The following is a 288,358-nucleotide window of genomic DNA, read 5'->3' on the forward strand; positions in this document are numbered from 1 at the left end:
ACTTTTCATATGAAGTTTTTTCAAGTTCCCTCACCAGCCTGCCTTTTCTCCTTCTGAGTTCTCCCTATTTTGTCTCTGTCTCTCATTTCGTGCCCTAAAGCTCTGCTTTCAGTGGCCTCTCTCTTGCTCCCAATCTCCCTCTTTCCTTCCATGGCAGTCCCTGTGAGCCCTTCTCCCCTGGTGAGGATGCTGGGGTGATACCCACCAGGGGCTACCTCGCCTTGGAAGTTAACTTCTAAGGCTCTGCTCCTGTGAGGTATTCTTTAAGACCTTGACGGTGTGTGTGAGAGTTTGATGCAGTTTTGACGTGGTTGGTAATTCACATGTGTTTCTCTCTGTGCTTGCAAACCCAGGAGGGCGGGCATAGACCTGGGTGCCCTCGGAGAGTCCGCCTCCACGGGCACAATGCACCCAGATATCCTGTGATGACGGCGTTAGCATTACATATTTATACTGAGGCTTTATTTGAACATAGCCACTGTTCTAATGGCATTATATGGATTTTCTCATTTAATTTAACCCTCACACACTTACAAAGTGGAGAGGAAGCGAAGGCTCAGAAAGCTCACACAGCCTGCCCAGGTCTCTGCGGCCAGTGTGGTGGAGCGAGGATGAGAACCCACCTTCACCACCACGGCGCTATCCTGATACTGGCTGTTGTGGCGCTATTTTAGTGGATCTGGACTGCCATAACAAAATACCATAAAGTGGGTCATTTATAAATAACAGAAATTTATTTCTCACAGTTCTAGAAGCTGGAAGTCCAAGGTCAAGGCACTAGTAGATTTGGTGTCTCGTGAGGGGCTGCTCCCTGGTTTATTGATGGTACCTTCTCTCTGTGCCCTCACAGGACAGAGGGGACAAACAAGCTCCCTCTTTGTAAGGGCACTAATCCCATTTAGGAGGGAACGAATCCCCCTCATGACCTAATCACCTCTTAATACTATCACACTGGGGATTAGGTTTCAACATACGAATTTTGGGGGGGACACAAACATTGAGATCATAGCAGGTATCTAATATAAATTACTCGTTGATTTACTAATAACTAAAATATTCAATATCTAAACTGTCTTCCAATTTTACTTATTTTGAGTGTTCATCTGAATAGTTTTAAGCAAATACTCAAAACGTTTTTAAATCAATTCACCAGATAAAACTCTAAGGATTTGCCTTCATTAAGACACGTGCTTATTTTCTTCATGCCTGTGCCCTTGGCAAGGTTCACACCATAATTATCATAAGCACATCAAAACTGTGTGAATGTCTTTCCTACTCAATGAACTATAACAGAATGGCTGCTTTTTAGGCTTTTTTAAAAATAAACTTTATTGAGGTATAATTTATATACAATGAAATGTGTACATTGAACAGTTTGATGAGTGCTGACAAATGTATAAATCCATGTAATGACCCCCAACCGAGGTATAGGACATTTCCATCAATCCAGAAGTTGCTCTCAGTAGAATATACATCCATAAGTGGAATCTTTTATATCTGGCTTCTTTCACACCCTTAACGTTTCTTGAGATTCATCTATGTTATTCTTTGTATCAGTAGTTCATTTCTTTTTATTGTTGAGAAGCATTTTATTATTGCATGAACACACCACAGTTTGTTTACTCCTTCATTCGTTGATATTGATATTGATATTCTTTTGAGTTGTTTCTGCTTTTTGGCTATTATGAATAAAGCTGCTATGAATGTTCATGGGCAAGTCTTTTGTGGATATGTTTTCATTTCTCTTTTGTAAAATCCTAGGAGCAGATTTGCAGGTGATATGTTGAGGGTAGGCTTAACTTTGTAAGAAACCGCCAAACTGTTTTCTAAAGTGTTTATTTCATTTTATGGTCCCAAAAACAGTATTTGAGAGTTTCTGTTGCCCCCATCTTTGCCAACACTTGGTAGGGGTAGTCTTTTTTTTAAAAAAAAAAAGAGTATAACTTATGCAATGAAAGGTACGTAAATATTAATATCGAAGGAATGGAATCAAATAATTTAATCACAATAATATAATACAATTCTACATCATAGGAAATTAGCAGCTGAAAACTTGGCAGGGGCTTCCAGGTAATGGAGCAATCTTCTATAGCTGCAGTGAACTTAAAAAAAAAAAAAATACATTTAAACATTTACAAATGCATGCTTCGCCTGGACGGAGTCTCAGTTTCCAACAAATAATAAATATATGCAGATGACAAAGTGTTAATGACTCTTCCCCGCCCTTCCTGTTTACCTTCCCTCTGCAGAGAGTTCTGACATGGCCCGTCTCATTTCTGCCCCTCCTCAGTCACTCAAAAAGGTTCTTCCATTGCTCGGTCAGTTATTTGGACTTTTTTGATGGTGGTAGGAAAAGCAGTTGATTTGAGGAGTAAAAGTGACTTTAAGGCTAGAGCTTGGATAGAATTAATTCTGAGAATGTTTTAGAAAGAAATAGGAGTGGCTGTAAGTATGAAAAAGTAAACAGCAGACAAATTGTTGGGGCAGACAGTGTACATTGCCTTCTCATCACAAATACAGAGTATTCATTTTTTTTTTCTAAATTGCCTTTTGGTGGTGTATGGGATGTATTTAACCAAGCACTGCTTCGACAACACAGATGAGTGTGGTGTCCTGTTTTCTACAGGACGTGTATATATGCATGTACGTGTGGATATGTGCATGTATGTGTGCATATGTCTTCTTCCTACATCAACTGCTTATCTTTATAGTCATATTTACATCCTTATATATATCTGCATTTTATACCTCTGACCTAGTTTTTTTCAGCTTTATTAAGGTATAATTGACAAAAAATTAAATAAATTCAAGTTGTATGTGATTTTTAATATATGTATACTAGATGTATGCATATATGCATTCATATATGTAGGCATGTTTCACAATCATTGTGAAATGATTACCACAAGCTAATGAACATAACAGTCACCTCAGATAGTTACCGGTGCAAGTGTGTGTGTGTGTGTGTGTGTGTGTGTTGAAAATACCTCAGATCTACTCTTTTAGCAAATTTCAAGTATACAATACATTGTTATTAACCAGGTCCCTATGTTATTACATTGTTGTGAATGTAGTCACCATGGGGTACATAAGGTCTCCAGAACTTACTCATGGCGGCAAGTTTGTACCTTTGACCAACATCGTCCCATTTCCCCCACCTCTTCACCCCTGTAACCACCTTCTACTCTCTGTTTCTATGAGTTGACTTTTTTAGATTCCACACATAAGTCAGATTATTGGTAGTCTTTTTATTTTTAGCTTTTCTAAGGTAGGTGTAGTGGTATCTCTTTGTGGTTTTAAGTTGCAGTTCTCTGATACCTAAAGATAGTATCTTTTCATGTTATTTTTGATCATCTGTAAATTTGGGGGGAAATTGTCTGTTCTTCTAGTTTCAAGCCATGTGGTTACGCATTGTTTATCTCATCATTGAATAGTTCTTTATATATTCTAGATATAAGTGCTTTGTCGGATTCACTTATTACAAATATTTTCTCCTGGTTTATGGCTTGTCATTTTATTTTCTCAATAATTAGTTCATTGTTGTAAAAGTTGTATTTAGTTACCATGGTACCCTTGTTTCTGATTTCTTCTTCATTGCAACTTTATTGACATGTAATTGACCACAATAAACTGTTTATGTTTGGAGTGTAAAATTTGATGAGTTTTGACATATGTACACCATTGAAACCATCATCACAATCAAGATAATGAACATTTCCATCAGCCCCCAAAAGAACAATTTGTTTTGAAGGCCAAAAGTTTTTAATTTGGTGAAGTCCAATCTATCAAATTTTTCTTTCATGGTAATTGATTTTAATGTTATTGTTAGGAAATCTGTGAAAATCTTTGCCTAAGAAAGCAAAATTTGTCTCCAAGTCTTCTTCTAAAAATGTTACATTTTTAGACTGTAAATTTAGGCCAAAGAATCATTAATTTTTATAAATAAAGAGGAAAGTAGGATTCAAGGTTAATTTTTTTTCCTGTACAAATATGCAGTTCAAACACCATCTGTTGAAAACACTACCTTTTTCCCCATTGAACTACTTTTGTGACTTTGTCAAAAATTGACCACGTATATGTGGATCTATTTCTGGGCTCTTTATTCTAGTCCATTGATCTGTATGTTTATCCTTACAATGATACCACACTGTGTTAATTACTGTAGCTTTATAGTAAATGTTGAAATCAGGTAGTGTAAAGCCTCCAACTTTTTCAAAAATTATTTTAGCTCTTCTAGTTTTTTTATTTCCATATAAATTTAAGAATTAGCTCATCGATTTCTCAAAAAAAATAAGTTTTCTGGGATTTTGTTTGGGCTTCTGTTAACTCTATAGATCAACTGGGGAGAATTGATATCTTAGTAGTCCATAGTCATGGGATATCTCTTTTCATTTATTTATTTAAATCTTTTAGCTCTCTTAATGTTTTGTGGGTTTCAGTAGAGAAGTATTGCATATCTTTTGTTAAATTTATTCCCAATTGTTTTATGGTTTTGGTACTATTTTATTTATTTATTTATTAATATTTATTTAGAGGCAAGGTCTCTCTCTGTCTCTTAGGCTGAAGTGCAATGGTGCCGTCATTGCTCATTGCAACCTTGAACTCCTGGGCTTAAACAATCCTCTTGAGTAGCTGAGGCTACAGGCGTGTGCCACCACACCCAGCTAATTAAAAAAAAAAAATTCAGAGATGGGATCTTGCTCTGTTGCCCAGGCCAGCCTCAAACTCTTAGGCTCAAGCAGTCCTCTGGCCTCAGCCTCCCGGGTAGCTGGGATGACAGGCATGAGACACTGTGCCCAGATTTGGTGCTATTTTAAATAGTATGTTTAAAAATTCACTATTTGTTGCTAGTGTATAGAAAGATAATTGATTTTTGCATATTGACCTTGTATCCTGTGGTCTTGCCATATTTACTTATTAATTCTAGTAAACTTTTTTTCTGATTTGTTAGAATTTTTTTCAACGAGATGATCACACCTTTTGCAAATACAGATAGTTTTACTTCTTCCTTTCTGATCTATATTCTCTTTACTTCTATTTTTTGCCTTATTCTACTGGCTAGGTCCTCCCATACAGTATTGGAAAGAAATGGTAAAGGTGGACATTCTTACTTACTCTTCTTTGGGACAAATGATTCAATATTCCATCATATATTTTGTTTCCTATAAATTAAATACTACGACAACAAACACTTCTACAAAGAATAGGGTCATGATCTAGGCTCCATTATTCTGCTCTGTGTTATTATTGAAAATTTTAGGCTGGGCATGGTGGCTCATGCCTGTAATCCTAGCACTCTGGGAGGCTGAGGCGGGAGGATCGTTTGAGTTCAGGAGTTCAAGACCAGCCTGAGGAAGAGTGAGACCCCATCTCTACTAAAAATAGAAAGAAATTATCTGACAACTAAAAATATATAGAAAAAATTAGCCGGGCATGGTGGCACATACCTATAGTCCCAGCTACTTGGGAGGCTGAGGCAGGACGATCGCTTGAGCCCAGGAGTTTGAGGTTGCTGTGAGCTAGGCTGATGCCACGGCACTCTAGACCAGGCAACAGAGTGAGACTCTGTCTCAAAAAAAAAAAAAAAAAGAAAGAAAATTTTATAAAATGGGTTGGCTAAAGAAGAATTAATGTTTTTCCAAAGTTACCTACCAAATGCATTCTCTTATACAATTGTATCAACTGTTAACTTTGTTCTCTACTTATTTAACTATTTGAATTTCTATTGTCCGTGTATATAAATGGTTTTCACAGAGCATTAATTACTGCATTTTACTAGCAAATACACATTTATATTTTAACTGACTAATAGAATTTCAACCTATAAAACATATAAAAAGTTTCGTTTAAATCTTATTGAGTATTCAGACATTAACAATAAATTGGACTGATATGCTTTATCGTAAACAGTTATGTTAATCAGAAATTTTGGTCACATGGTCACTGATCACACTTAATTTATGGAAAGCCAAAATGAGACAGAGATCAGCTATTTGGCCTTTCAAATACTTAAGGACAAAGCTGAAGCAGATTTCAGACTAATTGAAAGTTGCTGCCAAAATTTGGTGACTCTTAATATTTCTATTTTCTCTTATTTTTTTCCTAAATTTTTGTAATTATGGTGTTTATTTTTTGCTTTTAACCATTTGTGTTTTCAAATAATTTTTTAAAATTTCTAAATAGTTCTATTTTAACCAAAATTTTCTATTAGTTTTTAATTTGTTATGCTATGATCAAATAATACATACTTTTAGTTATATGATTCATTTATATATATATTTCTTAAATACTTGATGTGTATTTTTTTATGAATTGAGCTGTCAAGACTAATACAGTCATGGTAAAGTATCTTACAATGATTGGCAGATTTCCTATTTTTTTAAACAAATTTTCTTATGTATGTTTTGATGCTGGGTTGTTCATGTTTAAAAAGTTTCTTCCATTGTTTTCTACCTAAGTGACCGAGGCAAGTTGTTTAAATTCTCTGAGCCTCAGTTCCCTCTTTTATTTTATTTATTTATTTTGCTATATTCATGGTTATGGTTTACTATAGGAGAAAGAGATTAACATCAGCCAAAGGAAGAGTCCAGGGAAGTAGTAAACACGGAGCTTCCATTGCCTCCTTCCCCCCCCCACCCCCGAATCAGGATGTGTGACCTTCCCAGCACTGATGTGTGACAATATGCATGGAATATTGACAACTGGCGAAATTCACTCAAGCCTCCATGCTCAGAGTTTTTACTGGGGATCCACTTGATAGCCATGATAGATTTCCACGTAGTTGATTTCATTCTCCAGGCTCTGTCCCCTCAGGAGGTGACCCAAGTCCCGACCCTGTTTCACCTTGCTAAACTTTCTGGTGTGGCCAGCCCCTCATTCTAAATCACATTGTTATTAATAGTATCTGGCGAAATTGAAGCCCCCAGGCAAACAAAGGCCTTAGAGAGAACTTCCCAGAAGCAGAGGGCAAGGGCCAGACCTTTTTGGGGGCAAAGTTAAATCCTTTATTACACAGAAAGGAATGTAGGTACTTATAGTCGGATAATGAGCTGTGGTAGATTAAATATGGCCACAAATTCTTTGCAGCTCTTCCATCAAGAATCTGGAAGCTGGTCATGATGGCTCACGGCTATAATCCCAGTTACTCAGGAGGCTGAGGTGGGAACATCACTTGAGGCCACTTGGATTGTTCATTGCTAGAGTGCAGAAATGCAATTGATTTTTGTATGTTGGCCTTGTATTCTGTACTTTGCTGAACTTGCTAATTAATGCTAATAGTCTTTATTTGCTTGTTTGTTCTGTAAATTCCTCAGGATTTTCTATATACAAGATCATGCTGTCTACAAATAGAGTTTGTTTTACTTCTTCCTTTCCAATATGATGCTTTTTATTTGTTTTTCTTACCTAATTGCCCTGGTTAGGACCTCCAGTTCAATTTTAAATAGAAGTGGTGAGAGCAGACACCCTTATTTTGATCCTGATCTTAGGGGAAAGTTTTCAGTCTTTCACCATGCTTAATGGTGAAAGTGAAAGGTTTTTGCAAGAGCTTTTTATCATATTTTAGAAGTTCCCATCTATTTCTACTTTTTTGAGTGTTATTATCATATGGTGTTCAAGTCTTCTGTTTCCTCATTGATCTTCTATCTAGTTGTTTTATTTATTATTGAAGTCTCCAGCTATTATTGTTGGAATGTCTATTTCTTTTTTCAGTTCTGTCAATTTTTTGCTTCATCTATTTTGGGTCTCTGTTATTAACAGGTGCATATGTGTTTATAATGGTTATATCTTTTTGATACCTTAGCCCTTTTATTTTTATTAAATGTCTTCCTTTGTCTCTAGAAATAATTTTTGTCTTTAAGTCTAATTTTGTCTGAAAATAATATAGCCACTCCAGCTCTCTTTCATTTACCATTTGCGTGATATGTCTTTTCCCATACTTTAACTTTCAACCTATTTGTGCTTTTTGAATCTAAAGATTATCTCTTACAGACAACATATAGTTGGGTCATGTTTTTGTTTTTCCTTTCTATCAATCTCTGCATTTTGATTGAAATATTTAATCCATTTATATTTAATGTCATTTATGTTAAGATTCTGGTGTACCATATTCTATAGGTATTATGTATATGTATATGTCTTATGTCTTTTAGTTCTACTATTTCTCCATTCTTGCCTTTTTTATCTTAAATACATATTTTCTATTGTACCATTTTCAATCTTTTAAAAATGTTTTTATATATTTTGGTTATTTTCTTAGTAGTTGCCCTGGGGATTATAATTAACATCTTAATTTATGATAATCTTGTTCAAAGTATAATAATTCCAAGTTCATTTCAATATTATATAAAAACTTTGTTCCTACACAACTGCATTCTCTCTTTCCTCCTTTGTGTTATTATTTTCATATAAATGACATTATTCATCATATGCACCTCAATACAAGTATATAATTATTGCTTTAGCAGTTGCTTTAAATCAAATAGGAGGAAAAAAATGTTATAAAAATATATTTATACTGTATTTTATAGTCTTTTATATTTACCTGTGTAGTTACCTTTACTGCTACTCTTTATTTCTTTATTTTATTGTATTTGAGTTACTGCTTACTATCCTTTTATTTCAGCCTGAAGGACTCTCAATTTCTAAAGTATTTCTTATAAAGCAGGTCTACTATTGATGAGTCTTTAATGTTTTGATTATCTGGGAATGTCTTAATTTCTCCTTCATTTCTTTTTCTTTTTTTTTTTTTTTTTTTTGAGACAGAGTCTCACTCTGTTGCCTGGGCTAGAGTGCCATGGTGTCAGCCTAGCTCACAGCAACCTCAAACTCCTGGGCTTAAACGATCCTACTGCCTCAGCCTCCCGAGTAGCTGGGACTACAGGCATGTGCCACCATGCCTGGCTAATTTTTTGTATATATATATTTTAGTTGGCCAGATAATTTCTTTCTATTTTTAGTAGAGACGGGGTCTCGCTCTTGCTCAGGCTGGTCTCGAACTCCTGAACTCTAGCGATCCACCCACCTCAGCCTCCCAGAGTGCTAGGATTACAGGCGTGAGCCACAGCGCCCCGCCTCCTTCATTTCTAAATGATTATTTTGCCTGGATATAGAATTCTTGTTTTGATAATCTTTTTCTTTCAGCACCTTGAATATGACATCCCACTGCCCTCTGACCTCTATGATTTCTGATGAAAAATCAGCACTTAATATAATTGAAGATCACTTGTACATGATGTGTCAGTTCTTTCTTGGTACTTTCAAGGTTTTGTCTTTGGCTTTGACTTCAACAGTTTAATTATGATGTGTCTAGATGTAGATATCTTTGAGTTTATCCTAATTGGTATTTCTTAAGCTTCTTGAATAGGTATATAGTGTTTTTCACCAATTGGGGAATTTTCAGCCATTATTTCTTCATTTATTCTTTTGCCCCTTTATCTCTCTCTTTTCCTTCTGGGACTCCCATTATACATATGCGAATACACTCATTGGTCTCTGAAGGGTCTCTGAGGCTCTGTTCATTTTCCTTCATTCATTTTTCTTCTGTTCCTCAGGCTGGATAATCTCAATGGATCTATCTTCAAGTTCACTAATTCTTTTTTCTACCTGCTCAAATCTGCTGTTGAACTAAAGATTTTTAAATTTTAGTTAATGTACTTTTCAACTTCAGAATTTCTATTTGGTTCTTTTTTTAAAAAAGTAATTTCTATCTCTTTATTGATATTCTCTAGTTGGTGAGACATCATTCCCTTAATTCTTAGACATGGTTTTCTTCTTTGAACATATCTTTAAAAGCTGATTTAAAGTCTTTGACTAATATGTCTAACATCTGGGTTTCCTTGGAGATAGTTTCTATTTATTACTTGTTTCCCTGTGTATGAGTCATGCTTCCTTGTTTCTTTGCACATCTCATAATTTTTTGTTGAAAATGGGATATTTTATTTTTTAATTGATATATAATATTTGTACATAATTATGGGGCTCATGTGATTTCTTGTTACATGCATAGAATGTGTGATGATCAAGTTAGGGTATTTAAGGTGTCCATTACCTCAAGTATTTATCATTTGTGTGGGCTGGGAACATTTCAGTTTCTCTCTTCTAGCTATTTTGAAATATATAATACATTGCTGTTAACTATAGTCACCCTACTCTGCCATCAAACATTGGTACTTATTCTTTCATCTAACTGTATGTTTGTACCCATTAACCAATCTTCATCCCTCCTCCCACCCACATATCCTTCCAAGCCTCTGGAATCTATCATTCTACTCCCTACCTCCATGAAAGCAACTTTTTAGCTCCCACATATGAGTAAGAACATGTGATCTTTGTCTTTCTGTGCCTTACTTATTTCACTTAACATGACCTCCATTTCCATCCATGTTGCTGAAAATGACATGATTTCATTGTTTTTTATGGCCCAATAGTATTCCATATATATCACACTTTCTTTATCCATTTGTCTATTGATGGACACTTAGACTGATTGTATCTTTGCTATTATGAATAGTGCTGCAATAAACATGGCGGTGCAGGTATTGAAAATGGGACATTTTGAATAATATAATGTGATAATTCTGGGAATCAGAGACACCCTGCTCCCTAGGGATTTTTTGTTTTTGATGTTTGTTGTTTTTGTTATTTGTTTAGTGACTTTTCTGTACTTATTCCATGAAGTCTATATTCTTTGTTGTGTGTGGCCACTGAAGTCCCTGCCAGTTAGTTTAGTGGTCAGCTAAGGATTGGACAGAAATTTACTTGGAACCAATAAGTCTCTCAATCTTTACCAGAAGTCCCTATGTACAGGTGTGGCGTGCCTTCAACACTCAGCCAGGTAGTTGATAATTATGTCTTAGCCTTCACTTCCTGCTTGTGCACACCTGCGAGATTAGTCAGAGGTGAGCAATTAGGGCTTTCTCAGGTTTTCCTAAGCATGTGCACAGGTTTCTAGAGTCCCAGCATCTTTCTTTCTTTCTTCTTTCTTTCTCTCTCTCTCTCTCTCTCTCCTTCCTTCCTTCCTTCCTTCCTTTTTTTCTTTCTTCCTTCCTTCTTTCCTTTCTTTTCCTTTTCTTTCCTTTCCTTCTTTCTTTCTCTCTCTCTTTCTTTCTTTCTTTTTCTCTTTTCTCTTCCCTCCTTCCTTGCTTTCTTTCTTCCTTTCTTTCTCTTTCTTTTCTCCCCCCCAACGCCCCCCCCCACACACACATCTCACTTCCCAGCTTTTCCCTTTTAAGTTTTTTGGTCAACCTGTTGTTTGCCCCAACTGTTATCATTACAATAGCTGCTGATTATTTTTGACAAATGCCTTCAGGGAAAAGGCTGTTCACACTTGGTGAGCTCTGAGTAAGATCAAATAAGGAAAAATTCTCTGAGTGAGTTTTCCAAGGAACGGCCAGACAGGTTCTCCTCCAGTGACTGTGGGCTGCTGGTTTCCCTGTGGGACTCTTGGTTTTCAAGGTGACCATAGAGGAGCGTAGAGAAGGATGGGCACACAGCAAGTTAGAACATCTCAAAGTTTACTATTTTAACTGAAATTTTTCTTGAGTAAATGTTCCCCAGATTGTTGCAAGCCTTTAGTTAATTTTCAGAGTTCTGAAAATGCTTATCTGGACACCTTTTGCCAGTATTCTCACTGCTTTTTTGGAGGAGAAGCTTTCCAGAGGTTTTCACTCCACCATCCCCACCCACATCAGTCCTTCTGCTTCTCTAGTCAGATTATATCAAAACCTCCTGGAAATCCTCCAGATGCTTCTCTGTACAGTTAAAGCCCCAGTCCCTCATGGGACACTGGGTCCGGTATGACTTGCCCCTGCTACCCGTTCCCCCTCGGCACCCATCCTCTTGCTCCCCTCACTATCCAGCCACCCTGTCCTTCTTTCCACCAGGCTGGGTCCTTTTGGTCTTTCACCTCTCAGCTCATGGGCACTCCTCAGAGGGGTGATGCCGTCCCTCCCTCTCATTATCACATTACCCTGCATTGTGATTTCCGTTGTTGTTGTTCTTTCTATTGGTCTGGAGATCTCTCTCTTGGGAGTGGCCACACACCCAGATAGGCACTCTCTAGGGGAGCCAGGACCCGGGCGGGTGGGGGAGTCAGGGGTGGGTGTGTCAGCGGGGTGAGACACAGAGGAGATGAAACCAAAATGCATGAAACAAGAAATGTATTACTTACAGATTCCTGGAGAGGTGAGGGGTGCCAGCAGGAGACTGAAGGGAGTCTGGTTGAAGCAGCAGGGACTCAACCGGGAGGTGAGGGGAGAGAGAGAGAGAGAGAGAGAGAGACACGGGATTTGTTGGGCTTTGGGTCTGTGAGATGAGAAACAGGAGGCCATATTACAAACAACCACACAGGGAGGGAAAATTTTAACTAGGCCAAAGGAGACAGGGTATGACTGGGTTGCAAATAACTTATGTTAGGCCGAAAAATAGATGCCAAGGCAACAACCATACTAAATAAAGTTATGACACCCTGGTTTATTTTATCTATAGCATTTAGCACTGCCTAATCTTGTACAAAGATCTCGTACTTATAATATTTCTTTATTGTATACTAACTGTCTCCGTCCCTAGACTGTAAATCGCATGGGAACAAGGGCCTTGTCTGTCTTCTCTGCCACATCCCCGCTGCTTAGGACGTTTGTTGGTGCATAGTGGGTACTTCTTGTTGAATGAATTGAGAGCTAAGTTCACAGCCTATAAACAACTAAAAGGGACCGGACCCATCCTGGTTGTTAAAGATTAGAACTTTGTGGTCTTTCTCCCCTAAAATGTCTCAAATATGTATTGTGGCTATTAAAATGAAGCTAATAAACTTTCTCTTTAAAAACAATTTTTATAATTATTTCGTGAAGCTAGAGGCTACCTTAATTACGCCCAAGGCACATTCTTAATCCTTTTCATTCCCAGCCTTGTATTTCAAGACCCCTGTTCATATCGGAATTCAACTTTATGTGTTATCTAACCCCAGAGATCATTTTCCTTCCCCTAACGCTAGAAAAAATAATCACAGGAAATTCTGAAGGATTTCGGTCCCTAAGGTGGGAGACCATAAGAACTGTCTATAATGAGCCATAGAACGTAGGAACCTGTGGCAGTTTGGGCTGTCAGGTGGGCTCTTCAGCACACGAATCTACTGTTCCTGTTATCATTTCATACACTTAGTGCTAGATAACTCTCACAGAGTAACCACACCAAACCTGTATTTGATATAAGAAAACTTTCCAACTCTCCCCTGTCATTCTCATGTTTAAGAAACATTTTTTCCTCTCATGGCACTACTTGCAAAGATGCAATCTGTGACATTATTGAGCGTCCTTTTTAGTGTCCTGGTGAGTGTGCTGAGGTGTGGCCTGATGACTCAGCCTGCGTAACCAACTCCCCTCTCTCCAGGAACTGAGCTGTAGCCACATGTGTGAGAGATCCAACACCGGCTGTCAAAAAGTCAATGTTTATTTAGGAAAGGCAATATGTCGTTGAGTGATTGACTCCTAGAAGCAAAAGTTAACCTTCTGAATTATCTGAATTTATTTTAAACTAACTCTTTCTTCTTCACTTTGTGTTTGGGGTTACTTTAGACGCTTGGGTTTTCAATGAGAAGCAACATGGCCACCATCAACGCCAGCAGTTTCCTTTCTATGGTTAGTCTGTAACATTAGCCCGGGGAATTAAGCAGTTAATAATTTCCGGCTCTGAGAGGAGCTTTTGAGCTTCGCCAGGATTGTACCTGGGTGGATTCCATTCAGGTGTGTACTCCTGACGGCAGCGAGTGGTCTGTACACGGGGACAATGCTGAGACCCAGAGCCACGTGGCAGTGAACGGTGTAGGCTGGGTATAAGAAACGTTTCATTCATGGAACACTTGGCCCCCAAAATCTTTATCACTTAAAAAGAAGAGTAAAAGGTGGCCCTGTCCTTCCATCAGCTGGACACACATTAGTCGTGAGCCTGGCAGAGAGGCACTGGCAAACTCACCTGTTTGGGTCAGTGGTCAGCGCCCAAGGATGCCCTGTCTGATTGCTGTCAGGTCAGTGTGCTTGGTTCAGAGGAAAACAGTCTAACCCATGGCCACAGGCATTGCCCTGGGGCAATTCACCGAAATCCAAACCATTTTAAAGTCTGTAACATAATTATATTCTCAGTTTCGTAGAAGGAGATAAAGGTAAACAGCCTATAGAAGTCACTGTCTAAACACTGTCTTCTTCTTTTTTTTTTTTTTTTTTTTTGTTTTGAGACAGAGTCTCGCTCTGTTGCCCGGGCTAGAGTGCTGTGGCATCAGCCTAGCTCACAGCAACCTCAAACTCCTGGGCTCAAGTGATCCTCCTGCCTCAGCCTCCCGAGTAGCTGGGACTACAGGTGTGCACCACCACGCCCAGCTAATTTTTTCTATTTTTAGCAAAGATGGGGTCTCACTCTTGCTCAGGCTGGTCTCAAACTCCTGACCTCAAGTGATCCTCCCACCTTGGCCTCCCAGAGTGCTAGGATTACAGATGTGAGCCACTATACCTGGCCAATACTGTCCTCTTTTTTCCCAGCTTTATTTATATATGATTAAAAAATAAAAATTTAAGGTGTATGACATGGTGTTTCTGATATGTCTATGTAATGACTCCCACAAAGAAACTAATTAACATATCCATCACCTGACATAATTTTTCTTTTTGTATGTGTGTGATGAGAACACTTAAGATCTATCCTCTTAGCAAATTTCAAGTATACAATACAGTATTATTAACTATAGTTATCATGCTGTACATTAGATCTCTAGAACTTATTCATCTTATAACTGCAAGTCTGTCTCCTTTGATCAACATCTTCCCATTTCCCTCACCCCCTGGCCCCTAGTAACCACCATCCTACTCTGTTTCTCTAAGTTCAACTTTTTTTAGATTCCACATCAAAGTGAAATCGTACAAGGTTTGTTCTTCCATGTCTGGCTTATTTCACTTAGTTTAGTCCTCCAAGTTTATTCACGTTGTAACCGGTGGAATTTCCTTCTTTTTTAAGGCTGAGTAATAGTCCCTTGTAAATACTATCCTCTTGGTTTGTGTAAGTTCCAATTTTTTTTTTTTTAGAGAGAGAAATATTTCTTAACATAGATGAAGATATTTAATAGCTATATAGTGGGAGAATTAGATTGTATAAAACATATTTAAATCTTTGTTAACCTATTCATTTGACCAACATAGATTATTTGTTTGGGACCAGGTTCTAAGAATACAAAAGCCAATAAGAAATAATTCCTGCCCTCAAAAAACTTACAATGTAATTAAAATGTAGTTTAGCTTGTCTGGAAGAAAACATACTGTTTTGAGAGGAAAACAGTGATCTACGGTCACATGAAATTCAAATATTCTCACACAGTTCTAAAGGTAAGCTTTTATTTTTTTCTTCTTATTAAAAATATCAACCTTACTTCTCTTTCTGTTGCAAAATAAAAGTAAAAATTTATCCTGAAAACTTTATTTCTAATAAACATAATATATATGTGTGTACATAATAATATATATAAATTAGTTTCAGGTACTTTTTAAAAAAGGAATCTACATTGGGTATCTTGTATAAGAATAGAGATCTGAGGAGTAGTCATTTTCATTAGTGTTTCATTTTTTCATATTCATTGTAGAAAATTTAGAGTACACAAACCAAAAAGAAGAAAATAAAATTATCCATAATCCTATCACTCAGACACAACCACTGTCATGTTTTAGTATATACCTTCCAGTCTTTTATTATGTAGTATATATAATAATTAACATTCATATATATTAACAATAATCAACATCTCAGCATGATGATAAACCTCTCACTTCCAATATCTCATTTATTAAATGGCCTCAGGCTCTGATGTTTCCTAGCAGCTTTTAAATTAATATATTGTGTGACACTTTTTTTTCACTAAATATTCTACTACAATATCTTTTTAAGTGGCTGCATAGCATTTAATCTATTTGATAGATTAAATAGATAAATACATTTATTTAATCAAATTATTTATTTTTTAAACTTTTTTTGCTGTTATAACAAATGATAGCAATGAACATGTGTTGTCTGTAACAACAAACTAGACAAAACAAAACCCAACTAGCAAGAAAACATTTTGTAACCTCCAAGATTATTTCCTTAGGATAAATTCTTAGAAATAGTTCTAAATACCAGGGCTTGGACAGTTTTAAGCCTTTCAATAGAGATTGCCAAGAGAATATTCTATTTGCATTCAATGTTTATATTTCCAGAGCAAAATGGATCTAATGATTATCTGATATTTTTTTCATAATGTAAACTAATCAGTAAACTTAGGACGCAGAAGGAATTATGTTAGTCCTCTTGGGCTGTCCCTTCCGCAGCTGCAGATTTTGAGTTGCTGAGAACTTGTCTGAGTGTCAAGATCATGGACACTTTATTGGGTTCACAATACATACTTAAAACACTGGGAGCAAAGAAACAATTCTAATAAGTCTTTATAAGTTTAAATGCTTAATGAAGGTTTTTATACATAGAAACCCAGACTGCAGCTTTTTTCTCCATAGGGCCCCTCCTTCACCATAAGAGCCAAGTTTCGAGACATGTGGCTGAGGAATCATCAAGAAAGATCAGAAGGAGAAATCAGTCTAGCCCAGGAGTGTGAGGACAGGTGCACGTGGAGATCACATCTTGGGATCTCCTGCCCTTGTGGGCTGTGGGCATGTTGAGACATGTAGTATCCACTACCACCCCTGGAAGTCCCCAGAAAGTTCTGGATGCTCTCAACATGGGCATCAAAGAGATCGCCTAGATCCTCTATGTGTCCTTGCCTGTATCCTGCAACAAAGGAGAAAATACCAAGATCATTGTCGCGCCGCAGTTGCCAGCAAGTACGACACGACCAGTTGGAGTTCTTCCAGCAGTAGTTTAATGAGGCATCTACAACAGTTACATGGCGAGAGACCTCGAACAGGAAATGCAAGCTGCTTTTATAGCCCCGGATAGGTGTGTCCCACAAGCGTGTCCCACAGGGATAGGTGGAGGGCCTGACTATGCATGTCCTGGGCGGATACACTAGGAGGCCTAGACCGCTCCCCACAGCTCCCCCTTTTGTTTTTGCCTCATGGTGAACGGAAGCCCCAGTCCGGATCTAGGGTCACAGTTCACCAAGGGGCGTATGGTCACCACTCTTCAGTGCAATGAGCGAGAGCTCATGAAGGTGCAAGGGCTGACCACAAAACAGGGGTCGCGCGCCCTTCCCGGTGCAATGGGGACAAGCCCTCGGGGTGCAAGGGCCACGCCATGCTGTCAAGGGGAAAAGCGGTAGTTGCCGTCCGTATGTAACATGCTTATCCACACTCCAGGAGGAGAGCCCTCATGAAGGGCAGCAAAGGCTTGAGCCATGACCACTCGATCCCTTTGTTGCTGCCAATGGACACGCATGAGCATCCAGAACACGAGGCCAAAAGCAAGACATCCCAGCAGGCCCAGGGATCCAAGACCTGCCCATTCCCGAACCCCGTGTAGAAGCGACAAAAAGGTGGGGAGGAGGCCATCAGTAAGCATAGGATCTAACCGGGTAGAATTAATATGGGTGATTTCTAGTTGTAACTGAGTGGCTAGCTTGGAGAAATTGGCAGACCAAGAGCCCTGTAACAGCCGAGAAAGCTCTTTAGAGAGATTGGCCGCCTGGGAAAGGTTAGAATATGGGATCGAAGTAATACACAATCCCGGCAGTCGTCGCTCGCAACCAAGCTGGGCGAGCTGTACCAAACTGTCCACCTGTTCTTGAACCAAGTCCACACGTTGATTTAGGAGCATAATCCCTCCCGCCAGGTGTGAGTTGATAGAGCTTTGTGTGTCCAAGGCAGTTGCTACCGTTGCTGACAGGTTATTTAGGACCTGTGCCGTTTGTACGGCGCCCGCCGCCGCGATCGAAGCGGCGGTAAGGGCCCCAGCGGAGGCCGCTGCAATAGCAAAGACAAGAGCTGTCACGCCAAAGTCCCTACGATGTCGAAAGAGAACCAACGAATCCGGTGCGTCAACCGGCCAGGGGACGTACCGGGGCATGCGTGCAACCACGGCCATCCTGTGTTCTGAGGCATTCCAGCAACGTGTATACGTGCAGTTTACGGTTGAGCAGTTAAGGGTGGCCGTATGGTTTTCCAGGCGGGCCACAATCCAGATGAATGGAGGCCAGAGACAAACAGGCGTGGGACCGAAGGTCACGTTGGAAAACTGAGCGCCTGACGCAGCGGTCTCAAATGTTCACAGTTTTGTGTAACGCAGGCCACATCCCTGTCACAAAAGTCCCATTAGCAAAGGTCCCGTTGAGGGGACGCGGCCGGTCCACCCAAGCACCCGTCTGGTTGGCAAGAAGTATACAGGACAGGTTGCCGTTAGTCGGGATAATGGTAGTAAAGCACAAGGACCCAGCAAGGATATAGGATTCATTGCCGGGAACCGCTCCAGACTCGTTGGACCACGGGAGGTAGGGAAGTCCTAGGGAAGCATTGGTAATAAAGAACCGGGGGAATATCTGCGAATCATGAGACACCGGCAGGGGTCTCGGGAATACAGGCAGGATGGCCCAACGACGTTTCGCCCTGGACAGCACTCCCAGGGCGAGGAGGGTCATGGTCAGGGAAAGCAGAATCCGCCACAACAGCATCGTCGTCAGGAGCCGGCGAGGAAGCAGCAGGATGACTGAGGCGTCGCGTGAGGCGTGTCGGAACCCAGATAGGGTCCGGGGCGTCCTGTGGAAAAACACAAACAGCTCCCCTGGATCTGCTGAGAATCAGATCCGGTCCTTTCCATTGATTACAAAGCACATCTTTCCACATCACCCGCTCGGAAAGGGGGGGGCCAGGATCCACATGGCGATCTGCCGCCGAGCGACCACGGTCATCCAGCAGCAAAAAATTTAAAGTATATAGAGTAAGAGATAGGGCAGATTTGGGAGACCTGCCACCGCCCAAAGCCCCAGCCTCCCCCTTTTGTTTTTGTAAGTAGACTTTGATTGTGCCATGGGCGCGTTCTACAGTGCCCTGGGCCTGGGGGTTATAGGGCAAGCCAGTGCGATGGGTAACGCCGAGACGGCGGCAAAATTGTTGAAAGGCCCGGGAAGTATAGGCCGGGCCGTTATCAGTCTTAAGGACCTCAGGCTTGCCCCAGGCAGCCCATGCTTCTAGACAGTGCGTGACGACATGACAGGCGCGCTCTCCAGCTAAAGGAGTGGCGTGGATAACCCCAGAACAGGTGTCTACGGACACATGAACATAAGACAACTTACCAAACATGGGAATGTGAGTGACGTCCATCTGTCACACCTGGAGAGGCCGAAGGCCCCGCGGGTTGACGCCCACGGAAGGTTGTGAGCGGAAAGGTGCACAGTCCGCACACTGGAGGACCACTTCCCGCGCAGAGGCGCGGGGGAGACCAAATTTAAGGCGTAAAGTACAAGCTGGGACATGGTACAACGAATGGAAGTTGCGGGCACTTTCCAAAGGAGAAGCAAGCCAACATAATTTCGTGGCCCGATCCGCCAGGGCATTGCCGGCAGCCATAGGTCCAGGCAAGAGCGAGTGGGCCCGAATATGAGTGATAAAGAACCTTGCACTGCGCGAGTGGATGGCTGACCGGACAGCACAGAATAAAGAGAATACTGTGCTCCGTGGGTTCAAGGCATGAGACACTTCTAACAACCGAACAGCCTGAACGACATAGACAGAATCAGAGACAATGTTGAGTGGTCCTGGGAAAGTACGGAGGACCAACTCAACGATGGCACATTCCACATGCTGAGGGGAAGAGTAAGGAAAAGAAGCGGTGAAGGCCTGGCCATTGACAACATAACTACCCGTACTATTAGAGGACCCATCAGTATAAACTGTAGTAGCATTGGGAAGAGGGTCAGAAGACGTGACACCGGGGAAGATAATCTGATGTCGCAGAGCAAACTGAAGAAGAGGGTGCTTGGGGAAATGATTGTCTATCACACCAGAAAAAGAGCATCGAAGGACTGCCCAACTGTCTACCGAGGCACAGAGAATCTGTACTTGAGCTCTAGTATAGGGGCAATGGAGAACAGAAGGATGGGCCCCAAAATGAGTTAAGGAGAGTTTAAGCGCAGACAACGCGAGATCAGCAACCGCGGTAGGATAGTGCTCAATGGCCCGTCGCGGAGAGGTATGCGCGTGAATCCAGAGCAGAGGGCCCTCCTGCCAAAGAACTGCAGTAGGTGTCTCCAAAGAGGGCAAAAGGCAAAGAGAAAAAGGCTGATCAGGCTGGATCCGAACCAACTGGGCGTGCTGTATCGCCTCCTCGACCAGCCGAAGGGCCTGTCGTGCGTCAGGAGTCAGAACGCAAGGGGACAATATGTCTGAATCACCCTCCAGCACCCGGAACAAAGGGCTCAGCTGTGCTGTGGACAGGCGAAGATAAGGGCGAAGCCAATTGATGTCACCTAGTAACTTTTGGAAATCATTTAGGGTGTGAAGACCATCTACCCGAATAGTAATTTTTTGAGGACGAATGGACAAGGGGCCTATATGGGCCCCCAAAAACTCCCCTATATCACCTTCCTGAACCTTTTCGGGTGCTAAGTGCAGCCCGTAGGAAGAGAAATGGGCACACAAAGTGGCATAAGCACGGTGAAGATATGAAGGGTCGGAATGACAAAGAAGAAGATCATCCATGTAATGTAGAATCCTAACCGAAGGAAAGGTGTGGCGCACGGGAGCTACAGCTGCTGCCACATACAGTTGACACATGGTTGGGCTGTTGGCCATCCCCTGAGGTAAGACTCTCCAGTGATAGCGAGAGTCAGGCTCTTCATGATTTGGGGAAGGAACAGTGAAGGCGAAACGTTCTCTATCATCGGGGTGCAGCGGGATAGAGAAAAAACAATCCTTAATATCTACAATAAGGAGATGCCAAAATCGGGGCAAGGTGGAGAGAAGAGGGAGACCGCGCTGCACCAGACCCATGGTTGGCATCCTCAAATACAGGAAAGCACTGGCTGACTTTTCTCCGAACCCGGTCGGACATGAAAGATGTACCTCCCCCGCCATCAACTGGTGGGGGAGGGGCGGAGGCATACGGAGGCGGGCGATAACGCTCCGCCTCATACGCCGCCACCGCCTCCTCCAAGTCCGCCTTATCGGCCGGAGAAAGCTCCGCCTCCCTCTCGCGAGACGAGGAAGAAGAGCGGGACAAAGAAGAGGGAGAAGAAGAAGAAGACGAAGACAGACGGAGGGCGGCCATTTTACAAGCCACGTCCTCCCTAGATAACGGGCCGGGCAACGGGCGTCCCCGTCGCCTTCCTGAGCGCCCTCCCTTGCGGGCGGCTCCCCGCTTTTCTTCCGACCGGGTTCTCGAACGCCCCGGCCGGTCCGGACCACCCTTATCCCTTTCTGACATACTATCTTGATAGTCACTCAGAGCCTGCTGCCCCTGCTGCACTTGAATACTACAAGGAGAGTCCTCTAGGCAGGTGCGCACCAATGCCCAAATAGGAAGGATGCACTCTCGAAGGGGCCCAGTAGCATGGGCACAGCGAAGGTCCTTCTCTAATTTATCCCAGCTCGGAACGGTGAAAGAGCCCGAGTGGAGAAACCATGGTGCCACACGATCTACTTCCTGCATAAAATGCCGTAAGACACGCTCGGCGATTTTCAACTCTCGTGCAGCCAAAAGCTCCTGTAGAGCACGGAGCAGCTGGGCACTCGGGGAATTTCCCATAGTGAAGCACGATCAAAGGTGGGGGTCCAACTCTACCTCTACTACTGCGGTTCTGAACTCACCTCTAATGAGGTCGTCTCCGCCTGGTGCGAGAGTTCCCGGGTCTCGGCACCACTTGTCGCGCCGCAGTTGCCAGCAAGTACGACACGACCAGTTGGAGTTCTTCCAGCAGTAGTTTAATGAGGCATCTACAACAGTTACATGGCGAGAGACCTCGAACAGGAAATGCAAGCTGCTTTTATAGCCCCGGATAGGTGTGTCCCACAAGCGTGTCCCACAGGGATAGGTGGAGGGCCTGACTACGCATGTCCTGGGCGGGTACACTAGGAGGCCTAGACCGCTCCCCACAGATCATATGCAGTGTTCATGTCAAATAGCGGGGACATTGAAGAAGTCAGCTCTAACACAGCCTTAAGGCAAAAGGAAATTCTCTTCCTCTTGTGAAAGCAAAGAAGATGCCAGTCTTGGGTAAATACTGGAGAACCGTAGAAATTCCATCTAGGGAGACAAAAGGAAGAATAATGGTCAAGGCAAATTTGACCTCAAACCCCGCCCTGACTCATGGTTTCCAGTTCCGTCATGGTTTGGATTTTATTCTGAAACTTTTTCTCTGGGATCATTTGGTACCATGTTCATGACTTTGTTTTCTCTCTTTGAGAAAATGACGTAGTGTAATTGGAAACTTTAAAAATATATTTTCTCACAAAAATACCAGGCACACAGGTTAAAACAAAACAAAACAAAAAACCCCTAATTCTAATTATCTGAGTGTCCCCTCCCGACCTTAAATAAACAATTAGGCTCACTTATGGGTTCTTCAGACCAGGAATTAACTGGCAAATAACTGGTAATAGTAGTTCCATCTTCTTTTCAGAATCAGGCTGCAGCAAAATAGTTAAATGTCACCTGCACAATAGTAGGTGAATCTAAGTCGAAATATTCAATCACTTTTCCTGTGTTGGCAGAGGTGGGAAGTAGCTTCGCATTGACTTTGGTCTGCTGTGGGTGCTGGTGGAGAGTCCTGTTTTGTTCTACACTGTAGTGCTCACGAGTCATTTATAATGGGCTTCCTGAATTCACACTCTACCTACATATTTTAAAGAAGCAATTAGAGTCAGTCAGGAATATTTTCTTAGATAACAGTATTTTTAAGACTAAAAAAAGCTTGTACCGTGAATATATGGCATTCAACAAAGATCCTTTGGTTGTGGTTTAAAAGCTTGTGGTTTAAAAATGAATTTTTTGCCTTGAGGTAGCAATAAAATCATGAATGTAATTTAAAGTAGGACACTTTTCCAGCTTCTGTGGATTTAGCCAGGCCCAAGGGAATATAATACCTGGTGCCATAAATTTTAAGTCTCATTATACATTGAGTTATAAATATTGATGTTGCTTTTTGAACAGGTTTTCCATTAAAAGTGTGACTTTTTCAGATTCACCTACCCCTTTACTATGATTTTTATTGCCCTAATGGTATCACATGTTGGAATATATCTATAATTTTATAAAGAAAGTCAACTATGATAAAATAAACGTAAACTTATTTTTGTGGGAACTTTCAAAAAAGCTCACTGTTCCCTTAAGCGAGGTATGACTTGGCTGGTGGGAAGTGTGAAAATGTAATGCAGATTAAGTAATTATTTTTAACATTTAACAATAGTTCCTAGTCAAACTGATCACTGTTGTTTATAGCACATATATATATCTTTTTAAAATTGGAAACAGTATATGGTTATATATTCAAAAGGAACATTTATTAATCATGTATCAAACACTTAATATATGCCAAGTCCTTACCAAAAAAAATTTTATTTTCTATTAAGGGATGGTCGTAACTGCAAAAAGTCTTCACTGTGCCTTTCTCAGTGGTAATTAATCGTTCAGCTTTGAAATGGCACCTGCAGCTGCTTTAGTTATCTATGATGCTTCCAGTTTGAAAGACATTCTTACTAACAGTTTTCAAGATACATAGAAAGGCTTAATATATACGGGTTTTCCAAATGCTCAGTGATGCCCTCTTGTCATATGCTTTACTATTTGGGTGTTTCACCTTTGCTTCAGCTCCGTCACCTCCTCACACCTCCCCCCTTCCTTCCATCTGCCACTTCCATCCTTGTCAGCACTGACTGGTGCCAAGAATTATTGGACCCGGCTAATTTCAGTTCTTTAGAGATGTGATTTAAGCAAAGAACTAATGATATTTGGGGAGGCTTTCTTTTTAAATAACAACTTAATCTGCCTTTTTCAGTTCAATAAGAGATGGTCTAATAGCAGAATTATAAGAACTTTTTCTAAAACACACTGACATATAAATAGTTTTAGAAGAACTATGAATAGTTCTTCTAAACTTGCCAACAAAGCAGCTACCTGTCCTTTTCTGTCCTCTTCTCCCTCAAGAAAAAGCTAAAATATTTCAATGAGGAACAAAAGAATTTTTTAAGTCACCGCTATTGAATAGGAAAGTGATCATACATTCTGTAAAAGCAAAATGATTGTAAGAGATTACTCTTGATTATGGCAAATATCTAATTCAAATACTCCACACCATTTCATTTGCCCTAAAATATAGGTGATTCAAATGAGAAACAGTTTCCTGAGACCACTATGGCTAATACTGCTCTTCCATTGTTTTTGTGTAGGTAGGACAAGTTCCTTAAGAGCTCTTGCCAAATACTGTGTTCTATTTAGGGCAGCCCCTGACACCAGATTCAGTTAATAAGCACTAATCTCTTTTTCACAGACTGCATTGGATGCCGGATTAGTAAAATAAGCTCTCATCCCTCCTGATAGCCCTTTGTTCCTGAGAACTTTCTCCATCTGCCTCAGGGATGTTATGTTTGAAGATTTTTATGCTTCAGAATATGTTCAGAGAACCTCTTTCCTGCATGGAAAAGGCTTTCCATATTGCGGAACAGATGTGTTTCTAGAACGGGAAGGCACAGACTATCAGCCACGGAAGCCTCCATAGCTTATCTGTATCTTCCTCTTAGAATTCAGTTTAAAGACAAACAGACAATATGTGAAGTTAGTTTCACTCTTTGTTGAAAGTTATGATACACATATGATCATGGTGAAGCTGATTTTAGAGAACCAAAATTAGCCGGGTGTGGTGGTGCACACCTATAGTGTCAGCTATTCGGGAGGCTGAGGCAGGAGGATGGCTTGAGCCCAGGAGTTTGAGGTTGCTGTGAGCTATGATGGCACCACTGCCCTGCAGCCTGGGCAACAGAGCAAGACCCTGAGTCTAAAAAAAAAGGAGAAAAGGAAAGAAATGAGCAAATTGCAAACATTTGTGAGAGTACAAGCTAATGAAGTGGCCAGGCAAGGAGCTACCACGGGGCTCGCACAGGGTGGTACTGAAATCTGGCAAATATCTGTTGGTGAAGTGCATCAGAATTCCTGGGAATCTGTGAAGCTCCTAGGCTACACCAGAGGAGTGAGGGGATGGGGAGAGCAGGGGGCATCCCCAGCACTTCTGGGAGACTTGGCCTACCTTGACCCAAAGTGACCTCCTTTTAGATGAATGCTCGTTTGTGCACCAGTGACCCCTGGCTCTAGACATGGTATTAGGAATCCACATGACGGTGGAATTTGGGTTATGGTGGCAGAAAACATAAAGGATGCTGAGAGTCAGAACATTTGGGTTCTAGTCCCTTCTTTTGCACTTGTTGGCTCTATCACACAAAGCAAGGCTCTTGATGTTCTTAACTATGATTTTTCTCTTCTCTAAACCTGGAGGATAATAGAATTTTCCTTATACACCTCCAAGGATGTGGTAAGGGGAGGGTGTCTGCGAGGAGAAATTATACAGACAAGGTGTGGTCTGTGCTTCTGTGTGCGCCCGTGGACCTTCCTCGAAAGGAAAACCAGGGTGAGAAGGGGTCATCTAGGACTTTTGCTGTATCTTCATTGTGGGAATTTTTAGTATTGAGCATGTATTAATTGTGTACTTGTAAATTTTTTAAAAATGAAAGACTATAGAAATAAAACTAGTATTTTTAAAAAAGAAATGTTATATCAGCTTTAGAAAATTAATGTAAAAGAAGTAAACTCATCTGTTTTTCTCTTTGGCCATATTTCCACAATCCTGCATTATTCTGAAATCCAAGAAGCTTTGAAAACAGAGAGCTTTGTCATAAGTTTTCAGCAAACTTATTTAATGGTAAAACATAACCTGAACTAATGTGAGGCTTGTCTTTATTCCTTTACTTATACTTTTTGTAAATGTACCTGCTGATAGCGTGCTTCATAGTACATTACACAGGAACTATATTAACTTCTGAAAATCTGAAACATTCTGACATATCTTGACGCCAGAGGTTTCGTATAAGGAATGATGTACCTGGATATGCATATTAAGTTCATGAATAAAACAAATACTCCAGTGGCTCTTTCTATAGAGGATCTGATAACTTTTTTGAAGGCATAATTCAATATAACAAACATTTACCGAATAGATTCTGCCATGGTTTAAATGTTTGTCCCCTCTCAAACTCACGTTGAAGCTTGATCCCTAATGTGGCAGTACTGGGGGGGGGGGGGCTTTTAAGAAGTGATTGGGTCATGAGGGCTCTGCCCTGATAAATGGATGGATCCATTCATGGATTAATGGGTTATCACAGCAATGGGACTGGTGCTTTATAAGAAGAGGAAGAGAGACTTGAGCCAGCAGCTCAGCCCCCTCACCATGTGACACCCGGGGCCACCTTGGGACTCTGTAGAGAGTCCCCACCAGCAAGAAGTCCCTCATCAGATGTGGCTCCTTAACTTTAGACTTCTTGGCCTCCGTAACTGTAAGAAATAAATTCCTTTTCTTTATAAACTGCCCAGTTTCAGGTATTCTGTTACGAGCAACAGGAAATGGACTGACAGGTACTATGTAGGGCATTATAAAGAATAGCAAGTGGTGATTGCTGCCCCCGAGGAATTCACGCCATAGCAGGGACTGCGCTTCCACTTGAATTTAATACAGGCTGTATTGCACTCAGTGCTGTCACAGGACGATAATCTGACAGCAAAGACAGGTGAGAGCCCAGGCCTGGGCCAGGAAGGAGGCATGCAGACGGCTTGCAAACGCACGTAATTCCATGCAGAGGGAGCTGTTGCTCGTGGCTCTGGGGAAAGCTAATGGCTCTGGCAGAGAGAAGGCTGTTTAAAGGTCTGATATTTTCATTCCTTTTTCTAAGTAAAACATTGTGTTGATACCCTTTCTGTGAGCACTAAGGGGCCCTGTGGAATCTGCATTCCCAAAGCAAAACGTTCCTCAGGGTAATGAGACAGGCTGAGGGTGAACCAAGTGGGGGGGGGGGGGATGGTGGCCCAGGTGTTTCCAATCACAGCGGGCAGTGGTCGGGAGTCCTCCCAAACAGAGCTGGCGCCATGGCAGAGGGACCGATCGCCCAGATCAGAGGTTCAGAAATGTCAGTGGTCCCTAAAAGGGTAATGGTAAAGCCCCACTTGTCTGGTGGTTGATGCTGAAAGACATTGGTTGTAAAGCTGTGGAAGAGCCGTGGATAGTGAAGGAAGAAACTGAGGAGTAAGACCAAGCACTGTAAGTAAATGAGAGCGCATAGCATTTTTTTCTTTCTCCCAGAGCCTCATTTGCGTCCAGGGTGCCTTATGGTTTTGGTGCCACTGTGCTTCCATAATCGCATCTTTTCCTTTTATTTCCATGTTTATGATTACTGGTGAATACAGTTCCAGAATATGGATGTAATAGCATATCCAGAGTGTGACCCCCGAGCTGCAGGTTGAAGCAGCTGCAGGTGATATAAAGGTGCGTGTCCCTCAGTGGAAGAGAAGTTGAGCATAGACACTGTGTCCAGCATTCCGTCAGACACAGGAGAGCAGCTGCAGAATTAGCAGGCAGGAAACTCTGTCTTTATGACCCACGACAACTTCAGTATACAGGTGGTGTGTACGGGCTCTTGCAGCCAACTGGAAGGCCCTGGTGACTAGCTGCGTAGCAGGGAAACTGCGTGAGGACTAACAGCACAATAGCATAGGCACTTATTTAAATCTCAGCCGCCAGAGCCCCAAGTTGTGAAAGCTCTGATGGGAAAGGCTCTAAAACTCACATAATTCCATGCAGCAGGAGCTGTTGCTCATGGCTCTGGGGAAAGCTAATGGCTCGTTGTCATGGCCATAATTTCATTGTGGTGGCACTTGCCAAACCAAGAGAGAAAATGGAGAAGAGAATAACTTTTATGAAAATATTTCCTCTCAAACACACAAAACTTGTCAGCTTAGTTGGAGTTGTAGGCCTTCTGGGTCATGCCATCTTCTGGGCCGTCAAACCCATAACACGTGTGAGTGGCAAGATGATGTCATCTGCGTTCAGCAGTTTGTAGTAATTTCCACTCCGAGCCCTGCTCAGAGTTGGAGATGATTGCCCTACATGGGATCTAAGCTTACAGATGAAAGCCGCACTTTTCTTTTCCATTGAGATCACAATACTTTTCTCTTTAGCAGGATGACAATTGTGCGGTCACCAACATTACATCACGCTATCTCCCTTGAAATGGCATCATTTCAGTGTGTGAGCACAGCTGTGAAAACAAAACATGTTTTGCTGTGAGCTTAGTAAATTCTCAAGGCACATACTAATTGGTTTGCCTTTTTAAAAGTAGTATCAAAAATATAATGTAAGATGTGAGTCAGGAAGAAGTTCAGGAGCTCAGGGGGCACTGGGGGCTCAGTTGTGGGTGCAGTGGTGGGGCTTGGCCAATGCAGCTACTGTTGTAAGTCTTGCTCCTGTGTGGAACCCCCACTGTACGTCTGGGCAGAAGTGCTCCTGAGCAGCCCAGGGAGAAAGCACCCATCCACCATGCTAATGCACCTTCGTCCACAAGAGTGGGGGCACTTACATCTCCAACAGGGGGATCGAGTGGTTATTTCATAATCTGCAGACAATATTTACCATAACTGCTATAAGGATCTGAAAGCTTGAGTACCTTTTACAGCTAGTGATACCAAAGCTGGGGACATATCCTGATGAATAAATGTAACGGAGGTACAATGGTCAAATACTGTCACTTGGGCCGGGCATGGTGGCTCACGCCTATAATCCTAGCACTCTGGGAGGCCAAGGTGGGAGGAGCGCTTGAGCAAAGGAGTTCAAGGCCAACCTGAGCATGAGCAAGACCCCTGTCTCTATTAAAAATAGAAAAGAAATCAGCCAGGTAACTAAAAATAGAAAAAGTTAGCCAGGCATGGTGGCGCATGCCTGTAGTCCCAGCTACTCGGGAGGCTGAGGCAGGAGGATAACTTGAGTCCAGGAGTTTGAGGTTGCTGTGAGCTAGGCTGATGCCACGGCACTCTAGCCCAGGCAACAGACAAGACTCTGTCACTACATATATATAGTCACTTAGCAGTGCAAAGTGAAAAAGATTCCTGGAATTGGAATGAGCATCAGCTGACCAGGTGTTTCCTAGATGAATAGGAAAAGACCGAAATGACTGACTGTGAATTGAAACATGAACCCAAGGAAGGTTCACTTCCTTTGTTCTATTAATACAAATGCCAAAAACTGTCTAACTCACCAAAAATGCCTACTTTGTGGGTATCAGAAATGACTTTGCCATAATTTCCATAAAAATGTGTCTGCTGGGACCCCCGGGCCCCACACCTGAATAGTCACAGGCAGAGGGTTCTGAGCAGTGGAGGCTTCAGGGTGTCCCCTTCTCAGACAGCCAGGACGGTGCTGTAGCTCTCTTATCACCTTCACTTTCGCTCTCGTTCTTTAGTCTCATTGTCTTTTGTTGTATTTTTAAAAGTACAGAGAGGAAAATTAAAAAAGGAAGCTGACTGTGATAGTAGATAAAAGGTGCCTCCTTCAGAGAACTGTGAATCCACAGGCAGAAGCCACCTGTCAGCGTCGTTCGCTCCTGGGACCCATGGCTCCTTCCAAAATGCAAAGATGTTCCAAGGCTCAGCAGCACCAAATGAGGGAAGGTTTGGCTAGTGTTTTACTTTGCTAGGGCTGCCGTAATACAGCACCGGAGACTGGGTGGCCCAAACACCAGAACTTCATTCCCCACAAAGCTGGAGATCAAGGTACGGGAAGGGTTGGTTTCTCCTGAGGCCTCTTTCCATGGCTGGTAGACGGCCATCTTCCCCCTGTGTCCTCCTGTGGTCTTCCCTCTGTGTGTGTCTGCGTCCTCATCTCCTCTTCCTATAAGGACACCAGTCACATTGGATTAGGGCCCACCCTGATGGCCTCACTTTAACTCTTTAAAGGCCGTGTCTCCACATACAGTCCCATTCTGAGGTCCTTCCACACATGGACTCTGCGCAGGGTCCCATTCAGCCCATAACAGAGCTCGTCTTTGGTGTCCGCGTTTCCCACCAGCTGCACGCAGGCCCAATTTCGACCTGCGTGGACGGGACGGCCGTGTTGTGGCCAAGAACCGCTCAAGCACCAGAAGGAGGGCACCTTTGGATTTGGCTTCGCACTCTAGCGTCAAATTCTATCACTGGCCTTATTTGCATTTAAAATAAGTGTATTGTCTTACAGCAGGGACAACCTTTAGAACTGCCATAGAAACATTTTTTTCTAGGGTAAGAGTGAATTTCTTCCTTCACTTCTGCCAACAGAAGTTTCCAGGGTGTAGGGCACTTCTTAAAGTCCATATGAGGTCCTCATTATTGTGTCTATTTTGCAGACAAAAACTTTGCCAGCAAGTCCTTGGCAGAGACAGCCCTGTAACTCAGAAATTCCAGGCTCCGCAAGCCTCAGTGACACAGATGTGAGCAGCTACCGCTGCAGACACGTAGCAGGTCCTGGGGGCAGCCCCAGAAGCTGGCTGCCCGCACATCACAGCACAACACACCTCAGAGCGCCACCGCGCTTCCCGTGATGGGAGAGGGAGGACGCCGCTGCGGGTGTGGGGATTTGGCTGGAACAACAGGAATCGCATCACTGTGTTTAGGAAAAATGCAGGGCAATATTTTAATGGAGCAGAAAAATTATAGTTACATCATTGGGGTTTGTCCATCATTAAATGCATTTGGTGTATTTTATATTATGTCTGACCTACGCGTGTGAGGCTGTAGATTCTTCCATGTTTAGTTAAACACTGAGCAAGGAGGCACAACGAAGACCTAATATTTAATGTCAGCCAAAAATTATGTGGCTTTACCATTCTCCCATTATGAAGATTGAAGACTTTAAGTTGATTTTGTTACCCTAATGCAATCGGTTCTTTTTGTTTGTTTTGGTTTTGTTTTTCCTTGCCCACGTGGCCCTTGAACAAACAACTCTTAAAGTGTCTAAATCTTTGATCTTTACTCATATGGATAAAAAAGAATATAATGACATATCCAGAGGAGATTAAATATGGGCTAAAATTCTTTAAAAGGAGATTTTTTTATTTCTATGGAGATATAATTTTACTAAAGTAGTAAAAGGGAGAAAAAGAGAAAACATACTTATATAAGATTTTTTTTAACATTTCTCGAAGTTTTTCATAAGGAACTCTGTTTATAAAAAGCTTTAAAGTTAATTTCATGGCCTTTGGTTCCAGAAATTTTGACTCAAGCAAAAGAAGTCTGGATATGCTCATTAAATGAAATAGATACACTGAACTCTGCATTATTCTTTGGAAGTTAAGAAGAATAAACTGATCCTTCTTTAGACATTTGAATGTATGGCACCAAGAATTTTTTTTTTAGAGATGGATGCTAATTTATTCTGAATTAGTGTATATATAATAAGTGATACAGTATTTCTAAATAAGCTATTTATAAAATAAAATGCAATAGAGGTTGGGGAATCTTTCATTGGATAGTGAGTATTAACTTTTGCTTGAACTTCTTAATTTAAAGCAAACAAATTGACAAATAGAGTCTCTAAATTGTGAAGGCAATGTCAAATTTATGATCCATTTAATCTGCAATGCAAAAAGAGAATGAAAGTTCTAGTTTTTCAAGTTTAGAATGTGCGATTTGAAAGGGCCATGTTGCTTAAGAACAAAGGAAGGAAAAAAACGCTGCTACAATCTCTACACCTGAGATAATTGTGCTGTCATTTGGAAAAATGTTCTGGGACTTTCAGGTAGAGATGTTTGGTTTGGGATTTCTAAATACTCATTCCCTACCAATTCCTAAATAAATAATCTCAGAAATGTAAAATGAGGAAGAGCATCCATTTATACAGAAAGCTAAGGAAGTAAATCATCAGCATGTCAGAGATTCACCCCTCACTGAGGAATGGCATGACCTCCTGGGAAGTAATGGACAAAGTTCTGGCCTCTGTGGATCTCCTGGCTGGAAGGGCTGAGCTCTGGAGAAAAGGGTGGGCTGTGAGACTAACCTGGTGCTATGGTTTGAATGTTTGTGTCCCCCCCCCCACCAAAATTCATATGTCGAAACCTAATCACCAATGTGCTGGTATTAGGAGGTGGGGCTTTGGGAGGTGATTGTCATGAAGGTGGGAACATTGAGCCCTCAGGAATGAGAATAGTGCCTTTATAAAAGAGGCCAGAGAGCCTTCCCACTTCTACCTTGTGAGGACACAGTGAGAAGGCACCACCGGAGAACCTGAGAACCAGAAAGCAACCAGACACTGAATCTACCAGCACCTTGACCTTGGACTTCCCAGCCTCCAAAACTATGAGCACTAACTTTCTGTTGTGTATAAGCTACCCAGTCTATGATATATTGTTATAGCAGACCAAACACACTAAGACACCTGGAAAGTTCCAGGTGAAGTCTGTCTAGTTGTGTCCATTGCTGGGATCCCTGTTTACGGGGTTGATACAGGACTCAGAGGTCCAGACTACTGTAATTAATGGAGAATGGTGGTTCTGTAGCTCAGGAGAGGAACTTACCCTTTCCCCAAAGTGTGAAAGTAATCACAGTTGGGGTGGTGAGCAGTCTGGTAAAATTGGGCTGGAGGCTAGCCACCTCACTGAATAAGACACTGCTGGCCATGGTGGGAGTAGCATCCTTGGATAGTGGGCTCACTAAAAGGCCAGTCTTTGTTGACATGGTAACAACTATATTGAAAAACTGGGCTAAAGAGGCAGATCTCTATGTGCCAGATTGGAGGCCTGGCCACAACCAGCCTGGTGCCAGGCAGAATGGCTTCATTCTGAACAGAAGAGAAATTTCACAGAGGCGAAGTTCCCTACTCAGTATAGCCTGTGGCTCAAATGCTTGCTGCTATCCTCTGCATGGACGACTGGATTAGCAACAATCAGTAAGCAAGAATAAAACTAATATGGTGTCTATGAAGAGATTCTTTATTACAAATTCCACCAGTAAGATTCAGAGAAAGAGTATACTTTTGAAAAATATTTTTGCCAAAAGTGATGACTTTCATACAGCATCAGCATTTTACTCTCAACAGCATTCAAGACATGTAGTCTTCATAAAATACCATGAACAGTAAGATGACATGACAACCGAGGGTTAAGTTGAGAAGTAAGCAGAGCCATAAAGGGAAATAAATGAGCTGTTGAAAAAATGTTTTAGAATTGAGCAGATAATATCGGCATTTCAAAATGCATTAGAAGTGGTAAAGAGCAAAATTAAACCCTGTCAAAAATTATTTAGTAATACAGAAAATAGCCTAGAAAAAATATGTATACCATAATGCAATAAAAAATGCAAAAAAAAAAAAAACAGGAGAAAAGAATATGGGGGATTTCATGGTCATACAATGAAGATCCAACATGGTGAGTAATTGGTATTTCTGAAGAAGACACCAGAACAAATGAAAGAAAAGCAATATTTAAAGACATGTGAAACTTCCTAGAAACCTAAATTAAATTAAAAGAGCCCACTGAGTATGAGGCAAAATGAGGAGATTCAAATACTGAACATGCCCTGGTGAAAGTTTGGAAATTTATGTATAAAGAACTCTGTTAACATCCTGAAAGAAGGTTACATAAGAAAAAAAGTGGAAAAAAGGAAATGCAAACTGGTTTCAGAATTATCAAATAGATGCTATTTTTCTATAATGTATTAATAGATACTAAAATCAAGAAGCAACTAATATCTATAGAGTTTTGAGGGAGAAATGCTGTGATCCCAAATTCTTTATATAGCCAAGCTGTCTTTTATCTGTCAAGAACAGAGAAAAATTTTCATTGATTCAAGGGCTCATAAATACACAATTCTTCACGGAGGGAAGAACACTCAGAGAAATAGCCTCTTGCTACTCAAAGTGTGGACCACAGTTCGACAGCATCATATCACCTGGGAGCTTATTAGAAATCAGAATCCCAGGCCCCACTCAGGCCAACTGAATCAGAAAACCAATCTAGCAAGATCTCCATGTGATTTATATGCATATTAAAGTTTGAGAAAGACTGCTCTAGTTGAGTCTGGTTGGTTGTGTTGATTGCTTTGTCCCTTGACTCTGTTTTATCTTCTTTTGTATGTCTGTCTTATAATTTTTGAGTGAATGTTGGACATCATATGTAGAATAATCAACACTGAGGTAAACAGTATTTATTTCTGTAAATGGGCACACCTCCTATGCTAGGCCATTAGTGTTGGGAATGCACTATGCTGAAATATTGCATTCTCCTGAGTAAACCTACTCAGGAATTGAGGTGGGTTTGAGTTTTGCTGTTGCTGTGGTGACCTTCGGTACATCACTGGCTTCAATTCTTCTAACATTACCTCATGCTTAGGATGGGGCTGGGGTTCCAGAGCTTTTTTTCTTAGTGCTCCCACTCTACCCTCAACTGTCAGTCTTCCCTGTGTGCCTGTGCCAAAGAAGGGGAGGCTTCTCTCCATGTTCTTGCCCCTCCCCAGAAGTAGACTCTTCTTTCTTGTTACTTGGTACTTGCTACCCTGGTGGTGGAAGAGGGAAGGGAGGTTCTCTATTATCCCGAGGTCTCGGGGATGGGGCTTTCTCAGTAATCCTGCTCTTCTTCCCAGTGGCAGCCAAACTGTCTTATATCTGTTATAGGTCTTATATAAGACAGTTCCCTGCCCCTCCCCCTGATATAGGAGACCTCTATTCGTATCGGCATATTGTCCTGGACCCAGAACCATTTCTTGCTCTTCTCCCTTTTTCTTTCACCCTTCCCCCTGGGGGGGAAGCACCCCAGTACCTAAACTTTTTTTTTAGTTTTGTGCCTTTCCTACAAGAGCAGCCAGTCCCATTTTCCAGGTCTGCACCACCACTGAGGTTCTCTTGGTCTCTTTGCTCTGCTCCCAGTATCTCTGGTGCGCACGCTGTGGAGGCCCATGTAGAAGATCCTGTGTGTGAGTGCAAACTCCCTTCATGTCTGCAGCTCTCAGGGGTTCACACTCTCATGCCAGCCCATGCTTGGACTTTTGCAATTTATTAGAAGGTTTAGCTGAATTCTTGTTACCTCCATTTACAGTCCCAGCATCTCTTGCTCCTGTGTCTGTCGCAGGAGACTCAGTGAGTGTGTTCCATCTTTCCCTGGAGGTGCCTGATTATTCTTGGATTTGAGGATACTTGGTTGCCCTGTGGCCTCAGCTCTCTGGTGAGTTCATGCAAAATTATAATGTTGTAGTTTTTCTGGCTTTTGTTTTGTTTTGTTTTGAATATAGTTTATTTTTCTGTTATTAGGATAGAGGAATATTTTATTTCTGCATTCTACATCCTAGGTGGAACCATGCATGGTTTTAAATGCTTCATATGTAATAGTCATCCATCTCTTCCTTACAATAAATCCCTAAGGTCTCCATGTGAAGAAAGTTATGCACAGAAAATTTTAATTACCTAAAGTCTTGTAGCCAGAAGCGCTAGAGCTGAAACTCAAACCCAGTTCATCTGATGGCAGAGGCTGCATCATGAAGCATTAAAATATATCATCATGCATATTGTGCCTGGTCTGAATATGCCATTTTTAATTTCCTTAATACTTTCCTAAGGGGTATTGGTTTTCTTTCAATGGTTTGCTAACATAAACAATGCTGCAGTGAAATTTTGAAGTTACCTACTGAAGATAAGGTCCTAGACTTATTGTTTGATCAAAAGGTGTACTTATTTAAATTTAAAATACCTATTGCCAAATAGCAATGCGGAAGTGATCTTTAAAATTAAATTTAAAGTTTTTTTAATTACAAAATTACAGAAGTGATATGAAGACATGCTTATTGCAAAAAATTCAAATGCAAGTGTTAGTGTGTATGGATATGTGTGCATATATGTCTGCATGTTTCTTTACCCATGGCCCGCCCCAATTCCACTCCTGTCCCTGTGCCAACAACTATTGCCATTTAGTATGTATAGTGGGTATAATTCTGAAAGCAGAGAGAGAATTTCAAGCAGAAAACATAGCACGAGCAAAGGAAGAGAGCTGGAAATGACACAACATCTGGCAGGGACAGTAAGGAAAGCAGCTTGTCTGGAGCAGAGTTACCCAGTGTAAGGACAAGTTTGCAAAAGTAGAGGGAGCTACAAAGACCAGGCAGAGGATCTGAGATATGATTTAATTGGAAATATAGAGCTATTCTTTCTTTTGGGACAGAGCGGTGACCTTATAGACCTGTTGTGTCAAGATGATCCTGGTCAGAATTATTGTGTATTGTTTGTAAGGGAACACAAGGAACCAGGAGTCATAGCCAGCAGTGGTGTTAGAGAGGAAGGTGTGGACTAGGACTTCTCAATAAACGGATTGACATGTGACCCACTGGAAATCATTAACATGTCAAAGAGGTAATGAACTTGTGCATTGTATGCATACATGGCTGAGTGTTACAATTTCTTAAGATAATTGTTTTATTAGTCTACCCATTTTGAATTCCATAGTCAAGTATTGTCATTCCTACCCCACATACATTCTTACTCTGTTGCCTCTCTCTGCCTTTGTTACATACTTAACTCAATCACAAGCCCGGATAAATCCGACTTCCCATTCACTCTGTGGCTGAACCACACAGCAGAACGTAACCTAGAGAGAGTTCCGAACGTGCGGGAGAAAATCCAGGTGTGTCACGTTGACTTCGAGTGGAGCTGGAGGCCACCAGGCAATAATACCAAAGTGCGTGGTCTCTTCACTCTCCTGATCTTTTCTAGACCTCTCCGCCCTCCCCAGACCTCCAGTACTCCCCCGTTGTCAGTCTCAACTCATGATACTGCTTCCCGTTACGGTGAAAAATGGAAGCCCTCGGAAGAGGACAGGTGCAAATGCCCAGCACACACGTCTACCCACCTCTGTGGGTGTCCCCCACCGTGCCTGCTCTCCTCGCCACCAGCAACTGTCCGTGCTCCTGGGGAAGCCAACCTGGCCTCCTGCTCACCTGGTGACATCCTCCTGTACTCACTCAGGAGCATTGCTCCAGAAATTCTCCCTTCTGCCTTCTGCAGCCTCAATGTGTCCTTCTCTTCTGGACCATCACCAAATCAAGTATGTTGACTTTTTTTTCATGTTAAAAAAAAAACAAACAAACAACAGAATCCTCTTGGCCCCTCCCTCCCCTCCAGTTACTGTTGTGTTCCTTTCTTCTGCTTTATAAGAGAAGTTCTTGAAAGAGCTGTTTATACGCAGCACATGGTCTCCAGTTCGTCCCTTCTCCCCACTCCAATCAGATTCCTGCTGCCGCCTCCCCACTGAAACTGCTATCACCAAGGGCGCCGGTGACGTCCACACTGCCCAGTCCAGAGGCAAGCGCTTAGAGCTGACGGCACCCGAACAGTCAGTGTATTGTCCAAACTGGGACGCATTTAAGAGTGACATTGACCTTTAAGGACAACAGTTATCAGGTTTTCCTCCTACCCTCCTGATTACTTCATGTTCGTCTCCTTTGCCTCATCTGCTGTTCTTCAAAACAGTGAGGCGCCCCAGGACTCAGCCTCGACCCTCTTCTCTCCCCCATACTCACTCCCACAGGGGTCTCCTCCTGCCTCAGGGCCTTAAGTCCCATCCTAGTGACCAATGACTCTGGAGTTTATAGCAGGCCCACATCTGTCCCCTGGACTCCAGTGACCGTCTGAACAACTACGCATGTCTGCAGACATCCCCAGTTGAATATGTTCAATATTGAGCGACTCTCGCCTCTGCCCCCAAGAGAGTTCTGCATGTACCCCTTCCCACTGCCCCCCTCAGACTCGCCTCCTCCTCATTTGCTCTATGCCCTTTGCAGCTGCTGTTCCCTCGGCTGGAACGCTCTTCCTGCAGACAGTCACGTGTGTTATTCCCTCGTATCTTCACTTAAAAGCCACGTCCCCAAGGACCTTGTCCAAACTCTGACATTCCGTCTGAACCCTGACACTTCACGTCCCCTCCCCTGCCTTGTGGTTTCTCCTTGGCGTTTCCCACCCGCTACTGAAGTATATATGGCCTTTATCTCATCATCGGCTGTGTGCCCAGTGAGCACTGAGGTGCCATTAGGGCCCGGGTTTTTGTCTCGCTCAGTCATTGCTGATCCTCCACACCTAGAAAAATGCCTCACACAAAGTCGACCCCATAAATATTTGCTGAGTGAATTACCTTGCAATTAAGTGCACCAAAGGGAGGAGCTGTTGCAGCTACAGACAGCAAAGGAGACCAGACATTGATCCTTTCGTGTGAAATATGGCCCAGCCTCTGACCCAGCCTCTGCAGAGCGCTTCACAGAGTGCTCGCAGAGTGTTAACGCCACGAGAGACACCACACATAAAAATGAGTGCGTGGTCAAATGAGTGTGCGAAACACTCCCTCGGGTACTTTTAGAGATTCAGAGGGCACAGTGACATATGAAAATCTCTGAGAAGTCCTTTGGGAAATAAACTTGTTTCTTTTTCTTTCTTCCCTCATCTCCATTTCATCTGGCCAGTGTCTCATTATCTTTGAAACTCGGTGCATAAACAGTTGACATTCCTTCAGAGGTCATGCAAACTCCATCCTGCAAGGGTGGAGTAGCTGGGCAGAGGTTGCAGGGGTCACGTCTAGTGTCCTGTACCAGAGATGGGACAGGCAGAGTTTGTATCTCAGGCAGCCATGAAAAGCTGGCCTCTAAGCTCCATGAGAAAGTTGTGTTCCTGGACCCATGTGGAACATCACAGATCCAGGGCCAAGGCCATCCATGCCAGCTAGCGCTGCCAAGAGTGGAAGGGCGCAGGGAGCAGCCTGCACCCTCAGTGGGAAGTCTTCGCCCCTGTTCTCAAGCCTGGGCGCTGACGGGCCCTGCGGCTGGGGACTCTGGAGAGAGACTCCCACAGTAGCATCGGCAGACAAAGAGCTGTGAGCATGGCAGGACAGCCTGCATGTGCAAGCACTGAGTGAGCCGGGGACAGCGGGAGCAAGTGCTTCGTGGATTCTGAGAAATAGCACAGATTTTCAGCACAGTGGTCATGATGTGCCCAACAGAGGGACTCTCTCCACCACCCCTCCCCAGAGATCCCACATGGATTTGGAAAGCTTTTATCTCCCAGACACCCGAGTCTATTACAATATAATGTGTGTGTGTGTGTGTGTGTGTGTGTGTCTGTCTGTCTGTATGTGTTCGCGCTTATTAATTGTTTACTAGGCTGTGTTGCCCAAGGAGCGTATGTGTGTAGTGAGTAAACATCAACTTTCCATTACCGTTTTACTACACTGGAAATAGCTCTACTTCCTTGGGTGACTCCAGGCTGGGAAATTGCTTTGATCTTTTTCTTAGATTTTCTCCGATGAGAGCATTCCACTAGCTTTGACCCCCTTCTCAACAATCACATTTGAACGATCACAAGTGCTCATCAAGAAAAGCAGTTTCTCTTCTTTTTTTAGAGGCACCTTTCAGGATGTTCTGACCAAGTTAGAAGAACAGGATGTAAACGCTTTCAGCACCTGCCTAAAAGTAGCACTTTTCGCCCAATAATAACTCAGGATGCACCTGTTAAAGGGGTTCAAATGGTGGCATTTTGGTTTCTGACCTTTCTGCGGGGTCCTCTTCCCAAATTGACAACACGCTGGGGGCCGTGTTACCCTCGGAAGTGGAAAACAAAAGCTATGGCTGTTCCCAGTCAGTAGCAATTGTTCCCGTAGTGCTCACAGGGATGAGGACAGCCACCAACAAAAGGCTTTGCCATGCGCCACCCGGGCTGCTGTTGGAAGCAGGTGCAGCTCCTCGAGGGCCACAGATTTGCAGTAAGGTAGTGTCGCAATGCTGCTCCATCAGCAGTGACAGCACCGGCCCCCATACCTATGGCCTTATCTGTTTGGGACAAGGCTGTGATTTTGAGGGGGTCTCTCCCAAGGAAGCCATCCTCTGAGGGTAGACAAACGTGACTTCTCATTCATTCCTTCACTCATTCATTCAACAAACAGCTACCAAATCAATGCCTGCTGCGCACCAGACCTCACGTTCGCACCCCTCATCCTGCGGGGCTTACAGTCTAGGGGGAAAGGCTGACGCAAAACAAAAAATTACACAAGCAAATAATTACTGTTCTGCTAAGGGACATGGAGAGAAAGGACAACATATTAGGAGAGCATAGCGCAGGGGCAGCCTAACCCCTGCTGGCAGTCAGGGAAGTCTTTCCTGAGAAACTTGTTTACTTCGTTGTCGTAAAAATGCAATTGTGTCTCCATTTTAGGCTCCTTTGAGCTGGAAGCCAGGGTGATCCAAGTGAGCATCCGGGCAGGGCCACTTGCGCTGCTACCGTGTGAAGCAGTATGTCAATCCCTCAGGAGGGCTGGGGGTTCAGAGGGAGGGGAGCACAGCCAGCCGAGGGGGGCGTAGGGGCTGCACGAGTCACGTGGGGAAGGCAGCACGTGAGAGCCGGTGAGAGGCACAGTGAGTCATCATGTCCTCGTGGGGCCTGGTTAGTCAGATTCCTTCATCCAACACTTGTTGAGCATCTACTACGTGTAGGCATCTGGGGTCTAGGGAGACAGTGGTGAAGGTGACAGATACCCTCCGGTCTTCATGGGGCTTACTGATGGGGAAGAGGGCCCGTTAACACAGGAATCTGCAGCAAAATGCCATCACATCATGAAAAGGGCCGCACAGAAACTAAACCGCACGGTGCTGGAGAGGCCTGTGGCACTCGAGGAAGGTGTTTAGAAGCATCCCAAATGGCTAGAATCTAGGGGAACAGAGAGCACAGTGGTCTGGGATGAGATCGCATCTTTCCTGAATCTCCTGAAAGCCAAGGCAAAGCGCTGGGATTTTATCCTACATGAAAAGGGAGCTGCTGAAGGAAGTTAAGTGAAGGAGTGATTAGATTTGGTCCTCACTGCTGTACATAGGACAGATTGGGAGGGACCTGGGAGTCTGCTGCAGTGGCTGGATGAGAAGATGTGCCGGGGGTGACAGGGGGTAAGTCAGTGGGAAGCGCAGCTCAGAACTGGAAAGGACTGGACTTGCTGGTGGGCAGATGGGGCATGGGGTGGCGGTCAAGGCGCTGCAGTGAGGAAAAGGGGAAGGAAGTCTGCAACCCAGGTGTCTGGTTTGAGCAAATAGTAAGGAAGCACCGTTTATTGAGGTGGAGAGGCCAGGGGACAAGCAGGTTGCCATGGGGAGCACAGGTTCGGTTTTGGTGAGCACCCAAGGCAAACAAGAGGAGGCATCAGGAGGCAGTGAGGGCTCGGGGAGCAGCCTCGCTGCTGTGTGGATGCTGGTGTCACCAGCACAGAGATGGTATTTAGGGCCATGGCAGCGAACGGGGTCACCTCAGAAGTGAGCACAGAGAAAGAAAAGTGGGTTGGAGGCTGAGCTCTGAGAACCAAACATCCGAGGGTGGGTGGAGGCCAATCAGAGAAGCTGAAGGGACAGCAGATTCAGGTGGCGCCAGTGTCGATGGCCCTGAGAGGGCCAGCGAAATGAGCAAAATGTTCCTTTAACTTGTCAACATGAATCCTCAGTGACTTTGAGAAGAGCAGATTTGGTGTGTGGTGGGTCTGGGGGCCACAGTGGCCTGAGCTGGAGGACATGTGGAAAGCGAACTGCAGGGAATTTTTGAAAGAGGTTTGCAGTGAAGGAAAACAATGAATGAGTCGGGATAGCAGTAACCAGGGGCACTTGAGGTCAGGGAGTTTCTTTATTTTTAAGTTGGGAGATGTGAAAGCACATCTGTGCATTGGTGGAGATGATCCAACAGGAGGGAGCGATTGACAGTCTGTGCAGGAGAGGAAACTGCGATGGCTGAAAGAGCACAGCCCTCCAGCAGGGGAGCAGGGAGGCTGCCTGAGTCCTCCGCGCCTGCCGAAACTAGTTACCACCAACTTGGTGGCTTAAGACAACACGCATTGACTCTCTAACAGTCCTGGAGGTTAGAAGTCCCAAATCACTTTTACGGACTAAAGTCACATTGTCCGTAAGGCTGCAGGGCCCTCGGGAGGCTCTAGGGGGGATGGTTTGGTGTCCTGGTCTTTTCCAGCATCTAGCACTACGTTCCCCAGTCAGGGCACCCTCCTCCCTCTTCCAAGCCAGCAGTGTAGTACCTTCAAATCTCTCCCTGCTTTTGTGACATCATTTCCTCCTCTGTAGCCAAACTTCCCTCTGCCTCTCTCTTATGAGGACACGTGTGATAATATTTAAGGTCCACCCATATAGCCTTGATAATCCCCAGCTCAAGATCCGTAATTTAACTGTACCTGGAAAGTCTCTTCTGCCATATAAAGTAATCATCAGAGGTTCCAGGAATCAGGACCTGGATTTCTGTGGGGGAGGCGCTATTCTGGAGGACCGGCCTTAGCTAGGCAGGGACTCCCCAGTCCTCTGGTGTAAGCACAGGGAAGATGGGGAAAGCGCCTGCGCAGGGGCACGTAGGTTTGACAGTGAAAAGATGAAGGAGCTCCTGCTTTTGGCGTCACTTTTCCGGGAGAAGTACGAGGTCCAGTTGACAACTGAGAGATGGTGCTGATGGGGGTCTGGGGGTGGTGTCAGTGACGGTAGGGCAGCAGCAGGTCAGAGAGTGGGACAGCCTGGAGAAATGCCATCAGTTTCCGGGCAAGGCTGAGTAGGGATGTAAGGCTTGTTTTCATGAATGTGAAGGGCAAGTGCCGCTTGATCGTGTGAGTTTTCTCCAGCAGTTTGGCTACATGGTTAAAGGCACAGGGAAAGCAGAGACAAGGCTCAGCGGCGTCTCTGGCGAGGCATGACATGCAGGATGAGGATCCGTGGGATCTGGCTGGTCAGGAGGCAGGGAAGCCATAGCTGTCTGGAGGACTGGGAAGGGATTATGAGATGGGGGGATCAGTAGCTCAGAGGTCATGGTGAGGGAGAAGCATCGCAGAAGTAGGTTTCTTGAGCACGTGGACTGCAAGTCTGGGAGGTGCCACGCAGGGTGGGGTGTCTTCACTTCAGATTTTGGAGACGGTGCAGCTGCTGGTGATGACAAGTGCTTTGGGAGAGAGTTACAGAGGGACAGACAGATGGGTCATCCACCCAGATGCTGAAAATACCAGGAATGAAGACAGGAAAGCAGTGACCAGGAACCCTATGAGCCAGGAACCAAAGTCGGCAGTGAATGAGGGGGAGTGATGTGGAAGAACACAGGAACTGGAAGCACAGAGGGTGTCGCAGCCAATGGTATCGATTTAAGGAGAGCTGCGCGTTTGTAGGAGGAAGGGGGAGACATGATTTGGAAGGAGCAGTGGGGAACAGGGACGGTGCCTGCCTTACTTTCTGGCTCTGAGGGACTCCAGGTGTGGAAGAACAAGCAGCCGACCCTTGAGAGGGCTCCTGGCGCTGTGTTTCTATTAAGATAAGGAAAGACGTTGATGCTATGTGAATTATGGTAATCCTTTGTTGGAATTTCCTGATGGCACAGTGGAAGGGTCTGGAAGGTATGAGGTGTTGGGGAGCACAGGGATTCGAGTCTGGCAATAACAGATTATTGGAGAGAATCCCTGGATTTCTAGTGGCAAGTTTCACAGGGCCATGAGGCATGACAGAACCGCATCACAGAAGGTCTTGAATGGCAGCCCAAGGACTTTGTGTTTTACCCTGTAGGCCAAGACCATGGGGACAGTGGTGGTGTGTTGGTACCAGTTTAAGCTGCAAACTGTCTTGATCAAACGCAGGCTTTAGGAAAATTAACTTTCTAGCCATGAGACCGAAGGAGACACTTAGAAAGCTACAGCAATAGGCCAGATTTAGAGTCTATTCAGGATATGAACACGAAAATGATAGTTGCAAGAAATGTGGTTGTTGTGAATCTTGAGACACAAGGGACACAGGGAAAGGATGGAGTCATGGGAGATGCCTCCCACCATTCGGCTTAAGTGGCTGGGAGAGTAGGTTTTCAAGGGAAATTGATGGTTTCGGTGTTTGGCAAAACATGGTTAAAGGCTCACAAGTGGCTGAAACTGGGGCTGGAGCAGAATAATGACAGGTGAGTCAACAGGCACTTACCCTGTAGCCACACCAGGAGTTACTACCTGGGGCCTCCTGGATTGAGGATAATCACAGACCAAGCAGGAGCCCAGGAAGCAACCTGGTGATTCACCCTCCTTCAGCTGCAGATCCCCAGGGCGGGGCTGCGATTCCGACTACCAGCTGCCATAGGCGTGTGTGCAGGTGTGAGTTATGAGGCGCCCAGCGCCGCGCATGCCCTTTGGCCATTCCACAAGGCGGAGTTCAGCCCGAGCAGGCGCCTCGTCATTCATTTTGTAACTGGGATGAGTTAGGGCCCAGGACACCACCCAGTGCTGCAAAGAGCCCTTCTCGTCTGCTAGAGGCTGCTTTGACCTTAAGGCAGGGCAGGGGCAGGAGAGTTCACCTGGGAAGCCGGTTTCATCACCCCTCCGAGCCCAGGCCCAGAATCGCAGTTGAGGTCTGGCCAAGTATCTGACTCACTCAGGTGTAAACCCCAGCCGCTTTTGCCCGATTTCCTAAATTCTGCTGACAGCAGCAGCTCTTTTCTTCCTTTGGCCTGAAATCTCAGGGTGTCTGTGTGTGCTGAGATTAACCGAGGCCGACAGTCCCCTCTGTGGCTTCCCTGCCTGGCCTCTTGTTCCTTCGTCGGTGCTCACGGTCGGGCTGAGAAAAAGGCCGGTCAGGGGCCTGGGTCTGGGCAGGTGCACGGGCCCCCTACGGGGTTTAGGCGAACCAGCCGTGCTGGAGGCCGCGCGGTGAAGGATCTAGAGGCTCGGTCCCCTCGCTCGCTCCCTTCCCAGCCGGTGCGCGGACTCCGGCCGGGCAGGGGAGCGCAGCGGGACGCGGAGGGCGGGCGCGCGCCGGCGGGGGCGGGAGAGGAAGGGGCGCGGCCTCTCCGGGGCGGGGCGCGGGGCGGGCAGTGGGAGGTGGCGGCGTGGAGGGGACCTGCGGCCGCGGCGAGAGCGCGCCCAGCCCCGCCGCGATGCCCGCGCGCCCAGGACGCCTCCTCCCGCCGTGGGCCCGGCCGCCGGCCCTGGCCGCGCTGCTGCTGCTGCTGCTGGGCCACGGCGGCGGCGGGCGCTGGGGCGCCGGGGCCGGGGAGGCCGAGGAGGCGGCGGCGGACGGGCAGGACCCGCACGCCAAGCACCTGTACACGGCCGACATGTTCACGCACGGGATCCAGAGCGCCGCGCACTTCGTCATGTTCTTCGCGCCCTGGTAACTGACGGCGCAGGCCGGGTCGGCCCCGCACTCTGCGCGCCGGGAGCCGGGGCGGGTGGGCTCCGCGGGGCCGGGGGCGCGTAGACACTGCGTGCTCTGAGTCGGGGCCGGGGGCGCGTAGACACTGCGGGGTCCGGGTCGGGGTCGGGGCCGGGGGCGTGGGCGCTGCGGGCGCGGGGCTCCCGGCCGAGGGGCGCGTGGGCGCGGGGGGCTCCTGGGCGCGGGGCCGGGGGGCGTGGGTGCCGCGGGCCGGGCGCTCGGGCTGACGTGGCGCTGGGCGGCCGGGGCGGTGCAGGAGGAGGGGCGGTCCCCGAGGAGAGAGCCGGGAAAAGGCCGCCCCTGCCCCGCGCCCCCGAGCTCTCCCCGCTCCTCCCTTGGAACCGAGGGAGGGGAGGGAAGGAGGGGTCGTCGCCCTTTCTGGCAGCTGGGACCCCAGACGTCACCCCGGCGGTCCCCTGCCCCACGCCCCAAACTTCCTGTGCCGGCCGGACGCGGCGGCCCGCCAGTGGGCCGGGAGCGGTGGGCCACGTGCGCTCGCGGGAGGGCCCTTCCTGCCGGCCGCTAGCGACAGGGGTCGGCTGTGGACGCGTATCCCCTTCGTGAGGGTTTAATTGAAAAAGTAGGAACTCGGGAAGGCGTGACTTCCCACTTTGTGCGTGCTTTGGGGAGTAGGAAGGAATGGCCCAGGGACCCCGGGAAGCCGAGACTGGTGCGAATTCTGGCGACCCCTCCGAAGCTTGGAGTGGATGTGAGCTCTGCTCTGGGCCACGGAGCCCATGCTCTCAACTCAGGGCTGTAATCTGTCACCCCTCCCCTCCGCTCCCTTGGGGCCAGGTCATTTGTAAAATGTGAGATGGGAAAAGTCACCCCATTAAACAGATGATAACCACCTGCTTTGGTTCTCTGGGTGGGGCTTTGGTGTGGGCCTCGCTGCCAACCCAAGAGACCCCGTACCCTGAGAATTATTCCATGGGAAGGGCTCCCTGTCACTCACACAGGCATATGCAGTGTTTTCCTGCCAGGGCCTGGGTGCCCTGAGGAAGGGAAGTTCTCGTAGGCCAGAGCAGAAAACCATAATTTTAGGGCACAAAACACTTTGAGATGTTGGAATGGCCTGGATGTGCCCAGTGCAGAATTTGGTATTCTTCCCCAGGGCTTAGGAGAAGCTCATTTGGGAAAAGGATGTATAGTGAGAAGGAATAGAGAAAAGGTACCTAAGAAAAGTGGCCTATTCAGAAATGTGCCTTTCAAAGTAAGAGAAATCTTTTTCTTTGTGCCTCATATTCAGGCTCTTGCTGTGTTTCAGCTCATTTGGAGTTAAGTTGCCTTTTTTGGCCAGTCTGGGTCATAGCCATCATTTATTAACAATGTATGTAAGGAGTACATTGTGTTTCAAATTCCCAAACTTGAATTTTTAGTACTACCAATAGTATCAAAATACTTTTTAGCACAAAACAATCAGTCAATATTAATAGTTACTCTGTGCAAAAGTAGTCTCAGAACTATTCCAGTTAAATATACTACTTACTTGAAGCCCATTTCAGTGGAATAAATCTGTCTTTGGGTGTTCTTTTTTCTTTCTTTATTTTTTTAAAGAAAAATTGACATGTAGGTGTAGCAAGTGCCTGCAGTGCCCATGGGGTTTAAATTTTGGAGCATCTGTGGTAAATCTCAGCTGTGCTGAGTGAGAGGAAAGGCTGGCAAGTCTGAGCACGTGGTATTCAGTACGTTCCTTTTCCATTATATTACATATGTGGCTTCTAGACATTTAGGTGGATGCTCCCAGAAAATGTAACTGTTTTAAGTTTTTATTTGTTTGCTTCTTAGTAGTCTACTACGAATATTTAAACAGAGTTGTGTGGGTTTCTGAGATGGTTTTACAAGTTAGATTTTAAGGGGCCCCTTTCAGAAAGCTGCAGATAAAGCTGTAGGGCTCAGGAGAGGCCACCAGGGAAGGAGGGTGAGTTCGGGCACAGAGGTCAAATGGGAGGTCAGCAGGGCTCAACCCAGGAGGCTCTGGAACAAGGCCTTGCTAAGTTCAATGCTGAGATCTAGTGCTGAGAACAAGGTGGCGACTGTGGAGAGGTCCGAGCAGGGGAGTGAGGTCCCAGAGTAGTTGTGAGCTGAGCTTTGGGAGCTCAGTGCCAGCTGCTGTGCAGTGCTTGAAGCTCACTTGTGATTTCGGGACTGAGGCCCCGTGTAACATCGATCTGTATGTTTTTGCTCTGAACTTGGCAGCAATAGGGTTGTCCTACTGCTGTAGATTTTGTGCCAACATCAGGTCACGGCTTCTCTATGGCCAGGTTGTGGTTCACCCTGAACCTGGTGACAGCGAGGTCAAGATTTGGCCCAGGTGGCTTTGCTCTGTTACTCAGCCACAGGCTACCTTCAGAATGCAGCTGGGCATCTCAGAGGTGCATGCTGTAGCTGTAAGGGCCCCCACTGAGAGGGGCCAACTGGGTGGCACCTGTGGATCCATCCCAATGAGGGGTAAGGAAACTGACACGCCCAGCTCGGTGACAGTCCTGGATGGTCAGGTTTGATTTAATGCATGACGGGCATTCTTTATTCTCATTCTTAATCTAGTCTCGTGGTTTCACAAGAAAATTTGTCAAGGATACAGAGCAGTTTTAAAGTTTTAGAATGAGCATATCTGACCAAATTCCCCTAGGATCAGAACTGCCCTTGAAAATGCCTTAGGAAGGTGCTTTGTTGGAGACCGCCCCACAGTCAGTCCTCACTGCCACCATTTCCTCTGGCTTTCGTGGCCTCTTTGGTTATGCATCAGGTGGACTGGTTCTCAAATCTGTGTCTTTAGACAGAGGGCCACACTTGATGTGGTAAGATGCCCACGCCTTGAGAAGGAGCATGCTGGAACTGAGGCCAGCCAAGGAACAAAAATTCACATCTCCCATCGTGTGCACACTTCAGGGTTCTGTGGGACTTGGCTTTTTTAAAATTCTTGTTATGTGCTTTTTCCCCCTTTTGCCAAGCTCACTTTGTTGAATCTACGGAAGTTAAATCCACGCATGCAGCTTCACCGTGTTTTTTGTCATTCATTCACCTAAGAAATTGCCAGGCACTTGGTGTGTGCCAAGCACGTGCATGAGACAGCACAGCAGCAGAGAGGACAAGAAGTGCTTGCCTCCTTGGCACTTATACCGTGTGTTCTTAAATACGACGCTGGGTTTTCCCTCCCAATTATCTTCCAGAAAAGAGGGAATCATACTGTATGTGAGTGTCTTATAGAGCAGTGTTTCTGTTAGCTGGCCAAGGAAGTGCTGCTTAGGGAAGACACATTAGCTTGAAGCTAACCTTTTTAGTGCTGCCTATAAATGCTTATTTTTGAGGTCATCTGCCAGAAAAGAAAAGAAAGAGCTTCAACAGAGATTTCATTGAGAAATTATTTTTAGGGAGCACTCACAATTATACATGTTGGGTGTTTTTGAAAGTAAGTGGGTTTTTTTTTTTTTTTTTTTTTTGGCAAAGAACCTTAAAAAAAATACAACAGGTGGTTACATTGTAGACATCAATGTGCACTTACCAGATAAATGAAAAAACAAACAAACCCATGTGCCACAATGCTATGGAGTAGTACTTGAAACTTGGGTAAAGTTTTCAGTGTTGTCTCACATAAAATTCAAGTACGGCACTGCAGACGGCTGAGACAACGCAGGAAGATGGTCAGCGCTGTGCAACTCCGAGAGCAGATCTAGTGCTGGGACAGACGCTGATGCTACCATGAAATTTGAAGAGCGACACGAAGCAATAATCCTAATTAACATATTTTAAATGATAGGTGATTTCAAAATATTCACATATAACTACATTCATATAATTAATATTATAAATAGATATTTGATTATATAAACCCTAAAAGTTTGAGTGGTCACAGACTTTTTTTTTTTTTTTAGCTTCCCATTGGGGAAAATGCAGAGTTGATTTAATTTTGAGGTTGCCTTGCATTTGTGGATATTTGGTTGTATAGTAGAGGAGACCTGACTTATCAAGAAGCAATTACAGTAGGAGCGCTAAGCTGTGATCCAGGATGGGGAGCTTTCCAGAAGGGGAGGAGAAGAGAATTGGCACCAAACAGCCTGGGGGGTCAGGGCAGATGTGCTGGGGGGAGGGACACCCAAACTAAACCTGGGCAGATAGGCATCAGCCAGGTGGGGTTGAGGGAGGAAGTATCTGAGTGTGTCCGAGTCCCAGGACCAAGCCAGGCCCAAGTCCTTCCAGAAAACTGCAGATACTGCAGTTGGGCCCAGGAGTGGGCCACCAGGGAAGGAGGGTGAGTTCTGGTACAGAGGTCAAGTGGGAGGTCAGCAGGGGCCCGACTGAGGGGGTTCTAGGACATTGTTCTGATACTGAGAACAACGTGGCGACTGTGACCGGGTTTAAGCAGGGGAGTGAATTCCCAGAGCAGGTGCGAGCTGTCGTCTGCTTTGGTGTTAAAAGGGTCGAGAGCCCCGTTGCCCTGTGGACAGGGCTAAAACTGGGGGCTGGACACCCCATGACCTGGTGCGCTCGTTACTCAGTGTGCTTGTTCCTCTTCCCTTCTTGCAGGTGTGGCCACTGCCAGCGGCTGCAGCCGACTTGGAATGACCTGGGAGACAAGTATAACAGCATGGAAGACGCCAAGGTCTACGTGGCGAAGGTGGACTGCACGGCCAACTCGGACGTGTGCTCCGCCCAGGGGGTGCGAGGATACCCCACGTAAGTCGGAAGGAAGGGTGCGCGCCCCCAGGTTGTTCCCGGCTACGTGCTGCCACAGAAAGTCCAAGTTAAACTTTTGGTAACCTCCTTTGCAGTTCTGAGGAGTGAGGAGATGCTAAATTTAAGCAGGCATTTCTTGGGAAAAAATTATATTTAATCCTGTGGCTATTTTAGATGCCTTTTGTATTGTGTTTGGAAAAAGCCTTTAATTAATCAGTGTTGGGTTTTCCTGTTTATAAAAAAATGTGTTTGTGAGACAAAAATGGTGGTCTGCGTGAGATCCCACCACATTTGCTGTTCACCCGTATGTGCACAGACTTCATCATCAACTTTGATTTGATTTTTTTGGTGACTCTTATTCCCAAACACCCTTCCTAGAGTTATTTCCCATGCGACAAGGGCTGTCTCTGTTGGAAGGAAGGTAACCAACCAGAGTACAGCGGTTCTGACAAGCAATGCTACTTACTCCCTTGACAGCTAAGAGATTTTTTGGTTATAAGAAACAGAAATTGAAACTGGCATATTAAACAAAAGGGGATTAATTAAAAGGCCGTGGAGGAAACTTTGAGTCTCAGATCCGGGCTTTGGGGGTCTGTTTCTGCTGCGCCTCCCTGGAGGTGACCTGACTTTCTAGCTATGCATCTCTGTCCCTGGGAAGGACTCGGAGGAGGGCGTGTGGGCTCCTCCTGTAGCCTCTGGAGACGGCCGGCTGTGCTCAGGAACACGTTTTGAGGTCTTCGTGTTGAGCCAGTAAAGAATCGTTACATCTGGGAGACCATGAGCAGGGCCCTGCTTGGACAAAGTGTCCATTCTGGGAATGGTCATTGTGGCCGGGGAGGCAGGAGCTTGAAGGAAGACGCATCCCCATTCAGACCCCGTGGCAAGTGTTGGAGGGAAAAGCAGTTTCCTGAAAAAGGGAAACTGTTATTTTCAGTGGGGGCCTGGGGCCTGCGGGGGTGGTGTTGGCCACTGCAACTCACTAAATATTTATCAATTGAGGAATGCAGTCAGTTCCATATAATTCATTATTAATTGGGTAATGTAGGGGGCCATCAGTTAAGCATAAAATCAGAGCTTATATTCAGACCTGAGGCGCGTTGTGGAACAGTGGAGGGAACCCAGGGCTGGAACCTAGAAGCCACGATTAAATCTCAGCTCCCCCATTTCCTTACCGTGCGGCTCTGGCTGTGTCCTTCGCCTTCTGAGTCTGAGTAGCAGGGTGATACCCACCCACCCCTCGTAACATTGTCGTAGGAGTTACATGGAAAAGCATGTGTGCAAACACCAATCTGAGCACATCCAATAAATGTTAGGGTTTCCCCTACCATTTGGAAATTTGGCATTTCCGTAAAGGATCCTGGAACTGTTGGTCTTTGGTGGCTGCTTGCTAACATAAGTGCCATAATTCAGGTCCTCGTCAAATCAGATCAATGGGGATAAAATTTTCTACTATTTTATGTGTACTTATATGCAGGCATTCACTGTCCTATGTATGCGTCACAGTATGGAGCAAGAGTGTCACAAGGAAGCAGGTGGTGCGTAGTAGGATAAGGAGGAAATTGCTCACCTCCTCAGAGTCTGTTACTTTCAAATTCAGGGGCAACAGAGATGGGCTGGCTGTGCTGTCTTTCCACTCTTAAACTGCTGACTTTCTGTGGCTGTGTGTGCCATAAACCATGTCACAGAGAAGGCGAAATGGGAGCTCTGCTAGGGCTGTGAAGGGCACTGGTCATGGAGCTTCAGAGAGGGAAGCGAAGGGTTCCACCTGGACCTGGCCGTAACAACTATCTGGCTGCAACATCAGTTACTCCGTGGGTGATATTCACAAACTTAAAAAGATCCATGCTGAATCATGTGTCCTGATTTTTAAGTAGAAGATCTGGTCTCTCCAAGTAAACCATGCACTGGTTTTGTGTTGTTAAAAAGAATGAAAATGAGGCCAAGTGTGGTGACTCACGCCTATGATCCAGCGTTTTGGGAGGCCAAGGCAGGAGAATTGCTTGACCCCAGGAGTTTGAGACCAGCCTGGGCAACATAGTGAGACCCCAACTCTACAAAATAAAAAAAATTAGCCAAGTGTGGCAGTGTGTGCCCTAGCTACTCGGGAGGCTGAGGCGAGAGGATTGCTTGAGCTCAGGAGGTCGAGGTTACAGTGAGCTAGGATCGGCCCACTGCACTCTAGCCTGGGCAACAGAGTGAGACCCTATCTAAAAATAAATAAATAAAAATAAATAATAAAACAAAAATGAGCTCACACTACTCTGGACATGGGATGGGAAGGAACCTCTGTGACCGTCACAGCCCTGCGGAAGTTCCCAGGAACATATTTTCCCATAGAACACAGGCAGTGGAGTGTGTGTATAAAATGTGGTCCCATTGGGGCAATCGTAGATTTATTCGTGTGAGCTTTTATTCCTCTAAAACAGTGCCCATCAAATGGAGTTGGGGCGAGACCTGAATCAGATGACAACTGTAAATGCCTGAGCCGGGGTGTGCACCCGTATATCACCTTTTCTTTCATTCTTTGCCAGCAAGTTTATTTTTTCTTTTCTTTTTTTTTTTTTTTTTTTTTAACCATCACAGGGTTTTGCCCGCAAGTTTAATTGGAGCAAAGGATTGGAGAGGGAGGGGGTGTGAGCTCTGGTAGCCTCCAGAGATGGCCACCTGTGCTCAGGAAAATGTTTGGAGGTCTTCCGGTCGAGCCAGCAAAGAATCGTTACGTCTGGGAAGCCGTGAGCAGGCGGGACTGAAGGAGGGAAACCCCAGTATTTTATTAGGGCTGCTGTAACCGAGCACCACACACCTGAGGGCTGAGGACAGCAGAAATGTGTCTTCCCACAGACCTGGAGGCTGGAAGTCTGAAATCAAGGAGTCGGCAGGGCCGTGCTCCCCCCGCAACCTGTAGGGGAATCCTTTGCCTTTTCCTGGCTCCAGATAGTGTGTGGGCGACCTTTGGCGTCCCTGGCTAACAGATGCATCACCCCAATCCTCTGTCTTCACGTGGCCTCCTCCCTGCACGCGTGTTTCTCTGTCCAAATTTCCCCTTCTTCTAAGGACACCAGCCACACTGGATTAGGGCCGGGCCTAATGGACCGCATTTTAACTTGATTACTTCTGTAAAGACCCTATTTCTAAATAAGGTCACACTCTGAGGTTGGGGGTTCGGACCACACAGATCTGTTTTGGGGAACACAATTTAACCTGTGACAGACACTGTCTGTAGTAGTAGAACGTTCATCTTGCTGTTTTCCACAGTGACACCTAAGTGAGGACTTTTTCCCCTGCAGTCTCCTTGAAAGAGAAACAAATCTCCAGGAGATACACATGCCCTTGTGGAGGTTTGGTAATAGTGGAAAAGTCTGGGGCTGCATTTGGGGCTTGTACCCGGTGGCCCCATCTCCATCACCTCCAGTGGCAGTGAGAAGTCAGATGGCCCAGACCGACTGGAAGGTTTGTAGCGGAAGCTCCAGTTCTATCCCTGGGCTCTGTGAGTTTATTAAGGCAGAATCTCAGACGTGGGCAGGTTCTGGGTAAAGCTAATGTACCCATTTTAATTTAAATGCCTAATCTAGCCAAGGTACTGGTTTTCTCATATAGCTATGAGACCTCATTTTAAGGAGAGTTGGCTATTTTTTATGGACTGAATATTTGTATCCCCCAAAATTCATTTGTTAAAATCATAATCTCCCAGGTGATGGTATCAGGAGGTGGGACCCTCATGAGTGGGAGTAGGCACCTTATAAAAGAGGCCCTAGAGAGCTCTCCGGCCCCTTCTGCCATGCAAGGACTCAGCGAGAAGGCATCATCTATGAGCCAGGAAACCCTTACCAGACACTGCCTCTGCTGGCATCTTGAACTTGGACTTCCCAGTCTCCAAAACTATGAGAAATAAATTTCTGCTCATAAGCCGCCAGTCTGTGGTATTCTGTTATAGTTGTTGAACTAAGACACTGTTCAAACCTTCAAATGTAATTTCTACATATCTTGGCTGCTTACAATTCTGATACTGTATATTGGGCATCTACTCCCAAAATCCACATCCGTGCTATAGAGGTGTTAGGGGTGTTTTAGATGAATAGGCTTGCTAACAAATACCAGTCTGTATTGCTTTTTTCTTGTGTCAATAGCCATGTTTTTCCCTATCCTTGATACTTTTTATTAAGTTTTTATCTAGAGCCTGTTTTCCCATGACCAGTGGGTGACCCAGGAACTAGGAGTGTTAGTTTCATCTTCTGATCACGTCTTTTGCCCGCTATTAAAGGAACTGCTCGTGTATCCTCTCTGCAGATTCCTTCAGAGGCCGACATGCAGAGCAAAAAGAAGAGTCTTTCTCTGTGGGGAAGTGAAGGGCTACATCAGCCAATGTCAAGGATGTGTTTAGTTAGAAACTTGAATTCTCACAGTAAGGATATTCATGCTTTGTAAGCGTCAAATACCTGCCAGCATAGCCTAGAAGGATGCATTTGTTGCAAAACAATGCTGTATCTGCCACAGTCTTTTTAAATACACACACACACACACACACACACAGAGCAGGGAAAAGCCCGAGGGTTCTATAAACGAGCACTGAACACATGCAACTTGGGGTTTAGGTCACAGTGGGAGGCTGGAAGTTTTCACCTCGAATTTATTTTCCTTGAATAAAATAAGAATCGTCTAAAAGTTTAGGATGAAGTGAATTTATTATCTCCTAGAGCATTATTTTTGTTTCCCTTTCAGGTTTTATCAGCCAGTGGCAGATATGTGCCTGGCTGCAGCTCCTTGACAGCTCATTTTCTGATTGTTTCGCTAAATGACTTTGCTCCCTGATAAGACAGTGCTCCCAACTCGGAGGAGTTGGAAGGGCTTTAACATTTTGCTCTGTCTGCTGCTTTGTTTTTCTTGCAGCTTAAAGTTTTTCAAGCCTGGCCAAGAAGCCGTGAAGTACCAGGGTCCTCGGGACTTCCAGACGCTGGAAAACTGGATGCTGCAGACGCTGAATGAGGAGCCCGCGGTGAGCACCTCCCCCGCCTTCCTTGCCTCATTTTTGGGGTCATGTGCAACTGGGCAGAGGCCAGTGAGGTGAACTATTAAGGCTGCCATTTTAAAGCAGCTCTTTACTTTTTTAGAGCTTGTTGATATTGTAAGTAAAGACTAACTTTTTAAAAAACTTTTTCTTATGAAAGTAGTCAAACATGCATGAAAGGAGAGAGGAGTCTAATGAACTCCCAGCTTCAAGAGTTACCACCATTTTGTCCACTTTGTCCCCGCTGCCTCCTGCCCATTTTTGGCTACAGTCAGGCCTCAGCGAGCGCCATTTGCAAATGTTTCCGTGTGCCGTCTCAGATGAGCACTTGCTGCTTTCAACATCGCCAGGTCCCCCCCTCACTGTGACACGGTTGACAGCTCCCCAGCACCCGAGATTGACTTCTTGACCCCCTGGGGTCAGGCCCAGGCCAGAGTACCCAGTCCAGGCCACTCTGGCACGTCCTCCCATCTTCCGGACCTTTGTCCTCCTCCACCCGCAGCTTCCTGGCTCTGCCCGACCCTCACTAGCCTTGCCATAGCCTGGATCTTTCCTTTCCCCTTAGTCCTCCGTGCGGAAGGCCTCACTGGCGTTGCTGATAACGTCATTGAACACGGTTAATACTCTCAGGGTCTCAATGCACTCTCCTGTACTAAGGGTAGTATCAGGAGATTGCGGACACTGTAAGAATGTCATAGGAAAAATTTACAATTTTCCCTCTCCCAGTTGATGTTGAGTCTTCATTTTGTTATAAATCATTGTGATCATAAATCAGTGGTCAAGTGTCCATTTGTGGGTGGTGCTTTTGGATGAACGTGGCATCCTCAGGCCCCCAGAGGCCGGGGTGCAGTCTGGTGGCCTGTGCCGCTGGTTGGAGGGAACGGGAGGGGTGGCCCATGTTCCTGCACTCCGCGTTTCTGATGAACTCGAAGGAGCGTCTGAAGTCTTTGAGTGTAATTCCAATTCAGCAGTTCACTAAGACTGCTTTGCTGTATCAGCTTGGCGTCCACTGGTTGGAAGGGGTAGGGGGTCGTTTGCCATCTGAGCAGTCTTGGAGCTCTGAGCCTGTTGGTGTCATTTCCCAGGGTGTGCGTGTGGTTCTCGTTTCGGTCCCATGTTCTCTGTGGGTGTCACAGCTAATCAGAAGCTTGGCTGCTGCTTCAGTGCTCCACACCTCACGTCTTAAAACTCTCTGATGGTCCAGGGGGAAATGCTGGGCAGGGTGTATGGTGTTGAACCGGAGACTTATCTAATTTTAGGTGACAGGGAAAACCACAAACCTCTCAGAGGGTGAATTTGCATCTTCATCACAGCAAGAAAGCTGGATGGGCAGGTGTAACTTTCATATAGATTTAAACTTCACATTATTTCCTTTGTGAAAATGTTCTGGGGGGCAGGGGGTGGGGTGGTAGGTATTAGGTGGGTGGAAACCAATTTCAGAGAGGTAAACTTCATAGCCTCAGATAAACCTTTAAAATAAACTTTTCACCAAAAAAGCCAGTTGTCTGTGATGGCTTAATTCAGGAGACCAGCAGCCAGGGGACAGCAGAAAGGCTTCATCTCATGGGCCAACCTCGCTTGAAGGGACGGGGCAGCTGCACGTGCAGGAAAGTAAGGACCGGGGGCCACGTCCAGGCCCGCGTGGACCTCCCGAGGGACGGAGCCTGTCTCCCCGGCGTGGCGGGGGGCGGGGGGGGTGGCCTCCTGCAGTCCAGCCTCTCTGCCCTGGAACCACAGTTACCTACCTGCTGTATTTGAAGTGTCTCCCAGCAACAGGAGGTCTCAGATAATTGCCAACAGTGACAGTGTGCCTTGATGTGGAAAAGGTCAAACATGCAGACTTTATACAGCAGAGCAAAAATTCTTTTCAATTTGAGCTTACCTTTTTAAGCAAAAACCTTCTAAAAAGTTCTTCATCTGTATTTCTACCTAAATAACTTAATACATTACTTTTTCAAATACACAGGATAAATTTAGATTATTTTCTCCTCAGTGTTATGGAAATATTAAACTCGAAGAAAAGAAAATCTGCAATTTTTTACATTCTATCCCAATTTTTATATTTCCATGTTTGCTTCTGTGTTTTTTTCCTTGAACAGTTATAATCACGTAAACATATTTCATTAATGATTTTTATATAATTATATGGTCTTTATTTTGGTCGTATTTTGTATTATTTTATCACGTGGATTTGCCACAATTTGACTCTTCTGTCAGTTGATATTTAGGTTATTAATAATTTTTCTGTCATCAGTAGTGCTGTAAGGAACATATCTTTGTAAAGGACTCTCCCCCCTTTTGAGTGATATTATTAGAATATAGATTCCCAGACATAAAATCGCGAGGCCAAGAAAAATCGCAAGATCATTTTTGTGGCTCCTGATGAGCATTGCCAGATCGCTGTCCTAAGAATCCTGTCAGCTGGCACCGTCACCAGCAGAGTGAGACCGTGCCCGCTTCTGTGATACACCGTGGTGTTCCGTGATGGTGGGGACTGCTCTTGTGTCTGCCAAGGAGCACAGGAAGTGACGGTGCCCTTGGGTGCCGTGAGCATTTTAGTACTGAAAGCCCTTTGACTGCCTTATGAAGGACGACACATGGTGTTTTATGTCGCTTTATTCGAACTCACTGACTGTTCACTTAGCCGCCGTTCTCCCGGGCATTCTTTTGTGTGGGTACTTAGCACTCTGAAAGTTTTGACAAGCTAGCAGCAGAAAGGAAAACCTCACAGCGATTTATGATGAGATCACAACTCTGCAAAGCTTTGAGCTATCAGCTATTTTAAAGCCTTTAATGACTTAATTTGGATATTCCTTTTAATAGGAATTAGAACAAATAAAAATTGAGTAGTACATACCCGTGTGTCTGCAGCAAAGCAGTGATTCAGTTAGCTTTTCTTCACTTATGGTTACTTTGGTTGGAGGCCACCACTGTACCGGGCCTCAAAAATTGAGAAACGTAGAATTGTGTAGTACTGTGGTCTGTGTAGTGGTATACATTGGTGTCGCTTGGGGACTGGCAAAGCATCTTTTAAAAAGTCACTTGCCCCGTCTTGGTGTGTTTCTGTCCCACACTTAGTCACGTGAATCATATTCTTTCTTAAAAGTGCAGCTCGTGCTCAGTGTGTGGTTTTCTCTGTTGCCTTCTGTTCACCTGAATTTTCCTTCTCGGCATCTGCTTTTCCCAGTCTGTCGCGGTTTTTCCTACTGTTTGTGTGAATTCAGGATAACCAGGCCCTCCTGCTACCTGACACTTTCTCACTCTCAGTTTCGTCCACTTGCTACCCATGTTTCTTTAGGTACTAATCCTTCAGATTGAGCCCATCAGGAGTTGTAGTTTGTACTCTATGTGAAATCCCAGGATACATTTCAAAGCAGGGGACAGGGAAGGGGCTGTCCTTCACTTTGTCTGCTTTGTTTCATTGGGTTTCGGGGTGGGGATGGCTGTCACCCAGTAGTTCTGGAACCCCAGTCCTAGAGCTTTTGCCGAGGGTGAGGCTTGCAAGGGGCTTTTTGCCGAAGCCTCCTGTCCTGCTGCTTAACACAGCAGCGTTGCACAGAGGTTCCAGGTGGTCGGGGGAGGAGGGCCATCTGCAGGAGGTTCTAGACAGAAACAGGTCACTGCCCTGATGGGTTTCACCTTGCCTTCATGGACAAACCCAGTGACCGTTGTTCTGTTTCTCCCCATCAGACACCAGAGCCAGCAGTAGAACCGCCCAGAGCCCCTGAGCTCAAGCAGGGGCTGTATGAGCTGTCAGCGAGCAACTTTGAGCCGCATGTCGCACAAGGTAAGGTGGGTGAGTCTCGTGGGCATCAGGGGAGGGTGCCCGCTTCACAGAACTGCTGACGGTTACTCCTTGACTCGCTGGGCCTTCTTGCTACTCGGGGCTCTTAGGTAACTGCATCAGTAGGCCTGACAAAGTGTCTCTCTCTCCAGGACCATTTAGGATCATTGTTTAATGCTCTTCTTAAACGTTATTTCTCCTTTTGTCTCTGTCCTTATAGAAATGCCAGGTCTAATGCTAAGCTAAAGCCTTAGGTGTAGAGATCTGTAGCTCATAAATCATGAATAGGCACACTTGATTTGCACACTAGCTGGACAGCACATCCTTGGATAAGAAAGTGTTTACTCACATACTTTGTTTTATTGCACTTCGCCGACACTGCATTGTTTACAGATTGAAGGTTTGTGGCAACCCGAGTCAAGCCAGTCTAGCCATTTTTCCAGTAGCATGTGCTCACTCCGTATGTCAGCATTTTTTATCAATAAAGTATTTTTTAAGTAAGCTATGTACATTGTTTTTTAAGATACAATGCTATTGCGTACTTAATAGACTAGAGCATGGTGTAAACATGCCTTTGATATGCTCTGGGGAACCAAAAATTTGTCTGACTCACTTGATTGCGATATTCTCTATATTGCAATGGTCTAGAACCAAACCTTCAATGTCGCCGAGTTGTGCCTGTATATGAGCGTTAATCCTACACTTATTGACCTCAGGCAGAAACAATAGCTTCTCCTACCTGTTTAAACAGAATTTAGTAGGACCATTATAACATATGAATGAAATTAGGTATTCTTTTACTTGAAATACCTTTCTATACCACATCTCATGTTTTGAAAGCGGTCTCCTAAATATCACAATGCTCTGTGTACGTTCTCTACCGTGAATAGTATGTACATCTCCCTTTATTCACACGTAGATCGTTTCAGAAAACTGGGCCCAATACCCGGTGACTTGAAGGCACATTCAGGGTCCGTGCCGGCTCCCGTTATCAAATGCTGCCCTGGAGAGAAATCCCCTAGATTTCAGCCCCCTGGAAGGCTGGGTTGCAGACGTCGTGAGAAAGGGCCAAGAACTGCATCTGGCCTGCTAACTTGTGCCTGCTGGCAGCGGGGCCCCTCCCCCGGCCACACTGTCTCAAATGACTTTCTGTGATGCCTTCAGCCCTTTCTCGTTTTTATTAAAGTTGTGTTTTCGCCTGTGCTAGTGCTCTGACAGTGGAACCTCAGCGTGTTTTCCCTTACAGGGGACTCACTGCGTTGAGACGGGCTTGCGCTCCGTGCGGGATGTGTTCCCCCATCGCCTTGCCCTAGCCTGGCTCCCGCAGCCCGAGGCCCCTCCCTGAGCCGGGCACCGCTGCAGGGCTGTGTCTCGTAGATGCCACGCTGTGCTGCTGCGTGAGGGTCTGTCCTCAGAAGGCAGCCGTGGCCCTCTGCCCTTGCTCCCTCCCCCCTGGTGTCCAGCTGGGTTCCCGGCGGTGCCGTCCCCACCTCACAGCACGAGGCTGGCGGCGCACCTGTCTGGACAGACGTGGTTTCAGCCTCGCACAGCAGTGGCGAGTTTTTAAAGCAAGCTTGTCGGCGTTTTCCTCACATGCATCGTTGCAGTGATGGGCAGCACCGGGAGTGTTGGCGTGGTGGGCTCCAGCGTGGAGGCTGCGCCACGGTTCACGGCCCGCTGCACTGTTCTCTCCTTGGCCGCTGCCTGATTTTGGTTTGGGATCAGCCTGACGTCAGAGTAGAATGGTCTAGATAAAAATCTTCAACGTCCAAACGATGATGCTCTGGGGATTTGATTCCCCCCCACACAGCTAAGGGGATGATATTGGTGATATTTAGTTTTTTAAACCTTCTATTCTATGGTAAAATATAACACAGATAAAGGAAACAAATATAGGGCTCAGTGAACGGTTGTAAAGCAGCCACCCTGTAACCGTCGTCCAGCTCAAGGAAGGAAACCACCAGCCTCCCGAGCCCACCCGAGTCATGGGATCTGTGTGTCTGTTAAGGCCCTTTTCATCCGCACATTCTCCTCTTCTTCGCCGGGGACACGGATGGTTGGACCCACAGAGCTTCCCACAGTCTGAACTTGGCTGATTGTGTCCCAATGGTGCGGTTTACACGATTCTTTGATTTCTCTATTTCCTGTGAATTGGTCGTTGGGTCTGGGGACATAATCAGTTTCAGCGGGGCAAGGGAAGACCTCATGGCTGGTGGTGGCAGCACAGAATGTCCGAATGTGTCTGTCTGGGATGCGGCAGCTGTGACCGTCCTGGGTCCGTGCATTCCTGCGGGTTCCCGCTGCTGATTCTCCAATTCGAGCAGCCCTGCACTATTTTAGCAAGAGACATTTGCCCACGGTTATCGCTGGGTTATTCAATGGTATAGTTCCCGTAGGACAGGCAGGATAAGTGCCTGACTCTCTGCCTTTGTTGCCAGTGTTCCACATGATGAGTTGGTTCCTGAGTGTCCATCAAAGATGACAAATTGGGTTTTGTTTGGAGTATCATTACGAACTCAGACAGAAACACATTTGGTGGGGAGTCCCTTTGTACCAATAAAAGGGGTCATACTGAACTGAGATTTGCTAAGCAGGAGGACAAAGATCTGATTATTCAATTAAATCTCTAGTTGGGTATGACGTAAATCACAGCGCCTTTTCCCCCTCCCTGCCTTGGCTCTCCACTAAAGGCGACCACTTTATCAAGTTCTTCGCTCCATGGTGTGGTCACTGCAAAGCTCTGGCTCCGACCTGGGAGCAGCTGGCGCTGGGCCTTGAACATTCCGAAACTGTCAAGATTGGCAAGGTAAGTGAAAGCCCTTATTAAACTGGAAATGGACTGCTTTGGGCTGGATTAATTAGCAGAGTAGCCCATTATTCATTCTGTGTGCAAAGTCGCAAACTTGATTTATTAATTCCATTTAGTGTGCCACTTGATAATTCATTTCACCTTCACAGATGGCAGCCTGGTTTTGAGTTTTGCTGGCTTTTCCACAGTCTAGAGATAAATTATGGCTTTGGCCGCTTTGTTTATTTTGAAGAGATGGCCAATTCTGAATTGGCAGCCCTGGGGCCCCGTCTGCAAAGATACAGGGCAGAGCCTTGTAGAATGTTCACTGGGCGTATTGGACACGGTCCACGTTTGATCTCACCCAAGAGCTCTTTCCTAAAGGACCGTGGCCCCGTGCTCCTGCAGGCACGCGGGCCCCTCCTCCGTGGTGAGCCCCATGGCCTGGGTGCTTCCAGCGCTTCCCGTCTTAGAGCGAGAAGCCAGAAGTGACGTGTGACAACTTCTGTGCAACTGGATTTTCTGGAAATATACAGAACAGACTCCAGAGCAGCTCCTGGGCCATCAGACACTTTTACTTTCATCCATCTTCCAGCACCCACCAGATAGCCCGCGTGGACTTCCTTTCCTAAAAATCTCATTTTTCTACTTTGCCACAGGGCTGATGGGTATACAGAAGTAATCTGCATGTCTAGGAAGGATAGTTAACAGGATGATCTGCCTGGGGCAGTGAGATGGTCAAAAGCATAAACTTGGGGGGTGGCTAGGCCTGGCTGGCTGACCTTGGGCAAAACCTCTCTATGCCTCAGTCTCCCTCTTTGCAAAACCGAGCTGAGATCTACCATGCGGCCATCGGGAAGATGAAAGTACGCTGCTTAGTACGATGCTCGGTGCGGGGCAGATGCTTAGTGAGTTATAATCACTGGGGTTGTTAGTTAAATGGATTTTCCACTGTCGCCAGTTAAACACTTTCAAGAATGTGTTCTAATGTGTTACGGTTATGTATTCATATTGATTGAGCATTTCATGGAAGTAATTATAAAATAATCTTCTTGTCTTGTATCTTACCCTATTCCTGATATCCTTACTTTATTTAATGAACTTTTTTGGGAGATCATTTATTTTGGTTTGTGTCCTTAGAGGATCCTATAGCAGACCCAGACGTGAGCAGACACAAGCCTGGGTGGCCACACTGAGGTCCTTCACCCCTGGGCACATGCGTCTGGGTTAGACTGGCCCCTCAAAGATGCTTGTCCCCTCCGCAGACCTCGGGCTGAGGCACCCTGCACTTCAGTGCCACACTTGACTTGCTTTGTCTGCAGTCGAATGTGTTGGAGTAATATTTGTACTCTCCTTTGCTGACATAGTGAAAAAGTACTTAGGTCCTGCCTTGCTGATTTTAATGCTGATAGAAAGTCAAAAAGAAGCGACTTAGAATAAGAGGTGGTCTTAAATGTTGGGCAGGCACAGTCTTTATAAGAGTTAAATGAAATTAAAAACTGGAAGAGCTGTGATAATTGGTAAATTAGGTTTATAGAATTAGGGCAGATTACAATCTTGACATCTTTTCAGTTTTTACCTTTATTTTGTGCCAAATGTTCCTATTTAAAACTGACTACTTACTCCCCCTTGATTTTAAAGCTCTATTAGTTTGAACATGAGAGTGTTTCTAAGCTGGCATTGTGACATGGGGTCCCAGCTGCTGACAGCCAGGCTAAACCCCCGCTCTAAATATCAGGCCAGGTCCCCGACTCTAGCTCCTAACTTGCTCAAGTAAAATGTTGCTTCCTAAAAATTGGCATTTTTAACTGAGCTAAAATAAATCTTGCCTCTAGAGTAAATCTCACCCTGCTCCCTGTAGGGGGTAGCTTTTAGGAAAAGTGTCATTAAATACTGCACCTTGCTGGCAGAAATGGTTACAGATTCTGGATTGCTTAAAAAATAGATGTCTATTTTTTAAAGTACAAGGTGTTCGATAGTCCCTTTGGCAGGAAGGCTGGCGAAGAAACTGACGGCGCAGTTGACTGTGCTCTGCTTGCAGGTTGACTGCACGCAGCACTATGAGCTCTGCTCGGGAAACCAGGTCCGCGGCTACCCCACGCTCCTCTGGTTCCGCGACGGGAAGAAGGTGCGTCTTCAGTTCTTAGTACTGAGACAGGATGTTTCATCTCCTAACTCCCGTGGGCTGGGCTAGTGCAGTGGTCCCCAGCCTTTTTGGCACCAGGACCAGTTTCGTGGAAGACAGTGTTCCCATAGACCGCAGGGGTGGCGTGGCGGCAGGTGGGGAGGGGGGGGGCGCGGTACAGAGCTCAGGCGGTGACACGCGGCCCTTTTCCTAATAGGCCACGGACCAGGACCAGGCTGAGGTCCGGGGGTTGGGGACCGCAGGCTTAGTGGGTACAGTGAATTGCCAGTACTGATTATTTGGGCCCTGCTTTGGGGGAACACGTACAGTGGAACAGATGTGTTTCTCTTCATTGATAGATTTGGGTGGTTGAGAAAAACTGTCATTTGTTATACTACATTGACATGTTTCAGTGGCTCGGGCGGTTGCTGGGATAACCGCAGTTATTCAGCAGTCACAGGGCGACCGGGCTGTGGTCAGGAGCACAAGCCTTCCGGGCCTTTGAGCGGGTTGGCGCTTGCGGGTAGTGCGGCTCTGCCGCCCTCGGTCCCTCCGTCCCCGCCGACGGTCCGCTGCTCGCAGTCCCGGTGGGCGCGGCTCACCAGTCGGCCATCAGCCGAGACTTCCGCGACCGGTAGCCCCCAAAGGGAAGAGGAGCTGTAAAGCTCTCACCAAAGCCCGCACGTCCGGCTTGTGGTCTCCACTTTGGCGCCGGAGCGTGAGCTCGCGGGCGCAGCCGGGACAGCCGGGCGGGTGGGGCGGCGGGGGCGTCAGCGATCCGAGCACCTGTGGCTCGCTCCGCGGCATTTGTGTGCGGCCGGTGTCTCGGACAGGTTGATCAGTACAAAGGGAAGCGGGACTTGGAGTCGCTGAAGGAGTACGTGGAGTCGCAGCTGCAGAGAACCGAGACGGGGGCTCCGGAGACGGCGGCGCCCGCGGAGGCCCCGGAGCCTGAGCCGGCCGCCGAGCCCGAGGCCGACAAGGTGGGTGCCCGCGGCGGTCGGGGTCGCTGGAAGTGCCCACAGGGGGCGTCCTCCTCCAACACCGTGGACGGGTGACGGTTTGGACACAGCACAGAGTCATTCTGATGGTTGGCTGCCACGGTTGCCTTTTCCACACGAAACATTTCTTCATCGTCCTTTACATGCTTTGAGGGGTAAACATAGAAGCCTCCTTTTAAAAACCTGAAATAGACGCAAATCCCGAGACAATATGTGGTGTCAAAGATTCTAGAGAATTCCTCGTTTTTGATGCCCTCATCTTGGAGGCTGACGGTATGTGGGTGGTGCTGGCTGTGAAGTCGTGGCTGCCGCCCGCTGGGCCCCATTTCTGTTCATTTCTGTAACTTGCTCCAGTCATTTTACTCCCCCCCGTGGCAAGATGGGGAGCAGAGAGGGCATCTGCAGTGGGACCGAGAGGCCAGTCACTGGGGGACATTTACCTTGGTTAGGCGTCTCTAATGTACGGAGGCATAATTATCTCCATTCGTTCAGATAGCGCAAGGTTCATTCATTCTGCATTTATCGAACCCTTGTTACGTGGCAGGCCCTGAACTAGGCCACCAGGAAACAAAACCAAATAAGACCTGTTTCCTGCCTGTGAAGCTCACGGGGTCTGTGGGGCAGACAGTGAGGACACACACAAGCAGGTGTCACGGGCTGTGACAGAAGCATGTGCAGGACCGGTCATGGTTGCTGGGGATAGACGGGGGCAGATGGGCAAGAAGTGTCCCTGCAGAGCTAAGGGAGGAATCGGTGTTTGCTGGACAGGCAGGGCAGGCGGGGCGGGCAGCAGAGGGAGGCACGGCCACGGCTGCACCACCCAGCCGGTGTGTCGTGGGCAGGGCTGGGACAGGCAGTGGGAAGATCGGGGGGGTGGTGCAGGGTCCCTGAGGGCCAGAGAGGAGGGCCCTGAAGTATATAGGACGTGGGCGGCCAGCCAAGGATTAGGAACTTCATCCCGTGTCGTTAGGGAGCGCCTGGAGGGTTCTGAGCAGATCGGAGCTGTAGGACGGTGGCTGGCGGCAGTGTGTACGGAGGAGGTGGAAAACTGTCGTGTTAGGCCATGAAAGACATGAGCTCTGAGCTGAGGCTGTGACCGAGGGGTGGAAAGAAGGAGAAGGCCGTGTGAGGAGTCCGGTCTACGGGGGCAGTTCTGAGGCCCGGATCGGGGTGGGGAGGCCTCCAGGGAGTCTCGGATTTCTGGCGTGTCTGGCGGAAGGTGGTGCCGAGCACGGGGGCAGGACCAGATCGGGAGGAAGGCAGTGAGCTTGGTTTTCCAGGTGCTGATTTTCAGGTCCGTTGGATATTTAGGCAGAGTGCAGTGGACAGTTAACATACAGGAGTGTAGAGCTCGGCTGGAGGGACGGTTGCTGAGCAGGCTTGTGTCATCTCCTTTAGATAGAAGCCAACACCCTGGGGACAATTCAAGGGTAGCAATAATGTGTTTTCCCAGGAAAGCAGTGCCTGGATTTCCCAGCTAATAACCACAGGCCTGTCAACAGATTTCCAAAGCAGGATCCTCATGTTGCTCCTTCACTTCCCATAAGCATGCCTCAGAGCGTGCCGGGTTCTTACCTGCGACACTGGGGGCACGGCGGGGACAACGTCCCCCTGCTCTCTGGGAACTTTGAACCCTCAGTGTAATTAGAGAACAGGACTCACTGGGGCCATTGCCCCCAAGCCCCAGCTGTTTGGAATTGGGAAAAGCAGTGGAGCCACCGCCCCTCGTCCCAGCGCAGGGGCAGTCAGGGGCCTCCCCGCCCCCTGCCCGGTCCTTAGTCGGACTCTAGGTCGGGAACAGCCTGGGTGTTAGTTGAAGCTTTGGTTTCAGCAGTAAACAGATGATTTTGTAGCTGTTACAACCACATATGTTAGAGGAGCGTATGTGTCATGGTGGTTATAAAGGTCATCCCAAATTGAGTATAATTATATACTATGGATGTTTTTGTCACAGAACTGCTTCTATTTATAATAGAGTTTTCCACCAGTAAGTGGGTCTTTCAGTGAGTGGGGCATCATGTTTCTGGACATAAAGAAAGGTGGCAGTGTTCCACAGTGGCCCCGCCGGGCCGTGAGTCACCCCCGAGTCACTGACATAGGTTACTCGATGCCGGACGAGAGTGAGCAGCCCTGGTGCACTCAGCCACATGATAAATCGTCCCTGTTCCTGCTCTCAGGAGAGCATCGCAGATCCAGTTTTGGTGAAACACATAGAATTTCGTAAAGAACTGTCCGAGAGAATCGCTTTAAAGCAGACGGCCACGTAGCACTTCTCCCTTAAATTCAACAGCCAGAGCTTCTATCAACATTTTTCACATTGACTTTGAACATAAAAATGGAAGGGACTGTGTTCCATGTAAAACGCGCCATTGCCTGTGCTTGTGTGACTAGATTGCTTCTGTTACATAGAGAGGATCATGTCATGGATGTGCGTGGTAGGAGAGCGGTGCGGCCAGTGGGCCGAGCAGCTTGGGACAGACACCAGGCAGACTGCGCAGTGGGTGTCTTGGGGGTTCCGAGCTGGGGAAGTGCAGACTCAAGCCTGGGGCACCCACGGTGACTGGTCTGCACCACAGAGCCCTGGAAGATGGTGGCTACACCTGACACTGCGGGGGCAGCACAGTGGCCTGGGAGTTTCTTCTAGAGTTTTCAATCTGCCTCCTCCCCCATGAGACAGCGCCCACCTGCGCAGTGTCCTGCCACCTTTCCACAGCGTCTCCCAGGCTCAGGCTCTACCTTTCAGAGGCTGCTGCCAGCCTGCCCTTGTGTGTAGCTTGTGAAATGCAAGTCGTACAGATATTTTTATGTGACTTTGGAGCATGCATAACAGCATTTAAAAAACCTCACTGGCTGGGTGCGGTGGTGGCTCACGCCTATAATCCCAACACTTCGGGAGGCCAAGATGTGAGGATCGCTTGAGGCCAAGAGTTTGAAACCAGCCTGGGCAACATAGCAAGACTATCTCTACAAAAAATATAAAAAAATAAAAAACTAGCTAAGCATGGTGGGAGCACCTCCCAGCTACTTGGGAGGATGAGGCAGGAGGAGCGCTTGAGCTCAGGAGTTCAAGGTTTCAGTGAGCTGTGATTGGGCCACTACCCTCTAGCTTGGGCAACAGAGTGAGATCCTGTTTCTTAAAAAAAATAAAAATTACTGATTCATCTCTCTGCTGTGCCAAAGCTTGGCCCTGCTTTAAGGGATATGTTTCAACGGTGGCTTTTTCTTCCCCTGAAGGGCACTGTGTTGGCGCTCACTGAAAATAACTTCGATGACACTATTGCAGAAGGAATAACCTTCGTCAAGTTTTATGCTCCGTGGTAAGTGGCTGTTTAATTAGAAACTACTTTGTCCTAGTGTACTAAGTCACATCATGTTTTTCAATTCATTTGCTAACCCTCCATATTCAATGCTGGGAACATGTTAATACTACATTTACACATGGATCGTGCTGTAGGAAATGAGAAAGTATTATCCTGCTGCTATATTCAAATATGTTAGAGTTCAGTGGCCTCCACAATTATTTATAGAGAAGGCGGCTACTTTAAAGTGCAGGCTACTTTGGAGAAAACATAAAAATGGAGGCAAAGTATGATGGCCTTACAAAACTTCAGTTTTGTGACATCTGTGTATTTTTCCAAATAGATTGCTTTTTCAGCTATTAATACATAAACAGTGAACATCGTGGTGTAACTTTCCTCAGTTTTTTTTAGATGATGTTATAGAGAAATCCAGTAGAGCTCAGCTTTCTGGTAGAGCCATTCGTGTGTCGCCAGATTACCTGAACCTTTGTGCCCCGTGGTCTTGGAGACCAGAGCATAAATGGGTTGCAGATAGTTTGAGACCAAGGCAGCTTGATGGGGTGGGAAGACGACAGGTTCCAAGACCATCCCGTGAACTACTCTCGGGTGTCTTTGATTCCTTTGAACCTCGGTTTCCTCAACCGTAAAATAGGAATAACACGTTGTCTTCACAAGTAATCCATTTGGAAAGGCAGAGTGTTTAGGAGAGTGCTAGATTCTTCATCTAAACATGATAAACGTGTCACTTTTGCTCTTCAGTTTGTCACACTCCCATGGTTTTCCTGGGAAACCGTAACAGCAGGGGTAAAAAGCGAATGAGCACACGACTCGAATAAGCTGTGCAGTTTTTATTGTTACGAAATAGAAACGTTAGTAAATAATGCTTTTTTAAAAACTTAAAGTGACATAGATCAAGTGTGAGGAAAGAGGATCCCCTTTTCCTGAAGGGGGGCTTTTCATATAGCGGGGGAGGGACAGAAAAGGAAAGGGACTAAAGTCAGGGCTGGAAGGGAGGGTTTGAACCAAACTTAGTTGTGGCCTCAACGTTCACACCAAATTGCTGAAGCGTCAAGGAAGCTGGAAGTTGTTTTGAAATTTTGAGACCATGACCAATCAAATCTAAAATGTTTTTGGCATTCAAGTGATTCTTTAGACACTGTGTGGAGTCTGTCCTGTTTCCCGTCCACTCCTGTGCATGGTGTGACCATAATCAGTTAGCTCGATGCACCACATTGCGGAAATGGTCTCAAAATCTCAACTTGTTTTCAGACTGGCTTGCTTCGATCAGGTTACCCAAAAGTCTACCTTGGGTTGATTTTGAATTCCTTGTTTGGGATGGGAGGAGGAGGAAGAGTTAGTGGGCACCCAATGGAGAATTTGATGTTATATTAATTTCTAGGCAATTGTTGACTGTCTCATACAGATGAAACAGGGCTTGTCTTGGCAGTAAAGTGTAGGTGAATGATCCCGACCCAAGACTTCAACAAAGCGGCTGTTGTTCTGTTCCTAGGTGTGGTCATTGTAAGAATTTGGCTCCTACCTGGGAGGAACTCGCTAAAAAGGAATTCCCTGGTTTGGCGGAGGTCAAGATCGCTGAAGTAGACTGCACGGCTGAACGGAATACTTGCAGCAAGTACTCGGTGGGTATACTTGGATGAGAACAATTATGAGGACTCCAAGTATTGGGAGCAGATCTCAAGCGGAGCTGTGATTTGGTCTTGGGGACTCAACCAGGATAACTCACTCAGCCCTCATCCTCTCAACAACGTGTTTTCTTTGTCCTTTTGAGTTGTTTTGTTTTAAGAAGCAAGAGAGATACTCTGAGGAAGGCATTCTGCTGCTTTGCCTGCTTTTATTAGTAGCGCCCACATTTCACTGGGGGTGTCTGGGCCTTGCTGTCTGGGCGTACTGAGACTCCCAACGTCAAGACCCTGGAGCCGCCTACATGGCCACTCTCAGTGATTGGCCAGCAACTGGCTTGTCACCTTTGTCATCAACCCCTGCATGGCTCATTTTTCAGACCTAAGCCAGCATTCTAAAATATATATGGTGGCTGAATAAAAGAAACAGTCAAACATAAACTTCCATCTGAAAGGGCCATGCCCGCAGGCCAGTCTCGGGCTTGGGTTAACTGTTGCCTCCATTCTAAGCTGTGAGCTCAATCTAATGGCCTAGACGACTTGTGATTTTATGTTTTCCTGTGTTATATTCTTAAAACATCTTTGGAGCCTCTGAAGTTTATGACCTTATTAGACTGAGAATAGATGTAACCCCAGACGTGGTTTACTTACCATTAACAGATGCCACTGGTTTCTGTGCCTTCACATTCATAAAGGAGGAGAGAGGTGGCTGCAGCTGAAGAATGTGTGTCCTTGTGGGTCTTGTTCTCACCGCGGGTCTGTAGACCAGCAGGGCTTCCCCAGGGAGCGTGTCAGAAATGCAGGCTCCCAGGCCCGCCGAATCCAGTCTGCATTTTCACCAGATCCCTGGGCCATCCTTTACGTCATTCCTCTGAGACTGATCTTTAATGTCATTTTGGATTAAAAAGTGAATACACAGCCCTATGGCTTTGCTTTCTAAATGAGCTGGTCCTTTTTTCACGATCTGTACACCTTGAAAAATTAGCCACATAATTTCCCAGCCGGAACTGTAAAAGTTTATCTGGTTTGAGTTAAAAAGCAATTTGTGTATGATCCTAACCACTGGTTTTTGTACCTTTTTTTTTTTTTTTTTTAAGGTACGAGGCTATCCCACGTTGTTGCTTTTCCGTGGAGGGAAGAAAGTCAGTGAGCACAGTGGAGGGAGAGACCTTGACTCATTACACCGCTTTGTCTTGGGCCAGGCCAAAGACGAGCTATAGAAACCCACTTGAAGTCGCCTCTGCGGCCCGGCCCCCCACACCTGGCGTGCGGGAGTTGAATCACATAGACGTCGCTGAGTCTCAGATGATGGCTATTCAGAAAGCTGAATGTACTAAACTTGCGGTATCTTCTTTGTGTGTGTGTTTCTTAAGCCAACACACCCTATGGATTCTTCACTGTTTCTCTAAGTAAATGTGTAACTCATGGTCACTGTGTAAACTCAATATTTGCAGTGGCGATACATCCCCTTGAACCTTCTCTGGATGAAATTTAAATGGTTTTCTTTGAGACTAAAATAGAGTTGGGGAAAATCAAATTGCTGGACTATTTTTGGCTCCGGAGTGATTTGGGGGAAAGCATCATTCAAAGTACAGTTTTTAAACTGCCCACGAGTTCTGGAAAGGTGGCTTTGTGGCGGTATTGACGTTCCTCTGATCTGAAGGTCACAACTGACTTATTAATAATGTGGTAGGTCCATAGCTTGGAGCAGATTTAGCAACAAAAACGCACATCTGGAAGATACCTTCACATCCACTACTGGATTCTGTTTTTGTTGCCACTTCTCTCGTCGGGAGAGGTTAGCCATAACGCAAGCAGCGGTACTTCTGACATGTGCCTGAGTAAGATAATGCTGATGCCATAATTTTACGTGTGTGTTAATACTTGTCAAATCAGTTATTGTTCAAGGGATACTTCTGTTTGTGTTTCTCACGGGGTGAAAGATTTTGTTAGTGCATCGTGTTAACAGGAAGCCAAAGTCCGTGTGAACTTGAAGCTTTGATGTCTTCCATAGAAAGTGTAGGCACAGAAGGGTCCACGAGGCTCCTGACTATTCCATTAACTCATAGAAAGATTCTGGTTGTATTTGCCACCTGGGGTGACAGGACCAGATGGGCTTCCCTAGGCCTGAGTATCCAGACACCAGGGAGACCCCGCAGCCCCAAGCGGAAGCAGTCCTTTTAGAGGTTATACTCTGTCCGCCCTTCACGGAGGTCGACCTTCTGATGTATGAAGAGTGGGATACATTTGATGTCAAGACCAAAGACGGATGTCAGCAGGACTGCTGTGGTCCTGGTATGCATGGCCCTGTCAGCCACTGGTGCGGCGTCCTCTAACTATTGTCACCCTCATGATTAAATGCTTTTACCATCACCCTTGGGAATAGGCAGTGGTAGGACTGAACTCCTTTAGGATAGGTGTCTGTCCGTTCCACCACGGAGTCACTTCTCGTGGTGACCTCTCTGTGTCCCACACCCTTGGCTCCCCATGCCGGGGGGTGGGGGGTGTTGACTGACACTTGGCCCACAGCAGTGAGTGGCGGGAATCTTAGAAACAAGACCACTTAGACTGTCTGAGGCAGAAGATAACAGAGCAGCGTCTTGACCAACCTCTGCCTTAAAGGAAATCTTTATTAATCACGTGTGATTCACAGATGTTCTGTTAAAAAAAAAAAAAAAACACCCAACTTCCTAGAGAAGCACAAGTGTTATGAGTGTTGCTTCAGCTTTGCATCATGAGTCTTGTATTCAGAGAAAGTCAAAGTGGTACAATTTGTTTACACGATGATACTTTCTAAATAAACTCTTTTTTAAAAAGTCTGGTCTTTCCTTAAATGTTACAGCAAAACAGATATAAAATAGACAATAAATTATAGTTTATATTTACAAAAAAAGCTGTAAGTGCAAACAGTTATAGATTATAAATGTATTATTTAATCAGTTTAGTATGAAATTGGTTTCCCAGTACATGATTGTGAAAAAGACATTTTAAAAATAGTCTAAAATTTAATCTGAGTCTTAACTTTCTACAAGAGAAACTTGTGATTTTGTTTCATAAACAGCACACTCATCTCCCCAAACCCATTCCTAAAGGCTGGGCACCCCTTCCTCACCTTCCTTCCCTCGTTGGTCCTACCCTTGTGACCTGGGATGCCATCAGCCAAGGCAAAGAGAGTCTTACCGAAATAGTGAGATGTTAGAATCTACGCGCCTGAGGTTAGTGTGCTTGCCAAAGCTGCTCCAATAAAGAAGAGGGTGCAGAATTGCGGTCACATGTCACACGGTTAAAAGGAGGGCGCCTACAAATGCTTCTCACCCCTGGCAGCCTCACCTCAAGGTACCACGTCTACTTTTGGTCCTAGCAGAGAATACAGCAAATGGAGGAGTGAGGTGTGGGAATGATACGGTTTGACGGAATAAGGATATTTATTTTCACACCAACAAAACTCCACAAACAACGGCAACAATTGAGACAAAAAGCACCTCCATAGAGGCCTGGTTACAGCCTGGGATGTCGATCCCATATGGAATTGGCCTTTCTGGGAATGAAATCTGTGACTAGAGGCATCCTCTCCCCACCCCCAGTTTCTGGTATCTGAATAATCTGCCTGTGATGGACAGTACTGAACCGGCTGATCACTCAGCCAAAAATACTTCTATTCCTTTGAGATTTTCCCTGTTCACTCATACCCCAAATAGCTCGATCTGTAATTAAAACTAATTTTGATGGGTTTTCTTGGGGGAGGGGTGGTGCTTAAGATTGTTTCTGCAGTTACCAGACCTTACACTACAGACATTCAAACTCCGCTTCCTACAGACCAACAGCTACTCACGTTGTTTACGAAGTGAGCAAATTATTAACAACATCCTTTAAAATCTCCCTTGGGCGGTAAGGCACCAGCATGAGATGGCTTCAAAGTCTTATCTTCCCACTCAGCTGTGTTTCTGTATGTTTTTTAAGGCAGATGCGATGTAGGAATCCAAGGCAGAATCTGTGTCCCCAGCAACTGGTGTCAGGTTAGTGGCATCCACAAGCTCTTACAACCATATTCCTGTATTTTTTCAAGATGACATTAGAGTTGTCATCAAAGTAAAGAACCGAGATGGCATTTAGTTTGGTTGGCGCACAGCACGGTTTGGGGACATACTCAGGATTCATAAGGTGAACCTGTTCCAAAACAAGGGGAGGGGGGGAAGGTACCATTAGAAATGACCCTTGGTCTCAGCTTGTGACCCTACTTAGAAGATGAAAAGTCCCGGAGCTCACCAGGGTCTGCACGATCGCGTGGTTGGTGGCGTTCATGTGCGCGTTGAGGGGGAAGGAGCATTCTCCGTCACAGTAGTTGGCGGCATAGCCCTTGGGTGCGATAATCCAGTCCTTCATTTAAGCAAAAGGGAGCAACAAACGATTAACACACGCTTCTCACAGCATCTGTGCTCGCAGGAAGGCCGCGAGAAGGCCAGGGGACAGATGCAGCAGACTGAGGGGTTTGTCCAAGTTCACATGCAAGTGGCAGAACTGGGAGAGGAACCTGGCGGGTCTGACTGCAGAAACCTCGCTCCCGCGACAGGCTGTTAGGCCAGAAACGGGCCTGGGCCTGCTCCGTGTCCTTGGCCCTGAGGAGCCTGAACAGGAACCCACAGTGCTCCCATCGAAGTGATGCCACCTGCATACAGAAACTGCCTTCTGTCACTCATCACCTAAATGTGCGGCTTTTCTTACAAACTGGTGGTAGCTCTCAGGTACGGAGCAAAACATCTGCTCTTCTGGGTGCTCTGGGTGAGCCAATTTATAGCCATTGAAAAGTCAACCCTGTCTCAAAACACAGTTAAAATGTGTTTGAATGCCCAAATAAATATGTCCTGTGGTCTTTGAGAGAATGAGGTAAGAGCTTTGGGAACTATGGCTACTGATTTTGAGGGGGACCACAGAGCTGGGGAGCCCTAGCAAGGTGGCTGTGGGTGCTTGGTGCACACCAGGGGGCCGGGCCCTCCTCTGCCCCACCCCAGGAGCCTGAGCGCTCGCGAGAGCTCCTCAGTGCTTCCATGGAAGAAAGCATCTCAGCCCTACAGCCCTAGGTTTTTGGTGACAGCTGCTGCTGTTCAGATGAGAAGAAATTGCTGAGAAAGGACCTTTGTTCCTCTCGTCCAGAGAGCTCACCTGCCAGCCCAGGTCCTGGAAGCTCACATACAGCTCATGCTTCCTGCAGGCTGTTTTCAGTTCACTGCTGTTATAATCTGTCGGAGGAGATCAAAAGATGTGCCCATTAGCTCATTCATTCCTTCATTTGAATACTTAATGGGGAGGGTTTGCCATGTGACAGGCTCCGTACTCGACTCAGGAGAGCCGTGAATGAGGCCCCTGCCAGGCACAGATTCGGTCACTCCACAGCTCCATCGGGTTCCTCATTATTTGCGTGAACATTTTGTGTGCTCTGTGTTGTCCGCTCTGGGGTCTACTGGGCACGTGTTGGCTCAGAGACCTTGGAGCAACAGAGGCATGCTGTGAGCCCTGCTGCGTGCAAGGACTGTGGAGGATGTGCCCAGGACACCCCTCAGGGGCATGACTTGGAAGACATCACGTACGCATGATCAGATGGTACCAGGAGGGACTTGCTGTGCTTCAAACGGGGACCCTCTTGAAGTTGCACAGGGGCTTTCAAGGTAGCTACTGGGCCAGGACAGTATCCTGAAAAAAGTAGAATGGGGCAGGGCCTACGTAGGAAGCCCAGAAAGGAGGGCGGGTGGAGAGAAGGGGACACTGCGCAGGGCCATGCGTTCTCGTGTCATACTCCAGCCTCACTGCCAGGGTTGAGCCCTTTTGCACTAAAGCAACGGCTCCTAAGCCAGCGGTTCTCTGTGAGATAGATGAAGTGTATATACCCGCCCTGCGCATTACAGGAAAGAGCCACTAGCCTGGTTTAACCTAATCACTGATTCATTGAGGCCTGTCGGAGCAGCTCTTCCGTGACACGCTTTCTGCCTGGCACCAGGGGAAGCAGAAGATGAGTCAGACGGGGCTTCCCTCCTCAAGAACTTAGGGATGGTGTGAGACATGTACACAGGAACTCAAATCCAAGTCAGAATACGGATGCTACGTGCCAGGACCACAGGCAGATAAATACCACCGGAGCACACAGAGGGGCAGGTGAGCGGGAGCGAGAGAAGAAGAGTCACCATGTTAGGATGGATTCCAGGACATGTGAGGAGGTGGCAGGTGAGATAAAGCTGGAGAAATGGGAGGCCTAGGGTGCTGACCACAGTGACGAGGACTTCCTGCCAGAGGCACGGAGCTAGCCTTTGGAGGCTTCTGAGCCACAGAGTGACATATTTAGAGCTGTGACTCTAAAGGACTAATCAGTCTGTAGCTGTGTTTGAGCATGCCAGGGAGGGCAGAGAGATGAAGGGAAAGGAGGAACCTTCAGAGAAAAGTTCTTCATCTAACGGGGACGTCAGCGGACGTGAGAGCCCACATCATCTTCAGACGACCTCCGCCCCTCTCAATGACATAAGCCACTAAGTCACCTAATAGGTGAAATCCTGTTTGAACTGGATTTTCTTATTTGCACTCCTGGACTTCCTAGCCCCGAAGCAGGAGAGAACATACAGATTTTATGATTTTTATCAGAGAAAGAGACAAACAGTAAGTCAGGTCAGTGACCTATACCGGAAGGAGAGATGGGACTGCGTTTTGAGATGGTTTTCCAATTCTAAATCTGTTCATTTTTTCCACCTGCCCACCTCAGCTCACAGGACCACCCTAACTGTAGCTCCAGCTACAGCCCCGGAGCAGCACTGGACGGAAACCTTTCACCATGCGGGTACCAAGGGCTTTTCTCTCCGTGAAAACCAACCAACCACCACCCACAAGATAAAAACTTCCTGCTGAAAATAACCCCTCAACAACAACAACAAAAACCAGCCACACAAAACAGCCTCTCAAGAGCAGAGCTGGAATGCCGGAGAGGAGTCACAGACTCCAGAGACTACCGGTGACAGTAGTCTCTGAACAAGGCTGTAAAGGAAGAATACCTAAATTAATAGAAGGGATAAAAGAAGGACTAGCAACCCCAAAACAAGAACATTATGGGGGGAAAACATGAAAAAAGAACAGGTAGATAATGAAAAAGAACATTGGTTGTTTAAGGCATTAAACAATATATTTGAACAAACCTCTTCAAATATAGCAGAGTCAAATGGCCAGAAAATAGGTTTATCTCTCTGTAAAGAGACACGAAAGATAGAATGAAAAGTCCAATGTATTTCTAAATAGGAATTTCTGAAGACAGTAATGGGGCAGAAGTAATATTTGATGACACAATGGCTGGGAATTTTCTATAGTAGAACTGAAGAAAGGCAAACACCTTCAAATTGCAAAGGCACAATAGTCCTGAATAGACCAAATAAATTCCTATCTAGCCACATCTGATGAAACTGTAATATATCAAATACATAGAGAAATTCTTTAAAAAGCACCCCAGAGATTAAAAAGAAAATTACCTACAAAGGAACACAAAGTAGATCGACAGCAAACTTGTTAAAAAAAAAATACACATTGGAAAATTAAGTAATATCATAAAATTGATGCCATCAACCTAGAATTCCACACCCAGCTGTTGTGGATATTTATAGTTGGCCACGTAGCTTTCAGGAACACCTCTCACTTGAGGGCATCCCTGGACAGGTGAGAATCAGCCCCATTTCCCGTGACAGATCACTCCCCTCTGCCCCGCCTGCAGCTGCAGTAGAGGCTCATGACTTCATCAAAGCCAACCACACACCCACCCTGTACTACATAACTTGAGGGAGTGACTCAAAGGTGAGATCAAGAATGGGTGGCATGGCAGCCAGGGTCCAGGGTGATGGCCGAGGTATGGTGTCCAAAGCACGTTGTCCCCATGACCAGATAGATCCGAGCTGGGCCTTGATTCCATGAAGTTCTCTGGTTCTCTTGGATGAGTTCCCTGATACCCTTATTTTTCTCTTTACGTTAATTACAGTCTGTTGCTACTGCATTCAGTAAAGAGCGCTGTGATAGTTAATCTGATGTGTCAACTCCTCTTGGGTAGAGGATGCCCAGTCAGCTGGTAAAGCATTTTTGTATGTCTATGGGGTGTTTCTGGAGGAAATCAGCATTTGAATAAGTGGCCACCAGAGACCTGCGGTGGCAGCCACAGGCACCTTCCTCACAAGATTCAAGAGGAGCAGAGAGACTGTGGGTCCCATGATGAGGAGGAGCTGCCAGGGACAAAGGAGCAAGCGTAACATTTATGTGCAGGAATGACAGGGGAACTCCATTGCTGTCGCCGTCACTTCCCTTTGTGGTCATCAGGAAAAATCATGAATGCAGTGACGCCATCGTGGCCTGAGTGTCAGGATTGCCTGTGTCCATTTGTTGTCCGGAAGGCAAGCTCTGAGTTGCTGAGCTGGTGTCTGAAATGAGGACACTTTCACTGGGGACCTGGCCCTTTGATTTGTGGGGTCGGCACTAACTCCGGGTGGCCACTGTCAGAACTGACTCATAGGACACTCAGTTGGTGCTGAAGAACTGTCCTCAGAACACAGGCAGGGACAACCTCTTCCCGTCTGGACTTCCAGTTTCTTTTTCTGGTCAGAATCACGATGACACAGTCGAAGGGGCTCACTCCTAACTTTAGTTCTAGTTTTCTGTGAACCTGCTGTTGAGTTGACTCAGTGCTCAACAAAGAGAACTTTCTCTGTAAGAACAGCCATTTCTTTTAGAGCTAGACACTGACATTTTTGTTCAGGGCCAGAGAGAGGAAAGGGAGGAATTCAGCTCTCCTGTTTTTCTTCCTACAGATACTCTCAGGCCATGCCCAAGTTGCCTCGTAGCTCCATGCTCAGTGCTGGCAAAGAACGTGTAAATATTTGTGAAGGTCGATGCTCCTCGGAATGCTCGCGTCTGCCGCGCAGGGGTCGGTACCCTGGTTTCCACGTGGAATTACACTGACACGGTTTTTTTTTTTTAACAGATTGACAGATTGCAGAAAAACTTTCCCCTCACTGCCACCGTACTTGGTTTTTGTTTAGATGAATGGTCTAAAGAGGGCCAGTAAAAATTTATGCAGTTAAAATTTCCCAGGAACATCCTGCTTCAGTGGGAGGAAGGAAGGTCATATAGCTCACGGGAAGGTAGAGCGCTGGGGAGAAGCAAAAACCAAAAACCCCAGAGAAACAGCCCCTGAACCAAGGCAGGCCCGTCCCCAGGACAGCAGTCCTCCGCGTCTGACCTGTGGGGGGCCGGCACCCGAATTGAAGAATTACCAGGGAGTTTCTCTGAAGCTCAGAGTTTCGAGCCCAACCCCAGACCATGAGTCAGAGTCACTGAGGACGGGTCCCGTGGTCCGGGTGAGCCTGCGGCCACTGGAACCAGAGCTGCCGCCTTCCAGACAGAGGCTCCCACACAGGTGACGCTGTTACCGGCCCCAGACACAGAGCCTGGGGGCCCTGGGCATCGCCAGGACACAGCTGCAGTGAAGGCCCAATCTTGGTCCTACTCAGCCTGAAGAATCTTTGAAATTTAAAAAAAAAAAAAATTCAAAAAATTTCAAGGAAAAAAGCTTTTTTCAAGGGATCAGCTGTTTTAAAGTTGAGCACAGAAGGTGAAATCCAGTCCTCCGATCAGCTGACACAAAAGTGGAGGGCAGGGCCTGAGCCCAGCAGCCCCACCGGGGTTCCGCCACCCCCACCCCCCGCCCCGGGTGGCTTGGACGAGCAGGGCCGAGCCATGGGTGGGTTTGGGCAAAAAATCTGTTCGGTGATCCGGTGACCAAATCTCACGATCACAGAACCCCCCAGGACGAATTTCTTCCATAACCGGAAGATAACGCCCGACTCTGCTCTGAAGCAGGAGAGAAACATCCCTCACCACAGGTTCGAGCTTCAGATACATCAGAATAGCTGAATCGCCTTTTGCAGAGTGAAAGGCCTCCCTTTTCCATCGCCTTCCGTGGGGAAGCCTTCAGATATGATTGGTATTAAAATGCCCAAGTCCTTCCTGTCTTCTCCAAATGAGCATTATAGACATTTAAATATAGATTTTAAATGGAGATTTATTTTTAATTTTCTTTTGTGGCAACAGACCTGACTTTTAATTTTTCCTAAAGCCACTTAAGCAAAAAACATTTTGTGATCCTTTATAATCCCCCCCAAAGCAAAGCAAAACAAACAAAAAAACCCAAGTATTTGTATGAAAAAAATGGTTTTGTACATGAGATTTAAATGATTTTATCTCATAGTGTGGGACGGGTGGGGCCCATCACACAGGAAGTTTCAAAAGCTCCTTTAGGGGACTGGGGGTGAACTTTAAAGATCCAAGACAGACCTACCTGCTTTCCTTCTAGAAGAAGATCCTTCAGCAAGAACTTCCACACTCTGCAGTGGGAAAGGTAAAGTGACCAGCAGAGACAGGCACAGTCCCTCGTGGAAGGACAACACAGCTGGGCAGAGAGGTCCAGGCTGTAGTGCCCCAAACGTGTCCGTTTTTAAGCCTGTATTTTCCCAAAACTTTGCCGAGGGAGGTTTGCATCTCATTCAGGCCCTCCGAACAGTGAAGCTGGCAGAAGTGTCCCATTCGTGCCCCACGGCTGAGCCACGACCCAGGCAGCGGCCACGTGCATGGTACACTGGTTGTACCCTGAATGCTGGCTGTAGCTTGAACATGGGGTCACACCCCACCGCCCTAAGGAGGACATCTGGGTTAATTCCATCCAGCGTCCTTTGCATTTGGTCCTCCTGAAAAGTGCACACGCAGCGAAGTGCAGAAGAGCCACGTTAGGGAAGAGTTGGCACCCCACTGTCGGTTTATTCCTGAAGTGGAATCGATACGTACCATGAGAGGCCAGTGACACGCAGGCTGCCCTGGCACCGAAGGCCATGAGATCCCCAGGGGGACGAGCCCTGGGAGTGGGGGTAGGGCACAGCCGTGTCCTGAATTTCAGGGCAGGCAGCAGGCAGGGAGGCTGCACCCTGGGCCAAGGCCACAGAGCCACAGCGCATGCTGCAGCTGCCAACACGGCTTGAGCTCCAGGGGGTGGGACAGGTGCACCCGAGTCGCAGCAGTGAAAGCCCAGCCTGGTCCCAGGGGCCTGGGCAGCCCGCCCACTGTTCTCTCCAACCTCAGTAGAGGAGAGGGAGAGAGAAACAAAGGGGAAGATGGGGGAGGGAAACAAAGGCAGAAAAGAGACAAAATCACCATAGAAACCAGGGGGGAGGGAAGGAGAGTGAGAGAGGTGGGCAGGAAGCTGCCTCCTGGGCAGGGGCTTCTGCAGAGGAGCTACTTAGCTGCCACGGGCTGACCCTGCAGCCCCGCCAGCTCAGCCAGGCTGTCCCTGCTCGGCAGGTCACACACAGCCAGAAAAATACCAGCGCGGCAGGAGCTCGGGACAAAGCAGCAAGCTCCATGCCCCACTTCCCAGCTTTTCTGAGCTCAGGCTACAAACTCTTTCCAAAGGAAACTTGTTTTGTAGAGAGAACAGTTCACTGCTTTTATTTCCCATCTCTCCTAAAATGACAAGGGCAAGGACTATAGCGGCTGTTCAAGTGGCACCTCTATCCTCATGGGCCTGGCCACTCTTCGCGTATCCCTGGGCCTCGTCGGGCCTGTCTCATCCCAAACAAGCCTCTGGCTCCCACGTGCCCTGCAGAATCAATACCGCCATGCAGGAGCAGGCTGGAGGGGCCGGTTCCCTGTGTCACTGACACGGTAGAGGCTGGGGACCACGCTGGGTTCTGACTTCTGGTGTCAATCATTTCTCAACAGGTTTGGGGGACGGCTTCGCTTGTGAAGACTAGACTTTGTTCACAGCCTGGATGGTTGACACCAGAGGCAACAAGGAGGCTCCGGGATTTCAAGATCTCGTGAGGCCCCATTTAATCCTGGCAGGACTTCGGTGTATTCTCAGCTTTTGTCTTGATTCTAAAAGAATATGGAACTACTTGTCTTAAAAATACACAAAGTCTTTAAGGAGACTGAGCTCTGAGCACCTTCTGTACCCTCTGCCACCTCCTGGACTGAGCCTCCAGGCCCCGGTACCCTGCAGGGTTGGTAACGGTTGGGGCTGGTAACGGTTAGGGGATTATTTAGGCATCTTGCTTATGCCTCCTTGTCACTGCCTCTTAGCACGGCTGCCATTTGGTTAACCTCGGAATGAGCTAGAAGGGAACTTTCCAGTCTGCTTCACTTCTGGATAACTACTGTCCTGAAGACGCTTCATGGTCAATGAGGGTCGAGCATGCTGAAAGCGGAGTTTGAAATGATTCCCACCTTTCAGTCACCATAGGCCATGCCTGCCCTTTACATCTGTGGAGAGTTACAGTTTGATTTCATTTAGGAGGCCCCGAACAAGCCTCTACTTCTTAACGAAGACATCTGGAGACCAAGCTGAAGGCCCTAAAATTTTCATTTAAGATCAAAGTGACAAAGTAAAATTCCCAACATTTTGGAAGAACTACAAACTGCTAATTCACGGTTCTGAGCTGTGTCTATTTTCCCCAAGTTTTGGATGGCCATGGTGGGCCAACCACTCAGCTTTGGCACCCCCAACTCATGGACACCAAGGACACTGTGGGGACCCTGTAAAAGCAAGACCCCCAGTCTGTGCACTGGAGTTCCTTGAAATCTAGAGCAAAAAACTGCATAGTTACAATAAAGTTCTCACACAGTAGTTTTGTAAGAGATGAATTCTGGTCCCCTTTCTCATGCTGGAAGCATACTGAACGGTCCTGATTAGGAAGCTTAAGGAATAGAGCTATGAACTATCAACGAGGTCAACAGTATACCTAAATGTGGACCAGAGCCACGTTTTTTCCCTGGAGTCCTTAAAGATACATGTTTGGATGGGTGGGAAAGAGCTGGAAGGAGAAGGTACTATGAGCAACACTGACAGGTAGCATTGGCGCAGTGACAGACTCATCCCCAAAGGGTCTTGAGAGGTTGTTGGGTTCACAGACAGTTGTCAGAGCTGGGTAGTGACAACAACAACAAGAAAAGGAATGAAAGAGGCTACTCCAATTTTACATGAATTGTTAAAAGTGGCAGATGATGTTTCCAAACTGTCATCTGCCAAAACAAAGACCAAATTCTAAGTCACAGTGTCAGCGACTCACTGGCTGACTTGAAGTTGCATGAACTACCCACCCTCCCCAAAGATGTCCTGGAAACGTCTTGGAAAATTAGCCAGATCAGAATTTAGAATCACCAAATGGAATCATCCTTCAAGGCCATTTGTTCATGGACTTTGTAGTGGATTGGCCAAGTGGTGTCACACTGCCCCAGAAGACAAAGCAATGAACCCCAAGAGGAAGCTACTGTAAAAGGGGGTGAATGACAACAAGTAGAAAGAGACCACCAAGCTGGAGCTACAGAACCCAAGGGCAGGTGCTGTTGGAGCAGCAGGCTAGTGAAAAATGAGGGCTGGAAAGGAAGTGCCAGGTTCATTAGAATCTCCAGTGGGCTGCACAGGACGGCTTGCACCACAACTAGTAAAATGTGTAACAACGATAAACAATACTGCGCAGACGCTAGCCAAGCCCCCTGGAGAAGTGTAACACAGCCAACATGTAGCCTTCACTCGGAGCCGACAGCTGCAGAGAAGCAAGGGCAAGTGCAAACCATCCAGGGAGACTTCGGTCCAAACCCACGTGTTTGGAAAGTCCAGCTTGAAAGCCAAGTACAAATGTTAGAGTAGATTTTGGTGGGTGGTGGGGCTCTTGGCCTCTCCGCTGTTGTGGACTAGCCCTGCCCTCTCAGGCACAGACAGACAGCTCAGTTCCAAAAATAGCCACTTATTTCCCCGCCACGTGTCACCCTGATGACAGGCAATTTGATGAATGATGTTAACTTCTTTACCCAGATGCAGGACAATCCCGGTGGGCTGCTCCTGGTGGTGGTTGTTTCAGCGGAGAACTATCAGTTCCTTGGGAGCAACTGTGGAAGAAGGGGGCAGCAGAGGCAAAGCAATCTCTTCCTTCCACCTCCCTAAAGATTTACAAGGGGAAGTCTGCCAGAGGCTGCAGTCACGCCAGACAGCACGACTCTTCTGTCTCTGCAACATCTACCTGGTTCGAAAGGCCCAGCAACACCTGGCCCCACAAGGGAGAGAAAGCCAGACAGCCCACTTCTCCAGGTAGCAGGCCATCCTTCTGGAAATCCCTTCCTCTGCTCGCCCACTCCCGTTAACAGAAGAATAAATACAAAAGGAGCCAAATATCGAAAGCAGCACCTCAGTGGGCTGGACACGAGCGATCTCTCAGATCACTTGAGAGGAGCTTTGAAGAGAGTAGGAGGAAGAATCCTTCGTAGTAATGCTCTCTTGGGGGCTTTTAAATAGGTGAGGCCAGAGGGACTTGCTATGAACTCTCTTGCCTTAGCTCTTGCCGAAAAGAGCAAAGCAAACTTGGAAGTACTGTGCTGGGACATGGTGAGCCCAACAGAGAGAAAAACAGAGACTGTCGCATCTTATTGCAAATTAGATCAATTTTCATATCCATATTTAAACTCATCAAACTGGAAAAAAAAAGTTGAAAGGGGCTTGCAAAATAATAATTGGGTGACATTGCTTAAACCCGAATCAGGCACATGTTTTCTCAATTTAAAAACACTGGTGTGTGTATTGGGTGGGCTGGGGTAGACCGGGCTATGGAGAGGGGGATGCTGAATAAATCAAGTGAAATTTTAATTTTAAAAAGCAATCAGCATTTCAAGAGATGCCTCCATGTCTGAGGTCCCTGTATTAAACTGACCACAGTTCATCAATAAATTGAAGCCTACCACTGGCAGACTTCAGCATCATACCCCGGAGGAAAACACGGAGATTATTAACTCTGTTCAGCAGGCTGCCTCTGAAGTCAATCAAGGAAAGCAAGCATTTCTCCTCCTTTTTCAAAAACCCCAGCCCTGACTGTTTCTGGTGGTAAACACAGGAACACCCATGCTGTGCAAGGCTTCCAGGAAACACCAGGATGACAAGCAGCAAAATGTCACATCACACTGGGTGGTGGATCCTCAAGTTCCACGTCCAAGGTACTGGTAAAAGAGACAGCTCATTAAGTCAGAATCTAAAATGCAGTCTCTTCCTCCCAGAGAAAGATTAGGTATCTTGAGAGACGGCATTAACCCTTTCTGGCCTGAAAAGGACATGTATATAGGGTCACCTGGAAGAATTAATGTGTCTTCCAGAAGTGTCTCCTGTCCTTTCCTGGGATCCCAGCATATGCCCTGACAACCTGCTTCCTATAACTGGATGTAACTGAGCTTTGAGGGCTATTATGAGCCAGATTTTGATGCTTTTCATCTAATCCCAGAAAATCTGCAGGGTATTCATCATCTTCACCTTATAGATGAGTAAACTGAAGCTGAAACGGAATGGGTTTGTCCAGAGTCACAAGGTAGCAAGTTCTCTGCCTACAAATCCCCCTACTGCAAATCCTTGACTTCATGCTTGACTCCCACGTTCTTTAAGTAGCCAAAGGAACCCCAGAACTCACACTGGCTTTAGAGTCAGAAATGTCTGAGTTTCAATTCCATACTTACTAGCTGTGTGACTGGCTGGCAGAAGGAAACATCTACCCCCCCACCCCACCCTGTGTATCCATGAGTGGACTTCCACCCCATCTCCAAAAAAGGCACGGCCATGGGGGAACACTTCTGAAGGACCGCTGAACTGACACTCGGCAGTCGGGGCTGGTTCCTCTCCCTTGCCCTTTGAACTTGCCTGTTTTGGGCAGTGGGATTGATCTCATTGCCTAGCTCCAGGGTGGGGCACACCACCCAAGCCAAGCCAATGAGAGCCATGCCTGGCTTTTGGCTGAAGAAGGGCTCTCTGTCTGAGGTTGAGGTTGCCAAGAGTGACAAAATCCTGGAACTGCTGGTTGCCTTCCTGGCCACCATATAGAGACAGTCTTTCTCAGAATGCCACCAACAAAGGAAAACAGAAAAAGAGAAGAGAGATTTCCTGGTATCATCCAAGCCCATGGACCCAGCCATGCCTAAAGCTGGAACCCCTGAACTTCTCACTTAAGTGAGCCAATAAAACCTACCCTAGAGGGCTGTTCGAGTTGACTTTCCAACTCTTCCAGCCAAGAGTGCTGACAAATACAAGTCCATATTACACAAATGTACCAAGTTTGTTTGCACATCACAACCCTCTAGGCATAACACAACTAGAAAAAAATCTAGGTGGTCCCAGGGTTTTGATGGGAATGAAAAGAGACTTGGAGAAATCCAATCAACCAGAAAGATGCTTGTCTGATAAACAGGTAGTCACGATGCCTGCAATCTGCACACTCAGACTTCAGGTAACAAGTGTTCCACCTCGAGGGCCCTGGGAACCCACCCAGGTGATCGGTGACCATGATAAGGCCCCATAATCCCTATGATACCCGACAGGACTTTGCATTTGTTGTGCAGAAGTTGTTCAACATCTGGGACCACGAGCACGATGTTTATTCTCACTGAGGCCAACAAGGCCTCCTGGAAAACAGGCTCCCCGCAAACCTACCTGAAGCGCTGGAGACCCGGGACACGTCCTGGGACTGGGTGGAGCGGTTGCGGCTCTGCTGACGGCGCCGGCCGGAGGCTGACCTGGTGGAGCGCACGTGGACCTCGCTCACTTTGAAGAAGGCCACCATGAAGGGCTGCTTGTCATAGGGGCCGTCTCTGCCCACCAGGCCCGCGGCCCGGGGGTGGATGTGGACTCCTTTAACGCAAACCAAAGCACACTTCGCTTTTTTGCACGGAAACTTACCCCGCAGCTGCACAGTTAAGGGACACTTGGAACTGGTCTCCCAAAGTGCTAACAGAGAAGAATGAGCGTGAGGAAGAAAATCCCGCGTTCTCACACCCCAGATGGCGCCCTGCGCAGGGGCAGAGCGAAAGCCTTCCCTCAAAGGCACGGGAATGCCACCGAGCAGCGGCATGAAGTCCTGGGCTGCGCCGCCTCTGCCAGTCTATTCGCCTGCAGTCACCTTTTCTTCCTAGCGTCTTTCTTCTCAACCAGTGAGGGACCCCACGCGCCGAGCGCGCACAGACTGAGGGCCCCTGGGGGGCGCGATCGGCAGTGGGGACCTGGAGCGGCTGAGCTTTGGTGCCGCAGGAGGAGAGGGCGCTGGAGGGTCGCTCGGCAAACCTGCTCCTCAGGAGCTAAAGGGATGCGCCTGCAATGTCCCTCCTTCTGCCTTTGGCTGGGACAGCTGTCCTCTCATCGTCCCTCTCCGGGCCCTGACCACCCTTCTGAGGGGATGTGGCTCCAAGTCCTTTCTAGAATACCTCAGGGAAAGGTTTTGGTTCTCAAAAGCAGTCACGAGGGCACCGTAAACGAGGCCCTCCCGGAGCTGAGAACCTGACTGTAAACCACGGTTCTGCCGCGACTGCTGTAAAGGAAATGAACGAGCAATGACGCCTTGCCGGACTCTGGTGGCGAGCGCACGCGCGAACACTTACCGTCCCGCGTCACCACGCTCAGCTGAAGCCCCATGTTGTGCTGTGGGGTCACGACCCACAGATTGCTAGTGGCCGTGATGTCAAACTCCAGCCAGCCTTCTTCTGAGGCCCACACTACGCGGGTGTCCAACAAGAATAGGTCAGAGTCTCTGAAACAGAGAAAGAACGAACCGCGGTGAGCGGCGCCCCGCCCTGCCCCCAGTCCCACCCCGCCGTGTCGGCGCCACGACACGGAACGCCCAGTCAGGGCACGTGCGCCTGTGGAGCGCCACGCACAGCGACGGGCCACAGCCCTGCCGGGACGTGGGCACGACACAGTGAGGACAGACGGGAACGTGTGATAAGCCGCTTCACAGACATCCGAGCAGCCCTCGCGGTCGCCAGAAGCCTTGCTCCCGTTGCTTCCGCCACATTTTATTTTGGAATTGGGATAAATTACAGATGGATGTTATTTTGTGTTTTATTTTAATACTTACTTTATTATTGGATTATTTTATTTATTTGTAATACTATTTATTAGTGAACCGCTTACTTTATGGCTAGCAAATTCTGAATGGAGGGAAGTGGAAGGCAGTGAGAAACAGAGTTAAGGAAATACTAAAATCAGGATTCGTGTGAGCATTTACAGGGTGAGGCACTGCCTTTTTTTTTTTTTTTTTTTTTTATTTAGGACCTCAAAATCTACGTGTTAGTTTCTGTGAAATAAGGAGAAACAAGAAGCCACATCACATTTCTGAGTAATCATCCATTCTTTTCTGTTAGTTGAGGCTACTAAATGGTCTGTAGTGGACGCCAGGTCCTTGTGCCTGTGCACTGTGTCAGCAGGGGTGGATGCCGAGGGGTTTTAAAGTTCGTCCCAGCACAGCTCTGAGCTGTGGCTGCGGTTCTCTGAGGCAAAGTCAGAGTCCACTCCTTCCACTGGGTTCCACAGGGAATATTTTTATATTTTTCTCAGTTTTCAACAAATGTAACCCCAGGGATTGTGGGAAGGTGGTGCGAAGGTTTCTTTCTGTTCACCCACATTTCATGGTAGTGTCAGGAGACTGTCACCTTCATGTGTTTCAGTGACAATGTGAATCTGAGTTTATATCCCAGGGCCATCCGCGTGAAATGGCCTGGGATTCCCGTGACAAGGAGGAGAATATCTTGGCCACAGAAAGATTCAGATCTCCTGGTGTGGAAATATTTTGCTGCAATATCTTACAGGGATAGGAAAATGACTAGAATTAAAAGTACTAAACTTGGCCGGGTGTGGTGGCTCATACCTATAATCCTAGCATGGATTAATAGGTATAATCCAAGGATCATACCTATAATCCTTCCCACCTGGGAAGCCACGGTGGAAGGACTGCTTGAAACCAGGAGTTTGAGACCAGCCTGAGCAAGTGCAAGACCCTGTCTCTACAAAAAATACAAAAATTAGCCAGGCATGGTGGTGTGCACCTATAGTCCCAGATACGCAGGAGCTTGAGGCAGGACGATGGCTTGAGCCCAGGAGTTTGAGGTTGCTGTGAGCTATGACGACGCCACTGTACTCTAGCCAGGGTGACAGAGCAAGACTCTGTCTCCAGAAAAAATAAATAGTACTAAACTTAAGAGGAGCATCACGATAATAATAGCACACACCTAAATAATTTACACAGTGCTTTCATCTACTTCACTTTGCTTGGTCCTTAGGATAATCCTAAAAGCTAGGTAGAGTATCGTTATTCCCATTTCACAGCTGGGGAAACAGACTTGGACGTGAAGTTAATAGTCACATGGCCAAGGTCTCAAGCTAGTAAGTGCAAAAACCAAGACTCGGTTTTGGATTCAAAGAGTTTTCCATAATGACATAATGACATACTGCCTTTTGAGATTATTACCAAAGACAACCTATGACAAATGAATGAAACTCATCTCTATTTGGTCAAATATTTATGAGGTCCATGAAACACCAAGTTAAAATTTTTAGCTTTGTCAGAGGAGGAGCAAACATTTTCCTGCTTACATGGCTGCTTGGAGTTAGAAGGGAGCTCTATTGTCATCTTTTCCAAGTATAAACAGTAGGTACTTCTAGCAGTCGTTTACTCAGCTGCTTCCCACAGTCTGTGGGGGGCCACGCTCAAGACTGCCACATTTAAAGCACCCTCCGATGTGGACAGGGCTCCCCCACAGTGACAAATCAGCCCCCATTACTGAGGTAACCACTGGGAGCCGGGAGACAGGGGGTGTTCATGGAAAATAGCACGAGGGGACTGCAAGTCCAACGCTTTGAAGTTCAGATGTAAAAAAGACATAAATTCTCTTCTGGAAGGCTGTAGAAGACCCTTATCCAGAAATAACACAGACAGTGTGAACAGCATTGTGAGAAAGTAGCCCCAGACCCAAAGGAAGCACAGGACATATTTGTGTCACAGGGCAGAATGTGGCTGGCACTCTGGCATCAAGACCTAGTGACGGCCAGGCACAGTGGCTCATGACCGTAATAAGGTCAAGGTGGGAGGATGGCTTGAGCCCAGGAGTTGGAGGCTGCAGTGAGCTATGATCATGCCTCAGCACTCCAGCCTGGGTGACAGAGTGAGACTCTGTCTCTAAAAAAAATAAAAGACCCAGTGAGAATTTCAGTGTATAAGGTTTCCCCAAAGCAAGGACAAGAAGTGTATGGGACTACCCATGAGGATCATTGTTGCCATTTACAGTGATGCCACAGGCACTTAATTCTTAGAGATTTGTAATAAGGATGCAGAGAAATACTGTCCAAAGCATGAACACAGCTCTCTATAAAGAGCCAGGATGAGCTTTTGTTTTGACAGAGCAGGGTTTGTGATAAAGGAAATGGGAGCGTATTCCAAGAGAAAGTGGGGATGAGACAGAGGCTGTCATGCAAAAAGGACAAGGAAAGCAATGAAAACGAGACAGAGGAAGAAGGTGTGAGTTTAAGAGGAAGAACACAAATCCGAAGCTACACTTGGAGCAGGGGTGGAAGAGCACTGATACGAAGGATTGACAGCCACTGTGCAGAAGCAACTAAACCTCCAGGGTTGGTGGGAACGGTCTCCATCCTGACTCGGCTACTGAGTCATGGTGTGGCCCCCAGGAATTCGTGTTGTTTCTGTGACAAGCTTTCTGACTGTGCGATGACTTGAGCTCTCACTGCTTAAGAGATCTGTGAGATCAACAAACGCAGTCTAACAGCTGAGCCTTGAAAGACCACTCTTGGTGGCCCAGGGGCAGTGAGGCAGTCCTAAATTTAGACATGTGGCTCTAAGATGCTCGGGGCCTCTGGGAGGAGGACAGTGAGGTAAAGCATGGACTTCAAATACCTGGACTGAGCGGAGGAACAACCAATATTCACTGCGTGCTTCCAATCCATGGGCACCACACCGAGGGCCCTTATTCCTTAGGACAGCCAGAGAGGCAAGTCCTAGTATGACGTCTCTTCCACGGCTGAGGAAATGGAGCCCTAGAGAGAGTCTCAAGGTCCCATGGGTGTTAAGTGGGGCAACCAGAATTTAACCAGAGCCCAGGCCCTTAACCATCGTGTATCTAAAAGGTAGTCACAAAATGGATGGGATACACGCTGAAAATACCAAGCCAGGGCAGGTGTGTGTGCAGCCTGAGTGGCTGATGGTGGCTGCAGGTGGTGGAACCCCAGCAACCTGCCTGACCTTGCCCTCCTCTTCCCAAGCAGAACGCTCTGTGTGTCTGGCCTTCTTAGTCTCCTGACTGTAAAAGTGTAGCCTTAAATAAGATGCATCGGATTTTGCCATGTAACAAACTTTTAATTCCCTCCTAAATCTTACTTCGGCAGAGTCAACATGAGATGTTCACATCTAAAATGATGTATCACTGCCAAATAAAGAATCCTAGAGTCTGGCCATAATCACCACCAAAATTGGATTATTTGGACCTTCCTACTAAGATGACACACCCTCAAATTAGCAAACCATGCAAGAAAATCTTGAAACAAGAGAAGATATAATCTTGAATGCGTTTATTGACTATTTTGTTCTCAACTAATTCATAGACCCCACCTTTGCATGATGAATAGGCTTCCCATCTTCAAGTATATAACAATGTTATTCTTTCTCAGTGTTATTCCAACCCTAAGGCATGATTTTTCTCATATTGTGATCATCCTGGGCAAATGAAGTTCTTAATAAATTAATAAGCCTAACAAGAGATTTCTAAGAAACTTCAAAAATTCACCCTGGTATTAGCATTGACTGATTAGCAAGCCATTCACAAAGACTTGTAGAATTGGTGTTTCTGGCAAGATTATCCCTGCATGGTCCCTCCTGTCACACAGCCTCCAAGGCACCTGCCCAGGTTGGTGATATGACCTTGGGCCGAGAGGCAGAGAACATCATGGGCAAAGCACGCTGGGTCTCTCTCCTTTGCTCTGGGAGAAGGGCAGGAGGTACCTGAGCTCCTGGTGCCCAGGTTTGATCCTTCCTGACAAACTACACACCTGTTAAGGTCACGCTGCCCTGGTCAAAGTACAACTGTGTTTACTACAAACCATTTTTCTAGAAAAATGTCCTTGATCAAGTGGAATTTATACTTCCGAAATAAGCAGACTTATGAAATACCTGATAAGGGGACTCTGTGGTCTTGTCTCTTTATTTCTTCACAACACATTCTTTTGCCATTTATATGTCTGGAATTGATAAATTAAGATACAAAACAACACTCATACACTGATGAGCTGACTTTATGCAATAAGAAAAATTTAATTTGCAAATAGAATGAAAGTAAAATATCAAACATTTTAGAAAATTAGTCAAGCCCTTGTTTTGTACTTTTCCCTTATGTAAGGTATAACATAGATTATGCTTCAACTTTTATCACCAGAAAAGACAGAAAAAGAATAGATTTGAAAGTAGAGCATTACAAACTAGGATAAACTGCTGCGTAGATATACACACATGGATTTGAGTAACAAGGGTGAATGAACATTATTATTATTAATAGGTAATTGGCTAAGCTTTCACTGATTTTATGCTCCTTGATATTATCATTACCCAATTTTTACCTCAATGGCTAAAGTGGTATCAAGTGATGTTTCAAATATTGAAGGCACCTTGACTCTGTATGGCTATTTCATCTCTAACAAACCAATGTAAATCACTCTGCTGTCAGATTATTAACATAGCAAACCTTAATATGGTGTTTACTACCTGACTGTTCTAAGTGCTCTTCACAACAACCATAAGAGGCAAACAGTAAAAGTGCTGTTAACTTGTGATTTTAAGAAAAGATGTTTCACAAAATAATCTTAACCACTAGCATGGCCTGCCTCCTACAAAGTTGGACAGCCTGGTGTGGAGATGCATGCAACCAAAGCAATCCATTTCTAGGAATGAATGACAAATGCATAAGGCATGGTTTTCAGAAATAAAAACCTATTTTATTTTCTCTTCATGTTTACCAAGTGGACAAGCAGTTCTCAAAGAACGGTGTCACCTGCCCACCACACCCTGATGCCTCCCCATCATAAATTTTTTTTGCATTCTTTTGAGTGTGTACAATTCTTCACGGTAACTTCAATTCCTCTCTGTAACATTCTCTTCTACACTGTGCCTTACAAAGAACAGAATGAGACAGACTGAGGAATGAAGTTTGGTAACCCCTTGAGTCTTCATTTATTTGTCTATTTTTCATTCGGGTAGATGGTTCCAGGTATAAAGACTATGCACTTGACCGGGAAGACGAAACAACCAGTTACATAACCGGATCTGTGGGTCAGTTGTATTATCTTTTTTTCAAGGGCAAAGGAACAAATACTGAAAAGTTCACTGAGTGCCTGAGGCCCACACGGAGGGAGCCAGAGATTATCAAGTGAGCAGTAAGATTTCAGGAGTCCCTCAGGGTCACAGCTCTGAAAGCCAGATACAGAAAGAGAAAAAGGTGTGGCTGGGCACAGAGATAAAAGGCTTTGAGTTTCGTCTACCTAAACTATAATAGTGTTCTCCCATCCTGGCTTTCTCAAATTTGCCCTTCTCTTCAAAAAAGAAACTCATCTCAGGTATCTGAAAAGGTTGAATGTGTATGTTTCATTTCAGCAGGCAGCACTGAAAGCCCAGCAGAATCCATAGAGCAATCAGTCCATAAGTAATACTTTTATAAAGACAATACTCCATCCTGAAGCTGGATCAACTACTGGGTCCAGATCTTGTTTCCGAAACTACATCATTTGATTAATAAATCAAATATCAACATTTGTGGGGATTCATAAAAAAGATTTCCAAATGAAAATAATAAAAATACTATACTTCCGGGACTTATTCTTGTACCTCTGATGAATCACACTAACATTCCCATCAAGAGCAACTAAAGAAACTGGATTAACAACAAAACAAACCTGTTTTAATTCTTTGTAGAGCAACCAACCTGGGCGACCCTTGCTGGGTCAAGAACGCAGAGAGAAAGGAAACGCATTGAGGGGAGCCCTGTATTTGCTGTTGCCTCTTCATTTCACGGCATTTGCTAATTCCTAGCAGGAGGCACAGACGCCATGTTTTCAGCATGAGCAGAAAACAGCAGCAGCCTAGAGCATTGAGCAATATCACTGGCTAGGGATAAAGCTAGAGTTCAGGGAAGCTAGTACGTGAAAGGATAAGGTCCCAGGAAAAAAAGGGCCTGCGTAGAAGTGAGCTCATAACAGTGATCTCAAGTTGGGGGCCACTTCTTCGTTGTCTCTTTCCTCTAGGACTTTGGCTCTTCAAGTCCTGGCTGCCTTAAACTCTAATATTTCCATTTGAGTTATTGGCCAAATATTAAGCTGTGTTTACATGAGATAAGAAAGTGAGAAAACAAGCAGAAAGAAACCATACAGAGGCTTAAAAGCAAAGCAGAGTTTCTGACAGTCTCATAATGCTGGAGAGTTAAAAAATTAGAGTTCAGAGTCCACTAAGGATGAGAGGCTCTGGTAAACATCTGGACTTTTAGCTGAAACTCCTGAAGGACTGAACTCTGGAGAAAGGGAAAACCAGAAACAGATGAGCCTTAACAAATTCTAAAACTCAGCATCACCTGGAACAAAAAGAAAAAGATGATCTGCCCATGTTTTGTCTGTCTTCTGGAAGAACATTAACTCCACTCTGGAAGGCGATAACAGTATCTAGAACTTTTTTCCTTAAATAATGTCCAGAATTTCATAAATAAAAAATCAGCAGGCATGCTAGGAAATAAAAACAAATGAGGAAAAATCAAGGGAACAAAGAGATAATGGAAATAGACACATAGGTGATCCAGATAGCAGAGTTATCAGATATGGTCTTTGAATCCAGCCTTATATAAAAAGGACAATAAGTCAAAAGTTGAACTTATTCCAGGGATATGAGGTTAGCTTAACATTTGAAAATCATATGATCATCCCCAACTTCAGAAAAAAAGTTTTGATAAAATTCCACACCAATTCCTAATTTAAAAAACTCTGAGAAAACTAGGAATTGAGCATAATTTCTTTAATATAATAAAGAGTATCTACAAAAACATTTATAGCAATCATCATCCTGAATGGTGAAATACTAAATCTTTATCCATGAGATTAGAAGTCTGACAGAAATCTGAATGGATTTCAACATTATACTGGACGTCCTAGCCAGCACAATAAAACAAGAAAAAGAAAAACAAAAAATAGAATTAGAAAGGAAGAAATGAAACTGATATTTATAGATAATAGTCATAGAAATATGAATAGATATGTTCATAAATATATTCATAGATATATTCATAGAAATTCCAAAAAATTGTACAGAAAACAATTAGAATTAATATACAAATTTGTAAGGTTGCTAGATACAAATATAAAAAAATCAACTGTACTTGTGTATGTGAGCAAAAACTAATTAGACACTAAAATTTTTAAAAACTAATACAGCACCAGAAAGTTCAATATCTAAACCTAACCTAATAAAAATGTTCAAGACACACAAAAAACTATATATTACTGAGAGTTGTTAAAGAAGGCCTAAATAAATACCCCATTCTTGAACTGAAACACTCAATATTGAGGAGATGTAAATTCTTCCCAAATTGATCTCTAGATTTAATGCAATTCCAATCAGAAGCCCAGCAAGTTTGTTTTTGGTTTTTTTGTTGTGGAAATAGACAAGCTGATTTTAAAATTCACATGTGAATGTAGACAGCCAACAAAATCTCAAGAACAAGTTTGAGAAACTTACACACCAGATATCAAGCCCCATTGTAAAACTAAAGGAATTAAGACCCTACTGTATTGGTGCAAGAAGAGAAAAATTAACCAATGGAACAAAATAGAAATCCCAGAAATAGACCTAAACATATATGGTCACCTAATTTATGATAAAGGTACCTCTGAAGTACATAGGAAAAGGACAGTATTTTCAACAAATGGTACTGGGTCCATTGGATTTTTCTATTCTTACACAGCTGAGCTACGTAACCTAGTTCAGTGACTCACTTATGGTCTCAAAAATCTACTACTGTAGTTTTGCTCATTCTGCTAGTTCAACACTTCTATACCCCACTGTCTCTTGAGTGCCCCACCATGGCTCCCACATGTCCAACCCTAAACTCGTCTTCATTACCCTTTGCTAACTTATTCCTGTTCCCTATCTCTGGAAATGGTTCCGAGTGAAATATCAAACTAAAAATTCTGGAAAATGTGTTTTTACCCTTCAATGTTATTTTTTCTCCTGGGCCAAGTATATTCTATCTGTAAAATAGGTTAGAATTTCTGAATTTTGTCAAAAATTAAAGCAAGAATTCAGTCCAGGATTGTTCCTAGGGACTCCAGCAACAGGCTTCTGGGTTGGCCTTAGGGAGATCTTTCTCAGTTTTAGGGTAGTGAGAGAAATGAAGAAGAAAAATATATATAAATGTATTTATTACCACCAAACTGTAAACTTAAAAATGATAAAGATGGTAAAACCAGCTCCACAGCAGCACTGCCCTGTGTCCTTGATTCTAAGATGCATTTCTCCGCATCTTAAGGATTCTAAATACGGGATGAAACATGAATGAAACTTTAAAAACAAATTTTAAAAAACCTTGCTTGTTTCCAAACAGAGGGATAAGTTGTGTTATTGTTTATATGAAGAGGAAATGAATTTTATATTTGGTAATTAATTCTCATTTCAAATGTCTTCCACAAGACCATACCAAGATAGAACATGGAGAAGAAAAGTTATCATACTCACAGAAGACAGGCCATTGCTGCCAGGCAATGCAATTGCCAAAACACATAAAGTAGAACATGGAATTTCAAAACTAGCAGAGCCAAGTGTGGCCAATTCATGAACAAAACAGGACCACAATTTAGACAAGGAATATGTCTCTCAGTCAAAATTTCTGGTTGGCTTTCAAGAGATGCTCTTTGACTTCTAGGTATACAAAATTTCAACCAGAAACAGTAAAAGTATGCCTTTAACCAAGTAAGAAATGCAGATGAAAATGATATTCTTTAAAGGCCTTAAAATTTCACTGTTAATCTAAAGATGCTATAGAAATAAAGATCATGAGTACATGTCTTGAAAAGCAACATGGTACCATCATGCTACTATGAATGACTACGAAGGTCAAAAGTTATCCAGCAGTCTGTGTTCCAAGTGTGAAGACAGCTTCAAGTGTATGCAATACGGAAGAAAAGAGTAAAAAAGTAAATCAACAAATATATGCTACTGTAAAAAAGTACAAATCCTTCTATGTAAATTTATTCCAGTCTCCACTCCCCTCCTCTAGAAAAGCTACTAGATCAATGGTTGCAGAAGTTTTCTGCTGAAAGGCCTCGGCCGCCACAGTACCAGAGTCTGAATTCCAACAGACACAGATCTTTACCACCAACAGAACTGTCTCATTTGCCACCCAAATGGATGCAGCATCCTTGGGATGTCTGTGTCACAGCTAAGGAAATTGAGATATGAGGACATGCCATCAGGAGATTGCTTACCTCTTCCCAGCACTTCACCTTTATCTCAGGACTGTCCCCACATCATTGGGCTGGTTTTTGGGAAGCACAGCAGACATCAGTTTAGGCATTATTTGGCCTTGGGAAGATTCATACGTGGCACACTTCATTCTGTCAAAGCTAACATGCCTGCCCTGTCTACCTGACAGGGGTCATGGCAAAGTCCTAATTCAAGAATATAAGAGAAGGCCCATTCCAGACTGTGAGTCCTACGTACATGCAAATTTTTACCACCCTCGTCATAAGGACGCTGATTTATAACACCAAATGTTAACACCAAACTCATCTTAAAACATAAACACCATAGAGTAAATTTAAAAAAAAAAAAATAAAGTGGAAAGGACACCCTGTTCTACTCAGACTTCACAGTGCAGGCTACTGGGTGGCTGATGACATTCCAATCTACAGGTTGCGTCAGATCTTTTCATGACTTAGATCGCATCTAAGTGCTTATGCTCAAGTTGTGAGTAAAGTATCAAGTGTTTCCTTGCTCTTACTAAAGTCACCCTCTATTAAGTAGCCACCTTTTTATTATTTGTTAAAACTTACCTGGCACAATGATTTCTAAGCAGTCAAAGGAACATGTTTCTGTGGAGTTCGCAGCAAAGGCCGATCTTCCAAGAATCTTCCCTGACCCTCCCTGGGTCAGGCTTCCTAACCACCTTTTATATCAGAAGGCCCAACACACAACTTCCTCCCCCTTAGCTGAGTGTATGAGTCACCATTTAAAACCTGACTCTTTTCTTTTTCTTTTTCAAGGAGGCCAACTATTTTGCAACACAAACACTTGTTAAATTAAGTTAATCCATCAAATACTACAAATTTCACTTAAACACAGATTAGACAAATATGTTTCTTTACAAGCCTGGAGAATTGTTTTCAGCCAAGACACCCCAAGATGGTACAGATGGGAAGATGACACCTGCCCCCGGAAGGAGTCCTGCAGCTAAACCTGGAGGCCTCTGGAAGAACGTTCTGAGGCCGCAGGAGGCCTGGGCTTTGAGCCCACAGATAAGAAAAGAAATTCTCCTCCTAGCCAACCTGGAACCCTTCAAAAGTATGAAAATCTCCCAATTCTCCCAGATTTCCCCTCGCCTATGTTCAAAAACTAGACACGTGCAGTCGCCAAATGCTTCCATCCTAGAAGGCAAAGAAACTACAACTCCTTGCTTTGATAGAGAGTCATCAAAGGTTGAAACTAGTCGGAATTTTGTTTTCCAAACTCACTGCTGGCCTCGAGGAAGTCTGACACCACCATCCTGAGCACAAGGCAGCTGTTCTTTTTTGGCTGGAGTTCAGTATAAACCTTATAAATGGTCTGCTAGCTTTCTCTCTTTAAAAAAAAAATAATAATAATTTTTAAAAATTCCATAGTCACTCAACTCCAAGCCTAGTGTTTTTACTATAAAGTTTTTCCTGTTGGACAGAGAAAACCATGTATTTCCAATAAATTTTGGAGCCAAAAATGTACTAGTAGGTTATTTCCACCAGAGAAATATAATGGAATAAACAATTAGGCAGACTGAGAACCAATGGCTAAAGCAGTTCCAAAGAGTCACTGAGTACCAATTCTCTCCAAAGTGTCAAATACAAAAATCTAGCAATGAATAATTAACTTTTCAAAGGAGGCCCTCAATGGTAAAGGAACGGAATACACTTTCATTTAGGAGTGAATTGCAGACATCAGGAAACTTCCCTTTCATTCCAAAATCTTGGTCTATTATAAAGGTACCACAATGGCTATATTTTACTTATTATTTAACTGTCCCAGCTAAGAATTCACCTACAGCTATCAGTGCATATGTTCACACCATGACACGTTCCAAGAGCCTGGCACCTATCATTCCTTTCTCTCTATTTCCTCCATTAGAGACTTAAACCTGCTCAAGGACTGGATGCCAGCAGTGCTTTCAAAACTAAAATAAACCTTTCGTAGAGCAAATCCATGTTACTTATGATTTCAGTGTGTATATTTGTGACAGACTCACACAGATCAATAAGTTCAGGAGAAACCAAAGTCACTCCTATACCTTGGGAAATTCTTGGGAAGTCAATAGACTTCCAAGAGCAAAAGTGAGAATCTCGACTTGGTTTATAAAACCAAAGCTGGCAAATCCCTCATACAGTCTGTACGTGTGGGGTTCCCTCCCACTATACGTTCTCTTCCTTTAATTCGTGTGTACCATACAATTGCCAGACTGTCATATCCCCTGCTAAATTTCTACCCCGTACACACTCAGGACTATGCAGCAACACTAACCTACTGTGCATCATGAGCGTGATTCTCATCAAACTACTCAACTGACCCCTAGATCCTAAGCAAAATTCAAGGTCACTGGCCTCTTTACTGTGTACTACAGAATCCCTCCATAGAAGTTTTGCTTTACTGCTAGACAGCACATGAACACACTTCATTGCAGCTCTTTTGTAAAATGGTCTGAATTCACTTTAGGAAATTAGAATAATATAGACATATGGAAAAAAAGTCTATTGTTCCTTTGTATCCAAATGATAAAAATACATCACACACACACACACAAAGATACACATGTTTTGTATATATTAGACACACAAACATATAACCTTGTATTCACCTGAATTAGTATCACTTACAAGCACCATTATATACTTACAATGTGTGAAATTATTTTAGCCAGCCCCATTCATCATTCAAAGTGGGGACTAAACAATAGCGGAGATATTTAATCCCCAATAAATTGTACAGGTGTCTGATCACAAAGGGCACTTCATAAATACTGTTCACTAGTTTATGTAGGAAAAGATAACTATTTGGAAAATCAACTTAATAGTAAAAACTCTCACCAGTTAGACCCTGCCATGTAGAACACTCCCCTCGTTGTGTTCATTGTGTGCTGCCCCTGAACTCCAAATCACCTTGCACAGACACACTGGGGGTTATGTGACGACAGAGGGTGAGAAACGGGGACCGGCCCCACCTTTGGGGCTTTCTGAACCTTCATACCTGTGCTGATGCTCCTGTAAGACTTGATAAATGCTGATAAGAAAAGTTTGGTTTTTAAAACTCCCCACAACACAGTCCTTGTAGATGCGGAATTCTGCAGCCGTCACCGCCTCACCCTCAGGAATCTGGGATAGGTTGAACTTGAACTCTTTGTGGTGTCGCTGGCGAGGGGAGAACTCCTTGTCGTACTCCACTACAAGATTAAACAAGAGAGAGTGACAGCTGTCGTTACTTGACTAAGTGCCACAGGCTCACCTCATCAATCTCCCCGTCCTACTTGTTAGTAGATTACCAGTTACCAACGGCTCATGGTGGGGACCCGGGTGGTGGATGGGACACTGGCTAGGCCGTCAGACTGAGGTGAAAATCCTTCACGTTACCCAAGGATTAAATAAAATTCTTAGATTTTTGTTTAAATACTTTAGTTTGAATACTTAGTTGAACTAATTTGAATGAGAGCAAGTGAGCTAAACTCTTGGCTTCAGGTTTTCTCAGCTGCCAAAATGGGAAGAATGGTGACTTCCCAGGAAAAGGTGTGAGAGTTCATGAAATAACAAATAAGCACCCCTGGCCCAGCCTGGCCCCACCATCCCTGTCCCGCCCCCTTTTCTCCCAGCTACCTTGTCCCCTCCTCAGGTTGGTTCATGGGTCACCATCACTAGTTGACATAACAAGGGTAGCTCTGAGGTGAACTCTGGAGGGGGTGACATGAGGGTGGGGGAGGGGAGTGGGCAGCGAATTTTGCCTGGGCCTGAAATTTGAAAGGTCCTCAAATTTTGTCTGCTGTTCAGTGGAAATTTTTGTTGAGCGGCTTAGGGAAAAGCTTCATAGAAAATGGCGCTCTTGGTAAAGTCCACTGCCTGCCCCCTGCCGGTGGAATCTTGGGGCTGAATGACTCTGCGGAATGGGACCCTCTGCCCTGGGAAGCTGCCAGAGCCTCCATTAAATCTGCTTGCAGATGCCAGGGCGGAGAATGAGCACGTGGAAGGAAGTCGCCAACAGCGCCACTTACTATTTTCTAAGGATTTACATGGAAAAAACATTTTAGAAAAGGATTGTTCTTTTTTAACCCTTAAAATAAAGTAAAAAAAAAAAAAAGAGGAGAGAGGGATAACTTGAACCTAAAAGATTTGTTGCATAATTACATGCAAATTAATTATGGCATTTTAATATGGAATCAACTTATCTGTCCATCATGGGTAAATGGATATAGAAACGGTGGGCTACACATGCAATGGATCAGTGTTCAGTCTTAAAAAAGAAGGAGATCCTGCCATTTGCAACAACACGGAAGAAGCTGGAGGACATTATGTTAAGTGAAATAAGCCAGGCACAGAAAGACCAATACCACATGATCCAACTTGTTCGTGGCATCTAAAAAGGTCAAACTCCTAGAAGCAGAAAAGAGAACAGGAGTTACCAGGGGTGGTGGTGGGGATGGTATTGGGGAAATGTTAGTCAGAGGGTCCGAAGTTTCAGTTAGGCATAATGAATACATTCTGGAGGCCCGGCATGGTGACAATAGTTAATAATACTGTGTTATATACTCAATATTGCTAAGAGAGTAGATCTTAAATGTTCTCACCACAAAAAAATAAAGTATCTATGTGAGGTGATGGATACATTAATTAGCTTGATAGTGGGGTTCATTTCACAACGTATATCAAAGTACATTGTATACCTTAAATATATACAATCTTAATTTGTCAATTATACCTCAATAAGGCTACAAAAATACATTTTTAACATAATCTTTTTCCTGTATGAAGACAAATTATGAGAAATTGCAATTACTGATCACCAGTTTTCAGAGTCAGCTCTCAGACGTCTACCTAAAGTCCTATATGAGAATGATATCAGACCTCAGATGCCTAACGCATAATCACTGTAAAAGAAAAAAAGAGCACTCTGCTTCCCACTGTAAATCCTTGATCTTTTCCCCAGAGTTAGGAAATGCTTCTGCCCTGCCATTCCTGTTAGTTTTTTCTTGATGGCAACCACAGTGAAATCTCATGAGCAAACTAATCCTATGGCAGAGTTGTCCCAGTTCTTGTGGGCAGAAAAAAAAAAATATCAAATTCTTTGCCACCTCCAACTTCCCACTTTCTCCTACACGTGTTGTTTTTCATAATCACCAAAGGAAAGCTTTGGAGATTTAGCTTCTTATAGAAAAAAGAAAAAAAAAGCTAATAACCTTTTAGAAGAACCTAAGTCCTCAATGGCATTTGCAGAAGCTAAGGAAAGTTAAGCCATCTATAGGTACAAGGTTTTAAATAAAGAATTTCCATATAATTATGCAATAAATCTTTTGGATTCAAGTTATCCTTTTTTCATTTTAGGGGTTAAAAAAGAACAAGCTTTGGCTTCCATAAGAGCTTGAATATAAAAAAGGGGTCCAACTAGAAAGTAAATCACAGTTCAGTCCCCAAAAGAAAGCAGGTTTTCTAATTAGTGGCTAAGCATGAAAAGCAATATTGTTGGGGAGTTCATCCAAGGACATACACACACACACGCACACGATGGTGTATCACTTTTCTCTAAAACTGATCTGCCTTTTAAGTTTGATATGTTATCACTGCTGGTTAAAAAGTGAATCAAATCTGATTTTCCAAAGAAACTTTCTAAAAAATAGTCACACAGCTTTTCTCTATAGGGCCTTTTAGATGCTTAGTTGTAACATTGCTAAATGAAAATATAAAATTTTTAAGATTCGCTTGAGAGCATGTGTAAGAATTCTTCAAAGAAGTTTTGCAATAAACTTTCTTAGTATAAACAATGATAAGAAAAAAAGGGATGTGAAGTAAGATATAAGACAATAACTTTAAGATATTTCAGTTATAAGGAGAAGAGAAAGGGACAGAAATTTCAATAAAGGAGAAATGTGAGGCCGGGCGCAGTGGCTCACGCCTGTAATCCTAGCACTCTGGGAGGCCGAGGCGGGTGGATCGCTGGAGGTCAGGAGTTCGAGACCAGCCTGAGCAAGAGCGAGACCCTGTCTCTACTAAAAATAGAAAGAAATTATATAGACAACTAAAATATATATATACAAAAAATTAGCCGGGCATGGTGGCGCATGCCTGTAGTCCCAGCTACTCGGGAGGCTGAGGCAGTAGGATCGCTTAAGCCCGGAGTTTGAGGTTGCTGTGAGCTAGGCTGACGCCATGGCACTCACTCTAGCCCAGGCAACAGAGTGAGACTCTGTCTCAAAAAAAAAAAAAAAAAAAAAAAAAAAAAGGAGAAATGTGACGGTCAGTCTTTGGAGAGGTGCACCCTCTCCCCCCAAATAAATCCCAGCGCCCTGTATTTATGCCCTTGGGTGGGTCCACTCCCCTGGGGTTGCTCTGGGCTGGCTCTGTGACCCGTTTTAGAAAAACAGAATTTAGCAACCGTGGTGCTGAGAGACTTCCAAGGGCTAGGTCAAAAGCTTTGAACTTTCTTCCACCTAAGTTTCTTGGGACACTTGTCTGGGGAAAGACAGCTGCCAGGTAAGAAGTCTGAGTACCCTGAAACCTCCATGTTGTGAGGAAGCCCAAGCTAGCCATGTAGAAAAGCTACATGGAAGGGTGAGGGGAAAGGAGAAGAGAGAGTGAGCGAGTGTGCGCACAAACCAGAGACAGAAACAAACAACTATCCAACCAATCTCCAACCACCTAAGCTGAGGCATGAGACATGTTATGAAGATGCCACCTTGGATGTCCCAGTGCACCCAAGCCCCAAGCACCATCTGACTGCCATTGCATGAGATACCTTGAGTCAGAACCACCTGAACCTGGTCATTTCACAGAAGTGTGAGAGATGACAATGCACTGTTGATTGTTTAAAACCACTGTGTTTTGAGTGGTATGTTATGCAGTAAGAGGCAACAAACAAGAAGAGAACAGAGGACAGGTGAGGATTAGAAAGGCAGAAGAAGAGAGAAGGGAAGTATGACCATTCTAGGACAGGGAGAAATTGCAGATAATTCTTAAGGATGAGGATTGGGCAATACTGGGAGGCAACATAGGTGACTAAGGAAAAATCTTGACAAATGCTCACAGATTTGAAGATGTGAAGAGATAAAGAATCTAAAAATGAGAAAATAAAAACACAGTTCCAAGCATTCATTTTATTTCAATGTAAAGCAGAACCTATTGTCATATATGTACATTTTTCCTTTTCTCCTCTAGCAAGACAACATTATCTTGAAAGACTCTGAACTTTCTTTTGCTTTATCCTTCTTAGAGGAGATTCATGGTCTCCTTAGTTCCATTCATGAGTCTCTGATTGCTACCCCATCCTTTTAAGCTCCCACACCCAACTCACTGCTCTGTGGTTGAAGCTGGACCACCTTCCTCACTGTCCCCAAGATACCCCAGCCACAGATCCCTGAAGTTTGCTTGGAGCACCTTCCTTCTCCCCCACTCTCTTGCCTACAGTTGAACTTACACAGTGCATTTGCTAGTGTCTCATAGATATACAAAAAATAAATACAATTTACTACCTACTCGTGCATTTGAAAACCACAAGGGTAAAATGGTAATGTTTCCAATAAGCTCAGCAATTCAAGCTATGTGATTCTGGACTCCTTAAATGTCAGACAATTCAAGAAATATGAATGGGAGGAAAATGGAGAGGGCTGAGTCCTGAATTCACCTCAGTACCTATTTGGTACACCCTAGTATTTGGCTTATAGATGGTGGGTGCCACACATGGCACCCAATTAAGTCCTAGCTAAGAGTGTTGAGGACATAGCAAACTGCCACACTGCTTTTGAATTCCAGCTCCCCTCTTTCTTATCTATGTGATGCTGGGAAGGATATTAGTCAAAGTTTCAGTATCAGTTAAATGGGAATAATAACATTTCTGAAGATTAGGTGACACAATCTACACAAAATAGCCAATGGCATGGCATAAGAGTTCAATAATTATTAGTTATGATCATCATTGGCTGTTAATTGAGAATCTAGCTCCTATGAGCTTAGACTATGCCTTTGATGAGTAATTCAAATTTACTCATGAATCTACAGACAGGGATGGTGAATTCTTCCCCTAAATCAGCTTTTTCAATTACAGCGATGCATTCTATGTAAAGGGCAGTTAGTGAAATCTTACTGAGTATCAGTCTTGGTGGGTGGCTACTGAATACGGTGCAGTGTTCTTTGAGGCAATAATTCCCAGAATTTTTTTTCAAGGACCAGTTAAAACAGTTTTTCTAAAATGGTAATGACCTTATACAAGGTCATCTACTTTTTCTGTTTGCCATTTTTCAATAAAACAAACTGTGTTCTTTACAACTGCATTGCTAAAAGTCTTTTTATTATATAAAATAGGGAGGGCATAATTTAATAATACAATACCATCCTTTAAATTGGATGAAATTGAATTTATAAAACTCACTTTATTCTCTCTTTTTGCCTTAGATTACATCAGTTGAAATTTCAGGCCACTCCTAGACCTTTGGCCAACATGTAGGAACAAAAGCCCTAAGGAATGTAGGTCAATGATTTAAGATTTAAAATGTAAATTATGTAATATTATACATACAAAACAATATATGCAATTTATGGATGTCATGAAGCATAATAATAAACCACCAAAGAAACCAGCACCCAACTTACAAACATGACCAATACTGTTGTACCCCTTCCTGATTCCTTCCTCCTGCCTCTGACCAAAAGGTAGCTCATGTCATGAAGAATGTGTTTATCATTCCCCTGCCTTTTAAAAACTAAGAGTTCCACTACATATGTATCACTAAATCATACCTTGTTTAGTTTTCCTTTTTTTCCCTTAAAGTCTTTCCTTTTAGAGACATGAGGGAAATTGTACAGGCACACATGGAAAATACAGGCATGGCTACAGGTAAGCGTGAAGACAGCCTACACAGATTCATGCCTCCTGTCCCCTGGTGAATAAGCTTGTGTTCTATGGGTTGGCGTAGCTGCTCTGCAGGCAGTGAGCGACCAGTAAATCCTTTCCTTCCTCAGCCCTACCTTGTATGGATCTGTTAAAAATATGGCCATTTTCTAACTAACATTGGTGAGAACATAGAGAAACTGGAACCCTTGAGCTTTGTTCGTAGAAATGCAAAATGGTGCAACACTGTGGAAAATAGCACGGCACTGCTTCAAAAAATTAAACATAAAATGACCATAAGATCTAGCAATCATCTTTCTAGATATATATGCTAAAGAATTAGAAGCAGGGCCTTAAACAGATACTTGTACCATGTACATAGAAGCATTATTTACAATAGGCAAAAGCTGGAAGCAACCCAAGTGTCCATTGATGGATGAATAGATAGACAAAATGTGGTATATACATACATACAATAGACTACTATTCAACTTTAAAAAGGAAGGAAATTCTGACACATGGCACAACATGGATGACCCTTAAGGACATTATGCTAGTGAAATAAGCCAAACACAAAAGGACAAATACCATATGATTCCACTTACATGAGGTTCCTAGAGGAGTTAAATTTATAGACAGAAAGTAGAACAGTGGTCCCCAGGGGCTGGGGGAAGGAGAATGGGGAGTCAGTGTTTAATGGATAGAGTTTCAGTTTGGAAAAATGAAAAAGTTGAGGAGGTGGATGGTGGTGATGGTTGCACAACAATGTGAATACACTTAATGCCACTGAACTGTACACTTAAAAAGTGTTAAAGCGATCGATTTTGTTATGTATATTTTACCGTAATTTTAAAAATTAAAAATGGACATTTTCTTACATGAAATATCTTATTGTACTGTACCCACTCATTTTCGGATCATGGTCGACTGCAGGTAACAGAAACTGTGGAAGCCAAAACTGTGGATAAGGAGGGACTGTCTTAGAATAAGTCCAGGAATGTTTCCTCTCCTCTCTTTCAAAAAATGGAAAGTTTGGAAGAATTATCTGTAGAATCATTTGATGTTGGTGTTTTCTTTGGGGTGGGGGACATTTTTAATTACAAATTCATTTTCCTTTAAACGTAGAGCTATTCAATATCTTTCTAAGTTAGTATGCATTTTCTAGAGGTTTGTCAATTTCAGTTTAATTTTTCAAACGTATTGCTGTAAAATTTTTCATGGTATTCTCTTATTATTTAATCTCTGCTCTATCTATGGCTATTTCTCGTTTTTCATCCTAGTATTTATTTGTGCATTTCCTTTTGCTTGGTCTTACTGGAGGTTATTTTTTTCCCTCACTACTGCCTAATTTGATTTTAATAAAGATATTTTAATATATGTGTTTTCTGAATAGCATCTCACTAATTCTGAATTAAGTAAATTTGTCTAGTGAAAAATAAAGACACTGCCTATTTCAAACTGCAAACACAAAAGAAAAGAAAAAGGGGAAACAAGAGAGAGGAAATGAAACAGAACAATCTAATGTGTTTAAGAGTAATCACATATTCATTATTTTCTCACTGACTGGATGCAATCTCTGGTTAATTCTGTCTAGATTAGTTAAGACAATTACATTAATTCCCAATAAATTCCACATTTTCCAAAAGCTTTATGTTTCTGCTTGCAGTTACACATCACATTTGAAATTTTTTTAAAAAAAGAACTGCCATTCTGTTGACTAATATATGCAATTTTTCATGCTATAGCACAAGTTTATTTAATTTTAGGCAACAAGGAAAGTTCTAGCTAGTCTTCCAAGTATTGTAACAACAGCAGCCTTTTGACTTTTATGTTGCAAACATATAACCTTTTTTTTAAATTTCAAAATATTATGGGGATACAAATGTTTTTGGTTACATGTATCAATTTTGTTATGCTAGAGTCATGGTTATAAATGTGCCCATCACCCAGATGCATAGAACCTTGAATAGTCATACAGATGCCTAGTTGAACTTCCCAATTCACTTTTGACCGCAGTGAGATGAAAAGACTTTACCCTCCAGAGTTCACCAAATATTTCTAAATATTTGTATTCATGTTCTATGAAAATCATAAATATCAAGAAGAATCTATTTTTCTGGCTGCCATGTTCCAAGTGACTTTTTTTTAACTTTACTTTTTATTTTAAATAACTACAGAGCCACAAGTAGTTGCAAAAATAGTAGAGAGGTCCCATGTACCCTTCACCCAGCTTCCCCCATGGTAACATGTTACATAACAGAAGTACAAGATCAAAACCAGGAAACTGACATTGGCTCAATACATTAGACAACACTTAACTCTGATTTCACCAGCTTTTTACATATACTTCTTTTGGGGTACATATGTGTATTATTCTATGATGCTTTACCACATGTATAGATTCATGTAACAAACCACCAAAATCCAGATCCAGAAATCTCCTCTCATCGCAACCAAACTCTCTGGAGCTACCTTTTCATTCCAAATAACTTTTTAAGACGAGACTTAGTACATGTATTACAACATTAAGCACCTCCATATCATCAGGTAGTAAGGGTTAACCAAGTCATTTGTTATTTTTAAAAAATCATTTTACAACCCTGAATATAGGTATTAATGTCCCTTTAAGTTGGAAAGATGCTTGGTAGCTACAACTATACACATCATACTATGCAAACAAGTAGTGGACATCGGCCACCATGAGGAAACATACTCAGGAACTTAAATTAATAAACGCGTGTCAGGAAGAAAGACTTAAACTGAATAATCACAGTTTCAAGAGAGTTCCATTAATGTCAAGTAACCACATTTTTGCCTACTTACAAGGACTGCCATAAAGAAGAAATCAGACTACATTTAGTAAAAATTCAACCTATGCAACGTGCATTTTTCACATTTGAGAAAAAGTGCAACTGTCTTCAGTTAGAGATAGACTAAAGAGAAAAATAAAGACTTTCCCACTCCTGCGATTTCCACTGCAGAGCAATAATGGGCAGAATGTCCTCACTGCAACTGAGAGGAGAGATTTCCGTATGTATTGATTATATCAGACTAATCATTTCTTCTCAGATGATCTGGTTTCTTTGTTTGCTTTGATAATGGCATTGTCTTTCTGTACGTTGCAGTTTCACTACAGTATTTTGTGCCTACTTTTGTTTTTATTTATTGTGCTCAAATTACATTGTAGTTCACCTATCTGTGGATTCCTGTCACCCATCAGTTCTGGAAAATTCTCAGCCAGTCACTCATCATTATGGCCTCTCCTCTAATCTGTTTAAAGTTTTCTTCAAAAGTGACACGTAGATGCACATTTGACTTTCTAATATCCATCTCTCTTAACTGTTTCATTTTTCTCCTTATCTCTGGACTAGATAATTAATTTCTTCTATTTTACAAGTTTATCAATTCTCTCCTCCACTATGTTTAATGTATAGTTTAAGCCATCTATTAGTGCTTTTTGGGTTTGGTTTTTTTTTTTTTTTTTTTAGAGAAATAGGATCCGGCTTTGTTGTCCAGGCTGGAGTGCAGGGGCACGATCACAGCTCACTGAAACCTCCTGCCTCAGCCTCCTGAGCAGCTGGGACTACAGGTGTGTGTCACCATAGCCTAGTTTTTCACTTTAATGATTTTTTTTTAAATTTCTAATAGCTCTGTTTTTGTTGTTTGGTCTGCTCTGCCATTTTCAATTGTTATATATTTACTGCTATTTATTATTAATTCTTTCCATATTTCTATATAGTTGTCTTACATTTTCTGTCCTCTAATATGTGAAATTCTTGGGGAACTTAGTCTGAAATTTCTCTCCCACCCCTCCAATGACATTCATTTTGGTGATGTGTTAACTTGTGTGCCTGAAGATTTTTAGGTAATTTCTAATTGAAATTCATCCTGAATGTTTACATTGGTGTTGATTTTTTTTTAAAGACATACATTTGTTTTTGTGAAAAATATTACCAATCTAGAACCATTTTATCTCCCTTTCAGGATCCCAGCTCAATGTGGGAACCTCAGGGACAGCTCCCACCTTGTCCCAGACCCGAGCTGGTCTCAGGATCAACAGCAGTGTTGGTCTTTGCTCTCACAGAGACCCAGCTTTTATGTGAGTTTGCTCACAGGAACCCACTCAGGGAAGCCCTCAAAGATGTCCCCGAGTCCCTGACACTCACACTTTAGACAGGTTTGCTTTTGTTTATCCTGGATCTAGTCATATTTTAGCAGGAGGCTCCACTGATGATCTACTCTGCAATACATCCAAAATCTGAAGTCTTTGTGTTTTATCTTTTATGTTTGGAAAATAACATGTGGGACACATTCTTTGCAACTCTTAAAGATATTATAAAATCTGCAAAGTGTCTGAAGAGTTTAGAAAGCATTTTCATGCACATTATCTCATCTGTTTCTCAGAATAGTCCCAGAAGGTAGACAGAGCAAAGTTATTACCACCAACAAATCAATAGGAATCTCAAGCTAACAGCTTCCCTGTGCCACTCACTTTTATGCTTTCAACTGTTACCTTTATGCTGACACTTTCCAAATTTCTACCTCCAGCCCAGTGCTCTCCCCTAAGAGACATGTTTATCTTACACTTCCAGGCACACTTCTTCCTCCATGTGCCCTTGCATTTGAAGCTGACACACACAAAGTGAAGCTCATCACCTCCCCACTAGCCTCCCCCGGTAACTCTACCTCTGTCCACCCGGCTGCCCTATATTAGCCAGTGAACTACCAACTCCTGTTGATTTTACCTTCTAGAACTGCTCGGTCCAATGCAGTAACCACAACTATGTGATGCTATTACCAGCCACATTTAAAGTGTTCAAGAGTCACGTGTGGCTGGTGGATACTGTATTGGAAAGTGCATCACTGAACACTTCCCACCATTGCAGAAAGTTCCACAGTGTTCTAGAAGTTTCTCAAACCCACCAGGTCCTGCTCCCTCCATTCCCACTGCCCTTAGGCAGAGCCTCAGTCCTGCTACATCTAGTTTTGCCCCTTTGTCCACCCGCTTTCCACACAGCAGCTATTACCACAACCACAAATCTGACTTGCACCAGGCCTGCTTGGCGCCCTTTGGTCTATACCCCCGACCACCTCCCACTCTCATCCCTCACTTCTCCCTGCCTTAAACTCTACCTTTGAGGGGCCTTCAGTTGCCCCATTTCTCCACCCACACTCCTCAGGACCTCATGCCTTTGCCTTACTCATATAATCTTCTTGCCTCTTTTGATACAGGGTCTCACTCTGTCACCCAGGTTGGACTGCAGTGGTATCTTCGTAGCTCACTACAATCTTTAAACTCCTAGGCTCAAGTGATCCTCCTGCCTCAGCCTCCTAAGGAACTGAGACTACAGGCATGTGTCAACACGCCCAGCTGATTTTGTATTTTTTGTAGAGACAGGGTCTCGCTCTCCCTCAGGCTGGTCTCAAACTCCTGACCTCAAGCAATCCTCCTGCCTCAGCCTCCCAGAGTGCTAGGATTACAGGCACGAGCCACCACACCTGGCCAATCTCCTTGCCCTTTAAGTGACCTTTCCCTTCCCTCTTTCTCCAGGATTAAGGCTTTTACAGACTTTTGAAAATGCTTTAGTGACTCTAAGTCATTCTAAATAAAAATAATTTATTAAAGCCATAAAACAAGGGTAGGTACATCCATGTTCTTATTTCCCCCATAATTATTAATGCTTTGATGAAAAACAACAAACTGAAAGTCTTTTTAAAATATGTTTTCACTCAGTTTTAACTATTCTTTCTTTGCTAGTATTCTAACTACATCCTTGAAGTACTTAATGGGTAACTGTCTTAGTCAGCCTGTGATGCTACAATAAAATACCATAGCCTGGGTGCCTTAAAAAACAAATTTATTTCTCACAGTTCTGGAGGCCGAGAAGTCCAAGATCAAGGTGCCAGCAGATCTGATGTCTGGTGAGACCCATTTCCTGGTTCATAGACAGCCGTCTTCTCATTGTGTCCTCAGAGGGCAGAAGAAGTGAGGCAGCTCTCTGGGGCCTCTTTGATACGGGCGCTAATCCCATTCATGAGGGCTCCACTCTTGTGACCCCCCTAAGGCCTCCCCTCCTGACACCATCACCTTGGGGATCAGGTTTCAACATATGATTGGGGGTGGCAGGGGAGCACAAACACGCAGTCTGGCGCAGTAATGCAGCAATATTTTAAATCTTTGAGATTGAATTCCAGGATGCCTTCCTTAACTGCCTTCTTCTACCTTACCCACACCCAAGTGGTTTGGGTGCCCTCAGCCCTAGGTTCCCATAATGTCCCATGGAAATCTTCAGCATCAAACCCCTACACCTTATACTAAAATGACAAGTTGTCTGTGTGGTACCTCACCTGCTGGACAGCGAGCCTCTCAAAGTCAGGGTCCACATCATGTCCACCTTCATGGCCCCAGTTAGAGGGCTTATGAATGAGTGCATTCACTCAGCACGCTCAAGAACGTGTGTTGAATGAATGCCTGAGCCAGCACCGGGGCCTGCTTGCTGTTCTTTCCTGGGCCCCACAGTATCCCCACCGGGAGAGGGGGCGCAGATGGAACTCAGGCTTCTGACCCCAGCCCTAGCGATCTTTCCCCAAGACTCAGGCGCAGTTCTCCACACAAACAGCTCAGCTTGGGGACCTGCTCGACACATCTGTCCAGGTTTTTTTTTTGTTTTTTTTTTTAAATAGGAGCAGTATTGGCCTGGAATATTAACTCACATATTGCTTTGCATTCTATAATAATTCCGGATGCAAACTCCAAGCATGTTAAATTTGAAAAAGGAAAGGAAAGAAATTAATCCACTCAAATTACATCAATTATACTCAAGCTGCACCACAAGGTCACCATGCATAAGACAGAACGGATTTCTAAATCACATCCTTAATTCAGAGAAATAGACCTCTAACACACTCCTTTGCCTTTCATCCTTTTTTTAAAAAATGGAAGTGAAATACACATGACATAAAATTAACCATTTTAAAGTGGATAGTTCAGTGGCATTTAGTACATTCATAACGTTGGGCTACAACTACCTCTATCTGGTTCCAAAACATTTGCTTCACCCCCAAGAAAGCCCATTAAGCAATAGCTCCCCATTTTCCCCTTACCCCAGGCCCTGGCAACCATCAGTCTGCGTTCTGTCTCTATGGATTTACCTATTCTGGATATTTCATGTGAATGGAACCATACAATATGTGATCCTTTGCGACTGGCTTCTTTCTTTTAGCGTGTTTTCAAGGATCATCTATGTTGTAGCATGTGTCGGGCACTTCCCTTTTTATGGTTGAATAATACTCCATTGTATATATGCACCCCATTTTGTTCATCCACTCATCCACTGATGGACACTTGGACTCTTTCCACCTTTTGGCTATTGTGAGTGGCGCTTCTATGAACATGCATGTGTATGTATTCGAGTGCTTGCTTTCAATTCTCTGGGGTATACACCTCATTCATTCTCATTGGCTCCTGATTCTCCAGAGGTCATGCTGGAAGGGCTGATGATTATCCAGAGTTTATTCATAGCCTGTCCCAAACACAAGGCGACTAGCTGAGCACCCTCCCTGGAGACCCTGTACCAAAATGTTCCGCAGATGCCCAACAGAGCTGCAAGTCACCAGGTGATGCACTCTTTTCATTAAGAGACTTACTAAGCCTGGGCAATATAGCGAGACCCCATCTGTATAAAAAATAAAAATAGGTCGGGTGTGGTGGCTCACACCTTTAAACCTAGCACTATGGGAACCAAGGAAGGAAGACTGCTGAGGACAGGAGTTCGAGACCAGCCTGAGCAAGAGTGAGACCCCATCTCTATCAAAAGTAGAAAAATTAGCCAGGCATGGTGGCATGCACCTGTAGTCCCAACTACTCAGGAGGCTGAGGCAGGAGGATCGCTTGAGCCCAGGAATTTGAAGTTCTAGTGAGCTATGACAATGCCACTGCACTCTATCTAGCCCAGGTGACAGAGCAAGACTTTGTTTCAAAAAAATAAAGTAAAATAAAAATAAAATAATTAGCCGGGTGTAATGGTGCGCACCTGTAGTCCCAGCTACTCAGGAGGCTGAGGCAGGATGATGGCCTGAGTCCAGGAGTTCAAGGTTGCAGTGAGCAGACCCTACCATCAAGCTTTTTCTTCATATGCACTTTTACCTGGCCAATATAATTCTACTGATTTCATCGAAACTTCTGGAGGTAGGGGAGGAAGAGAAGAAGAAAGGGAAAGAGAGAGAGAGAGAGCACTCATGCATGAAAAATCCACAAGATGGAAAATCAGTCCTTGAATAATTGAGAGTTGAACTACGTTGGACAACAGTTTCTCTCATTGGGTGGCAGCTTAAATAAACACTAAATCCTGCCTTTCTCCACAGTGGACTTTTGACCATGACAATGGAGCTATTTGGCTTAAGGAAATGTTCAAGTTTTGAAAATTAAAAGTAACTGACAAGCCAATTCCTTGCTTCAGTTCCCAGGGTTACCGGGGGTGCATATTCCTATCAAATTACACCACATCAGATGACCTGTTATTCTTCGTGGCACAGCACCGAGTGTGCCAAACACGGGGCTGTGGGGAGATCCTTTCTCATGATCCTGTCCAACCCCTGGTCCAGGCTGGCCCGAGCCCTGGGCAGCCACTGCCAGCACGAGGTCATGCACACATGGCTGTCCCCCTTCACCTCAGCAACACTGTTCCTGCTGAGGGCTAGACCCCCCCCCCCCTCTGATGTATGCCCCACAAGGGCAAGGCACTTTGTTTTGTCTCCTCATGGAGCTCAAGTGCCCCAGACAGTACCTGCACATAGCAGGGGGCCAGTATGTATTTGTTGAATGAGCGAATGACCCACCTGGAGCCAAAGGGGCCGCGCTTCTCAAGCACTGGCCAGCCTGGGCTAGAAGCAGCGAGGCCAGACGCTTGAACTTTTCTTTGGTTTAGAACCGAGACCTCAGTTCTAAACCACAGTGTGATCACAGATGCCAAGCTGTGTGCGGGACATGTGTCTAGCCTGGGGGTTCTAAACAAGAGAACGGAAAAATACCGCCGCAGGGTGCACGGACGTCTCTGTAGCACAGCCGTGTGCTCTGAACACACAAACAGAACAGGGCCATTCCTTTCCTTTAATAGACAAAACTTGGATCCCCACAACCTTGCAAAAACACAACAAAATGCTTCTCCCAGGACTGTTCTTGGAGAATAGCTTTCCTTTTCTGGGGCAACAAAGCCTCCTGGTCCCTTTTGAGCAACAGCTGTGCTGGTGGTTAGCCCTATTCAATTCTAAGCATTTATCTGAATAGGCAATGCTTCCTAAACGACAACAAACAAACAAAAAACTCACCAGGATTGAGCATTTGAATGTATGATTTGGAAAAAAAAAAAAAACAAAAACACCTTTAAGAGGTTTACAAAGAGTGGGAAAAACAGTGTCTTAGCACTCCCATCTTTGTGTTCTTAAAAAAAAAAAAAAAAAAAAGAAAAATCACATAACTTCTGAGTTAAGCAAATAATCCTTACCTGAACAATGTCATAGGCAGTTTTATTTATAAGAGCCCAACTCACTCCAAGCTATCAAGGTGGCTTTTGTGTGCTTTTACTCGTAGACGACGATGGTGATGGATAGTATAAAGTCAGAAAGACAGAAATAAGCTGGGAAACATTCAAGTGTGACAGATTCGTGGTATGTACTTATTTGTATTTTTCATTTGGTTTCGATTTACTAATTAACAAGTGGGGCAAGAAAAACATATTTGGGTTGAGTTGGAGGCTTACGCTCTCACAGTTCCTCATCTCCACTTCCTGGGGCCTTCGGTGAAATAATCTTCTTGGATTCATTGCTCTGCAGTAATTTCCATGTCTAACATGGCCTTGTCATTTCACTGCAGGATTGAGTTTAGGAAAAACCAGGCTGGGGAAGAAAATTCTTATCCAAGCATATATCTGGGGGCAGGAAAGGGAGAGGCAAAAGGAACAACAAAGTGACCAGCCAGAGGTTTCTCAGATACCCTCGAGCCCTCCTCTAATTCAAAACACTGTGCTTTGTTATCAGCGTAGCACTGGAGAGCACATTCTTTGCTCCTGGTGATTCACTTTCCCGAGAACACAATGAAGAGAGTATCTCATTGTAAAGTTACTCATTTGTCTCCGGATTAGGTCCAAGCTAAACTGCTCACTTAACATTCTGTTTATCCCGAAGCACAGCAGGTCCGCACAGTGTGTGTGGGGGGGTCTACGTGGTGGGTGGCTCCCTCACCCCCACCAAGTGGCCCCCACCAAGTCACAAGATCTTAGTTCTTTCGGGATCTCAAATCACAGATTCATGAGCTCAGCAAACAAGCCTTTCCACAGGTTTGGGGGAAAGTGGAGAAAGCGAGTAAAGATGGGCAGGAAGCCCTCAAGGACGGCTGCTCTACGATTTAGTTGGACCAATATTCCAGCCCCACTGGGGCACTGAAATTATAAAATGTCATGGTTCACAGGGCAACAGGAAGACAGGAGAGAGGAGGACAGTGGAGAGGGTCCGTCTGCAGATGCCAAAGAGCACCCTCCCCCCTGCAAAAGTCAGGAAGTGTAGTATTAAGGACCGTGCAGCCACAGATGGTGAGCACACAGGACTGTGCTCCCAGCACAGGTGTGTGTGGCCACCCGAATTTGGGACAATTATGGGCTACATCTTGACTCTCCCACAGCAGGTGCTTTGCCCTGCCTTTTTCTCATCCTGTCTGGTATTGGCAACAGTCAAAAAAGGAGCAGGAATGAGAACAAGTCACAGGTAATTATTCAAATCACTTTTGACCATTAGTGCCTTACCCACAAAATCTTCCACCAAAGCAATTAGCAATCAGTGCAATTAATGATCTGAATTTTAATTTTTCTCTCTTTTCTTAACCTTCAAATGTCTGATAGTTGGAAGTAAGGAGCCCAGCACCACATAAACCATGAATGGCGTAACCAGCCCCCAGGCCATTCACACCGGCTGCTGCAAGTGTGTGATCACACCGTCCCCCTGACCTCTGCTGCACCCTAATGAGGAGAGGCCACCTGGGAGAGAAATGCGTCAGAGGTGCAGGCAACGCAGGATAGTAAGAACAAGAGAAAGTGAATGTGAAACCTACGGCAGAAAGGATTTGGCTTGATTAGAAGTGACCTGTTGAGCAAGACAAAAGGAAGCTGATCCCTTTGGAACCAAGGAGGAAGTCCACCATCCAGACGTGGAATCCGAGATAATGACACATGACACAGTGCTGCCGCCGCCAGCCAACCTCAGGCATCGCTGTGCATTCCAGGAGGACCGTGGACTCAACTCACAGGACACTCACCCCCGGGGCTCCTCCCCAGTCCTGCCTGTGTGTGTGACAAGGTCGGGCCAAAAGCGGGAAAAGGAAACATGGACCCCCATTCTGTTATGGAACAGTCATATAAGAGAGTCTGGAATGACTTTACTCTTTTGTGTCCCTGCTTCAAACAAAACGCAGGGAAGAATAAGATGACATAGGAGCGCTCTCTCAGACAGGCCGCCACTGGATCCTAGCGGAGTCTCTGATACCCACATGGTTGGAAGAAGCAGCGTGTATTTCAGAGACAGCTTGGGAAAACACTTAGTCTCCTAAAACCACTAAGGTTTTATAAGTTTGCAGAGATGGCCAGATTTTATTGTGTCATAACAATGTCAATAAAGGTCAGCCAAAGATTGAAGTCTGCACGTTCTCACTGGTGTAGGGAGTGAATCCCGACGGTGAATGCCTCGATTCAGCCAGAAGGTTCTCCTGCATGTTCCATCAAGGTGCCAGTGGTGTAAAGTGCCTTGGTTAAATGCCTCCTTTTTTCACCCCTTCCCCTCTCAGCTTTCCCACTGGGAAAATACTGGAAATACTGACACTCATCCCACCCGAAGGTGAGGTGTGACTCTAATCACCAAAATAAAAAGGATTAAAATTGAAATATGCAGGTTCCAGAAAATGCCAGTACTCAATATTCAACGAGAAATCACTAAATTCAACAAATACTTGCTGAACACCTGTTATCTGCAGGTATGCTAATAAGCTTTTGGGATTATCAGATTACCTCTACATAGTTTACACTTGCACATGAAATAATTTTAAGGGTCCTTAATGGGCTTTTGAAAACACTACAGATACAAGGTTCTCCAAAAGTCTCCATACAAAGGAAAAATTTTGTAATGAATATTTTGCAAATAACGGTACATTTAACTACAATTTCCCATTTTCCCTATGTATGGTGACTTTGGGGACACCCTGTAGACTGAATGGTACCTCAATATTTAACTGGATATTATTTCACTTAGGATTTCCCCTCCTTCCCCCACAATGTCTTTGAGATAAACTAAAAGATTACACAACAATAACTCACCAATTTCTTCTGTCTACTATTTACCAGTCAGAAAGGGTCAATAGATGTCTGTGGTCCAACTCAGGTTTGATAGAGGGAAACGGAAAGTCACTTCGTAGGAGACTCACAGTGGGCTCTGGGAGCAGGTGCCAAGCCAAGCAAAGACCCTGCTACTCACTGGCCCTTGCTCGGAGGGTTCTGGAAAGATCACTGGGAGGTCTGGGCCAATCAGGAAGTCTGGACCTGACTGTAGCCAACCACGTCATTATTATACCATTCTTCAATCCTTCCTCTGAGCTTTGAGTCTTCCTTGTCTCCTCTCGTTCCCACACACCCGCCTGCACGATGCCGGCAGATCCTGCCTGCTCTGGCTTCAAACTCTACCAGAATCCAATCTGCTCACTGTCTCCACAGCTACCAAACCAAACCATCACTGTGTGTCACCTGAGCTACTGCAACAGCCACCAGTGTGCTTTTCTCATTTTACTTTGCCCCTGCAGCCTGTTCTCTACCCCTGAGGTCCCCAACACCAGGTCGAGGACAGGTATTGGTCTGTGGCCTATTAGGGACTGGGCCACCAGGCCACAGAACTCCACCACCCCCGCACCCATGTCCATGGAAATATTGTCTTCCATGAAACTGGTCCCTAGTGCCAAAAAGATTGGGGACTGCTGCTCTATACAGTGGTCAGAATGATCCTTTTAAAATACAAATCAGGTGATAACATTCTCAGTAGTTAAACCTCAAATGCCCTCCTCTCTCAGAGCAAAAACTTTCTCAGAATATTATTCAAAATCCTTTAAGTGGTGCACAAAGCCTAACCAAATTTAGGCCCTGGCATGTTCTCTAACCTCACTTCATATCATTAAAGAAGCTTCTCAGTCGGGCAATTCTAGGAAGGCCCCAGCCAGACTCCTGCCACAGGCCCATTGCACTTGCTGTTTCCTCAGGGGAGATGCTCAGATGGCTTTGCAGTTTACCCTCTCACTCACCACATCTTTCAGCTCAAATGTTATCTCCTTGGAGCCCTGCCAAACCGCCTAACACAGCCCCTTCAAATGCCTGCTTTTTTGATCTCCACAGCACTTGTTACCACCCAGCATTATATTCAATTTATTAATTTGTTGTCCATCCCTCCCCTAGAATGCAAGTTTCACACGTGCAAGAAGCATGTGTGGTACATTTGTATATGCCATGTGCCTAGGATTGTGCATGACACATGACTGATGGCCAATAATTCTTGTGAATGAATGAGTAACATCTTGATTGTATTTTCTTCATTGACTAAAGGGAGGTAATACCAACTCATCTGCCACACAGAGCTGTTCAAATGCTCATATGAGATAATATACGTGGAAGCATTTGGGGAAGTATAAAGTATTCTATAAATGCAAGTTGGGATTAATTTATTTTTGCCCACCTGCCTTGGAAATAAAGCAGAGTCAACGATTCAATCAGCCTCATCTTCTGCAGGTGAGTGGCACAGACAACTATTCAGGGAAACATAGAACGGGATGTGTTATGGTAATAACTTCAATCCCTCGACTTAGAACATTTTCCATGGAAAAAGAAAATCAGAAATCTGGGAGAATATAAGACAGAAAAACTTAGGGCTCTGAATGTAACAGAGAGGGTTGAGTAGGCCTGCTGTAATATGCAATTCCATGTTCAGAAGCTTTAAAACAGATCAGTGCCAGAATAAAGGAGGAGGCCCATTTGCTGGAACAAACACACTCTGTATTGATTCTACGATAGCACGGAGGTCTGTCTGCAGTTTCCACAACTGAATGGCCTGGAGGAACTAGTTGCTATGGCTTAAGATTCCATCAAATCAAAAACAGTCTGAATGCTGGCACGGGTAACTTCTGTAACTGGGGCTTTGGAAAGTCACACCACTCTTTGGGTCATTTGTACTGTTTTGCCTCATTTTGTACCACTGTTCCCAGAGGAGTGGGAACAATTAGGCTTAGAGAGAATCTAAAACATGGTGAGGAAAAGGAGAGCATGGGGGTTTTAGATGGCACAGTAAGAAGAGGGTGGGGACCTTAGGACCCAGGTGGGCCTTGGGGAAGGAGGAGGGTCTTTCACACACACTTCCATGATGGAAGTCAAACCCATTGAAATAGGGCCCCCTGCAGGCTGTGATCTGGTGCAAGGTGTTTGGGAACTGGGCTCCAGGTGTCAGGAGGGAATAGGGACAAGGAGAACCTCAGGGACCTGATCCAGGGCACAAGGTTAACTGCACAAAGACCATAGAGAAAAGAACGCGCCTACCATTTCAAATGCCAGGGCCACGTAAGAAGTCCTTCCCATAGCCCAGGACAATGTGCAGCTAGTCTCTGGTTGCCCAGGGCACAAGGAGTATGGATAATTCATCACACTACAGCGTCCACAGGTAGCCACAGGAGTAATTCCAAGAGCAGAGATGACAGAATAGTAGGCCCAAGGCTCAGCAGTCTCCAAGTGCACCACGCAGGAACTCGAGAAGCAAACTGCAGTTTTCCCACTCAGACTAGGCAAAGCTATCCCTAGGGGTGGGGGAACAGGAAAGTCAGAGCCCAAAGCCCAAGTCTCGCCGTTCTCGGCTCAAACTGACAGATTTCGAGGGAAGAGTAAGGCAGAATGTTCCGAAAATGCTGGTGTGAAAGTCAGCTCAAGAAAGTTGAGGTTGCCCTGGAAGAAAAAATAACTGGAGAAATAGCCCACACCAGACAGAACAACATTCCACAGGACACACGTGCCTGGGGAAAAGGGAAACGTGAAGAGGGAGCAATTCAGCGACTAGAGAAATGGGCGTCAGCCTCCTGCCTAGGACACGTCTACCCGCCTCTGGGAATGAGCCTATAGATGGGCACGCTCTGCTTGACCGCCCCACCTGACGTCCTTCAGGAATGCAGACAGAAAGATGTTCAAGGTTTCCAGGCCACAATGCACTGGAGCTTAAGAAGGCTCTTAGATAGAGCTCTTTGGGATGGAGAAGGGAGGGGGGTTGTGTGAAGCAAAGAGAGCCAGTGTGCATCATCAGCACATCCTGAGACCCTGAAAAGTGCTTGTCTGAGAGCTTTCGACTTGTGAAGTCCGTGGAATTTTGGTCACAACACACCCAACACCTTCCTGACCCACCAAATACCCATCTGCGTTGGAATCTATCATCTCAAGGTAAGAGCTTTAGTCCTGTGTTAGAAACACTGCGATACCCAAAGTAATCTCAAATAACAAAAAAATGGGAGGCTGAGGTGGGAGGATTGCTTGAGGCCAGGAGTTCAAGACCAGCCTGGGCAATACAGCAAGACACCATCTCTATAAAAAAAATTTTTTTTTGGCTGGGCGCGGTGGCTCACGCCTGTAATCCTAGCACTCTGGGAGGCCAAGGCGGGTGGATCGCTCGAGGTCAGGAGTTCGAGACCAGCCTGAGCAAGAGTGAGACCCCGTCTCTACTAAAAATAGAAAGAAATTATATGGACAACTAAAATATATATATATATACAAAAAATTAGCCGGGCATGGTGGCGCATGCCTGTAGTCCCAGCTACTCGGGAGGCTGAGGCAGTAGGATCGCTTAAGTCCAGGAGTTTGAGGTTGCTGTGAGCTAGGCTGACGCCACGGCACTCACTCTAGCCTGGGCAACAAAGCGAGACTCTGTCTCAAAAAAAAAAAAAAAATTTTTTTTTAATTAGCTGGGCATGGTGGCTTGTGCCCGTGTTCCCAGCTACTCAGGAGGCTGAGGCAGGAGGATCACTTGAGCCCAGGAGATCGAGGCTGCAGTGAGCTATGATCACACCACTGTGCTCCAACCTGGACGACAAAGCGAGACTCTGTCTCCAAAAAGAAAAATTTTAATAACAAAAAAAGAACTTTTAAAAAATATCTATTTACAAAATTGTATGTATGGGATGATATCATTTGGATGCACATGTTTTAAAATGTACATAATATACTTTTTAAAAGACTGAAAGGACATACAACAAAATTTTAGTTAGCTTTGATGATATAGTATGAGTAATTTCTATTGTCTTAGTTTTAGTTAGCTCTGTTTTATAAATTATTCACAAAAAATGTATTCTATTTACAAAATACATTTATATTATTTAAAATAAAAAGCTTGTTATAAAATTACATCACTTGAATGGACCACCAATGCCCCCAATTTTACCAACTCAACTTTATTTTTCAAAAAAGTTGTTAAATACTCTCAGATGACCAGAAGCATGGTTGGAATGCCTCTTTCCATCTGATTAAAAGATTACTAACCATAGTCCAATTTATGGTAACTCTGCTACAAAAAACAAAAAATGCAGCTTCTGTTTCTGTTTGAATATCACAGTATTACCTCAACTCCAGCTGGAAGATGGAAAAACAACATTGGAATTGAAAGACCATCTTCATTTACACGCCAAGCTTTGGAAGAAAATTGTAATGGGGGGAGAAAAACTTAAATACAACTAAAAAGAATTTCCAGAACAGATTCTTAGTCCCATGGTTGGGCTCATGTTGTTTTAATGACTCTGCTGTCCCTTCCTGATGGAGCTTAGGGACATTTTCCCCCCTTCTTCAGCCCCTCCTTTTCTTCCTTCTCTCACCTTACTTTCCCTTTTTCACTTCTCTCTCTCACTGTTTATTTCAGTTTTCCAAATTCAAATTCAACTGTTTTCTGGATCTGATAGTAAAAAAATACCGTTGCCAGGCATGCAATCCCTAAAACATCAGCACATAAATTGACCTGGATGAGCTCCAGCCAGCTAGCTGTGAGTAATGAGACAATGAAATACATGTGCAATTATACCCTGTACACTCAGGTTTGAATTTCATCTGGATCATCTTCTCCAGCTAAAACTGGGATAATCCCGGGCAGACTAGGACAAGTTGTTCACCCTACTGCCATAGAACATCTGCTTCAATAAAATCTCACACACTCTATAAGATACCCAGATTAGAGGTCATACATGTACACGCACACACAGTCACAGACTCATGTGTGTACTCACACGCCTGTGTCTCACCTAACAGCTGGTCTTCTTTCCCCCTCATTTTCTGCTCAGCCAATTCTCAACATCCACCTTGTCATTATGTGTGACATTCTTCCCCCTCATTACTCATGCCCTCGTGTCTTCCCCTGGCTGGATGTGGGACATCCCTCTCTGAAATCTGGAAAGAATGTCTTGCCAATTTTGTGTGTTCTTAAAATGCAATCATCAACTCATAAAAAGGATCTCCTCTCCCCAGATCCTGACTGGGCTCTTCCTTTTTGCAATGCTACCAATGTATCTAAAAGTGATGTTGCCTCTGACCCAGGGGTCGGGTGTATGACCTGACAGTTGTATGAGATGTGGTCCTGAAGTCCATAAGCGGCCGCGTCCCCGTTCTCTCGGAAAGCAAGGGCAGAGGAGCTAGGCTCCGGGACCCCGGCCCCTGGACGAGGCCCCTTGGCTTGAGCCGATGCTCTGGGGCTCTGTTTGTGACCAACACAGCTAAAAGCACTTCCCCTTGGGGGATGGGGGGGCTGGTTTGTGATTAAACCCTTTCTACTAGAAGGGAAGCTTCTAAAAGCACTAGACCACAATAAAGAACTTGCTTCAGTTGTGTATGTTGCCAATGTACGACTTACATAAAGACAACTTACATAAAGACGTCAGTTATTGCCTACAGCTGCTAGCAAGTTTGGAAAAAAAAAAAAACAAAAACAAAAAACTTTCCAAATCAGAATTAGAAGTGTTGAAATATTCTACAAGTTGCGGTAGTAAGTGAAATGACATGATGCTATAGGGAGTACTAAAGATTCCAAAACCTTTTTTATTTTATTCCCCCAAGTCCCCTTCAGCAGAGTGGAATATAACATGTCCCAAAAGTATAAAAATAAACACGATGTTGCCACTCTTGTCTTACATAAAAGAAAGAAATGTTTAGGGATGCTTTTTTATACTGCTAGGGCAGTGAGATGAAGAAATCTGGAAGGCTTCCTCACACTAATTCCTGTGTATTTGCTTGTTTTGATCTACTGGAATTCTTTGTATTTTGTAAATTCTGAGAAAAATCAGCAGAACAAAACAGTCTAAGCCCTGGATTTGGTCTATTTTATGCTTTTTAAAACTTTTTAAGTACCCAGTACAATTATAAATGTGCCTTAAAAAAAATGTGTGGCATGATCTAAATTTATCCACCTGTCGGACCCACAACATGACAATGCAGGACAGGTGGGACCGAAGGGTTGACCAGTGTTGGGCAAACGGCCTGCCCATTCCGGTAAGTTCCTCACTCAGCAATGCGAGGTGTCTGTACGAGATGATTCCCAAGGCCCACCCCAACAATACGTTTCTAAAATTACAGGAGGTGTTTGGATAATCTAATATTCTGGTTAGCTAAAGATTAAATTTAGATTTAAAAACTACATTTTTAATTCAGCTTTAAAACATCAGGCAGTTTTCTGCCTTAATAAAACATATAAATCATATCACGCTTGAGTATCCCAGAGCCTCCACATGAGCATCCGCTGAAAAAGGAAGGTGAGACGTCAACAGGGTCGTTCCGTTGACAGAGCTCTGCACACCAGAAGACCTGGATGACACCAAATGCCCTTTCTCTCTCACAAAAAAAAAAAAAAAAGGGAGAATCAAATGAGCTCATTAACACGCCTAAAACACATTGCAAATTGTAAAGTTAAAAGGCAGGGAAGGCATTGTTTTTAAATTAGACTGAATATCTGCCTGGCCAAGGACCTCCCTAGAAGCTGGTTTCTCCAGAGTGAAAATGGCAATGAGGAGATGGAGGCCTGCATCTTTGTTTGCCCTTGTTTCTCTCTCTCTTCTCCCAGTTCAGAACCACAGATAATCACGGTTAACTGAAGGATCTGATCTCAGTAATTGAAGTATTACCATAATAAAAACCCAACCAGCTAGTAACTGATATGAAAAATAGCAGAGTGATAATTTTTGCTTATGTAGCATTCTACAGCATTTTCCCCTAATGTCATGGGTTTTTTTTTTCTTTAATAACCTAATATATACTCCCTCCAGGAAAACCAGACATAAGGAAAAAAAGTAAAACAAAAACCACCACCACCAAAACAAACTATACTGCGATGTGTACTTTAATCAAGTTAAGCTAGTTCTCACAGTTAGTCAATAAACAGACCATTAGTCTGAAATAAAGGTTGGCATGGACAGAAAACAATTGCAGGTGGGACTTTAACTGAGACCCTTTCCACTGGGAGAGATTCTCTCAAATTCTACTTTACCCTTATCTGGCCCACCGGAGATACCACGGCTAAACGTACTGACACTCTTCTAATTATGATTTTACTGTAGGTCAGAACCCAAAGTCACACAGTGGAAAATGCATGAGTTTTATGGTCACACCAACGCAGGTTGAAATTCCAGCTCTACCACTTATCAATTCTGTGACCTTTAAAAATTATTTGATCTCTGAGCTAGTTACCTTTAACATGGGGAGAACATCTGTTCTGTGGATTGTTGAGGGGATTAAAGGTAAAAGAACCTACATGTTATACAAATGTAAACTCCACTCCCTTCACCCACTTCCATGCATTTCTTTATTTTCCCACTATTTCCTCCTCATTCCCTTTTTTTTTTTTTTTTTTTTTTGACAGAGTCTCACTGTGTTGCCTGGGCTAGAGTGCCGTGGCGTCAGCCTAGTTCACAGCAACCTCAAACTCCTGGGCTCAGGCAATCCTCCTGCCTCAGTCTCCCGAGTAGCTGGGACTACAGGCATATGCCACCATGCCCGGCTAATTTTTTCTATATATTTTTAGTTGTCCAGATAATTTCTTTCTATTTTTAGTAGAGACGGGGTCTCGCTCTTGCTCAGGCTGGTATCAAACTCCTGACCTCGAGTGATCCACCCGCCTCGGCCTCCCAAAGTGCTAGGATTACAGGCGTGAGCTACCGTGCCCGGCCTTATTTCCTTCTCATTCTTAACACATTTGTCAGAACTACATCCTCAATTCATGCTGCATAATGGTGTGAATGTGCACGCAAGACTCTCCAGCAATTTTCCACCCTACTAACTGATGGCTTTGCAACCTAGAAGGTGGGACTTCCTGAGGTCCTGCGTGAAATATTCTAAAATAAAATCACAACCCATCCTGAAGTGTCACGAAGTCAGACTGTAACAATTTTGCCAGCAAGCACAGCTTAAGCCATATCAATACACAAGTGATTAGTAAAATGCCCTTGCCAACCATTTGGTTTCCGGCCAGAACTACTATTTATTTCTACAATGCTACTATTTTCTATTTCCTCTTGTTCTATTTTTGGATAAATGCCTTGTATTAGGAAGTCCAGCAACTGGAGACAAAGGAAAATGTTAATACTAAGCACATCTTTACTGTTAAACGCTCATTGTTAATTATAACAGGAATGAATTAAGTCATTTTCTTCCCTTCTTAGAGGTCTTATTATAGTGTGTTCTTTATTTTTAAAATTTAGTATTAATTTATAATTCAACTGTGTGATCAACTTATGTAATTCAACTTCTATGATTACTTTAACCTTCAAAATGTTTTCAGTATAATGTAATTTCAACCAAGTCTAAGGCTTTGCCATTGCCACCATTAATTCTTAACAGCAAAAGCAACAGTAGCTACTATTTATTAAACACTTATTATGTGCCAAGCACAGTGATAAGCTTACAAACATCTAATTCATTTCTCTCCACTCCCATTATTATCCTGGTTTACTAATAAGAAACTTGCCCTAATTCCTAAAGCTTATCACTGGGAGAGCCAGGATTTGAGCCCAGATAGTTTTTATTCCAAAGTTTGTGCTCTTAAACACCCTGCTATGCTGCATACATAGAGGCAGTTGCCACATACCCCAAAATATCTCCAAGTTCATCAGTGTTTAGGTAGCACAGCACTTGGTAGCGGTCTGGAGTCCACGACTTCCAGGTGTTATTTTGAGTAAAGGCTTGAATAGCTTGGTGAGAGAAACCAAAACTGACCCTTTGATTAAGTCCCAGGAGTTCCCGGGCATATCAAGACAGAGGGGGCCCCAGCAAGGGAAGAATAATCTTAGAATAGGTGACTGAAGAGCTTGGCATCACATAACTTGAATATTTTTAAAAACATTTAAATAAACTCATTTTATACTCCGAACAGGCTAAACAGAGTGACACATTGGTTACTACCAGTTGAGGAAACCAAGAGGCTAAGAGACCAAGCTCCCTACTCAACTTAGGGACAGAATTGGAGCTGGCAGACGGGTCTTCTCACTCCAGACCACTGCATTTCTCCTCCCAGTGGCCTGAAGACGGAGTGAGGCACAGTGAGAAGAGAAAGGTGGAGAGAGTTACTTCCTACGCTTACTAGTGAAGAGCTCAGAGATGGTGACAAAGGAGAGATTTAAAAGGATATATGTGCTTTATGTGAAAGAAAAAATAAATCCTAAAAGAAAACTGAAGAATAGCAGAAGCTTGCAAATGACAGAAAGACAGCAATGGGAAATACAAAAAATACAACCTTAAGGATGAAGAAAAGCTAAAAGTTTTTAGCATCTAGCTATGTTAGGTAAATTCCAAAACAGGGTCCTAAGATTTCTTGCCCTAATTCCCAGGACTGTGACTGTGGATGAGATATCACACCCCCCCCACACACACACCTACCCCTACCCCAATTATGTTATGTGGCAAAAAGGGATTTTGCAGATGTAATTAAGGCTGCTAACCGTCAAAAAGAGATTATGCATCCAGGCCTAATCTAATCCCAGGAGCTCTTTAACACCTTGACTGCCACACTAGAAAAAAAATTTTTCCTTGGGGCCACATTGTTTTATTACGAAAATAGAATAAAAACTTCTAACACAAAATTATCCTTTCTAATTTAATGAAAAAAATTGTTATTTTTGTTTTCTGTGTTTTTTTCAATAAAAAAGTAATATAAAAACTTGAGGCCGGGCGCGGTGGCTCACGCCTGTAATCCTAGCACTCTGGGAGGCCGAGGCGGGTGGATCACTCAAGGTCAGGAGTTCGAGACCAGCCTGAGCAAGAGTGAGACCCCGTCTCTACTAAAAATAGAAAGAAATTATATGGACAACTAAAAATATATGTATAGAAAAATTAGCCAGGCATAGTGGCGCATGCCTGTAGTCCCAGCTACTCGGGAGGCTGAGGCAGGAGGATCACTTGAGCCCAGGAGTTTGAGGTTGCTGTGAGCTAGGCTGACACCACGGCACTCACTCTAGCCTGGGCAACAAAGTGAGACTCTGTCTCAAAAAACAAAAAAACTTGAAAATTAGTGACATAGAAAGTAATGTGAAATCTTGAAACATAGTTCATAAAGGCAAAGTGTTTTTCTTGACTTGTCAGGCTTAAATGTAATTAAAAGGAAAACATAAATAGAAAAATGAAATTTATTGGCTTCTATTCATTTAATCCACGTTTTTAGAATTAAATTGTCACTATTAATTATAACAGTAAGAACCATCAACAAGATTTTCACGAACCAGCTGTAGGGTTTTGCCCAGGTTTTGCTTCAGAGCCCCCAGGCTCAAAACTAGCATGAGTTAAATACAACTCACATGGCAGTTAGTGTGTTAAAAGCACAGTTTTCCCTAGCTGGTAACAGAAGAGGGAGGTGAAGAGACCCCAGGCATAATGAGCTGTTACTGGCTCAGAAGATGGGGAGGACCACTTGGTAAGGAATGTGGACAGCTTCTAGGATCTGAGCACAGCCCTGCTGACAGCCGGCAAGAAAAGGGGGACCTTGGTCCTACAACCACAAGGAACTGAATTCTTCTAACCACCTGGAAGAACTGGACTAACTAGATTCCCCCACAACTGGACACCAGGTAGTGAAAGCCTCCAAGAACAGATGGACTTTCATTCTGAATGCCCCAGGTTGGGGGTGGGCAGGAGGAGCAAAGAAAAGGGAACCACTAAGCAGGCAGTAGGAGAGAGGGGTCACTGTCTATCTGGCTATTCATTAATACATGTGATTGTTTCCAGTTCAGGTGCTCAGAATCAAGGGAATTGCCATGATAAATTACAGAGAGATGCTTATGGAATATCTTCAGAAGTTTTAAAACATATTTTTGTATAGTGATTTTTAAAAACCCATGTCATCCCAGAAAGTACTAGAGGTACTTTATAAAATCAAATCGTACACAATAAAAATTAATAAGTGAGAAAACTAGGGAAGAGGAAAGAAAATGAAACGAGGGATATACAAACTATCTGTCATTAAGATCATCTACCTCTGCTAAGGATGGTTTTTCACTTTCCCAGAAATCACTAAAAATGAGGACAGATGGCCAATTACACAATTCACAGAGAAAAGTAGCCCAGGAAAAGCCCATATTTGGGAGATAGTCCTTGTATAAATCTTATAAATGGGATACCATGTCAATATTGTGAATGAGATCCTCACAGCACTTTCATAAATACTATAATGAAATTCACAGAGTTGTTGAAAATGCGCTATAGACATTTATATTTCTTTCTCAATTTTTTCATGTGTTTCACATTTTAATTCAATGTTAATATTTTTCTTCTAATATAAAGAGGACAGTTTTTGGCCATATTTATTGTGTATCATATTTGCAACATATATACCAAAAGGTTAATGTGTGTATTTGTTTAATTTTGTTTATGTTTTGACATAGTGAGTTTGAAAATTCTATGTAGTCTAATATATATTTCCTTACATATACCGTATGTGTAAGGAATATATGTATACATATGTACACATATATTATACAGTCTCCTATTACTTTATGGCTAGAACGTATTTCTCCATCTAGAGACCAGTAAAATAATCACCTTTATTTTCCTCCAGTTTGTTACAGTTTAATTTCGTAAATTTCTCTGTTGCCTAAAGACAACTGAATTTGAAAATGCATCTGAGGTTCAGGCCAATGTTCATAAGAACTGGAATGGATAGTGTTCTTTATGCAAACAAAAGGAAACTTTTTCTAAGATTGAAAGTTTAAAACAGACAGTTATATGTGGGAATAATTCACTATCAGTCCTGAGAACAAGCAGACAGATTCACTGATTACTCGCCCTTCCTAAAGACTTTCCATTTTTTCTCAATCTAATTGTACACAATTCTGTCAAAGTATACAAAATGTGCAAGCCTTGATCTAACTCAACCCTAACCCAAAACAACTAACTGTTGAATGTGGAAACTCAGTGCTCAGTTTGGTACCCCGATGCTGTTTTCTCCATTTGAATACCTGCCTGTGTTGACTCAGAGCTCCGAGCAGAGGCATTACCCTGTGTAACCATTTGCAGAGCAGTAATTTTCAAATATACATTTTTCATTTAGTTAAGAACCTGAGTTGTTTCATATTTTTTAAAAAAGAACGTAAATATTTTTATCAGCAAGGGCCTTTACTACCCAAAAAGAAAATCAGGTGCTTCTATTACAGAAGTTATCTGCAGAAAGTGTTCTCATCTCTGCACGAGTTTAACTGGAAAAGTTTAACCAAAGGAAACGAGAACCAATGTGAATTAATAAAGAGGGGGAAAGATGTTAGACAATGATGAGGCCTGGAAGCAATTAGGTCAAATTATACCCTGTGTGACTTGTGCAAAACTCCTCCTGTTACAGTCAAATGCAACAGCAGAAAAGACTACCACCCTGAACTTAGACCCCATTTCAGAAGGCAGAGTGCTTCATAAACAGCCTGCTGAATCAAGTCGCGTCACTGAAAACGCTTCTCTCCGGGGAAGGTACATTTGTCGGAACAGGGGCTTGTCACCATGGCAACCAGTGGAAAGGTGGACATAGCAACTAGTTACCGTGCCAACCGCTTATCTCTCCAAATCAGGCCTTCCTTCCCAATAGTCTTTCCCATTTCCTCTTCCACCTTTGCTCTCTTCCTCCTGCCATTTTATCCTCCAAGCAAGCTTCTACACTTCACGACCTGGTGGCTCCAAATCTTGGCCCCAACCCCCATGGGCCTCCATACCCAGACTGTTAGTCCTGGAATCCACCCCCCAAGACATCCAGTCCACGCCCCCAAGAGGAGCTGGGCCTGCCCTGCACCTAGGACAGGTGATCCAGACTTGCAGGGTCAGGAGTGAGTGGACCTGCAGGTAGATTTGTTCACTCAGGCATCACTGCTACAATCACTGAGGACGTGGCCCGGGAAGGCATCAGTAGCCTGTGACAGTGACAGATGGTCACCGTCTCAGGAAGACAGTGGCCCTGTTTACATACTAGCCTTTGATGCCATTGAGCATGAGCTGTGTAATTTACTAGGTGGAACTGTTTCATCCCCAAGTGGGAGCTGTCCTGAGGAAATGGCACGCTTATCACGCCCTCCACATGGTGTTTCCCAACAGCGAGGAAAGATCCTTCAAAGGGGGCCTAGTTTCAGACCTGGGTCGCAAAGCATGGCTGGGCAGGGTTAGAACTCCAGCCCCAGCAGACTGACTCCACGCTCTTGCCATCCCCACCAGAACGCACAGTTTAAGGACGTCTCCTTTAAGACGCGGATTGTGAAGAATCGGTGCCGGCCTAGGTAGCAGGAAGCAAGGCGGAAGAGCATTGCATCTGTCAACTCGTTTGAGATTTCCCAACTCTCAAGAATAAATGCATTTTAATGCTTTATAGACAAACACAGTTTTGGCAAAATATAATGAATGCAATTATTAAATATAAAGAATGTCTCAGGAAATAATCTGAGGGATTCTAACAGATCCTCTGGTTAATTTTCACACTTCACAAGCTTCCAGATTGTAACATCTCAGGAAGAAAGATCCAAGACAAATATAAAGGTTGTGAGCTACTCAAGGACAGGGCCTTCCAACGTACAGTGTCTGGAAGCAAGTCAGTGCCTCGATGAGAGTTTAGTGCACGCAGAAGACGCGGAGGGAAGTGAGACAAGAAAGACCGCGGCTCCCGCACTCGGCTGCTCCGCGAGCTGCCCCTGGGGGCTGGGGAAGTCCCCAGCCAAGCTCACCAGGCATCAGTGGGGTCTACAAATGCGGGAGTTCCTCTTGGAACTATGAAGAATTCCATGATTCTATGTAGCTGTTTCCTTAAACTTGGGGGCTCACACAACTTGAGTGGCAGCATTTTGCTATTTATGGATAAGATGAACCACTTCGCCTAGAGAAAATATTTAAGTCTTACTCTTCACTGAACCAAATAAATATATTTGAATATAATGACTTTAAAAATTTTTTCCCATCAATACAGACAATTAGCCAAGAAAGATCCAACTTTAGGAATTTGTAGAAAGATATGTAAACACTTTTTTTTTTTAATGATAGTGTGAAAATGTTGGGCTAACAATCTCTAACTGTGCACATAGTAGGTAACCAGCGAATGTTTTGTTCAGTGAACAAATGCCTGAATAAGCAGTCTCTTTGTACAAGAAGTTTTGGAGAGTTAATATATTTTAATGATCAGATTTAGTTTCCCTTAATTCTGCTGCCTTTGATAATGTTTTCTTCCCTGGAAGACTTCCTAACCATTCGAACCAACAAGGATTCTTTGTACATAGCAAGTCTCTTGCTCAGGCTGAACGCAGTAGGACTTCGAGCACAATCGCACACTGTTCACCCATCGGGCTGTCAACTCTTAAAAAACCCCAACAAATAGCATTTGCAGTAATAACCACGTCAGTCTATTTCACAGAGTCTGAAGATTTCTACTGAATGGTGGTGGGTGGAATGTGGTCAGTGGCCAGGAGAACCTCCTGGATTAAATGTTTTCTGGCATTCTTCAGAGGGGAGAGCAGTTAGTCTGCATTTAATTTTTTAAACCACATTTCATCCTTTTCCGCCTTGACATAGCCACACACAGGAAAAAAAGATCCTGTTGCTCATGCTACGCATTCTTTTCCCAATTCTTCTGGGCTGTTCTTCCATTTCTGTTTAGAACAGCTAATCTTCCACAAACCTGGGTGGAGTGCAAGAGGCGCATTTTGCACATCCCTAATCACACAAACATAAATAAGGTTTGGACACCATTAACCCCTTGAACAACAGCTTCTTCCTGGCCACGGAGCCAAGGAAGGCTCAGGAAAGATATGATATCTATTTCCCACTCATTCCGATGAGTTTACTACAGGTTGCAGAAAGCTACCAGAAAGTTCCATTCAAAGAAGCTCAAGCCAAAGGTTTTTAAAGGATAAAAATTTAAAAGCCACGGCTTAAACATCTATCAACATAAATGTAAGGAAAGGGTATGTTTCTATACTATACAGCCATCAGAAGAAATGGGGCTCTGGCCAAAGCCTTACATTTTAAAAATTAGCCTTCAATTTTCCTTTTGGTCACGAGTTCCCACGAGTCACCAGGTACAGAAGTGTTAATGGGAAGATGATGTCTCTGATTAGAGTAGTTGAACATTGGCCTGGTTTGCTCTTTTAAGGAACATGCAATCTGACGAGCTTGGTGCCTGTCAGAAAGGAAGAAGAAAGGGATTTCAAGGACCATCCAAATCTGCTTTAGACCTCCCATGTCCTAAGAATATGCACAAAGTTTAAAAATGACAATTCGAAACTTGTACTCTTGAGAAGGTAACTGCAGAAGGTTACAGAAATTCCAGGCAATTGGTTTTGATTCTGCAATTTGGCTTTTGCAATGGTCCCCTCAAGAGGCTCTCGGCAGTTTCTAGTCAATGAAACATGCGTGGTTAACAGGTGAAATTCAGAAATGCTTCTTCCTCTACCTATCAGTAAATATTCAGATTTCACGGAAGTTTGTCTTCTACCAACCAAAAAGACAAGCTAATTTAAATGTGATCTCTTTATATGCATATTTATTTTCTTCTCTTTCAACATTTAAAGACTTAATGTTAGTAACCCAAAAAGAACTGAGATCATTCACAGGCATGTGGGTATAGTATGGCTGCATTCCACGGTTGTCTTCAAGACACACTTGAAGTGTGGTAGAGGGTGGAGGCAACCTACTTTTCTTCGTGACCGATTCTCCCTAACCTCCAACACAGCAAGGGTTCTCAAACTGAGCATGAATCAGAACCACCTGGTGGGCCAGTCAAAACACAAATTGCTGGGCCCGACTCCCAGAGTTTCTGAATTAGTAGGTCCAGATAGAGCCCCCAAATTCACATGTTAGTTCCCAGGAGATGCTGCTGGTTTGTGGGCCACGCTCTGAGAACCACTGCCCTGCGTGTACTGAGAGGATGGAGACGGCACAGGAGATAAAAGCTTCCTGTGGGGAGCTATTCCCTCTCCCAACTACAATCATAAACAGTATTACACAAGAGAGGATGACCCACTATTTTCTAAGAATAAAGGAAAAACTGACAAACAGAAGCAAGAGGTGTTTAGATATTTAGAAAGTTGTTAAATATTGAAATGGGATGACAGGAAGGCAGTGGAATGCTCTTGTCAGGAGGTTATTAAAACTCGGGACAACTTTCAACTCTATGTCATGATTTAAACTGAAGACAGTTAACCAATCCATTCCCACCCTGTGACAGGTGAAGTTTTTCCTTTCCAATCTGCCTTGCTATACTAGGTTAATCAGCTTCTTGACAAAGCATGAAACTTTAATCTTAACTACATTTTTATTTTAAAAATTATTTAGCAATCCAATCACAGTTCAAGGAGGTGGATTATTTTAAATTTGAGTAGAAAATATTAATTTCATTAGGGTATAAAATAATTAAAGTCATCCAACCCAAGGAAAGAAAAAGATAACTAAGAAAAGGCCATACTAAAAAGTCTCTGTAGACCACTGTGATATATTCCTTTTGTTTAAATCATGTTGTTTTCTAGTTGTCAGGACCAACACGAGTATGTGTTCCTTAGAATCAGAGAAAACATCAAGAGCCAGTGGAATATGTTCATACAATCACAAAAGCCACACATCTACAAGTCAAAAATTCATGTAGGGGCTGAGCGCGGTGGCTCACGCCTGTAATCCTAACACTCTGGGAGGCCGAGGCGGGAGGATTGCTTGAGCTCAGGAGTTCGAGACCAGCCTGAGCAAGAGCGAGACCCCGTCTCTACTAAAAATAGAAAGAAATTAGCTGGACAACTAAAAATATATGGAAAAAATTAGCCGGGCATGGTGGCACATGCCTGTAGTCCCAGCTACTCTGGAGGCTGAGGCAGAAGGATTGCTTGAGCCCAGGAGTTGGAGGTTGCTGTGAGCTAGGCTGATGCCACGGCACTCTAGCCCAGGCAACAGACAACACTCTGTCTCAAAAACAAAAAACAAACAAACAAAAAAAATTTCAGGTAGGGAAAGGAAAGAAGTTATAATTTACACATGAGATAAGCTACCTAGAGTTTCATGATAAGAATGTAAAGGATTATAAAGACATCTGTATTAGTCCGTTTTGCATTGCTATAAAGGAAATACCTGCAGCTGAGTAATTTATAAATTTAGAAAAGAGGTTTATTTGGCCCACAGTTCTACAGACTGCATACACCCGTATCACACCAGCATCTGCTTCTGGGGAGGGTTTCAGGGACCTTCCTATCAAGGCAGAAGGTGAAGGGGGACCAGGTGTGTCACATGGCAAGAGAAGGAGTAAGAGTCGGAGGAAGTGGTGCCACTTTCTTTGAAACAACCAGCTGTGTGTGAATAAAGTGAGAACTCACTATCATGGGGAGGGCACCAAACCATTCGTGAGGGATCTGACCTAATGACCCAAACACCCACTAGGCCCCACCTTCAACACCGGGGATCAATTTCAACATGCGATTTGGAGGGTCCAAACATCCAAACCATGTCAATGTCTTCATACAGGGCAATCAGGTTAGCAATCCTAAATACGGGACATAGGAAATTTAACTTATAGGTTGCCTATTCACACCAAGATGCAATCACTACTCCCAGAAATCAATTTTGTCAAGTTGAAGTGGATAACAATGTATTTGTCACCATCATTTGATGACCCTGATTCCCTATGTGCGAGAGTGAGGGAACGTTCTCAGGGTGCTTGAAGTCCTGAAAGCAACATTTGCTGCATGTCCCCTGAGCCCCTGGGATGCTGGCACCAAGTGGTTAATGTGACATGTGGAGCAAGCTTTAATATATCCGATCGTAATCTGCTAGAAAGCATCCAACCACATTGCTGACCCCACATCTCAGAATGCAACAGCTTTATGTGTAAAAGAATGCATTCTTTCCAAGGGGACGCTTCACACTTGAGCAGTAATGAGACTGAATGTGACTGTAGTCACATGTGTCATTCCAACCAGACATAAACAGATTCAAATGTGCCTTCTGCGATGACCTCGCTCAGTGTGGGACGCCTCACTGGGACATTTTTTACATTGTGGCATATTTAAGATTTTAATGGTCTTCTGACTTCTGTGCTAGAATATTTTATGATCTCTACTGACCCTCAAAATTCTCTTTGTGAGGTTTAATTTTGCCTTACATGGTGCTACAAGTGCTCTTCGAAAACGGAAAAGCTCTTGCCCCAAATATCGACACTGTTTGTTTTCTCCAGTCACAGTGAAATATGTGCTCACTGATTCATGTTCACTCCTGTTACTTGAAACCTCTACAAAACTCTGATGGGGGCAGATCTGGTTTCCTTCCAGAGTATCTGATACATCTATACAATTAAAATTCCATCCTTCCTAAACCATTAAAGTGAGACAGACTTGGTCCTTTAAAAAACCTCACAGAAAAGTGCCAAGAATAGTAGCATCTCAGTGTCTATAATGAAAATGACACAAATTTCATTCTACTTTTTAAGGCGACTGCAACCAAGGTAATAATCGTGTATGTGTTGGATACAGATCACTTCACATACCTGTATGTCAGTGTGTAGCTTTATAATCCAACAGATAACATTTATGAACTCCTCATTGCGTAAGGTATTGACAATGAGCTTGGCGATTATTCTGGCTCTACTGAAAAGATGACAGATGATCTTTTACATCAGAAAGATCTTAGGTGGGATTCACAATCCTTCATGTGGCTTTTTGTCTACTGGGTCTAATAGAATCTCTAGAATAGGGATGAAAAACTGAAATGGGCCATGAAAATTAACATCAGATTGACAATAGTATTATATAAATAGGGTTAATAACAATAAGTGTGCTTAGAAGTTAATAATAATTTGCTTTCTATAAAAGATTTTTATCCCACTCTGATGTGACCTGGGAGTAAGTTTATAAGCATCAGGTTGGTGGGAAGAGGGAGAGTATTTGTGGGTAATGGCTGGGATTTTTTGTACACTAAAAATCAGTCACAGAAAGAGATGGAAAATATTTTTAACATCATCTCATCCAGTCACAGAAATCACCTAGTTTAAAGCAGTCCAGTATAGGAGGTGGTCTATACATGCTCAACAACAGTGGTAAGTGTGTTCTTTCTCTTCCTGACACTGTACACATAACCGACTGACAAACTGTGTCTGTGTTTGGAATAGAAGCTGTGTGAAGGGAGTGAGCATGTCTTTACCTACGTATTCTCCAAACCCAGAACAGTGACTGGCACGTAAAAAACACTAGATGTTTGCTGAACGAATGAATAAATGAATTTTCCATTCATAGGGAAATAGAAAAAGACTTCCAGCATTACAGCCACGTGTCTTCGGTTTCTAAAATATTCATTCCCATTGAAGTCCAGGCTGAATGTGAAATTGGTCATTTAGGTAAAGGACTTTGATCACTGGTCTCCATAGTCACAGAGCTGCCTGAAAACTCTGACCTGACGGTCACTAAGACCAGCACCTCTACTGAATAATAAAGAAAAAGGCAAAGGGAAAAAGGAAAGGAGTGATGAAAGCCAGTTTATATTGCAAGACGGCTAGTGGGAAAAGGAGATAATTTTTTCAAAATTGAAGTTTTGAGTGAGGGTTAAAACCAAAAGAAAGTTACTTTAACCTCTGCTTTAATTTCCTACCTCAGTGGCTTTGTCTCTAATTTGTAGTCTGAGATAATCCTAAAGAGATCAGAATTCCTTAGCTTGGCACTTGGGCTCTCTTCTAACAGGGTCACCCATCCCACTCTAGATGTTTCTCTCTTGCATAATGCTCCAGTTTAGTCCCTCAGATCCAGCTGGAGCAAATTCTTTCTCGTTTCCTGCACATTTTTGTCTTGTTTATCATTTTAGATTCGTTGTCCAGAACCAACTTCATATGTCAGAAAGTCCAAGCTCAGAGTTCTCATTTCAGGAGGGGAAAATGCAATTACATTGATTACTGTAGTACTTGGTGTAAATTAGTTAACACAGTTCATGCAATCTTAGATGTCAGTGATAGTATCATGATACGCAGCATTCATCTATGTAACTGGCTAAGAAAGTTTAAAGCATGGCCAATTAAACAATGATGCACTAGCAACTGAATTAGGCACCAACTGACTTCAAAAGTTAAATGGGAAAAAATGTGCATGATGAAATATAATGATATTCGTAAGTTAGAAAGGGCTGGTAGAGAAGGGAGATCACCTCTGAGCTGAGAAAACGAGGGAAGGAAGAGAGTCGTTGTGAAAGGGACGCCTATGAACCGAGCCTCGCAAGGCAGTGAGTTTTCTGTAAGTGGACATAATGGATGGACAAAGGCCTGTAGTGTAGGGAATAAGGTTGGAGCTTAGTTTTCAGGATAGGGAAGAAATGAAAAATAAGACAAGCTGAAGGACAGTAAATGCCAGTGGGAAGGCAGTGGGGAGTCCCGTAAGATTCTTGGGTGGTACCATAACCCATAGAGATTGTTAATCTGCTGGTGGTGCCTAGAATTACATCACAACTGTGTTCAAACCCTTCTATGGCTTCAAATTGGACCAAATCAAAGCACTTTTCTAAGAAAACCAAAGCCCTGGATGATCCGGCCACCACCTCACTCCCTGTCTGTCTCACCTGACTGATCCCCCTACATGTGAGCCAGCGGGGCCTCTGCCTGGGGTGTCTGCACGGGCCGCTCCCACTGCCTGTGTTGCTCTTCCACAGCTCCTGAACACGCAGCTCCTTCCATCCTTCGGTTCTCTCCACACCTCCTCAGGGCAGGAACCTGCCCTGGCCAACCTCATCCCAAATCTGTTGTCTTCCTATATAGGTGTCCCTTCCTAGCACCTGTCACAGCTCGAAGCAATTTTCTCTGTGTTATGTTTACTTGTTTTTAGTTTATCTCCCTCCTTTGAATGGAAGGTTCATCCATACAGCAACCACATCTCTCTTAGCTTCTGCTGTATCCCAGCCTTGCATGAAGCAGGTTTTCTGTGAGTACTTGGTGAACAGCACACGTGACATGCTTTAAGCCAGAATGCCAGGTGGGCCCAGACCTGCTCAGCCTCACCATCTGGAAAGAGGGCATTGCCTGAGAATGTCTCTCTGGGATGAAGAAACCATGGAGACTCCCCATCGTCAGGTGACAATCAAAGGAGAAGTCTCAGTCCATCCAAGGATACTGCCACCTCCCTCTCCTTTCAGCAAACTGTTCAGAAGGAGAATAAATTGTTTTTGATGGCGGCACCCTTCCCTGCTGGCCAAGTGACTTTCCAAAACAAGCACCACATGTACTCACCATCAAACTGGTTTTAACTGACCAACACTTAAGTGCACATATAGTAATAACATTCACTGGGTGTCGGGCATATGGGAGGGGGTGGAGGGGATGGGTATATTCACACCTAATGGGTGCGGTCCACCATCTGGGGGATGGACACTCTGACTTGGGTGGGGCAAAGGCAAGATACGTAACCTAAATATTTGTACCCCCTTAATATGCTGAAATTAAAAAAAAAAATTTAAAGTGACTTGTCCTTCCTCCCATCCCCCAGTGGGGTCTAAGGCAAACTTATCAAATAGTGTTGTCCCAACTCAAGCGTGCCACAAATCCAGTATCACGCTGAACGCTGTGCCTATTCCATTGATTCTGAATGCCCTACAAAAACCCCCTGATCTGTGAAGGTTACAAGCTCTGAGAAACAGAGATCAAGCAAGAATGACTCTCTGGACCATCCTCAGTCTCTGAATGGTGCTCTATCACTTGACTCACCAGGCCGCAGGAGGACAGGGACAAACCTGCTTAATTCACGTCGTAGAGACAGTGCTCAGAACGTGGAGGTACTCAATCTTTACCGACTGAGTGAATGAAAACATCAAATGAGATGTTCCTCTCATTGGGCTCAATTATATAATCAATCATACTTCTCTCTTAAATCTAAAATATATACAAAAACAGAGTTTTTTAAATAATGGACACAAAGAGATGAACTGAATTAGGTAGCAAATTAACTAGCTCACATAAGGTTCTCATCCAAGCTGCAGATCTCTTAAGCGTTCCACCAAATGCCTGCTAAATGGCCTGTTGGCAGGTCCTGTGTGTTCAGGAAGCTGATTTGGAATTTACCTTCTAGATCTGTCTGGTTAAGGGCACTCCATATCCTCCTGACAGAAGGGCCTTCCACAAATTTGAGGGCAGCGCCTATGTCCCCCTGACCTACAGCAAGTCAACTTTGTTCATCAATTGTAGTATCTTACCATCTGCACCCCATATTGCTTGATACCAGCCAGGCTGTTGTTTCCACCAACAAAAACAACATCTGCTATGTCCACTGTGGCTCAGGAACCCACTAACTCATGAGAGGCACCCTCATGCCTAAGTTCTCCACAAACTTCACAGAGACACAGAAGGCACCTGTGTTCACGCTGCATTCTGCAAGCCACTTGAGATTCCCACCCACCCCAGTTTGGCACACATCTCCCAGACTGGGAGGGAAACATGGTGGAAAGATTTTCCTCTGACACTACTCTATTATCTAGACAAACCTTCCCAGTCCCTGCACTATTTCACAAAAGCCCCTGAGGTCACAGGTGATATGCCAAACCTGTGGATGAGACATGACTTGGCAGCACCCAATTGTCCTGGGCCTCAGCATTTGATCACTGAGGATCTCAGAGCTCAGTGTTGACCAGAAGGAAACGATTTCCTGTTCACCTGGGTTTGCTCTTAAGGATTTATTCAGAACCAGCCTGGCAGAGGCCACCCGAGCGTCACTCCCTGCAGGTGCTTCTCTATCGGGTTTCTCCATGCGTCACGGCTCAGCGATGAAGTGCTGGACCGAAGTCCAGTGGTATCAGGCAATGCCAAAAACAAGAGGACCGGTCTTCAAGAAAACAATAAACAAAGCAGTTTGCAAATTGTGCAAGAAAGTTTTTAAGAGGATATTGTTCAAGTTAATAAATGCCCTATTAAAAAGTTGATGCTGAGCGGCCGAAAATGAACGAATACTATTCATGTGCACAGGAGAGATCACAGATTTAGAAATATTTTGCTTCTTCGTTTTTACCTTCATTGCTACATTCCAGAACTGAGATACATTTCTTCTTCCAAATTATGTGGCCAGATGAAAACAGACACAACTCTGAAAAGCTCACGTGGCTGCAGCAAGCTCTTACCCTTTTCCGTGAAACTGAAGTGTGTATGGTTGGGGTTGGTCGACTCAACAGATTGGGGCCAAGGACAAGGACATGTGGCCCCCTCTGCTCTGCTTTCTTTTATGGGCACAACCTGAATACCTAACCCTGGCCAGTTCAAGTAAGGAATCACTGTCCCTAGAACCCTAAAAAATGTGCGTTGAATATAATTTCTTTAAATTAATGAAGTTTATTTTTCAATGGTCACCAAGTCTTGGCCAATCAAAGCAGGGGGCTGGGTCCGATGGGAGATCAGTAATTGTGTATAAAGTAGAATTCAGAAAACTGCTAGTAACTTGGATTAATTCAGGGGGAGGCCTTTTGAAATTATTTAGGAGATTGAAGTTATGACTTTTTTTCCCCGCAAAGAAGGACTATTTGATTCCTTCTATGAAAACTGAATGGTGCTCATTCAGCACCATTTATCAGTAGATTTTTAAAATAAAGTCACTCCAATAAATATTTCTATGTTCCTGAATGTGGAAATAAGATGGAACAATAAAAGGAACCCTAAAATAACTAAAAATAAATACATAAACCCACCACCAAACCCTAGAGGAACAGAAAACATCTTTAAATAGTACAGGAGCGCTACCATTGAAGCCCCTGAGCTTAATAAGAACAAAGAGGTCCTGCCACCCAGATATGGTTTAGACCTGGCTTCCCAGACACCATAGGCAGGACAGCAGTCAGAAAAAGAGCTTTGTCAGGATATAAATATTAGAGATTTTGTGATACACTTAGGCCGTGGGGACAAAGGCCAATATGTGGGGAAATGTGAGCTCACATGTAACAGTATGGACATCATTGATTATTTACAAAGTGTTCCACTGGAATTATCTGACTCTATAAGACAAATTTTTTAAAGTCTGTATTTAAAAGCGCTCTCTCTCTCTCCTTAAGAGTTCAAAGGATATTCATATTTATTAGCTCATTTGCCTCCACTACTTATTGTGAAGTAGGAAAGATAAGATTATCCCATTTTATAGTCAGGGCATCTGAGATAAAGGATCGCAGCAAATCTGACATGTTTGGAGATGGGTATGTGAAGAGGGAAGAAATTACATGCCAGGTGGCTTCTTTTAGATAAAACACCACACACACACATACACATACACACACACACACACACACACACACACACACAGCTTCCTTTTTTGTAATAACACTCACCTCTTTTGGATAAGAGAAGATACACAGATAATATAAGCAACAGAAAAACTCGAAAGCTTCATGTACTCGAAACCTCATCAATTCAAGACTTCATGAATCTGGGATGTGTGCTTATTTGATGACACCTGACCCTTCAGCATTTGTACTTATCCATAAGCGATCAGTTCCTTAAGCAAGTGGAGATGGCACCTAGGTAAGGGAACAAGCTCAACTGTTAACAAGGGTAGGGACAAAAATCAAAGATTCTTTCAAGATTTAAAGACCCTAAGATTATATGCTTTTAAGCACTGTAGACATTATCTTTTTTTATAAACAGTGTAACTATAAGTCAGGGAGAATAGATTTGGGTTGGTGCTCTTGTCAACTGTAAATCATGACTGCTTGTTTATTTAGTAAAATAAGCTGAGTGGTCGGGATTACCCAGCTAGCTCATTACCAGTTACTGTAGGTATTTTAGAGCAACAGTTCTATGCTCATAGGATGTTGGCACTGGAAGAGACCTTAAATTTCTTCGTGGTCTGTCCTTGTTATTTACAGGGAAAACCTGAGGCCCAGAAGAGTTAAATAACTAGCACAATAACATTCCGTTGGAATCAAATAGTCCTTCTTTGAAAAAAACAAAGTTATAACTTTAATCTCTTTAATAATTTCAGAAGGCCTTCCCTGAATTAATCCAAGTTACTAGTTTTCTGAATTCCACTTTATACACAATTACTGATCTCGCATCGGACCCTGCCCCCCTGCTTTGATTGGCCGGGACACAGTGACCATTGAAAATCCACAACATAAATAATCCTTGAAATGGATAATTGAGAACTGAGTGTAGTAATTTTAACAAATTAGCTTGGCATTCAGGCCTTAAAAATGAGGTTATTCTGTTGAACAAGCTGCTCTCTCCTCTCTCCCTCCTTTGGAGTCTTTGCCAGAGTTTGCCATCCAAAACCGTGGACTTCGCAGTAGCCAAAGTTTTCATGCTCTATGTTGGAAAGTTCGAGTAAGCTTGTAACTTCGGCTACTGACCAATTAAAATCAGTACATGATGTGGTGAGAGAAAGTGAGTGAGTGAGGTCAAGAGGTAATAATTAAAAATGATGTAATGAGATGATCCAATCTCCCTAGGCCCGCCAGAAGGCCCACTGGTGACCACGTTCTGAGTTTCCCTGTATCACTCTGGCATCTAGCCATGGAATTTGTGACATAAGGTCACCTCTAACCCTAGCGTGGGTCTCTCTGGTTCCTCAGCTGGTTATTAAGACATCTGAATCTAAGGGAATTACTTTATTGAGCATCTTCCTTATGCTACAGGTGGTGTAGTGGCCAAACACTATTTTGAAAAAGTTTTTATGAATGGGTAGACAATCTCATTTTTGTTCCTGCATCCTTAGCTCGGTGTGTGGCATACAGCAATGCCCTGTGCATGAATGTGGAAGGAATATCTGAGCATCACCCATGAGATGAGTGGGACTGACAAAATGTCACTGGCTTTGGGAGTAGGAAGACAGACTGTTGCAAACATGTAGAACATGAACCCTAAATTGGTGTGGTTTTACTTGTTTGCAGCAATGATGTGGGATATTTGCTGATATGCCCATGCACACTGTACCAGGAAGAGTGTTGGACAGGAAGGGAGGCCATCCAGCACCAATTCTAAGAGGCTGCATGACTATGTAGGGACTCGACCTCCACGGGCCTCAGTTTGTCATCTTTAAGGTGAGGAAAGTGGCCCAGATCATCCCTGTGGTTCCTGCTGGGCCCAGAATCCTCAGCTTTCTGGTCTTGCATCTGGTTCTCCTTCATGACCCATGGCAAGGACTTGGCTGACTCAGCCTAAAGGTATAATCTGTGGTATTAAACTATAAGACGCCCAATGGACTCTACAGCAATATGTACATATGTGAGAGATAGGATGATTTTTGTCATTATTAAATCCAAGACTTGGTTTCCTTGGTACCTCACCCAACCAAACAAGGCAACTAGTTAACAGACCAAGGTTAGGCTACTAGAGAGTTCCAGAAGCATATTTAGCTTAAGGGAAAGAATGACAGAAGCACAAGATCCACAAAACGATGGCAAGCAAAAGTCACCCTATTCCAGGAGAAGGATGAACCAATGGAGACATCTGATCTTTTCAATTACCAGTTTCTACATTTCTCAAAGCATCGTAATGGAACAAATTACCACAGAGAAGATCATTCAATAAAAAAAAGTAATACACATAAAACATAAAAAATAGCATCAAAAATAAATTTGTTTTTCATTTTGAGATCCTCTAAAACTTGCTTTGTTCCACTATTTTGTTGCTATTCTTAATAAAGTCAAAGTCTAAGAGATGAACCAAGCCATCTCCTGGCACATGGAACTTAACTACTCATGTAATCTGCACTCAAAGCAAAAGATTTACAGACCCAGTGAGAAAAATAAATCAAAAGTATGCTTGTGAATAATGTCCAATGAGAACAGTGATGTGATGAAACGTCGCCATTTGCAGTTTGATGGTTTATTACTCCCCCTCTCAACACCCACTCTTATTTCTCACCTAAAACACAATTTCACAGTGATATAATTTATAAGCATCAGTTTGCCAAGGTCGATTGCTAACCTTAACTTTTCACTCAGTGAATTCTTAGGTGCCTATTAGGATTAAAATACATCACCTCTTTGAATATTAGTTCCTTAGCTTTAGATGCCAAGAGAGAGCTGAAGCGACTATATACTTCACTGCTTGGGATTTGTAACAGCCCATGTTTTGTATGGTGGATGGGAGAGGGGGGTGCTGCCCGAGCTAGATTTATTTTGGAGACTGAGAACTTAGGGACACATTAAATAGAGCATACATTTAAAAATAAGCACCACCTGAAATTTCCAGTGTGTCATCTCCACAAAGAGCATGATGACGTATATTTGTTGTAGTTACTGCAAAGTTTCCTATTGCTTTACCAAACACTCCTCATTATTGCATTGGTTAGTCTACGTTGAAACATATTATGAATAGGTAGCACTTAATAAGGTATCCTCTGAAGGAGACACTCAGATCCAGAATTTTATAATTTAAATGGGACAAATAATAAAAATAAACCCAACCCATATGACCAAAAAAACAACCAAAACACAAAAAAACAACTACTTGGAGATCTGTTTATTAGCCTAAGATTGTGCTGATATCTGGAAAACAGAACCAATTAACCAGAAAGATTTGGATAGCTATGAAGGAGACAGTTATTTCACTGATTGCACTAATTTACAAATTTGAAGATTTAATTCAATTGTGAATCCAGTAACCTTCTTATGTTTTTTTAAAAAAAAAAAAAGTCACTTTAATTCGCTTCCAGAGTAAATATTGTATGAAACAAAACTAAAATTCCATTATGTATTGAATATATAATTAAGCAGTATAGAAATTAAACCAAAGCAGTAAAAGAGAAAGCAATATTATTTTGTAAGTATTGCTTTTTTGGCAAAATAGAAACTTCTTCACTACGAATTCTAGGCCCCCTAAGAGTTAAGACATTCAATACACACAGATAATTTGTTTCTCTCTACATATGTCCACATTATGTACCTGATAAGAATTTAGGGAAAATTAGCTAAGATATCCTGGCATCAAGACAAAGCCCAAATGAATATTCCTATAGATAAGGAAGGTGAAAATGTTACTTAATATGTCTTAATGCAACGGTGTGGGGAACAGGGTGAAAAAAGTATTATTTTTCCACCAAGCACAGAAGGGACTTTTCTGCAACAGGATCAAGACTGTCTTGGCCACAATGGCCACACTTTGGCTCCATCCTCACTAAGTCTGCCAAAAGGTTCCTCCCTCAGGCCACCAATGAGCTCCCTCTGGCAATCCAGATGGTGCTCTTCTTCATCTTTCAAGAATTCTTTGCAGAAATTGACACTATTGGTCCCACTGGCCTCCTTCCCTTTAGGATCCTGAGCACTTCTGATTCTGTGCAGCCTGCTTCCTGGCATTGTCTTCACCCCTTGCTTCTTGGTCTAGGCCAGGCACTATTTCATTTTTACCCTGGGTGCTCTCCCCAGGCAATCTCATCTGCTCTCATGGTGTTAATGATTGCGCCAGGCCGTAGACTCCAAATCTACACCTCTAGTCTTGACCTTTCTTACAGATGACAGATCTGACTCCAATTGCCCAAGAGTGCCTCAACCTCAACACATGTCAAACTGAACTCATCATCTTTCCCCAAAACCTATTGTTGATTGTACCGCCCACCCGTACACTCAAGACAGATGCCTGGGAGTCATCTCTAACACCTCCCTCCCCTTTCCACTCAGTACTCGGTCCCACCATTTGGCTTCCCCAGGGTCTTCTGACTTTGTCCCCTTCTCTCCATCCGTACCGTCACTGCCTTAGCCTGGGCCCTCATCTCTCTATTGGACCCACCTCCAAGCTCTACCCCATCCTCTCTGCTCAGCGGTACCCAGCAGTGCACCTAGAAACACAAGTCTGGTCACATCATTCCTGATTAAATTCCTTCAGAGGCCTGTCATCAGCCATGGTGTTGAATCTAAGCAGCTTCGAGAAACACTATCCCTTTGTGACCAGGACCTTGCCTGCCTGGCCAGCCACAACTCTGTGTTGGGGGATCCCTGAACTAACAGGGCTGTTGTAAGACTCCATGGCTTTGGTCCCCCATCTCCACAGCCTGGAGCATTCCCCTACTCACACCCTCTAGATCATCTTCCTGGGCCAACTCCTTCTGCCTTAGGACTTGACTCTGTCCTTTGGGAGCCCAAACTAACCATCGCAGACTGGGTGTGGGGCCCTTCTTTGGGTTTCTGGCTTCCCCTTTGTATGTCTCTTTCAAAACCCCAGATTGGGTATGCATTAAAACTGCCTGCCTCTATGTTTTTCCCCATGGAAGGTTACAGACACAGGGATTATGCTTCGCTCACGCTGGGTTTGCAAAACCCAGCACATAGTAGGTGCTTTATCTCCAGTGCCTGGCAAAGAGGAGAAGTTCAATATGCCTTTTTAGCTTCTTTAACTGGGCAGCTGTTATTTTGCAGTTTAATAAACACTGAAAAAAAATATAAATGTATCCTGTAAAGGACTCTTGTGTTCACTCAGACAGTATTGGGATTCTGAGATCTAGAAAATTTTCTTTGTAGAGTAGGGAGGGCCCTTCCAGGGTTAAGAAATACTATAAATGGTTCTTTTCACACTGTGTCAGGTATACCTTAGAAAACGATAGCTCCTCCATGGTCTCTTCTGATGATTTGAGGTTCCTCTATATCTCTCCATGGCTTGAAAATTCACTTCTTTTCAGCACTGGATAATATCCCACTACCTGGGTGTGCCACGGTTTACTTATCTACTCTCCTATAGGACTACTAAGATTTAACTGAGAAAACTCTGAAATGATTGTGTTTTCCTGGCATTAATTCTATTAAGTTTCTACCATCAGGCATAAGTAGGGGATGTGAGACAAACTAATTTATTGAAAAATAAAGAAATTACATTTCTTGCAAACCCAAAGTTTGTGACCTGAAAATGCACAATTGCTACATAGTGAAAAAAATCATGTTACAACATTTGAGCACTTGATATTAATATATGGTAGACAATATTCTCAGTTAACGTTACTAGTCTCTTGAGTAGGAAACACTTGGCTGCAAAGTGGCATCTTCTTTGTTTCTCTCCCGCAGTCTTTCTGCTACCACTGAATCCAGACCTTGGCAATAGGAAACTGTGACATGCTGGTTGCATGGCACATTGAAATGCTGTTCATTTCCTGACAACCATCCCCTGCCATCAAATGTCCTCTGTTACTGGTTCTACATTATTGGGATGTTGCTTCCTACAGACCATCCATGAAAACACAAAAGGCTGAGAAAAATGAATGTCCGTTCATTCACTTCTACATATGTACATGCGTCTGGGTGTGCCATCTGTGTGCATGTCTACGTGTCTGTGTCTGAGTCTCTGTGTGTCTGTGTGTCTATTCCTATTTTATGCAGGCATTAGGTAGACAAAACACAACCCCTGCCTACAGTGCAGCAGGAGACACAGATGGGCACACAGCCCATTTTAATATATCAAAATACTTGTTAAGAGATGTGTGCTATGGGAACAGAAGGAGAACTGTTGAGGGTCAGTTTTATGTGTCAGCTCGGCTAGGCTACAGTCCTCGGTTTTGTAATCAAACACTAATCTAGGTGTTGCTTTGAAGGTATTTTATAGATGAGGTTAACATCTTAAATCAGCTGGTTTTAAGTAAAGGAAACTGTACTTGATAACATGGGTAAGCCTTATCCAACCAGTTGAAGGCCTTACGAGCAAAAACAGAGGTTTCTCAGGTAAGAAGAAACTCTACCTCCAGACAGCAGCATCAACTCCTGCCTGAGCTTATAGCCTGCCAGCTTGTCCTATAGATTTAGAATTGTCAGCCCCCACAGTTACAGGTTTGGGATCATCACTCTCACAATTAATTTCTTAAAATAAATTTCTATCCAACCATCCATCCATGCAATTGGTTCTGCTTCTCTGACTGACACAAGAACCTCCTGTTGTGAGGTCAAGGAAGTCTTCCATTTAAGTGGGCGAGAAAGGGTGGGAAAGGATAAAAATCAGCAGACAGATGTGAAATATATTAAGGAGGTAGGATTGATATGATTTGGCCACTGAAATTGGGGGGTAGGGCAAGAGAAAGGCAGCAATCTAAGATAATGCCCCTTTTGCTGGCTTAGGAAGCTGAGTATATGGCGACGTCAGTCACTGGACAGGGAACACAGACAGAGTGGCTGGTGGGAGGGGCACAAGGAAATCAGTTCTCAACACACTGAATTTGAGGGATTCTGGGACTTCTAAGTAGTAATGTTCACAGGGCCATTAGAGAGGAGGGTCCGGGGGAGGGGGGAGAGAGAGAGAGAGAAAGAGAATGAATGAATGAATGTGAGTTCTGGGTTAAGAGACATCAACTCAATGAGCACTGGAGCGCTGGGAGGAGGTGAGGTTTCCACAAAGATGGAGCAGCGGAGTGGACCAACGGCAGAGTCGAAGAACACTAACATTTAAGGGACAAGAAGCAGTGACTGCAGAGGTGACGGCAGGGGAGCTGGCGACACGGAAGCTAGGGGAAGATGCAGCTGCCAAAGGAGGGAGATGTAGCAGTAAGAGTCTCTGAAACTGCAGGAGTGAACGTGAACACAGAGAGGGAACCAGAAGGTCTCCTGGAAATGCTTTTGAGTCATCCAGAGTAGTTGAAAACAATTAAAGTAAGTTATGGAACAAGACATGATTCTCTTCATGCTGGGATAATGTAAAAGTCACACAATTTTAATAAAGAGAGAAAAGGAAACTGCCACCTGTTCACATGAGTACTCATGCCCCCTCCACCCTCTCGTGGGCGAAGCCAGAGGCAGGGGTGGTCGAGGGGAGCAAGGGAAGTGTGAGTGTAGACGACATTTTCCAAAATTTTGTCTGAAGCGGGGAGAAGTGAGACAGCACACGCTTTAGGGGGATGGGGCCACGGGATGTTTCTGTGTAAGGCAGGCACACTGGAGCCCGCTTACGTGCTCACGGACGGAGGCTGCAAAAAGGGTGAAATCGAGCGCATAAACGGGAAGGGAGATAAGTGGTTTTGTGGAGGCTGGAAGAGCTGGGAGCAGGAACTGGCCTGGCCAAAGGAGCTGGGCCCAGTGACAAGGGCAAACCGACAGGGGGAATGGTGGGCCGTGCAGCCACACCTTCTGCGGGGTGAGAAAACTCGCAGTTGGTGTGGCATTCTGTTTTGTTTGTACTACAAAGGCCTCAGGGACCATCATGGACACAGACAAAGTCTGCCAACACCATCAACTTACACTCTGCCTGATGTTAGAAAAATTCTCACCAAGTAGGACAGGAGGAAGGGGACCACGTGAAGAAAATACTCGAATACAAACTTGAATATACACACACACACCAAGAACAGCTGTGTGTGTGTGCACTCATGTGTGTTCCTGAGCCAGAATCAAGTGGCCCAGATTCAGAAACCTGACTGTGGCAATTGTAAAATACAAGCAGTTCCTGGAAAGGAGCACCAGGATATCGCTCAGAGAGTCCACAAAGGGAACAGCCCCGAGCTACACCTCCACAGACACCCAGCAACACCGAGCAGCACCAGCAACCCTGAGGGGACAACAGGAGCAGAGCAGGCCAGCCCCACACCTGGGCAGTCAGAGGGTGTGGAAAACGCCACCTCCAGGCCCCAGGGGCTCACCGTGCGCTGGGCAGGGCCAGAAGCCCTACAGAGTCTGCTTCATCTTGAAAAGATAGGAGGGGCATTTGTTTTCAAAAGGCCAGTCAGGGAGAGTCTCCTAAGAAATCCCACCCAGCCAAGAGTACTTCCAGAAAGGAAGTTGTCACGGTACTTTGGAACTAGCTGCTCAGGAGCAAGTGGCCCATTCTCCATGAGACTCAGGGACACTCACCAACCTGTCACTACCATCCACACGTTTTCCATTCAAGGAGCCACGTGAACTACCATCTCAGGGGTCTCATTCTTCCTTCCATTTTTCTACCCATTTTTAAACTTCCCGTCTATACCTTTTATCGTTACACATGAAAATATAATTTTATTTTTCACAGTGTCTTTGGAGACGCTTTTTGTTTTTTAACCTTTCCCTCTACATCTATTCCTGGCAAGAGTCACGCACTACAAATCAATAACCTCCCAACGGGGGTGCACCAACCTCTGGGGGTTTACAAAGAGTTTCTGGAAGGGGCATGGGCATAGTTGGTTTTTAACAGTTGATTAAATTTCCAGAACCTCAGTTTCCATATGAACTCTTTCCTGAAACTGATTAGCCTACGACTACTGGTTCTCTTTTCCTCCTTCCCTTCCTCTTCTCCCCTCCTGAATTTTGGAGTACATTCATCAGCGTGGAAAAGCCTCTGGGGAGATGGAAGGGGTACAAAGTCTCCACTATGCAAGACGAATGAGTTCTGGAGACCTACTGTGCAGCCTGGTGACCACAGTTAACAACGTTGTATTGTATACGCACTTGAAATTTGCCAAGAGGGTAGATCCTTAGTGCTCTCAGTGGGGGGAGGGGGGCAAAAATGGTAACTACAGAGTGATGGATATGTTACTTAGCTTTATGATAATGAATATTTCACAATGTATACATGTACCAAATCATCAGGTTGTACACCTTAAACACACACAATTCATTGTCAACTATACCTCAATAAAGCTGGTAGGAAAAAAACCCTCTTGGTGCCAAATACAAGCAGTAATTTAAGAACACATTCCTGAGAAAGAGCCCCGGAGAGCGAAGCACAGAACACTTCTTTTCAAAACAAATAGAGATATGATGTAATAAGGGGTGAGGAGGGATCTTATTTCTACTAGGTGACAAACTCACTGCAGGGCCCTTGCCTTTTCTATCTGTATATTTTAAAATTTAAATTCAGAAGATGGTTATTTGGGGATACCTGTTCACACATTTATTTAAATTAAAAAATCAAAGTCACCCATACCTGAGGGGCTGAACCATTCTTGTAACCAAAGGTTAATCATCAGTTTCTAGTATCTCTAACAGGTCACATTTATCACATGTAGTGTGAAGCTATACTTAAAATTATATCATGCTGGGATGCCTGTTTCATCAAAATGACTTTTGATTTTTTATTTTAAAAAAAGTCAATCTACCATAGTTGGCAATCTGGAAGGTGGAGAAATCATGCCAAAGACAAACCTGAACCCACCAATCAGCCAAAAGTTAAGGATGGCTCTAGAAGGAAATGCCAAGATCAAGTGTGTTTGTGGGATTCTGAGTTAGAAATCTTGTTATTACTATAATGAAAGTAATAAACATTCCATAGGAGTTAAGAAATACGAATTCCAGGAAAGTTATACCCCAGCCTAGTATTTGCTAAATTGAGAGTCTTCATTCCAACCTAACACACAAATGCAAGCCCGTGACCCTTGCAGAGACAGCAGCCACAGCTGAGAAAAAGTAGCACACCCTGAGAAGCAAACGGCACCTTGGCTTGTTAACACGGTTGCCAGCAAACAGACCCCTGCTCTGAGCGAGGAGCCTGACAGATTCCTCTTAGAGCTTTTTTGCAGCCTGCAACAATTCATCTGTCAAAAAAAGTACATGAATGGGAAAAATTCAGCATCTGAGCCAAGGACTGTGTTGCAACTGTCTAAGATTTTTGAGAGCCGGCCAAACACGCCTTTATGGATTGTTTTCACTCTCTTGGCTCTGCAGCACCTCGTCCCTAAATGCTTGATAACTGTTTTAGAGGTGCAACTCCATTTCAGACACTGACTCAACTCAGGCGCTTCCAGAGAAATTCATGCACATTTTTCAGCACAGATGGTGTATTTGCATACGCACAACTGGCAAGAGGACAAATCAACACATTTTCTTCTTCCTAAGAGCTGATCAACACTTAGTTACCCAAGGAATGGTTTCCTGAAGTCTTTACTTTTCTGTTCCATCCCTGATGCTGCCCTCTTCGATGAGACTCTCACGTCTCCCCAATATCTTTATCAGAGGATTAGTGGAAAGGAAACAAAAGGAGGCTCAGCTCAAACGAGTCAACTTAGCTCCATATGGCAGCTCTGGGGAAGAGGATCATGAGAAGGATGTGAAAACCATTACACCAAGATTTGGGATCATCTGCGTATCTTAATTATTCCTGCTCTTCCTACCTCTAAAGGTCAGGAATATTACTGACAGCTGGCTGCTGGTGAAGTCTGCAGTGGGACACTGTCACATCGGTCTATACTCAAGCAAACCCTCCCCGCTTTGACACTGTACAGAGTAACCTGCATGGGCTTTTCTACCTGATGCTCCGAGAGAGCACTGTCAATTATACATCACTACTTTTCCTTCTACTCTCTGTGCTGTCTCAAAAAACGCTAGGTAGGGCTTGTCACCGGAGGCTGTCTGTTCTAGGGTGATTGAATCTGCAGTTCTGATACACATACACAAAATTACTTTTAACTCACAGAACAGCAACCTGCCTATAGTAACAGGTGCTGGTTAGGAGCATGGCATGGCATGGAATGCAACGACTTTTACTAAGGAAGCATTGCCAAGGATGTGAGCTGAAAGGTTTCCGGAGGGATTTTATAAAAAAAAAAAAAAAAAAGGTGGGGGGGAACAGACTAAAAGAAGGGAAAAGCAGCTGTTTGGAAATAAACTGTAAAACATCTGTAGCACACGACCAGAATTCTCTAAGTGTGAGCATGAAGTTTTAAAGGGACCTCATCTTTCAAAGACAATACTCCAAGCATACAGCATACGCCACAGGCAATAAATCCTCTCAAGTGTTCCCAGTAGGGCAGAGAAGAGGTGTGCCCAGATGTGCCATCATGGTGGGACATCTAGCTTTCCTGGAAGCCACTGAGCACAACTGTCATCCACCACAGCAAGCCACAGAGAAAGGGAAAAGTTCAGAGTAAATTTCGCCATCAGGCAATCTTTTCTTCTTGCAGATGGAGTCTAGAGAACCAAAGACACGTGTACCTGCTCTCCCTCTACTGGGAAGCCCAGGCTCCTGACTGGTGCATTTTCAGGACTCTTTAGGGGTGCATTAGTTAAGAAAAGGGCAAAGAAACATTCTGCATAGTTTCTTTGGCTTCATTTGCATGACTGCAAGAGAATTCAGAGATCTTTTTTTAAAATCAAGGTTCAAGGGTCTAAGTAGCTCAATTTATTTTTCAGTAACTAAGTTACCAGAAACTTGTAGCGTGGCTCTATTTATTTTCTGAAAGAGGCTCCAAGTTGGCAAAAGGGTCCTCGGAAGGACATATTTCTTCACGTTCTCTTGATCTCAGTGTGTGGAGATTTGCTTAACAGCTGTTTTATGTACAAGTGTTTTTTCAGCCACGTCCTCCCCCTCCATAAACAGACTTTTTTGAGGCAAAAGAAGTCTGCAAGACACAACAAATACTAAGCTGCTCCTCATGCTCCTGCCCGCAGAAGACAAGGGAAGAGTTTAAGATCATCGTGTTGCACGGCCTCCACTTATCTAATAGCTTGCGATGGAATTGGAGTCAAAAACAAAAGATGCCACCTCCTCCTACTATGTCAGGGAGGGCAGCCTCGCCCAGTCCATCCCCACTCAAAACAACAACCTCGATACAAAAATCACATAATAAAACACAACCGATCTTACCAAGTGTCTAATACTGATGAATTTCAAACACCTAAGAACTCTTTCCTGATTTACCAAGGAAGCTAATAACAAGCAAATTGTGACACATAAAAGGAAATGAAGAGAAACAAGCAAATTAACCCTCACCCCCTCAGCTCTAATATATTAATTACTGCAATAATTTCCTGCATTTTTAAACATCATTTATATGAGGAGTACCCAACTTAGTTATCTTCTTTCCTGCCTATATCATTGGTGGGTAGAAAATAAGTACTATTCACTGTTTTTATAAATACTGAGAGAGGATTGCCACAAAGAGCTACTCACGTAAGCCTCAAGAATCAGCCTCTACCTACTAGGAACAGGCGTTTGGGGAAGGGGAGGGGAATCTGTTTTCTACAGAATTCATCTAAACTTTCTTGTCTCTGTCTGACTACTCTTTTGGGTTTTCAAGTATTGGCTATTGCTTGCTAAGTAGGGAAGGTTCTAGGGGCTTCCCCGTCCTGGAAGGAAAAGCACACCTCAGACTATAATAAGCACAAAACCCTCCTTCTCGTCCTCGGCACACTCTGCAGCCCTGGGAAGGAGGAAGTGGCCGTGCAATCCCAAGGGAGAAGCTGCCGAGCTCTGTAGTGATAACTGGTCCCTTCTTCTCTGGGCTGTTCCTATATGCTCTGGGTTAGCATCCTACGGAGAACTGAGATGACTTCAAAGTATGAGCCAAGATCAACTTACTACACTTCCTTCTCTTTTGTGTTTGATCTTTCCCCATGTTCATATAAAACACTATCATCTGAAGTTCAAAGGAAATTACAAAAAAAAAAAGGCAAATTTTTGCCAAATGTGTTAATTTAGGGGGAAAAAAGGGAACTCCTGAAAAAATATCTGAATAGAGACATGAATTTTTAAAAATTCATCCTGGCACAGAGAAGCTTTATTTTGCAATAACACTTATGATAACACTCTGAACACTTTACTATCATGTGATACGAATGCACAGTAAGATACATACACACAGACCCATTGAGCTCTACTTAGCCAATTTGTTTTAAAAGAAACTTTCATATTCCTTAAAATTAAATAAGATGGATTCAGATAATAAGCAGGGGAGAGGTATAAGAAGATAAATCATAAATGCAAAAAAAAAAGTCAATAATCACTAAAGGAAACTAGGAAGGAGAGAACATTTTAGGTTTCTATGTGAACAATAGATAGTAAGCTGGCTAGAAATAAAAGCATCTTATATTTATACATAGTAGTTCAAAATGATTTAACCAAATTGTTAATGAATGTTTATATCCACTTAGACAATAAAAAAATGAACTTTAAAAAAAATTAGAGAGAATGGAAATGGAAAGAAATGTTTCTATGTTAAGAAAATAAGTGGCGGTAAAAAGAAATCAAATAAAAATAATTAAGACTTTTCAGACCCAGAAAGATGAAACCTTAGAAATGATCCAATAAAAATATACAACATCACAAAAGACAGGAACACCAACTGTTCTGGATACTTTACATGTTATCTCATTTAATTTTCACAATAATGTTATAAGGAAAATATTTCCATTTTATATTCTGAGTCATCTATTCTCCCCACTGGAGAATCAACCACTCCCTCTCACCTGGACCCTTCCCAGGGACAATTTACACAAGCTCAACTCTCTCCCATTCCAACCACACACACGCCCTTTGCTCTCGCACCCTCTCCAGTGGGTACCTTTCCTCTCTCCTCCCCTTCACAGCCAGATTGCAGGAAAGTTGTCCCCACTCTACGTCCACATTTCCTTACCTGTTATTCTTACCCTGGCCCATTCTGATTTGAGTTTTGCCTAGATCTCTCTACCAAATGGATCTCAACTACCAATGACTGCCATGTTGCAAAATTCAATGGCCAATTTTAAGTTCTTATATTTCAGGTTCTTGTATTACTGGGCTCTCCGCTGTATTTGAAAGTGTTAATCACCTCTCCTCCTTGACACGCCCTCCTCTCAATGTTCCTGGTTTTCCTCCTACCTCCCTGGCTGCTCCTCCTCAGTTTCTTTTGCAAGCTCAGTCCTGGGCCTTCTGGCTCACGCTGTCCTCCTTCCCTGGGCAAGTTCATCTGTGGCCATTGTTCCAGTTCCTTTGCACACACAGAACACCATATCCTATCTCAACCCCACCCCTCTCTCTCAGTCTCCAGAACTCCATCAACCAACACCTACTCAACAGTTCCTCCTCGATGCCTCAAAGACATCTCAAAGTCAGCATGAGCATGCCTAAAATTACAATCCACCTCCACCAACCTGGCATGGGGGGCCTTCCAGAGTTCCCTATCAATGAAGTTCCATATCAATGAAGAATGCTCCTTCTCTCCAGGTCGGCAAGCTGGAATCCTGTGCATCATGCCCTACACCTCCCTCCCGTGCTCCTTCACGTCTTATCCCTAACTGCATCCTGTCAGTTTGCCTCCTGAATCTCTCTCAAACTCAACTACTTCTCTCTAACTCCTCTGACATTCAAGCTACCACCATTTCCCAACACAGCTACTAAAACAGCTTCATAAATGGGCTCCCCATCCACTCCACGCAATCCATGTATGAACAAGGCAGCCCCTACCACTCCCACTGCAGTTGCTTAGGACCCTTTCATGACTTCCCACTGCTCTTAGGATAAAGGTGAAAATCCTGAACAGATCCTGCCAGACCTTGCACTTACCACGCATCTTTTCAGTTCTCTAAAAGTTCTATATTCCCCGCTGACACACGGCCTTTGACCAAGCACCATGTATGCCAGGAACCTCCCCAGACCTCCTAGTCTTAGTCAATGGCTTTTGCTCACTGAGAGCATTTAACTCAGTTTGGCATTATACTCGGTACTGTAATTATTTGGTTGATATCCATGTCTGTTTTTATTTAATTGCATCCCCTGGGCACAGTTACTGACACTTGACAGGTTCTCAATGAACATTTGTTGAACAAACGAATGAATGAATGAGAGACTCAGTTAATAACTTGCTAAGGCAGTGAGTGACAGCAGGGCTCAGAGTCAGGCCCACCAAATGATTAAGGCCATGCTCTTTGCTCTACACCACACTGCCTCCCACAGCAGGTGCTCACTATGTGCGTGGTAAAGTTGAGTCCATTTTTACTATATCTATACGGTAAAAATGGACCAGCTCACTAAGTCTTTGGCCACATCCCCAAGGATCCTGCCTTGAAGCTGACAGAGGTAGCAGCGTGGCACGCAGGAAGGGGCGTGGGCTTTGCACACTTACTGGCCATGTGAACTTTGACATGTTATTTATTCTTTCTGTGCCTCAGTTTTCTCATCTATAAAGTGGTAATAAAAATAACAATACGACTCATTTTGTAGAAACATTTTGTAGAAGTTTGGTGAGGATTAAACAGAATGTAAATCGTCTCTTGACTGCTGAATACTAAGCATTCAGTGAGGGGATTTGAAGCAACCGTGGAAGTAGCTTTAATGACAAATGTCAGGGCAAATAAAAGACGGTAACATAATGCATTGCTCTGTTTGGATCAAAAAGTTGCTACATGGTACAGGTTAAAATAGAATTGCCTCACTCACATTTAACAAGTATGTACTGATCCCTTACTAAGTTAGAAACTGTCTGGGGTATAAAAGAAGAATTTAGATTAATTCAAGGATCAAGGAAAACTAAGAGTTTGAAGGGTCTCCCTTACTTTTTAAAAAGAATTAGAAATGCCATCACAGTAGGCAAACAGTCTGGAACCAGCAACACACTAGGAGAGGTAAAATTAAATTGATCACAGAAACGCAAGTGCAAGAATGTCTCGGTTCCCTAAAATAAGTCATGACAAATTAGCACTACAGTTAAGTGGAAACAGCACAAAAATAAATGGCTGCGTGTGTACTATCTAAAGTCTACTTAATGCAAACACACACTCAGCCACATACAGCCCATGAAGTAAGGTAGAATGAGGTGAACCAGAGCTGCAAATTGGTTTCCCAAAGGCGGCCTGTGGTTTCAGGCAAGAAAGACCATACGCACCCAAACACGCTCACCAGACACCACAAAAAGACACAGCAAGCCCCAAAGAGGTAGCAGTAAAAGGCTGTTTCTCATCAATCCCTTCTTGACCTCAGATGGCATCTCCTCACTATATAAGTACCCACCCTCCCCTTTTTGGTTTTCTCATCTCTAAAATGAGGATAACAGCCTCACGAGAGCACAGTGCAGATGAAGTGAAATAGCACACCTGAGAACACCTGGGCAAACAAAGCTCTATGCAAGAATAGTAACATTTTTATTATCATTCTTAATAAGTACGCTATTTGCAAATTAAAATCTCATTAGAGATTAAATCCACCCAGGTGAAGAGCAGAGGTAATAACTTGAGCATCCCCCAGAGGGCACCATGGTCACCTGGCACGAGGGAAACCACACTTCGGTGACATCGGGTTTCTTGGGCACCCACCACAAATCCTGCCAGGCTATACCCTGGGCCACAGGGCAAGTATGGGTCCTCTTGCTCAGTTCCTTAGGGAGAACCAAAGAATCCAGAGCTCAGTCAGGAAACCCTATTTCCCAAGAAGCACAGTTGTATGGCATGCCTGACGCAACACTGAAATCGCAAATATTTGAATACCTACCTGTTTGAGGCATTAGACTATAGGTTTGGGAGAAAACAAGAAAGTTTGGATAGCACCTGTCCTCAGAGAGTGTATAATCTTATTGGACAAATAAAACATGAATATAGGAGAAGACAAGGCTGGAAGATGACCAAACATGAAATGACTAATAGAGGTGGTAGAAATGATAGTGTCCTCATGTGGGAAGGATTAAGGCCAAATGGTACAAAGGAGGAATCTGGTGTCCTAGATTCAAGTCAAGTTCTGTCGCTGACTCATTTAGTGACCTTGAGGACACTGTTTCGTAGAAGCAGAGTCCAGCGAAACAGTGAAAGGTTAAGACATAGTCTCAAATTCTTTTCTAGGTCTGAAACTCTATAACACCAGTTCCAATTTCTCTACTTTTTTCAAATCTCCCTGTCCCTGATTTAAGAAACTTACACATTGACAGCCACAGAAACAATGTCTAGGAAGCAGCTCCACATCTGTTTATTTATAGAGAGGCAGAGCCTTCCTGCAGTCAAGGGATGGGATCTGGAGTCAGACACACCTGGACTCATTCCTGGACTCTGTCGTTGCTGTTTGTGTGACCTGAGCAAGGCACTGAACCTCTTTAAAGCCTCAATCTCCTTATCTCTCAAATGGGAATAACAGCAACTACCTCAAGGGTTGAGAAAATTCAATCGGAAGCACATTTGAAGAAGGGAGTGTTAATAATGTTTGTGTTTTAAAGTTACGCATGCACACACACTTATTTCTCTGTAATGTGCGTTTATCCTGTGTGCTCGCACCGCTCTGAGGGTACGTAAAAGATAACTCACACCTTCTATTACACAACTCTACCCATGAAGTTCCGTAGGGTGCTCTGATGGTCGCCGACAGTAAACAGTTATTTAAAATAATTTCCAAATGGCACGCTCATCCTCCCCTGGGAGCTGCACTTTTGACTAGGAGCATTTAACTAGACCAGAACAGGTAATGCTCCTTATATAAAAGTTATTAGTGCTCATTTTGGGAAAGGAGGAAAAACAAGGGCAATGCCATCACTACTTAACGTTCCTTAAGCCAAAGAAAACATGAACTAATGTATACGGTGGTGTCTTCGGGGCAGGGGCCACGAAGGGCGTTTGTGGCTGGAGGAGTCACTGCGGCAGCCCAAACAAGTAACCTCGGAGAAAGGTCACTCCCGAAGTGGTTCCAGCTCTAAATATAAAGGTGTGTTTGCACAGAGGACTAATTTGGTAGTTCTGATGTGTTTACTAGGGTTCTACACTGTACTTTCAGCTTTTTCTCCCTTGTTTATTAAAAAAACTAATGATGCCAGAAAGATAAAGGTCTTCATTCGGTTTATATGTTTGTTTTATTTTAACATTTGCTTAAGGTCTTCTCCCGCCTCCATTTCCAAACCTGCAAATGCCAAAAGTCTTCTAAGACACAAGGCGTTTCCTTTTTAACTCAACTGGCCTCAAGGGAGTTGGATTTACTCTGTTATCTTCCATTTTCCAGTCCCTGTGCTGGAGCTAGAGAGGGGCATTCCGCTTGACGCAGAGTCACTCCAGGGAAGCTTTAGAATGCTTGCAAGATGCTCTCATAAAGAATTCCTGTGCTACTTGTATCATTTTAAAACCGCAATGCATAAAACCATATCTAGTCTCCTCTCCTTTCCCCTAACAGCTGCCTGTCTGAAGCATGTACCTGAGTGCACGTGTGTGTGTGGTGCACGCACAAGTGTTAATGGTCTCACGGCTGAAGTGCTTTCGAGGCCACCTGCCAGCACCCAGAGCTGATCTGGCTGTGGGGCTGCCCCTCTGACCTCCTTCCCCTTGCCGTGTGCACGGACCAGAGGATATCTGCCAATTCTGAGGGCAGCCATCTCAGGTGAAGGTACCCTTTCTTGCCCATGGCATACAAAGAACTCCACCTCCCTGCTGGAACGCTCAGGGGAGGCTGAAATTTAGAAGCCTTAGAAGCCATTCTTGGCCCTACACCACAAGCAGTTTCTCACTATGCCCTTCCCATATTGTGGTAATGTGGGTGCTTGATCTTTGAATAAAAAGCTTGGGACTAGACAGTCAAGTTGTAGCCAGATTATACAGTATTCCTAAGGACCAATTCTCATCCTACTATACACCTTTTTTTATATCATCTCCCCTTTTCTTCACTCCTATTATTGTAAGGTAAGCTGGGGTGCAGAGTTGAGTGGCTTTCCATATCAATACAATGCTAATATAAAATATATTATCTAAGAGTATTGGTACGTAATACTCTTTCAATTTGACAACCACCAATAGTAAAGTTGGGGAATGAAATATAAGAACAACTTTTGGGGAGCAAGTAACTCTGAGGAAGCAGCCCTGGTGACTAGACAGCTGACTGACGCTGTGGGGGTCCTTCCTCCTGGAAGGCTGGAAACAGCAGAGGACTTGCTGACTCAATGAAAAGGACAGGTTCCGTGGGCACCGGCCCCGTTCTGGGGGACCCAAGAAGGAAGCTACTCATGTAAGCCAGACAACCCAGCATCATGTTATTTTCTCTGTTAATTCATCTTTTATTATACCGAAGTCCCTATAAAATCTCCTTTAAATGTTCCAGTCCAGGATCAGCTGATTAAAGCTCTTGGGCCAAAGTGAGAAAACCGGAGGAAGGGAGGCAGTTTTGGAAGTTCTGAGCTCAATGCCTTCACGTATAACTTAGGCAACTATCTCAATGACCAACTTCTTTAGTTCAGCTCTGAATTTTTGCTTCATCAACTTGAGTAACCACCCCTAAAAAGTAAGACAACTTCCAAGCATTGCAAAACTTACCTTTTATTCCATCTCTTGGCTATATAACAAATTAGGGGCATTGTCTAGTGTTCTAATAACTTTTAATTAAGGAAAAATATAGAAAGCATGGTATTTGAAGTGCTATTTCATCCTAATGTAAGCAGAATTAGTGCAAAGTAAGTTACTCAAAAATAATTTCTTCTTAAAAGACAGAGAAGATCATCTTCTTTGCTACCCCAAATGTTTGGTTTTGGAATCATAGAAAATAGATTATAGGCCAGGCACAGTGGCTCATGCCTGTAATCCTAGCACTCTAGGAGGCCTAGGCAGGAGGATCACTTGAGGCCAGGAGTTTGAGACCAGCCTGAGCAAGAGTGAGACTTCATCTCTAAAAAAAAAAAAAAAAAAAAAAAAAATAGAAAAATTAGCCAGGCATGGTGGTGCATCATGCCTGTAGTCCCAGCTACTCAGGAGGCTGAGGCGAGAGAATCACTTGACACCAGGATTATGAGGCTGCAGTGAGCTATTTAATGCCACTGCACTCTAGTCCAGGCGACAGGGTGAGACCCTGTCTAAAAAAAAAATACAAAATAGATTATAAATACTGAACTAAGTCATTAGAATTGATGAAGAACATTAGCAAATTTATCTCCAACAATCAAGAAAAGTGAACCTGACCTGGGATGCCCAGCAGAGAAAGTCATCTTCAATTTTAAAAGCAAGGGAGAAGGTAACAGAGTCAGAGAGCTGACCTTGCTGCATCCCTGCAATGGGGGACATGCTTGGTCTCTTGACTACTTGCCAACAGGCAGGTGGTCTCATAGGCCAATGAGCACATCTTCTTCCTGTTTTACTCATTAAGAGATAATTTAAAACATTATTTTTACATTGAGATAAACAGGATATCTTATGCGCAAAAAGCAAAATCTGCATGATGCTTTGAGAGAATGTGAGAGATTTTTTAAAAATCCTAGGCTTGTGGTGAAAGCCATAAGTGCTCTCTGTACCTTCCCAGAATACACGTTTGGTCTACACAGCCATTGAGGCTACATCAGCAGCCCTGTGACTTTCGAAATTCCCTACCAAGGTCATCCTTGGAGCAAAGGAAGAGTTTTATGTACCAGAGATCTCCAGCTTAGTCAAAAGTCCACAATCATTAACATCTCATGCCTTATCTTAACCACTCATGTGAATTTCCATTATTTTTCACAATATATCTGCTATGGGTTCAATGTGTCCCCCAAAGTTCATGGGTTGGAAACTTAATCCCCAAAGTAACTGTGTTGAGAGGTGATATCTTGAAGAGGTGATTAGGTCATGAGGGCTCTGCCCTCGTGAATGATTAATGCAATTATCATGGGAGTGGGCTCCTGATAAAAGGACAAGTTTGACCCCTTTCCTCTCTTTCTGTTGCAGGTGCTCCCTTGCCCTTCCACCATGAGATCATGTAACAGCAAAGCCCTCACCAGACGCCAGTGCCATGCCCTTAGACTTCCCAGCCTCCAGAACTGTAAGCCAAATAATTTTCTTTTCTTTATAAATTGCCCAGACAGCAGTATTCTGTTATAGCAACACAAAAACACAAGATGGACTAAAACAATATCCATATCTGTTTTGATAAGGAAATAATGTCCTAAGGTCTGAGGAATGACTGAGGAAAACACGGTCTAGGGAAGTGTGTTCTGTTGATCCCTTAGGCCTTAGGAACCCTCTAAGGATATGTTCCCTATGGAAACAGGTGGAAAGAGCCCTAGAATGGAAGTAGGAAGATCTGGGCTCTATTCCAGTTCCTGCCACTGGCCAGTTGTGGTCCCTTGGCCAGTCAGTACCTCTTTGGACTAGAGAAGAGCCCTAAGTTTCAACCACCTCCAAAATATTATAATTAGAATTATACACTCAATGCTTCTCACTGCCCCTCTTCCCTGCCCAAATTCTAAGAGTAATTGCCACTGACTTATTGGACATACTTCGTTCCTTCCTTTTTCTGGTTTTTATAAGCCTAAAGTTATTGTTACAGGGTGTGGGGAGAAGAAAAATCCATGACTTAAAAAAAAGAAAAACAATATTTCTTAGAACTACCCAACGCAGCTTAATCTGAGAAGACTAAGTCTTGCAATAAATAATCTTTTCAATTGTTTGGTGGAATCAATTTCTCTAAAAAAAAAAATAAAATATGATATAATCTCCATTAACACTACTACAATAGTTCTTCAGTACATGTTTTGGAAAATGGAATAACAGTACTTGCAGACACCAAACAACTAAGTCGCGATTTACCAGGTGGCCACACAGAGGGAAGCAGGTGGCTCAGCTCTCACTGAGAAAAGCAATGTGAACTTCCTATCTTATAATGACCCCTGGACCTGTCTCTCACTGTTACCAAGGCAGTGGTGGAATTTCCTCCTCACTTCAATATCGTCCAAATGCCCTTGGTTTTCAGTTGAAACTCAATTCACCTGTAGGAGCCAGAATGCTTCATCCTCGACCCAAACCCCATTAGGATGTGCCTGAGAAACACCAGCTGGTATTTCTCCTCTGTCTGGTCCTCTGGCCTAGGGGCGAAGAGCTTTGCCTCTCCTACATCCCTAGCACATAAAAAACATGTAGCAAATATCTGTAGCATGTGTAAGTGAATGAATCAATAAATGAATAAAAGTGCAAAGAAGCACTCAAAACACTGGCACTTTCCATATGAACTTAAGGCCCCCCAGCCTGCCCAGGAATAAATCAAGCAATGAATACTACTATGGTAGCAGCCACAGGGGCCAGTAATATATACAGATTGAGACATTCAAAGCCAGAAAGGACTCTAGGATGATCCATTCAACCTCCACCATCCTACAAATGAGAAAACCCAAGGCCAATGACTGTTAAATAACTCACCAAAGGTTTAGGATTTCAGAGGTGTGTCTTAAACCGAGCTCTTCTGGGTCCAAGTCCAGTATGTTTCCTAACGCACCGCCCCACTTGGGCCTTGCTCAGGCCTTAAACCTGCCACTAAAGCTTTAACACAAATGTTTTGAAACTGTTTTAAGAAATTCTCAGCAATATCTGCTTACATTCTGTCAGGCTGTCAGAGTAGCCAGAGGAGAACAGCAGAACAGCCCACCCAGCCCCAACACACAGGCCACTGATTTTTCACGTCCTGTTGTGATTATGCACCGCTGCCAAATGATAACATCGGCACCCAGCCCATCCCTGCCTCCATATAAACTATAGAAACTTGTTACTGACAGCAGTTTCACCAAAGGGGCTTGAGGCAGGAACTCAAGGCTAGAACACGTCCTCACGCACCTACTCTGTGCTTGTCACACGGCACACAAACCGCACAGGACCCCAAGCCCGGGCTCTTTACATACATTCTATTTATTTTCCCAGTACTGTGTGCTTTTCTGGTGATAGCAGAGATGAAAGGAAATTGGAGGTTTCAGGTTTTGCTGTTACAAAACATGTCCATTGCTATAAAGTCTTTCCTCCAGCAAGTCCAAACCATGACTTCTCAGCTTTTCTAAAAGGATAAATTTATTTCAAAGTAAAAAGTTAAAAAAAAATATGAAATAAAAAATAAAGACTGGAAGAAGGCAGGGAGAAGGGAGGGAAGGAGGAGAGGAGGGAAGGGGGACATATTCACAGGAGCCCCAGTGCCCTGCTTGCTTTGCAATCCAAGCAGGCAGAGTATTTGGGTATTACAAGGTCGTGACTTACCTGCATCAGTCAGGGTTCAGAGGCAGATAACAAAACCCCACCTGACAACTTGAAGCAGAAGGGATCTCAGTTAGGTGCTTACAAAATCACAGGATGGGCTGGAGGCACAGACTCTAGGCTGGTCCTTTAATAACAACGCCTAGACCACACCAGAACTGTCCTGCCAAAGGAACTGCTGCTACTTGTGCCATCTGGAAGCCAGTCCCTGACGCCGGCCCCAGGACCACAGACCATCTCAGGCACAGTCGGGGAAACAAGAAGCCTCCACCAACAGGATCTGCTGGCTGCAGGCCTTCTGGGGGCTTACAAGATTGGCACCAACCAGCAAATGGATGCCTCAAGCCCCTGCCTCTCTCCCCTTCAAGTTGGTCCCAACTTCAATTATTCTGCAAGTATTCCTGATTAAAGAAATGCAAATCACATTAGGAGCTGGGACTGGCTGGAGCTGGGCCTGGGAAACAGTGTTTTTAGCGTGTGGCCTCTGCAGTGCAGCAGGGCACCCGGGAGCATGAAGCAGAGGTCCAGCAGCCAGGCTACCACACGGGCTGCACCCACTGGCCAGAGAAGGTTGTGTCTACAAGGTCAACGCCTCGGCAGGCAGGGGCAGGAGGTCCTATCTCACTCTGAATCGTGCCCACTCTAGAGGATCCCGGGGCAAGTCCACGCCCTCTTTTCCAAGATACCCAAATCTCCACAAAAACAACAGGGCACACCAGCTGCCTCCCTAGGGTCCGCTGACAACCTGGGGCTACGTGCCCAGCGGCAGCCTGGTGACATGCTAGCAACTCCCTCTGCATGGCCTCTGTCCACGCCCTTCTGAACACTGATACCTTTCTGATACTGCTTTTGAGTCAGATCCTGCTCTTCTCTCCCTTTCCAGAACTCCTGGGAACCATCATACTTCCTCGACCTGGTTTACCTTAGCTGGATTCCTGCTATCTGCCACCAAGTAAGCAGGTAGCTCTGATGTGATGGAGAGAATGCTAGAATTTCAGTCAAAAGAAATGGCTTAAATCCTGTCTCTGCCACTGACAGCTGAGTGAATCTAAACGAGACTCTTCAACATACTGAGCTTTGGTTTTCAATATGTACAATGATGATTCTAATACCACCCAGGGATGTTAAAGGATAAAATGAGATAAGATAGGGCCAGGTGTGGTCGCTCACACCTGTAATCCCAGCACTTTGGGAGGCCGAGGCAGGAGGATCTCTTGAGGCCAGGAGTTCGAGATAAAACACCCTGAAATGCCAGGTGGGCCAGGTTCACGGCAAGCACTGAAATGTTCGGGCATCCTTTGATGCGGTTTGCTCACTGCCTGTGGCTTTCTCCCAGCCTTTCTTGCCGTCACGTGCTTGGTGACCAGTGACCACCTGACATCAGCTGTCCACTTCTCTGATCGCCTGCTACTGAGCAATGGCACAGTTTGCAGTGCCTTCTGGGTACCTCTTTTGAGCCTGGTGGTTTTCAACTATGGTGAGTCATAACCAAATGTAATAAAATACTGGAGTTTGTGAAAGATCTACATTTTTTATAAATTAGATGAATCCAAGGCTGTCCCTGTGTTAGCACCAGTCTCACTCACCTGCTTGCATTTTGATGTGCTTTCTTGGGTGGAAGGCAGAGAGCTGGAAGGAGAGGTAGCCAGCTGAGAATTACCTCTGCCCCACACCAGAAGCCACCAAACCCTGGTATGAATTATGCACCACGTGTGTCTCTTCATTGAAAAAATGATTTCCTTGGGGAAGCTTATTCTAGTCTGAAAGGCCCACTCTGTGAAGTGCAGGTTCCAACCCCCATCCACTCCTCAGCTTGGCTCAGGACTAGCCCCTCCTCCAGCAGGTGGGGCTGGAACGACAGAGGCCCCTCTGGAAATAACAGAGGTGATGGGCAAAGACTCTCAGGGCTCCTGGCCCTTTCATACATTCCCAAGAAGTCATTGGCAACTGGTTAATATGCCATTACCCCAAAATTCCAAATAGCCTCAGCAAAACCGTCTCTGCCAGGAGACAGAGAAATGGAGGGAGAGAACCTGTCCCATTAACCCTACCCTAAATGCAAAGACCAAAGTCGGGCAGCAAACATATGGAAATTCCAAACGATCTACTCAGCTGTTTTTAAAAAGGCCACACGCATGTGGGTCAATTAAACTAGAAGGCTCATCTTAGAATTATATAAAATTTAAAATTTTAAGTCTTATGCCCAAGTTTAGTCATTGTTCAAATTTCTCTTTATCCCTATTCTTTTTAAAACTTTTGGCCTTAAGATGCTTTTCTTGACAGCATCCAAAAACACATATATGTTAATAGAAATTGTACTACTGGGCATGTTCTGAAGTCATTTGAATAATTTGCATATCCGTTCTGGCACCCAGCCTGGCTTACCCCTCCCTTGCCCTGTTCCCGACCTTGTCTGTAGGACGCTCTCCACAGTGACCCCTGCTTCCCGGTCACTCCCTAGAAGCCTGCGGGACCACCTTCCCTAGGAAAATGCACTGTGGTGAACAAGCACCGTCCCCAGGTGTTCTCTGCTCTCCCCTCCTTCCCTAAGTCCTTCTGGGATATGGGAACTCATTTGGCTTGGCCTAAAATGCCATAATCAACAGTAAAACTGGTTCTCTTGGGCTTTGTACAAGTATGTGTGTGAAGATAAAGGACAGAGGGAGGGTTACTGGGGGTGTAACAGGCACCATTCGGGAGCACGAGCAAGTGGAAACTACAGGAATGGCATCAGGCATTAGTTGGGCAGAATTTCATGAAAACAGAGATCACCAAGTTTTTCTAAGTACTTTTTTCCTGTCATTTTTCTTGAGTGTTAACAGCATAGAGAGGCTATAGTAAGGAATCTCCTCTAAGAATCTGGAAATAAGAGAAAGTTGCCCTCAGAAAATTAAATTTTAAAATCAATGCATAATGAATCCAATTAAGACAAGTTAAGCCACCATAAAGAGGTAGATTGGCTCCAGGCCTGCAAGGCATGAGAGTAATCATAGGAAATGTGCTACAAAATAGCTAAAGAAGGAGTGCAAGAATGTGATGACCAGCTGGGGGAGGGGGAACCTGTCAGCCATCAGACCTTAGATAGAAGGGTCCAGAGATAAAGACAGGACAGCTTCTGCCCAAGCAGTGTCCAGAGCAAGGGGAGACTTAGTCTTGGGGATTCCAGGCAGAAATTCTGATTTGGGAAGTCTAATTAATTCTTGAATTCTGGTTCTGGTTTTGCCTAACCACCCCCAGGTTATAATTTGACCTCTGCGGCATTGATGGCATTGGCCCTCAGGGAGAGGACACACTGGCAGCAGGACACAGTGCTTGGTCCCAGGGGCAGCTGTCATCTCACTATAAATTAACAAACCGGCACTGGGTTTGGGATTTGGCTGCTTCGGCCCCCACCCGCAGGGAGAGAAGTGTTCCAGCTGTTTGACTAGAGTTTTCTGACCCCTCAGTATAATTTCATCATAAATCAATGAATTCATTGCTGACAAATTGGGCTGTGAGCCTTGAAGACTATGGGACAGGCTTTACATTGACCAAGGAAAAGAATCCCCCAACAGGTATAATTCTGTACACGAGAAGGCGAGACAAGGGACGTACGGGAACCTGCCTTTGCTGTGACTAAGGACAAGAAGATACGGGGTGTCTCCATTAACGAGAGGCCGCTCTTTTGGCTTAAGACCTGCACGAGTTTGGTTATGCAAGCTGAGAGCAGAGTGCTCTGTAAAATAGAGGAAGGTGAATGTGGAGTTCCCAGCGGTGACCCTGAAAGGTCACTAATGCTGGCACTGCCAGGGACACAGACCAAATGACAAGCCCTGGGTGGCATGACAGCTGAAAGGACTTCTAAGGAAAGGAATGACTGATGTGCAGCTTCGGGTACCTGCGGTGCAGCCTGCTCTGCCAGCACTCCCCGTGTGACACCCCTTCTCCACCCCAGCCAAAGTCCTCGGTAAACCTACCATTGAGAGTCAAGAGAACCTGACCATGAGGAGCCTCCACGCAGACCACAGGGTCAGGATACTCGGGCTCAACATGCCGCTCCACCACACACTTACAGCATGGTCTCAAAATTATGTAACTTCTCTGCCTCGGTTTCCTCATGTGTGAAGGAGGAATGATTTCATAGCTGGGTCCACTCACTGCAGAACAAACCTCTGAGCACAGCAGCGGGCACACCGAGGCAGAGGCCAACAGAACCACACAGACACCAGAGCAGCAGTGGCTTGAGGAGGACGTGGCATGCAGATTCAGGACGCTCAGGCCTGGAGCTGAGCTGAGCGAGCCCAGCTGACCGCCGGATTCTACCCGCAGTAAGGAACATTCATCGAACACTTACTATGAGTCAGGTACACATCTGCTTTTCTGCAGAGGTTTAACTTGGCTGACCCATATGATTTTAAGTAGAATTAAATCCAAGCAAGAGGAGCAAGTAAAAAATAAAACTCAGAGCAGAAAAAGGGTCTCAGTCTCACTCCTGTTAGGCAGAGGCACAGACTTACTCACTATACCCAGTGGTGACTTTCCAGTGAGCCAAGGCATCGACCATCATCTCAAAAGGACACCACTCAGTTCTCAGGAACACAGAAAGTCAGTGACTCTCAACGCCGGCAGACATTTAAAAATGTTGATGCCCAAGCCTCCCCTCTCGAGATGGAGCCACTTAATGAGGAAGGCGATTCTCGAAACTGCACAGGTGATTCTAATGTGTGGTCAAGGTTAAGCACCACCGCTGTAATGAATTTTGAATTATTTCCACATAGGACTCGGTTTCCCTAATAATAGAGACCACCTGGGGGTAACGGCGTCCCCACGCCCCTTCCCGAGAACTTCTGAGGTAGTAAATCTGGAGTGGGGCCCAGGAACCCGCATGTTTACCAGCACCCCATCAAGAGGGTTCAGAAAACAGGGAGCACCTTCAGGATGGATAATCTGGTAAAATCTACAGGAAAGTTAAATTGAAGATAATGACTCTAAGTATACATATTTACATCCACCGATCCAGAACCTCTCCCTTTGGGGCTTTGTTCCAATCCCAACCTATGTCCAGGACTTAGAGGACTGACAAACCATGAAAAAAATTCCCAGTTCTGAGAATATTCAGTTCTTACCCACTAGACCACAGGACGCAGAGACAGAAGAACCAATTGTTACATGTGGTTTTGGTCGTTCCTTAAGGGATCATTTTTATTTTTCACTATTTGAAGCAAACCAGCAGGACCTAGTGTTTAACAATGATGTAAGCTGTATTCACATCACTGAATAAGCATTTAGATATCAATTCACTTGAAAGTATGTTCAACCGCTTAAAAACAGGATGTGGCTTATTTTCCTATTTTAAATCAGTTTTATACTGTATTAAACTGTTCCATGGCATCTAAAAAAAAAAAAAAAAGACAGCTTCCAAGCTCATTCTTTAAGTGGCTATATAACCGTGACAGCAAAACAGGACAAGCATTAAAGAAAAAAAGGGTACGTGTATAGCAATCTCATTTAACTATATCCAAAGATGCTAAAACAGTAGTCTATTAAAATAATTATATACAACAACTAAGGGTTTATTCCAGAATGAAAATGATTCAACATTAGAAAATCTGTTTAAGTCACTACATTCAAGGATGCCCACTGTCACCCATTATGATATATTTTACAGGGGTCCTAGACAATGAAAGACAAGAAAAGGACAGAGTTATGCATAACTGGAAAGAAAAATAAAAATTTACCTTTATTTGCACATATGATTGTGTGTATAAAAAATTCAAAGAAATCAACTTCTTTGCATTATGTTTTTGTCTTATTTCATTTTTTGAGACAGACTCTCACTCTGTCGCTCCAGCTAGAGTGCAGGGGCATCATCATAGCTCACTGTAACCTCAAGTGATCCTCCTGCCTCAGCCTCCTGAGTAGCTGGGACTACAGGCGTACAGGACTACTGTGCCCAGTTAATTTTTCTATTTTTAGTAGAGACAGGGTCTCGATCTTGCTCAGGCTGGTCTCAAACTCCTAGCCTCAAGCGATCCTCCCACCTCAGCCTCCCAGAATGCTAAGATTATAGAGGTGAGCCACCACAACCAGCCGTCTTGTTTGATTTTTAAAAATAATTGTAACTATAAATTATGATTTACAAATTGTAACAATAATTCTTTTCCAACTTTGTTTTTTTCTTCCCTGAAAATTCCAAAACTCTTATGGCAACTACCTTCAGTGTTTTCCTGTGCTTGATTTCTGTGTGACCCTACCAGTTAAATCTTTTAGGTTTCAAATTCAAAGGCCAGAAAATGCAGAAAAACAAAAACCCTGCAGCAATCATGTTAGTAAGAACTCGAAGAGCAAATAAACCTGTGCTGAACTTGATCCCAACTCAATACATACGAGCAAAAAGACTGGCTCACAAACTCTGCTGCACACTAGAATCACCTGGGAGATCTTTAAAAAATTCTGATGCCCAGCTCTCAGCCCCAGACAGCGTAGTTGAATTAAGAAAGAGTGCAACCTGAGCAATGGGCTTTTAAACGCTCTCCAGGTGATACTACGGTAAAAAAGTTTCGGACCTACCGGCTAAAGCAATTCTCAGATTGCTCGTCACTTTGCAAGTGTAAGCTGTGAAGAGCTGATCCATATAGATCCGCTTCCTCCTTCCCAACAGCTAGCTCAATCCCCTTTACCTTGAGCCAGTCTAATTCAGAAATTATCTGGGACATTTGCATACCTTGTTTGCTTTGGGTTTTGTGTTTCCCATCTGCATTAGTGTACTAACACATTACATATTTACTGGTTGAGGGGAGAGAAGTGTGTATTCCTTTGGAACTGTTGTATCTATTAATAGTCGGTAAAGTAAAGCTGTTACATGATATTTATTGAATGCAATACTTTATTTCAAGCACTGGAGGATAACAGCAATAAGTAAAGCCCAGTGTCTGGTCTCTTGGTTTCATAGTTTACAATGTGGTAGAAAAGGACACAAATGACCATAATATATGACAGATCATAACGAGCTGTGATGAGTCCAACAAGAAAGGCACAAATAAGGGAGGGAGAAATATTTTTTTACCCTTCAAAATGACGGTGCAGGATAAAAAAGCTTCTAGTCAGCTGCTGAAATAAGAGAACCCCTCTGGTCCCTGCACAGACTGGACAGGTATGACAAGGAGACGCCAGTACAGTCAACAAGAACAGGCAAGAAATACGAACAGGGAGCACATAGGCTGAGGAAGCCGATGTGAAGCCACCCTGGGGCTCGAGGCGAATGCGCAGAAGCAGGTGGCAAATGCCAGAAGGCAGCCGTGGGAAGAAGACACAAAGGGAGCAGAATCGTGGCTTGCAAACACCCCAGAGACCCAGCTCTGCCTAGGACAGGGCCCCGAGTGCACGGGACGTAAGGAATTTCAATTCTGGTTTCCAGTCCGCCATGGAAGGCACTTGTAGACACTCTGCCCTAACAAGAAGTAAAAAGCTCAACAAACTGAAAAATCAACCAGTCTGCTTAGTTCCTTCAGAGGAGTGAGGTCACAGGGCAAACCGCTGCGCCAGAAACCGGGGAGACAGCCAGCCAGATACAGGGAACCGCGGCTTACCGGACCAGAGACCTCCAGGGACCAGCGCAGGGAGGCGACCGGGAACTCAGTGGCGATTCGCTGGAGGCTCAGCGTGGAAAGCTCCAGGGCGACCCCGTCACGGGAGGGGCACACTTTTACAACCAGGAGCTCGACTGGGTCCTCACAGTGAATATGGGGGAAAAAATCCCCTCCTGCTTCAGACAATGGGAGGGGAAAAGAAGCTGTTTCTTCTTAATAAGGCCTGCCCTCGGGAAGAACTAATAAACCAAAACCCAAAACACCTGGGAAAAGAAAATGCTCAACTCCAGGCCACTCCAGGCATCCTGTCCCACTTGTGAAGGTCACAGCCCAGGGCACAGACTCACTAAACTGTGGTCCCCAGGCCCAGTACCAGTTGGCGGCCTATTAGGAAACGGGCCGCGTATCACCGCCTGAGCTCTGAACCACCACCACCCCGCCCCCCGCAAGGATCCCCACCCCCGCTTTGGCCCGTGAAAAAATTGTTTTCCATGAAACCGGTCCCCGGTGCCAAAAAGGTTGGGGACCACTGCACTGAAGAACCCAGGCCTAATCACAGGACCGGAGAGGGCTTCCCCTCCCCCACACCTCATCTCCACTCTCTGCAAGGCCTACGACCTATGCCAGCAGTTCCTTTCACCCAGCGCATCAGACTGTCTGGCTTTCAACAACAAATCACAAGACATACTAAAAGGCAGGAAACACAGTTTAAAGAGACAGAGAAAGCATCAAAAGCAGACTTAGATGTAGCAGGGATGTTGGAATTATCAGATCAGGAAATTAAAATAACTATGATTAACTGCCAGGTACAAAAGGTTGGCCAACTGGTCCCTGAACAAGAATTGTCTCTGACTTGAATGAGCTAACAGTATTAAATTTTCACCTAAGATTACAACTACTAAAAATTACAGCTTTGCGTCTGGGAGAAAAACAGCTGAGAACTGAGTTTCCTGAGCACCCAACCTCCCCACATTACCTCCGAAGCTCCTGGGCAGAACACAGAAATCTACACTTTACACAGCACCTCAGGTGCTCTGATGGCCAGGCACTTTGGGAACAACTGCTTTGTGCCAAAAGAAGCTCAAAGAAACCGACCCAGAGACATGCATTCTAATTCCCCAAACAGAAATAAATGACTTAATTAGAAGTTTATTACTGTCTTCTACAATAAGCATAAAAACATCTGCAAAATACTATGCTATGCCAGGCCTTTTTTGTATATATCTCACCTCATTGGGACATTTCTAATTGTTTAAAGGTATTTAATTTCTCTTTTTTTTTTTGTTTGTTGTTTTTTTGTTTGTTTTCATTTGATTTTTTTAAAAAACAGTCCTCCAAATGGAGCAACAAATTCACCAATAGGATAGGGATGGTATCCAAAATGTCTTCATACATACCATGAAGACATAGAGGATATGCCTTCAAAATATATACTGATTTTATTTAATTATGTAGGTTATTCTTAAAAGCAGCAAGTCTACATTCAGGAACAAGGAAATCGTTCACAATTACATGCCTTCTAATTAATGATTTCTAATAATCTACTTTATTGGGTTCATCATTAAAGATAGATTGCAAAGCCACTAAGAAAATCTGCTGACAAGATACAATAGTCAAAATTCTCCATAGGATCTTCCTTTCATCTGCTAAAAACAAAAGAAAAAACTAGATGCACACACTAAATGCAGAAAGAACTTAAAAACTATGAGTCACCGTAAAGATATCAAGTTTATCATGGCAGACAGAATAATGCCACCTCCCCCCCCCAAAAAAAGGGTTTCCTCATCCTAATCCCTGGAACCTGTGAATATGTTCCCTTATGTGGCAAAGGGACTTTACACGTACAATGAAGTTAAGGATTTGTTGGGGTTTTTTTGTTTTTTGGGTTTTTTTAGAGATGGGGTCTTACTCTATTGCCCAGACTAGAGTGCAATGGTGCGATCATAGCTCATTGCAGCCTCGAACTCCTGGGCTCAAGCAATCCTCCTGCCTTAGCCTCCCAAGTAGCTGGGATTACAGGCATGTGTTACCATGCCTGGCTAATATTTTTTTTTTTTTTTTTAGAGATGGGTGGCATCTCGCTATGTTGCCATGCTGGTCTTGAACTCCTGGCCTCATGCACCCAGCCAAGTTAAGGATTTTGAGATGGAGAGTTAATCCTGGATGATCTAGCTGGGCCCAAAGCAATCACAACGGCCCTTGTAAGGGAAAAAGGGAGACAGGAGAGTCAGAAGAAGGACACGTGAGGATAGACGTGGGGGTGAGAGTCAGAGAGAGATTTAAACTTGGAGGAAGGGGCCATGAGCTAAGGAACGCAGGTGGCCACCAGGAGCTAGATAAGGCAAGGACATGGCTTCTCCCACAGAGCCTCCAGAAGAATTACAGCCCTGTTGGCACCTTGATCTGAACCCAGTGAGACTTGTGTTGGACCTCTGCTCTACAGAACTGTAAGAGAATTAATTTGGGTTGTCTTAAACCACTCAGTTTGTGGTAATTTGTTACAGCGGCCATAGGAAACATGCTTGCTGTCTACCAGCACATGCTAAAAGGGGGTCAGGTCCGGCCGACAAGTCAATGGAGGAACAGGAATCCAGGTCGCTCCTCGCCCTGGGAGGTGCTGCTGCTGACGTGGTGGGGAAGGTACTGGGGTCAACGTGTGCTTTCCATGCACTTACACAGCCTCGTTAACGTCAGCTGTGCGCTTGGAGCAAGTTAACCTAAGTGAACCAAGCAAGGATGACCACGTTTCCTTTGTGGGGAAGAATTTTTTTCTTAACCTGTAATGGTGAGAGCTGGTGCAATTATTAGATCATTATATTATTATGTTTACCTTCCGACAATCCTGAGGAAGCAAATAAAGGAATGAATGTGGTCAAATGAATTGAGATTTCCCTACGTCTGGGAAAGTAACAAACTTTTTGGGGAATAAACCCATAGCCCTGGGCTCATCAGCATCCCTGTGCCAACCAATTAACCTGACTTAGTCGGGTCAGGGGCGGGGTGCGCGCAGAGACATAAACCAATCATCGGGAAACTTGAGGTCTGCAGGTCTCAAGAAGGGTCTGTGCCAGGGCAACGACTCATTCAAAGCCCGGCTGCAAGTGGGAGCAGGGAGGAAGGCAACTGGGAATGAGCCCAAATTCAAACCTGTCACAAGTCTCTCACTACTGGGAAAAGAATCGGCCATGAAGTCAAGTCATTATGTGCAAGCATTTAATAAATGTCTATGAAATAAATGAAGGCATGAATGGAACCCTCAAGCCATCAACTGCCAAAGTGACAAGATCTCCATGCACAAAGTAAATCCCTTTTGGCTTCACTCTGCTCCTCTCCCTTGCGCCTCCTGCTGTGGCTGCTGCTGAAGGGCCTGAGGTTCCAGCAGTAAGACGGTGGTGGGCAACCAGAAGCCAGAGGTCCACCGTGGCACAGAAATCCCACCTTGTGCAACATCACCAGAACAAACAACTGACCTGTAAATGGGGGTGGGCCCGCTGTGACAGCATGCTCTCAGTACATTACGGGCATCACACTGTAAACCTACGTCTTAGCGGTAGAGAAAGGAAAGAGACAGGAATATGGCCCAAGATTTAATTTAGCAGTAAACAATATGTTTATATAATCGACATACATATAAGCTGCTGGGCCCACAAGTTTCTACAGTCTTTTACTCCAAGTTGCAGATTATTTTAAAACAAGTGGAGAAAGAGATAAATGTTCCCTTCCATCACCTCCAGAAAAAGACAGCCAAGGTCTTTTATGTTAAACAAAGGTTTAATTTGAGGAAAGCAGATGAAATTTCAGACTCTTTTTCCCTCAAAGCCTTCCCACACTAATCATGCTGAATACTCCACGGCCTCAGCTGGAAACACAGGACGGCCTCTCTCGCCCAGCTTATCCTGGAGTACAGAGAAGACACATGGTCCAGCCCCGCTGCGCCTCCAAGCCCTGGAACAACTCTCCCCTGCTGCGATCTCACTGGCAGGGCATCGCTGTTTTTTCACCATTTCTGAAGACGGATCCTTCACTCAACAGCTGTGTTTGTTTACAAGCCTAGAAATGAACGCAGGACACATAGGCCAGATCCAGCAGAGTTTCTCTTTTGGCACTTTCCCCTCTCGGCTGCACAATATATTAGTCCTTGTAGTCCAGTTATAACTTGCCATCCACGTGAGCCAAGAGGGTGGGTAGAGAGAAGGTCACCATGGAGGGGAACCTCTCATTTACTCCAGATTCTATAGACAGATTTATTTTTTCCTTTTAGCAGGCCAAGGGCCACACCTGCATTCCCCATCTGAACCTGCATTTCCTTGCAATGGAGGGACAGTGTCCCCACTTCTCAGATACCAGGGGATGGCCCTGTGGAGTCCATCAGAGGTTCTACCTGGACATGACAAAGCGAATTTGGATGTCAACCCCCACAAACCACACTTCCATATCTGGCAAATTGTCCCCTGTAGCAAATAGCTTTTTGCATGAAACCCACCAGCCTCTTTCTTTTTAAGTGGTGTTTTAAAGATGAGGGTAAAAGGCTGGGACATAAAAGAAAATGGAATTTTCTTTGGAGTTTTCCTGCTTAAGAAAATATGTTTTCTTCTTGTTTTGTTTTTTGATGTCTCTTTATTCCCTCCCCCCAACTTTTTAAAATAAAATAAAAGGATCGTTATTCTCTGTAAGGACACAGAATTTCATCCTTACTTTTTAAATGAATACTTACAGTCCTATTGTTTCAAAGTAAAAAGGTGTCTTGTGCTTTCGTTTGAGTTCTCTTTTATATCATTCCTCCCCTGGGGTTGGCTGCAGACAGTGGAGGCTAAAAACATTGGAGAACTTTCTCCAAGTTCTAAACTCACATCTGAGATGCATTCTTTGTACTTCAAAACACAGGTTTCTAAAAGCTAACCTATTTGTCTAACCCTTGCAGAATTCACATGAGTATCTGCAAAGCAGAGTGTCAGGGTGCAAAGACGCACATGAGTTTAGAGGTCAGGTGGAAAACTGGGCTCGTACTGCATAGCCACATTTCAGCCACATTTTTGGGGCTGTGGCTACATCTCACAGTTGTTAAAACATCTCTCCTCCAGACTCCCAGGATACCGTCATTGCTAAACGGACTTCAGCTGGCTGCACATCTGCGTCTCCAGGCGGCTTAAACATCAAGCCAACTATCAAGATCCCTTCTATCGTCATGCTGCTTATCCCCTGAAGGAGAAATGCGAGAACACGGATGGACAATCACTGTGTTGATAGGGCATATTATGGCCACTGGAAAAACACTTACAACATGTGGACACATGTACTCAGACATGCACACCGAGTTGCATCTTTTTATTAAATTAGAATATAAACATTATTACAGATGCAATCATGTTCAGAGCTGGAAAGACTATTTAGTAAGCTGGGGATTGAGTTTACATTTCTATAGAATTTATTCACTTTTTTGTCCAGCTAGCATTTAGAACATGTTTATGTCGTACCTTTTTGTTATACATTCCTTATCACCCCTGATGTCAACACCAAGAGGGCAAAAATGACTGCATAGAAGTTTGAATTCCCCCACATCACTCCTTATCAAAAGTAGGTGCCCAGTACTATCGTGAAAGGTAGTTCATTGTTAAAGCAAACAAACCTTCAAGTGTCAACCCAGGAAGTCATTGGCCGGGTCTGGATATGCCCTTTGAAAAATAACACACAACATTGACTCTTGACCACTTGCATCTTAATCAAGATAAAACCTCTTCTTCATGAGAAATCCAAGGTAAGACACAGTTCTTGTCCTCAAGGACGTTGCAGACAAGTGGGGGAAATGAGAAGTTAACAAATGACAACTGAGCGATCAGAAAGTGCAAATAAAATGCTACAAAGACTTCAAGGAAAGGGAGTCTCTGAGCCTACTCTGAAGATGTCAATAATGACTTAACAGAGGAGGTAACATTGGAGACGAGCCTTGAAGGTCGGCTAAGAGCAAACAGAGGAGAGCTGGTGTCAGTGGGTGCCTGGGATGGTGAGAGAGACACACAGGCTGTGCTCTTGGCTCACCACTTCAGTGGCCACAGCTGTGTCTTGTGCTCTGACCAGTCCATCCTTCCATCCATCCATGTTGGCTCCACTAAACAGCAACCACGGCCGGCCTTGGTTATGCCCCAGCTGCACTGGAATTTTTCTATGCTATTAATTGATCACATTGAGTCTATCACAGAATATCATACGTCCTTCTCAATCTTACAAAAAGAGAAATGCACTTGGAATTCTATGTTAAAATAATATACTGTGCTCCTTCTGTCTGCTGCTCAATTATATTATGCTGGAACACTCTACTGGAAAACTTACTATCATGACCAGCCAAGTGCTGAAGGGCATAATGTTTTGATTGTCAAACAGGTTGTACATGCTGCAAATATATGACTTAAGAAGTGATTTCACAAACATTTTGGTAACAGTAATCTGACTCATAAGCTCCAACATAGTCTCATAAAACAGCTGTGTGTATAAGTAATCCAAAGATAGTCTTTGAGAAATGTTACACAGAAAAGCATAAAATATGAGAAGAAAGTTTGAATCTTAAGGAGGATATTGTTTTGCATTGTAACTTTAATGTTCAATATAAAGCAAAGGCCAAACTGACTATTCAAATAAGATGTGCCATTGCTGTTGAGAGCTGCTGGAGTTGTTAACCCAGGGAGACGAATAATATATGGATAGGCTTATATTTTACAAAATTAACTGGTGACTTTCTACCCACTAATTACAGCACTAGGCAAAGAAAACTCACTTGGAAGGCACCATAAGATAACAACACTTATCCCACAAAGAACTTTTTGATGCATTCAAAACTTTTGACTTTTATATTTTATTCACCAGACATCCATTTTCTTATACGTTAAAACACTATTACCCAAGAGAGTTAAGCAACTTGCCCAAAGTCACCCACCAGCAATGTCAAGGTGGAAAAATGATGTTCCTCACTCTACTCTGATTCGGTTACTTTAATCCACAGGCAGACTGACATAGGCAGATTTATTTGGAAAAGAGCCAAATAAATTACAATTCTATACTTTCTGTTTCAATTTCACTATTCTATCCTACCAGCTCAAAAAAATTTCTGAGGCCGGTTGCAGTGGCTCATGCCTATAATACTAGCACTCTGGGAGGCTGAGTGGGGAGGATCATTTGAGGCCAGGAGTTCAAGACCAGCCTGAGCAACATAGTGAGGCCCCATCTCTACAAAATATTTTGAAATTAGCCAGGCCCGGTGGCAAGCACCTGTAGTCCCAGCTACTTCGGAGGCTGAGATAGAAGGGTCACTTCAGCCCAAAGTTTGAGGTTGCTGTGAACTATGATGACACCACTTGCATTCTACCCAAGGGAACAGAGCAAGAATCTGTCTCAAAAAAAAAAAAAAAATGAAATCCTGGTTTCTTAAAAATAAGAAAGAAATCAGCAGATCTTTAAAATTCACTTCTTTTTAAAATCAGATCTTCAAATTCATTTCTTTTTTTGAAAACAATTCTTGCAATTCAAACTTTTAAAATCTACTTTGTTTAATCCCATTTGTGTTCATTACTTAAAACTCAGAGCAGGTTCGAGGCAAGCGTTGAGGGTTAGAAGGGCCTTAAAGAACATGAGTTTGGTTGATGAGGCAAAACTGGTATCTAGAAAGCTTAAGGTCACCAGATCATTGGTGGCAAAACCAGGACTAGAACCAAAGCGTTCTGGATTTCAGCATGCTGGTGGCAGCTGAGGACCTCAGTGGGAAAAAAAGCTGAGTTCTAACTGCCTACAGCATCGCTTGCATTTTTTTTTCACCCATGTGTGCACAGGTCCCCTCTAGGAGCTGCCCAAGGAACAATTTGGCAAACTTCTTTGGCACCGTAAGACCTTCCTGGAGACAGTGGGTTCCTGGTAAGATTAATAATATTACTAGTGTCAAGCATACGTACTTACATGATAACGGGGAACTTAAAGGATATGAAACTTCAAAGAACACCTCCCGAATCACTGAACTTCAAGTCCCCAAACCGTCAGCGAGAAACATATTCGTTAAGGAAAGCCTTCCTTGTACCATTTAACCATTCAGAAGATAATTCAGTGGCTTTCCTGGGCCAGGCACTGTGCTAGGCACTGAAGATACAACAGGAAGAAGTCAGCCCCTGCTCTCAGGAGCTCTTGGTCCAGTAGGAAGCACAGATGAGTAAGCAGACCACTTGTGTTAGTCTTACGTGGGCACCTCTAGACCCCCATGGCTGTCCGGACTCTCCTCAAACCACAAATGCATCTGTGGACAAGGGAGCACACAGAGAAGGGGACAGTGGCTCCACCGCATGTCCACGTGAGCACATGGAAGGCGGGTGGAGAAAGGGTGAGGGGTTTGTGGTTAGGTCGAAGAAAAGACTGGATGCCAAAATTGCGGAGGCACAGCCTGACCCAAGGGATGCATTTTTCTTATGTGTCAGGTTTGGCCTGCTGCCTGCTGTGACCGACCCCGCTGAGGCATCTTAAAGCTTCACCCGTTAGCCACCATCACCACAGCTATTCAAAAGAAGTCAAAATTAACACACAAATACCACAGGGTACTGTAGGGAAGAGAGGGGTTTTGTTGATCTTGTTTTAAATAGGCTTGGTTGCAAATCATAGTTGTCGGTATGGCAATCTTCCAAAACACAAATCTAGTCAGGTCCTGCAAGGACCTAATAGAAACCCAGATGAATTTCTTGGTCTTTAAAAATGCCTGGTGGTGAGTGTGGAGCAGTAATTCACCAAATCTATTCCTGACTCTGCCGAGTTATTTCTAACCTCGAGTGAGAATCGGTTTTTTTCTCCAGCACCCTGCCTGGAGAGTTTGGGATATTGCTTAGCTCAGTATCATAGCTACTCAACCAGCATTCACATTCTCCATATGAATTCGCAAGGATGCCAGAACCTGTGTGGTTTGTCATCTTTTGTCATTATTATCAGAAAGAAGCTGTGCTGTAACTCTATAAGGCAATACATGAAATGTTTGTGGAAAATATTATATTTGACTGGTGTTTCCCCCATGCAGGGGCATTCTCCCCTATAAGCAAGAAGAATTTGCCATAATTCTGTTTCTCATCTAAAGAACTTTGATCTAGAAAAGGAGCCACTTCTAGGGAAATTCATCACAAAATAAAAGAAAAAAAAATTGTGAAGATAATCTGAGGCCGGATTCTAAAATACGTGACCTTTCAGAGAGTGGCCATTTTAGCAGGGTTAGGGAGTGGTGACCAGCAGCTGTGACTGAGGGTGACCAGGGGAATGCAGAGGGATGCCAGATGGGACTTCCTCCCTGCTCTGCAGTACAGGAATACACAGGGAACCACAAGGAAACGGGCATCCCTGATCTGTGAAGATGAAGCTTTGGATGCATGGTGTGACTATAAAAGAACTCTGATGGACTGCCTGGTGCGGTGCAAAGATGCAGGGAGGGCGACCTGGAAGTGAGGCAGGCAGCATATCAGAAACCAGTCTTGTTTCAGCATAAAGAATTTCCTTATCAAGGGATCAAAGGAACTTTGAGACTCACAGTTGCTGTATGTACTGGGTTGAATAGGATCCCCTCCAAATTCATGTCCTTCCCAGTACCTCAGAATGTGACAGTATTTGGAAGTGGTGTCCTTGTAGATATAAGTAATTAAGAAGATGAGGTGATACTGGGGTAGGGTGGGCCCTTTATCCAATCTAACCCAGGAGTCCCATAAGAGTCTTGTAAAAATGCAGATTCAGAATCAAAAGGTGCAGCGTGGGGCCTGAGATGCTGCATTTCTAACACTCCCTGGTGAGGCAGCTGCTGCTGGTCCGCAGACCACACTTTGAGTAGCAGGGACACACAAGCCTCATTTTAGCCAGGAACAGCTTCTCCCACCAAAGCTAATTTTTCACTTCCTCTTGCGTGTTCTCCCCTCTCTGAAGAAAGTGCTGAGAAAAGGTCAGTGGGTGATTGGGGTGAAGTCACTTACTACAGAAGAGACAGGGCTCACAGTGACTATTTGATCAATTAAGTAGCAGGTGCTTGACTGAGGTCAGGGCTAGCTTTAATAGCCGTTACTTAAAATTCTCTGAAACCTTTTTTTAATGTCTAAAATTACTTTGGACTCAAACCAGTAAATTTTTTTTTAACATCAGCAGTGCTCTTACCATATATAATGTGAAATCTTAAAAATGAGGCTGGTTCTGTGCTTAATATTACCTGCTTCTCAGTGTGATACACTCTGACTCCTGGCTGACCCAGTTTCTTGATCCCCTGAGCTAGGTGCAGGTGTTTATTATGCCCAGCAGATAATATTCTGGCACTACCACAGCCCTATGGAAGAGGCTAATCAGAGAGGAAAATATAAAGGGCAAGGGAAAGGAGGGAAACTACACTTTGTGTAGCTATCATGTACAGACATCTAAATTTTCACCCAGAGCTCGGAAGGGACGGTTGTATTCAGAACCATGAAAATAGTCTGCACTTTGGAGACAAAGATTTTTGTCCACCTGCATCTTCCTCATCTCCAAATTGCCAAATCCCAGCCAAGAACGCTCGATGGTGGAACACTGAAAGCACTTTCCTTGAAGTTAAGGCTTTCTGGCACAAAAAATTATATAGCATTAAAACAACCCCCTTTAAAAAAAAAAAAAAACTATATTCAACACTGTAATAATATCATGCACATTTAGAACAGCAGATAATTCCAGCTACAAATTCATTTCTATTAGGACTTAAAAACTTTTATAGAATTAGTTGAATGACATTAGATAGACTTTCCTAATTAATTCATCCAGCACAAGGGGAGGATAAGAGCCCCTGTTTATGTCAGGGAAGCAGCCTGGGAATTAAAGGTTTGAGTAATTCATTTTCAGGGCCTAGATTACTTAGCTCTAGAATGAGAGTCAGAAAACTACAGACCCTGAGCCAGCCACCTAGTTTTGTAAATACAGTTTCACTGGAATACACCCGCCCCGATTTGTTGAAGTATTGCTTCTGCACTATCGCAGCAAGTTGAGTAGTTGAGACAAAGATGAAAATATTTACCAACTGGCCTTTTCAGAAAAAGCCCCCAAGCCCTGCTCTAGAAGGATGACCAAGGACCCAGAAGTTTTAAGGGAGTGGAAAATTAGCAAGCTGAAAGCTATCAAGTATCACAGTACAAAATTCAAATGAAGCATCTTTGTGAAGTAGTGAGTTGTTGTACCTGGAAGTGTTTAAGCAGCTCTTAAAGGACCACCAGCTTAGAACTGCGGTGACAGGGATGCATGTACTGTTCGTTCAAAGGGTGCTTAAATCACTTCTGAGATTCTGCATCATTTGAGGCTATCAATTTCTCAGAGGTCTAGATTAGAATTATTGAAAAATAGTCTTACTGGACTAACAAAGAAAACCTCTTACATTATAGCTAAGCAAAGTCCAAAAGAAAACAAGCATCTGGAGAAGGGGAGCCCTGCGTATATTCTGGTGGCCAGTTCGTTTGTAATTGGCCCACTGAAGTGACTCTCCTGGCCCGAAGCCATGTCTAATTCTGCGGCCATTATAGGTCCTAACATGCTGCAACTGCTCCACAGAGATTTGTAAATAAAATTTAATGATGTCTCTGTGTAATCCAGATTGCCAAATCTTTCTACAATCTTACAAAGAATGCAGAGGCAGAGAATATATGTGACAACCCAATTATACACTCTGAAATGTCCACTGCACTGTGAGGATCTTTCAGAACAACAGGAAGTATTGTATTATATAATTGCGGGTGGGTGGGCTAAGGGAGGAATAAAGTAAGGCTTAAAAAGTTGTCAAAGATTCATCATTGTTATTCAGTTCTTAACCAAATTGCTTTTATAATAAACTAAAGGTCTGGGGTGGGGGTTTTTTTGGAAGTTTCCAATTAGAGTGTTTGACATGTCTACTACATTTTCATTAGAGAGCCCCGTGAGATTCATCTGAGCCCCATTTCTTTGCCAGAGGAACACACTTTGCAATTCTCAACCCAGTTCTTTCTTCGACCAATTTGGCAGTGTAACTGGCTGGGTTTGCAGGTAGTTGAGCGAGCACTCTTAGTAAAAACGTTCATTTTTATGGTGTTGGCTTCCACCTAACTATCAGCAGGAGGCAATACCACTTGGTCAAGTCTGCCTTCGAGCTACATCAAAGGCACTGAGCTTAATATGGCTGGGAAGAGAGTAATCCAACAATATTCGAAGCTTTGGGTTGTAGCCAAGTCCAAGGAGGTTGAAAATTTTAGCTCTTGCTCTAAATTAGAGTCACTTAAGTGGCACCTGAGATGGATGCATCCAACAGCATAGCTAATGTAGTTCAGGAAGAGATGCGAGGTGAGTCACAGCTCAGACATCCTCAGAATCAGGGCAGAAGTGGAGTTGAGGGAGGAGGTTATCTGATGCTTTATCTCATGGAAACCAGACTTAAAAAGAAATAAATAGTAGCCAACTTACTGAAAATCTTGCCATGTTAAATCTTTCAAATAAAGAATGTTCACTTTGTTTTTAAAGAATAGGAGATAAAAAGTCAAAGAGACTTGTGATTTTTTAAAAAATTTCAAGTTCCATAACCAGCTGCAAAAAAAAATCTCAACATACACCTAGTCAAGGCCACTATAGAGTTCATTTAGTTAAGCAGAAAAAAGACAAATAAAACACAAGCAAACCATCCAATAAAAATAAAAAGTGATTGTTATTGCAAAAGTCACTGTGGGAATCTAACGCGAAATCACTGCCCTGTGCAATTTCAGAAACTCAAAAGAACAAAAATATGTGCTCAACTTTCAGTTTCAGAACTTCTCTGCTTCCTCATCCTGTCCTTATCATTTCCTAACTGATATACTCCCAAGTATATTTCTGTCATAGTACCTGCTGTAGTCCAGAGGCTCCGTGTATCTAGACATCTGCTGCTCCCTTCTGAACAACAGGGCCTGGATATTTTAGTATCCTTGGCACCTGGCAAAGCAGCAGGCACAGAGTAGGCACTCAGAGGTTTAAGTGGCACGTAGCATATTAAATTTTTAAGCTGGCACACTCAAATGTTTATGTTTAATGTTTAAATGTTTATGTAGGTATACAAATGGCATTGAAAGAGAGTGAAAGTACCCTCAACATACATGGCATCCACTCTTAAGGCTCCCTGTCTAACCCACTGCGAGACACCATTATCCACAAACCACACTTTAACAAAGTTTAATGTCAGGTCAAACTTGATAGTGACACCTTTACAGTGAATCAGCCACGTGATGTCAAGTTGTCTCATCTATACTCAGGGCTGTGTATGACACATAACCACTTAGCAAAAGACTCCAGCCTTTCTGGTGGCATAACACAGGGTGTAGGCTTATCCTCATAGAAGTGTCCCAAAGGCATGGCCACAGAGGTAGGTGTGGGACCTATTGGCTCCCATGAAAATAGGCAATAGCTTCTTTGACCATTTATTATTGATTTTTGAGCAGCAATTTGTTTTGCCCCTGCCTTGTTCTGAAAATAGATCTGAGACAATTTGTAGAAATATGATTTTACAGAATAAACATTAAGCAGATGTGGAAATAGGAATAAAAAGAAAATGGGGCAAGAAAATAAGATATGGCTAATAATATAGGAAAATAAATACCATATGATAAATAGCTGTCGTTGTGAGTTTCCTAGCAACCAAAGAATGTGGAAACATAATCATTTAGAAGATTCTCAACATGCATAAGATAAAACAAAAGTTGGTTAGAAAAAATCCTGAATTTTCCTGACACTGGCCATCTGAGGTAAGCACAGCTTCATATTCTGCAAAGCATATCAGCATGGAATACCTATCCCACCCCTCCCCAGTGGAGGTGCAGCGGTTGATCAGCAGCTGCCTTTCATAGATGAAACACAGTAGACATGAGTATGCACAGGGAAGTTCTGTGCTCTTGTCCTGAAGGGTAGAATACCAACGGCATCCATGTGGGAGATTGGAAGGGTGGCACTGGAGATTTCTCCTCTTTCACTAAGGCATCTGATTTGGCTAAATGATACTGTGATTTCCAGATTTTTTTTTTGACAGATTCATCCTTTATTGACTCCAGGATTAGGATTTCATCATAACACAGCAGCACACTCACAGTCCTAGAGAGAAGGAACATTCTGAGATGCAAGAAAATTATAGGACTGTGGAAATTATGGTAATATAGAATTCCAAATTATATGACTATGGAACTGGAATATTTTTCAGTACATGACAATTATTTAGACATTGCCAATGACTCTTGGTCATTCAGCTTGGGTAAGCTTAATGATGGCAAATGTCTCTTCAGTCAGAAGCTGACTACAGGAACTAAACTTATTCACAGGGTATGTGTGGTCCCCACAACTGGTGTAGCCCCAAAATGTGCTCCTTTGTTTTACCTGACATTGACATAGTGCTTCAGCTTTATAGGTTTCTCTCATATACACTATCTGCTCAAGTTCCAGAGGATACATAATATGTAAGTGCTTGCCAGAGGGACTTAAGAATAAATAGGTACTGCCTGAAGTTTTCCCAGTTTTGTTCTGATTGTTTCCTACCCTCAGCATAAGAAGATGACGTGTTGAATAGGGTGGCAGATGGCAGGCAAGGAACATGAAGACTTTTTAAATGACCCCTTATTGCAAACAAATCTAATAATAGCTCTTAACTACTGAGTACTTAAGAGGTACCAAGCACTGTTCTAAGAAGCTCTTCACATCTAGTACCTTCAATTAATCCCCACAACCACCCTAAGCACTAAATGAAATTATTATTTCCATTTTTTCAGGTGCTAAACTGGAACACAGAGAGGGTAACCCACCTAAAGTGAAACAACCTCTAAGCCCATATTCAAACACAGACAGTCTGACTCCAGCACCTGCAGGGCTAACGCCACCATCTTGGATCACTCTAATTTAATTCCAAGGGAACAAAGCCCTGTATAAATAACACTGTATTCCAGGGGTGGGGAACCTGTGGCCTTCTAGTTCCTCAACTGCAGCCTTTTGACTGCATCCACATTTTACAGAACAAATCCTTTTATTTTTATTAATACATTTTTGTTCATCTTTTATATTTTTGTTTTATTTTTTAAATGAACGTATTTAAAATACCAAAGAATAAAATAAATTTCAATCAAATAATCCTCCCAGATTGACCAGCACAATTAGAACGTTGGTAAGCCATAAGGACTAAATTGATGGCTGCTAAGCTCATGATTTAGTTCTCACTTCCCCCGTCTGACTGGTGCCACTACCGCACGAGGCTGGTTGGTGAGAGTTTATGGGGGTTGAGTACACCAGTCTGTTATCACCTTTTGACAATGGTGCACTGTGTTTCTGTTTGAAGTGGAATTTGTGAATAGTTGCACAGCTCAATAGTTTTTTTTAATTCTGTATGTTTAACAGCACATCATGTCAAAGAAGACCAAGAGAGTGCTGAAGGAAGAAAACAGATTTTTTAATGAGGATTGGAAATTGCAATATTATCTTGTTTCTGCTAACAATAAGATGATTTGCTTACTTTGTGATACTGCAATATCAACATTAAAGAAATTCAATGCTCATCAGCATTATGGCACTCATAAAGACCACAAACATCCCTAATTTGGAGAGAGGCACGAAAGGTTGTACTGCAGAAATTAAAAGATGAAAAGCAAAAGGAAAGACAATTCTTTCAAACATCAATAAGACCTGAAAATAATGCTACTGAAGCAACTTATACAGTAGCTTATATACTCAGGAAAAAAGGGTAGCCATTCAGTGATATAGAAATTAGGAAAGAATGCATTGTTGAGGTTGTAGGATGCTTAGATAACTTTTCAAAGTACAAACAACTGCCTGTTTCAAGGAGAACCATAATTGATTGGCAATATGAATTAGCCTTCAACTTAACAAAACAACTTCCTGCAATACTTCAAAAGGAAAATATATATTATTCAATACATATTATGCAATAATTTTGGATGAATCAACTGATACTGTCTCAGCTCATACTTCATTCTGGTCATAACAGAAGATTTTCTTTGCTTACGAAGACTTACTCACTTTGGGCACTCTTGCAACAGCACAAGGGGAATAGATCTATCTTGAACAACTTTCAAGAGAAATTTCGTAAAGTTGGACTGAATGTGGCAAATTTAGTGAGTGTATGTACAGACAGTGCACCTTCCACGACAGAAAAACATGAAGGATTTATGTTTAAAAGTATTAACAGATCCAAATGCTCTCATTTCTTTTCACTGTATCTTGCATCAGCAAAATCTCTGGGCTAATGCTACTATTTTAAGTGACACTTTGCAACAAGCTATAAGTATTGTTAACTATATTTGTGCAGGCTGGGCGTGGTGGCTCACGCCTGTAATCCTAGCACTCTGGGAGGCCGAGGTGGGCGGATCGTTTGAGCTCAGGAGTTTGAGACCAGCCTGAGCAAGAGCGAGACCCCATCTCTACTAAAAAATAGAAAGAAATTATATGGACAGCTAAAAATATATATAGAAAAAATTAGCCGGGCATGGTGGTGCATGCCTGTAGTCCCAACTACTCGGGAGGCTGAGACAGGAGGATCCCTTGAGCCCAGGAGTTTGAGGTTGCTGTGAGCTAGGCTGACGCCATGGCACTCACTCTAGCCTGGGCAACAAAGTGAGACTGTCTCAAAAAAAAAACAAAAAAAAAAAAAAAAAAACTATATCTGTGCAAATGCAACAAGGCAGCAGTCAGTTTCATAACATGCTAAAGTTGAACGATGCGGTATTCAGTATGGATTTGCCAAATCAATCATTCTAAAGTGCATTGGCTATCAAAGGGACAGGTGTTAGCCAAAATTTTATCTCTGTGAGAACAGATAATTAATAATAAATTTTATGAAAAACAGAATCAGCAATGTGATTTATTGAAAGAAGATTTCTATAGGAATGCAGCATTTCTATGTAATATCACATCAAATCAAAACTACTTGAATATTTCTTTGCAAGGTAAAACTAAGTCTATATATGATATGTGGCAAAAGAAAAATCCAAGCATTTCCATAAAAGCTATCTTTTTTCAAAAGATTTCTTCTTCAAAAGGAAATTTCAGCTGAACATTTTCCCCGGTTAGCAAAGGTCTTTGATGAGCAGGATGATATATGGGAATCACTTGAAGAATACACAGCTGTTATAGACCTATTAATTGGCGATTACAAGGAAAGGTTCACTGCCTATGAGAATCATGACATCACACTCAAATTAGCATTTCAGGCCTCACCTAGTTGATATCACCAAGGCACCTAAAGAACTATAGATGGAATTGATTGAGCTCTCAGTAGATGACATTTTAAAGTCATTGTTTGGGCCGGGCGTGGTGGCTCACGCCTGTAATCCTAGCACTCTGGGAGGCCGAGGCGGGTGGATCGCTCAAGGTCAGGAGTTCGAGACCAGCCTGAGCAAGAGCGAGACCCCGTCTCTACTAAAAATAGAAAGAAATTATATGGACAACTAAAATATATATAGAAAAAATTAGCCGGGCATGGTGGTGCATGCCTGTAGTCCTAGCTACTCGGGAGGCTGAGGCAGTAGGATCGCTTGAGCCCAGGAGTTTGAGGTTGCTGTGAGCTAGGCTGACGCCATGGCATTCACTGTAGCCCGGGCAACAGAGTGAGACTCTGTCTCAAAAAAAAAATAAATAAATAAAGTCATTGTTTGATGTTAAGAAAGATCCAGTTGAAATACGGCAAAATGCAGTAGGATACCCATGCCTTTGGCAACATGCCCCAAAAATGCTTTCTTGCTTTTCAACCACTTATTGCTTTGAATCTACGTTCTCCTGTCTAATCCCAATCAAGACCCCTTAAGGTCACAAATGACTGACACCCATCTAGAGGATCAACTGAAACTGCAGACCTCCATGCTGCAACCAAATATTGAAATGCTTTCCAAGAAAGAGCAGACACAACAAAGTCATTAAAAGGTTAGTTAACTTTAACAAATAGTTTTCATTTTTTGAAGTTATTGAATACTACACAGTAGATAGATTTTTACAAAATAGTGTACATTTTTAAGTATAGCTAATTGAAGTTTCTTGAATGCAGTCTTATTTGATTATGGCTAAATTAATGCGGTCATCCAACATGAAAAGGTTCCCCACCTGCTGTATTCATTTCTTATTGCTGCTTTCACAAACTTAGCAGCTTAAAACAACACAAATTTATACTCTCACAGTCCTGTGGGTTAGAAGTCCGACAGGGGTCTCACTGGGCTGACATCACGGTGCCGGCAGGACTGCCTTCCTTTCTGGAGGCTACAGGGGAAAATCTGTTTCCTCGCTCATTTAACTTGTTAGCAGAATTCAAGTCCTTGCAGTTGCAGAACTGTGCTCCCTATTTCTTTGCTGGCTGTCAGCTCGGGGCCATGCCAGGTTCTGGAGGCCACTGCATTCCTTGGCCTGAGGACCCCCCTTCCTCCATCTTCAAAGACTCATGCTCTGAGTTCCTCTCGCCTCCTCTTCCATCAAATCTCTCTGACTCTTCCATCTTCCTCTTCTGATTTTAAGAACCCATGTGATTAATAATCCAGAATAATCTCCCTATTTTAAGGTCAGTTGCTTAGCAACCATAATTCCCTTTTGCCATATAAGGTAACACATTAACAGGCATAACACTTGGGGGCAAAGACCATGTGGCAGGAATCCACCCTACCACAAATACCAACATTGAATGTCTAAACATCTCTAAACCACCTCTCATGCACATGGCTGTCCTTGTTTTTGGGTACCCAGATTATGAAGTTTTGTGAATCATATGCTGTAAATAAAACTTACTTAGGAGTAAGTCCTTTTGTGATTAATTCAGGAGGTAGAAAGGAGAAGATTGTGCTACCTGTTTAAATTGGCACTGGCTACTTCCCAGTCCAGTAGATGACAACTACCTTTCATGCTACCTGGAACAGGTGTGGGTTGGCCAAAACAGTAGAGACAAATCAGGTAAAAAAATGAAGCTGAATTTCCATCTAGTCATTTCATTTGGCTAAGCAGCCTGCGAACGTGGCCTAGATCACTGATGAAGTCTCCTTGTGGGCCAATTAGCTTCAAAGGTGGGAATATTCTCTGCATCTTGAGTGTAGATGAGACTCCTAATTCTAAGCAACCAGCTCACAAATGGGTGTTTTTAATTTTAAGGAAAAATGAGGGAAAGAGTTTCAGGAGGACCAGGTTAAGTCTATTTAATTGTCCATTTAAATCACAGCCTTTCAGATTTTAGTTACTGGAACTAGTACTTTTTCCACAAGTTATAATCTCTTGGGTGCTATTCACAAATTTGTCACCTAATTTCCTCTCTTGATTAAACATTCTAAATTTAATTGCAGGAAAGGAAAAATGCAAACTATTTTAAAATTTCAAAAAGACCCTCAAATGCTGCAAATACAGATTAAATGGAGATTTTACCTAGACAATTGCAAAAAATGTCCTAGCTGGTCTCCCCATGCCCGGCCTCCTCCATACTGCTGCCAGAAATATCTCCCCAAAGCACACACGGGTCATTCCACAGCCTTACTGAAAAGTCATAAATAGTTTCTACTTCCAAATGTCGATATCCAGAATATGCCTGCTTTTGGTCAATCTCCAGCATGGGATGCATTTGCAATTTCATGACTTGTATCTTAAAGGCAGGGCCCAGCCATGCAGCCCAGCGGGAATGCCAACAGGAAACCCACAGTCTTTCTGCTTGGGAGAACCAAAGGACAGATCTGGGACATCCCAGAAAGGAAGGGGACCTCAGAAAGGAGAAACGCAGAGAAGGGTAGTCCTAAATTCTCAGTCTCCCCTGAACCACCCATGCCGAGGTCAGACAAAAAGCAGCCTCAAGGAACTTTCTGGGTGCCAGTAATGTTCTATGTCTTTCCAGGGGGTTGGGTTGCACTGGTGTATGCATTCTTCAAAATTCATCAGATGGTACAGCTTAAAACATGTACATTTCATTGTGTAGAAATTTTACCTCAAAAAAAACTGTAAACATTGAACTTTAATGACATGAAGGTAGAATTATTTAGCAAGTAGTGTACTGATGTCTGCCACTTTACTTTGCAATGCATGATTTGAATGAATGATGGGATGGGTAAATAGAACAGATATATGCTAAAGCAGGTATAGTAAACTGTTCATTGTAGAATGTAAGTGGAGGGCATATAGATATTTGCTGTAAAATCTTTCCATACCATTGAAAATTTCACCATAAAATATTGGAAAAAGTTAAAAAGATGCATCATAACTTGGAATTTGCTTCCTCTAAAAGGTGTGGAAATAAATCACAATATTTGCAGGAATCAACAAGAAGGAAGCCAGGAATTCACTGTGGAATTGTAAACAAAAAGCATTTGGGTAAGAGTTTGGTAAAACATGTTTGCTGCCCAGTGGGAAAAAGCATGTACTATAGTTGACCTCAGAGAATCATGGAAATAAATTCCTCATCTCAGTAAAATGTTCTGGTGACATACTTTATTTGTGCAGTGCTAACAGGGCTATCCCGGTAGCTTCTGTGGTTAGGGATGCTAGGTGGCCGCTCAGGAGAAGCTTTGATTCTGAGTTCAGCTTCCTGTGAGCCAGGCTTCAAGCACCAGGAGGGCCGAAAAAATATGAAGGTCGATGACAGAGACAGAGCATGCGTACATGAGAATGGGCAAGCCTTTATCCTGGCATGAAAACAAGTCCTCTAGGTCAAAAAGAAGTCAAAGGAATGCCCAGTCCATGTGCTTCAGAAAAGAGCATCTTATGTCATCCGAACACTAAGAGAAGAATAGAAGTGCCCTAGTTAGATTGCACCCTGCAGATAAATGATTCTAACAAGAGCCAGCCGAATGGAAAAAGAGGGCACAGATATTTCCATAGCCAAGACTCATTAACCTTGTAAATCCTGAATAATGCAACATTACACACTATTACTTATTCCTAAATAAATACAGCCCCCAAAACTAAAGAACAAAACAACAATAAACTACTTATTTGGGCCAGGGGATAAAAGGAATATGTGCTGTATAATATACTTTCCTCTATATCTACATATATTTTAGAAGTATAAGCTACACAAGATTATCACTTGCTAGGACTTAAAAAATACAGAAATACGAAATTATGTTTATATTTCCTTTGGCTACATCCTTGAAGTGGATCAAACAAAATGTGAAAGACATCTGGATTTGCTATTCTGTGGCCTGTGTTAACTCCATCTCTCTCTCTCTCTCTCTCTCTCCCTTTTCTCCATCCTACAGCTAATATATATCCTGGAAATGAAAGTGCGTTTGTCTTATATACTCTGGTAAGGAGAGCAAAATTTAAGTAGAATACGAAGAAAAAAAAAAGGCCTCTGTTCCAGAACCTACCTGTCTCATTATCCATAATTTAAGTACTAAAGAGTTGTTTAATTTTAAACAACTTTTATAACAGTCTATAAAAAGAGAAACATCACATCTTGTATGTGCTTACTCTGATTTGACATTTTTTCCAACCTATTTGGACGCACTTGTGCTCACTTAGGCTCTCTGGATTGGCTGCTCAGAGTTTAATTCTGCCTGATTCATTTCACCAATGGTCTGGAAATACAGTGAGGCAATAATGCACATCTGTTTTGGGCAACTAACCAAGAGACCACCCGCCCCTTGGGTAAAGGTATCTCAACCTTGCCCATGGCTTTGATCTGTTTTCAGTTTTTAAATGCTCCCTGTTGCCTAGTGGGGAGCTAAGTGACTTTGCTTCAATAGACATTATGTCACCCCTCAGCCCTTATATAAACAGAATGTCTAACACCTTCACAATGTGCGCCAAGCTAGCGAGCCTGAAGTGGAAGCTGACAAGATAAGTATTCTGCATCGGCACCTGCTTGCGCGCAAGCCTTCTGCCTGGCACAACCAGGAAATTTAAATTTAGACTCGGCAGCACTTCTTTCTGACTCCTATTCATAATTATTAAAGTCATGACATCAGATAGAAGGAAAGTAATATTTCTTCTTCCTGAGGCTTTTTTTTCAAACCATCTAGAAAGTCACAGAACACAAACCCTGCAAGGAGAAGGCAACTTCTCTTTTTTGTAACCACTGCTGTGTATATAACTTCATAAGCATTTCTCATACCTGCACCCAGGCCTTCACAGTTTACAATTCTCTCATTCAAATGTCTGATGTTGCCGGTGATGACAGAAAAGAAGAAGATGGCATACACCAATTTTATTTTAGAGAAACTGACCTGTGTTCATCCAATATGCATTTATTATCGAGTTATCAACCAAGAAAAGGCACCATGCTAGGTACTGATGTCTGCCACTTTACTTTGCAATGCATGATTTTAAAAAAGCCTCCTGCCTGGCACAACCAGGAAATTTAAATTTAGGCTCGGCAGCACTTCTTTCTGACTCCTATTCATAATTATTAAAGTCATGACATCAGATAGTAGGAAAGTAATAAAACACTATCACAAGATAGGAATCAGAGAAGTCAGTGTTGAAGGTGATTTCACCAAAGTCACACAGCTGTGGGGTGGCAGAGCCAACATTGGATTTGAGGCTCCCAACTCCATCCCCTAAGCCACATGGAGCTCCCCTGCGAACAGGCATCAGAAACCAAGAACACAGCTCTGTGGTGCTCTGTGCTAGCAAAAGTGTCTGTCATTTGGCCCCAAATGTTCTTCCCAAGAGTCACGGACGTGGGTAAGCAAATTTCAGAAAGGCTTCCTTGATGAGGTGGCATTTGAGCTGGGGTTTAAAAAACAGATAAAACTGAGAATGTGGAAATTACATTGTGGAGCAGAGTCCACTGGCAGGAGAACAGTGTCTGCAAAGGTGAGTGGAGGAGAGCAAAGCAGATGGGGGCGGAAGTCAGGGGCATTTGGCTTAATGCAGTGGGCCATAAGGAGCCAGTGAAGGTGCTGGAGGAAGGACAATAGATCACATCTGAGCTACAGAAAGACAGAGCCAGCAGGGATACAGCAAAGGGTTCATAGTAGGGAGACCCGCGTGAAAGTCAGGGCCAAAGATCATAAAACCTCATCTAGGGACCTTGGGGAGAGACGGGAACACCCAGCAATTGGATGTGGGAGTGAAGGCAGAGACTGAAGTTCACCCTGAGTAGCTGGCACCGTGCATCCCAAACCTCAGTCACCGCGCTAGTCACCAAGTGAGCTTATTAAAATGCAAGTCCTCATACCCAAATCAGGGTGGGGCCCAAGAAGCTGCTTGTGAATAGATCTCTAAGCTGATCCACAAGCTGTTTGTTACTGGCTTGCAGTGAGAGAAGTGCAGAAATGGACAGTATTTAGACGGTTTGGCAGCAAGTTGACTAATATTCTTATATTAATGGAATCTAATAATTAAAAATTGAGGCTTGATTTTGTATGTATTTGGAGTTCTTAATGTCACTTTTCTGGTAATTCATTTTTAATGAAGTTTACAAAAGTATGGATCCACAGACATTAAAACATTTTTTAAAAAGAGGTTCTTGCACAGTTTGAGAAGCACTGCACTGTTGGATTCTGGTACAGGACCGTACTCGGGCCCTGCTCTGAATAGACAGGTCAGTGAAAGGGAAGGGACGCAGTTCCCTGGGGTGGTGCTCAGTTCTGGGAGAACTCCCTGAAGCTGCATTCAGCTTTCTGAATACAGTGGCTCCCACCAGGCCACCGAGCCTCTGTAGTGGGTCACCTGAGAGCCTGGTGCCTGTCCTTCATCCTGTCCTATGGCCACATATTATCTCCTCACTCCTGCAACTGGATGTCACCTCCTTCCACCCCAGTCCCCCAGCCTGTGTCCTGTCTCAGCCCAGAGTGTAGGTCTCATGCCATAGACTAACCCTTCTGAATCTGTTGCTGTATTTCAGAAAATGCCCCAAAATGCAGCAGCAGGCGTGGAGACAGAATAGGACCCAAGGGTGTGGCTGGCACTGTCACAGAAATAAAGAAGAGGACTTTTTCAAAGTGCTGTACAGTAGGAAAAAAGAATTCCAACATGATCAAAGCTTGCAGGGAGGAAGATGAGGACTCAGGATGGAGTCATTAGGTGTCTTCAATGACACAATCCCAGCAGAGGGATGGGGATGGAAATCAACCCTCCAGGGCAGAGGAAGGACACAGAGGAAAGGAAAGAGCAGTTTCCCTGAATGGCGGCAGGTAGGGGGAGGTTAAGTAATTTCACAAAACTGTTCTATTATGTGACTGGGTGCTATTTGGAACATTCTGTTAACACTACTCTAAATATTAATTTTCTCCAAAAACCTCCAGATTCTCTCCTATGTTACTATTGACTAGAGCTTACTATATATTGGCAGCTGTGAGTCTAAGTGTTTGCCTTGCTGAGATAATAGGATAATGAGTGACATCAGCCATTCTTTAAGGCAAAAGGCCATAAAGAAATATAATACTTATGTTTTCATGCAAGAAAAGATGCGATTTCTATTTGAGTTTACAGAACATGTGGAGAAGGATGAGCACAGGGAAAAGTTGAGGGTAAATTGGTGTCTACTTTCTTAAAGTTCTTGGACTTGTGCCTGATCTAAATTGCCTGAATTTGAAACAGAAATACAGAGAAGCATTTTTCCGCTGTTTCCCAGCAGGATCAAATCTTTTAAACGTGAGTCTTTAGAAGCAAGATGTCGAAAGGGTCACCCATAAAGACCCCAGGTCCTTGCTTTCAAAATTAGAATGCAGATCTGCCTGTTTTTATTATTATTTCCAAAAATAAATGTAGAAAGTGAGATATGGGGCAAAGTTAAATCACAATTACCAACAGCAAGTTTGACCCTATGAAGACTTGACCCCATGGTTCTCCGATCCAAGAAAACCATTCACAAACATCTTCAGCAAATTCCATTCTTAAGGATGTTCAAAGCCCGTAAGATAAAAGCATGAAGAGCCATGGCAGAGATGAAAGATGGGGCTTCTTGCGGCACTTCCTGTGTGCTAGGATTGATTATTCAGTCCCTAGCACAAGCCACTGTTTAAAAGTGTAGCTCAGGATACATTCACTGTCTTGATTAGCGCTGCCTACCTGTGTTAAAGTTTATCGAATTGTACACTTTAAATAACCAATTCATTGTATGTCAATTATACCTCAATTAAGCTGTTTTACAAAAAAAAAAAAATTTTTTTTTTTTTTTTTTTAAAGAATCACTCAGAGAAACACAAAAAGGAACACTCCAAGAATTGAGTTCTGAGCATGATCTAGTCTGGGCTTTCTCAACTGTGTTGCAGGGAATTAAGAAGCCACAGCAATTAGGGTCCAACCAAGGAAAGAGAACCCCCTGCAAGTGTTTACAACAGAGGGGATTCGATGCAGGGAACTGGGGACACAGAAGTAAGCGAGCTGAGCAGGTCCTGGTGAGGCAACCCATGGGGAGCCACGTCCCCCCGGGGGAGGGAGGGCAGAGAGCCAGGGGTCTCCAGTGGAAGATGGAATGGGATGGTGGCCCATCCCATCCAGAGAGAGCTGGAGCCACAGAAGGGCAGCAGCAGCTGGAAATGCAACCTCCTGAGGTCCCTTCCCTGCTCTGTGAGGACAGCAGGGGTAAGGAGGGGACATGGGAACGTGGGGGCTGAGGGCCCAGGCCTGACACAAGAGGGCCTCTGCAAAAAGGGGTTACAGAGCAAAAGTAAGCTCAAAACAAAACTCTACCAAACCAAGTTAGCAAGGGTCTTTACTGCTGGCCTTATCAGAGCATTAATACACTCATACACTCAAGGAGAGGAATAGAAGATAAAGCGCTTCCATGACCTTTTTTTGAAGACCATTTTGGAAAAGTAGTGTTCCATGAAACACTTTTTTGAAAACACTGATCTAGCCCCAATACTCACAGTTTATAGAAGAGGAAAGAGACCTCGAAACTTGGTTAAGAGACTTGACCAAGCTATTGTTTAAAAAGGAAAATACTAAGACTAACAGCTAAATTGAAGCCTTCTGAATCTTAATCAAGTGTTCTCTACAATAAATAGGCCATCAGCACTTTCTAGCACCATCAAGAAAACTAGCCACTTAACCATTATAGTGGGCAATGAGTCACTTTTGTGGCAGGAAACTACCAGACTCCATGGAAATGTGTAATCTGCTCGGCTGGATCAATGGCAAATGCTCCAAAACTACGGGAAAGAACATAGGAACATACATATTGCAGTGGGGTTGCCAAATTTATTAATAGGAGGAAAAGAAGAGAAAGAGGAAAAGAAGGCAAGAGAAACTAATATGCACTACATACCGCCGTCATCCCTGCAGCCACGCTGGATTCCACATCTACAATGATGACACATAAGTGTGTGTATAACAATAGGACCAAACAACCTCAATCAGATGAAATAACCAATGTGCCAGATTTGTGGGAGGAATTCCCAAAGTTGGTGTTGGAGGGCTCTGCCCTAAATAGACCCCATAGAAATGCAAAGGCCTGCTCCACAGCCTCTGGAGAGAAATCTAACTCTCCACATACCTCCAGCTATGGCCTTCTCACTATTCCCCAAAAGCCTTAGCCCTGCCCCTCAATTAAACGTCTATGCTACCACACAGAGAAGTAGTAAACCACAGCACATCCAGGCCAGATGCTATGGAACAAAGCTGAATTTCTCAAGCCCAGTGACACTGCCACAACCCCAAGCTCTTCCCTATTTTTAAGAGGTTTCTCTGTTGGGGGCGGGGGGGGGGGGGCGGTGAGGGAGGGGAGGTACAGGAGAAAAGGGGTGGGCAATTTAGCTAGAAATAAGTAAGAAAATACCCTACTACAATGGGTAATGGACATGAAGAGAGAAGAGGAGAATTCACGAATTTACAATATTTGTAAAGAAATGCTCGCAAACTCCCAACACGTCTCAAATGAACTGCTAGCTATTGGATCAACAGTACTCTTTAGAGTTACCATGTTTCTTGTTTCTGTTATGGTGTTTTCTTATTTTTTCTCCATTAAACTGTGTAGCACTTTTGCATAGAAAACAGCTCAAAGGCAGATAAGCCTATTCTATATTTCACTTACAAAGACCTCTGGATTTATGGAGTCTCTGGTAATTCAGTTTTGATCTGATCTAAATAGTCTCTCCTGAGGAAGCCTTTTAAAGTCCCCTGATCCTGCCTCTAGGACATGATATTTTTGTGAGTTTCTCAATCCTAAAGTCACACTAAGTTTTAATATAAGTTTTCAGAAAGGAAGAAAAAATATTTAACTCCTCCCCTAACAACCCCCCAAATTTCAATAATCTACAAGCACCGAATTCCTATAATTCTTGTTCATTCTTCAGCCTTCTTTATTTTACTCCCCCAAATCCTGCCGGGCATGGATCAAACAGGGCACGAGCCAGGGAGAAATTTAATCACTCATATCTCTGCCTGAGGAATTGTCTAGGTACTATGGTGACAGACACCTCAGTGAAAGTATGTGGAGGAAAAAAGATTTTTAAACTCCTAGACTTAAAAAAAAAAAAAAAGAAAAGAAAAAGATTTCTGATGGATTTGGATTTTTTGTCAACACATAGAAGCACTATAAGGCCCATATTGTCATAGACAATCAAAATGGCTTCTTTAATACACCACTGTGGTAAAACCCCAGAAACAAAACATTATTCAACAAAGGTATTTCATTACTGTTTACCCTAACTCTGCATATCTTCAATTTTTACATTTTCATTGATTTGTTTTTCCTCAGTAGCTATATAGCTTCTCCACAGAGGATTTTTAGGGCGGTGAGACTATTCTGTATGATACTGTATGTCATTACACATTGGTCCAACCTCACAGACTGTCCATCACCACAAGTCAACACTAATATAGACTCTGGGTGATGATGACACGTCAGTGTAGGTGCATCAGTTGTAACAAATGCACCGCCCTGGTGGGGGATGTTGATAGTGGTAGAGCCTGTGCATGTATGGGGGAGGGGGAATACGGGAAAGCTCTGAAAAATTACACTCAATTTTGCTGTGAATCTAAAACTGCTCTAAAAAAATTAACTCTTTTTTTTTTTAAATGTACAGCTTCTCTATTATTCTGATATGGGAGATGCAAATAAAATCTGGAAAAAATAAGTAAAAAACTTTTAGTCCTTAATTTTACAAAACTCAGTCTTTGGACTATTTAAATATAATTCATAGATTTAAAAGGAAGGAGGGAAAATAACTGGTCTCAGGGGATAAGTAAGTCCAATTATAAAAAAAAAAAATCTCCTGGCCTAATCAGTACATAAAATAGCTCCCACCAATGATATGGTTAGTTCATGCTCTGTGGAGACACAAATCAGAATTTTTTTCCCAGCTCATGTTCATGTACAGGAAACCAACAAGACTGTAAACACAGGAACAACAATCAACAAACGCAGATGTTCTGGACAAGGTGAAAGGGCAAGTGGCAGTAGAGTGATAATAAGGACCGTGGAGGATATTGGAGGTCAGCATGGAGTGGGCTCCCAGGCTCTGCCTCAGAGGGGCACTGTTTTCTGCCTGCTCTGAATCCACTCCATTCCACTCCTCCCGGACCCGACGGAGCTCTCTGGTGATGAGAAAACAATCTGAACGTAAAGTTGGCACTGTGGAGCAGGGACATTTCAGGCCTCAGACACTCCCAACCTTTCTAGCAGGATCAGTAATCAAGGGCGTGTGCCCATGAACCTGAAAGTCAGGAAGGCTCTCCCACTTGGAACTAGAACTTCATTCTGCAAAAACGTTTGAAGGAGATTCTTCGACGCAGTCATCTGGGGCTGTGTTTGAGATAACGAGACCGTGGGGACCCATCAAGGAATGACCTGATGTAATTTAGATATTATCTCTATTATGGACCCAATCTCTTTAATAACGGAGATGGGAAGGGCAGGAAGAGACTCAGTGGATATCAGTGGAACAATGCTGCTCAGAGTGATGTGGTTTTCAATTCAGTTGAGCAAAAAACAATTCCCTGGGGTCAACAGTCCTTTGGCATACCAAACAAGAGTCTATTTATAGATATACATAGCATTTTCTTTTCTAAAAGCAGAGTACTAGGAGAAAACGGTCTCAACCAAGAGAAAACCCTCAAAGTTCCAGATTTGGGCTTCCTTGCCTCTCTCCCCAGGCTGTGCTCTCTTTGTGTGCTGTTGTAATTTCTCCTTGATTATCCATTAGGCCTGGCCCATGGCCCTATTGCTTTGATGCATTAGAATCTCTTTGCAGTTCCAGGGATGGTCCCTCAGCCTTAAAAGGTAACAGCAGTGAAGAGAAAATGGTGGTGAATAAATCTAACAAATTCAACAGCAACCATAAGAGACTAGATGATATGCAAGATGATTTTCAAATTCTATGATCTATGGATAATATAAATTCACCAATAATCCCAAACTGGGTTAACCAATAAACTCAAAATGGGTTTTCTGTTGCTGGGCGTGCATTTCCCCAGAAAAGCCATGTTATGGATAGACGCTGTGTTCCCAGCCAGACTCCAGGCTCTAACTTTATCCATAGGGTGCTGAAATATTATACTGTACATTGAAAAAAGTTGTAGAGAACAGTATCTTCAAAACACTGTAACTGAACAAAAAATCCAATAAATTTCAGTGCAATGTGTTACTGATTTCTGATGCTTATAGTGGAAGGTGAGCAGATAGAACGCAGGTTCTAAGAATTTCTGGCATTCTCAAAACTTTAGAGGTTGATGGCACTGGTTCTTTAGTGACTCTAATTTCCACTAAAGTGGTGATGGCTTTCCTTCTCCTTAATTCAGTTGTCACTGCTTTCATATATTCCAGGTGAGAATTTTCTGGCTCACAAGCTTCCAGGCAGCAAGAGTTAGAACAGAGATGGGAGCAAGGGTGTTGAAGAGCAGGTAAGGGTATGATCAGAAGAGAAAATGTGTTTGGATAAAATTAACTCAGCAGTCATGATGAAAACAGAGAAATAAGTACAACAGAATGCCCTAGTTCTTTGTGGAGAACACAAGAGAAGATGCCAGACACCCCCCCAGCCCCTGGGTGACACCCTGTGGCCAGGGCAGGCCTGCACAGAGACTTGGTAAATTATCTGCTTATATCTTAGAGAGTTTCTGTATTGATTGCTACTCCTTTTGCTCAGAAACTTATGGAAGCTTCTAGTCAAAAATACAAGAATCTGATTCAGATATTGCCTACTTTTCTTCCCACTGCTGGAAGTGCCAAAGATGGCAAAATAACTAAAATTCAGAAACGAGGAGGGGGGGAAACAGAATAAAGTTCAAAGTGGAAAGATTAAAACTATAATGCCTTTATGCTAAGTTAAAAATAATCATTCCCTAGAATAATTCATTTTTTTGACATAAAATGGGAAGGGGAGAATCAGGGATTGATTTGTGGAAATCTGACTAATTATTAATTATTCTGATAATTAATCAAAAAACTGATTAATTATCCAAGATACTGTACCCTCTTCATTTTCCTTTTCTAACTCAGCTTCATAAACAGACAAGGGTGAGGTAAAGATGACAGAGCTGATAATTGTTTAGAGTTTGCTAGACTATATACCACCTTTGATAGCCAGTATTCACTGCCACCTCTCAGTCAAGTAAAATATTCATTTGAAATCCCACATATAAAGTAGCTAAACTCTGAAGACACAGTGATGCAACATAATTATTGCATGCTGAATAAAGGGCTGAGCATTGCTTTTTTCACTTAACCCGGCCTCTTCTATCCCTGGGAAGCCCTCCTCCAAGCTGATCAGAGGTAAGCTCTTAAGTAGAGGAACTAACCATTATTCAGCACATTTAAAAAGGATTTATACCCATTCTTAGACGGACAACCAGAGGAAACACCATCTGAGATCTAAACAATGGTATCTGCTTGCCCTTTGATCTTCGTTTAAGAACACTTTGTACAACTTTTTTGTTGGAATATCACTGAATTTCACATTTACTCTGTTATCTCTTTAGAACATCTACCGCTTCTTTGAATCACACTCTTGCAACCAAATTCTCCAAACTATTTTTGCTGGGAGTAGCTTGCAGACATGGATTTATTTTCTGCTAACAAAAATCTTTATCAGTACAGGCAGCTTAAATGAAAAATAGTAGTACTGATCCTATGTTTATGAGAAAAAGACAGTATGGTGTATCTGGTTACAAAGACAAGTAGGGAGTATTCCATTCTTCTTCTAATTTATGTTTCCCAAGTATAATTTTGTTCAGAAGATTGCCAGTATTTTTAGTATAATAAGTTTCTTGTTACTTGTACTAAAATATACTGATTCCCTTTTCTGACATAATTTGAATTTTTTATTTCATTTAATCCTAGCATCTGAAGATCAATACCTCACTAATTCAAAATAAATAAGTGAAATCTGAAATGCAGATTTAGGGAAACGTTTTACTACTATCAGATATAATGCATATTATAAATTAATATACATACGAGTGACTAATTAAAGCACTAATGATATACATCAAATACCATGAACTTCAGCGTCCTAAATGTCTTCACTTTAAATGTTTTACTCAATAAAAATCAGGTATACCATTTCTAAATAATCAGATCTTCCAGATTAGTGAAATATGAATTTGAAATGTGGGCTATGTTTATATTTTCCTTAATTCAATCTTTGTGAAGCACCTTCCCTGTGCTCAGCGTTATGTCAGACACTTAGGCTGCGGTAGTGGATTAGTACGGTTTCCGCCTTTGGAGGCTGACATCCTAGAAGGGGACACAAACAAATGAGTAAGCAAATTTTAAAAGAAAAAAGGAAAACTTGTGATAAGCGCAAGGAAGGAAATAAACAGGGCGCTGTGATGGTGAAGAAGTGGGTAAGGTGGGGGCAGCATCGGTTTACATAGGCTAGCAGAGAAGGTTTCTCCAAGAAAGTGAAGTTTAAGCCAAGACCTGAAGGATATTTTAGGATACCTCTTCAAGGTCACCAAATTGGCAGGCTTGCTGATTAGGCTGCCAAGACATTTTTAGCATTAGAAAACAAAGAGAAAATGGCATCTATGACCCTGATTGAATGCAAGTTCACGAGCTCACCCGGGCACTCTGCTCACCAGCAGGGGTGGCAGCAGAGGGTTAGCACTTAGAAGGTGACACATCCCAGCCTATTCACTCAGACAGAGTTTAGAACAGTCAACATAAACAACAATGAGCTGGTCGGATGACCGGCATTTGGGCTATGAGAGAGAAATTTATCCTGTTGATTCATACTTCCTGATAGTCCTGCTGGCTGACAAACCTCGGGGTGTTTTAAATATTTCATGAGTAAATTATTCCTCCGGTCCAGGGGAAGACAGATGTTTACAACTATGTAACACTTTCCCTTGTACTTCCAGTTTATAATTTACTTAACTCAGTAGGTATAAAAGCCCTTTAAAACACAGTGCCGAAACATTTATTTTTCTGTAGGTTCTGTAATAGATGAGTCAGGTAATGCAGCAGTTAACATGACATTGACACCAGTTAGGAAATCTGTGGAATTCTCACAACATCCTTTGTTTTAGAGAATCCACATTGCTAAGCAATTACTTTCTTCAAATGAACTGTCCTTCTCATGTCCAGAGCCATGGTAATCAAATTTTACCACATTTCTAGCCTCTCATCCTGACATCCCCCTTTCCTACTGCTAAATGGATTAAGATGAAATAGAACTGCTTGATTGGAAGGTGGCATGGCTTGCAGCTTGGATTCTACTTACCTGGGAAAGGTTTTCTCCTCTAAACACCCATAGGGAGTTCTGAAATGGAGCTATAATAGCTAAACTTGTAGTCAGAAAGCCCACTGATGGGCTATGAGGGGCTTGGGATACAGTTCCCTACCTGGAATGCTCTTTCAGTTCCATGTCAGCTTGTCCTGGGGCCTGGAATTACACTATGGGTGAGTTCTCTTGGAATTTTTGGGGAGGTTTTTGGGTTTTTTTAATCTTTAAATATCCTTTACGGAAAATAAAATATCCCTAGGGAGATGCTGTATTAAATCATCACCCTAGCAGGATTAGTTGACAACCAGCTTCAAGCAGAGTGACTCAGAAGCAATGTGTACCCATAGACCACGAAAGGTCAGAAAAGCAAGGAAGAAGGGGAATTTGGAGGTCACTAAACACAGTAAACATCACTGTACTTTACAAACTTGCTTCAAGCCAGCTCTCAAAATTTCCAAATACGACCTAAGGCTTCGGTCCCCAACCCCGGGCCATGGACTAGTACTGGTCCAGTCCCTGGCCTGTTAGGAACCAGGAGCACAGCAGGAGGTGAGCGGCTGGTGGGTGGGCCAGCGAAGCTTCATCTGTATGTAGAGCCACTCCCCATCACTCACATCACCACCTGAGCTCCTCCTCCTGTCAGATCAGCCCTGGCATTAGATTCTCATAGGAGCAGGAAACCTACTATAAACTGTGCATGCAAGGGATCTAGGTTGTGCACTCCTTATGAGAGTCTAATGCCTGATGATCTGAGGTGGAGGTGAGGCGGTGATGCTCGCGCTGGGGAGCTGCTGCAAATACAGATCATCATTAGCAGAGAAGTTTGACTGTACAATAAATGTAATGCACTTGAATCATCCCAAAACCATCCCCCCACCCCTGTCCACGGAAAAATTGTTTTCCATGAAACCCGTCCCTGGTGCTAAAAAAGTTGGGCACCACTGATCTAAGAGAGTGGTTCCCAAACACTGGAACCACCTGGGGATCTTTAGAAAATACTGCTACCTGGCATCTACCCCCACACACTCTGATTTAATTGATATAGAGTGCCACCTGGTCTTCTGAATTTTTAAAGGTCCTGGGTGACTCTATTGTGCAGCAGTGTTTGGAAGCTTTGCTCTTAATCTTTTACTTGGATGACGCATTGATTTCCTTCACACATGAAGATCTCCTGTGTCAGTGGTTCATGACTATGGTAGCTCATTAGAAAAGTAAGGCACTTAAAAAAAAAAAAAAAAAAAAGCTGCCTGAACCCCACCTTCAAAGATTCTGATGTAATTGCTCTGGGTCTGGGGAGCAGCCCTAGCATCCCTAGTTCTTCAAATGCCCCCAGGTGATGCTACTGGAATTGTTTTCCCTGAGTCTGTAACTTAATTCTCTGTCAAGGAGCCAGGAGTGCCAGTCTTCCTCCCTTTTGTCCAGGTGAGGACTACCCCCAACAGGCAATAAAACATTTCTCCAAAGCTGTCAGCAAACGTGGTGCGGCTGGGGAGGGAGGGAAAGAGCAGGGGGTGGAATTTATTAAGTCAAAAGAAGCAGAAAATTTAGAATAAGGAACAGCTCTGGTCCTCTGTCACCCCTCCCCCATTACTAAATTTTGTTGACTAGCATGAGAATTTCCTAAGAATGCTTCCTGGAGGTGGCTCAATTTTCTATTTGGTTCCAATAAGTTGTGAAGATTCTTGTCCAATCAGAACCCCTGGCAGTGCAAGTAGCCAGATTGGCAGGTCCTGAGCCTCTACTCCCTGTGAGATTCTGTTTCATGAATTTCCCAGGAGGATTTCTGCACCACTTGGATGCCAATCGTCCTACTCCACACCCTCCCCCTCGCCCTTGGCCCTTATCCCCACCCCCACCTTCTCTCCCCAGAGCTCAGCAGAGTTGAGAATCATAGATACACTTGTAAAGAAATGACCCAGATATTTTACACAGGAATCATTCCAGTAAATAATGCCCTTAAATGACAGGCGTTTATGACGTGGCTGGGAGACCTGTGTGCTACTTTGGCAAGTGTCTCTGCTAACCCACTCTGGGACCTGGGCACAGCCACGCGTCTCACACGGGAAAGGAAGCCCACGGAGACCCACCCACACCGCGGCTGCACCCACTCCGGGCGTGGCTACTGCACCCCCAGGTCTGTCTGCAGACGACGCGTCCCCTAACCCTGTCTACGCTGAACTGAGTCGGCTTATGAATTAAGAGCAGCGCAAATTAGAAGCACTGACTCGGAAAAGTCTTCTTTGCACCCTTCTCCTTTACAGATGAGAAAACTTAAGGGAGAAAAAGGCGATGTGACTCCGTCCAGGGTTTGCCACAGAACTTTTGTGGCGGAGCCGGATTCAGCCGCCCTTGAATTTCCATTCTGTTGCCTGGCAACTGGTTCAGACCAACTCAGCGCCCAACCCCGGCCCCTACCCCGCACCCTTTCTCCGCCCGTGCAGCTCGGGTAGCGGTGATCAAAGGTTCGGCTTTTCGGGACAGTGGCCAAGGGCATGTGAGCGAGGATATTAGATGGATTGCCCAGTTGGGCTGGGATCCGTCCCCAAACAGGAGCGAGCCCCACCTAGCCGGGACTGGCGCGCCTTCCGCTGTGCTTTCGGGACCTTCCCCCGCAACCAGAGCTCTCCTCCCCCAGTGCCATGGACACCTCTTAACATACTCATGTCAAGTTTCCAAAGTTCTCAACTGTTGTCAGATTCCCTAAAAGTTGCGGTGGGAAAACTGGCACTCCGAGTTAGGGAACAAAAGAAGACAGTTCCGAGGGAAAAGAGCGTTGAAGCGTCTTCTCCTTCCCAGGATAGCTACACTCGGGCCGGACTTTCCGCCGCGGTCGAGCTAACGTGGCCCGAGCCGGGCAGGAGTGAGAAAATGCGGGACGTGCTCCGGGCGCCCGCAAAGGCAGGCCTGCGGATGGCAGCATTCCCGCGGCCCAGCGTCCCCGCCCGCCCGCGGCGCGGGGGAGCGCACGTACTGCCCACCGCAGCGCAGGTGGCTGGTGCGCGGTCTGCTGTCCCTGCGTCCCCACAGCGCCAGCCGGACCTGCGCGCCGGGAGCTGCTCCACGCCCTCACACTACCCCCCGGGCCCTGGAAAGGGGAAAGTAGGGGGATGTTCTCCTTGTTCCGTTACCCCCGATCCTTACCCAGGTTCACAAAGCTCATGACCATGTCCGCGTCGTTGAGGAAGGCGCTGTCCTGAGCGCTGGTCAGTGAGGACGCGCCACCGCCACCAGGTCCGGAGGCCAGGAGACTCTTGCTGTTGAGGGGGTGCGCGGCGCCGGGGGGCGGCTTTCGGGGCAGGGACGAGCTGGCCCCTCCGTGGGACCAGGGCTGCCGCCTCTGCCCCTCCGATGCCCCATCCTCGTCGTCGTCGGTGGACAGGGCGTTGTACAGATCCAGCATGAAGAGGGGCGCGGACTTCAGCCGCCCGGGAGGGGGTTCCCCGCGAGGCAGCTGCTGCTGCTGCTGCGGGAGCGCCTGGGGCTGCGGCTGCTGGAGGCCATGCAGGGGCCGGGGCCGGTGCGGGAGCCCCAACACCGAGAGGATCTCCTTCTGCATCTCCCGCTTCTCGTGCGTCTTGAGGCGCCGGTAGAGGAAGCCCGAGGAAGACTGCGGCGGCGGCGGCGGCTCCGCGTGGCCCGGGCTCCCGCGGTCCCCCAGCAGCTGCCCTCCGGCGGCGGCGCCCGCGGCGGCGGGCAGGGGCGGCCACAGCGGCGGGGGCCCGCAGCAGCTGCACAGCAGCCCCCACCACCAGCACAGCCACTGCGCCCTCCGCCCCAGCCCCGGCATCCCAGCCGGGCCGGGCTGTCCCCACGGGCCCCGCGAGGCGTGGATCGGCGGAGCGAGGCCGGAGTGCGGCCGCTGTGGCCCTTGGCGTGAGCAGCCCCCGCCACCTCTCAGCGGGCTCGCTTCCCCTGCCTGGCCCTCAGTCCTTATCTCTCATGGTCGTCTGGGGCCCCCGGGTGCCCAGGCTGGAGGGGTGGCGAGGGAGCGGTCGCCGGGAGAATCACTCGGAGGGGAGGACGGGGAGCCCCACAGTCTCGCGCAGGTCTCTAGAGGCGCACGGCCCGGGCCAGGTGCGTCCGAGTCGGGGCTGCGCTGCCGCCCGCGCCCTCGCCCTTGGGCGGGTCACGGCGCGGTCACTCCCGGCCTCGCCGCCCGCGCACGTGCGCTGCCCCTCGCTCTCCGGGCGGCCGCGTGGGGCCGGGGCGCAGGGGCGCGGGCCGCTCACGAGCTGGGGGGGATGCCGAGCATCATCGCAGCGCACTCCCCTCCCCGGCTCGCAGGGCCACCGTGGAGTTTACCCCGTCGTAGGGCCCAGGCTGTGGCGACCAGGCGTCCGAAATGCCAGTCTCCTCCGCGAGGCTTAACTTCCTCCTCGCTCACAAACTCCGCGCCCCTCCGCCCTCGGGCACCGCCGCTCCCCTCAGAATCTCCGCGCGCGGTTCGCCTCCTCAGGAGGAGGCGGCGAGGATCTCGCTTCCCGTTCAGTGCTCGGCCGATGCCCAGCAAACCCACTCGCAGAGGGTATGGCGGGGAAGGGGACCGGTGCGCCGAGCAGTGGCCGCCGCGGCGTCGGCGCCGGAATTCACAGTCTCCCGCCTCTGGGCGCCGCGCTCGGCAGCGGCCAACGTGGGCTTTCTGCGGCGCGTCTAGCTCAGGTACCGCACTCTAGCCCCGGGACTCCCGCCCCCGCGGGTAACCGACAGGCTGGCAGCCAATGGAGAGACGCGTCTCGCGGGCTATTTAAATAGGCCCGCCCCCTTCTTTCACCCTCCCTCGCCGAGGGGCGGCGCCCCGCCACGCGTAGGTTCCGAGCACAGAGGAGTCTCGGGGGCACCGGAGGAGCGCGAGGTACCAAAGGCAAAGAGAGGTCACAGCTAGTAAGAACGATGTGATCAGTACCCCAAAATGGGCCCAAGGTGATGTTTTAACTAAATACAAGTAAATACATTGATTTACGGCAGTAAATCAATACTGCCAGAATTAATTAAGGGAGAAAAGACAAATGATAGTTTCCTCATTCCTTCCTTAGTTTCTCTTATTGATGAGATGTGGGCGTTTAGCGGACACGTGGCTTTCAACGGCAGCTGCTAGAAGTTGGGACAAACCCTCTGAGGGAGCTGTTCACAGTCTGGCCACGGAGAGGACCAAATGTAGCCAGACCAGCGTCCCGAGGGTTTGGGGTCAAATATTTTGACTCATTTGGGCTTTGGTTTGGCTTCTTAAGCTAGCACCCAAAAGAGAGTACAATCAGATAATGTCATAGTAAAGCCACCCCTACCTTCTTGGAAATGTCTCACTGCTTCTCCAGTTTGTCTGTTAACGGTGCATTTTAATGTATTGGAATACAATGTAGTTTACATGGTGCAAGATAAAACTTGAAGAGAGATGGTAAAGATACTTCCCGCAAGGGCAGGAGCTTGGCATGCATCCTGAATGGTCCGGATAATAAGCAAGGCCCCGAAACACGGGTTGCTGTGAACTTTAGACAAGATGCCATCACCACCGCCACCAAGGGTGCAAATTCATTTGCCTGCACACTGCCCAAGAATGCCTAGCCACGTACAGATCCTAGAAGCAAATTCACTTCAAACATTAGGTTCTTCCACCTGGTGAAAAGTGTGTGGATTAGAAAATAAAAATTGCAATTTGCTGAGTTGGCAGCCTTAGTTCACACGGTCCAAGGCATATGGGAGTGAAACCAAATAGATATAAACTGTGGAATTCATGAACTTAAGATATCTTAGGCTTTTTGCTGGTCCAAGTCTTATAAGCATTTCTATCTTATTTCAAAGAATTTGTTTTGCATGGGTAAGAGTCTTTACCTCCAGCCATTTACTGGATCCCTCTTTCTAGTTCTGCCTTGGCCCAGGCACAATGGTCACTTAGGACAGTATTTCTATGAATGTCCGATAGCCATTAATTTCAGCCCACACAATTTTAACCACACTGAAAGCCAGTTTTTAACCATCTACAAGGATTCTTTTCATCTAAAAAAAGAATACCTCATAACTTGGTCTAGGATGCCAGGACTCTTAGAATTCAGGAGCCTCATCACTTCTTTTTTCTGTCTAGAACATGTTACAAACATGGACTCATTGCATTGCTCTGCTCAGATCTGAAATCCCAGCATGCATATGCAGGCTTCCTGCCAAGGGCCTTCTCCCTTTTCAAACCCAGTCACACCTTCTTCTTCATAAGACTTCTGGTGAGACACAGCAGAGTAACAGAAGTTCCCACCTCTGAGAGCAGTGGGGAAGGCACTGGGAAACAGAAAAACTTGAATGTAGACGAGGGCACCTTGGGAGGGCTATGCCGTTTAAAACACAAAATCACGTTGTGACCTCCCCCATCATACAGATTGAGCATCCCTCATCCAAAACTCTGAACTCCAAAATGCTCCAAAATCCAAAAATTTCTGAGTGCCAACATGACACAAGTGAAAAATCCCACACCTGACTTCATATAATGGGTCACAGTCAAGCAGTCAAAACTTTTTTCATGCACAAAATTATTCAAAATAGTGTATAAAATGACCTTCAGGCTATGTGTATAAGGTGTATATGAAACATATATGAATTTGTGTTTAGGCTTATATCCCATCCCTAAGATGTCTCCATTGTGTATATGCAAATGTTCCAAAATCCAAAAAAATCTGAAATCCTAAACTCTTCTGGTCCCAAGAATTTTGGGTAAAGGATACCCAACCTGTATATGCATCTATGGGAATGGATGTAGTGGAGAACACATCCACACACATATACCATCTCCCCCTTTCCTTAGACACTGGGTTAGAGGTAGATGGGCTGGTATGACATGAGTTTAAAATGGTACTTAGTGATTCATTATCGTTAGACAGCTGAGCAGCAAGCCTGATTCAGGAATCAAGAGTCCCACCAGGATGGACTCTCGGTTCCTGTTGAGAAGTGCCAGAATAAGGTCATGCAGAGGATGCTTCCAAATGATGAACTTGAGAGCACACAGCTCCCTTCAGAGCCAGGGGAAGCCCCAAAAGATGTGAAATGAGAGATTACGGCGATCATAAGGGCAGTGACATTTAACTGAGGACCACAAGAGAGGATGTGCTTGTCTTATGTTCCTACTGTTCCCAACCTGTGCATGTCATGTTTCCTGGGAAACATGCAGGCAAGCACTTGTATCCACTGGGGCAAAGAGGACAGGTAAAGAGGTACAGTTCTAAGATTTTAGTAACCTCAAAATTGGGACCACTGCTTCTCCAAGCCAATCAGAGCTCTAGGTGGATAAGGAACCCCTAAGCACCACCTCACCTACTCCCTGCTCCTCTTATCCCTCCCCATGAGCTCTGCCAGAAGTCTCAGGACAGGGAGCTAGACAAAGTCCACAAGTGATTCAAGAGGACCGGGCATAGGGTGAGATGGAGTTGAAGGGAAAGAAGCAGATCTGGCTTCCGAGGCTGCTGGAATGTATGAACCGAACTGACTTGAGAAAATTAGAGGTAACTTCGCCCCCTGCAGGACACCAAGATATTACCGCCCCTGCCTCTGCGTGCCTGGAAGAAGCTTCATTAAGTTCTCTGAGCAGGTCTCTAAAACATCTGGGTGGAAAGAGGGGGGATTTGATCAAGAAGCCAGATGTGGGAGCCAATCTTTATCAAACTTCTGGTTGCTTGGCTGACATATAATGCAGATGGCCATCAGTTTTCTGGAAATAGGCTGCCCGTCCCAACCCTGCCCCATTTTCTGAAGAAATGAGGAACCCTCACCATAAAACATAGGTTTATCCCATGCCTTCAGTGATACTAGGGACAGGGTGGGAATTCTGTACCCAAGTGATTATTAAAGCACAGTGTAATTCACATGACAAATTCTTTAAACCAGTAGTTTTCCTTGTCCCTTATATATTATAAGGGTTTCTGTTATACATTTATAATGCATTTGACCAAATAATTTCTATTTTGAAAAATACTGTTTATTAATTTGATATGTTAAATAAACATTCTATACTCTGTTCTTACCTGTGAATTATATTATTAGCAATAAACTGAAACTTCAGTCTTTGATTTTATATTAAATCATACATTGGCCCCTTTCAACTGCCTTTTCCTGAAGGTATAAGTTGCTGCTGTTAGAATTAACTTAATATAAAAATCTTATAAACTATGTGGCTGTTGTGTTTAAAAGACTGACCTCTGGCCTCCTTGAATCCTGGGAAGCTCCACTTAAAATTCTAACTTTTCATCTTTACTCTTAGCATAAGGATTGGAGTATTTCTTAATATTAATTTCAAAATATAATTTGCTCAAATTTTAAAAATATCAATTTGAAGTTGAGCAAAAAGGAGTATGTTAAGAAAATGTTTGCTAAGTATGAGAAAAGAAAATTTGAGAGTGAAATAAATATTGCTCTGAAAGCTACACCTGTAAGGCAGCCTTCAAAAAACATGTCTCATCCAAAAGTCTGTGGTCACATTTATATTCACTCACACTCTGCTTTCACTGTCTATTCAAAAATGCTGGGCATTCACACTTCAAAATATCATTCAAGTCATCATATTTTCCTACTCATGAAGGACATCTGGTGGCAAAATGAAAAACTAATACATAAATCTGTTTCCAGAGATTTTTTCCACACTGTAACCCAAATAGAAAATCTATTACTTGTACGTGTTTCAAACTTTTCACACGAGCTCAGATCTTTATGGTCCTAGGATTTAGGCTGTTTACATATTAAGAAATGGAATATTTTGAGACATCCAGATGATTGAATCATTTTTGAAATTTTCATTGAGTAATTAACATGTGCAGACTAAGTCTTCAATTTTTTGTACCGAGCAAAACAATGCTTAACACATTTCCATGACTGGTTTTACTATCCCTGAAGAGTTTTATTCCAAGAAATCATTGGACACTTAGCTCGACTGGGTAGTGCATGAGGCTCTTGGTCTGTGCTGGCCTCAGAGCTTCACTCCTCTCTGTGACCTGGCTCTGTACCCTGTGTCCTGGATGTGTCTCAGTGTCAACTAGGAAGTTACATGAAAAAATGACATTATCATGCTACCAATCCCCATAACCAGTGGCATGTGGGGCTAGGGAAAACCACACTGACAGTACTATCAGGTTAAAATGAAAGCCACAGACAGCTTTTAAAAGGGAAGAGAAAGACTACTTGCTCAGTCTCCATTCATTCATTCATTCAACAAATATTTAAATGCCTACTAGGTGCCAGGCAGCATTATGGGTTTGGGGATACTAAAAAGTCAGCGATCCCTTCCCTCAGATTCTAGGCACAGAAGGTAGACAAGAAACAAAATAGCTAAGAAAATATATTGTGGTAGGCAGAATGTTGGCCCCTTTCTTGGTCCTTCTGTGTTGCTATAAAGGGGTAATTTATTATAAAAAGAAAAGAGGTTTATTTGGCTCACGGTTCTGTGGGCTGTACAAGAAGCATGGAGCCAGCATCTGCTTCTGGTGAAAGCCTCAAGCTGCTTGCACTCGTGGCGGAAGGTGAAGGGGAGCTGGTGTGTGCAGAGATCACATGACGAGAGAGGAAGCAAGAGAGTGAGAGAGGTGGGAGCCTCCAGGCTCTTTTTTAACAACCAGCTCTCTCAGGAACTAATAGAGTGAGAACTCATTCACCCCCAGGGTGGGCATTAATCTATTCATGAGGGATCTGCCCCATGACCCAAACACCTCCCATTAGGCCTCACCTCCAACCCTGGGGATCACATTCCAACATGTGGTTTGGAGGCACAAACATCTAAACTATAGCAGCCCCCATGATTTTTGCCCCTGGTGTCACACCCATGAATATCTCACCTTACATTGCAAAGGCAACGTTGCAGGTGGAATGAAAGTTACTAAACAGGTGACCTTAACATAGGGAGATTATTCTGGATTATCTGAGTGGGCCCAATATGACCACAGGAGTCCTTAAAAGCAGAAGAGGGTGGCTGGAGAAATGTGGTGGCCTGAAAGAGACTCAAGCTGTCTTACTGGCTTTGAAGGTGAAGAGGCCACACAGCAGGGAATGCAGGTGGCCTCTGGAAGCTGAGAACAAACCCTGGACAACAGCCAGCAAGAAAACAGCAACCCTGGCCTTAATTCCAAGTTCTGTGAATACCCCGGATGAGCACAGAAGCAGATTCTCACTCACAGCCTACAGATAAGAGCCCAGGGCAGCTGACATCCTGATTTCAGCCTACTGGGACCCAGAACAAAGAAAGGAGCCAAACCCACCACACTTCCAACCTACAGAACTGAGACAATAAGTTTGTGTTGTGTTAAGCCACTAAATTTGTTGTATTTTGTTTTGGCAATAATGAGAAACTAATACATATATAGTATGGCAATAAGTGCTGTGGAGAAAATTCAAACAGGGAAGCAGAGCAGGGAGTGTGTGGATGGTCAGGAAAATCTTCACAGAGAAGGCAGCATTTGAGTAAAGACCTGACAGATAGAACCAGCCATGAGGATATCTGGGAAAAGAGCTCTCTAGGCAGTGGCAAGAGTAAGTGCAAAGGCCCTGCGGTGGGGCATGCCTGGTGAGTTTGAGAAAGAACAAGAGGGACAACAAGGCCAGAACAGAGGACATGAGAGGGGATAACAGAGGAAATTATATCAGAAAGCCAAGGAGGGTGGGAATTGGGGCCAAGGTGATGTAGGGTCCTGGACACCTTGGTGAAGACTTCAGCTTTTAAAAAGCATGAAATGGCACAACATGGAAAAATCTCACAAACATAATATTGAGGAAAAGGAGTCAGACAATTATAATCACATATTGCTATAATTTCATTTATCTAAAATTCCAAAACAGGCTTAACTAATCTAGAAGTCAGGTTAATGATTCCCTTGGGAGTAATAATTGAATAAAACCAAGTGGGGGTTTCTCAAGAGGTGGTCTATTTCCGTAACTAGATTGTGGTTATACAGGTGTGGTCAATGTTAATAATTCAGTGAGTGGTACACATATGATCTGTACTTTTTTTTAAGAGACAGGGTCTCGCTCTGTTGCCCAGGCTACAGTGCAGTGGCACTGTCATAGCTCACTGTAACCTCGAACTCCTGGGCCCAAGCAATCCCGTGTAGCTAGGACTACAGACCCATGCTATATATCTGGCTAATTTTTTTTTAATGTTTTGTAGAGACAGTGTCTTGCTATGTTGCCCAAGCTGGTCTCAAACTCCTGGCCGCAAGTGATCCTCCCACCTCAGCCTTCCAAAGTGCTGGGTTTAGAGGTGTGCGCCACCGCACTCAGCCTGATCTGTACAGTTTTCTGTATGTGTGTTATATTGTAATGAAATTTTTGATTAGAAAAAAATTAAGTAGGCTGGGTGCTGTGGCTCATGCCTGTAACCCTAGCACTCTGGGAGGCCAAGGAGGGAGGAACACTTGAGCTCAGGAGTTTAAGACTAGCCTGAGCAAGAGTGAGATCCCATCTCTACTAAAAATAGAAAAATTAGCCAGATATGTTGGCATGCACCTGTCATCCCAGCTACCCGGGAGGCTGAGGCAGGAGGATCACTCAGGAGTTTTCGGTTGTAGTAAGCTATGATGATGCCACTGCACTCTGGTTGGGGCAACAGAGAGACTCTGTCTCAAAAAAAAAAAAAAATTAAGTAAAGGAACAACAACAACAAAGTGTGAGATGGGAGGGTCATTAGATGGTTTTAAGCAGAAGAGTGACATAAGCCAACTTAAATTTTAACAGAATGTCCCAGGCCCCTGTGTTGAGAATAGACTGTAGAGTTGCCAGGGCAGAAACAGTGAAGCCAGTCAGGAAACTGTTGTTAATGTTCAGGTGGGAGAGGATGATGGTTGGTAGGAGACATCAGATGGAAACAGTGGAGGTAGAGAAAAGTAGTTGGATTTTGGACACATTTCAAAGCCAGACCTCAATGCCAAGAGGATGTGCAAATTGCATGGAAAAACAAATCATGCCATCAAGTGTCCCATAATAATAATAGGAAACACTGAGTGCAAGATATACAGGAACTCACTATACTATCTTTATAACTTTTCTATAAATTTTAAATGATGGTAAAATAGAAAGTTAATTTTTATTTTTTTTAAGTAAAAAAGTTTATTTTACCCTTTAGAAGGACAGAGAGAATGAGAGAGAGAAGGGGATGGGGGAGGAGAGCAAGGAGACACCATGCCAAAAGTATTCCTGTAGCTTTAATCTTAGGATATAATTCTTAGGGTGTAATAATTAAAGCTCAGCAACCTCCTTTGCTGTAGAAAGTAATACATGCCTTTATTCCAATTAGATTAATGGCTGACTAGTATCACAAAGTTTTTACTCAGTATTTTTATTAATCTAAATTAAATTACTTTTTATTAATCCAAAGCCAAGCTTCTTGGCTCCCAATCCTCCCTGACCTCACTTCCATTTAGTTCCCTTTACCTTATCACTTTTAAATACCATTATCTCACTTTCTTATGTATAAGATGATGTTATATTTTTGTTTCAATCATCAAATATGATTTCTAAAAATCATGAGGAAAAGGATAGCCTATTATATGTACCAATATTTCTGTTTTTTTATTATTCCCTCTTCCTTCCTGATGCTCTAAGTTTCTCTCTTTTATCATTTCCTTTCTGTTTGAAGAACTTCCTTTAGTCATTCTTTAAGGGTAGGTTTGCTTGCAACAAATTCTTTTCGCTTTCCTTTGTCTGAGAATTGCTTTATTTTTCCTTCATTCCTGAAGGACAGTTTCACTGGATATAGAATTTGAGGCTGACAGTTCTGTCAGCACTTGAACGTGGTGCCACTTCCTTCTGGTCTCCATGGTTTCAGATGAGAAATCTGCTGTCACTCTAATTGTTTTTTCCCCTTAAAAGTAATATGTTGCTTCACCCCGGCTGCTTGCAAGACTTCTTTTCTTTTTAGTTTACAGAAGTTTAATTATAATGTGTCTTCACCTGGATTTCTTTGGGTTTATTTTTTTGGGGGGTTGCTCAGCTTCCTGAATATGTAGGTGTGTGTCTTTCAAAAAAAATGTGAAGAGTTTTCAGCCATTATTTCTTCAAATACTCAAGTCTGACTATCTTGCTCCCCTCTTTCTGAGACTCTGACAATAAAATATTGCATCTTTTGTTATTGTCCCAAGGGTTGCTGAGGTTCTGTTGATTTTTCCCCTATTTTCTCTCTGCTTTTCAGCTTGGGTGAATTCTATTGATGTGTCCTGAAGTTCATTGATTCTGTCCTCTGCTATCTCCACTCTACTATTTAGCCTATCCAGAAAGTTTTTATGTCTATAATTGTATTTTTGAAGTTCTATAATTTCCATTTGGTTTGTTTTTTTATAACTTCTGTTTCTTTGCTGAAATTTTCTACTTTTTCATTTGTTTTAAGAGCTTTGGTAATTGAAAGTGGAAACATTTTTTTGACACCTGCTTTAAAATCCTTGATGATTCAGATGATGTGGGATAATTCCTACACCTGATTCATCTTGGTGTTGGTGTCAGTTGATTTTTTTAGCTTTATTTTTTAGAGCATTTAGCTTTACAACAAAATTGAGAGAAAGGTACAGAGATTTCCCATAGGCACCCTCCCCCGCCAGAAGTTTACCATTCCCCATTACCAATATCCTGCACCAGAATGGTACATTTGTTACAACTGGTGAACCTACACTAACACATCATTATGGTCCATAGTTTACATTAAAGTTCACTCTTGGTGTTGTACATTCCATGAGTTGGGACAAATGTATAATGACATGTATCCACCATTATAGTTTCATATTGCATAGCTTCACTGGTTTAAAAATCCTCTATGCTCTGCCTATTCATCCCTTCCTCCCTCTCAACAGCTGGAAATCTCTGATCTTTTTATTTTTATAGTTTTGTCTTTTTCAGAATGTCATATAGTTGGAATAATACAGTATACAGTCTTTTTGGATTGGATTCTTTCATTTAGTAATATGCATTTAAGTCTCCTCTATGTCTTTTCATAGCTTGATAGCTCATTTCTTTTTAGCGCTGAATAGTATGCTATTGTTTGAATGTACCACTGTTTATTTGTCCATTCACCTAGTGAAGGGCATCTTGATTGCCTCCAAGTTTTGGCAGTAGTGAGTAATGCTGCTATAAACATCTGTTTGAAGGTTTTTGTGTGGACACAAGTTTTCAACTTCTTTGGGTAAATACCAAGGAGTGTTATTGCTGGATTGTATGGTAAGAGTATGTTTAGTTTTGTAAAAAACTGTAAAACTATCTTCCAAAGTGGCTGTACCACTTTGCATTCCCACCAGCAATAAATTGGAGTTCCTGTTGCTTCACATCCTCACTGGCATTTGGTGTTGTCAATGTCTGAATTTTGGCCTGTAGTGGAGTTTCATTGTTGTTTTAATTTGCATGTCCTTGATGACTTATGATGTGGAGAGTTGATTGTATTTTCTCACTCAAGTTGGGAACTTCTTGGTTCTTGGTATGACAGGTGAATTTTTTTATTATTTTATGTGGATTTATTATTTTATCCATAATTATTTCATCTATTATGTTAGGAGTCTCAACTCTATTTGCATATTTTATTTTATCAGGCAGTCACCTTGTTTAGGTTTAGCATGCAGGTCCTGGCCTACTTTTGTTGGCCATGGTTCCATTCGCAATTTAATTTTCAGAGGCTTTGTGGTATTACGTTGGCCTGCTTTGTTTCTCTGCTACTATTGGAGTTCCCATTGTTCCCTGCTGGTGTTGCCTGAAGGGACACAATGGGTCTTCCCCAGTCCAAGCCCCCCCGTTGTCTCTTGATGGGGAAAGGGAGTCAGGCCTGCAGGGATGAGGGGGCTTCCCTGGAGTCAACTTCCAAATACTACATATTTGTTTATCTACAGTAAAATTTATCTACAGTAAAATTTTAATTCCAGGACAGTTTTGTCTAATGACTGCATAATGAGTATGGTCACTATTTCTCCCCATTGATGAATCTATGCTGATTTTTCCTTTTACCTGAATGAAATATATTAAATATACCAAATCTATTCTGATAAGACTCACACGGTCTACTTCAGAAAAAAATAGAAACTGCTGTTTGAGCCTTTTTATGGCATTATTTCCCCAAATTTCCTATGAAGGCTTATGAGTTTACTCTATAAACAAGTGAACTGGGAGGACAAGTAACACATAGCTAGCTTTTAAGTCACTCCCCAGATAGCCAGTCTGATTTGTGCAGGTGAGAATCCACCACACCCCATTTTCCACCTAGCCAAAAGTCCAGACTGTAAGCTCTGTTGTATCCCAGCACTTAGCACGGTCCCTGGCACATAGTAAGGTGCTAAATAAATGTTTGTTTAATGATGGAATTTTCTTCGTTAAGGCCTTGGGTGGGGAAAGAGAACACATAGGATACCTTCCTAATCACATACTTTCTCTAATATGAGAAGGCTCCAAAACATAGAAAAGTATGTGCATTTATAATAGTTAAACTAAATTGTAGCCAATGATAATAAATATTAAATTATTCACTAAACATAACAAAAATGTTAGGACTTTAAAATTATATTATTCTCTTCCAATACAGACAGACATTAGCATAGGAGGACAGAAACTAATATTAGCAGTCACCTCTACTACTTAAATGTGTATAAATCACACTCCTAAAAATGAGACTTTCATACAGAAATAAAACTAAAATTTGCCAATACACCTCAGAGTAAAATGTTATTTAAGGATTAGTAAAACATTTATTTTCCTAGCATGTGAATAGGACACTTGTTCTCATAATTTTCCTTCACATCCCTCACCAGAACTGAATCTTCTGTCATCTGGAACAGATTCTTTCAAATGCATACATACACCTGCTTCAAATTCAGATTCCCCAGCATCGGCAAAAGAAAGTTCTTCCAGACAACGCCAAGGCGATGGGGCTGTTGTCACCAGGCTTATTTTGCTAAAGAAAGAATGGGATCTCTCCCTGTCATTAGAAGTGAACTAACGGGAAAGAAAGATGCTACTTGTATTCGGTTAATAAAGTGATGTTACTATCACTCACAAGTTTAGGAAAGTGTGGGTTCCATATTAAGCATTTGCCGTAATTACCTTTGCCCTATGTTGTTTTCTCTTACCTTTTAGCAGAAGAACTCCAGAAACATTCTTCTTAAGACTCTGTGTTCTTTCCTACTCTAAGTATATTTCACTTAGCAAAATCTCAGGGCCTCACAGGGGCACTTCCCAGAGAAGCTCGGACTTGGCTCCGGGTTGCTGCAGGTTCCAGGGGGAGGCAGCTGGCAGAGCAGGCAGAGGCCTGGGGTTTGTGCCTGAGCCAGGAAAAGAGTTTCCTGCTTCTCATCCAAGGGCCAGAAGAGGGCTGTTGTCAGGGACCCTCAGAACACCATCAGGCACACACGTGGGGAGCACCTGCTGTGTGTGTACTGGGCACCGTGAAACAGGCTTGGGGTTTTCGCGACGAAAAGATAAGGTCCCTGCCCCGGTGAGCTTATGGGCTCTCACAGACATGCACGTGCAAAGGACTTTCAACACCACAGCGACGGCGACGGTGGAGGTATGTAAAGTTTATAAATAGTATGTATATAGGAGAGGAAAATCCTTTGGTCAGCTTGAAGGAATCTGGGAAGGCTTCGTGGGCTGGGAAGGTTGTTAAGGAGGCAGATTTGAGTTATGACTTGGAGCACGACTGTGAGATTGTTTGTTTAGTCAAATATTTACTGAGTACTTATTAAGTGCTTGGTCTGGGGTATACAGCTGTGAACTCTTACAGTCTAATGAGGTAGACAATAAATAAACAAATGAATAAATCTGTAATTACTTGTTTTGATAAATGTGTGAGCCAGCCATGGAGAAATAATGAGGGGAAAGCATTTTCAGCTGAAGGATCAGCATGTGCAAAAGCCTGGAAACGACAGAGATTAGCAGTGCTTAAGAAATGCTGACAGCAAATACAGCTGGCACCTGGTAAGTGCAGGGTGAATGGGAGGATCGGAACAAGAGATGTACCATACGTAACCTTGAGAAATTGAGGTTTTCAAAGGATAGAGGGATGGCACCAAAGAGTTCTAACCAAGATAAATATAACCCAATACATTATTTTAAACCATTTCATTGGCTGCTCTGCAGAATATAAAAGCAGGAAGGTCAACAGGGGACGACTGTAGTGAGCCAGGTGACAGAGGTGGCTTAGATCAGGGCAGAGGTAGAGGAGTGGGCAGATTGGACGTATATTTAGAAGGGAGGGAAATTTCAGGACTCGCGACACATTGGAATGGAGGATTGAGGGAGAGGAAGAATCACGGATTTCTACTTGAGCAAACAAAGTGGCTGGTGGCTCCCTTTATTGACGTGGGGAATTCTAGAGAGAAACAAGTTAGAGAGAGGGGAGTTGGAAAACTGAATTTCTATTTTATATATTCAGTTTGAGGTCCTTTTGAGATATCCAAATGGAGTCATCAGGTAAGCAGTTAGAGAACCCATTCTCTAGAATAAATTAATTTCAGGATCATGTACATCTAAGTGGTACTTAACTCTCTGGCAATGAATGAAGTCGCTTGTGTAAAGAGGGAGGGAGGGAAGACACACGCTGAGCCCTGGGAAGCACCAACATGGAGAGCTGGGATGGAAGACGAGCCAACAAAAGAGGCTGGAAGGGAGCGACTGGAGTGATTAGAAAAAATATGTGACCATGTATGTGTGGCACCATGGAAACCAAGGGGGGGAGGGAACGGCCAACCATGTCAGATGTGGACAAGGACAGAGCAATGCTCCTTGGATGTAGCAACATGGAAATCACTAGTGACCTGGAAAAAAATAATTTCAACGAAGTGATGGAGACGGAAGCATGATCAATTACAGTCAAGAAGTGAATGGGAATTGAGGTGTGGAGAGAATGTGTAAAGTAACTTCTTCAAAAAGTTGTTTAGTAAAACAGAGCAGAGTAATGAGATGACAGCTTAAGGAGAACAAGGAGGCCTAAGGACATTTTTATTTGTGACGGGAGGGCAGGAAGAAGGGTGATTTGTCAGTGATAACAAGAGGAAAGGAGAAAAATGACAAAACATGAAGAAGGTGTGAGAATTAGCCACAAGAAGATAAAAGGAAATTTTATTATTTTTTTTTTTTTTTTTTTTTGAGACAGGTCTAGCTGTGTTGCCCCGGGCTAGAGTGCCGTGGCATCATCATAGCTCACTGCAGCCTCAAACTCCTGGGCTCAAGTGATCCTCCTGCCTCAGCCTTTGCTGAGGTGCCAGGATTACAGGTGTGAGCCACCACACCTGGCCCTATTTTCTTAAAGAACAGGAGGCCAGGTCACCAGGTGAGACTGGGAATGACGGAGAGCAGAGCAGAGGGAAGGGTGGGGGGTGGGAAAGATGATTTGATAGGAAGTCACAAGGGTGGCCACAAGGACCCCCACCTCCTGCTATTTATGAACTTGTGACATCTGCCCCCTTGAGCACGGGCTGGGCATACTAACTCACCTCTAATGAATGGAAAATTATAGAAGAAATGGAAGGTCCCTTTCAGATTATGTTATTTAAAAAAACGTGGCTTCCATCTTGGGCACTCTCTCTCTTGCTCACTCTCTCTCGCTCGCTCATTCCAAAGGAAGCTAGCTATGATGTTGTGAGCTGCCCTATGGAGAAGCCCACCCCCCAAGGAACAGAGCCAGGCCTCTTTCCAACAGCCAGGATGGAACCGAGGCCCCAGCCCAACAGCCCGTGAGGAACAGAATCTTGCCAACGACCACATGAAGGAGCTTGGAAGAGATCCTCCTTCAGATAAGTCTTCAGGTGAGACTGCAGCCTGAGCTAACAGTTTTACTGCACACTCATGAGGGACCTGGCGAAGCTGCCTCCAAATTCCTGGCTCACAAAAACTGTGAGATAATAAAAGTCTGTTGTTTAAGCTGCCAGATTTGGGGGCAATATGTTACACAGAAATAGAAAACTAATATAGAGAAGAAAGCAAGGAACAGAAGTCTTGAACAACAAGAAATCAAGTTAACAAGGGAACTGTGGTTAGGATTGGCAAACAGTATTAAATAACCAGTTTATTTAGAAGTCTCAACTCAGTGGGGTCAAAATGTAAACCATTCTACATTTTTCTCCAATCTATGCATTCAACTGTGCTCTCTCAAATCCCTATTTCCCATCCCTTAACACACTAAGATTTTATTTATGTATACCTCTCATTTTCAGTTTAAAAGCTCATACCATTTAACCCTCCAATATTTTCATTAAAACATAAGATTTCAAAGAAGCACCCAAATGCATTCTTTGGTCCACGGCTTGGGTAACCAGTGCTCTCAACCTTACTATGTGTCCTAAAGGGTATCCCACAGAACACTACAGCTCCTTAGCATATTCTTCAAAATTCTGCCGAAATAAAATGAAAAGCTTACGCTATTTATATCTTTTCTAGAAGGCATTTAAAGTACAACTATAAGAATAATATTTAAGTGCATTATAAAGTTGCATGTTGCTTAATTCTTGATAATCTGCCTTTAAAAACTGGTGTGTCAGATCAGAAAATTCTGGGAGTGTAATTGGCTTATGCATGAGTTCATGACTTCAATCTGCTGCCTGATGGATATGAGTGTTTCTTAATTTATTATTGCCTCAATGTACATCTTGACTTGATGATCACTGATTTATTTTAGATATCTTGTTTAAAATTTCAACTTCTTTTACATTTTGTTCTTTTTTCCTTTGATGTCTCTAATGTTTACATGGACACTGCTATTGTCTGAATGTTTGTGTCCCCCAAAGTTCATATGTTGAAATCCTAACCCCCAAGGTAATAGTATTAGCAGGTGGAGCCTTTTGGAAGGTGATTGGGTCATGAGGGCAGAGTCCTCAAGAATGGGATCAATGCCCTTATAAAATAGGCCAAAGGGGAGCTCATTCACTCCTTGTACCAAGTGAGGACACAGCTAGAAGGTGCTATGTATGAGCCAGAAAGCAAGGCCTCATTAGACATGAATCTTTTTAGTGCCTGGATCTTGGACTTCCCAACCCCCAAAACTATGAGAAATAAATTTCTGTCGTTTATAAGCCACCCAGTTTATGGTATTCTGTTATAGCAGCCCAAAAGAACTAAGACAGATATGAATACATCTGGAATGATTTCTTGGAGGAATTAACTAATCAGTGAGACAATATTTCATTACATCAGTCCAAGTTTGCAAACTATCTCATGTGTCCTTGCTAGTGTCATGTCCATCATCTCAGTGTACTCTATATTTAAGAAAGCATGAGATATCCTGGTCTATAGAAATGCTCAAGTACCAGAATTATTTTATTTATTTTTTTCTTCCAAATATATTTTCTTGACTACTAAAACTGTGTTGTGTGTGTGTGCATGCAAGAAATTTAAAGCTCTTCTGCTCAACATCCTTCCATGCCAGCACCTTGAAATGGATGTGCTCTGGTTCTGGAACACCCTTCTCCTCCCTCTCCTGGGTCTACCTCCAGCAGGGATGAGGACTGGGAGAAACAAACAGGAAAGCTAAGGCTATCCTGAGCACCTGATGTCCTACTGGTGGGCGGTGATAGGGAGTGTCTTTGGTCCACTCTGGTTCAATTGCATGCTAGTGCCCTCTGCTGATAAGGTAGCTTCTAGATATGCATGTGTGTGGTTTGGGGGGTTGAGTTCAGGTTCACCCCTGCCTTCTCCATCATTGAGGACTCCTTCAGAGAGGTGCAACCACGTGTCTCTAGTTATGACAGTGGCTCATGACGCCACTCAGTCTCCTCTTCAAATTGGACCTTCCTCTGCCCCAGATGCCTCCTTATCACCCTCTTTCCTGACTCTCATCTAACTTTTGTGCTCTTTTAGACTGAGCCATGGAAGCCGCTGAAGTCCTTTCTCACGTGCCTTGAAGACCAGAGAGAACTTCAATGAGACCACCTCCCCAACATCCATCCTCTTCATCCAAAGCATAGTAAACTGTGGTCCTTACTCTCTCCTGGCTAGGGCTATTCCAGAAAGCCTCTCATCTTAGAAGTTCCAGGCAGAGGAGGCACCCGTTTCTATGTACATGTGTGCTCCTAAACTCCAGGAACACATGGCAGGATCACCCAGGAATCCTTTCCCCAGCCTCCCCTCTGCTGTCATGGTGCCATGAGAGTGGGCCAATATGCTTCATGGGCATGCAGCCAAGGATTAAGACACCAGCCTTCCCTTCTCATGATTCGTTTATCTCTGTGAGTGATTCTCTTGATGCTACCCGTACACCCTTGGCATTGTGGGAAACAGCCCTCTCCTCCCTAGGGTGAGGTAGTGGAAAAGCCATGTATTTGCCCACCAGGCCAGTGACCCCTAACTCCAATGATTCCCACACTCTTCCCTCCCTAGGAACATGGGGAAGGGTAATAGTCACAGCTGAGGGTTGTGGGAAGGTTCTGCAGCCTCTTTAATAATCTTTGATGAAGCGTCTGGCCCTAATGTGCACAATTCCTGATACTTATTGCTTCTCCAACCTCCATTTTGGACTTTCAGGTACTGAGCCAGAAAAACAGTAAATGTTTCACCTAGTGTGGCAAACAAATATTGGAGGATATTCCAGGGAAAAGGAACAGCACATGCAAAACCAAGAGGCAGGAAAGATCATGGTTACTGATAAGTAGATCCACATGCTTGATTAGCAAGGGCTCTGAGACCTGAGTCCAAAGTGGAGGCCCATTGTGAAGAGACATGTATGTCCTTCTAAAGGCTAAAATTTATATGCCATAGGTGATATAGAGTCATGGAAGAATTTCTTGCAAAGGAATGATAAGACTTAATTTGCATATTAGAAGGGAAACTGTGCTGGCAGTATGGCAGGTAGATTTTGGAGATGCATTTAGAAACACGAGGGAAGGAAAGGAGGGTGTGGCTATGTTCAGGCAAGAGGGAAGAAGCACCTAAACAAGAGCGCTGGCAGCTATTGTGTGGGAAGTGAACAAAGGTAAGAGATATTTAGCATATAGACCAGACAGGACTTTGTGATTAATTGGATGTAAAGGAACAGGGGGGAGGAGAAATTGACATTGATCCATTGGTTTCTGACTTGAGGAACCTGGTGGAGAGAAATGATATTTGCAAAGACAGGGAGTTCAGCAGAAGATGATGAGTTCAGCTTTGGGTACATTGAGTTTGAAGCCCTCATAGGACATCCACGTGGAGTTAGACATGCAGGAATATCCCTCAGTGTCAGCCTGGCTGGAGACATCCATTTGGAAGTTGAATCCATGAGAGTGGGTGGGATAAGTATAGAGTGATAAGAGGACTCAGGACTCAGTTCTAGCGACCCCAGGTATTTTAGGAGTGGGAGGAGGAAGAGGAAACCACAAGAAAAGGCTAAGAAGAACTTGCCATTGAGATGTTGGGAAACTAGGAGAGAATAGTACCATTTCCACTGGCGACCTCGGCGAGTGCGGCTGCAGAGGGGCGGAAGCTGGTGTGCGAGGTGACTGAAGAGTTAGTGGAAAGGGAAGAAGTGGAAAGGTAGAAGTAGAAGGTCTACTGTGAAGCAAGAGACAATGAAACTGGAGGGGATGCAAGGTCAAGGAAGGACGGTGTGTGTGGGCAAGAGGGTGGCCCAGTGAATCCACTTCAATGTAGAGAAGAGACCTGAGAGTGGCTTCAAGAACTTCCTTCAGTTCAGATGACCATGAATTCCAGAGATGTATACTTACTAAACTAATCACAGGACTTACTATATCGTATGTACCAGCCTTGTGGAGTATGTAACACTGCAGTGGAATTTAGTAGCCAGAAACTAAATTTCCAATGTCTAAATTCTAATTCCTTGCCTAAATCTGTGCCTTTGCTCCCAAAAAGAAATACAGAAACCAGGAACACTATGTAAGTGCTATGTAAGTAGCACTGGATTCTCCTTGCTGCATCATATTCACAGCTAGCATTTTGATAGAAACCATAGCATCTGGGAAAGCATGCCTAACTGTCAATTATTAATCATCTGAATCAACCACCACTTCTTCCAACAGTCTTCCAAAACCGATAAACTCCAAATGCTGTACAACTAAACACTGCTGGAGAAAAATATCCAGTGTATAGACTGGTATGAAAATCATACTCACCAGCTTCTGAAGGACACTGCCTGGTAGGCTTGCTCTCCCCTGCCACGCGTTGGCCCTATCATGCACCTATCCACCCCCAGTCTGCCCTAGCTCCCGCTCTCCTCCTGCCCCTCACTATGACCCTCCTTTGTGCCTCATAAAGGGGGAAATAAAACAACCTATTGGAAGGAAATGTCTTCATCCTCCCATACCAAATCTATAAATCTATCTTCTCCTTCTTCCCTTCTTGTCACGGCAATGGTAGTTTCTCCCCTCCTATGCCAGGAACAGTGTCAAATAGTGTAAAATGTTCCACGTGTGCTCTGGTCACATCCTCTTGTGACTCCCCAGGGGCTTTACTTCTTTGATTGGCTGACAGTGTGTGACTGTCTGACATTGTCAAACACACACCACCACCGCCGCCATCATGATCACCAATCTCTCCCTCACTGAGAGAGGACTTTCATTATTGGACCCAAATGCTTTAGTATGTTCAAGTTCTTGTCTTCAATCCCTTGCCCAACACACATCCTGTCTTAGTCTTCTCAGGCTGCTACAACAAAATACCTTAGACAGGTGGCTTATAAACAGCAGAAATTTATTTCTGACAGTTCTCAAGACTGTGAAGTCCAAGATCAAGGCACCAACAGATTAAGTGTCTAGTTCATAAATATCTTCTCGCTGCGACCTCACATATTGGGAGGAACAAACAGTTCCTTCAGGCTTCTTTTTTAAGGGTTCTAATCCCATTCAGGGAGGCTCCCCTTAAAGACCTGCTTGCTTCCCAAGGGTCCTACCTCTTAATACCATCCCCTTGGGGGTTAGGATTTGACATATGAATTTGGCAGCGGGGACAGAAATATTGAGACTGTGCCATACCCCACTCCGTCTCCCTCCTCATCTTTCCCTTCCCTTGACAACTAAGTTCCTACAGAGTGTGGTCCACACATGCTGCCTCCAGAACTCACCCCAGTCTGGCTTCCACCCCCACCATATGGGGTTGTCACTGGCCTCCATGTTGACAAGTCCAAAAGCTGCTCTAGAAACGTCTCAGGGCAATTAACATACTTTACCTCATTTTTAAAATATTTGTCTTTAGAATGCCCTCCTCTCCTGGCTTTGTCCTATCCATTCTTCCAATCCTTCCCTTCTCCCCTTCCAATCTATTCTCCTGGCAGCGGACAGGATGGTCTTGAAATGTAAACTGTATTGCTGCTGAAAATGTTTCAGTGGCCTCCAGAAATCTTGCAGACCTCTGCAGCCTCAAAATCATGCCACTCCCTTCATTGCTCACCAATCTCTTATCATACCTGGGCTCTTGCATCTCCCAGAGGTCCCGATATCTCTGCTTCAGGGACTTGGTGCACTCTGATCCCTCTATTTGGAATGTTCTTTCTTTCCCCAATCCCACTTACCTAGCTAAATCCTACTTTGAGCTTAAATGTCACTTCCTCCAAGAGGCCTTCCCACCCTACATTAAGTTCCCAGGTAACAATCTCTCATAGAGCCGTCTGGAGTTTGTTAGTAGTATTTATCATAGTTCTAACCATTTATCCATTTGTGCAGGATTGTCTAATATACATCTTACTAACAACGCCATTACCTTTCAGAGGGCAGCTTATAACTTTATACCCCTCACACCACGTGTATTTTCCCCCTGGAACTCAGAATCATTTGTGGCTCCTAGGAGGTGCTCAACAAATATTTGCAGAATGACACAAATTATTATTTTGAAATAAAATTAAACTGCTGAATAAAATAAATTATGTTGAAAAAAACTTTGTCCAATTTGAAAATAGTAATAATCTCAGTATATCAATTATATTTTATCATATCATTTGCAAAGAATTTTTTTTTCCAGGAAAAAAAGTGTTAGAAAAAAATTCTTCCCCTTTGGGTCACAAGACTGCATGATGTTGTGGAAAGGACGTAACCTGGCTGAGGACACAGGCAGACAGCCCCGGCGCTGGCCCCTGAGTCAGAGTTTTCTCATTTGTGAAACAGGAGTTACAATCACACCTAACTAGTACTAATGGAACTGTGAGGATTGGAGAAGGAAAAAAATAAATAGGAATCATGCTTTGTAAACTGTAAAATGCTCAGTAAACATAGTTATTCATATGATGATGATGCCAAGTTTAATTCTTTAGAGAAGGCTTTTCTCAACAGTTTTCCTCAAAAAGAAATAGGCCAATTAATTGTTTACTGCAAAAAATATGTAGCAGCCACCTGGTTCTAGTTCACATCTATTTTTTTCAATTTGTCTGTACATTCTGTTGAGGAGAAATCAAAGCAGTTCCCTATTTAAAAAAAAAAAAAAAGGAGCATTTTTTTAATGCAATAATTGGATTGGCTTATTGAGACCACCATGTTGGAATGTGAATTCACCTACAATTTAACTTTTGTTGGTAAAAGCTAGAAACACGGCCATCAAAAGTTAGATGAGTAAAGATCTTGAACAGCAGGATTCCTTTGTTATGGCTGATATCTAGCCCCAAAGTGCAGTGTATCTGAGAGAGAGACAGGACCTGTTTCCTTGCAGGAGTCTTTTCAAATTGTAAACTTCTTAAGCCCTGACAGACAGTTACATAAATACATATTAGCCACTCTTGGAGAAGAGCTTAGTTACGAAACTGGTAAAAAGTCTAAATCGGTGAATGTTTTAGTTCAGTCACCGATGACCCAAGCAAGTTTCACTTGAGAAAATCATCCACACCCTTTTTGCTCACAATCCCTGCTTCCCTTCCCTGAAATGCCTCAGAATTTTTCTGCTTCAACCAAAGAGGAGGGAATTTGTAAGTCAGACTGTGATTTCTTGTCTTATGTAAACTTTAAAGGGTATCAGCTGTTTGTCTGAAAAACTATATTCTATATACATTAACGTGCCTAACATTATATTCCTTCTAAAAATGGTATTTGGTTTATTTTTAACAATTTTTTTTTCTGTTTTACAAGACCATGGGTACATAAGCCCTACCAACATCTCCATGTATCATCCTGATGTCTAGAACATGCTTTGTAACTGACAAATATGTGATAAAACTGTCAAAAATCTATGGAGGCAGCTGCATAAATTTTGAAACCAAAGTCAAAGTTCTATTTATTCCATGACAGTATGAGTGTTGCAAACTTTACAGCACTATGGAAAGTAAAAACCCCACCCCAACATCTTTTTTTTTAACTTATGCTATAGTCATTTCTTCCAAGAGCTAGTCATTTATAACCCTGTTCTGTTCCTAAGATAAAATGATATACACATTTTTAAAACTTTTTATTGACATATATGTTCAACAAAGTAATGCACAATTTGATGAATTTTTGCAAACCAAACACACGTATATAACCAGCACCCAGATCAAGAAAAAACATGACCAGCCCCTCAGACCCACAACTTCCAGCAACCCATCCAAGAATAACCACTATCCTGACTTCTAACAGTGTAAATTAGTTTTACCCATTTTTGTATTTCATATAAATGGAATCATACAGTATGTTGATGTGTGTCTGACTTGTTTTGCTCAACACTATATTTTATACACCTTAGTAATATGTCTAGAGTACAATGCTAACCTCTACAGCACTGTAATTATTATTATTTTTTTTTTTTAAGACAGAGTCTCCTATTCCCCAGGCTAGAGTGCAGTGGTGTCATGGTTGCTCATTGCAACCTCAAAATCCTGAGCTCAAGCAATCCGCCTGCCTCAGCCTCCTGAGTAGCTGGGACTACAGGCGTGAGCCACAATGCCCAGCTAATTTTTCTATTAAATATTTTTAGTAGAGAAAGGGTCTCACTCTTGCTCAGGCTGGTCTCAAACTCCTGAGTTCAAGCAATCCTCCTGCCTCAGCTTCCTAGAGTGCTAGGATTACAGGCATGAGCCACCGCACCCAGCCAGCATTGTAATTTTTATTCAATCATTCAACAAATACTAGTTGATCTCCCAATGTGTGCCACAAACAAATGAATCTTCATTTCTATAGATAACATTTCAGTGTTCATTTGTTTGTAGAAAATCAATAAATAAAATTTTAGTTTACTAACATGCCTTTCAAAGTTAATTGCTTTACCAAACTAAATTTCAGCAATTTAAAAAATAATCTAAAAATCATTATATACATAAAGATATAGGCAAGATTTTATTTTCTATAAATAGGTACAACTTCTATTTGTACTAATGGTTTCAATGTTTGCTTGTTATTCTCAATGTTTTCTCTCATGACATTTTGTGATCTAAATAATTTGTTTTAAGATGTATGAATCTGAATTCTTTGGCACAGTCAGTTCTTTGGACTAATTTGTGTCTCCAGAGCAGATCACGGTGTGGTTCAAAGGACATGCTAAACCCAGATTTGAATCACAAATTAGCTGTTTAACTTCAGGCAGGTTCCTTAACCTCTCTGTGCTACTTTTTGCATCTATAAATAAGACGGTGTCTGCAGTCTCTCTGAGTTCAAAAACTCTAGTTCAAAAATTTTTCAAGTAAGAACTTACTAGAAACAAAATAATTAGCGGAAAGGAAGCAGAAGCTCCATCAGTTTAAATTAAAGAGGAGTAGTTGCCACCACGTGCTGAACCAGTTAGTGGGCCAGTCCAAGGTGAGACACTCGTTCAGTAGAACGTCTTCCATTTTCCCTGTACCGTAGATATTTGAAGACAGACCCAAGAATTGTATGCACTTTCTTCGTGGAGGTAGCTCTCTGCCACATCCAAAGGATATCATAGAAACATATTTTCTTTTAGGTCTCCAAAATGGTGTTTCCACATTTTTAACTTACCGTTAAGTGCTGAAAAGAAGAGCCGAGTCTGGTCTCGGTGGCGGTATTTTCTACACGCGAGCCTGAGCCCTGAGCACAGCTGTAGGATGCAAAAGCTGCATCTATTTTCCCAAAGAGAAAACTGATCGAATGTGTTGCCTTTTTCCTTCGTTCTGTGAAACATTTGATTAAAGATCTAATCTAGCAAATAACAAGAAAAAATAACAATACTTTAGTCCTTAGAATCCTTAAGACTAAATATAAAGCTTAAAAAATAGTCTGCATTGATAAGGGACAAATTTCATCATTTTTTTTTCTTTTGCATCTCCTTTTCCTATGTTCCCTCAAATGGGAAACCTGGGGTGTTCTTCAAGTCTAAGTAGTAATTAATAAAATGAAAGCAAAAGTCCATAAAGGGCGTTAATAAATATGGTAGCCTATTGCCTGCTAAGGCTGTGCCTGTTTTCCACTTGGTGAGGTCTAAGCTTATGTCTTCATTTTATTAATATAGATTGGGGAAAAACAAAAACAAAAACAGAACCAATTGATACGGGCTTTCTGTCATCTTCAAGTGGGAAATTGCAAACGTTTACATCAGCCCCCCCAATCCTATTTTTGGTTTAGTTGAGGGAGAAATATATCAACACACATTTTTTTTTACCTCTGAAAAGTCAGTCACTACTTACGTAAAACAAACACCCCAGAAAGGAAAGCTTCATGGTGCTCAGCCTGCCGCGGGGTTTGGGGCAGCGCACTGACGCAACTCGCATTTTCATCTGCCAAACAACAACTGAGCTCATCTGTATGGAGTTGGGAAATTGGAAAAGGTAAACTACAAGAAATGTTGCATAATGACACCATAAGAAAAAAAAAGTCATTTCTGAGTTTGCTGTTCTTTCAACTCTTTGAATTCTTGCTTCAGTGGCTCTGTTGAGTCACAGCTGCGATCCGTGTTGGCATGAACCAAAAATAACATGACTAACTGCAAAGGTTACAGGGTTTTGGCCGGCTTTTTATGGCCACACAGCAGTACCTTTCTGTTGAGTGGAAATGTAACATTTAGCTTTTAAGGGAAATCTTTCTCAAGCAGGTTCTTATTCAAAGTCGTCTTAAGTCTGCCCTGAGCGTTGTTTCTGCTCTGCTGAAAGCTGGAGTGAGCAGACAGCTGAGGTACAAAAGATACAGAATTAAAAGGACACACTTATCTTAGAGGAAGTTCCTGTAAACATCCTACGCTGACAAGACCACTAATGGAGAAAATGAAGCCTGTTACTTAAGCAATATGAAATGAGTGCTACATCTGACTTCCATTAGAAAACATAAACCCTTTTCAGAATCTTTTCCCCTTGTTCCCCCTCCTTCCCCCAAAATGGCACTACAGACTGCTTCACTTTTTCCAATCATACAGTGATATTTGGAAAGTTCCATTTGCTTCCATTAAGAAAAATACAGAGAAGGAAAAAATACATAATAGCCATCTATCATTTTGTATGTGAGGCTTGCTTAGTGATGGGATTCTGCCCCCCTCAGAAAAACCCTGTGTGTTACATGAGTAATTGAAGCACCGTAGTATAATAATAAACCTATTATGCTCTAAAGAAATGACTTCTATAGTCAAGTAATTTTTTGTTTTGTAATCTCTCAACAAGGGTTTGTTTTGCCCTGATCTATCTTTCATTTATTTTTGTCATCTATTCATTTTGTTGTTTATTTGACAAATATTGATTAAATACCCATCCTCCTACAGGCATTTGAGAGACAGCAGTGAGGGGCCCAGATGTAGCCCCTGCCCTTGTGGCAGGAGATTTAGTAGGAGAGACTGACAGGAATCAAAGAATCGCAACACTAGTTTGCCAAAACAACTGAGATAAAAGCTGCACAGGTAAGGGGACATCACATTTAATAGAGCATAATGTCAAGAGGGTTGAACCTAATCAAGGAGGTCCAGCAAAAGCATCTTTAAACAGTAATATTTGAGCACAGATCTAAGGGGTGAGACGGCGCTACCTGGGAGTAAAGACAGAAGAGCCATCTAGGCCAGGATTGCTCTTTTCTGATGCAAGGACCCTGCACGGGAGGGTGGTGGTGCATTTGCCGAACTAGAGGGAGGTCTGGGCAGTCCAGGGGCAGGGCAGAGGCCAGAGGAAGAACGGGGTTGGGAGACAAGGCTGGAGAGCTGGGTAGGACAAAGACTGTGTAGGAACCAGCAGTCACTAATCAACATTTTAGTCTCCTCCTAAGAAAAGCAGGAAGCCATTAAATGTGCTTTAAGTAGTGGGTGACAATGAAATTTCAGTTTTATATTTGTCATAGAAGATAATGGCTGAGTCAATGAAAAGAAAAGGAAAGGAAAGAAAGAAAAGAAGAGAAGAGAAGAGAAAAAAGAAAAGGGAAGGGAAGGGAAGGGAAGGGGAGAGAGAAAAAGAATCCAACAAACTCCAGGGGACCCAAAAACGAATTATTGGCTTAATTACTAATTATTGCTAGGAATGTCCCTAGCAACATACTACGGATAAACTTGGCACATGCAGGTCTCTGAGCAAGGACAGACAATGATTCTTCTCTTCATGGTCAGAGAAAGTTGACCCAAACCCTGGTAACCTTTGCCATTAGTCATGTCAGTCTTAGTCAGTCCCAACCCACCTGTTTCCAAAACATTGGGGAAGTGCTCGGGCAAGACAGGCCCGATACCCTCAACAGGCCAACGAACCCAAGTTGTCTGGTCTTTGGGCAGCTCGACATGGAGCCCCTGCAGGGAAATGCAAAGGCCAGGGCAAAGCCCAGGAGCTCAGAGTAGCAACGCTAATCAAGATAAAGGCATTTTGGTGTTTTGGGTTTTTTTTGTCTTTTGTTTTTTGGTTTGTGTCTTGTGTGAAAGAGCCTTTAGACTTTCTAGAGTTAGAGTAGGCTAGCTATGGTAGACCTCTAAGTTTTCTTCTTCCCAAGTGGACTTCCTTAGGAACCTCCACAATCACCCCATGGCAGGTGCCATTATCCTGATTATTAGCCACACCTTGGAGGTTTTGGCTTCACTTTGCCTTTCTCTCTCTCCCTTGCCCACCTCCTACCACCTAAAGGCTCCCCAGACTCACACCCACAAGACATCTTGCCACCAAAAGAAAAAAAAAAAAAACTGTTAAGTACAGATTTTACAAGGAAAAAGTCCTTTTTAAGACTTTTAAAAAATGTTTTCAAGACCCAGTCAGGCGCGGTGGCTCACGCCTGTAATCCTAGCACTCTGGAGGCACAGGCAGGAGGATGGCTTGAGCTCAGGAGTTCAAGAGCAACCTGAGCACAAGCAAGACCCCATCTCTACTAAAAATAGAAAAATTAGCCTAGCGTCGTTGCACACACCTGCAGTTCCAGCTACTCGGGAGGCTGAGGTAAGAGGATTACTTGAGCCCAGGAGATTGAGGCTGCAGTCAGCTATGATGATAACATTGCACTCTACCCATGGCGACAGAGTAAGACTGTGTCTCAAAAAAAAAAAAAAAATGTTTTCAAGAATGAGAAGGATCAAATGGCAATGGGTATGCAAATCCCTGCTTCTCAACCTCCTTGCACAAAGCCCGTCCCTGCAGAAGAGCCCAATGCCACTGTGAAACATTACGAAAGCGCTGGAATTGAGCAAGGCTCGAGAGAGCACGGATAGAACGCTCTTAGCACAGTGCCCAGCACTTGGTATGGGAGCTGCCATCATTATTATAACTGTTGCTGTTAAAAATACCTCTCTCTGCATGCTACCCCCGGGCTGCCCACAGGCAAAGCCCCTGATTAACCTGGAAGTTGGACTGAAGGAGCATACAGCTCAGGTCACATGTCACATAGCACACAGTGGAACCAGGTCCAGAACCTGGGCAGGAGCTTTGCCTTACAGTAGATTGCTCTAATGAGGGCCACATTAGGGCTCCTGTGGCCCCTGATTCATTTTTTGTCTTCCTGGCCCTTTCCTCCATCAAAACCAGAAAATAATATATACATATATAAATTATATTTGACATCTGCATTAGTATAAAGACAAATATATGAATATGATATATTAAGACAAATTCTTCAACCTAAATGTTTATTTTTTTCTTTTGATTTTAAAAGATATGAAAATACTTTCGTGGACCCAGTGGCCAAACAGGCTCTGACTATAATGGCTTTGCGTTCCAGAAACATACCAACCCACAGCGACGCTTCTTGTGACCAGTGTGCCAGTGGCCCTGGGCACTCAAGGCTCCACACACACTGCGGTCCTGGCATTTAGTGGTAATGTCACATAGTGTGACTATTGCCATGGCACTTCCCCATTACTCCGTGAGCTCTCAGAGCACAGAAACATCTTTTGTGCAAGGTTTCCTCCTTATCTCCTAGCACTTAAGAGGAACTCAATAAATGTTTGTTAAATGAGTCTAATTTGGCCAGGCATGGTGGCTCATGCCTGTAATCCCAGTACTTTGGGAAGCCAAGGCAGGAGGATTGCTTGAGGCCAGGAATTCGAGACCAGCCTGGACAATGTAGTAAGATCCAGTTTGTAGAAAAATTGAAAAAATAAAATAGATAAAGGAGTATAATGCAATGAGCTGGATGTAGGGCTTGGCCGAGAAGGTAAATGCAGCTACACTCGCTGTGATGGGAACACCGGTCAGCCTGGACTCGAGGCCCAGCAACCATCCGGGCGGGCATTAACTCGGCAGACTGATGGAGAACAACAGGTCTGGAGTTGCGCTGCCCGTATGAGAACTCAGGCTGTGACACTCCACAGCTGCACAGCTCTGGGCAAATTTCCCAGCCTCTCCCGGCCTCGGTTTTCTGGAGGGTCATGGAATTGTGGTAGGAGTCAGACATATGGAAAACTTAGCACAGAACCTGACTCATAATAAGGGATCAGTATATGCTAACTATTACTGTCATTTAGCCTGGATAGAAACAAACATACCTGTGTTACTATGTCCTTGTGAAAAAAGAGTGAGATAACAAAGGCTGGAGACGTCATGGGAGAGTACTAAGACGGGTGATGCCTGAGACCAGCATCTGTGTCCCAGCTCCAAACCCTCCCAGGGAGGAGCCTTGAAACAAAGTATTTACCTGATCGAGGAGCCTGACTTTACTCACTGACAAAATGGGGACAAGGCCTCGCTCAGAATGTGGCTTTGGGGATGAAGTGTTACCGTGAATGTGAAAAAAGAGCTTTGTGGGGTCCAAGGTGCTATAAAAAAGTTACTGCTCAGCTGTTGCTTTTGGTATCCGGCCAACAGATTCATGGTTTTTAGGTTTAACAATATCAGTCATTGATCCCATCATTTTCCTCCTCTTCTGTCAAACTCCTTTAGGTTTCAGCATTAAAACCACATTCCTGAATAAAACTTCATTCCTTAATGAGGTCTACCTTGGAGTTTATTCATGTTCTTAAAGCCTTAAATTTTGGTCACTCTGAGCCCCTTCCCCTAATAAGCCCTTTGCTAGTCTCTCGGAATGATCTTGCTCCTGCGGGAAGTCTGAAGTCACTCGGGGGAGAGAGACCCTCTTGAAATTTCCCACTTCTCCAAATGGCCACCCCAGTCTGTATTAAGTGAGAGAGCCCCAGAGGTCCTGCCCTTCCCTGCTGTATACACACAGAGATTGCCTGCCCTTGTATAAGGCTATTGTTCTAGGTTTAGGAGGAAGTTGTAAAACAGTAAAACAATAAAAGCTCTGATAGATGCATCCTCAAAGGTGAGGGTGAAATGACTCCTCGCTGCAATGGACAGTTCCGAGCCCCCAAAAGAGTCATCTCTGACCTGGCTCTCAGACCTCAGACGTTGCCACCCAACGCCGTGACTCACCCTCCCGGAGGAAAGGGTGGGGCCGCCAAAAGTCAACAGAGAGCAGGACACCTGAGTCTCGGAGCCTGGAATGTGCTATCTCGGGGATGAGGCTCCCCGGCTCTGTGGGGATCATCGCTAGGGAGATTTGGGATTGAAAGACATCATTGTGCACCGGCTCTCGTTAACGTTCATTGCCAAAGTTTAGCTTCAAACACTAGAAAAGTTTGCCAGTGATGCACCGAAGAGTTCCTTTTGGGTTTATGGCTGCAAAGGAGAATGTTGTCAAATTCCCACTGAACTTATTTAGAAGCAAGAATTCTCTTCCCACTCTGGCCACCTGCTTCTCCCCTCCTGACACCTTTTTCTCCACACTCCAGACCTGAGGACTGTTGAGGGGACAGGGGGGCAGCTGGCAAAAATGTCCCCCTCATGGCATTTCCTCCATCGACTATACCGCAGAGCCACGGAGCACCTTGGAGCGTGACCATTACCCAGAGATTAAAATCTCTCTTCTCGTGGTGACTTTGTGGGTGGCTGCTTCTCTAGGAACCGCCAGGGCGCCCCATCTCACCCCACAGCACCACACAGTGGGGCCGGCAGCCTTATCTGCGTCAGTACATTCTGCCCATCCCAGCTGGATGCTTGACCCAGGCTGGCCAAACCGACTCCCCCAGGAATGAGGAATTAGAAATCAGAGACTGCTGGTCAGTGGGAGAGGGAGGAGTGGAGGGGGAGGGGAGGGGAGGGAAGGGGAAGGAGGGGCGATGATCTTAGTTCCTGACAGCTCCCTGGTTCTTGACTCCCACCCCCTGCCCCATGCCCTGCAGCTTCCCTATCCTCAGGCTCCATGAGACACGCCTATATCTGTATAATAAACACCCACCCTTGATTTCTGATATTTTTGCAATTATAAAAGCCATTGAGCAACAATCTCAATTTTCATTCTGTTAGCTACACTTCCTCAGTGCCATCCACATGCTTTAGGGGAAAGTGATTTCAGAACAACACATCTGACTCAGGCTCAAGTTAATCAGTATAATCCAATTCCCTGACCACAGCTGGAGGCTTAGAAATGGTCCCATCAGCCATGGAAGCCAATGAGACATGAGAAGAGGTTTGCTGAGGTCTCTGTTAGCTTTCAGAAGGACCCCCTCACTCACTCCTGGGTCCTGATGAGGAAGCACGCAGACCAGGGAGTTGTTGACACATATTACAACCACAGAGACGACACCATGGAAAGATGAAGAAGATGCTTTGTCATGGAAGGTATCATTAAGCTGCCAAATCAAACCATTCCTGAAGTCCACCCTCCCTCAGACTCTCCAGTTACAGGATCCAATAAATCCCTTTAACTAAACATCTTAACTAAAATCCATCCACTCCATCACCATGGAAAGATGAAGAAGATGCTTTGTCATGGAAGGTATCATTAAGCTGCCAAATCAAACCATTCCTGAAGTCCACCCTCCCTCAGACTCTCCAGTTACAGGATCCAATAAATCCCTTTAACTAAACATCTTAACTAAAATCCCTGAGACACTACTCCAATGTACATGCTTCCAACTGCAACAATCCCAACATCCCTCAGTGTATTCTGGGAGAATGAAAAGTAAAACAGGAAAAGACTGCTTGGCTGGAAAATTGGAGGCTTCCAAGATACCAGTCCTCCCCTGCCACTAATTACCTATGGAACCTTAGGCAAGGCATGTACCTTACTGGAGCCCAGTCACTCACTTGCAGGATGAGAATGATGAGACTTCCAACACTAACATTCTGTGATTTTATTTTTAGACCCTTAGTGCCAACTTTTATTGAATCCCATGGGGGTAGTTTGTACCTCTGTGAATCATGGCAAGTTCTCAACTCAGAAACTAAAAACAATAACAGCAAAAACAAAAACATTTTCGCTGCATTAGAACTCTCACTGCGAGGCAAGAAACCCCGAGTTGGAGTTCTAACAAAGAAAGGTGGAGAGAGGAAATGAGGGAATACAATTGAAGAATCTTCTGGCTGAGCCCTGTTCACAAAGGCTAGTCCTCTGAGCATTTTTGAGTTATAATAACCAAGGGATCCATGGTTTGGTGGCCCCGCTGGTCACACCTTTCTGGGGGGCATCCTTCACTAGAGCTGTGTAGTTGAGGTACACTCTGGTCCATCAGGCTTTGTAAAAAGGATCCCAGGGTATAAATATTTAATTTAGGCTTTGAATTAGTAAGAGAACACACTGAACTCTTAAAAGTTAGTATTTGTTATTGATATTATTTTTCAAGACATTTTTTAATTGTCAGAGATTGTTTTCTTTTTCCTTTTTGTGGCTTTGTTACTGCTAAGAAAATAAAACCTGCCCCAACCCTGAAACTCAGAACTGATACTCCAGGTTCTCTCACTGGAAAGAATAACAAAAACAAAAACCAGCATAACTGACTTCCACCACAAAGAGCACATACAAGATTGTGTACGCACGCGCACACACTCACACAAATTCATACAGGATCTTGGACCCAATCACGCCGGAATCAAGCTGGGACCAGATCTGCCATATGGATTTACTTTTCCTGGAGGTTTCCAAATATTCAAGTTTACAGCATATCTTTCCAGTACCATATCTTTCCAGAAGTCTCTTCTTCCCACAGCTTTAAATATAGCTGAGCAAAAGTCAAGCATGATCTCAAAAGAACAGAGCAGGAAAAGTTCATAGATCGTCATTTGGTAGAGTACCAAGGAGGTATCGCATGACAGGAGAGGCCTATCAGGCCAATTTTAAGACTGATGTCTACCCACACTAGGGAAAATAATAGTGGAGAAAAATAGAATTCCGGAGATCGTAAAGAAACAGTAGGGTGTGCATTTCCCAAATGCCTTTAGATTAGCTTTAAAAAAGAAAAGAAAAAGATGGTTAGTTTGGTTGGCCAAAAATGTATATCAAACAATAAGTATGACACAATTCTCTCAACTCTCAGACTCCAAATTTGAGCCCTAGAAGAAATCAGGATAATGATCCAGCCTGGTCTCCTCATTGTTCCTCAGCAGTAACCATGCTTAGCTACATAAAAAATCAATTTGAAATATAATTAAACCTATGAAGAGTGCAGCATTCAATACTGTATGGTTTTATTTCCACGAAGTTCAAAAACAGACATAACTAACCTGTGGCGTTGGAAGTCAGAATAATTGGTTCTGAAGGAGAAAGGGAACAGGAGAGGGGGCTCCCGGAAATGTTCTGTCTCTTGATCTGAGTGGCAGTGAATTAAGCACACAATAGCTGTGATAGTTCATCAAGCTCTACATTTATGACCTGCGCACTTTTACCTGTACGCTATACATCAATTTAGAAGTTTCCTCACACTGCCCCTTTGTAGTCACCCCTGCCCCCACTTTCCACCCCTGGCAACCACTGATCTGTTGCTATAATTTTGCGTTTTCCAGAATGTCATATGAACAGAATTGTACAAAGTGTGGTCTTTTGAGTTTGGCTTCTTTCGCTTAGCATGATACATTTGAAATTCATATATGTCGTTACATGAATCAGTAATTTTCTCTCTTTTATTCCTGAACAGTATTCCATTATTCGGATGTGCCACAGTTTGTTTATCCACTCACCAGCTGAAGACATTTGGGTTGTTTCCAGTTTTGGGCAATTATGAATAAAATGTACTATAAATATTCATGTACAATTTTTAAGTTTCCAGTTCTCTTGAGTAAATACCTAGGGGTGGAACTGCCGGACTGTATGGTAAGTGTGTGTTTAACTTTATAAAATATTGCCCGTGCTTTCCGAAGTGGATATACCATTGGCGTCTCCCCAGCAATGGACGAGGATCCCAGGTGCTTCGCATCCTTGCCAGCAAATAATGTCCTCCTTTTTTTAAACCATTGTAATCGTTGAAGAGGTCATTTCCACAAAAATAATTTGTCCAAGGTTCTGCTAAAGGTGTGCACGGTAAGTTTAAAATTAAGAAAAAGATAATATACATTAATATAATACTGCAGGCTAATGGAAAGTATTATGCCTCCTTAAAAATAGCAAACTTAACTTTCAAAAGTGAAGTTTTAATCTGAATTTCTTCAATAATTGATATTCCGTGTCTTCTACTCATTGGCCATTTATATTTCTTTCTATGGGAATTACCTGTTTGGACATTTTGTCCATTTCTCTATTATTATTTTAAAAACTAATTTGAAAGAACCCTTTGTATCAGACTGTTGATTGTCATTATGTTGTAAATAAATTTTTTGTGCTTTCACTTTATGAAGGTTCCTGACATAAAGAGATGTTTTTTTAAGTTTATAGTCAAATTTATTATTATTTTCCTTATGGTTCCTGAGTTTATTATTATAATTAAAAAACCCTTTTCTATTCAAAGATTCTAAAAAAGTTCTCACCAATGTTTCCTTTTGTTTTTATGACTTCACTTCCTTCTGTGCAAACACTGATCTACCTAAAATTAAATTGGGCATCATAATTCAGGTAAGGATCTCAACCCAACTGAGATTAAAATTAAGTAAGAAAAATTAAAATTTGCAGGTAAAAGCTGGAAAAAACTCTTTAAGATGAATAAACTTTTTTTGTGATATTTTAAATGTAGGTTTCCTTAAACACGTTCACTTGATGCCACACTGCAGCTTTATCCTCTTTTAAGGTCTTCTACTGTTTTCAGCTTTAATTAAAACTGAATGTAAATTTTAAAATACTGAATGTGGTAGAGACTTCTTGGGAAAATGTGATATCGATGTTTGCTCCTAACTTAAATATTTGAATGTAAATGTAAATTTATTTTTTATTTTTATTTATTTGTTTGTTTGTTTATTTATTTTGAGATGGAGTCTTCCTCTGTCACCCAGGCTGGAGTGCAGTGGCACCATGATAGCTCACAGCAACCTCAAACTCCTGGGCACAAGCCATCCTCCTGCCTCAGCCTCCCGAGTAGCTGGCACTATAGGCATGTACCACCGCCCACTAATTGAAATTTAAATGGCACAGTTTGATCTTGAATAAATGGTATCCTAAGGCCACTTATTTAAAAAAAAAAAAAAAGCTGGGAAAATGTAAATTCAAATGGCAATAGTTTGATCCCAGTAAATGTAAATTCAAATGCATAGTGTTATTCTAAACAGATAAGAATATTCCCATCATCCATTGTTAAGTAATTTATATTTCCCCCACTGACTTGAAATGCCACCTTTATTATATAAGTTCTCCTTGTTCTTGGTTTAGTTCTAGATTCTCCATGATTTTTCCTTAATCAGTCAATGACAGATGCTTTTACAGTTTCATCACATCATACTTTTAAATTTGAGACAGCCTAACCACCATTTTTCATATTTTATTGTGAAAATTAGCATAGATACAGAAAAACATGCATAAGATATGTAAGAACATTTAAACAAATAGTTATAAAGTTGAACACCTGGGTAAATACCACCCAGGTCAAGAAACAGAATTAAAATTTATTATTTTTAAAGTTGGCTCCCACAGACTTCCTACTTAAAATAAGAGTTACCATCTAGTCCTGATTGTTAGGCAACACTGTTTTCAGTCATTTAGTAAAAATTTGGATGTAAATTGATAATAGAATTAACAAAGTTCCAGCAAGTAATAAAGTACTTGGTTAATTCTGTCATTTTTATAAATAAATGGTTTAAACTTCCTTATTATCCCTTATCATACAAATACAATACAATAATTATTTCTTATTCTACAAACAGATTTTTCTAAGTAAATCCATCATGTAAAGAAGAACATTTAAACTTGCGAAGAAACCCTTTCCAGGTGTTCAGAAGCATTCATTTATTTATAAATGGGGTAGGTCTGTACAAGAGGGCAGCTACTAGCAGCCACAGGTGGCTATTAAATTCAAGTTAATTAAAATTAAGCATTCAGTCCATCAGTCGTACTAGCCACATTTCAAATGCTCAAGGGCACAGGTAGCTAGTGGCCGCCATACAGGACAGTGCAGAGAGCGTTTCCATCACGCAGAGAGCTCCCTTGGACAGTGCTGGTTTAGACCCTCCTTGGCTTCCACAAACCATTTAGGGTTTCTTAAAACACACGAACTTGAGATGTCTTTAAAGTATACAAAATATACACTGTTAAATATAGCAAAGAGAGATTAGGAATTATGAGAGAGAAAAAAGAAATGTCCTAGGAACTGGTAATCTTATATAGTGAAGCACTAAATCTTGTTCTAAGCACTTAATGTACATGAATCTTTGAATGAGTTTTGAACGATGCTGGACTGGCATTTGGTCACAGAAGGCACCAGGAAGAGGTGCACTCTTCTGGCTCGCAGTTCTGCCCTCACTCCTGAGTTGCTGGCTTGCTGGAGACATTACGTCCATGGAGATCACCTAAAAGCCTGACCACCTCACTGGCTCTGGATCACCCCAGCTCCAGCCACCTTCCCCTCCGCTTCATTCCCTACCCGTCCCTGGGTCACACGCAGAGCCTGGGGATTCCTGTGAAGCATTAAATGGCCAATGTCTCCTGTCTCTGACCCTAGTGCCCATCTTGTCAGCTCTGTGTCCCCCTTGCTTCCCCGGTCCCCAGTCTGTAAATCTGCAGGGACGGGCCTTCAGTTCTCCACCACCCTCTTGTCTCCTGACTGCAGCCCAGACTCCAGGCACCGTGTCACCCAATCTCAAAACATTTTTCAAATTCAAAAGGAGTACTGTGGTCTGATAATTTCAGAGCACTTTTCACAAACATCTTTAGGGTCCAAAATGTGTAATTTAGCAACTTGAAACAAATACTCTACTTTGAGGAGGTTTTTGCTCTGCCTTTTATCTTTTTGTTTTTGTTTTTTTGTGCACTGTAAGTTTTTCTTCGTTGAGCATAAGGTTTGCATTGTGGGGAGGGGGGGGGTGTGTGTCCCACCAGATAAAGCACTGTGTTAACCTTACTGAAAACTTTGGCATGTCATTTCTAGGGCAACTGTTTGGAAAAATGTAACTACCATAAACCGAGCTTTCCTGCCCACTGCAGAAGCATCACATTCAAGCATGTTGAAAACTTAGAAAGTCAGCTTTAGAGGCAAAGATATCAACCACAAGAGGATAACACATAATTTTACTATGTAGTGAATATTGTATTTCCAAATAAGTAAAATGCCACAAGTGGGAAAGAATGAAAGTTGGAAAAAAAAATCCAAATTTCATTAAAACAGCAGTTGCAAACAAAGCTGAATTAACTTTGACAGTCATACTTTCACGGAAACATCTGTTTTTACATGTGTGTCAAGATACTCAAACATCTAAAACTGAAGTATGAATGATCCATTGTTTAATCTGCAAAAGGCCAAGTTCATGTAAATGAAAATACACCATGGAAAAAAAAAGGCACAAAAAAGAAACCTTCAAATAAAAACTCAAACTTATACACAGAGAATCGCCAAAGATAGAGGAGAGAACAAAAATCCTGAGGAAGAAAGCAGCAAAAGGAGAAAAGGCCATTCAAGGGGTCAATTGCCCAAAAACAAAAACAGGAAGGAACGAGGGATCAGTTCAACAGAGGAGGCGGCAGGGAGCCCTGGGCCGGGACAGGAGGACTGAACCGTCCATGATCTCCCCGGGTCTCCTACCAGAGCCACTTCCCAACAAATGTTCAGTGTGATGCAATGCAGTCCACGGCCCTTTATCCACGGCCCTGTGTGAAATGTGCTTGCTCTATGACATTTCTGGGGCCGACACGTCAAGGAGCCATACAAAATGCTAGGAGTTGCTTAAAACAAACAAGCAGACAACAAAAAATCCCTAGGCAGACAGGCTAAAAAGAAGTTTAAAAAAAGAGAGATGGAATTCCTTTTAGCATTATCTGCCTAGTCTAAAAGCAATGATCACTTCATCATCACCATTATGATGAAGTGCAAAGAATATATATTTCGACCCCATTTACTTCACAATCTAGGCTAGCCAAAAAAAAAAAAAAAAAGCGATTACATCAACAATGAATGCCAGAGACAGTCCCGGCTCCCCATTTCCAACACTGCCTTATACACCCTGGTGGGGGAAAGACGATCGTCAATGCCGCTCCCCACAGAGCCGTTCACCCAGACATGTCCCAAACCGCTGCTGGGCAGCCAGAAACACGTGATGCGAGACCAGGCAGGAGGAGAGCTGAAGTCTCCACCGCAGGTAGCGTCAATATCGGCTTGGAAAACTACTTCCAGGGGAGACCTCAGCAGAACAAGCCAACACCTCAGAAGCATGGGGTCTGGGTCCCAGCGACTTCCCACCACCACAGTCACCACTATTTGCCATTTTTGCAGCACGGTCTCGTGGCTGAACCAGCTCAAGAGTAAGGTCCGTCTTGCGTTATGGGCGTGTCCCTCTGCCTCTGCATGCCCTCTGTTCTCTGGCTGATCCGTCACATACCATCCTCCCATGCCCTTCCTCAGAAATGTTTACAGCCGGTTACATATAGTCCCTATGTCCTGCATTTAAGGCCCTCTGCAAATTGCCTGCGCTTACCGTGTCCACCTTCCCTTCTCTGTTCCTCTGCACATGCCCTGTAATCCTGCTCGAGAGCAAACCTGCTCTTTCCCAAACACGCCCCTACTTCCCTCCTTGGTGAAGCTGTCCTCCTGCTCTGGCCATGTGTGAATTCACTGCCCTTTGAACCTCCTTCCACTTTCCTTCTTTCAGCTTGCAGCCCCTCCCCCAGTTCTAAGAACATCACCATCCCAATATGAAGGACACCATGCCTCCCTCCAGAATTTCTGGAACCTTCTGGTACTTACTTCATGCCCCACTTTCCACCATCCTGAGGACAAGGGCAGGCAACAGCTTTCATACTCACACACCTCAGGCAGCCAATGTAGTATCTTGCAAATACTAGGTACTTAATAAATATTTGTTTTAATACTTATGGTTGAACTGGATTGAATTGTAAAGTAGGGTTTATGTGGTTTAAGCTTCAAGTACCCTGAAGCTGGTCTCATAGAATCACAGAATGCTTATGCCAGAGAGATTGTAAAGACAGCCTAGCTGACCCTCCTCATTGTACAGAGGGGGAAACTGAGGCCTGGGGAGATGACTGACTTGCCCAAGGACACACCATCAGAAACAAAAACTTGAGACTGAGAACAAGTTCCCTAGGACTTAATTCTGACAATCCTATTGCATATTAGGGCACAAAACTGATGTGTTAATTTTAGAATATCTATTGAGGAATTGTCTGATTTCTCAGCAATATATGGAAAGGCTACCTGGTCCCACATACTATACTAAATGTCCAAGGGACAGGGACCACCGAGAGCCCTGGATATCTCCTGCCTTACAAATATAAATTCAAAGAGTTATTATTGTCCTTAGAAAGCAGAAGGTAGACTGCCACTCCCCCAAGATCCCACGCGGAAAGGCTGCATGGGACCAAATAGATCCTCAGTCCCAAATTGTTTCTCAGTGTTTTTAATTAACCATATTTCCTCTGTACATGCAAATTTCATTTTTCTTCCTCCGTTTGTTCTCCTCTATGCCTTCTGAAATAGAAGTCTTAGTTTTAATTCAATGCCTGTATTGCTATCCGCTTTCACTTTTCTGAGACCCGCTCTGATACTGGTCCTGCTGACAGCTGCACACTCTATAGCTGCTGTCTTTGATGTGGATGATAAATAGCACTCAAATATCGACATCATGAGGTTTATGATGGGTCATTTCAATTTAGGAGACATACACTATCTTCCTAGCTTCCAAAAGAAGGAAGAGAGGAGTACACACGAGTGCTTTCAACTCCCACTCTGGCCCTTTCTCCCCCACCCCCTTCCTTTCTAACCTTTTCAAACTTACTGTCTTCTAACATGATAAAGAAAAGAATAGGATACTGCTTAAAATGTACCCTAGGTTAGACATCTGTAAATCAAACTCTGTTATATATAATCCTTCACTGCTTCTAGCTTTTGTTTCAATTTAACTTCTTTTTTTTTTTTTTTTTTGACAGAGTCTCACTCTGTTGCCCAGGCTAGAGTGAGTGCCGTGGCGTCAGCCTAGCTCACAGCAACCTCAAACTCCTGGGCTCAAGGGATCCTCCTGTCTCAGCCTCCCGAGTAGCTGGGACTACAGGCATGCACCACCATGCCTGGCTAATTTTTTCTATATATATTTTTAGCTGTCCATATAATTTCTTTCTATTTTTAGTAGAGATGGGGTCTCGCTCTTGCTCAGGCTGGTCTCGAACTCCTGAGCTCAAAGGATCCGCCCACCTCGGCCTCCCAGAGTGCTAGGATTACAGGCGTGAGCCACCACGCCCGGCCTCAATTTAACTTCTTCAACAGACATGAATGCTTTTTGACGCACCACAAGGACAGCTACATAAGCAGCATTACTGCCTAACAGGATGTAGTTTGGTGCACGTACTTTATTTAGGCGGCAGTATCTCATGCAATACAAATCGCCTTCATAAAGCTGACATTTTATTCTCTGTGCAACCCTTCTTGTTTTAAATATCCAACTGTATCCCAAGCATGGGACATCACACAGAGTGCTGGAACTCCAGCCAAGCCTGGGTGGAGAGGGGTAGGTCCGAGACAGTCTCAGTCATGTTTTAGATTTTCATTTCTTCCATTGGCACGTATCCTAAATGCTATTTAATATTAGTTAGTGCCAATTTCCTTTGTTTCTGGGAAGGTATCTAATGTGTACTCAACATGAATTTCATTCCTTATCAGAGGCAAAATAAGAGTTTGCAGGAAGTAAGAACAATTCTCTCCAAACATTCAAAAGCAAACAGCCCTGGACTCATCACTGGAATGTGAGTTCTCCCACCTAAGAGTTTTCTGCTGCTCTGCCCTCAGGCCGGGAATGCAGAAGTGGGGAGAGGTTGTACAGGATTTATAGCAAATAGAAGAAGGCTGAAGATGGCCAAAGATAAATAAATAGGAAACAACAGATTCCTTAACCAACTGGATCTATGCTTCTCAAAGAACATTTTGTACGTGCAGAAGTCTAAATATTTTAGGTGCAAATTGATAAATATTGTCTGCTTTCTTTTGCCCAGAAAATATGTCTCTATTAGTCAGGATTCTCCAGAGAAACAGAACCAGTAGGAAGTAGGTAGGTGGATAAACAGATGGATGGATAGATAGATAGATTGATTGATTGATTTTAAGGAATTGGCTCATGTGATTATAGGGGCTGGCAAGTCTGAAATGTGCAGGGCTGGTCAGCAGGGTTAGAGACCCAGAAAGAGTTGATGTTGCAGCTTGAGTCTGAAGGCCATCTGGAGGCAGAATTCCTTTTTCCTCAACACACTTAAGTCTTTTCCCTTAAGGCCTTCAATTGATTAGACAAGGCCCACCCACATTATGGACAGTAATCTGCTTTACTCAAAGTCTACTGATTTAAATGTTAATCTCGTCTAAAAAATACCTTCACAACATCTGGAGCAGTATTTGACCAAATACCTGGGTACCTCGGCCTGGCCAAGTTGACACATAAAATTAACCACCACAATATGATATGCTCAATCTGAGGTCCTTTACAAGAAAATTAAAACAGAATTATTTTTTGTGTAATCTCTTATAGATTCAAAATACTTTAAATCATCATTTTGAACATTGACCTTTAAAACACAATGGCATGAAAATATACAATTGGAACCTCTTGGAAACTGGAAAAAATAGGCCCCTTTTCAAAAGTTTATGTCCTTTGCCTGGAATTTGTAATACAACAATTGTGACAGTTAATGTAATAAATGGCTCTATTTCACCTGGTTAATCCATTATATTCCTGAAAAGTGTAAGCCACGTGGTTCTCTTTCAGGTACACCTAATCATTGTTTGTAACACTGTGTCTACGGGGAAATACACTCTAAGCCATACATCAAAACACTAGTGATATCCTGCCTGTGCCAGCCTCCTCATAAACTAGTTGTGACTAGAGACTCAAGATGAACAGAGATGGGAAGAGGGATTACACTCCTGGTTGCCTGTAATTTATTTGCTCTCTACATTTGCATAATCATCAAAAGCAATCTTTCTACATTTTTATTAGCTGATACTCTCTAACCCAAATGATCCTAGTACCTAGGCATTCATCCCAGGGTACAAAGGAAAAGGGTTCTAGAGAGAAAACCTTCAACTATACCTGTTTCCATACAAAGGCTGTTTATTAAGCCAGGGCCAGCCCATCTAGATAAAAGTAGAAGAGAAATTTAAAATGTTAGAATAGAAGCATCAGTTGTGATGTGAAAATCAAAGTTCATTCTTTTGTCTTTGAATACCTTTGTGTGTGTGTGTGTGTGTGTGTGTGTGTGTGTGAGACAGGGTCTTGTTCTGTTTTCCAGGCCAGAATGCAGTCACATCATCGTAGCTCACTGTAACTTCAAACTCCTGGGCTCAAGCGATCCATGTTCCTCAGCCTCCAGAATAGCTGGGACTATAGGTGCACACCACCACGCCTAGATAATTTTTGTATTTTTTGTAGAGACAGGGTCTCACTAAGGCCCAGGCTGGTCTCAAACTCCTGGGCTCAAATGATCATCTCGCCTCAGCCTCCCAAAGTGTAAGGATTATAGGCGTGAGTCACTGCACCCACCTCTTGTCTTTGAGTATCTAAAAGCATGGAAATAAGAATAGAAGATCTAAATCCTGTAACAGAAAAGGAAGTCTACGCATCCCAACTATGCACGAACACAGGTAACCTATTATTGGGATTGAGCCATAAATAAAAGCTTCCAAGCTGATAAGGGCAGCAGACACAATGCTATGTATTTACCAAATCCCATTTTATTTCCTTTTCCAGGCCCACATTTCCAGCCTCCCAGCAGTTAGGGATGGGTGACTGGGTGCTCCTCACAGGGAGTTGTCAGAAGATATAGAGAAGGCAACCCACTTCCCCTGACCGGCAGGATCGTCTGCAATCTGAAATCGCCCTTTCTTGGCCACCTCAAGGACCACATATTTAAGATTGCGGGGTCACGAGATAAAGGGACCTTGGATCCCCCAAACGCTGCTTGATAAACGGCCACCAAAGAAAAACATCTGACCGGCATGTCATGAGGAAGAAAACCCTTTTGTGGAGTGAAGCCACTGAAATCCGGTTTATTTATTAGACAACATAACCTATCCTGTCCCCATAGAATATATTACCTAATTCTTATCCGATCATAGGAAACAAATTGTTTTAAAGAGAGTACTGTAGTCTAAAGATTTGTCATGTGGGATGTGATTCAGAAAACAGCAAACAGCACAGTGGATCCATAAACTGTCCGCAGCAGCGTCGCCGCAGGGACAGAAGCTTCCCTCACTCGGCTGTGCCCCGCATTCGCCAGCCCTTAGCTCGGCGTTCGGTTCCCTCCATGGCCTAGCCAGGGCCTCCCTCTCTAGCCTCAGCGTCCTCTCCCTGCCTCTCATTTACTTTGGAGACATGCGAGCCACCTGCAGTTCCCCACGTGAACCCCACCGCCCACGGCTCTGCTCACTTTGTTCCTCCCGCCTGGACCTCTTTTCCTCAGCCGTCTTCGCCTGGTCCGTCTGTCGAGGTCCGACCAGAGAAGTGGAACCATGACCTGGGATCTCGAAGAAAGGACTGCCTATAGGACCTGACCCGCCGCCACGGTGGGCCTGGTGAAGCAGTCTGCGCATGCCTGCTGTCCGTGCGGCGCACCGGCCTGAAGTCAGCGGGCAGGCGGGAAGGAAGGCGGCCCTGGAGAGAGGGGGCCGGGAGCCTGGAAGGGTGAGGTGGAGCCCGTGTCGGTCCCTCACACCTCTAACTCCAGACAGGCTGCAGGGGAAGTTGGCGCTTTTCATCACTGAGCTAAACACACCCCTGGCCTGGAGTCGTCCGCGATGCCGGAGGAGGAAGTCCAGTGGGAGCTGCAGGAGCTGCCGCACGCCCACAAGGGAAGTCAGAGGTCTGCAGCGACAGGCGTGAGCTACGGCGGCAGTCTGGCCCCACCTCGACACAATCGGCGCCAACACCGCTGCTGCTTCTCCTCCACCTTCCAGACCTCCTAGGCCTCTCTCTCATGTCAGTCTGAGCCCAGAACCTCACAGGGAAGGGAATCCTGGGAAATGTAGTTCCAGCCTAGTTCAGCGGACAAGTCCACTGTCACCCCCCGGGCTAACTTCTACGGATCTTTCAAGACTCAACTAAGATAACACCTTCCCCTGACGTTATCTTCAGCTCCCGAATTATGCTCACTGTCCTTCCTCTGAGCTCAGCATTCTGCGCATGCTGTTGTCACAACATTTAACATATAATATTTAAACTGCTTATTTGTGTCTGTCTCTTTACTGCAGTGTAAGGTCCCTGAGGGCAGGGGCCACGGTGTACTCATTTTTCTACCTCCAGCACAGTGTCTGGCACGTAGCAGATCTTTAGTAAGCGTGGAGCAGAGCCCTTCAGTGACTTCCTGCTACTGCTCCCCAAAGGAGTATCATGTTTAGAAACCTAGGTGAGAAGGGGCAGGAAAAATGCCATATTCTCTCTCATGCCCAAGTCTGAACTCAGTTGCACCCCAGAGTGTACCTAGAACTGACCCAAGAGAGTCACAGTGGGGAACAACCACCTTAACTGGGGCTGAGGATGAACAAGTTTGGGATAGAAACTGTCACTGAACATGTCTTAGGTGCCAGGCATTATTCTAAATACTTCACAGGCTTGGATTCATTTTGAGTCGCACAAGAATTGTATCCGGTGGGCATCATTACCCCCAAGGAGGACACAGAGCTGTTAAGTAACCTGCCCACAGCTGGTCCAAATCACAGCTGGCCTCCAAAACCCAAGCTTACTCTGCCCACTGCGTTTCCTCCCCAGCCCCGCTTTGGGGACTACAGGTGGCTGGAATGGCACTGTGACTTAGAAGGGCCTTAAACTGGAAGCCAAAGAGGTGACGCCATCAGCTGGTGCTCTGAAAAGGCCGGAGTGCTCAAAACAATCCTCCCTGCGTGCCCCACCCTCCCCCACAGCGTCAGCCTGCAGGGCGGGCGGGACAGGGCTGGCTGTCCCAAAAGCCACCTCGCTCCTGCCACACTCTGGGGCTGCCCGGGCCTCGGCCTCGCCTTTATCTTCTTCGTCCCTCCCACGCCTTTCCGAACCCTGGCGTCCTGGCGGTCGCAGTCATACCGCCGAAAGCTGCCCTGAACCACCACGCTTTAACAGAGCCCTCCCGTAAAGTCGGGGGGTGGACCCCAAGTGGTGGTTGACCCGAGCCCCCCAACACTGCTCAGCCTGGCCTGCGGTTCTTCCTGAGCTCTTCCACTGTGGCTCTGTGATCTGTCACATTGATTGGCTTTGTGCACGACCGTGATCCCTGTGGGCAGGCCACGAAGGCAGCGTGCTGAGGGGGTCCTTGCGCTCAGAGCAGCACGGGGGCGAGTCCCCGTCATGCTACTTACCACGAGATCCCGGGCAAGCTGTGCACATCTCCTAGGCCCATGTGCTCATCCCCAGACGAAGACAACACCCGCTCCTTGGGTGCTTGGGGTGGGTAAATGAGACAGAGGGCCCGAAAACACTTAGCACAGAGCCGGGTGCGCCATGGCTGCTGTCATTGAGACTGTGTCGCGGCAGCCGCTGCTGAGAGCACCACCCGCGAGGGACCAGGCGGGCTCACAGCACCGTTACAGTGCGCGCCGTCGCACAGCGCGGAGGGAACTCGGAACTAGGCAGCTACAATAAAACCACTCCCGTTTCTCAAAGTGAAAAACAAACACACACCTCTCCTTTCTCAAACGTGATTCACTCATCCACTTGAACACTACGGTGTGCCAGCCCGAGGCCCACCCTGAGGGCTGGGGTGGGGGTGAGGGGAGGGGGAAAGATATCTAAAGATATTAGAGACATATTTCCTGGCTTCAGGGAGCTTTCAATCTTTCTTAAAAGGAGAGCATTCAGACCATGTTAACAAGGGGTTAATAGCAGCTCGCTCTGCCTTTCTGCCTCTGCAGCTCACCAGCAGTAAATTCTCATCTGAACTGCAATTGACCCTGTGCACACAATCATGTTATTCATATTCTTATAAACAGAGGGTACAGTATGTATAATTTCCTAGATTTCTGGGAGGGGATGTATCATAACTAAACTCCAACTTTTCCTTTGGAGAAACAGTCCCATTTGTTTCTGGTTAGCTTCAAAGCAAAAACTAATTTTTTCCTTTTATGTGTCAGTAACTCGAGTGAAATTTGTCACTTGTTTTTATGAAAAATTCTTTGCCATTGCTTTCATTGCTTGAAATAAAAAAAAAATTAAAAACAAAACCACCCACAACAACTCACACTCCCTGCATGGTACAAGGCATAATGACAGAATGGTGGTGTCATTTCTAGTCATGGAAACTAACAAGAGTCCCCAGGAATGGCCTAAAATTCATCTATCCGACAAGAATCTATTTTCAAGTACCTACTATGGGAGCAGGACCACTGGTGACATCTTGTTCCAATTTAAGCAAGGTTGAGCTGTGGGCCAGCTCCTTCAAATCATAACCAGCTCAGAAATTACCTCCTACCAAAAAACCACAAGGGTTAGACTCTGTAAGAATGAGTCCCAGAAAAGTTGGAACTCTCAAATCCAAGCATATTTCTGAAGCAATCCAGTCAGCAACAGCGTTTTCATTTTCTTTCGTTGGGGGATTTCTTGTTTGTCCTGGGATGGAGTTTAAGGGCGGCTGAGGATGATAAAGACCACCTTTCTCCTGCCTCAGAAAGAACTAACAACTCCTTCACCACTTCACCTTGAGCCAGAGCTATTTAGGAAACGCTGGGCCTATTTTTACCTTTCTATAGACGTATTTAATAGAGATACCATTTCATTAGCAAATTACCAAAAATACGAGCTGTCACACTCTCGAAAGTGACTCATAGCAAACAGGACGTGTCTCTAGAGGCATAGTTCCCCCAGGGGACGCCTCCTCTGGGCTGCATTTTCTAACCTGGGGCTATAGTGCACCTATAGGAGCAAGAGAATTGTAACACTTTAGGGAGGTAGGAATTCCTGTCTATGTCCCAACCCCCAAAGTTTATTGTATGCACTGTGGCTTTGAACTCTGTTTGTTTGACCTCTTTAAGTTCAAGTGGCCAATGAACAAGGAAAGAAATAGGAGTGGCCCTGAGATGATCCAAACATGTTGGGTACACCCAGGATGAGTGAGGAGCAGTTAGTTCACATGTAGGATCCAGGGGTGTAATGCGTGTGTCACTGTGGAGGATGACATAAAGGACAGAGGTGGGAGGGAGGGTGCTCAGGGCAGTGTCAGCGGCGGCCACCTTGATGAGGGGCCTACTGTGGCAATAGAGATGGGAGATTCATTGTAGGGACCCATTTGGCTCTACAGTCCCCCTGGAGATGGTCACTAGTGTGATGGGGCTGAACTGTGTCTCCCAAAATTTATACGTTGAAATCCTGACCCCTAGCACCTCAGAATGTGACTGTATTTGGTGATAGAGCCTTTAAAGAGGTGATTGAATTAAGGTAAGGCTGGTAGGGCAGGACCTAATCCAATCTCACTAATGTCCCAGAGGAGATGAGGACACAGACACACACAGAGGGAGGACCGTGTGAAGACACAGGGAGAAGATGGCCATCTATAAGCCAGAGAGAGAGACCTCAGGAGAAATCAACCCGCAAACCCTTAATCTCAGACTTCCAGCCTCCAGAACTGTGAGCAAATGAATTCCTGCTGTTTAAGGCCCCCAGTCTGTGGCCCTAGCAAACTAATACAACCAACTACTGGGATTTTGTAAAGCCAAATTCTTCGGGAATTGCTGCCACACTTCAGATATTTTCAAAATTTTCTTACATTAAGCAAATGGAGAAAAGTCTTTCTTTGGGATTTTAAAATTAGGAACAGTGATAGCATTTGAGAAGCTTTTAGTACCACAGTCACCAATTTTATATTTCTATTTTTCTTGCCTTTTTCCTTGCCAAATGCTAGGCCTCCATGGGCCTGGACTTCCTCTCTGGGCAGGCCCTTTGGAGTCCTGGTCACCGGCTTCATCTTCCCACCACAGCCCTGAATGTGCCCACAGGTCACCAACAGCACCTCTGGGCCACTTGTAAATGCTCACAGTATTTGACAAAGTCATTAGCCCTTACTTTTTTCCCTAATTTTTCTAACAGAAGAAGTACTTGCTTTCCTTGAAATATTTACACACTACAAAAGCGTACACAGTGAAAAGTAAAGCCCTGTGTCTATCCCGCAGCCTCAGCCTCCCTAAAACAGAGGCTCTCAACCAGGGGCAATTTTGCCCCCTGGGGGGACATTTAGCAATGTTAGTTGCTACAACTGGGCAGGGTGGGGCATGTCACTGGCATCTAGTGGGTGGAGGCCAGGGAAGCTGCTAAACATCCTACAGTGCACAGGGCAGCCCCCACCACAAGGAGTGATCTGGCTCCAAGTGTTAATCACGCTGAGGCTGAGAAACCCTGCCCTTTGCTTGCCTTCCATAATCCTACAGCGCTGTTTCCTTCTCTGTTTTCTGCTGCTGGCACATTTATTCATGCAAAAAAAGTATTCATTGAGCATTTACTATGTGTCAGGCACTACGCTAGTATTGGAAACACAGTGATGAGAAAAAAAGCAAAACTCAGATGTGGTTCCTGTCTTCATGGAGCTTAAAGCTTAGAGCCCAGAGTAGGAGACTGACGAGTTCACACTCAAACATGTGAAAGTGTACTATGTAAAAATAGGAAGGAAAAGAGCAGTGTTTCATGAGAAAATAACAAAAAGATCTAATTTAGGTTGGAGGAGTCAGGGTAGGCCCCTCTGGGGAGGCAACATCTGAGATTGACTTGAAGGATGAAGAAGTGTGAGACAAAGAGGTGAAGAGGGAGAACATTCTAGACCAGTTACAGCACATGCAAAGGCCCTGGGGCAGGAGCTTGCAGAAAAAGGCCATTGTGGATGGAACCTAGTAAGTAAGGGGCAAGAATTCCAGGAAATGAGGTCAGACATGCTCAAAATTTTGAATTTTAACCTAAGTATGAGGGATACCAGTATAAACGTTATGTGGAGTGAGCAGGACTCAAAAGACAGCTTTTTTTTTTTTTTTCTGTCTGGTACTAACCATTCTATGAGTTTAGTTCTTCTTTGCTCCCTTGGTTGAAATCTGGGACAGGCTTCACGAGTGTTCTTGTCACTCCCAGGTACTAAAATGTCCTCTGGTCACTTCAAGTCACAGAACAGACTCATTTTGGTCATTAACATGTCCCGCACCATATAAAACTCCAAACTTCACTGAAGCCGGATCTTCCCGCTCCAGCTCAGCTGGCCACTTGCACTGGGAACAGACATCCTGATGCCTCGTCACCGTTTCCCTGCTGTGTGTCCTCTTTCCCTCCCCTGCTCTCTCGGGACTGGACGGGGCAGGGGGCAATTCTCTCAAGAGAATGTAAGGGCGTCAATGGTCTTACTCAAGAGTCTGGTTGAGAGCCGGCATAGGATCGGCCTGGGCGAGGCAGATGAAAAACTCCTTCTTTCCTACTTTCCTTAGCTCTTCAGAGACCACCCCATCCCCGTCCTGTGTCTGAACATTCCCACGCAAGCCGTCTTTGAGATAACTGCGTGTTCTCCTCCAACTGGTCTCAGACCTCCTTCCTCAGCCCTTGGTGTGCCCCCAGCTTCTCCCCGCCGGGCCTCCCCAGCCCTCCAGGTGGGCTTTTTGCACAGGCCGATAGTCCACTAGGGCTGCTGGAACAGAGAACCACGCAGACAGGGGCTTAAACAACAGAGATGTATTTTCTCACAGTTCTGCACGCTGGAAGCCTGAAATCAAGGGTTGGTTTCTTCTGAGGTCTTCCTGTGTTCTGGACTGAATTTTGCCCCCTCAAAATTCACATGTGGAAGCTCTAACCCCTAACATGACTGCATTTGGAGAGAGGGCCTTTGGGGACGTAATTAAGGTTCAATGAGGTCATATAGATGGGACCCTAATCCGATAGGACTGGTGTCCTTATAAGAAGCAGGAGGACACCAGAGCTTTCTCTCTCCCCGCACAGCGCAGAGGAAAGGCCATGTGAGGACACAGCGAGAAGCTGGTGTCGACAGGCCAGGAAGAGACCCCTCGCCGGAAACCAACCCTGCTGGCACCTTGACCTTGGACTTCCAGCCTCCAGAACTGTGAGAAAGTAAGTGTCTGCTGTTTTAGTCACGCAGTCAGTGGGATCCCGTTCCGGCGGCGCAAGCTGGCTGACGCACCTTGGCTTGTAGACGGCCGTCTTCTCCACGTCCTAGCACGTCTTCCTCCGTGAGCCCCATTCTGTGTCCCACTCGCCTCTTCTTATACGGACACCAGTCATATTGGATCAGGGCTCACCCTGATAACCTCATTTGAACTTAATTACCCCATTGTATCATAAAGATCCTATCTCCAAACAGAGTCACACTCTGAAGTACTAGGGTTTAGGGCTTCAACTTACGAATTTGGGGGAACACAATTCAGCCCATAAGAGGCAGTGTCTAAGACAACCCCGCAGGAGCTACCGCCAGGTGAAGTACACACCTGCTCTGTGCCACTCTTCGCCCACGGAGTCCAGACCTTCCACAGCCATGGTCCCACACCCTGTGGAAATTTGGGGGATGAATCAAACATCAGTCCACCACATCCCTTAAGCTCCAGGACTTAAATGTCCAGCTCCTTGAGGGACCTCATAAAAGCCCCCTCTCCTTGGGCTGGAAGTGAGGGGAGGAGGGGAAGCACCCCACGCCTTCCCCACGAGGTGGGAGTGGAAGTCACGGAGCACTAAGCTCTCTCTCCAAACACCTTCTGTGAGCTCAAACTTCCCGGACACCTCCCTCAACTCTTGGATAGATGTGTTTCCATGCATGCCCAAAGGTTGCAAAACCGACTTTTAGAGATCTCTTATTCATTCCTGTGTAAGCAGTCTTCCTTTATTGTGTCAGAGCAGGTGGCGTCTGTTACCTTGGGGACTTAGCTGAATCTGAAACAGAAATAGTTGCACTTAACATCCTATTACACCTACAGTTGTTAGGATGTCTTCAGCCAGAAGTGACAGAAAACCATATCACTCATTGACACAAATGATAAGGGACTCAATTTTTCACATAAGGGGTGCCCAAGGAGGGCAGCTCTGGGCCCATTAGGGCTTCAACTCATTCTCATGGCTTTGTGTGTTGGCTTCATCCTCAGACTGGCAGTAAGATGACTACAGCAAGCACAAATGCCACAAACAGACAGGACAGGAGCTACTGATCTTTGTACCAAAGTCACCCCAGGGACATCTTCTTAAGTCCCATTGTTCAGAATTGGGATATGTGTCCTCCCTTGCACCAGCCACCTGCAAGGGGAATGGGATGGCCATGATTTCTGGTCTTAACAGGATTTCTGCCTCCCCACACGCTTCCCACATGTGTCCAGAGTGGACACGGGTCAGCTCTATAGCCACCACCACCTGAATGCAAACCCAGGGAGAGCGAGTGCCAGCTCACACAGGCCCGGTCAAGTAAGCCAGAGCCAGTCTGCATTCTCTGCACCTGCCTCCTCTCCTGGAGCCAAGTGAGGGGGAGAGGAGCAGGAGCACCAAGCGGTATTATTTTGAAGGTGTGCTGATTCCCATTCATTTAGAGAAGAGTCTGATAAGCAAAGAATATTGACGCCGAGATGGGAATTTGGAGCCGGATCACTTGCTGCCCAGCTGCCAGTGGGGACCCCAGCACGGGAGTGGCAGGAGAGCACAGATCGCCCCAGTCCTAGACAGCAACTGAATCAGTGAAACTCTCACAGGAGGTGAGCTCGGGCGGAGCCCCACGGAAAGGGCACTCTGCAGCTGATGCGACACGTCTGGTGTGTCCCCAACTCAGTCTTAAGTAGATGATTTTTCTAAGAAAATGCAAGTTGCTAAGCCAACCCCAGAAGAGAGAAAAAAAGTGACAGACTAATTATAACACAAGAAATTAAGACATTTGTCAAAGAGCCAACCACACCAGTGCACATACACACAAACACACACTCACACATACACACCCTGAAAAAGCTCAGATGGCCTCACAGAGACTGAAATCTGTAAAGAGTAAATAACCCCCAAATCTATTTAAACATTTCTGGAGCATGGACAAATAAGAAAACATCCCAATTCTTTTTTTTTATGAAGTTTCCATACATTCAGATAAAATCCTGTTTAATATAATAGCAGAAGAAAACTCCAGACCAATCACACTTAGGAATATCAATGCAAAAAAAATCAATATCAGGAAGTCTATTAATATGAGTCACACAACGCTATCTTGCTGCAAAACACAAGCAAATCAACTGAAAATTATAACAAACAACAAGAAAATATCACATTAGGTGGCCAGATACATATGAACAGAGACCAGTGAGAAAAAAGATGGAAGAAAATTCTACTTTTTAATATGGTCATGCACCACATAACCATGTTTTGGTCTACAATAGACTGCATATATAGTGATGGTCCTGTAAGATTTTAATACCATGTTTTTACTGTACCTTTCCTATGTTTAGACACACAAATAACTTACCACTGTATTACAATTACCAACAGTATTCATCATAGTAACATGCTATACAGGTTTGCATCCTAGGAGCAATAGGTTATACCATATAGCCTAGGTGTGCAGCTGGCTACACTATCTAGGTTTGTGTAAGTTCACTCTATGATGTTCACACAGTGACAAAATCACCTAATGACACATTTCTCAGAACATATCCCAGTTGTTAAGCAATGCATGACTGTAATTAAACATGAAATACATAAGAAATCATTGCCTTACCCAAATTCATAAAGGTTTACTCTTTAGTTTTCTACTAAGAGTTTTATAGTTTTTGGTCTGAAATAGAAATGCAAAAGACTTACTTATACATATACATGATATATAAAAGAAATACAGATATAAACAAAATTTGTAAAGTAAGCTTTGAATAGATGAGAAAAGATACACTGTTTTGGGGCAAGAAGCCTCAATTTTATGAAATACCAATTTCCCCAAATTAATCTATAAATTTACTATAATTTCAACAAAAATACCAATCAAATTTCTTTAAGTATAGGAAGAACTGCATTCCAGTATGTCCTGAATCAGTTGTGTTCTCTTTAATGTGCTGCTGGATTCTTTTTGCTAATATTATAGAAGTTTTGCATTGATATTGTTTGAGAAATTTGAAAGAAATATTATAGTAACCTTAAGGACAACTGAATTGGATGGTTATTGCCAAGCTTAGCTGAGTTCTGGGAAAAAAAGATAATGGAAGGTGAAAATGATTAAAACTGGCATATTAAAAGCTGAGTGTGACCAGGACAATTAAAGAAGAGAAACATTAGTTTTTCAACACTGGTGCTGAAACAACTGGAAATCCACGTGCACAAGAATGAAGGTGGACCCCTGCCCTACACCATATACAAAAATTAACTCGAAGTGGATCACAGACCTAAACATAAGATCTAAAACTACAAAGCTCTTAGAGAAAACATAAGAATAGGTCATCTTTGTGAACTTGAGTGAGGGAATGGTTTCTTAGCTATGACACCAAAAACACAAGTGACAAAAGAAAAAATAGATAAATTGGCCTTCATCAAGATTAGAAAGTTCTGTGCAACAAATGATTCCATCAAGAAAGTTGAAAAGACAACCCATATAATGAGAAAAAAAATATTTGCAAATCATATATCTGATAAAGAACTCGTATCTAAAAAGTTCTGTGTAAACATAAAAAACTCATACAACTCATTAAGAAAAAAGACAAATGACGCAAATCTTAAAATAGACAAAGGATTCACATAGACATTTCTCCCAAAAAAGATATACAAATGTCCAAAAAGGATGTGAAAGATGTTCAACATTACTAGTCAGTAGGGAAATGCAAATCAAAACCACAAAGAGAGACTACCTCACACTCTCTAGGAGGCCATAATCAAAAAGACAGATAATAGCAAGTGTTGGTGAGGATGTGGAGAGATTGGAACCCTCATACATGCTGGCAGGAATGTAAAATAGGGCTGTGCTTTGAAAAATAGCGTGACAGTTCTTTGAAATGCTAAACATAGAGTTACCATATGATCCAGCAATTCCACTCCTTGGAATACACCCAAGAGAAAAGAAAACATATCTACACAAAAACATGAATGTTCACAGTAGCATTATTCACTAACAGCCAAAAAGTGGAATTAAATGTCCATCAACAGATGAATGGATAAACAAAATGTGGTATATCCACACAATGGAATGTTATTTGGTAATAAAAAGTGAAGTATTGCTACATGCTACAACATGGATGAACCTCAAACGCATTATGCTAACTTAAGCCAGTTGCAAATGGCCACATACTATATGATTCCATTTACATGAAATGTCTGGAATAGACAATTCTACATGGTAGAAAGTAGATTAGTGGCTGCCAGAGGGTAGGGGAAGGAGTGAATGAGGGAGAGACTGTTAATGGGTATGAGACTTCTTTTAGGAGGGGAGAAAATGTCTAAAATTAAATTGTAGTGATGTTTGTGCAACCATGTGAATATACTAAAAAACATTGAATTGTACACATTTTAAATAGGCAAATCAGCTTTGTGCAGCGGTCATATCATAGCCAATGAGGTTCACATAGGCGAATGTATGGTTTGTGAATTATATTGCAATAAACTTATTTAAAAAAATAAAGGCTAAGAGTGCCAGAGGGCCCCCTTGGTAGTGTATAGAGATGATGTTCTCCTATAGTGAAGGGGCAGAGAAAGCAAAAATCAACTCAAGGTTTAAATCATAAGAGCAGCGGAGCTAAACAGAAGGTTAAGACAACCAAGGCAGGTCATCCCTGCCAAGGTCGGAACTCTCTCTGAAAAACAACAGGACATGATATATGGGCTGAAAACATCTGGGTTGATACACCCCAAAATCTTGAATTTCTAGATTTCCCTACACCACTGTCCCCTTGTTTGAAAACAACACAAGGGCCTATTTCCACGAGATAACACACCTCCCCTTCTGGCCACAGGGCCAACAAGCAGGTTAAGCCACTTCCTCATAGAGCTGGGGAAGTGCTGGGCTGCTAACAGAGGGAAGGGACTGTCCTCCTGAGAAGCTGCAGCACCTCACCTTTGTGTGCTACCGGGAGCTGGGAGAACATCCCTAAGCTGGATTCTGAGGGTGTGTCATCTGGAGAGTCAGAATAGAAGGTTGGACGTGGGAGGATTCATTGGTTTGGGAGCCTCCTCCTGGGACACAGGATGTGACACCCTGGCAAGGCCCCAGGAGATGGTGCAGCCACACCGTGGAAGCGTAGCAAAAGCAGGGGTCTGCCATAGGGAGGTAGAAACGCCAGAACTGCCACGGCAGGTGGTGGACAGAGGGAATGCAGGGAGGCGCTGTGCTGGGGTGAGCTATGATACAGGGGAGCCCAACGGATATACCGGAACGTGCCGGTGACGAGGCTCCAGTGCAGGCAGGAGCTCGGTGGTGGCCCTGCAGTTCCTGCTGTCACAGACCTGGGCCCAGATAGGAAAGGGGATGGTGAATCCCCCCCAGAGACCAGATGGTGGCACGTCACTGTCAGAAGCCAGGTGGATGCAATCAGCACAGCGAGTAGCAGGTCCCAAGGGAAGCCAGGACCTGACCCACAGGGAGTTGAACGAAGGTTTGGTAAAGCACGGTGCTCCTACAGGCAAACTAGATGGGCAGCCGCAGGGCACACTCCGTCGCACGAGCAAAAGGAATCAAGGGTGGGTGTGCTGGAGGCGAAGGGCGGTTGCCCCCGTACACAGTCATGATCACTTTCTCTGCTTCTAGTACAATTTTTAGACTCAGGACCCACTGATTAACAGAAAACCTGGGTCCCCAGGGAGAAGAACTTTGACATATCACAGGAAGCATACATAGTAATGAGTCTCCCATTTCTTCTGGAAAGACCTGCAGTCATTTACTCAGATAAGGGGAGGCTAGAGAAAGGGGAATGACCAAGCATCCATGACTGTTTATGTCAGGGTCCGAGTTGCTGTTGACACCCAGCAGCCCAGAGTGGCATCGTGCCCACCCCTGTTAGAGCAGGACACATGTGAGGCCAGGAGTCCTGATGTTGGCCTGGCTTGTAGCAGGTCCACTGGTTCCAAGGGCCCACCCGGGGGACATTCCCCAATCTCTGAGAGTGTAATTGTAATAGGCTTACTTGGTCGTCTCTTCTACCAGTTTCTTGGCCTGTGGGGTGAGAGCGCTCCTGGTAGGGAAGGCAAAGTAGAAGCTTCCAAAACTGCTCCTCCCTGGACAACCATATTGTTTAACAAATCCCAAAGAATGGCTGAAATCACTGCCAATCTTAAAGACCCAAATGGTTAAAAGGTGGGGACTCCCATCCTACCTCGAGTCTGGCCCCTGCAAATACCAGACAGAGCCTGGAGGACGACTGTGGATGATGCAGATTCAACTCAGGAGCAGCTCCAGTGTGGCCCCTGGCCTGATGGGGTGTCTTTCCTAGTGCAGATTCAACATGGCCTTAGGTATGTGATGTGTGTCCATTTATCTGGCAAATGCATTCTCTTCTATCCTTATCCAAAAATTAAAAAAAAAAAAAAAAAAAGACTTAGAAACAGACTGCTATGGCTTGAATATTTGTCCCCTCCAAAATTCAGGTTAAAATTTAATCCCCAAGGTGGCAGTATTGAGGTGGGGCCTTTAAGAAGTGATTGGGTTATGAGAGCTCTGCCCTCATAAGTGGATTAATCCATTCCTGGATTAATGGGTTATCACGGGAGACGGACTCGTGCTTTATAAGAAGAGGAAGAGAGACCTGAGCCAGCAGCTCAGCCCCCTCGCCATGTGATGCCCTGGGCCACCTCAGGACTCTGCAGAGAGTCCCCACCAGCAAGAAGGTTCTCACCAGATGTGGCCCCTCGACCTTGGGCTTCTCAGCATCCACAACTAGAAGAAATAAATTTCTTTTCTTTATAAATTACCCAGTTTCAGATATTCTGTTATAAGCAACAGAAAATGAACTAAAACACAGACATTCACTTGGGAGAGAGAACCGTGTTATATTACGGCCTTGGTGCAAGGCTGTGTTCATTCTCTCACGTCCTGTCACAACACAGTCTGAGGGGACCAGGACCAGCCAGGCATCCTGCACACATCACCCTGGCCCCCAGGCTAAGCCAGCTGGACAAGCAGAAGGGCACACGAGCAGAGTGGCAGGGATGGGGCCAAGCACGTGCCCGGCAGCACGGGCTTCCACACGCCGGGGGAGATCTAGCTACTGCTGCTGTGACCCTCAAACCTGCAGCAGAGACCAGCAGGGCCCTCGAGGAGACCAACCTGCCACTAGGTGGTGAATGGACTACACTGGATCCCTTCCGCCCGGGAGGGGACAGTGATTCATTTTGGCAGGAACAGATACACATTACAGACGTGGGATTGTTGTTTCTGCCCCTAAGCGCTCAGCCTGCACCACTGTCCAGGAGCTTCTCGATGGTTAGGTCCAGCAGCACAGGGGTCCATGCAAGAAAAGGGGACCCACTTTATAGCAAAGGAGGTGTGAGGCAAGCACCTGGCCGTGGGATGCACTGGCCAGAGCACAGACTGTCCCACCCAGAACTGCTGGCCTGAGGGAGGCCCATGGAAGGTAAAACTGAAGCACTGGCCTGGATGCGGTACCTTGTGAGTGTGGGTGGCATCCTCGGAGCTGCAATGTACACTTTAAACATGGCCTTTGGTGGCACCGCATCCTCAGCCGGAAGAACATACGGATCCAGGAACCAAGGGGCGAAGCAGGGGCCCCTGCTTCCCATCACCTCCACTGGAGGAATTTGTTCCTCACGTCCCTGCGCCTCTGGGCTCTGCACGTTGAAAGGATCTCAAGGGGGACACTTTCTCCCAGTGGACACAGCAAGGGTCACACTAAACTTGAAGCTATGACTGACAAGTGGGCATGTTAGACTCCCGGCCATGTGACCAGCAGGTGTGAGGCGGAGTTCCCATCCTGGCGGGGACCCCATCCTGACTGCCAGGAGATCTGGCCACCGCTAAGCAGTGGGATCAGAAAGAAATACATTTGGCATCTGGTTGATCTACTTGGACATCTCGGTCCTCCCTTGACTTATTTGATAGTAAATGGACAAAGGCAGCAGCCGCAGCTTGGAAAGGCATGGTGACCAGAAGTTCAGATCCTCAGGGATCAAGGTCTGGGTCATGCCCCAACTAAGCCACCAAGACCAGCCAAGGTGCTAGCTCCAAAGGAGGACTCTGGAGTGGGGAGTAGAGGAGGGTGTCGGCGAACCTTAGAGTAGCTTAGATGTCAGGAGCTGTAGTTTATCCCGCTGACTTCCCTCTTCTAAGTTTCCAGGGGAAAGAGGCCCACTGGAATCCCAGAGGAGCCGAGTGCAGACTTTATACAAGGAAGCGCACTCAAGCTGCCTGGGAGTGGCCCGTGGTGGGTGCTGTGAGGTGCTGCCCAGAGGGTCCCCTCTGCTGAGAGGGTGCCTTACTCAGGGTCACACCCACTCCCAGAGTGGCCAAAACCCAGTGACTGATCATTGCAGGTGTGTTGTTGAGGAGGCCTGGCACCCTCACCCCAACTTGGGACAACTCTAAAGGCTCATCCCAGCTCCAGGACAACCTAGAGGACCATCGAGGCGACGAATCAGCCCAGCTTCTCCCTCCAACCCATCTTGACTACTTCCCTGCCAGGGTGATGATCCCAAAAGCATCCCTAGTAACCCGACACACTAATCTCCATCTCAGAACCTGGGTCTTCGTCTTGGTCTTCTCTTCCGTGTTACAACAACGGAATATTCGTTATTCGCTCCCCACGCTCTCTCCCAAGAAACAGCAGGAATGTGTGCTCCACCCAAACCGGGAAGGAGAGAGACCTGGGATCCGGGCAGCAGGAGTCCAGTGACAGGAAGCTCCAGTGGGCATCTGTGAAGTGGGCCTGGGGAGTGGCCAGTTCCTGTCGGAGCTGGAGGAGAAAGATATTCAGGAAGGACGGCTCCTGGGGGAAGAAAATGAAATCTATAACGTCCTGACGTGCATACTGAGAACATACCAGATTTTCACAGCTCCGGCAGGGAGACTGAAGCCATAGGAATCCAGAAAACGAAGCAAATGAACAGAAGAACAGATGAGATGATTATCAGCATCTGAGACACCGAAAATTACGCAAGAAACAAAGTAGAATCTGTGCTCACCGCTTCGCTGGGCTGTGAACTGTACTTGCTTGGTTCTCAATAGTGCAAACACTGAATATTGATTTAGCCAAAAAAATGCAGCTCTTAGGAAAATAGGAAGAGGGGCAAGTTAGTACAGGGGAGGGTGAAGCAAGAACATTAACTCCTACCGTCCTCAGTTGGAGGCCAATAGATCTTATCTAAAGCTGAAAAACAAAACAGAGAAATAGGATAAACCGGTTATTTTGACACATGGGAATAAACACCATAAGAACTCAGCGCTGCTGAGAGTACATACAGGTGAGGAAGCGGGGCGGGGGCTGCTCTTTCTGTTGTAAATTGTGTAGAACTGTTTGGCTTTTAAAAGTACATGCATGTGTTGTTGTAAAATAATAAATATTAACTTTTTAGAAGTATGAGAGCCCCATAAATGATTGAGTGATCGATTGGTCTAATATAGACCAGCGGGTTATTTTATTTTCAATAAAAAGGGCCAGGAAGGAGTGAATCCTGCTGTCAGATCAACTCATAGCTTTTCTCGCCCTGCTGTGGCCACAGCCCCCACGTCCCCTAACCCACGAGAATATGAAATACGAAGCCGAGGCCAGGGCCCCCTGTCCCTGCTGGGCCTACCAGCCACCAAGGGTGCTCAGCATAGGCAGGCACTTAAGCTTTTATTCAGGAGAGTCTTGAATTCAGTCCTTTCATTCAGAAATTATTACTCTTTTTTTTTAACTTTTATGAAAATATGCAGACATGCACAGAAGTGGAAAAACCCCATTTGCCCATTTCCCACCTTCAACGGGTACCAGCATTTTACGGACATGCTTTATTTGCCTTCTAACCTCACCCTGCCCCAAATTTATTTTGCCTGAAATATTTTAAAGTCAGTCCCAGGCATCATGGTATCTTACCCATAAATAGTTCAGTATGCATCTCCACCTGACAAAGACCTTTTTTTCCCCACTTAATCACTATGTCTAATAAAATTAACATTATCACAATGACAACATCACACGTAACAAATTTGACAATAACTCCTTAACATCATCTAATACCCTCACCATAATGAAATTTCACTAATTGCCTCAAAGGTGAGATGTTTGCAACTGTTCTGTTTGAACCAGGCTTCACATAAAGCCACCCACGTGGGCTTGTGATTGTGATGCCCCTCGATTCTCTTGATCCTCTAGCAGCCCCTTTCTGTTTGTTTTTCATGCCTTGGACTGTTGAGGACACTGGGTCATTTATCCTGGAGGGTGTCCTGCATTCTGGACCTGGCTAATTGCTTCGTTGTGCCATTTAACTAGTTCCTCTAGCTCTCGTGTTGCTTGTAAGTTACTTGCCAGGTCTAGATGTTTGAGTAGATTCAGGATCAATTTTAAGACAGGAGCACTTGCTGAGTGGTGCTATGTGCGTACTTCCTGTCATACTATAGGGCTCTTAGCTGTCCTCGTAGCTGTGAGTGCGTGTCTATAGCAGCCCACTTCTAATGTCATATTTCTAAGCATCCGGGGCTTAGACATCATGACACTCATGATTCCGCTTGCCACACCATGAGTATTGCCATGACTGGTTATTAGACTCACCTCGTGTCAGCCCAGTCTCTCCAGCATAAAACTCTCCACCCACCTTTCACCTAAAGACTTTAGGATCCGTGACACGTTGTTTCCAAAGATGACCCCCAGCAATTGCTCCCACCTCTGGCCCCAGAATCATGGGAACTGCTAACACATTCCGTCCATCTGGATTCAGAATTGCTGCGAAGAGAGACTGTTGGGTGCTTCCCACTCGGTCTCCTTTGAACAGTGCCTACTGCAGTCTCGCCACTGCACGGTGGCGTGTGGAGGGGAGATCACTTGGCTTCCTAGCTCATGAGTCTCAGATCAATAGGAGCCACACCTGAAGACTGATTTAGATGACAAGTTCCTGGACTTTGAGCTGACGCCAAAATGGAAACAGTTGGGAGGCAGGTAATCGTATTTTGCGTGCGGAAGGGATGTGAATCATTGTGACCCAAGGACAGAGAGGGGTGGATTGTCCCCAAGGGGAGTCATTCCTTCCTCCAAGAGCAGGAGACTCTTTCCCCTCTCCCTGGCTTGCTTCAACCAATAGAAGGTGGCAGAAGTGACACTGTGTCACCTGTGGGTTTAGTCTTAAGAGACCAGACAGTTTTGACAGCTTCTGCCTCCTCCCTCGTGAAAGCTGGTCACCATATAGAGAAGCGCAGGACAGACTGTTGAATACTGAGAGGCCACCAGGAGGAGAAGCAGGGCTCCGTTGTGACCAAGGCTCCCTGGCACCAAGGCCCCAGATGAGAGTGGGGCCGTCTTGGATATTCCAGCCCTGGCCGAGCTCCCAGAAGAATGTAGTCCCATGAGTGACCCCAACTGAGGCCATGTGATGGTGATTTGTGATACATCCGTAGGTAGCTGAAACAGCATCTACTGATGACTACGCCTAGACTCGTTAGGGTTGTAAAATGTGATTTTCTAATTTCTTCTTCACGTATTAACTGTTCATAGAAATCTACTAAAAAAAGAACTTCCCCCAACAACTATTTGTTCACCCTGAGAGGGTAAACAGAAGAAAGGGAGAACAAGAATTTGATGCTTCCCTTTCTTTATGAATTTTTAAAATAATTAATAGATGCCCCAGTAATTCCAATTCAACATTGAGGTTTGGGTGTCTTGCTTTTATTGGTTTTCTGTTTCAGTATCATTATGAACCCTTGGATATGTATGTATTTAATGTATATAAATCCACTGCAGTTATCATCCCTACTGATAATCCAGCTGTACCCTGGTTAGCCTGTGAGAGGTGCCAACTCCAGTTGGCATCTGTGTCCTTGTGACATGACCTTGTTGGTCTTGATAGCTTCCTTGCTCTCTGGTATAAGAAGATGCCCTAGGTTCACCTACCGCATACATTTCCTGCCCCAGCCCTGGAATCAGCCATTTCTCCAAGGAGCCTTAGTTCCTTCCCACTATTAAAGTGGGAAGTAGAACCTATTTATTCTTAATTTACATTCAATTCCAACAAACTTAGAAATTAAATTTCCTAGCCCCAGACGCTTAGAAATATTACGTTAGAAATGGACTGCTATGGACATACACTCACAGCTATGAGAAGGACAGTTAATAGGAGAGAAAATTGGAAAATAGTTATGAAAGGCAGACTCAGAACTCAAAAATTTCAGTAATCTGGCCCAGCTCCAAACTTGCATTCTCCAAAAAGAGCTCTTCAATGTTCCCACTTGAAATTAATCTTTTCTTTAGCCCTCCCTTATATTTTATTTATACTTCTATGATAACATTTATCAGGTGGTTATTGTTGTTGTTTTCATCTATGTTTGCCTAGATCAGTACTCTAGAAGTGCCTTATATTAATAATCCTGTAAGGAGCTATTTATTTGGGGGGAAAATGATGTCTGGGTCTTAGTCCCAGAGATTCGTATTCCACGGATCTAAATTGGAACCCAGCCCTCTGTGTATTTTAAACTTGCCAGATAGGCCGGGCGCGGTGGCTCACGCCTGTAATCCTAGCACTCTGGGAGGCCGAGGTGGGCGGATCGTTTGAGCTCAGGAGTTTGAGAACAGCCTGAGCAAGAGCGAGACCCCACCTCTACTAAAAATAGAAAGAAATTATATGGACAGCTAAAAATATATATAGAAAAAATTAGCCGGGCATGGTGGCGCATGCCTGTAGTCCCAGCTACTCGGGAGGCTGAGACAGGAGGATCGCTTGAGCTCAGGAGTTTGAGGTTGCTGTGAGCTAGGCTGACGCCACAGCACTCACTCTAGCCTGGGCAACAGAGTGAGACTCTGTCTCAAAAAAAAAATAAAAAAATAAAAAATAAATAAAAAAAAAACAAGACTTGTCAGATAGCTCTGACAGACAGCAGGGCTGAGCACCATTGGTCCAGCCTGTGATCCGGGAAAGGATGGGACTCACCAAATAGTCCTTGTTTCTCCCATAGCAGCGATGCCTAGATCTGCTGTTCAATAAATATTTGCTGAATTGAAATGGGATCGACTAGAAACCCCTAAATCTAAAATACTTAATCATCCTAAGGACAAAAAACTATGTGTTAAAATATGTGTTCCACCCCAACCCCTCAAAGGAGTGGACCCATAGTTATCTGGGAAGCTTGACTGTTCAAAACAATGTATTCCCAAAGGTGTTCAGAGAGATCAGGTTTTCATTTGTTTGATATTTATTTATTTATTTATTTATTTTGAGACAGAGTCTTGCTCTGTTGCCCAGGCTAGAGTGCTGTGGCATCAGCCTAGCTCACAGCAACCTCCAACTCCTGGGCTCAAGCAATTCTCCTGCCTCAGCCTCCCGAGTAGCTGGGACTACAGGCATGTACCACCACACCTGGCTAATTTTTTTCTATTTTTAGTAGAGACGGCGTCTCACTCTTGCTCAGGCTGGACTCGAACTTCTGAGCTAGAGCGATCCTCCCACCTCGGCCTCCCAGAGTGCTAGGATTACAGGCATGAGGCACCACGCCCGGCAGAAAAAAAATTCTTTTACCATATTGTAGAAGGTTTTCAACCAGAGCATGGAATCTGCTGTCCAAAGCACATGTTGGAATGCCCCTATAGATGCAGCAGCTGAAGGCCACGTTTACGTAACACTCACGTAAGAGGCATGGTAATATGGCTTGGAGATAAAGCTACTGTGGGATGGCCAACGGCCAACAGAAGGTTCTCTGAACACTGCCACATAGACCTGCATGGTGGCACATAATCCTACACTGCCTCACGCTGCTTTCTAGAGTGCACGTGGCTCACTGAAGCTCCTGGTGGGAAGGGAATAAATATAGCTTACGTAGCGTGCCTTTCTATACGCCTTCAGCACTTGGTGGTGTGTTAGCCATGATACGTAGGCAACAAATAAGAGTTGAACCTTTTCTAAAGGCGCTGTGCATGTGCTCACCACCTGCCCTCTCGTATGAGTATTGTATCTAACCACAGTTAGGGCCACAGATTGTTACCATCCTCATTAACACAATACAGCCACAAAGGCATTGGAAATGTGATCCTTTCTACTTCGGGAGAAAGAAAAAACTACAGTTTTCTCTAAAAATAACCTAGATTGGAATTTTTATCCACCCACAAGTGCATTATGTTTATGAACGTAAAGTTCCAAGACCTGTGTCAACAACATTCTAAAACAATGCTTCACTTTGATACTCTCATGTAATAGGTGTTTGGTTCCTTACATTTTCATTAGTTTTGGAAATTTTTTATCCTAACAAAGCTAGGATCTTTTATTCCCGCCATAGAACACAGTCCATCTGGTCAACAGTGGCCCCATACTAGGCTGCCAACAAAGGAACAGAAAGTAAATTCTTGATAGTCGTGCCCCACCCTCTGAGCCTGGCCCAGGCCAAGAGAGTCCCAAGACTCCAGCACGAGCTTCATACAGATTGGATCTGGTCCTGGAAAAAGCCCCATTTTCAATCCACGTATCTATTTCCAGTTCCTGTAAGAAGAATAGCTTAGAACAAACTCTGGAGTCAAAGTCAAGCCTTGAAATGAAATTAGGCATCTGTAGTCCCTTAGGAGAATTTTCTAGAGCCATTCTAAGCCTGAATCAAGAGCCTGGCCAATCTAGAGCCAAAATCACATTATGCAGAATGAGCTACTTCTAGGGTAGTTATTTATTACATACCTGCTGTCTAGCCTCAGGATTCTTCGTGAAGGTCAGTATAGATTCACCATGCAACGCTCAGATACACTCCTGACAGTGAATCCTGAGTCCTGCTCCTCAACCAGGTGAGCTGTTTGAGGGGTGTGGGAGAGCTTTGGTGGTCGCATTCACTGGGGGCTGTTACAGGCACCTGAGCCGGAGGATGCTATACACCCTGTGATGCATAGGACAATTCAAGGCACTGCTTGCTCAACACCAGAAGCACCTCCTCTGAGCCTAATGATTAAGTCGTTTCATTACCAAGTTGGACATTAAGACATTAAGACCCATACATCTTTCTTGGCTTTTTTATCCTCGGCAGGTAGTGATCATCTATACGTTATATTATTGAACAGAACAGCCAAACTCACCTGGAAAAAGGAGAGAACAATACCTTTCCCTCCCACGTAGAGAATCATTCATTGCCAGGTGACATATTCGTCAGTACCTGTCTTTAGCTGAGGGCACAGATTAGCATTTAGAGACATCTAGGGAATATAACATTAATTCCACTTTGTACTCAGCCCATAGATTGAATTTGAGGATGGCAATAGGAAAACCTAGAGATCAGAGTCAGCAAACAATGTCAACAAAAAGGAAATTAAAATTAAAAGCAAGTCCAACACCAAGCAAATGAAATGGAGACTGCCTGGGAAATTACCAGGTGAATGAAATAACTAAACACAATTACTACTATTTACATGAAAGATATTTTATGTAGTGAAGGAGCCTGGTCTAAATTCTCTTGTACGTCAATAATCACTAAATTGTTCTGTTTATGAGACAGAGTGGTTTGGTTTTCCTTTGCACCTTTAGTTTGTATTTCTTATACTTAAAACTAAAACTGAGCACCTATAAAATCTAAGGTAATCGCTTTCAAGAAAATACAACCCCAAGTGGAAGTCCTGAGACGCAATGCTTTTGAGAGACTTGGGCTCCAGGAGGATCCAACACAAGCAATGAGAAGTGTCCTCAGAACGGCCTTTAAGTGGGGAGTACAGTGCAGAATCCCAGACAAATTCCGTGTTTTTAAAGCAGTCTCCATATTAGTGTTGTTTAATGCACTAGATGTCCAGGATTGTTATAAATGTCTACCAACAATGTGTAAATAAACACATCTTCATTTATTAATCCAATATGTGTTGAGTCCTACTATGTAACTACGCCACGGTGCCTGTAGAACCAGAGAGTTTCTTCAATATGTGTTCTGGTTCCACCAGAGCTGAACAAAAGGATGGGAGGAGGGCAGTGACAGAAAAAACTAGCAGAAAACAGGATAAAAATGGAAAAAGCAGGATGCAATGGTGTTGATCGCCTCCATAACTCCAACTGTCCTTGGAAACAGTCTTCCAGTTTTCAGCAAAGGAGGTGGTACAGGTGTGTCAGTAAGAAAGCCAGCAACATCTCCTGTTTAAATGATCTCTCTGTTTTCTGGAGCTTTGTGCTCTGAACAGCTTCTTGGTGTCCTGAAGGATGTGCTGCAACTCTCTTTGGTCGGCCTATGAGGTCCTCTGTTGCGGAGAATCTGTCCGATGTGTGTCTACTATTAATATAGCTATTGAAATACTCTTTCAGGGTGTATCTGAGAACATGGTGGAATTTGGATAATACTTTCCAGAACTAGGATATAAACTGCAGGGGTTAACAGGATGGCTGGAATGCTCTCTGAGACAGAATCTTACATTTATTTACCGGTGACTGTGGCAGGAATGGCTGCAGGCCCAGTACAGGACAGGACACAAGCCATCTTTGGAAGGGGGTCTGACACTGCTAAATACTCTGGTATGTCCAGGAAGTAGCATGAAGTCCGCGTGGATGTTTCCCAAGAGAGTTCAGCGATCAGAAATGAGACTCACTCTCTGCACCTTCCATGGCCCTGGATGGAAATGTCAGTTATTGTAACACTGGGCATCATTCCAGATGTGGAACTGCCAGAAAGTTCTGCAAGCCATGATCACTATTTTGCAGAGCGAGTCATAGCAGAAATGCCATCCTGAACTTTGAGCTCTCCTTTCCCCGGATGTATTGACTGGTTATTTTGGCAGAACAATCTTTTCCTGAATGTTGGATCCTTTGCAGGGGTATGGAAGAATATTCTCAGGACTTGACATAGTGATAAGAATGTCTAAAACTGGGGAACAGGGAGCTTAGAGAACTCCTGGACTGAAGAGGCCCTTCCTACTCCCTGTTTATTAATAGAAAGGACAGAGAAAGGGGGTCATTTTATTCTACAAGAGATGCCATGCTCTTCTACTTCACAGCAAGGGATTTTTGACTAAAGATAAAACAACTCTCATGGCAGGAAGCAAATGCTTTCACTTTTACTGAGGCCATTTAAATGCAAAATATTGAAATAATTAAGCAAAGAATAATTATGGAAGAACGAAGGTACAACTGAGTGTCTGTCTCTACTACTTTAGCAGTAGCATCCGGGAAGGCTTGGCTGCCAGTGAGACTGCTGTCTTCCCCTTCATCCGGGAAGGAGGCAGCCTGATAGGCCTGCCCCGGGAAGATCCTGCTCCAACACACACACACACACACACACACACACACGCACACACACGCACACAGTCTACTCCCTGTTTGCTCTCCCACTGGCCACTGACCCAAGGCAGACTTCCACACCCGGAGTTAGGTAATCACAGTCTTGCATTTGGGAGGCCTCAAGGTCGTGGAGTCATGAGCTCATCATTTCATACACAGATTTCATGCTCGCTCCCTGCTCAGAGTTATCTCAAGGACAACATAGAAGCAAATATATCTAATTGGCAAGCCAGCTGTCAGCCAAATTAACCACCAAAATATGTTTTAAATGTACTGATGAATTATTCCACACAATTATTTACAGACTTTGGTGAAGAGACATCCATGACATATTTTTTCCAGGAGGAAGACACGTAAGGCAAAAGCCCACAGGTTATCTCCCCACGTTCTGCTGCGACACCTCTTGACCTGGCATCTAGCTTATTGCAGCACAGATTAGATTTTGGAATTCAAATCTTTCAAGGACAGGACTCATCAACCGGAAGCTTTAGCTGTCCTGGCTTGTCTCGGCTGCTTCTGATGAGTGACCAATTCCGTGGTCACTGAGCTCTGGACTCATTTGAGTTTGGGTCTTCACTGCTTGAAGGTTTTTGATTCTTAATCAATGTCTCATATCCCACTGGTAAATGCACCTTAGTCAAACCAGTGTCTTTGAGAAGTAGGCATGGGGACAGAGGTCAGCTGTTCTGGGGCCCTCTTATGAAGAGCTGCTCATCCACCATGACATTGGAGACATCAGTTTGATGATTTGGAAGAGTTAGACTGGAAAAGTCAAGCCCGAGGTAGGGGTAAGCAGGTTCTTCAATTCCTAGAAAAAATTTAAAGAGGTCTGTTATTGGAGAAATTTGAAAGAGAAAAATGGGAAATGGATCATGTAGCTGATGCCTGTGGCACACCACACCCCAGCCCTTTGGTCCCCCTAGTTTCAGTGCATCTGTGACGGACAGTTCCGTGCATGCCGCCAACGTCCCACATCGAGTGCATTTCTTAGGGTCCCTCTGTTTTGCTGGCTCAGACCTTCTCCAAAACTGTGGAAATCAGCTCAGTTATTTGCAATCCATATGTACACTGGAGTTAAGACCCCCGGGAGCATCCTCAAATAACAGGGACAGGGGACAGTGTATAAATGCCACAGACTCTCTAGCTCCTTGGGACAATCTTGAGTTGCATGCTACACAGTTCCTCAGAGGGTCCCCAGCAGGGACCAGCAGGGTTGACCATTCCTGTCTCATTCTCCCTACTCCCTCATTTCCACTTCCAGGATTACCTCTCAAATATAGCACCCAAGCAAGCAGGCGCTCCCTGGAGGGCATCCTTCAGGGTGTTTCCAGGAGGGTGGAGACTTGTCTAAGCTCAATTAGGATGCTTCCAATGGAAAGTGGCAGAAAATGTATTTTAATAAATTGGAATGTATGGGCTCATTTACCCAAAAAGTCTAAGGACAGAATTGACTTCAGGTTCTGTAACACAGGGATTTAAAATATGTTAATAACATCAAGATCCAGCATTGCTCTTTTGGCTCAGGTCTGCTGTCTTCCATGTGTTTGGCTTTATATTCAAATAAGTTCTCCCTCTGTGGTCACAAAATGGTTGTAGAAGTTCCAGGTCTTCTCTTCAGTAAGTTTTAATTCCAGCTAGAAAAAGCAAGAATATCTTTCCCAGAAAATCTAGCAAAAGCCTCGTGGTGTTTGGCTTTGTTTGGGTCAGTTGCAGAGAGGGAACTGGTTGCTCCAAGTCTGGATATGGATATATAATCAAAGGCATCAGAGAGGGGTGACCTCCCAGTTGGAAATCATATGTGGTTGTCAGAATAAGGGTATATGGTGGCTGGGTGGCAAAATACGACCGAAATCCATTACATTCTGCCCAGAACACACACACACTCATCTTTCCTCCCACACCTTGCAAAGTTTCTGCACTTACTTAAAATACACATAGCACTTGTCCAAAAGAAGATGATCCAAATCTAATCTAGCACTAAGCTTAGAATCTCTGGTTGGCATGCGATTTTGTCAGTCAAGGCAAAATGTCATGCCTCATAATCTGATAGTCTATAGCGAAATGACAATTTTAACAATCCCTAATGCATTCAGTGTACAATGGTGGGGAGAGAACAAGAGAACTGTAATAAAGCCACCATTTGGGAAAGGCAAGAATGGGAAACAACTCAGTGTTCACCAATCCAAAACACACACCATGTCCTGCTCGGCAGGAATAACAAGAGTTACTTCTTGGCACTGGACTTTGACCCTTCGCTAGCCAATTTGGGTGGCCCGGGGACGCTCTCCCCTCTTCTTCCATGGCCCATTGAAGCAAGATCCCTGCTTACATGGAACTTATACTTAGAATTCACTTGGTTCCAAAAGACCAAAAATCCAACCCAAATAGGCTTAAGCAGAAAAAAAAAGTAACTTATTGGCTAAGATAACTGAAAAGTTCTAGGGTAGCATTGGCTTCAAGCATAGTTTGCTATAAATGCCAACCAATGTTGCCAGGACCCAATTCCGCTTCATCACATGGTCTATTGGCCAAGGCCTATTCTGGGTTTTGGCTTTATTTTCAGAGAGTTCCTTTCTTCCTGATCACAAGATTTCCACAGAAGATCTAGACTGTTTCTTTACCAGGCTTTAAGCTCAATAGGATTTTATTTTATTTGATCTGATTGTGTCATATTTGGTCCCCTGGTCAGGGAACTGGGATATCCTCATTTCCCAGATGTGAGTCCTCGAAGGAGCCAAACCCACCTGAAGGAGATGAAATGAAAGTGGATTAGGGGTCGTTCCCCAGAGAGATACTGGGGTGTGGTTATCAGAGAACAGTGAGTGGGTCCTGAGCAGTAGAACACATCCACCAGATCTGGAGACATGGGGACGTCTTGACTCACATGCACACCCAGCCCTGGATTTTTAAAGTATCACTCAGAGTTGACCAGGAGCTGGTGGTGCTGCACTTGGCTGAGAACTGTCTGAGTCAAAGATTCACATGAGGCCAGTGAGTGCACAAAGTTGACCTCTGAAGTCAGGAAGTCATTGAAAGAAGGCATGGGTGTCACATATGCCAAAAGGCGTTGGTGAGAACTGTCCTCGTCTGGAAAGTTCTTTTCCATTCATCACCCTCTAAGAGCTGGATAAAATTATATGTCCCAAAGATTCCATTTTACAAAGGCTTGAGCTCTCAAAGTTGCTCCAGGAGATTGGAGACTGGGGGTGAAGGGGTAGGTAGTAAGGCTGTAATTCCATATCCTGTCCTTCTCAAAATTAGTGTCAAGAATTATTCAAAACTAGAGAACACTAGGAAAACAAGATAGATATAACATATCTTTTTGGAAAATCTATTTTGTTCAATAGAAAGTAATTTAAAACATTACTTATATAATAAATAGATATATAATGGAGTAGAATGAAAAGTTTATAATAATTTTAAGATAAACCATGAACTTCAAAGAAATTTTCAAACTTGCTATAAATACCCAGAGTAAAATAACTTACACAATGGAGAGAAAGAAAAACCAACCTCTTTTTCCCAGATGCAGATGAGGAGGCATGATCCTCATCTAAGAAGTTAATCCTATAAGCAGACTTTTCAGTGTATTGGCAAGGTCTTTTTAGTAGCCAAGGGAGCAGCCATTGAGTATGGCTGAGTGATAGACCTGCAGGGAAACAATTTAGAATCCAAGGTGAATAGAATTCTATTGTGAGTAAGTAGGACTTGCAATTATGGAACTGTGAGGAAAGTATTAATTTCTTTCTTTCTACAAGACAATCAGGAAAATAAATATAATCATCTCTCAGTATCCGCTGGGGATTGGTTCCAGGACCTCCTGCAGATACCAAAATCCATGGATGCTCAAGTCCCTGACATAAGATGGTACAGTACTCACATATAACCTATGCACATGCCCCGTACAATTTAAATCATCTCGGCCAGGCACGGTGGCTCATGCCTGTAATCTTAGCACTCTGGGAGGCCGAGGCGGGAGGATAGCTGGAGGTCAGGAGTTCAAGACCAGCCTGAGCAAGAGTGAGACCCCTATCTCTACTAAAAATGGAAAGAAATTAGCTGGACAACTAAGAATATATAGAAAAAATTAGCCAGGCATGGTGGTGCGTGCCTGTAATCCCAGCTACTCAGGAGGCTGAGGCAGGAGGATCACTTGAGCCCAGGAGTCTGAGGTTGCTGTGAGCTAGGCTGATGCCATGGCACTCTAGCCCAGGCAACAGAGTGAGACTCTGTGTCAAAAAAAAAAAAAAAAAAAAAGCCATTTTAAATCATCTCCAGATTGCTTAGAATAGCTGGTACAATGTAAATGTTCTGTAAATAGTTGTTATACTGTATTACTTAGGGAATAATGACAAGAAAAAGGTCTGTACATGTTCAGTACATACACATCACATTTTTAAAAACTATTTTTGGTTTGCGTTTGGTTGAATCCATGAACGTGGAACCCACGGATACGGAGGGCCAAATGTGTGCACTTCCGCAACTTACAATTAAGGAGAGCATGAAAAGTAGTCTTGGAAAGCCTGCCAGGCAGTCTCACAGCAGAGCCTGACACAGGATATTTGGGAGCAGCAGTACCAAAGCCCATTGCCCAAACAATTCTAGAGAACTTGGGTGGCAAAGGCCACCACAGCCTGTTCCTCCCTGGGCCTCTGTGATGCTATTTCTAGACTGACTTGCTAAGACTTTGCAAAAATACCACTGGGAGGAAAAAGGTGTATACCAGGGCATAGCAATCCCTGTGACAGGGTTTCCCAAATGGCAGGAGAGGAGTCAAGATGAAGCTTAAAGGGAGGGGGCACATGGCATAGAGGTTTGGGGGCCTGAGGGCGGAAATTGGGCCTATCAGGACAGCGCCCCCTGTGGGAGACTGACTGCCTTGCATGCTTGCCCTTAGACCACGGGCAGCATCAGCATACGGTTTGCAACTCTTCCCACTGTGTGTTGTCATTCCCTTTAGTTTTTCCCCCACAGCTATTCAATAAAATCTAACCTACCCAAATAGCTGTGCGTGGTGGGCTGTAAAGAGAACCTCCCTGGAGTCAAACAGAGGAGTGTGAGGCCTGTCCGACTAGAGTGGAAACAGACTGGGAAATAAGGTGGCTGCCCAGCTCATGTCCCCATAGGGGTTGTGCCTTTGCCCACCCTTCTTTGGGGAAATGGCTTCACTCTAGTAGGTGACCCACGTGTGAGCTGCATGGCGCCACCCCCACGACTAGCTCTTGGCCCTAGTGAGGCTCACTGAGCTGACGCAGGGAGCAAGCCAGGCCAATTAGAACGCTCCCCGAGTTTGTTCAGCTGAAGCTGGAAGAAGCCCTTTCCTCGCAGGTGGGAAAGTCAGGAAGATGTGTGCTCCATGCTACCAGCAGCTGTAATTTTAATCCTATGGAGTAAAACAATTTAGGAAAATGATGAACGTGCAAAGGAAAAAGGGAGATAGAGAGAGCCCTAGTTCTGGGCACCTCTATTTTTAACACCTGCAGGAGGCCAGGTCCCCATATGGGCTTGCCCTGCCCAGCTCTCCCCCTCCTACTGTAGATCTCAGAATAATTGTAGAATGTACCAAGACTGCAACATCCTGAGATGAGGAGGAATTGTTTGAAACAGCCTGGGTTATGTCCTTGCCCCTCCTAGAACAGGATGTCCTGCAATGCTTGAGCTCAGCGGTCCCAGTTCCACCCAAGGTATAAAACCCAGAGCAAAGGCTTTCGGGTCCCTGTGCTACAGTGCAACATGGGGTCTGTGTAGACGAGACTCCATCCACCCTTGACAGCTTTCCTGAGCCTTGGGGGAGTGGATCGCCATGGATCCTAGGTTTCTGCTTATCCTTGCTACCTGCCTGTGAGTAATAAAGTTGCTCTGCCTAGCTCGTGTGAGTGTTCTCTCTCATGAGACCCATGATGGAGAACCTTTGTCTGACTTTTTGTTGATGTCCCCCTTTTCCTAAGCTGGCTGGTGTTGGGTGATTAGCCTGTCTAGTCAGCATCCTTTAACACACACACACACTCATGCACCTGCACAGAACAAGGGCTCTGCAGCAGTGGGTTCCAGACTGAGATTGATGGAGAAGGAAATGAAGCCTAAAGTAGAAAAGGCGAGAACATAGCTCTGAGAAGTCAAACGGGAGCAGATGGGGCACTACACTAATGCCAGTTTCTTAAGGTAATTTTATGCGGTTGCATTTTTTAAAAATTTAACTGTGCATCTGAGTGCATCTGAGTTTATAATGTGAGTGATTTTCTAAAAGCGTTTACTGTAGAAAACATGAAAATAAATGGGAGCTCGTTTAATTAATTGCTTTCACGGTTGATTACTCTTTCGTGCTTGTGTTTACAACCAATTTTCAGAAATAATGTTTGCCCTTCAATATGAGCACACAAGGTCAGGAGGGTGACTCAAAAATATAAGCTTGCAAGAGTAAAATATCAATACCATTTACGTGATTTCATGTTTTACAGAAAGATTTTCAACTAAATCCTTTAGTTGAAAATTTAGTACTTAATGCTTTAAAAAAAAAAAGTACCTTCTACTTCTCCACAATAGAATAAAAAACAAACTTTTAGAACATAAGGAATTTATCTTTTGGATAAATATCCAGAAGTGACATTACTGAATAATTTGGAAGTTCTACTTTTAAATTACCAATGATATTTTATGCATAGCAAACCTACAGTAATTGTTTTCTACTATTCAGTTATATTTACCATCCTCTAATAACTAGAAACCTTTCACAACCTCCCTTCTTTTGGTTTTAGTGAAATGCTTATTATTTTTTTTATCATAGATAATAAGCATGTGAAAAATATTTCATTTATTTGTTATGACATGGAATGTTTTATTCTTGCTGTGACTCTAGAGCAACTTGGGTGTTTGAGATGCTTCGTGCAGGCTGCAGCGTGGGTGAGCAGGCGTTTCTCATTAATAATAGACTCTTCCCAATACCCAGAGTTGGACAGCCTGGACCTGCCCAGCGTCGCCTCCCGGCAGATCAGGAGCTGCCAGCCCCTCTGACCAATCTCTCAGCCCCCGCTCCCATAGGCGGGAGAATCTGTTTTAAGTCCCAGCTTAAAATTTTCCTCATCTTCCTTTCTTTCTCCTGAGTTTTAGTGAAAAAACCCTCTTCCTGATCTGCTGTTTACTTTACCTTCCTTGTCTATTCCCAACAGCCATGGTTTGAATATCTGTCCCCTCCAAAACTCATGTTGAAATTTAATCCGTATTGTGGCAGCACTGAGAGGTGGGGCCCTTCAGAGGTGTGTGGGTCATGTGGGCTCAGCCATCAGGAATGGATTAATCCATGCACGGATTAACGGATTAATGGGTTAATAGGTTCTCATGGAGTGGGACTGGTGGCTTTAAAATAGAGGAAGAGAGACCTGAGCCAGCAGCTCAGCCCTCATCACGCGATGCCTTGCCCCACCCCAGGACTCTGCAGAGAGTCCCCACCAGCAAGAAGGTTCTCACCACATGCAGCCCCTCGACCTTGGACTTCTCAGCCTGCAGAACTGTAAGAAATAAGTTCCTTTCCTGTATAACTATTATCCAGTTTCAGGTATTATGTTAGAAGCAACAGAAAATAATGAACTAAGACACCAGCCTCCCAATGTTATTCTTTTCTAACTTGAAAACAGGAGAAACAAAGTACTTGCAGTTGAAAAAAATGGTATGAAAAAGTACATTTTTGCATAACACAACTGTGGTGGGGAAGGAATTACTCCGCTGAAACCACATTTTGAAGAGGTCAATTGAAATTTGAAAGCAAGCAACAGCTATGGGTGTCCATAGGCAACTGTATAGGCCACTCACTAAGTGTTAATTCTGTTTTAAAGATCATGAGACCCCGTCAATAACAGAAGTACAGAAATTGTGGCAGATTGTATTTTCCAAATGTAGCCATAATGGTATCTCACATCCCACATGCTTTTCTTGCAATGTGAATGACAGTCTTCCCACAGAGAGGTAGGTAGGTTCTATGTTTCCAATTCTTGAGTTTGGGTGGGCTTGTAACTCTGCTAAAAGGGATGTTGCGTAACTTCAGAGACTAGGTCGTAAAAGGTGACACAGCTTCCCTTGGTTTCCCTTGGGACACCCACCTTTTGAAGTCTGAGTCACCATGTCAATCATCTGTCTGCTCTGAGGCCACTATGCTGGGAAGAAACCCCAACTATCCTATGCAGAGAGACTGCGTGGAGAGTCCCTGGTACTACATGAAAGAAGAGAGATGTTTGCCCAGCCCAGATGTTCCAGCTCCAGCCACCATCTGACCGTGGCCACATGGGAGACAGAAGCCCAAAACACCCAGCCAAGCCCTTCCTGAATTCCTGACCACAGAAACCATTAAAGATAAGCCACTGATTCTGGGGATGATTTGTTACACAGTAATAGATAACTGATACAGAATTATTCATCTTTTCTCTTTCTACTTTTAAAATATCATTGTCTCCCAGTCTTTCTTGAAATTGAGTATTGAATGGACTTGATGTTCACACAAATAATTTTTAATATGAAGTTACTTAGATCTGTATTATAGCGCTTAGGAGGTCTGACTGTGGAGTCATTCTGCTGGACGGGAATCCTAGCCACCACTTCTTAACTATGTGGCCTTGGGAAGCTTACTAAATAGGGTGAAACTGCGATGACTTCCATGCCCAGCTCCATGACAGCAGGCTTCCTTGCGCAGCAACTAGATAGTCTGCATGAGAATAAATTTCCCTCAACCCCACGGGAAGACTTTGGTGGGCTTACGAAGCCAGTCACAACAGTCCCATCGCCACTGGCAGTGATTATGTCAAGCCTAAACTAATTGGTGCAGGGCATTCTCCTGGTCATTGTGGCCAAAAATCACAGCAAAGCCATAGCAGTTGTGGAAGTGACTCTCCCTAGATATAGAGGAGGACACGTGTGGTCCTGACAGAAGCCACCCAGAAAATAAAGCTGACACACAGGAGGGGTCAAGCCAAAGTCATTGCAGGGAAACTGAGCCAGAGCTCTGGCCAAACCACATCTGAAACTCACTGTATCTCTGCACTTTTCAATTATGTGAGTAGACAAACCTCTATTATTATTTAAGAAATTTTGAGGGCCGGCCTCAGTGGCTCATGCTGGTAATCCTGGCACTTTGGGAGGCTGAGGTGGGACTATCGCTTGAGGTCAGGAGACCAGCCTGAGCTGAGATCCTGTCTCAAAAAATATTCAGATAATTGAGAATATGCTAATGTCAATTTTCTTATAATATCGAGATTAAAAGAGAAAATATAAAATTTTCGTAGAGAACTCATGAGTCTCCTAGAATATACACACTACTATAACAGAAACCAAAAACGATGGTTCAATATGCATCCCAAACATTCAGAGCAAGACCCCATCTCTACAAAAACTAGACAAATTAGCCAGGGGTCATGGCACACTCCTATAGTCCCAGCTTCTCAGGAGGCTGAGGCAGGAGGATCACTCCATCCCAGGAGTTTAAGGTTGCAGTGAGCTATGATGACACCACTGCACTCTAGCTGGGGTGACGGAGTGAGACCCTGTCTCAAAAAACAAAAAAGAAATTTTGAGTTGCATTAGGTTTTCTGTCACTTAAGCTTTACCTTTCTGCACCTCCATTTCCTCATATACAACATGGGAATAAAACTAATAAGACAATAAAACATGAAAAGTGTTTAGGTCAGTACCTGGCACAAAGAAAAGAGCTTAATAAAGTACTATTATTTGCAAACAGGACTAAAGTGCAACTCTTATTTTATACAACTATAAAATAAAAACAAATTAATATATTAACTTCAAATAAGCACAGGCACTGAAAGCATGTGGCAGTATTTTGTTAAAATATGGTCAGTCAGATAATTCAGAATATGCTAATATCAATTTTCTTATAATGTCATTGAGATTAAAACAGAAAATATAGAATTATCATAGAGAACTCCTGAGTCTCCTAGAATATATGCACTTCCATAGCAGAAACCAAAAATGATGATTAAATACGCATGCAGAACATTCCTACCAAATGGAAGAGCAGAAAAAAATGTGATCCGAGATCATTTCTGGGGAAATTAAACCAGTTGAGTTTCTTTGCTTTCTATCCAGAAATCCATCACATCAAAATGCTACCATTGAGTACAGAAAAAGTCACAAAAAATAAACTTCAAAAAATTAATATAGAGAAAATTCAGTTTCTAACAAAGGAAAAAGTTAATCAAATCCTTAGAGTTCATTACACTAATCAATTTAACGCCATTTTCCTTAGTGAGGGTTATTGCTTTAAAAATAGGCCACTCCTTAAGATTTTTTCATGCAGTTTCATGAACTGTTACCTTCTGAAGACAACCTCACAAACACAACACAGCTAAAGCAGCTCAAACTCAACTGCACATCCACGGCTCTGGAGCCAGGAGTCATTCTTGATGCATAAATAATGTTGATTGTGTTTATTTTATTGTCTGTGTGATATATACTGAGCCTTGAGCAGCTGGTAAATTTTCGTCACTTGTTAAAATATTTTGTATTCTTATCTACAAAGCTGCATTCCACTGTATTCTTTTCTTTCCCCCAAACTATAGCTGTACTTGTTATGAGTATTCCCAGCCAAAGACAATTGTGATGTAGATTAGGTTTACATTTGGCAGGAGACCAATGTTACCCACCATTCCTCTGTCAACATGATGAGGGTGGAGTCATTTGATTCCCTGTAATGGAGAAGGGGCACTTGGCAGATCAGAGATGCTGATCTTGGGTACAAGTGAGATACTGTTTTGACAGCAGGTCCTGGCTTGAGCCCAAGCTGTGTGCACCCGCGAGATTCAGACCTGCGCAGTTTGACCAACTGCTAGAGTCTATCCACTTGAAGTCTATCTGCGGGGGGCTGAGACTTAGTAAAAAGCACGGAGACTTAGGCAGATGTATGTAACCTGGGGACTAGTCTCCTTGAATCTAGGTGTCTGTGACTCTCCTCTGAAGAGCAGGAAAATGTTTAGAGGAATCCCTCTTTTGGGGTTTGTTTTCTTACAATACAATCCCCATGGAATCAACTCCATCAATGTGCACCACGATGATGTCTCAATTCTCCACATCCTCCCTGGTGGCATCCACACCTCTTCCAGTGATTTGTTGCTGCATAAATAAACTATCCAAAATTCAATGGCTTGAAACAATTATTGCTCACAATTTTGTGGATCAAGAATCTGAACTGGGCTCAGCTGGGTGCTTCTTCTGCTCTCCATGCTGTTGGCCACAAGATGGTGTTCAGATGGAGGCTGGTTTGGGTCTGGAGGATCTAAGGTTTCAACCATAGGCCTTGATTACTCAATGGAAACATCTGGATGATGGGTCAACTGGACTCCTCACCCTCTCTGTGTAGTCCCAAGGCCTTTCCACGAGATCTTTCCCAAAGGGCAGAAGGGCTTCTTACCTGGTAGCTCAGGACTCCAAGGGACCAGGGTGGAAGCTGCCATCCTCTCAAATCCTAGACCTGGAACTGCCATAGCATCACTTCTACCACACTCTGTTGGTGGAGCCATCATAGGCCTTCCCAGATTTAAGGAGTGGAGATGAAGACTCTACTTCTTGATAGGAGAAATGCCAATGAAATGGCCTCTGTCACAATGGCCTCCCTCTGGGAAATAAGCACAGACTTGGAGCCTGGATGAAGACTGAAGTGCAAGAGAAGAAGTCAAAGTTCTCATGAATGGA

The 288,358-nt window shown here is 44.1% G+C and overlaps 2 protein-coding genes across 2 annotated transcripts; one reads left to right on the top strand and one right to left on the bottom strand.

Annotated features, from left to right (window-relative positions):
• Positions 1 to 44,896: 44,896 nt before the first annotated feature.
• TXNDC5 (thioredoxin domain containing 5) lies at positions 44,897 to 72,284 on the top strand. Its single transcript, XM_069493143.1, has 10 exons — positions 44,897 to 45,132; positions 49,702 to 49,851; positions 54,739 to 54,844; positions 58,547 to 58,643; positions 61,331 to 61,446; positions 63,470 to 63,556; positions 64,387 to 64,536; positions 67,789 to 67,871; positions 69,364 to 69,493; positions 70,591 to 72,284. Exons 1-10 carry the CDS (start codon positions 44,897 to 44,899, stop codon positions 70,711 to 70,713), a joined length of 1,278 nt encoding a protein of 425 aa, XP_069349244.1. The 3' UTR covers positions 70,714 to 72,284.
• Positions 72,285 to 72,448: 164 nt separating this feature from the next.
• Positions 72,449 to 209,626, bottom strand: BMP6 (bone morphogenetic protein 6). Its single transcript, XM_069493223.1, has 7 exons — positions 208,981 to 209,626; positions 99,871 to 100,063; positions 86,954 to 87,102; positions 86,013 to 86,210; positions 74,654 to 74,730; positions 73,760 to 73,870; positions 72,449 to 73,660 (listed from the first exon to the last, which is right to left on the bottom strand). The coding sequence occupies exons 1-7, from the start codon at positions 209,624 to 209,626 to the stop codon at positions 73,511 to 73,513; spliced, it is 1,524 nt and encodes a 507-aa protein (XP_069349324.1). The 3' UTR covers positions 72,449 to 73,510.
• Positions 209,627 to 288,358: the final 78,732 nt, after the last annotated feature.

Source organism: Eulemur rufifrons, chromosome 18 (assembly GCF_041146395.1).
Source record: "Eulemur rufifrons isolate Redbay chromosome 18, OSU_ERuf_1, whole genome shotgun sequence".
NCBI lineage: Eukaryota > Metazoa > Chordata > Mammalia > Primates > Lemuridae > Eulemur > Eulemur rufifrons.

Coding starts and splice junctions, on each gene's coding strand:
- BMP6 (XM_069493223.1), bottom strand. CDS start 209,626: ATGCCGGGGCTGGGGCGGAGGGCGCAGTGGCTGTGCTGGTGGTGGGGG. Junction 100,064..208,980: donor CATGAGCTTTGTGAACCTGG/GTAAGGATCGGG, acceptor TTAATCTTGTAG/TGGAGTACGACAAGGAGTTC. Junction 73,871..74,653: donor TCCAGGACCTGGGCTGGCAG/GTGAGCTCTCTG, acceptor GCTTAAATGAAG/GACTGGATTATCGCACCCAA.
- TXNDC5 (XM_069493143.1), top strand. CDS start 44,897: ATGCCCGCGCGCCCAGGACGCCTCCTCCCGCCGTGGGCCCGGCCGCCG. Junction 45,133..49,701: donor GTCATGTTCTTCGCGCCCTG/GTAACTGACGGC, acceptor CCCTTCTTGCAG/GTGTGGCCACTGCCAGCGGC. Junction 54,845..58,546: donor CGCTGAATGAGGAGCCCGCG/GTGAGCACCTCC, acceptor TCTCCCCATCAG/ACACCAGAGCCAGCAGTAGA.